Below are 288,358 nucleotides of genomic sequence, written 5' to 3'. Positions count from 1 at the left end.
TCCTCCCTAGCTCCCTCAGTGATGTCATCTCTCACATTCACTTGTACATTATTCTTGATATGTAGGCATACCCCTCCCCCTTTTTTACCCTCTCTATCCTTGCGGTAAAGGGTATACCCTTGAATGCTTGCCAGCCAATCATGAGAGCTGTTGAACCAGGTCTCTGATATTCCCACAAAATCCAAATCCTCCTCGTACAACAGTATCTCTAGTTCACCCATCTTGTCCGCCATGCTCCTGGCATTGGTGAACATGCCACATACTTTAGACCGGTTGCATATTGTCCTTATTTTGGGTGTTTCGAGATTGCAACTAGGACTTGCTACTATACTTACCTTGTGTTTTTGTGCTTTGGTTAACCTACCACTAATGCCCCCAATACTACCCTCTGGAATATCTTCCGCGCTGGCTATCTCTACCTCTGGACCCTCCCACCATCGCTTAGTTTAAAAACCCCTCTAACTTTTTGGCCATCTGCACCCTCCTCATTTAGGTGCAGTCCGTTCCTTCTATAGTACTGGTTATCGACTGAGAAGTCGGCCCAGTCCTCCAGGAACCCAAACCCCTCCTTACTACACCAGCTCTCCAGCCACTTGTTTACTTCCCTAATCTCCCTCTGCCTTTCTGGTGTACCGGTAGTATTCCTGAGAATACTACCTTGAAGGTCCTTTTCCTCAATTTAGCTCCTAAGTCCCTAAAATCGGTCTTTAGGACAACGTGCACCATGACAGCTGGGTCTTCCCCAGCCCCTCCCAGTAATCTGTCCACAAGATCCGTGATGTGTAGAACCCGAGCGCCATGTTTTGATCTCTGAAGTATAATATAGCAAATTATCTATTAAATAGTTTTAGGACCAAACATTACATTTACATAGTACCAGCCATCAATACCTCCATTCATCTGAATTGAAAGCTTTGGGGATGTCAAAGGATGCCACTGATTCAGTATTTGTGTTATGGAGGGTGGATTTGCAGATTCATATACAGACCTTGAAAATTAAAATATATATGTGAACCCAATCAATAAATTCTCATGGAAAATTGTTTTTTTTTCCCAATAAATTATTTATTTAAAAAGGAAGGCAAGGTGGTGCATCAATACTTTTTACAGTGTTCAAATAACCATGTAGAATAGTTCCATTATAGGCATACAAAGATAGATGTAAAATACATGTTCTCAATCTAACCACTTAAATAGCATGTCACAGCACCAAGGCCTCGTTCACACAGGGCGCACTAAAGCGTATGCTCGTGGAGGGCCATGCACCCACATGGGTGTCAAATTGGGAGCAGCGTCTGTGTCTTTGCAGTTGGTGTGCCCCAATTGACATCAGTGGGACTGCCTGCACAGGGATGCACAAAACACCTGTGCATCCCTGTGTGGGTTAACACAGCCCTTCATGATCGTATGCTTTAGTATGCCCTGTGTGATCGAAGCCTAAAGCCCCGTACACACGCTCGGACTTTCCGACAACAAAACCGTGGAATTTAGTTTGAAGGGTGTTGGCTCCAACTTGTCTTGCATACTCACTGTCACACAAATGTTGGCCAACAATTACGAACGTAGTGACGTACAAGATGTACGGCGAGCCGATAAAAAGGAAGTTCAATAGTCATGTGATATCTCCATTACGAACGCTAGTTTTACAAGACCGAGTGCTTCCAGCTCATCCTTGATTCCGAGCATGCGTGTTTGTACTTTGGACTTTTGTCCGACGGACTTGTGTACACACGATCAGAAAGTCTGACAACACACATTTGTTGGCGGAAAATTTGAGAACATGCTAGTCAACATTTGTTGCCTGAAAGTCCGACAAAAATTATCCGATGGAGCATACACAGGGTTGGACCCACCACCAACAAGCTCACATCCAACATTTCCTGTCGGAAAATCCCATCGGCATAAGGGTCAGTATTGTCTACTAAGCATAATCTAGGACAGTGTTTCTCAAATCCAGTCCTCAAGGCGCCCCAACAGGTCATGTTTTCAGGCCCTCCATTATTTTGCACAGGTGACTTGATCAGTTTCACTGCCTTAGTAATTACCACAGCCGTTTCATCTGAGGGAAATCCTGAAAACATGACCTGTTGGGGCGCCTTGAGGACTGGAGCTGAAAAACACTGATCTAGGATATGACCTTAGTAATTCTAAATACTACTTCTTGCTTCCTCCAGTTTTTGGGGTTTTTTGGGGGGAAAAGAACAAAAAAAAGGAACGGTTTTCCTACCTATAAAAGGAACTAAAACCTATGTGGACCATGGGGAAGAGGAGATCAAAAGGGATATACACTCACCGGCCACTTTGTTAGGTAGACCTGTTCAATTGCTTGGTAACACAAATTGCTAATCAGCCAATCACATGGCAGCAACTAAATGCATTTAGACATCTAGACGTGGTGAAGACGACTTGTTGAAGCATCAGAATGGGGAAGGAAAGGGGTTCTAAGTGACTTTGAACATAGTATGGTTGTTGGTGCCAAACAAGCTGATCTGAGTATTTCAAAAACTGCTGATCTACTGGAATCTTCACGCACAACCATCTATCGGGGTTACAGAGAAAGAGGTCCAAAAAAAGAGGAAATATCCAGTGAGCGGCAGCTGTGTGGATGAAAATGCCTTGTTGATGTCAGAGGTCAAAGGAGAATGGGTAGACTGGTTCGAGATGATAGAAAGGCAACAGTAACTCAGATAATTTGTTACAACCATGGTATGCAGAATACCATCTCTGAACGCACAACACATCGAACCTTGAAGCAGATGGACTACAGCAGCAGAAGACCACACCGGGTGCCACTCCTGTCAGCTTAGAACAAGAAACTGAGGCTGCAATTCGCACAGGCTCACCAAAATTGGACACAAGAAGATTGTAAATACTTTGCCTGGTCTGATGAGTCTTGATTTCAGCTGCGACATTCAGATGGTGGGGTCAGAATTTGGCATAAACAACATGAAAGCATGGATCCATCCAGGGTCGGATTTGCCACAAGGCCACCGAGGCCAGGCTTCGGGGCGGCAGTGGTGCAGGGGCGGCATCGCTCCTGCGGCAGCTTCGCGGCCACCCCCCCTTTCGGGCTGCCCATTAATGTCTATTAGGGGCACCGGTGCCCGTAGAAAAGATGGCCGCGAGCCGACCACGCAAAGTTCTGAAGCCGGCTGGGCTCGGGAAAGCTTGTACGCGCTCGGCCGGGCGGCGTATGTGCAGTAGCGTGATCGCGCCACTCGGCGCAATTTTTGAAAAAATCGAGAGTAAGCAGTAATGTCAGCGGTGCGGCGGTGGGGGAGAGAGATGACATCTCTCATTGCCTGCACCGCTGTTCTGCCCTCCTCCATCTGGTGGCAAGCAGCATGGCAAATGACATCCCCATCTGGCGGCAAGTGACATCCCCATCTGGTGGCAAGCAGCGTGGCAAGTGACATCCCCATCTGGTGGAAGGCAGCGTGGCATGTGACATCCCCATCTGGTGGCAGGCAGCGTGGCAAGTGACATCCCCATCTGGTGGCAGGCAGCGTGGCAAGTGACAAGAGATGGTGGCAAGTGACACGCTCAGGGCTCCCAATGATTCTGCATTATGGTGAGTTGAACTATTTCATTATATATTACAATGTAATGATAGATGTGTTTCAATCATCCTGACACCATAACAACCATGGTGATGGGGATGATTGAAGCACTAACACCAGCCATTGCCCTGAAAAATTGCCCGCAAAAAATCCTTACCCCTCGCGAGCTTACCCTGAAGTATTTTTAGTCTGTACAATTAAAGCCAGTTATTTTCAGTGTTCTCGTGTGTGGAGATATGTTTTTAATAGATCTATTGTAGCAGTCATCGATAAAGGACGAGAATGGTGGTGTGTGTGTGTGTGTGTGTGTCGGGGGGGCGGCATTGAAGGACCCGGTCTTGGGGCGGCAAAGGGAGTAAATCCGGGCCTGGATCCATCCTACCTTGTACGATGTTTCGGGCTGGTGGTGGTGGTGTAATGGTGTGGGGATATTTTCTTGGCAAACTTTGGGCCCCTTAGTACCAATTGAGCATTGTTTAAACACCACAGCCTACCTGAGTATTGTTGCTGACCATGTCCATCCCTTTGTGACTACAGTGTACCCATCTTCTGATGGCTCCTTCCAGCAGGATAATGCACCATGTCACAAAGCTCAAATCATCTCACCACTAGTTTCTTGAACATGACAATGAGTTCACTGTACTCCAATGGCCTCAACAGTCACCTTTGGGATGCGGGGAAACAGGATGTGCAGCAGACAAATCTACAGCAACCGCGTGATGCTTTAACCAGTTTAAGACCGCGCCATAGCCGAATGACAGCTACAGCGTGGCTCGATAACTCTGGGAGGGCGTACTTTGACGTCCTCCCATAGTCCCACGGGAATATCCGTGACATCACGGATCATGGTAAATGGCCACTAACAGTGGCCGATTACCACGTGATCGCTCCGTCAAATGACGGAGCGATCACTTGTAAACAAACTGGCGTCACGTCCGGTTCCTCTCTCCCCTCTGTACCGATCGATACAGTGTGAGCGGAGAGGGGAGAGAGCCGTGGCAGCAGCGCTGTGGGCTGGATATGTAGTGCCCACATCGCTGATATGTGCCCATTGCAGCCTCAGCCATCCATACTCAGCATGCTCATCCATCCATCCATGCTCAGCCATCCCATCCACCCCCTTCCATATTTAGCAATACCCAGCAATAGTCAGCCGTACCCAGCCATACTCAGCCGTACCCAGCCATACTCAGCAATACTCATCCATCCATGCTCAGCCATCCATCCTCAGCAATACTCATCCATCCATCCTCAGCCATCCCATCCACCCCATCCATACTCAGCCATACCCAGCCATACTCATTCATCCCCATCCATGGCTCATTCATGCTCATCCACACCACATCAGTTCTCATCCATACCACATCCGTGCCACTAGAGTGCCTCACAAAAGTGTAATAGGTAGTCAAATTAGATTTGAAACTTATGCCCCTAGAACACCTGATGGTGCTCTCTGCATGTTGGGCCTCTCTATGTGGACAGGCTGTGTAAAAGTCTCCCACATGTGGTATCGCCATACTCAGGAGGAGTAGCAGAATCTATTTTGGGGTGTAATTTTTGGTATGTACATGCTATGTGTTAGAAACATTGTATAAATGGACAACTTTGTGTAAAAAAAATAAATAAATAATATTAATAATAATAATAAGCGTTTATTTTCTTTACACTTTTCCAAAAACTTTTAGAAAAAAAAATGACATGTTCAAAAGACTCATTATGCCTTAGATTATATATTGGGTTGTTTTCTTTCCAAAATGGGGTCATTTTTGGGGCATTTCCATTGTCCTGGTTCTCCAGGGCCTTCAAAATTGTAAGAGGTAGTCAAGAAATTTTATGTGTAATTTATGCTCCAAGAACGCCTGATGGCGCTCCCTGCATGTTGGTCCTCTGTATGTGGCCAGGCTGTGTAAAAGTCTCACACATGTGGTATCGCCGTACTCAGGAGGAGTAGGAGAATGTGTTATGTGCTATGCATATGCTGTGTGTGAGAAATAACCTGCTAATATAACAAATTTTGTGGAAAAAAAAAATCTTGATTTTGCAAAGAATTGTGGGAAAAATTACAACTTCAAAAAACTCACCATGCCGCTTACTAAATACCTTGGAATGTCTACTTTCCAAAAAGGGGTAATTTAGGGGGTATTTGTACTTTCCTGGCTTGTTAGGGTCTCAAGAAATGAGATAGAAATAAGGTATGTAAAAATTGGTGCTGCACTGTTTCTTTCTTTTTTTTTTTTTTTTAAAAACCACACTATGCTGCTAGAGGTAGTAGTACAAAAGGTAAATGAACACGTAAAATGATATAAATATATAAAAAAACAGAAACAATATAAGAATAAGTACAATCAATATAGAGCACTTCTATACATAATAGGTGCAGTGTGATATTCCACAATAATCGGTGGTAATAGCAAAGTGCAAGAAAATCATTCAGTAAAGACTTAAGGCCAGATGTGATAAGTATCTTACTGGAAACACTAAAATCAATATACAATCATTAAAAACCTCAATGGACTGTGCAAATAGGCAAACAACATTGTGCAAAAAACAGCAATTAATAAATTAAATGTGCAACGTACAATCAATATGTGCAAAAATTGCAAATGCAGTGTATAATAAACATTATATATTTTGCACACGTTTGCCTTTGTTTGAATTTCCACAAGTTCTACAGTGGACTTATTTTGGTTATATGTTTATTATACACTGCATTCACTAAAAAACACTACATACACTAAAAAACTGACAAGGGGCCAATCACGCAAAAAGGTGGAAAAGGAAATCCACAGGTTCCCACTGAAAAAAACTTCTAAACCTTAAATGTTTTTATAATCTTGGGTATAGGTAAAATCTACTCAGTAGAACCAAGTCTTCCGAACCCTTCACTTTGATAAATGCATGTGAAGATGAGATTTTAGAATTCTTAGATTTTGACACTGCATAGCCAGGGTAGTAGAAGTTTGCTTCCATTTGATAAGAATGCTTGCTCTATCCGTGTATCCCATCAGGTGCAGCAAACGGGAATGTTTGACAATTGTGAATGCACCTTGCTTGCGATTATATGGGAGAACCCCAGCGAATGTTCCCACTATTAGCTCTGAAAGGCAGCTCTATAGAAAGCAATGGGAGACTGCTGGCTCCCACAGTTGATCGCACCCACTTGCATGTAATCCCTCATGCAGCGACCACATGCGAGTGATTCGTACCTGATGCACGTATTATGCGTCAATGGCTGATCACTTGCATGCGATCGCTGAGTAAGCAATTACCTGTGAGTGGGCATGATTAGCTCCCATTGCTTCAAATAGGCTGTCTCTCGCACATAATCGCAGGCAGGTGCATTCCCAAGTGTGAACACCCTTAATCTCGGTAAGTGGTTGAGTGGTTTGCTGCGGGGCTATTACACAGCTCAATGTCTAAGTCTCTAGATATCGTTTTATACACCATTCCAGAAATATAGAGCAGTTGCAGAAGACATGAAGATTTGTATTTACAAGATTTGTAAACTTGCAGCTTTCATTTAAAAAAAAAACAAAAAAAAAACCTAGTGATCCTGCCATGAAGGTCCATGTTCGGACACTTCCTGTTACAGGTGACATGTCCATGTCCCATGTAAGCTTCTGCTTTGTCCCCCATGGACACATGAGTACCAAATGAAGACTACAAGTGGCCATTTCAACACACATTATGCATGGCCTTCTGTTCAGGAAACTCTCCTTGAAAAATGCCATGCAACCATTGCTGTAGAACATGCATATAGAAAGGAAGTGGCTGCAAAAGGACAGCAGAAGCTCAACATCACTGAGAACAAAGGAAGTAAAAAAGTCGTGAAAACAAGTATTTGTTAAAAGGTAATTGTTTATGATACAGAATGCCTTAGCAAATTAAATATTTTTTAGTTTGGGTTTACATCAACTACACTTAGGCAAGTGAGCATTTTGACCAAATCATAATTTTTGTGCATATTGTCCAACTTCGAGCTGTGTAAACTTGAATGTTTATTGAATTTAAGCATATCAGGTTATGTGCAATTTTGTAATGAGGGAAGGTGTGGCCTAAGGAGATCAACACCCTATATCAAGGTGTGCATAATTATTAGGCAGCTTCTTTACCTTCAGGCAAAATGGCCCGCCAAAAAAAATGGATTTAAAGCGGTTGTATGCCCTGAGAAAAAAAAAACAAAACTGTAAGGCAAAAGGCATAATGAAATACTTACCTTAGAACGAAGTGCCCTCACTGCCTGCCGGTCACCGCTGAGGGAGCTTACATGTTCCCTCTGTGTTTCTTCCGGGTTTGCGGCTCCGGCACTGCGAGTGGCCAGAGCCGCAATGAAATCCTCCATTCTGGCAGGGTCCAGAACCATCTGTCGGACCTTCAGAACGCATGCATGCGCATACAGGTTTAGGAGATATTCATTTTACCTACAGGTGAGCCTTATTATAGGCTTACCTGTAGGTAAAAATGCGGCAGCGGGTTATACAACCGCTTTAACGGACGCTGAAAAGTCAAAAATTGTAAGACATCTTTCAGAGGGATGCAGCACTCCTGAAATTGCTAAGATATTGGGGTGTTATCACAGAACCATCAAATGTTTTGTTGCAAATAGTCAGCAGGGTCGCAAGAAATGTTTTGAGAAAAAAAAAAAAGATGCAAATTAACTGCCAAAGATTTGAGAAGAATCAAATGTGAAGCTACCAAGAACCCATTATACTCCAGTGCTGTCATATTCCAGAACTGAGACATGGACAAGGTAAGGAGGGCTGAAACCCAACCACCACTGAACAAGAAACATAAGTTGAAACATCAAGACTGGGCCAAGAAATATCTGAAGACAGATTTTTCAAAGGTTTTATGGACTGATGAGATTTACTCTTGATGGACTAGATGTATGGGCCTGTGGCTGGATCAGTAACGGGCACAGAGCTCCACTTCCACTCAGACGCTAACAAGGTGGAGGTGGGGTAATGGTATGGGCTTGGTATATTAAAAATGAGCTAGTTGGACCTTTTTGGGTTGAAGATGTACTCAAATTCAACTTCCAAACCTACTGCCAGTTTTTAGAAGACACTTTCTTCAAGTAGTGGTACAGGAAAAAATCTGCATCTTTCAAGAAGATCATGATATTTATGCAGGACAATGCTCCATCGCATGTATCGAAGTACTCCACTGTGTGACTAGCCAGTAAAGGCTTAAAGATGAAACAATAATGACATGGCTGCCTTCCTAAGCTGACCTAAACCCTACTGAGAACTTGTGGGCCCTTCTTTAAAGGGGAGATTTACAGTGAAGGAAAACAGTACACCATTCTGAACAGTGTCTGGGAGGCTGTGGTTGCTGCTGCCCAAATAGTATATCATCAACAGATCAAAAAACTGACAGACTTCATAAATGGAAGGCTTATGACTGTTATTGAAAAAAAAAAAAAAGGGGGGGGGGGGGTGGGAAAGGATTATATGTCAGAAATGTTTATTTGTAAATTTTGAGTCGTTTGTTCATTATTCTCACTTTAAGGCCCCTTTCACCGGGCGGATTCATTTTGAAGGACTCCGCTTGCTCAGCGGGGATGGCTCCGTTGATCCCCGCTGTGCAGGTGGATGACAGGTCCGTCTCCGCTCACTGTGCAGAGATGGACCTGTCAGAGTCCCGCTCTCCTCTATGGATGGACAGCCTGTCCGTTTTCATCCGATCTGATGGACAGATGGCGACAGTATCGCCATACATCTGTTTTCAGTGGATTTTGTCAGATCGGATGCCAGGCAGGTGTCAGTGGACAGATATCCGCTGACATCCACCTCCCCATAGTGGACAATGGGTAACCCAATCGGGTCCGCCTGAAAAACAGACAGGTGAACCCGATTGGTCTGATCATGTGAAAAGGACCTTACAGATGGAAAAACAAACAAGTGAAATGGGAACATTTTCATTTTTCATTTGGTTGCATAATAATTCTGCACACTAATGCCCTGTACACACGGTCGGACATTGATCAGACATTCCAACAACAAAATCCATGAATTTTTTCCGACGGATGTTGGCTCAAACTTGTCTTGCATACACACGGTCACACAAAGTTGTCGGAAAATCCGATTATTCTGAACACAGTGACGTAAAACACGTACGTCGCGACTATAAATGGGGCAGTAGCCAATAGCTTTCGTCTCTTAATTTATTCTGAGCATGCGTGGCACTTTGTGCGTCGGATTTGTGTACACACGATCGGAATTTCCGACAACTGATTTTGTTGTTGGAAAATTTTATAGCAAGCTCTCAAACTTTGTGTGTTGGAAATTCCTATGGAAAATGTGTCATGGAGCCCACACACGGTTGGAATTTCCGACAACAAGGTCCTATCACACATTTTCCATCGGAAAATCCTATCATGTGTACAGGGCATCATAGTTTCCCAATAATTGTGCACACATAGATATTCTCCTAAGAAAGCCAAAACCTCACTTTTACTTTCTGAAATATTCAAGTTTGAGGTTTATTAGCATTTTGGATTGACCAAGAGCACTGTAGTTGTTCAATAATGAAATGAATCCTCAGAAATCAAAAATACAACTTGCCTAATAATTGTGCACACAGTGTAGTTACGCTAGTATATTTGAAAAAGCAAAAAGGTAGTACAAAACAGAGGCTCTGGGCATTCCCCGGCTCAAGATATACAATAAACACAAAACGACTCCTATTAAACCTCCACTCAGCGCCAAATAAAAGGAGTAATACTCAAGAAAAATAAAAACATTTCTGAAAAGAAGGAGACCAAGAAGGCACGCTAGTAGATTTTTGATTGAATGTCGGTACATTCAGTACATTTGATGACTTAATGCATGTCATACAAAACTACTTAAAAAAAAACTTGGGTATTAACATTCAATCTTGGACTGAATGGACTTTCTTGTACTAAAACCACACTCAATGCTGGATTAACTGAAAACAACTCAAACAAAAATGTTTCCCTTCTGCCTGTTTGAATTTTCTCATCACTGCTGTCGAAAGTGCATGTCAAATTACCCCCCCCGATAGCTATTAGAAAATCAAACAAATGTTCCTAAAATTAAAGTTTCCAAACAAAATATTATTAGTGTATGGTGGACACACCCAATGGTAGCAGTATACAGATATTGCTCTTAGTAAGGCACCTCTGGTGTCTTTTAGAACATTGAGGAGCAAAGCATTACACTATGGGGTCTCAGATGTGAATCTACTGAACATGCTTTATATCAAACATTAACAAAATATATTGTTATAGCACTATTATTAAAGTACTATACAGCTGATTCATGTTCTTTTTTGATGTGCATTAAATGCGAATGCATTCACCTCTCTTCCTTTGTAGCAGGACACTACCACCATGTACAACTGCAATGCAAGAGGCTGTATTTGTAATGAGCAAATGTGGCTGCACCCATGTACATATATGTAGCGCTGGTAGATTTTTAATCTACTGCCGATAGGTAAATTTAGTGGGTTATCTGTTCATACATAGTCAGATTTGCCTCTTTTCCAGCTCGGCTGAGTTGCATGTAATTTCACACTGTGCCTGTGGGTGTCGTTGTTACTATGGGCCAGTGTTGGAAAGGCAACACGTTGAAGTGTATGAGTGCTCCTCTGTCCCGGGGATAACTCGGTGGAGGAGGTCCTCCGAATTGCATCCTGGGAGAGGGTATTTATGGAACAGACGCCATGTTTTGAGGTCGTTTTCCGTCCACCTGCTGGCTCTCCTGGCCGACAGGAATGCGCTAAGAGTACTACCTCATGGTCCTCCGATCGGGAGGACCACGTCGCTGCCGCGTGTGGGTGGGCCCAGAAGCCTGTCTGGGGCCTACCACAGCGGCAAAGGAATGGTCCTGGGCTGTCTATCCTGTGTGAAGAAGCTGCACAACTGAGAAGATCCCAGGGGAGGACCCGTCATGGAAGGATCATGCAGAGTGCTGGTCTGGAGAGGGGCCTGGTGACTCAGTTGGAGGACATATCCTAAAGTAATCCTACCGCATAGTACTGCCGGGTTGGCTTAAAGGTTCTAGTGCTGTGTTTGCTATTCACCGTAAACCATTACATCCTGTGGCAGAGGATCGGACGGGTTTTGTTCCAATCAAGTCTGTGGCAGAGACTTTTGTTTGTGCTGCGTACAGGCTGCTAGGTTGGTGAGAGAAACCTATCCAGGCGAGCAAAGATTTAATTTTACAGAGAGAGTGTAATCAGCTACAAGCTTTCAATTCCTAAAGTTACATTAAGAACGTTAAGAAAAGGTATTTGAGCTTCCCTACAACTTTCCTTCTACCTCTTTCCTGCTACTTCCTGCAACTCAAGTTTATTAAAGCATTGGAAAAGATACTCAAGTGTCCGGTGCCTGCATTGTATGGTGGTAAACTCAACGGGACCCTAGACCCGGTTCTGGTGAAATAAAGGTAGCGAAGGTGACGGTAACAGCCCGCTTTAAACCAGCAGCTCCACCGAGAGTTATTGCTACATATATAATTACAAATGGTACATAAAAAAAAAAGTTTCTAACAAGAAGCAACGGGGTTGATTTACTAAAACTGGAGGAGTACTAAATGTGGTGCAGCACTGCATGGTAGCCAATCAGCTTCTAACTTCAGCTTGACAAACAAACTAGAAGCTCTATGAAGAGCTCCATTAGTTTTTGCACTCTCCGGTTTTAGTAAATGAACCCCAATGTTTTTAACATGAACCCACACTGATAAGATTTACATCAGATCACTTTTGCATGCATATGACTATACATTTCCTTTAATAAAAAAATAACGGGACCATAATTCAATCATATAAATGTTACTGTAAAGAAAAGAGCAGGCATGCTTTATATACCAGGAATCCTGGTGCTCGTACTTTGTCACAGATTGACTTCTTCCAACACTACTGACAACATTTGACCTTGGACTTTCCCTGTCAGCAAAGCTAATTAAATATCCTAAACCATGGCATGAATATAATTCAGCCTTTAGACCGATTACCAGCAGCGCATTAAAATACCATGAAACCGGGCTGTCAAATATCAGACAGATTTTGCCATCGGGAGTGTTGAAGGAAAGAAAATATCCATCAAAATTGTAATTTTCACTGTTAGCGGTACATCATTTCTGTTCTGGAGACAGGGTGTTACGGCAGCATTACCTAAAAATGTTGAATTTTCTGCATGAAATAGGGGCACCATGGAGGTGAGAGTAGGCTACTAACAAGCAGAAAATATACTTAATCTTATGGGAATTACATTCTGAATAGGTCAAGCTATGCTCATCAGTTCCCCTGCTGTATAGATGCAAATAATTCTGGGTAACACATTTGTGTGTTTTATTTTCAGTTTACTCTTCAACTTACAGCCACCCATTTAAGACACCCTTCCTTCCTACACCCTACTCTTTTTTGTGTTTGATTCCCTTGGTTCTTTTCAACTGTACTCTCCTTTGATGTCTCCTCTTGCTCACACTAAAAGTGGAAGTAAACCCATAAGACAGTTTCATTTCCGGCACGTGCCAGCAATGTAACACTCCCATTGGTTGTGCTCTCAACCAAACTGTCAAGCCATCTAATAGCTGGTGTCTAAACTGATCACATGTGCAGCATCATGGCAGTTGTAGATTAAACAGAGGCAAAGAAGGCAGATTCCTTGGCTGAAAACGATAGGGGGTTTACTTACACTTTAATGCTTTCCTTTTTGTCAACACCCCCATCACTTGACCCAAGATCTGAGTCTTGAAGTTAAGATGGCTTTACTGATCCATATGCCCACCCTCTCCTCCCCCATTTCTACATATTACCTAGGTGCAGCCACCACTAATGCCAACATGTTCTGTGATTTACTGAACTTAGGAACAAAATAAAAACTCATACTGAAAAGTGGACTCCATAAGGGACCTGGAACTCTTGCTGGTGCAGGAAACAGGAAGGGAAGACCAAATTTTCCCACACCTTGACCGTGTGGTCCATGTTCTGCGACTTCTCTGAATTTCAGGCCTGGGCCAAAGAAGACTCAACCCTCAACCTCCCCCCAGCCATGATGGCATTGGCTACTTTACATACTCCCACAACATCCCCAACTTCCTTACATAGTTTCTCCTCTATGGCTGACTTCTACTTTTCTCCACTGCAGAAGGGATTGCTAAAACGCAGATGTATTTCCTAATGCACACTTTGAATTCCCTGTTGTATGAAAGGTGCCCTTTCCAACAACGCCTTATGTTACTGGTACATTTCCTATTAGTACGGGCTTTCTCGGATGTATACCTAATGTTGACTTACACTGAACAGTGTTTTTCAGACTGCTGATAATGCTCTTATACTGGAGTTTTTATGCTATTTGTACCTCCAATCCCTCCAATCTGTGTTCTTTGCACTTTTAAAATTTAATAATATAAGTTTTGAACAAAAAAAAAAAAAAAACGATATTGAATTTCAGAAAAACCTTGCTTACCAGCATCCACTGTTCCAGGCCATGCTTCTCTCACTCTATCAAAACAGAAATGATAGCCCTTTCTCACACATTGAACAATTTATATGTTGAGAAGTGCCTATTCACTTCACTTCCACTTACTGGCTGATACAAACAGCAGGAATGGTGTTTCTGGGTTTCAGCAGATCCTAGCATGAGTGAGTGAAGGCTTGCTAATGTCACGGCAAAATGACTTGAATCACAGAAAAATCCAAAAATAACGATCATGCACTTTATTTGAAACAACCCAGTTCATCACAAGCTCCGAATTACATGTATTAGATTTCTCATTCCTACTGTAGGTCAGAAATCTTCTCACTTTGAGGTAGGCAGAACATTGGGAAGAAAGAGAAAATAAAAGAGACAGTCATCAGGTACTTTTTTGACCTGCGAAGTCTAAGGTCTGCCTTTGTCTTTTAAAGTACCCCTTCCTCTTCTACTTGCATTATTATAAACGAACAGTTAGAGGTCAAGTATGACAAACTCCACTGAGATGCTTGAGGCAAAGATGGAGAGATCAACAAATAGAAACTTGCTATTGCTAATGAGGTTCCAAGTCCCAAAAGATGGAACTTGACAACTCATTTATCAATTTGTCTCTTTATTGCCCACAGCAATCCATAAGCCAATTCAGCTTACAATTTCCTATATCACTCAGGGACTCAATTAGCAAGATCTCTTTGCCAAGTTCCCAGGTCTACACACCTGCTATAGCCACTATGACAGGTTCCCACTCTTCTTTTTGGATTCCTTAGCTAGTTATTTATGGAGAATGTAATAGAAGAAGTTGGAACACTCCTGACAGTTGGACAGGAAAAAAATATGGATCTGGTAAACAATTATGAAAGTACGAAACAAGCATGTGAAAAAAATTCCATCAAAAATTATTTTAAGGTACAGCATACCTCAATAAATACCTAAAATATTTGCTCACCGAAAAATCCCTTTACCTTCACTTTAAAGATGCAACCCCTCAGGTTGTAATCCCTACAGTTGATTTACTGCTTAGTGAGTCACTGAGTTGTAACAAGCACACAGTCCTTTAAGTAGTGGAATACCTAATAGACACATATTTGCTCCACCATCAAGAAATTAAGGTATGATGGTTATGACAGCACTGGCGTTTACGCCTATAAAAACATACCAACTTTTGCTTGCTCTTGTATTCTGATCTCAATAGCAGTGTTAATTTTATTGACTAAAATGACACACTTTTAGTAAACTAAAATACAACTAAAACTAAAATAATTCACAAGACTAAAATACAACTAGAACTAAAATGGCATTTTAGTCAAAAGACTATGGGTTTGATTTACTGAAGGCAAATAGACTGTACACTTTGCAAAGTGCAGTTGCTCCAGAGCTTAGTAAATGAGGTACAGCTTCACTTTGTAAAGAGTACTCAATCACGTGCAAGGAAAATAAAAAAAATAAAAAACAGCATTTTTGCTTGCACATGATTGGATGATGGAAGTCAGCAGCATTTCCACTCATTTAATAAGCTCTGGGGAGACTGCACTTTGCAAGCTGCACAGTCTTTTTCCCTTTAGTAAATCAACCCCTACAACTAAATCAAAATTTGACATTAATGGGTTCCTATAATTCTTATCTACTGACTTCATTGTCTGATATTATACAGCAATGGACCCAACTGAGGAATGTACAGCCGTGGCCAAAAGTTTTGAGAATGACACAAATGTTAATTTTCACAGTCTGTTGCCTCAGTTTTTTTAATGGCAATTTGCATATACTACAGAATGTTATGAAGAGTGATCAGATGAATTGCAATTAATTGCAAAGTCTCTATTTTCCATTAAAATGAACTTTAATCCCCCCCCAAAAAAAACATTTCCACTGCATTTGTGAAGGCTTCAGGGCGCCCAAGAAAGTATAGCAAGCACCAGGACCATTTCCTACAGTTGATTCAGCTGCGGGATCGGGGAACCATGCAGAGCTTGCGAAGGAATGGCAGCAGGCAGGTGTGAGTGCATCTGCATACAGTGAGGCGAAGACTTTTGCAGGATGGCCTGGTGTCAAGAAGGGCAGCAAAGAAGCCACTTCTCTCCAGGAAAAACATCAGGGACAGACTGATATTCTGCAAAAGGTACAGGGATTGAACTATTAGACTGTAAAGAACCATTCAAGAATAGTTTGGTCATGAACAATGCCTTTGCCAGCATGATAGAGCACCTTGCCATAAGGCAAAAGTGATAACTAAGTGGCTCTGGGGAACAAAACATCAAAATGTTGGGTTCATGGCCAGGAAACTCCCCAGACCTTAAAGTGGTTTAAACCCTTAACTACCACTTTAACCTACAGGTAAGCCTATAATAAGGCTTACCTGTGGGTACTGGAAATATCTCCTAAACCTACACGGTTTTGGAGATATTTACCATTCACGCATGCTCCAACATCATCAGCGCAAGCGCACTGAAGAAAGGGCACGATCATGCCATTTCTAAAGGGCACGTGCCGTGACCGGCAGCTCCCGCGCACACACGCATGCGAGTGACGTCACACGACTCCGGCCAGTCATAGAGCCGCAGTCCACAGCCCTGGAAGGAAGAGGGGTGAAGATCGATGCGGCCTTCGTTTGCAGGTAAGTGCAACATATGCTTTTACTTTGCAGGGGAAAACCTGGGGGTTTTACTTCCTCTTTAATCTCATTGAGAACTTGTGGTCAATCCTCAAGAGGCGGGTGAACATAAAAACCCCCAAATTCTGACAAACTTCAAGCATTGATTATGCAAGAATGGGCTGCCATCAGTCAGGAGGTGGGCCAGAAGTTGATTAACAGCATGCCAGGGCGAATTGCAGAGGTCTTTAAAAAGAAGGGTAAACACTGCAAATATTGGACTCTTTGCATAAACTTCATACAATTGTCAATAAAAGCCTTTGACACATATGAAATGCTTGTATTTATACTTCAGTATACCATAGCAGCATTTGACAAAAAGATCTAAAAATACTGAAGCAGCAGACTTTGTGAAATCTAACATAAGTGTTTCATTCTCAAAACTTTTGGCCACGGCTCTATATGGGCTGCAGTGGCTTTGGTTTTGTGTTGATAAAGGGTTCCTTGAGTCACAGCTGCCAACAGCAACTCACATCAGGTTTTTAGATCCTGTATTCAGATGCACAAGCCAATTGCTTGCAACCTTGCCATGGAAAATTGTCTTTGCGGGTAGTAGAGTAGATAGGAGTTGCTCCAGAAATCCTCCACTGTCACAAGGACACAAAATGAAAAAAAAAAAAAAATCTAAAATTTTGTAGTTGTTATAACAAGTAGTGGCAACTGAAAAATGTGGTATTTTCCATCACTTTAGAGAGATCTTTTACTTTTTGTCCTGGAGACACAGAAGGAAGTGAAAGGACATCGCCCCAATGGGACAAGATGGTAAAAAATACCATTCCCTACTCTATCCAAAACTAAAAACAAAAGTTTTGACTAGAGGCACACTTTAATTTTACACATCACGCTCTCTTGAATATCTTCACAGAAATGTTGGAGTATAACTGGAAAATAGGTTACTTGCAGGCTCTGTACATGTCTATGCAAGCATTTATTTCCAAATAAACTAGAGGTTTAGAATACATAATAGACTTCTGATTGTAATGAAGATATCAGCTGTACAGTGCAATGTGTGCTACCCATTTTAGTTCAGACAGCGGCAGAAAATCTCTGCCACTCAGTGTGAATTTGTCTGGTAATTACAGTGGATTAGAATCTACTACAGATCTGCAAAGAAAAAGACTAATCCGTACATTTCACTACTGGAATCATTAACTAGTGGTATGCCGGCACTGATGCCCGTCATCCTATTGATGCATAGCCATGTTAATTAAAGTGGTGAGAACAAAAGATTCTCGCCTCTTATTATAAAACGTGATATTATATTATGCATTTGGTTGGTTGTAATCTTTTATTTTGTATTCCCCAGCAGATAACAGTTTAATCCTTTGTGGGATTTAGGAACATGGACTCTGCCAGTAGCACTCCCACCACGTCCTTTGAAAAGCAAGGTCATTGATTGTTTATTTTTCCTCTGGTGTACCACCTCAGAAGAGATAATGTCAGAAGCAGCACAGCTGCCAAAGGACTGATAAGGAGCTTGCCTGCATGTAAGAAAACCAGCCATTAATTAAATCTGGTCCCCAAAATACCGCAAAAAGTGTAACCTATTTCCTGCAGTAATGCCAACTACCGTTCATAGTAGATGTGTTAAATGTTACAGATTGTGGAGCGTCTTGCAAATACAAAACACAAACGTTTACCCGCAAATGTGCTGCATTATCCATTGCTTTTTTTCTCTGCAATGCATGCCAAAAACAGTATTGGTCCATATCAGAGTGTGGCCCACAACACTACCAAAAGTCTTTCACTGACACTTTGGGGTTGATTTACTAAAAGGCAAAAAGACTGTGCACTTTGCAAAGCGCAGTTGCTCCAGAGCTTAGTAAATGAGCAGAAGCTCTGCTGACTTCTATCATTCAATTATGTGCAAGCAAAAATGCAGTCCCCCCCCCCCCCCCCCCACATGATTAGGTATTCTTTGCAAAATGAAGCCTTACCTCATTTACCAAGCTCTGGAGCAACTGCACTTGCAAAGCGCACAGTCTATTTGCCTTTAGTAATCAACCCCTTTGTCATAAACTTATGAGTACCTGTAGCCAAGATGAACAGGCATGATATATATCTGAACCTGTCAGGGCAGGTTTCCTGCAGTATATTTCAGTGTGTTACTGCACATTTACTGCAGTAAATTGCAGTGCATTATTGCATGTTTACTGCAGTATATTGCAATGTATTATTGTAGGTTTATCACAGTATATTGCAGTGCACTATTGCAGGTTTACTGCAGTATATTGCAGTGCGTTGGTGCACGTTTACCCCAGTATATTGCAGTGCGTTGGTGCAGGTTTACTGCAGTGTGTTAGTGCACATTTAACGCAGTATATTTCAGTGCGTTGGTGCACTTTTACCACAGTATATTGCAGTGCATCAGTGCAGTTTTACTGCAGTATATTGTAGTGTGTCAGTGGAGTGTGTACTCAAGTGCACCAAACACAACTTTCCATTGATTAAAGGGTATCCACATACACATTTCCCAATCTTTATTACATTTTGTTAATAAGCCCCATCATGTCTGGGAGGCCAACAAAAAGAGGCACACGTTCTCATGGCACTGTGAGGGGGTCAGCAGTGTCTGTGTCCACAGGCAAAGGTGGACATAGTCCGTCCTCAAGCAGGGCATAATTTTCTCTGTTCAGTGATGTTGCCGGTGCTATCCAGCCACAGCATGCAGAGGAGGTGGTGGACTTGCTTACTAAACCATCCTCATCCTTCTCATCCTCCATCACCCAAGCAGAGACTAGTGTGCAGTCCACCGCTGCTGCCAGAGTGGCTTATTCTGCCTCCTTGTCCACAGCTACTCCTACCATAGCCCCAGCATCAGGCACGGAGGAGTTAGCCGAGTTATTTGAACACAGCGTCAGCCACTTCTTCCTTAAAGATGCATAGCCATTACTTGATTGAGATCTTGGTTCTGAGGTTGAGGAAGGTAGGAACATGAGCCTACAGAGAGGGAAGAACACTAGTAATCATCAAATTGGCAGTCATGTTCTCCCAGCTGTAGCATATGCAACTTGGGTGCCTGATAGAGCAGTGGAGGAAAGGGTGAGGCACAACCCCAATGAGGCAGTATCATGGAAGAGTAGAGAGCAGCCACCCTATTCCACCAGATTGTGGAGCTGTTATCTCCCGGCCCACTTCCCACAGCTCTGCTGTCTGGGCCTTTTTTAGCACATGTACAGCCGATCGCACTATTGCAATTTGCAAACTTTACCTCAAGCAGATCAAGCATGGCAAAAACGCCAGCCATTTGGGTACCGCATGCTTGACAAGGCATTTACCCTCCCACCACTCAGCCCATTGGCAAGAGCACCTGAAAGCTATGCAAAAGGGACGCAATTCTGCTCCTCCTCACTCCTTACCTTTCCGGTCTACCCCCGCTATACCTCATGACCTCTCAGCAGCCTCCACTGACAGGGATGATGGTATAACGAAGGTTGTAACAGGTCCTTGCAGCATGTCTGCCAGTAGCACACCACCAGCTGTAGACTATAGCAGGCAAATTTCTCTGCCCCATCTGCTTCAGCAAAAAAAAAAAGTCACTGCCACCCACATGCCCAGCGTCTAAATCCTGCCCCCCTCCGTGATTTTGCAGAAGGTGCTGTACCACAATGGCAGGTTCCCAATCGCTATTTCTTTGCGCGTAAGGCCATTCCAGCACTGTACCATCACGTGGATGGCAATGTTGTGGCATTGTTGGGCAAGGCAGTCAGCCGCAAGGTCCACATTACTGCTGGTCCAGCAATCATGGTCAGGGACGATATATTTCGTTCACAGCACACTGGGTAACTCTGCTTGCAACATAAAAGGATGCAGGACAGGGCCCAGTGCTGCAGCTTGTTGTGCTGCCATGTCTCCATACAGCCAGTGGTGATGATGTGAGATTTGTCAGCTCCACCCCCCCTCCTCCTCCATGCCCTCCTATGCTGAATTGTTCTGTGAACCACCAGTACCCCCTAAGCATTCATGGGGCTATTCCATGAGTCAGGCTAAAAGGTGCCATGCAGTGCTTCAGCTGGTCTGTGTAGGGGACAGGAGCCACACTGGAGCAGAGATTCTTGCAGCTCTGCAGGGGCAGGCCCAGAGGTGGTTCACGCCACGCCAGCTGGAGCCAGGAATAGTGGTGTGTGATCATGGCACAAACCTCCTGTCTGCCCTTAGGGTAAATTAACACATGTGCCATGCCTGGCACATGTCCTCAATTTAGTGGTGCAACGTTTCTTAAGCAGGTACCCAGGGTTGGAAGATCTGCTAAAGCAGGCCAGAAGAGTCTGTAGCCATTTCAGGCGGTCATACACCGCCTGTGCTCAGTGGACTGAAATTCAGCGGGAATTCCACCTGCCATAAACCGCCTTATTTGTGACATGCCCACCAGGTGGAACTTGACTTTAGTGATGCTGCACTGGCTGAACATGCAGCAGAGGGCCTTTAACGAGTACCTGTATCAGTATGGCACAACATCAGGCCCAGGCCAGCTCTGCTTTTTTTCCCCCCCGCCAATGGCTGCTGATAAAGGATGCATGCACTGTACTGTCACCATTTGAGGAGGCCACAAGGATGGTGAGACGTGACAATGCATTCATTGGTGACACAGTCCCTGTTGTGTTCTTGCTGAAGTGCACTCCGTGTGGCATTATGGACAGGACACTCGATGCAGAGCATCGGGAGGGAGGGGAGGACTTTCTTTCCTCTCAAGGCTCGCTTTATGCAGACACCATTTTTGCGACGCCACACAACACACAAAAGGAGAGAGAGAAGCAAGAGGATTCTGGTAGTTTTAGAGGCATTGAAGCAGGGGAAGACATACGTCAACACTTAACAGATCTTTTTCTATCTCCAGAACCCTTGGGAGTAGTACGTGGCTGGGAGGAGGCAGTTCCAGATAATGTAATCCTCAGTGACCCAGAGGAGGCTGATTCTCATGTCTCCGCAAACTTGCGGTGCATGGGCTCCCTCATTCTTCAAAGCCTGCGAAAGGACCTGAGAATACATGGGATCAAAGAGGATTACCATTGGTTGGCAAGCCTTCTTGACCACCGTTACAAGGAGAAAGTCTCGGAACTCATCCCATCCCCACAGAGGGAGCAGAAGATGAACTTTCTTGTGGATACCTTAAAGAGAAGTTTATGTAATGCCTTTCCAGAGGTTACAGTCTTGTGGAAAACATAGTTTTGAGGCTTCTCTTGATCAAGGGAGGAGCAGCAGCGTCTGCATCATATGGTGGGACATGATCTAGGGGCGAAAACAGACATGAAGAGCTTTCCAGTTGACGATCCACTGGGGTACTGGGTCATGAGAATAGACCACTGGCCAGAACTTGTCCAGTATGCAATTGAGCTGCTGGGCTGCCCTGCATCCAGCGTGCTTTCCAAACGGGCATTCAGCGGTGCTGGAGATTTTGTGACAGATAAGAGAACACGTCTGTCCACAGACTTGGTAGACCAGCTGACATTAATAAAAATTATTCAGTCCTGGATTAGCAGCAGCTATCAAGCCCCTGATGCCGATGTCACTGATTAAGTGCTTTCTGGATTTGAAATCTCTGAAAGCCTGTCTAGGCTGCCTAGCTTTGTGGGTGTTGATTTCATCTGAAAGAAGTTTTTTTGATGTAAGTTTCATGGGAACAATTAACACCCAAGGACCAAATTTTTACTGTTTGACAGGTGCATATTTAAATTTTTTACAGCAAGGCCAATTCTTGCTTTCATCAAGAGTACCTCTATAGGGTTATGGTGTGAAGGCACCGTTGACACTCAAAGACCAATTTTTCCACACCTGTTACTTCTATCCAAAGTCTACGAAAGAGACACCAGAACTTATCGAAAAAAAATCTCTAATCTTGTTCCGAATGCACTAAATTGTGGACTCGTCATACAGACTGGCTCCCCAAACCATTGTTTACAAAATAAAGAAAGCCTGTAGGGAAAATGTAATTTTTTGGGCTTTATAAATGTCATTATTGCTGCAGGTTCTATACATGGTACAAATGTGCCACTTTACAGTCAGACTAAGGGGACTCCCAGGCACTATATGTAAAGGATGTTTTCATTTTTATTGTTATTTATCATTTTTATGGTTTCACTTCATGGCATGAATAAATGACTGCTCATTTAAAAATGTTTTTTACAAACTTTTTTTTCATTAATACATGTCCCCCAGGGCAGTACCCAGACCCCTATAACCACTGTATGCCCAATTACTTGCATATAAGCCTTCAAAATGGCCACTTTTGATTCCAGTTTGGGTCCCATAGACCTCAATGGGGTTGGTTATTCGGTTCCAAACTTTTACGATGTTTGAAAGTTCTGCCGCGATCCGAACTGGGGGTCGTTCGGCCCATGTCTAATTCTTAATGGATGTATATTGCTGGAATTAGACATATTTTTTTTTTAACAATCTAATGTTCATATGTCAGGATTCTCAAAGGTTTTCAATTAAAGCTTTTTCAATCTGAAAGATGCCATTTGGATCTAGTCACTGTCAGCTCTAGCTTACAGTCTTAGAAAACTTGGCAATCTCGTCACAACTGGATAAGGTATAAAGATCACACTTTCAATGCTTAGACTGAAGGAGCAGAACATATTCCCTCTATGAAGATTACCTGCGATTATCCAGCCTCCCCATTACTAGAAGAGTGGCAAGACATGAGGATAATAACCAATGAGATAGAATCAACTAAAAGGTTCCTGATAGAATGCATTCTTATGTTTGTTGACGTGATCATGAACTTGTGTATGTACAGATCCAGGTCATGCTCTGGGAGGGGGTTGAGCAGGGTGGAGAAATAGCCAGCAAGTAAATACTTGATATACAGGTGCCATGTTCCTTATATACACATTGCAGCAACCAATCTGTGACTTAGAAGGAGTACCTCTGAACAGGAGGAGTCCACTTCACAGTGGCCATGTTATGTAATACCTGCTATATGTACTGGAGATCCTGGTTATCAGTTTTGAGCTTGCTGATGGTGTTGAACTTTAAAACTGTGAAGCCTAAGATACAATTCTGAAAGCCTGGGGTGTGTCTCTAATGCCGTATGTTGTCCTAGCCCGATATTCCAGGCAAGGTATCCCCTTTCTGAGTCACAGCTTGATAGCTGCAACGTGTATATAAGGAGTGTGGCATCTGTATACCAAATATTTATTTGCAGGCTATTTCTCACATCACCATTTGTAGGAACAGCCTGTGGTAATTGCCATCAACATTATTTTCTTTCTTCATTCATGGATCCCCATTTGAACTTTTTACAATATTAGCTGTGATATGCGCTCAGTTGTCTACATGGCTCACTAATAGGGCTAGAGATAATATCTTACTGGAGTATCGTGGATTGGACAGAAATCAATGTCTTAAGATCTAGTTCAACCAATATAAAAAATAAATAAATAGAAAGCCTCCCTATACACAATCCTATGCCCACAGTTGGATTAAAGTGTTTGTTCGCCAATACCAGAAGTCTGCCAAGAAAAATAGGAGAGTTGGGAGCCTCGGTGCATGAAGAGAACTATAGTTTCATTGTTATTGGTGAATCTGGGCTTCATTCTTCTCACAACTGGGTTATTAATATTCCTGGCTTTGCTCTCTTACAAAGAGTCAAGGTGTAAAAAAAAAAAGTAGTGAGGTTTGCCTTTATGTGAGAAGTGATCTCAACGTTGGGTTGAAAAAGGGCCATGCTGTTAATGGAGAGAGTGAGGGTGCACTTCAAATTTAATTATTGGAGTTTTTTTACAGGTCGCCCAGTGTTATTGTGGTGGTAGAGGCCCCTTGCAAAAATAAAAAGACCTGTGACAGTGATAATAACAGGGGAGTTTAACTACCATGAAGGTGACTAGAGTAATGCCATTGGTGGAACAGTAAAAGGGCGCAAATGTTTAACCCTATTACAGCACAAATTTATGGTACAGTTTATAGAAGCCCCAACTAAAAATTATGCTCTGCTGAACCTGCTAATCTCAAACAAATCAGAGCTTAATTCTAAAGTTCATATTAAAGAACATCTGGGTAGCAGTGACATGAATTTAACCACTTGTGGACCATCCCATGCACATATACGGTGATGGGGCAGCCACTCCATGTGATACGCTCGTACGTGATCCGGCATTTCTGGGTAGGGGGTGCGCACGTGCCCACCGCCCCATCTGTGCTTCAGTACAGCACAAGTCAGTCAGCAGGTTCCAGCCAATGATTTATGTCCGGGACCTGCTGATCCGTTTAGGGAGTCACAGTAGAGAGCCCTAGGTTTACTAATAATTCTGTAAACGGAGCAGAGAGCAGCCACATCTACAAGTAAAAGCAGCACATCTTGCACACATTACACTTGTTAGGTACACAGTTAACCCTTGCGTTGCCCCTTAGATGTTAACCTCTTAGCCAATGTCATTAGTACAGTACAGTGTATAGTATTAGCACTGATCACTGTATTAGTGTCACTGGTGATGTCAGTCAGTTCCCACCCAGTGTCAGTTAGTGTCACATTTCCCGCTGCACTATCACAATCCCAAATTTAAGTCGCTGATCAACACCATCTTAAAAAAAAAAAAAATTATATACAGTATATATACACACACCATTATTTGTAGACATTGTTTTTTTTTTAACAAAGACTTCGCAGAATACATTTTGACCTAAATTTATGAAGAAATGTAATTTTTTTTATTGGATATGTTTTATAGCAGAAAGTTGTCAGAAACTATGAATCAGACTGAGACAGAAGTACAGTTAAATCACACTTGTGTAGCCTCCCTGGCGGTTTTCCCGAGTGTGGCTCGGGGTTAAAATTCAGTACCATTAGCGGTAACCCCGAGCCACACTCGGGATCGCATTGCAGGATCCTGGGGCGGCGTTACTTACCTTGTCCCCGGGATCCTGCGATGTCACCCGCAGTGTCCGAGGGCTCCGTCCTCCTCCGAAGCCTCTCTGTGCCAGGCTCCGTTCCCTGCGGCGCGACGCAGGGGGGCGGAGCCTGGCGGCAAATTAAAACAAAAGTAAAAATCATAACACATACAGTACTGTAATCTTACAGATTACAGTACTGTATGAAATTATTTCACATCCCTTTTGTCCCCAGTGCTTTGTCCATTGCCCTGCATGCAGTTTTATGTGATATACACTGTTCTTTCTGCCTGGAAACTGGAGATTGTCCATAGCAACCAAAAAGTGTCCCTTTACGTCAAAAGTGGCTTTAGACCAGCTAGAAAACAGCGATAGTAAATTAGAACACTTGCAGAATTGAGCGATAGTGAATTGTGGGGAAATTTATTTTATTACTATTTTTTTAAATTTTTTTTAATTATTTATTTTTATTTATTATATTATAATTTATGTTTTTGTGTTTCAAACTTTATCATACCCAGGATATCTACTAGACTCTGGCTTGGACAGATTTAAGTGTGTTATTGTTAAGATTTACAGACCTACAATATAAAACGCCAAATTTCCATGCAAAATAATTGTACCGCTTTCAGCACCTAAAATCCGAAATAATCATACCGCCAGGGAGGTTAATAATAATAATAAAAAAAAGGTAAACAGCGTAAAAGTAGTCAAAACATAGTCAGAGTTCAGGAACCAGAACAGATACTCAGAGAAGGCAAAACGTCAGGGAGCCAGTAGAAGCGTTGTAGAACAGCAAACAGGATCTGGAGCCAGAAGGAATGTCAGCCAAGCAAGTCTTTAACAGGAACACAGGAGAGGGTGTCTAGAGATGTGACCAAGGGGAAGGCAGAGATCATCTGGACGGCTTAAGTAGGCAGGACCGATGAGCAGGATCATCAACAGGTGAGCGACTTTGGAGAGATAGGAGCTGGCAATTACCTGACAGGTGAGCGGCCAGCTCAGAATAGGAAGGGCTGGACACAGCCCTGACAGTTCCCCCTCCTCAGGGACCCCTCCTGCTCGATGTACCACCAGGCTTGAGGGGAAAACATCTATGGGAAACACGGAGGAGGACAGGGGCAGGTACATCCAAGGATGGGATCCAAGAGCGTTCCTCCGGACCATACCCTTTCCAATGCACCAGGTACTGTATGCGCCCACGGAACCTACGGGAGTCAACAATGGACTGTACTATATACTCCTCATGGTTCTCAACCTGAACAGGATGAGGACATGGCACTGAGGTGGTAAAGCGGTTTCAGACCAAAGGTTTTAATAAGGAGACATGAAATACATTTGAAATACGCATTAGAAGGAAGGTCTAATGCGTAAGCCACTAGTTTAATGCTGCGAAGAATACGGAAAGGCCCAATAAACCGAGGTGCGAACTTCAGAGATGGAACATGAAGTCGGAGGTTGTGAGATGACAGCCAGACCCTGTCCCCAACCTCATAGGAAGGCGCAGGCAGACATCTGCGGTCGGCATGGAGTCTGTACTTATCATTAGCATTTTGTAAAGCCTCCTGGACTTGTGCCCAAGTGGAACGAAGACCACGGAGATGCTCCTCTAACGCAGGAATACTCTGCAGAACAAAAGAGTCAGGCAACATGGAAGGTTGGAAACCATAGTTCACCATAAACAGTGACATTCGGGAAGCAGAATTCAAGGCACTATTGTGAGCAAACTCTGCCCATGGTAAGAGGTCTGACCAGTTATGATGGTCAGAAATATAGCAAAGTAGGAATTGCTCCAAGGACTGATTGACTCGTTCTGCTGCCACATTAGACTGTGGGTGATACACAGAGGAGAAAGCAAGCTGAATTTCCAACTGTGCACAAAAAGCTTGCCAAAACCAGGACGCAAACTGACTACCCCTGTCCAAGACAATCACATTGGGTAGGCTGTGTAAGCGAAAGATCTCCCGAGCAAAAATGGAAGCCAGTTCCTTACAAGTGGGCAACCTAAGTGGAATACAATGAGACATTTTCGAGAACCGGACAACCACCATAAGGATAACTGTGTTGCCCTGGGAGTTGGGTAACTCCACAATGAAATTCATATACAGGTGGGTCCAGGGCCCCTCTCCATTGGGTATGGGTTGTAGGAGACCCACTGGAAGGTGTCATGGATTCTTACTCTGAGCACACGGAACAGGCAGCAATGAAGGCGGTTACATCAGCACCTACACTAGGCCCCCAGAATTGTTGGTAAATGGCCCAAAAGAGTTGATTCTTCCCAGGGTGGCCAGCAGCCTTGGGAGAATGGTAAGTCTTGGACAGGGCAGTACGGAGACTCTCTTGGACAAAGCAGCGGTCACAAGGTTTCTCAGGAGTAGCATGGACCTGAGCAGCCAGAATTTTGGCACCCAAAGGAGAAGTGAGACTGGTGCAAACCATAGCCAGAATACGATCAGGAGGAATTACAGGAACCAGAATCGACTCCATCCTGGTAGTGGAGGAAAATTGTCATGACAAAGCGTCAGCCCTTACATTCTTAGTACCGGGTAAGAAGGAGACAATGTAATTGAAACTTGACAAGAAAAAAGCCCATCGTGCCCTTCTGGGAGAGAGGCGTTTAGCCTCAGACAAGAATGTGAGATTCTTTTGGTCAGTAAGAATGAGAACCGGCACAGTGGTACCTTCGAGGAGATGTCTCCATTCTTTCAGGGCTAAAATGATCGCTAACAGCTCTCTGCCAATCTCGTAATTGCATTCCGCAGGTGACAATTTCTTGGAAAAGTAGCCACAAGGATGCATAGCGCTCTCAGAGGTAGGACGTTGAGACAGAAGGAGGGCGCCAACTCCAGTCTCAGAAGCATCAATCTCAAGAATAAGAGGTAACATAGGATCAGGATGTGCCAACACAGAAGCAAAGGCAGCCTCGAGACTCTCAAAGGCCTTAATGGACTCTGGAGACCAACTCTATGTATTACCGTCCTTTCTGGTCATATAAGTCAGGGGCTTGACCAGAGATGAGAAGTTACGAATAAACTTCAAATAATAGTTGGCAAAGCCAAGAGAACGCTGCAGAGGACGTAAACCCAGGGGTCGGGGCCACTGTAGAACTGCTGAAAGTTTCTCTGGGTCCATCGAAAAACCAGTAGTGTAAATGACATAACCTAGGAATTTAATCTGTTCACGATGGAATCCGCACTTCTCCAATTTACAATAGAGATTGTTCTCTTAGTCTCTGAAGCACATGACAGACATCTGTGTGGTGGCTCTCCAGGGACTTGGAAAATATGAGGCTATCGTCAAGATAAACCACCACACATAACTACAACAAATCTTGGAAAACATCATTAATAAATTCCTGGAAAATTGCCGGGGCGTTACAAATTTCGAGGTACTCATAATGGCCTGTTGTGGTATTAAACGCAGTTTTCCACTCGTTGCCCTCCTTAATCCTCACAAGATTGTATGCCCCTCTCAAATCAAGCCTCGGGAAAACCGGTGCTCCCTTGAGGCGGTCAAATAACTACATAATCAACGAAGTAGGATAGGCATTCTTAATCGTGAAATGATTGAGACCCCTATAATCAATACAAGGTCTCAATTCACCGCTCTTCTTCACAAAGAAGAAACCAGCAGCAGCAGGAGACAAGGATTTGCTGATGAAACCTCGAGAAAGTGCGTCTGCAACATACTCCTCCATGGCCTTATCCTCCAAGACCGACAAAGGGTAAACCCGGCCACGAGGGGGAATGGCACCAGGTTGAAGGTCAATTGCGCAATCATACGACCGGTGCAGAGGCAAACTACCGGCTTGACCTTTGTCAAAGACATCGCTAAAATTGCAGTACTCCTCCGGCAGGGAGAAGAGTGAAGAGGTGCACAGGACCTTGGCTACCTTCTGAAAGCATGTCTTACTGCATTGTGGTGACCAGGAGAGAACCTCAGCATGGAGCCAATCTAAAGAGGGGCTGTGCCTCTGTAACCAAGGATAACCAATAACCAGCAGAAACTTAGGTGGGGAAATAACTTGGAATTGGATTATCTCATGGCAAAGAGCCCCTACGACCATGGACAAAGGACCAGTCTCATGAGTCACATGGGCAGGCTGAGGAGGTCTCCCATCAAGAGCCTCAATGGCAAGTGGAGTGTCACGCAGCTGCAGAGGAATAGAGTGCTTTCGATACAAAGGCAGCATCAATGAACAGACCTGCAGCCCCAGAGTCGATTAGAGCCTGTATCTCTACGGACGACTCAGCCCAAGAAAGGGTAACTGAAACCAGGGGCTTATCCTTCTGGATAACTGGGGACGAAACAATGCCACCTAAGGTCTGTCTGTGACAGGACCTCAAGGTTCAGACGTTCCCTGGATGGCAAGGAGACTTCAAAAAGTGACCTGCCTGGCCACAATAAAGGCACAATTCTCTCCCTCCTCCTAAAGGTTCTCTCATCCGCAGAGAGACGCGTGAAACCCAAGTGTATGGGTTCACCTTCACTGACCGACTCGATACCAGGAGGCATGGGAGGTGAGGGAGGCAAGGGTGAGACTGCAAAGCAAATGTACAGGAGGCTTCAGCAAGAGCTCCTTAAAGGAGAGTCTTTCTCCGAGTCTGGAGTCAATGAGGGTGGCAAACGTGATCAACCTCTCCAGCTCAGTGGGTATATGTCGGGCTGCTATCTCATCCTTGATGGTATCTGAGAGACCATAAGAAAAAGCAGCCATGAGGGCCTCATTGTTCTAAGCAACCTCTGCTGCCAGAGTACGGAATTCAGTGGCGTAATCGGCAACAGTTCTCATACTCTGATGGACATGAGGCACTTGGAAGCAGAAGCGGAGCATGCGGGAACGTCAAATACCCTTTTAAAAGAAGCCACAAACTCAGGGTAACTCAAGACAACAGGTTTTTGCGTCTCCCATAGAGAGTTTGCCCAGGCCAAGGCTCTCTCAGAAAGCAAAGATATCACGAAACCTACTTTGCTTCTGTCCGTGGGAAACGTCTGGGGCAGCATCTCAAAGTATATCTCAACCTGGTTGAGAAACCCTCTGCATTGGAGCAGCAGCAGGGAAGGCCTGCAACTCAGGTTGTACCAGAGCAGCCACAGTGGGAGATTCCAGGTAAGCTGTGCGACTCAGGAGCTTTTGTAACGCCATGGTAAACTGATCCATGTGGCAATCCTTCTCATCCAATCTGGAAAAAATATTACCAACAAGTGGATTGACTGCATCTTCTGAATTCATGGCCTTCACCTACTGTCAGAAACCATGAATCAGACTGAGACAGAAGTACAGTTAAATCACACTTGTTTAATAATAATAAAAAAGGTAGCCAGAGAACAGAGTAGTAGAACAGCAAGCAGGATCTGGAGCCAGAAGGAATGTCAGCCAAGCAAGTCTTTAACAGGAACACAGGAGAGCGTCTCTAGAGATGTGACCAAGGCAGTAATGTAGTGCTGAACAGCAAGAAATGTCCTGAAAAAGTACTTCATTTTATTAGAGAAAATTTTCTAAGGAGGAGGGCTGCTCTCTAAGACTGGGAAGGAATATTGTCTTCAAAGAACCCAGAACAGAAATGGGAATTCTTCAAATTGACTGTAAAGCTGATGTTAATTGTTAAGGTTTTTAAAAAACAAACAAAAAAAAACAAAAACAAACATGTTATACTTGCCTGCTCTGTGCAGTGGTTTTACACAGAGCAGCCCTGATCCTCTTCTTCTTGGGTCCCCGCGGGTGCTCCTGGCTCCTCCCCTTTGACCACTGCACTGGTGCGTGCTCACTACCAAGTCCCGCTCTATGCATCCATAAGACACAGAGCCACGACTCAGCCACACCCTTTGTTCTCTCCTCATTGGTTCACTGGCTGTGATTGACAGCAGTGGAAGCCAATGACTCCTGCTGCTGTGTCAAGCCAATAAGGAGAGTGAGACCTTGGACAGCCGAGGCTCACGTGCACAGCGCTGGATTGAGAGGGGGTTCAGGTAAGTGTAAGGGGGGGGGCTGTGGGGAGAGCTGTACCCAGAAGGTTTTTTAATAACCACTTTAAATGTAGAGAGCCACATATGCATGCACTCCCAGGGAAAGATTACAGTGGGTTTTAAATGTGTATTGTTTGAGGTTTGGTTATCTTGTTTTTTTTGTTTTTTTTCTTAAATAAATACATGCGTGCATCTGAATTTGATACAATTAAATAATAAACACTACAGTCATGTAATGATATGATGATATGATTTGCTATATTTGGAAACACCAGTCGTGGTGCATATTTTGTTTAAAAATGTCCTTTTTTGGAGGAAAAGAGGTTATAGAAAGCTGAGGCAGCATTAAACGTTCCTCACAGTTGAATATTGGAAATTTACGGCTATAAGAGTGCCTTAAGGATAACCTATCACCCCCTAATAATAACAACAGGTGACAGGTAAAAGTACAGAATAATGAAAACAGTATTAAACCCAAAAACAAACATTTGTTATATAGCAGCTTTCCCATTCCTGGATGTGGTGGCTGCATTTGTTTTTTTCTTTTTTAGACCTGTTTTGCTCTATTTTCACCTAGTGATTCTGTCAGTCAACTTTCTTTAAAGTAGTAAACTCTTTTTTTTAACTTGTACCTACAGGTAAGCCTATATTAAGGCTTACCTGTAAGTACTCTGAATATCTCCTAAACTTACAGTTTAGGAGATATTCACAGTGTATACAGCCGGTGATGTCACCAGCGCATGAGCTCTGGAGGGATGGTAAACCCGTGCCGTCCCTTCAGAGCTCTGTGACTCCCGTGTGCATGCGCGGGAGTGATGTCATCATGGTGCAGCCAATCAAAACGGCCGGATCACACAAACTCAGAAGGAAGACCGGGTGAAGATGGAAGCGGTGGCAAGGCTTCACTGGAGGGCTTCGTTCCAAGGTAAGCATTTTTATAATGTGCTAGAATGTGACGCATACTAGCACATTATGCGATTGTCTTGCAGGGGGTTTTTTAACCACTTCAGCCCCAGAAGGATTTACCCCCTTAATGAACAGGCCATTTTTTGCAATACAGCACTGCGTTTTTTACTTTCTGCTATAATACACATCCAAAAAAAAAAAAAAAGTAAAGTAAAATCTAATTTCTTCAGCAGTTTAGGCCAATATGTATTCTGCTACATATTTTTTGGGGAAAAAAATCCCAATAAGCGCATATTGATTGGTTTGAGCAAAAGTTATAGCGTCTAAAAAAATAGGGGATAGATTAGGGACTTTCAATTTTTTAAATTGTTTTTACTGGTAATGGCGGCGATCTGCGATTTTTAGCAGGACTGCGACATTGCGGTGGACAAATCTGACCCTAAGTGACACCAATACAGTGATCAGTGCTAAAAAAAAATGCACTGATCAAAGTATAAACAACACTGGCAGGGAAGGGGGTTAACACTAGGGGGCAATCAAGGGGTTAACTTTTTTCCCTGGGTGTGTTCTAACTGTGGGGCATTGTTACTAGGACAACACAGAGATCGCTGTTCCTGATCACTAGGAACAACAGATCTCCAAGTTGTCTCCTGTCAGAACGGGGATCCGCCTTGTCACGCATGCCCACACTATCACATACACAGAACTAGGCACAGGTACGTCGGTTTGTGCAGCCGAGCCACCTTGCCGCAGTATATATGTGGAAGGCGGTCGGCAAGTGGTTAAGGCTCGGTTCACACAGGGGCAACACGACTTGCAGGCCGACTCTGTGAGGCGACCTGCACACGACTTCAGTGGCGACTTGCAAAATGACTTCTGTATAGAAATCAATGCAAGTCGTCCCAAAAGTAGTACAGGAACCTGTACAGCGACCCTTGAGTCGCTCCTATTAGAATGGTTCCATAGTACAGAACGGGACGCGACTTGTCAGGCGGCTAAGTCGCCTGACAAGTCGCCCCTGTGTGAACCAAGTGGTTAAAGGTGCATTTTACTACCACTTTAAAAGACTTAGCTGTCCAGCAAAAGTGACAGTTAGGGGGTTGTGACAAACTATTTTAGCACAGACAGAGGTACTTACAATGGTCAGCTTTTATTCATTCATACAAAATCTTTATCTCAAAAGGGGAAAAAAAAAAAAACACCTGTTGTTGTAACTGTTTATAAAGGGTTAGCTGGAGTTCGTTAGTCAAGTCCATCTAAGATCTAAAACACTACCCTTCTCTCCAGATTGACAATACTGCTGTCTAAGGATGTCTCTCTGTTGTTCCTCCATCAATAGTGGAGACACCGTAAGAAAGGGATGGTGTCACTGGCTGGATTACCAGGTGAAATAGAAGAAAAAAAAAAAGCCTAAAAACCAAAGCAGCCGCTACGTTTATTAACTGGTAAGCTGCACTATATTCAATTTTTGTTTTGGGGTTTAATACCACTTTAGATATTTAATTTGTTCCTTAATACAGTCCCCCTCTCTCCTTGCACGTCATGTCCCATTCCTCTTCTGGGAGTATCTAATTACTTTCTCTGCTGGCTCAGCTCCTCTACCCTTCCCTCCCTACATAACCTATTATGTAGCTGGCAGGGGGCAGAGCGAAGGTGAATAATATAGAGTGTCAACTGAGTAACAGCTCTGAGTCTGTTGAGGGTTTAGGGACATCACACATTCGCAAGTAGAAGCAAAGAAGAACATCTGGCCAGAGAAGCTGATCATACTAGTAGAAGTTATTCAAAATGTTTCACTTTAAGAATGTTCATTCAATTTTCCAATGGTTAGTAGGGTCAAATCAACATGTATTTTTGACTGCAGTGGAGAGAAAATTTAACATAATTTATCCATTGTGGGGGCATTAGACTCAATGCAGGGACAAACTCACTGTTTCTTTAGGAAAACATCACGTTTATTCCATAGGATATTCCCAAACAGAAGAAAACCATCTTGCCATCAATCAAACAATAAACTTCTGCTCTACCGAGCCTTACTGTGTCCATAGACTGACCAGTCTTTGGTCTTGTAGTAAGTGTCCTCACAAACGCAAATCCTTTATATCCAACATCAGGGATAGGGATGAGCTTCACGTTCGAGTCAAACCCATGTTCGACTCGAACATTGGCTGTTCTGTGGTTTGCCGAATTGCGAATGTTATGGGCCGTTTGCGTCAAATTCGTGTGGCGCGTCGTGGCCCATAATTCACTGCGGCATCGCAGTACATTGCTGGCTGATGATTGGCCAAGCATGCACTATGACCCGCATGCTTGGTCAATCACAGCGCCGTCAGTAGAGAGAGCTGTAATTGGCCAAAGCCAGGGTGGCTTTGGCCAATTATGGCTCAGGGGGTTTAGAACACGCCCCACACTATATAAGGCCGCCTGCACGGCGGCCCTGTGTAGTGTGTTCCAGCGTGCTTAGATAGACAGAGAGACAGTGTCATTTTATTTGAGTTAGTTAGATTAGGCAGGATAGTCAGTGAGTTAGCTGCACTTATGCCGCGTACACACGGTCGGACTTTTCGACCGGACTTGTCCGACGGACGCCGACGAACCAAATCCGATCGTGTGTGGGCTTCACTGGACCTTCAGCGGACTTTTCCAGTCGGAAATCTGAAGGACTTTAGATTTGGAACATGCTTCAAATCTTTGCGTCGTAACTCCGCCGGACCCAGACATCCGCTCGTCTGTATGCTAGTCCGACAGACAAAAACCCACGCTAGGGCAGCTATTGGCTACTGGCTATCAACTTCCTTATTTTAGTCCGGTGTACGTCATCACGTAGGAATTCGTCGGACTTTTGTGTGATCGTGTGTAGGCAAGTCCGGTCGTTAGAAAGTCTGTTGAAAGTCTGCCAAAAGTCCGTTGAAAGTCCGTTGAAAGTCTGTCGAAAGTCTGTCGGACTTTTGTAGCTGAAAAGTGCGAACGTGTGTACGCGGCATTACAGTGTATTGTGTATATATATGCATCCCAGGTGTTATATATATATATATATACACTGTATTCAGTTTAGCTAGATCCGTTCTTGTTATCTTCCTACTGACAGGCAGGCTTGTCTTGTTACAGTATTTACAGCTACCTGAACAAAATTGCTGGTGTTCTTTTGATCCTATTAGTACCACAGTCAGGCAGCTAGACTATTTAGAGTTAGTGTAGTGCGTCCTCCTCACAGTGTTCAGCTAAAACTACAAGTTAGTGTAGTGCGACCTCTGCATAGTGTTCAGCTAAAGCTACAAGTTAGTGTAGTGCGTCCTCCTCACAGTGTTCAGCTAAAACTACAAGTTAGTGTAGTGCGACCTCTGCACAGTGTTCAGCTAAAGCTACAAGTTAGTGTAGTGCGTCCTCCTCACAGTGTTCAGCTAAAACTACAAGTTAGTGTAGTGCGACCTCTGCATAGTGTTCAGCTAAAGCTACAAGTTAGTGTAGTGCGTCCTCCTCACAGTGTTCAGCTAAAACTACAAGTTAGTGTAGTGCGACCTCTGCACAGTGTTCAGCTAAAGCTACAAGTTAGTGTAGTGCGTCCTCCTCACAGTGTTCAGCTAAAACTACAAGTTAGTGTAGTGCGACCTCTGCACAGTGTTCAACTAAAGCTACAAGTTAGTGTAGTGCGACCTCTGCACAGTGTTCAGTTAAAGCTACAAGTTTTTTCTTTTTCACAAGAAAAGCTAAAGCTACAAGTTAGTGTAGTGCGTCCTCCTCACAGTGTTCAGCTAAAACTACAAGTTAGTGTAGTGCAACCTCTGCACAGTGTTCAGCTAAAGCTACAAGTTAGTGTAGTGCGTCCTCTGAACAGTGTTCAGCTAAAGCTACAAGTTAGTGTAGTGCGTCCTCCTCACAGTGTTCAGCTAAAACTACAAGTTAGTGTAGTGCGAGCTCTGCACAGTGTTCAGCTAAAGCTACCTGTCGAAGGTTGGTGGTGTTTTCCTGATACCATCACTACCGCAGGCAGCTAAATAAGCTACAAGTTATTTTTTTGGGAGCTCTGCACAGTGTTCACCTAAAGGTACCTGTCGAAGGTTGGTGGTGTTTTCCTGATCCTATCACTACCGCAGGTAGCTAAATAAGCTACAAGTTAGTTTAGTGTGACCTCTGCACAGTGTTCAGCTAAAGCTACAAGTTAGGGTAGTGCGCCCTCCTCACAGTGTTCAGCTAAAGCTACAAGTTGGTGTAGTGCGTTCTCCTCACAGTGTTTAGCTAAAACTACAAGTTAGTGTAGTGCGACCTCTGCATAGTGTTCAGCTAAAGCTACAAGTTAGTGTAGTGCGTCCTCCTCACAGTGTTCAGCTAAAACTACAAGTTAGTGTAGTGCGAACTCTGCACAGTGTTCAGCTAAAGCTACAAGTTAGTGTAGTGCGTCCTCCTCACAGTGTTCAGCTAAAACTACAAGTTAGTGTAGTGCGACCTCTGCACAGTGTTCAGCTAAAGCTACAAGTTAGTTTAGTGTGACCTCTGCACAGTGTTCAGCTAAAGCTACAAGTTAGGGTAGTGCGTCTTCCTCACAGTGTTCAGCTAAAACTACAAGTTAGTGTAGTGCGTCCTCTGAATAGTGTTCAGCTAGAACTACAAGTTAGTGTAGTGTGTCCTCCTCACAGTGTTCAGCTAAAGCTACAAGTTTGTTTTTTTTCACAAGAAAAGCTAAAGCAACAAGTTAGTGTAGTGCGTCCTCCTCACAGTGTTCAGCTAAAACTACAAGTTAGTGTAGTGCGACCTCTGCACAGTGTTCAGCTAAAGCTACAAGTTAGTGCAGTGCATCCTCTGAACAGTGTTCAGCTAAAGCTACCTGTCAAAGGTTGGTGGTGTTTTCCTGATCCTATCACTACCGCAGGCAACTAAATAAGCTACAAGTTATTTTTTTGTGAGCTCTGCACAGTGTTCACCTAAAGGTACCTGTCGAAGGTTGGTGGTGTTTTCCTGATCCTATCACTACCGCAGGTAGCTAAATAAGCTACAAGTTAGTTTAGTGTGACCTCTGGACAGTGTTCAGCTAAAGATACAAGTTAGTGTAGTGCGACCTCTGCACAGTGTTCAGCTAAAGCTACAAGTTAGTGTAGTGCGTCCTCCTCACAGTGTTCAGCTAAAACTACAAGTTAGTGTAGTGCGTCCTCTGAACAGTGTTCAGCTAGAACTACAAGTTAGAGTAGTGCGTCCTCCTCACAGTGTTCAGCTAAAGCTACAACTTAGTTTAGTGTGACCTCTGCACAGTGTTCAGCTAAAGCTACAAGTTAGGGTAGTGCGTCTTCCTCACAGTGTTCAGCTAAAGCTACAAGTTAGTGTAGTGCGACCTCTGCATAGTGTTCAGCTAAAGCTACAAGTTAGTGTAGTGCGTCCTCCTCACAGTGTTCAGCTAAAACTACAAGTTAGTGTAGTGCGACCTCTGCACACTGTTCAGCTAAAGCTACAAGTTAGTGTAGTGCGTCCTCCTCACAGTGTTCAGCTAAAACTACAAGTTAGTGTAGTGCGACCTCTGCACAGTGTTCAGCTAAAGCTACAAGCTAGTATAGTGCGTCCTCCTCACAGTGTTCAGCTAAAACTACAAGTTAGTGTAGTGCGACCTCTGAACAGTGTTCAGCTAAAGCTACAAGTTAGTGTAGTGCGTCCTCCTCACAGTGTTCAGCTAAAACTTCAAGTTAGTGTAGTGCAACCTCTGCACAGTGTTCAGCTAAAGCTACAAGTTAGTTTAGTGTGACCTCTGCACAGTGTTCAGCTAAAGCTACAAGTTAGGGTAGTGCGTCTTCCTCACAGTGTTCAGCTAAAACTACAAGTTAGTGTAGTGCGTCCTCTGAACAGTGTTCAGCTAGAACTACAAGTTAGTGTAGTGTGTCCTCCTCACAGTGTTCAGCTAAAGCTACAAGTTAGTGTAGTGCGACCTCTGCACAGTGTTCAGCTGAAGCTACAAGTTAGTGTAGTGCGTCCTCTGAACAGTGTTCAGCTGAAACTACAAGTTAGTGTAGTGCGACCTCTGCACAGTGTTCAGCTAAAGCTACAAGTTTGTTTTTTTTCACAAGAAAAGCTAAAGCTACAAGTTAGTGTAGTGCGTCCTCCTCACAGTGTTCAGCTAAAACTACAAGTTAGTGTAGTGCGACCTCTGCACAGTGTTCAGCTAAAGCTACAAGTTAGTGTAGTGCGTCCTCTGAACAGTGTTCAGCTAAAGCTACAAGTTAGTGTAATGCGTCCTCCTCACAGTGTTCAGCTAAAACTACAAGTTAGTGTAGTGCGAGCTCTGCACAGTGTTCAGCTAAAGCTACCTGTCAAAGGTTGGTGGTGTTTTCCTGATCCTATCACTACCGCAGGCAGCTAAATAAGCTACAAGTTATTTTTTTGCGAGCTCTGCACAGTGTTCACCTAAAGGTACCTGTCGAAGGTTGGTGGTGTTTTCCTGATCCTATCACTACCGCAGGTAGCTAAATAAGCTACAAGTTAGTTTAGTGTGACCTCTGGACAGTGTTCAGCTAAAGCTACAAGTTAGTGTAGTGCGACCTCTGCACAGTGTTCAGCTAAAGCTACAAGTTAGTGTAGTGCGTCCTCCTCACAGTGTTCAGCTAAAACTACAAGTTAGTGTAGTGCGTCCTCTGAACAGTGTTCAGCTAGAACTACAAGTTAGTGTAGTGCGTCCTCCTCACAGTGTTCAGCTAAAGCTACAAGTTAGTTTAGTGTGACCTCTGCACAGTGTTCAGCTAAAGCTACAAGTTAGGGTAGTGCATCTTCCTCACAGTGTTCAGTTAAAGCTACAAGTTAGTGTAGTGCGACCTCTGCACAGTGTTCAGCTAAAGCTACAAGTTAGTGTAGTGCGTCCTCCTCACAGTGTTCAGCTAAAACTACAACTTAGTGTAGTGCGTCCTCTGAACAGTGTTCAGCTATAACTACAAGTTAGTGTAGTGCGTCCTCCTCACAGTGTTCAGCTAAAGCTACAAGTTAGTTTAGTGTGACCTCTGCACAGTGTTCAGCTAAAGCTACAAGTTAGGGTAGTGCGTCTTCCTCACAGTGTTCAGCTAAAGCTACAAGTTGGTTTAGTGTGACCTCTGCACAGTGTTCAGCTAAAGCTACAAGTTAGGGTAGTGCGTCCTCCTCACAGTGTTCAGCTAAAGCTACAAGTTGGTGTAGTGCGTCCTCCTCACAGTGTTCAGCTAAAACTACAAGTTAGTGTAGTGCGACCTCTGCACAGTGTTCAGCTAAAGCTACAAGTTAGTGTAGTGCGTCCTCTGAACAGTGTTCAGCTGAAACTACAAGTTAGTGTAGTGCGACCTCTGCACAGTGTTCAGCTAAAGCTACAAGTTTTTTCTTTTTCACAAGAAAAGCTAAAGCTACAAGTTAGTGTAGTGCGTCCTCCTCACAGTGTTCAGCTAAAACTACAAGTTAGTGTAGTGCAACCTCTGCACAGTGTTCAGCTAAAGCTACAAGTTAGTGTAGTGCGTCCTCTGAACAGTGTTCAGCTAAAGCTACAAGTTAGTGTAGTGCGTCCTCCTCACAGTGTTCAGCTAAAACTACAAGTTAGTGTAGTGCGAGCTCTGCACAGTGTTCAGCTAAAGCTACCTGTCGAAGGTTGGTGGTGTTTTCCTGATACCATCACTACCGCAGGCAGCTAAATAAGCTACAAGTTATTTTTTTTGGAGCTCTGCACAGTGTTCACCTAAAGGTACCTGTCGAAGGTTGGTGGTGTTTTCCTGATCCTATTACTACCGCAGGTAGCTAAATAAGCTACAAGTTAGTTTAGTGTGACCTCTGCACAGTGTTCAGCTAAAGCTACAAGTTAGGGTAGTGCGCCCTCCTCACAGTGTTCAGCTAAAGCTACAAGTTGGTGTAGTGCGTCCTCCTCACAGTGTTTAGCTAAAACTACAATTTAGTGTAGTGCGACCTCTGCATAGTGTTCAGCTAAAGCTACAAGTTAGTGTAGTGCGTCCTCCTCACAGTGTTCAGCTAAAACTACAAGTTAGTGTAGTGCGACCTCTGCACAGTGTTCAGCTAAAGCTACAAGTTAGTGTAGTGCGTCCACCTCACAGTGTTCAGCTAAAACTACAAGTTAGTGTAGTGCGACCTCTGCACAGTGTTCAGCTAAAGCTACAAGTTAGTGTAGTGCGTCCTCTGAACAGTGTTCAGCTAAAGCTACAAGTTTGGTTTTTTTCACAAGAAAAGCTAAAGCTACAAGTTAGTGTAGTGCGTCCTCCTCACAGTGTTCAGCTAAAACTACAAGTTAGTGTAGTGCAACCTCTGCACAGTGTTCAGCTAAAGCTACAAGTTAGTGTAGTGCGTCCTCTGAACAGTGTTTAGCTAAAGCTACAAGTTAGTGTAATGTGTCCTCCTCACAGTGTTCAGCTAAAACTACAAGTTAGTGTAGTGCGAGCTCTGCACAGTGTTCAGCTAAAGCTACCTGTCAAAGGTTGGTGGTGTTTTCCTGATCCTATCACTACCGCAGGCAGCTAAATAAGCTACAAGTTATTTTTTTGCGAGCTCTGCACAGTGTTCACCTAAAGGTACCTGTCGAAGGTTGGTGGTGTTTTCCTGATCCTATCACTACCGCAGGTAGCTAAATAAGCTACAAGTTAGTTTAGTGTGACCTCTGGACAGTGTTCAGCTAAAGCTACAAGTTAGTGTAGTGCGACCTCTGCACAGTGTTCAGCTAAAGCTACAAGTTAGTGTAGTGCGTCCTCCTCACAGTGTTCGGCTAAAACTACAAGTTAGTGTAGTGCGACCTCTGCACAGTGTTCAGCTATAGCTACAAGTTAGTGTAGTGCGTCCTCCTCACAGTGTTCAGCTAAAACTACAAGTTAGTGTAGTGCGACCTCTGCACAGTGTTCAGCTAAAGCTACAAGTTAGTGTAGTGCGTCCTCCTCACAGTGTTCAGCTAAAACTACAAGTTAGTGTAGTGCTTCCTCTGAACAGTGTTCAGCTAGAACTACAAGTTAGTGTAGTGCGTCCTCCTCACAGTGTTCACCTAAAGCTACAAGTTAGTTTAGTGTGACCTCTGCACAGTGTTCAGCTAAAGCTACAAGTTAGGGTAGTGCGTCTTCCTCACAGTGTTCAGCTAAAGCTACAAGTTAGTTTAGTGTGACCTCTGCACAGTGTTCAGCTAAAGCTACAAGCTAGGGTAGTGCATCCTCCTCACAGTGTTCAGCTAAAGCTACAAGTTGGTGTAGTGCATCCTCCTCACAGTGTTCAGCTAAAACTACAAGTTAGTGTAGTGCGACCTCTGCACAGTGTTTAGCTAAAGCTACAAGTTAGTGTAGTGTGTCCTCTGAACAGTGTTCAGCTGAAACTACAAGTTAGTGTAGTGCGACCTCTGCACAGTGTTCAGCTAAAGCTACAAGTTTTTTTTTTTCACAAGAAAAGCTAAAGCTACAAGTTAGTGTAGTGCATCCTCCTCACAGTGTTCAGCTAAAACTACAAGTTAGTGTAGTGCAACCTCTGCACAGTGTTCAGCTAAAGCTACTTGTTAGTGTAGTGCGTCCTCTGAACAGTGTTCAGCTAAAGCTACAAGTTAGTGTAGTGCGTCCTCCTCACAGTGTTCAGCTAAAACTACAAGTTAGTGTAGTGCGAGCTCTGCGCAGTGTTCAGCTAAAGCTACCTGTCGAAGGTTGGTGGTGTTTTCCTGATCCTATCACTACCGCAGGCAGCTAAATAAGCTACAAGTTATTTTTTTGCGAGCTCTGCACAGTGTTCAGCTAAAGCTACCTGTAGAAGGTTGGAGGTGTTTTCCTGATCCTTTCACTACTGCAGGCAGCTAAATAAGCTACAAGTTAGTTTTTTGCGAGCTCTACACAGTGTTCACCTAAAGCTACCTGTAGAAGGTTGGTGGTGTTTTCCTGATCCTATCACTACCGCAGGCAGCTAAATAAGCTACAAGTTATTTTTTTGCGAGCTCTGCACAGTGTTCACCTAAAGCTACCTGTCGAAGGTTGGTGGTGTTTTCCTGATCCTATCATTACCGCAGGCAGCTAAATAAGCTACAAGTTAGTTTTTTGCGAGCTCTACACAGTGTTCACCTAATGCTACCGGTAGAAGGTTGGTGGTGTTTTCCTGATCCTATCACTACCGCAGGCAGCTAAATAAGCTACAAGTTATTTTTTTGCGAGCTCTGCACAGTGTTCACCTAAAGGTACCTGTCGAAGGTTGGTGGTGTTTTCCTGATCCTATCACTACCGCAGGTAGCTAAATAAGCTACAAGTTAGTTTAGTGTGACCTCTGGACAGTGTTCAGCTAAAGCTACAAGTTAGTGTAGTGCGACCTCTGCACAGTGTTCAGCTAAAGCTACAAGTTAGTGTAGTACGTCCTCCTCACATGTTCGGCTAAAACTACAAGTTAGTGTAGTGCGACCTCTGCACAGTGTTCAGCTAAAGCTACAAGTTAGTGTAGTGCGTCCTCCTCACAGTGTTCAGCTAAAACTACAAGTTAGTGTAGTGCGTCCTCTGAACAGTGTTCAGCTAGAACTACAAGTTAGTGTAGTGCGTCCTCCTCACAGTGTTCAGCTAAAGCTACAAGTTAGTTTAGTGTGACCTCTGCACAGTGTTCAGCTAAAGCTACAAGTTAGGGTAGTGCGTCTTCCTCACAGTGTTCAGCTAAAGCTACAAGTTAGTTTAGTGTGACCTCTGCACAGTGTTCAGCTAAAGCTACAAGTTAGGGTAGTGCATCCTCCTCACAGTGTTCAGCTAAAGCTACAAGTTGGTGTAGTGCGCCCTCCTCACAGTGTTCAGCTAAAACTACAAGTTAGTGTAGTGCGACCTCTTCACAGTGTTTAGCTAAAGCTACAAGTTAGTGTAGTGCGTCCTCTGAACAGTGTTCAGCTGAAACTACAAGTTAGTGTAGTGTGACCTCTGCACAGTGTTCAGCTAAAGCTACAAGTTTTTTTTTCACAAGAAAAGCTAAAGCTACAAGTTAGTGTAGTGCGTCCTCCTCACAGTGTTCAGCTAAAACTACAAGTTAGTGTAATGCGACCTCTGCACAGTGTTCAGCTAAAGCTACTAGTTAGTGTAGTGCATCCTCTGAACAGTGTTCAGCTAAAGCTACAAATTAGTGTAGTGCGTCCTCCTCACAGTGTTCAGCTAAAACTACAAGTTAGTGTAGTGCGAGCTCTGCGCAGTGTTCAGCTAAAGCTACCTGTCGAAGGTCGGTGGTGTTTTCCTGATCCTATCACTACCGCAGGCAGCTAAATAAGCTACAAGTTATTTTTTTGCGAGCTCTGCACAGTGTTCGCCTATAGGTACCTGTCGAAGGTTGGTGGTGTTTTCCTGATCCTATCACTACCGCAGGCAGCTAAATAAGCTACAAGTTATTTTTTTGCAAGCTCTGCACAGTGTTCAGCTAAAGATACCTGTAGAAGGTTGGAGGTGTTTTCCTGATCCTATCACTACTGCAGGCAGCTAAATAAGCTACAAGTTAGTTTTTTGCGAGCTCTACACAGTGTTCACCTAAAGCTACCTATAGAAGGTTGGTGGTGTTTTCCTGATCCTATCACTACCGCAGGCAGCTAAATAAGCTACAAGTTATTTTTTTGCGAGCTCTGCGCAGTGTTCACCTAAAGCTACCTGTCGAAGGTTGGTGGTGTTTTCCTGATCCTATCACTACCGCAGGCAGCTAAATAAGCTACAAGTTAGTTTTTTGCGAGCTCTACACAGTGTTCACCTAAAGCTACCGGTAGAAGGTTGGTGGTGTTTTCCTGATCCTATCACTACCGCAGGCAGCTAAATAAGCTACAGGTTATTTTTTTGCGAGCTCTGCCCAGTGTTCACCTAAAGCTACCTGTCGAAGGTTGGTGGTGTTTTCCTGATCCTATCACTACCGCAGGCAGCTAAATAAGCTACAAGTTAGTTTTTTGCGAGCTCTGCACAGTGTTCAGCTAAAGCTACCTGTAGAAGGTTGGTGGTGTTCTCATACTACAGGCAGGCAGTTGATTTTGCTAGCTGCAGTATCAGTATATATATATATATATATATATATATATATCCCAGCTTAGTGCAGCTACAGGCCATTAGTATGTCTGGAAGGCCAACAAGGAGAGGCAGACAGTCACAAGCCAATAAAAGAGGGCAAGCAGGCTCTGTGTCTAGAGGCAACAGTTCTGGTCGTGGAGACGGTGCATCCTCATCAACATGTGGCCGTGGGACACGCTTGGCCTTTTTTTTGGCAGCTGGCCGTGTTGAGCCGCAACAATGCGGAAGACTTGGTCGAGTGGATGACCAAGCCGTCCTCATCCTCCTCATCCTCTCTCACCCATGCTCAGGGTACTTTGGCAAAGCAGCTGCCAACGCGGCCTCTTCCCTCGGCTAAAAGGCATCAGTGACTCCTTCCCTAGCCCCACCATGTTCTCCTGAGGAGTCCCTCGAACTGTTTGACCACAGTGTTGGGTACATGCTCCAGGAGGATGCCCAGCGTTTAGAAGGCTCTGATGATGATACTGAGCTAGATGAAGGCAGTAACATGAGCATGGACAGAGGGGGTGCCCAAGAAGGACAGCAATCTGGCAGTCATGCTCCCCCTGCTGCAGCATACTGCCAGGTTTGCTCCAGTGATGAGGAGGGAGGGGATGAAGAGGTTACTGACTCAACGTGGGTGCCTTATAGGAGAGAGGAAGAGGAGGAGGAGGCACATCACCAACGAGGCAGGATGCCCTCCAGGGGCCAGCCTAAGGGCAGCACACTGACTGCATCACACCCCAAAGCTTTGCATGTGCAGGGCGCTGCTGTCTCTGTGCATTATTCCAAAAATTCTTTGGTGTGGGCCTTTTTTGAGACGAGTGCATCAGATCGCACCGCTGCTATTTGCAACATATGTCTCAAGCGTATCTCGCGTTGGCAAAACAACTCCCGCTTGGGCACCACATGCTTGACCAGACCTATGTTGACCTGCCATGCAGTTCGTTGGCAAGCGTATCTAAAAGACCCACACCAAAGAACAAAGAGGACCTTTCCTTGCTCCTCATCAGCTGAGATCTCCAAACCCACTATACCTTCAGTCCTCTCTGAGACCTGCTTTGAGAGGAATGAAGGTGTAGATTTAGGTGTGTCACAGCCAAGTACTTGTGGGCAATCTGCTTTCGGTACACTGACGTCAGATTGTACCAAGCAAATTTCCCTGCCCCAGCTGCTGCACCGCCGAAAGAAGTTCGCTCCCAGCCATCCACATGCCCAGCGGTTGAATGCTAGCTTGGCAAAATTGCTAGCACTTCAACTGCTGCCTTTCCAGTTGGTAGACTCTGCCCCCTTCCGTGAGTTTGTGGAATGTGCGGTTCCTCAGTGGCAGGTACCCAAACGCCACTTTATAATAATAAATAATGGACAGGGCACTTGAGGCAGAACAGAGGCAGGAAGAGGAGGACTTCCTTAGCTCTCAAGGCCCCCTTTATCCAGATAGTGTTCCTGCATGCCCGCCGATCACACAGGAAGAGGACGAGGACAAGGAGGAGAAGGAGGAGGATTGTGTCAGTATGGAGGTGGAGCCTGGCACTCAGCATCAGCAGCAGTCTTTAAGGGATCAGTCCCAAGAAACACATGGACTTGTACGTGGCTGGGAGGAGGTGGCTGCGGACCATGTCATCCTTAGTGACCCAGAGGACTCCGGACCGAATGCCTCAGCAAACCTACGCTGCATGGCCTCCCTGATCCTTGAAAGCCTGCGTAAGGATCCTCGTATTCGTGGTATCAAGGAGAAGGACCAATACTGGCTGGCAACCCTCCTTGATCCACGTTACAAGGGTAAGGTTGCGGACCTTATCTTGCCATCGCAGAGGGAGCAGAGGATGAAACATCTTCGGGAGGCCTTGCAGAAAGGTCTGTGCAACGCGTTCCCAGAGACTGGGAGGTTACAAACTCCTGTTTCTGGACAACGTGTTGCTGAGGCTTCGGTCAATCAAAGAAGGAGCGTTGGAGAAGGTGGCTGTCTGACCGATGCGTTCAGAAAATTTTTTGGTCCACAGCCCCAAGGTATGATCAGTTCCAGCAACCATCGCCAGCGTCTGTTTTACATGGTGCAGGAATACCTAGGGGCAAGATCTGACTTGGACACCTTTCCCACCGAAAATCCTCTGGGTTACTGGGTCTTGAGGATGGATCACTGGCCAGAGCTTGCACAGTATGCATTTGAGCTACTGGCCTGTCCTGCATCCAGCGTTCTTTCGGAACGCACATTCAGTGCTGCTGGAGGCTTTGTAACAGATCACAGGGTGCATCTGTCCACCGACTCGGTCAATTGACTGACCTTCATAAAAATGAATCAGTCTTGGATCACCACCAACTACCAAGCACCTGATGCTGATGTAACCGAATAATTTTTTTTTAAATCTCAGATCCCTTCAAAGACTGCCTATGCTGATGCTGAGTGACTATCCTGAGTAATTATCCTCTTCATCCGCAATGATCACGCTGAAAGCTTGTAAGAACATTTTTGGTTCTGGGCGCCACCACCAGTGCCTAAGGCCCAATTTTTCAGCCCCTGTTTAACAGGGGCGTGTAATTACAATTTTTGATGCAATACTTTGCAGCAGGGCTTGTTTCTGCGTTCCAACTAGAGTATCTGTGAGGGGTTGCAGTGTTGTGGCACCAGCACCAGTGCCTAAGGCTCAATTTTTCAGCCCCTGTTTAACAGGGGCGTGTAATTACAATTTTGGATGCAATACTTTGCAGCAGGGCTCGTTTCTGCGTTCTAACTAGAGTATCTGTGAGGGGTTGCAGTGTTGTGGCACCAGCACCAGTGCCTAAGGCCCAATTTTTCAGCCCCTGTTTAACAGGGGTGTGTAATAACAATTTTTGATGCAATACTGAATAATGATGCAATAACCGAACCGGGGGGTGATCGGCTCATCCCTAATCAGGGATGAGCAGCCATGCTTCTAGATGTCTCCTCACATGGAGACACACTCTCTCTCCCTGAGAGCTAGGACCAGCTGCCTTAATCAAGACCTGAAAAGAAAACCTTAAACTGTGCTCCACGGACTTGGGGGTCTGTCCCACCTGGATCTCTGTCAGACTCCCAAATAAAACCAGCCCTGGAATGGTCTTTACCAATACAGGGTAAAGAACTATCATTTTTTACCCTGAAGTCTTTTCTGGAATTATCTTAGATTGCAAATCTAAAAATCCGTGGAGGAACACATATCCCCATCAATCACTTTTCCTGTAAATTTTAACCTGTTTTACAGGCACCCTGCTACACCATATAAACGTCTAAAATAGTGGGACCCAGGCACATCCAGTGCACAGTGTTAATATGGATAAAGCACAGCAGTAGTACATCCATTCATACATACAGTGGGTATAGAAAAGAATCTCCCCCTTTAAAAAAATCCAATTTTGTTGCTTTTCAGCCCAAAATGTAGACAGACACAGCTTTTATTTTATCCAGCTATATTTACTAGTCCAACTTATAACATCCAAGTGAAAGATATAACACCAACATTTCAGAAAAAAAATTCAAAAACAGAATCACTGAGTTGGAAAAAGGATCACCCCCTTCTAAAAATGTCTTGTAAACAATCCAGTGTAGCTAATCACACAAAGCCATCTTACTTCCAAATGTGATCAGCTGTGGTAATTTTTATTAGCTCAGCATGAAAAGAGCTTTCCTGAAGCATTTCAGTCCCTGGTAGTGCAACTGAAGCAAACAATCAACTATGGGTGGCAAGGCACTGTCAAATGATCTCCGGGATAAAGTTGTGGACAGGTACAAGTCAGGAATGGATACAAAAAAATTCCAAAGGCTTTATGAATGCATAGAAGCACAGTAAAGTTAATGATTAAGAAGTGGAAGGTATTTGGTACAACACAGGCCCTCCCCTGGATCAGGAAGTCGCTCCAAACTAGATGAAGGAGCCAGGAGGAAACTGGTCAGAGAGGCTACCAAAAAGCCTACAGAAACTACAGAAAAAAAACACCACTCAAGAAAGGCCACATGCAGTCATGACTGAGCTTTGCCAAAACGCACCTTGAAGATTCTGAGGCCACATGGAAAAAAGGTTTTATGGAGAGATGAGACTAAAATTTAATTATTTGGCCTTAACACCAAACAATATGTCTGGCAAGAATCCAATACAGCTCACCATCCAAATAACATACCCACAGTAAAGCATGGAGGGGGTAATATCCAGTTTTGGGGTTGTTTCTCTACTGCAGTGACTGGAGCACTTGTCAGGATAGAAGGAAAAATTGGATGGGGCAAAATACCGTCAAATTCAGGAGGAAAATCTGCTGCCCTCTGCCAGAAAGTTGTCAATGGGAAGGTGGTTTACCTTCCAACATGACAATGACCCAGAGCACACAGCAAAAATGACCACACAGTAGTTGAAGGAAAAAAAGGTGAATGTCCTTGCATGGCTTAGGCAGAACCCAGACTTAAACCCGATAGAAAATCTGTGGAATAACTTGAAAACTGCAGTCCACAAAGGGTCACCATCAAATTTAACTGAACTTGAGCAGAAGAGTGGGCAAATATTGCAATGTCTAGATGTGCAAAGTTAGTAGAGACATATCCCAACAGACTAAAGGCTGTAATTAATGCAAAAGGCGTTTCAACAAAATACTGACACAAGAGGGGGTGATCCTTTTTCCAACTCAGTGATTATGTTTTTTCATTTAGCTGGATATATAAAAAAAAAATTGAAATATTAAAATGATTAAAATTAATAAAATCCAGCTATATTAAATTTTTTTAATATAGCTGGATAAAAAAAACTGCGTCTGTCTTAGTTTCAGGCTGCAAAGCAACAAAATATCATTTTTTTTAAAGGGGGGGTGATTCTTTTCTATACCCTCTGAATGTTCTATGCACTTTACATGTATTGATGCACACTGCAGTATCATAGTTGCCAACAATGCAAAAAAAAAAATCTGGGACACTTTTTTGGCTGTAGGCGGAGCCGTACAATAATTAGGGGCGGGGCATTCGTTTGTAGGCGTGGCCTAGCAAAAAACTACAAGTGCGGCACGCGCCGCGGCGAAAAATGGGCATGGCTTACGTGAAAAGTGGGCATGGCTTAAATGGGCATGGCTCAAGAGGGTGTGGTTAGAGTCTGAGATGAATGAGGGATGGAGAGGGAAAGGGGGAGAAGGAAAGGGGGAGAGGGGAATGACGGGACATCAGCCCCAGATCCTACACAATAGAAATATATGTATTCTAGAAAGTTTAACAATCAGCAGATAAAGATACTCCAAACACCAGGTGTTAACGCTTCAATCATCCCGGCACCATGGTTGTTATGGCGTCAGGATGATTGAAGCGCATTATTTCTATTATTACATTGTAATATAAAATTAAATCATTCAACTCACCATAATGCCAAATCAGTGGGATCCCTGAGCGTGTCACTAGCCACGTCGCCTGCCACCAGCAGAGTCTGTCCTTGCATCAGGTGCCCCCGGCAGAGTCTGTCCTTGCATCAGGTGCCCCCGGCAGAGTCTGTCCTTGCATCAGTTGCCCCCGACAGAGTCTGTCCTTGCATCAGGTGCCCCCGGCAGAGTCTGTATAGACCCCCTCAGTGCAGACCCCCTCCATTAGTGCAGACCCCCTCCATCAGTGCAGATCCCCTCCATCAGTGCAGACCCCCTCAGTGCAGACCCCCTCCATCAGTGCAGATCCCCTCCATCAGTGCAGACCCCCTACATCAGTGCAGACCCCACCTCTATTAGTGCAGACCCCCCCTCTATTAGTGCAGACCCCCCCTCAGTGCAGCCCCCCCTCTATTAGTGCAGACCCCCTCAGTGCAGCCCCCCCTCTATTTGTGCAGACCCCCCTAGGTGCAGCCCCCCCTCAATTAGTGCAGCCCCCTCAGTGCAGCCCCCCCTCTATTAGTGCAGACCCCCCTAGGTGCAGCCCCCCCTCAATTAGTGCAGGTCCCTCAGTGCAGCCCCCCCTCTATTAGTGCAGACCCCCCTCAGTGCAGCCCCCCTCACCCCCCGCTCAGTGCAGGTGTGGCCAGCCGGTGTTCTGCCTGCCGAGAAAGTTCCCCTCGGCAAGTATGGACCCCCTGTACTGCGCAGGCGCAGCGCTTGCGCAGTACGGGGCTGGGGAACTTTCGGCAAGAAACGGCGCCGTCGCCGTTGTCTTCTCCTTCAGTGGAGAGGGGAGGGGCCATGCAGCTAAAGAAGCCGCTTCATTGGCTGCATGGATCGAGCCCCCTTCCTCTCTCCACTACACAACACACTGTCACTAGGGGAAAGATTGAGCGGCGGCGCCGGCCGCCATTTTGCTGGAGCCAGCTGCTCCAAAAACAAAAAAAAAAACATTCCAGATTTTCCTTATGGAAAATCCCGATTCGGGACAGCCTCCATCCGGGACGAGGGTCCCAAAATCGGGATTGTCCCGGGAAAATCGGGACTGTTGGCAAGTATGCAGTATACACACACACACACACATCTGATTTTATGAATATTGTATAATAGACTTCCACCTTTTTTAGGTGTTTTTGATGTTGAAATCCACATAAAAGTTATTTCTATGTTTTGCCTGAAGTGCTACACTTAACTTTTAATAATATTTATGTGTAGGTAACTATATCAAAACACTTTTAGACCCCCTTCACACTGAGGCGTTTTTCAAGCGTTAAAGGGCTAAAAATAGGGCCTGTAAAGCGCCTGAAAAACGTCTTCCCTGCAGCCATAGTGTGAAAGCCCAAGTGTTTTCACACTGGGGCGGTGCGTTTGCAGGACGTTATAAAAAGTCCTGCAAGCAGCATCTTTCGGGCGGTGGGGGAGCGGTGTATACACCACTCCTCCACTGCCCCTGCTATTGGAATCAATAGGCACTGCTGCCGAAGAGCCTGCAAAGTGCTTCGGCAGCAACCCTTTGCAGGCGCTTTTAACCCTTTATTCAGCCGCTAGCGGGAGTTAAAAGCGCCCCGCCAGCGGCCAAAAAGCGCCAATATTACAGCGGTAAAGCGTCGCTAAAATTAGCAGCGCTTTACTGCTGACGCCCCCCCCCCCCGCCCCAGTGTGAAAATAGCCTTAACGTTATTAAACATGAAATGTTTAAGACACATTTATGCCCTGTACACACGATCAGACTTTCCGACGGAAAATGTGCGATTGGAGCTTGTTGTCAGAAATTCTGAACGTGTGTAGGCTCCATTGGACTTTTTCCATTGGAATTTCCGACACACAAAGTTTGAGAGCTGGATCTAAAATTTTCCGACAACAAAATCCGTTTGCGTAAATGCCGATCGTGTGTAGACAATTCCGACGCACAAAGTGCCACGCATGCTCAGAATCAAGCAGAAGAGCCGCACTGGCTATTGAACTTAATTTTTCTCGGCTCGTCATATGTGTTGTATGTCACCGTGTTCTTGACGTTCGGAATTTCCGACCAACTTTGTGTGACCGTGTGTATGCAAGACAAGTTTGAGCCAACATCTGTCGGAAAAAATCTGATGGATTTTGTTGTCGGAATGTGCGATCGTGTGTACAGGGCATTAGACTTAAAGTTATGTATAACCCAGTCTTCAGAGTCCAAGCCTCTATTTCAGAAGAAATGTCTGAAAATATGTCTATACAAAAAAAAAAAAATGTAGCTGCGGCATTAAAGCTGCTGTTCTACTAAACTTTAATTGAACCCGAATAAATAATCTTATTACTGCAGATTCAGTCCACTGCCATCTGGTGGTAGGAACTGAGGAATTTTCTTTTTTTTTTGGTTATAAATGCCATGCCAATTATAAATGCTATAATTGTACCACAATTAAGATAAATGTAGCCATTTCCTTGTTAAAACACTTTACTGACCCTTCCTCTTGAGAAAAAATATAGAAGTAAATGTTCTCCTGATCATCAGAAATCACTATAAAAATTGAAAAAAAAAAAAAAAAATTCACACATCACAAAACTACTTACATAATTTTAAGTCTACTTGTGGGCGGGGTCTAACTGCGCCTGTGCACATGGGGTATCACCTCTCCGGAAGGCACACCCACCAATGCTCTGGACCAGAAGAAACATTAAGGCAGACTCAGAAAAGAGCCACTTGTGTGCAGCAATAGTGTACAGAGTTCCTCTGTGAGAGATACTTGTAACTGATGTATGTTGCATTTGAAGGGACATGCAGAGCCATTGCCCACTCCACCAGTCAGCACACCTCTGTTACCTCACGCCCAGTAACAAAATGGAGTTCCACTGAGCACATAGCGGGCCCCATGCGTGCTCATTAACTCTTCCTGTACCTGGTGATCAGGCCTTAGATCTTCGTAACGCTAGTCTGCTCCCAGTGGCCGGAGATGGACAGCTAGGGAGGGAGTCACAGCACCGACCCCCTTGCTACCGGAAGACCTGTCACCTAACAATTTACCACACCAAATAAATGGTTGCTATAGCTGTTCTTCCTTGTGGTTACCAATAGCAACTTCCTCTTCTTCTTTATCTTGCGAGTTAACCCCTTGCAGTAGTACTACTCCCATCCCTCAGTGCTCTTAGAGACCAAGGTTCTTAGGAATATGGCAAGTCCCAACATGCACCCCTTTGGAATAAATTTAGACCAGGCTCAAAGCAGTTGAACAAAATCCAGGAGAACATGTACAGCATAAATAAATGTCCTTTCCCTTACTAAATCTATTTGTGGCTGTCCCAGCATACCTGTACAGGTAACATTCCATAATTGGAAGATCTTGAGTAGAGGTGTCCATATTTGCTGGTATCCTGATAAGTTAGTGCTCTGAAAATGGACTGCAGGTCCTAGCAAGCTTCTGCAAAGTTCCCGATCTCTTGCTCACTTTTCTCCACTGGAACCCTTTTTATATTTTATGGTGGTTTGGTCCGGTTGGTGAAAACACCCTTTCTAAGGACACCTCATCCCAATGAACATTAGATCAAAAAACCTCTTTTATATGTCACGGGAAGGGAGGTAGGACCTCAAAAAGCCTATGAACATGATCAAGGAAGCACTCCCCCTTGTACTGGGAAGCCCACTAACTAAACAGTAGAGTAGGCATCCTGCTTTATGCATTAATGTTACCTCCTTAGACCCAGTCTGTCTGGACAGTATGGTCACCTGCTGACTTGGCACCACCCACAAGCAGGGCCGTCTTACTGAGCAGGCACCCCTGGGCAATGCCATCAGAGCCAGACAAATAGCACTAGCAGTGGGGCAAGGGAGTCGGACTGAGTGGGCACAGGCAGTCCAGCAGTGGTGGCATCTTTGGTTCCGTCTGCCAGTTGGGCTGTCACCACCTCTCCTGAGCCTCCCTGTGTTACTGTGTCTGTAATAAATCATCGCTGAATGTTGGTTCTGCCTCCACCTGCCACCCAGCCAGGCAGGGCCAATCTTGCATGGGTGCACAGGGTGCACTGCTCCCAAGCGCCACAAGCTAAGGCAGAGGGGGAGCGCCGAAGCTCAAGTGCCGCGGATCCCCCTACCATTTGCTCTCCCCGACAGCAGGCAAATAATAGGAGCGCCAACGGCTAGTGGGTCAGAGGAGAAGAAACTGTACTGCCTACCCCCCCTCCTTCTGTCAGCAGTGGGGAGAGTGGCTGTGTCTCTGTCTGGAAAGAGCAGCTGCTGGCTTTTCTACCCACCCTCTCCTCCTCATGCTGCTGTACTTGCGAGTGGAGCCCTCTCCTTCCTATTGGCCAGGTAAACAATAAATAAATAAAAAAGAAGCACAAAGGAGGATCATGGAGCATGTAGTCCCGAGGACTGGCAAGCCCCAGCAATCCTAAGAGGGAAACTGCAGCCCCCAGCATGCCCAGCTGAAGGGGAGGTAGAGAGAGCCAGGCTATGGGTGGCAAGTGACATGCTGAATCTGGTGACAAGGGACCGGTGGCAAGTGACACACTGAATCTGGTGGCAGGGGAAGGGTGGCAAGTGACACACTGAATCTGGTGGCAGAGGATGGGTGGCAAATGACACGCTGAATCTGGTGGCAAGGAACATGGCAAGTGACATGCTGCATCTGAAGGCAAGGGACATGGCAAGTGACACTCTGAATCTGGAGGCAGGGGACATGGCAAATGACACGCTGCATCTGATGACAGGGGACAGGTGGCAAGTGACACGCTGAATCTGGTGACAAGGGACCAGTGGCAAGTGACATGCTGAATCTGGTGGCATGGGATGGGTGGCAAGTGACACGTTTTATCTGGTGGCAGGGGACGGGTGGCAAGTGACACGCTGAATCTGGTGGCAGGGGATGGGTGGCAAGTGACACGCTGAATCTGGTGGCAGGGGACATGGCAAGTGACAGGCATCTGGAGGCAGGGGACATGGCAAGTGACACGCTGCATCTGGAGGCAGGGGACATGGCAAGTGACACGCTAATTCTGGAGGCAGGGGACATGGCAAGTGACATGCTGCATCTGGTGGCAGGGGACGGGTGGCAAGTGACACGCTGAATCTGGTGACAGGGGACGAGTGACAAGTGACACGCTGAATCTGGTGGCAGGGGATGGGTGACAAGTGACATGCTGAATCTGGTGTCAGGGGATGGGTGTCAAGTGACACGTTGAATCTGGTGTCAGGGGACCGGTGGCAAGTGACACGCTGCATCTGGAGACAGGGGACATGGCAAATGACACGCTGCATCTAGTGGCAGGGGATGGGTGGCAAGTGACACGCTGAATCTGGAGGCAGGTGACAGTGGCAAGTGACACACTGAATCTGGTGACGGGACGAGCAGCAAGTGACACGCTGAATCTGGTGGCAGGGGATGGGTGACAAGTGACACGCTGAATCTGGTGTCAGGGGACCGGTGGCAAGTGACACGGCAAGTGACATGCTGCATCTGAAAGTAGGGGACATGGCAAGTGACACGCTGCATCTAGTGGCAGGGGATGGGTGACAAGTGACAAGCTGAATCTGGTGACAAAGGATCGGTGGCAAGTGACAAGCTGAATCTGGTGGCAGGAGATGGGTGACAAGTGACACATTGAATCTGGTGGCAAGGGACTGGTGGAAAGTGACATGCTGAATATGATGGCAGGGGATGGGTGGAAAGTGACATGCTGAATCTGGTGGCAGGGGATGGGTGGCAAGTGACACGCTGAATCTGGTGCCAGGGCACATGGCAAGTGACACGCTGAATCTGGTGGCAGGGGATGGGTGGCAAGTGACACGCTGAATCTGGTGGCAGGGCACATGGCAAGTGACACGCTGCATCTGGTGGCAGGGGACGGGTGGCAAGTGACACGCTGAATCTGGAGGCAGGTGACACGCTGAATCTGGTGGCAGGGGATGGGTGGCAAGTGACACGCTGTACCTGGTGACAAGGGACCGGTGGCTAGTGACACGCTGAATCTGGTGGCAGGGGATAGGTGGCAAGTGACACGCTGAATCTGGTGGCAGGGGATGGGTGGCAAGAGACACGCTGAATTTGGTGGCAGGGGACTGGTGGAAAGTGACATGCTGAATCTGGTGGCAGGGGATGGGTGGCAAGTGACACGCTGAATCTGGTGGCAGGGCACATGGCAAGTGACACACTGAATCTGGTGGCAAGGGACTGGTGGAAAGTGACATGCTGAATCTGGTGGCAGGGGATGGGTGGCAAGTGACACACTGAATCTGGTGGCAGGGGACGGGTGGCAAGTGACACGCTGAATCTGGAGGCAGGTGACACGCTGAATCTGGTGGCAGGGGACGGGTGGCAAGTGACATGCTGAATCTGGAGGCAGGTGACGGTGGCAAGTGACACACTGAATCTGGTGACTGGGGACAGGTGGCACGTAACATGCTGAATCTGTTGGCAGGGGATGGGTGGCAAGTGACACGCTGTACCTGGTGACAAGGGACCGGTGGCTAGTGACACGCTGAATCTGGTGGCAGGGGATAGGTGGCAAGTGACACGCTGAATCTGGTGGCAGGGGATGGGTGGCAAGAGACACGCTGAATTTGGTGGCAGGGGACTGGTGGAAAGTGACATGCTGAATCTGGTGGCAGGGGATGGGTGGCAAGTGACACGCTGAATCTGGTGGCAGGGCACATGGCAAGTGACACACTGAATCTGGTGGCAGGGGACTGGTGGAAAGTGACATGCTGAATCTGGTGGCAGGGGATGGGTGGCAAGTGACACACTGAATCTGGTGGCAGGGCACATGGCAAGTGACACACTGAATCTGGTGGCAGGGGATGGGTAGCAAGTGACACGCTGAATCTGGTGGCAGGGCACATGGCAAGTGACACGCTGCATCTGGTGGCAGGGGATGGGTGGCAAATGACACGCTGAATCTGGAGGCAGGGGACATGGCAAGTGACACGCTGCATCTGGTGGCAGGGGACGGGTGGCAAGTGACACGCTGAATCTGGAGGCAGGTGACATGCTGAATCTGGTGGCAGGGGATGGGTGGCAAGTGACACGCTGAATCTGGAGGCAGGTGACATGCTGAATCTGGTGGCAGGGGATGGGTGGCAAGTGACACGCTGAATCTAGTGACAAGAGACCGTGGCAAGTGACATGCTGAATCTGGTGGCAGGGGACCGGTGGCAAGTGACACGCTGAATCTGGTGGCAGGTGACGGTGGCAAGTGACACGCTGAATCTGGTGAATGGGGACAGGTGGCAAGTGACATGCTAAATCTGGTGGCAGGGCATGGGTGGCAAGTGACACGCTGAATCTGGTGGCAGGGGATAGGTGGCAAGTGACACGCTGAATTTGGTGGCAGGGGATGGATGGCAAGTGACATGCTGCATCTGGTGGCAGAGGACGGATGGCAAGTGACACGCTGCATCTGGAGACAGGGGACATGGCAAGTGACACGCTGCATCTGAAAGTAGGGGACATGGCAAGTGACACACTGCATCTAGTGGCAGGGGATGGGTGACAAGTGACAAGCTGAATCTGGTGACAAAGGACCGGTGGCAAGTGACAAGCTGAATCTGGTGGCAGGAGATGGGTGACAAGTGACACATTGAATCTGGTGGCAAGGGACTGGTGGAAAGTGACATGCTGAATCTGGTGGCAGGGGATGGGTGGAAAGTGACATGCTGAATCTGGTGGCAGGGGATGGGTGGCAAGTGACACGCTGAATCTGGTGGCAGGGCACATGGCAAGTGACACGCTGAATCTGGTGGCAGGGGATGGGTGGCAAGAGACACGCTGAATCTGGTGGCAGGGCACATGGCAAGTGACACGCTGCATCTAGTGGCAGGGGACGGGTGGCAAGTGACACGCTGAATCTGGAGGCAGGTGACACGCTGAATCTGGTGGCAGGGGATGGGTGGCAAGTGACACGCTGAATCTAGTGACAAGAGACCATGGCAAGTGACATTCTGAATCTGGTGGCAGGGGACTGGTGGCAAGTGACACGCTGAATCTGGTGACAGGGGATGGATGGCAAGTGACACGCTGCATCTGGTGGCAGGGGATGGATGGCAAGTGACACGCTGCATCTGGTGGCAGGGGATGGATGGCAAGTGACACGCTGCATCTGGTGGCAGGGGACGGGTGGCAAGTGACATGCTGAATCTGGAGGCAGGTGATGGTGGCAAGTGACACGCTGAATCTGGTGACTGGGGACAGGTGGCACGTAACATGCTGAATCTGTTGGCAGGGGATGGGTGGCAAGTGACACGCTGTACCTGGTGACAAGGGACCGGTGGCTAGTGACACGCTGAATCTGGTGGCAGGGGATAGGTGGCAAGTGACACGCTGAATCTGGTGGCAGGGGATGGGTGGTAAGAGACACGCTGAATTTGGTGGCAGGTGACTGGTGGAAAGAGACATGCTGAATCTGGTGGCAGGGGATGGGTAGCAAGTGACACGCTGAATCTGGTGGCAGGGCACATGGCAAGTGACACGCTGAATCTGGTGGCAGGGGACTGGTGGAAAGTGACATGATGAATCTGGTGGCAGGGGATGGGTGGCAAGTGACACGCTAAATCTGGTGGCAGGGCACATGGCAAGTGACACGCTGAATCTGGTGGCAGGGGATGGGTGGCAAGTGACACGCTGAATCTGGTGGCAGGGCACATGGCAAGTGACACGCTGCATCTAGTGGCAGGGGATGGGTGGCAAATGACACACTGAATCTGGAGGCAGGGGACATGGCAAGTGACACGCTGCATCTGGTGGCAGGGGACGGGTGGCAAGTGACACGCTGAATCTGGAGGCAGGTGACACAGTGAATCTGGTGGCAGGGGATGGGTGGCAAGTGACACGCTGAATCTAGTGACAAGAGACCGTGGCAAGTGACATGCTGAATCTGGTGGCAGGGGACCGGTGGCAAGTGACACGCTGAATCTGGTGGCAGGTGACGGTGGCAAGTGACACGCTGAATCTGGTGAATGGGGACAGGTGGCAAGTGACATGCTGAATCTGGTGGCAGGGCATGGGTGGCAAGTGACACGCTGAATCTGGTGGCAGGGGATAGGTGGCAAGTGACACGCTGAATTTGGTGGCAGGGGATGGATGGCAAGTGACATGCTGCATCTGGTGGCAGGGGACGGATGGCAAGTGACACGCTGCATCTGGTGGCTGGGGACAGGTGGCAAGTGACATGCTGAATCTGGAGGCAGGTGACGGTGTCAAGTGACACGCTGTACCTGGTGACAAGGGACCGGTGGGTAGTGACACGCTGAATCTGGTGGTAGGGGATAGGTGGCAAGTGACATGCTGAATCTGGTGGCAGGGGATGGGTGGTAAGAGACACGCTGAATTTGGTGGCAGGTGACTGGTGGAAAGTGACATGCTGAATCTGGTAGCAGGGGATGGGTAGCAAGTGACACGCTGAATCTGGTGGCAGGGCACATGGCAAGTGACACGCTGAATCTGGTGGCAGGGGACTGGTGGAAAGTGACATGATGAATCTGGTGGCAGGGGATGGGTGGCAAGTGACACGCTAAATCTGGTGGCAGGGCACATGGCAAGTGACACGCTGAATCTGGTGGCAGGGGATGGGTGGCAAGTGACACGCTGAATCTGGTGGCAGGTCACATGGCAAGTGACACGCTGCATCTAGTGGCAGGGGATGGGTGGCAAATGACACGCTGAATCTGGAGGCAGGGGACATGGCAAGTGACACACTGCATCTGGTGGCAGGGGACGGGTGGCAAGTGACACGCTGAATCTGGAGGCAGGTGACACAGTGAATCTGGTGGCAGGGGATGGGTTGCAAGTGACACGCTGAATCTAGTGACAAGAGACCGTGGCAATTGACATGCTGAATCTGGTGGCAGGGGACCGGTGGCAAGTGACACGCTGAATCTGGTGGCAGGGGACGGATGGCAAGTGACATGCTGCATCTGGTGGCAGGGGACGGATGGCAAGTGACACGCTGCATCTGGTGGCAGGGGATGGGTGGCAAGTGACATGCTGAATCTGGAGGCAGGTGACGGTGGCAAGTGACATGCTGAATCTGGTGACTGGGGACAGGTGGCAAGTGACATGCTGAATCTGGTGGCAGGGCATGGGTGGCAAGTGACACGCTGTACCTGGTGACAAGGGACCGGTGGCTAGTGACATGCTGAATCTGGTGGCAGGGGATAGGTGGCAAGTGACACGCTGAATCTGGTGGCAGGGGATGGGTGGTAAGTGACACGCTGAATTTGGTGGCAGGGGATGGGTGGCAAGTGACACGCTGAATCTTGCGACAGGGGACGGGTGGCAGGTGACACGCTGAATCTGGAGGCAGGGGACATGGCAAGTGACACTCTGAATCTGGAGGCAGGGGAGAGTTGGCAAGTGACACGCTGAATCTGGAGGCAGGGGACGGGTGGCAAGTGACACGCTGAATCTGGTGACAGGGGACGACTGGCCTTCCTAAGCCCTGTCTCTGTGAATTAATAACACTTAAGCAATTTTGTAAAAAAACCTGCGCTCATGAGAAAACAGCCAATAAATTCAATATTAAAAGTGCATAGTGCAGCTGCAACAAATATACTTCAAATATCAGTAAAGTGTATAAACAATAAAAAAACGTAAAATGTGCGCTGGCATAAATAAAATTAAAATTAAATCTGCAACAAACAAGGCTTCTTGAAAGGCCACCCGAAGCTGTAGTATATACCTTAAAACAAACCACAGTGCTGCAAAATGACAAATTACAAAATATAACACATCTCCGTGAAAGAAATTATATAAAAAACAAGAAAGTAAAAAGTTCAAAAAATGTGATTGAAACCAAAAAACGCTTAAAAAGCGCCACATTCAGTTCGTGAGAAACGGAATTACAAGAGAAAAACGTGGGTGAAGAAGATGAACCATTCCTTTAATGTGTCACATCAAGGTGGGAGAGGTAAGAGGTATAAGAACACTTCCAAGCCACCAATAGTTGCAGGAGAGTAGAAATGGTTGTACTCTTACCAAACTTGTTGGACCTCCTGTGTAGCGAGGTCGTACGAGCTTGCAGATATAGCCCTCTGCAGGGACAAGTGGGAGACGATGTCCTGGTCCTGCTCACAAGCGTCACCCGCTTCCAGTAGTTATCTCCGTTTCAGCATCAGGGGGGAGACTCCTTACACAGATGGTCCATGGGTAGGAAAAACAAGGAGGGAAGGAAAATTCCGATATGGTAGTAATAATAATCATAGGAGTTTATTACCTTAATTGACCAAAGGTCTTGTACAAATTACAATGTTTAAAAAGTAAAAATTAAAAAAGGAGGCATAAAACAAAGGCTGAACGCCCGTGCAAAGATAGGATGCGTGATGGCAAGCACTGCGAGGCCACGCCCTACATGTTTCGTCATACGTGACGTCTTCTACGTGCCTTTCTCAATGAAAAGAAGGAACAAATGCTCCACACATCCTCTTAAACCACCAGACTTTAGTTCTTACCAGAATCGTAGACTGTTCCATAACCAATCTTTCAAGGTCTGGATTGGCATAGAACAGCTCCTAGTGCCATTCAATATTTGAGCCTTACCTTGGACAGAATTGAAGTTAAAGAGGCCCATCATTCCTACATGACATACAGTACAACATTCCTGATGCTTGGGAAATGGCAGTCCATAAACACAAAAGCTTCTCTTACACAGGTTGTATGTGCCAAATGTATTGATAAGACTTTTCTCCTGCACTGCGCCTGTGCAAAATATTGCATTGCATGCTGATGCAAATTCTTTACATAGACAGTTAACCTCCTCTTTACTCATGCCAACAATTTTGCCACAGGACTACATCTCAATGGTTGGCATATCTACAAATCAAATCCTTCATAGATTCCATTCTAAATAAAAAAAAGCACCTGACCACTGATCCTACCCATTTCACTGACCTCCCTCCTCCAAAATGCACCACACCCGTAACTCAGATTATTTGTCAAAATGTTTTAATAATTTCTCATAAATTGCCCCTGGCATGCAAAGCACATAAAAATAGTATCAACATATTGACCTGTTGGTACAGGTGCCCCCATACTCTCCATTTATACTACCCTTCCTTCCCTGGCACCTGCTAGAGATGCTTAGTTTAAACAGGCACCATGACCCATATGTGGGTCATGGTTTCTGGGAAAAGAGCCTCACAAGATACACTAAGGTCATAGGAATGAAAGTCTCCAACACTCTTGAGGCCACATTACTTTTCATGATTCCTGGCTCACTTAAATCAATCAAGACATCCTTTGTTACTGCTTAACAACAGTCAGGGTACAGATACAACCTGCCCAAGCTCTTCCTTGTTAGTACCACATACTTTGCCAGCTTTTTGTTGCCCTGTTCCAACTTTTTTAAATATGTATGCTGCCATCAAGTTCAAAATTACCTTTTTTTTCTTAAAATGGTACATTTTCTCAATTAAACATTTTATTGTTTTCTATTGTGAACAAAATATGGGTTTATGAGATTTGCAAATAATTGCATTCTGTTTTTATGTAGATTTTACACAACGCCCCAACTTTTATGTAATTGGGGTAGTAATAATTAAAGTAGAACTATAGGTAAAACTTTTTCCTGATACCACCATGGTAGCATACCTGTGATAAGCTCCGCCCTGGACTCCTCCCCTCAGGATAGTGATAATTATAAAAAGAAAGACAATCCCCCTACACCATTCTCTCTTTTTTCCTCATACTTCATGGAATTAGTGATGTTGGTGTATGTCCTTACCTCTGTTCTCATCCAAGCCCTGAGCGCAGTCGATCCTCAGAGGATGTTCTCCCATCAGAGTAAGAGGCACCAATCTTTAAATTCTTCCAGATGGGAGAGCTCTAGAAGGTGTCAGGCTTGTGGAGCCATCCCTGTGACGGATAAGTTAGTCTGCAAACACTGTTATCAAAGCTATGCTGCTCAGGGAGAGCCTGAGGCCCAACAAGTGACAGACTTGGTCAAGAAAGTCATCAAGGACTCCCTGGTGGAACTGATGGGGTCAACACTTTCCCAGCAGGCTGTGCCAAATTTACAAGAGAAAACCTTGCATGTAATTCTCCCAGGTCCCTCTGGCAGTGATCCGTTGGATTCTGCACCAGTCCTCCCTCCTACAACTACAGGTGACAAGGATATGTCTGGAGATTCTTCTGATGAGGCAAAACCATCAGGATTCAGCTTTTCTTTAGTTCAGCCATTTGTCTCAGCAGTGAAGCAAGCAATAGGCTGGGAAGAGGAGGAAGAACTTCCAAGAAATCAAGATCTTATTTTCCCTTTCTAAAGAAATGGCTTTCCTTTTTCCCTCTTATGGAGGAAGTGAAGGATCTCATAGAGGATGAGTGGAAGAAAACGGAAAAATGTTTTTCCCTGAATCGCTTGAATAAACTTTACCCGTTGGCAGAACCAGACTCGGCACTATTGGACACCTCGTCGGTAGTTGATGCAGCAGTAGTTCGCCTGGCCAAAAACATCAGATTGCCAATGGAAGACTCTGCATCTTTTAAAGACCCATTAGATAGGCCCATTGATTCTGATCTTAAAAAGGCCTACCAATTGGCCAGGGGTGCCTGCAGGCCAGCAGTTGCATTAGCATCAATTTCAAACGCAATTAGGGTCTGGATTGATAACATTGAGGTGGCCATTCGACAAGATGTGCCAAAGGACGACATAATAAAGGCTCTGGAGGAACTCAGTTTATCAGATGATTTTTCCGGAGAGGTGGCCATGGATTCGATAAGATGTTCAGCCAGGGCTATGCTGCATACGGTAACGGCTAAGCGTGCCTTGTGATTAAAGCCATAGGCTGTGAACACGGCCTCAAAGCAGAACAGGCGTAAGATCCCCTTTGATGAGAAGGCTTTGTTTGGGGACAGGCTCAATAAAGCGATCTCTTGGGTGACTGGAGGGAAGTCGGGGTTACTCCCCCAAGACAGAAGGATGAGGAGATCAAGAGTGTTTTCCTCCAAATTTCAATCTTCAAGAAGTAAGAATTTCTTACAGTTCCATCAAAACAGGGAGCCTAAAAAAAACTGGAGAAGCACTCAAGCCACTTTACTGAATCAAATAAGCAGCAGAGTCTTCCCAAGCTTCAGGATATTATGAAATCTTTTTGACGTGAGGCCGCCCCAAGTGATTCTGGTCGGGGCTAGGTTAAAACACTTTTTAGAGGTCTGGTCCAACCATTGCAGGGATCCTTGGGTATTCTCCATTGTCCGTTTCTGACATTTTTGGACATTTTCAACCATCCTCCACAAGATTCCTTTGCCCCCCGAGAATCCGAGTCTTCCCGCGGAAGGCAGAAGCGCTACAGAAGTTCCTGCTCCTACTGTAAAATCAGCAGACGGCGATCCCAGTCCCTTTTCCAAGAGATTCACAGGATTCTATTTGACTCTCTTCCTTGTGCCCAAAAAGACTGGTGGTTGATTTAAAGAGACTGAATCGTTTCATTCATTTGGAAACCTTCAAAATGGATAATCATTCATATGTACAGCTGGGAGATTGGATGATTTCGGTAGATCTGCAGGATGCCTATTTCCACGTACCCATCCTGCCAGCCTTCCAGAAAGAGTTGCAGTCGGTCACACACATCTCCAATCTGAGGGTATTTTCAAAAGTCCTGATTGCAATTTTAGCCCCTCTATGAGAGAAGGCGTGAGAGTTTTTCACTACTTAGATGATATCCTGTTGCTAGCCCCGAGTCCAATACAGCTTCTGGAACACAGAGAGATCTTGTTAATAACCCTGATGGATTGTGGGTGGCTGGTGAACTGGGAAAAGTGTCTACTCACCCCGACCCAGTCGACGGCCTATCTAGGGGCATTATTCAACACTTCAGTTGGTCTCTTCCTCCCCAGAAGGTAGCATTAATTTCCCAGAAGATGAATCACGTCAGGACACTGTTCCACCTTTCTGCTTCGAGTTGTCTAAGTTTAATTGGAACCATGTCATCTTGCATCCTGATGTTGCCATGGGCTCACTGGCACCTGAGGTTTTTTTCAAGTGGGGTTCCTGACACAGTGGAAGAAACAGTCACTGAGGCAATGGATATACCTCACGAACCGCATGAAGAGGAGTCTTCTGTGGTGAACAAAGAAATAAGTGATCTCAAGGCTGCGACCTCTGCAGTGCCTCTCCTGAACCACACTTACTACAGACGCAAGCACAAAAGGCTGGGGAGCGCACTGCAATCAATTTGCAATCCAAAGGAAATGGGATTTTCCCACTACAGGGATAGTCTCGAACATACTGGAGATGCGGGTGACCTAGCCCTACAACACAAACCACTTTTGCTGCGGATGGACAACAGGGCAGCAGTGTTTTTTATCCAACGACAGGGGGGAACATGCAGCACCCTTTTATTGAGGGAGGTGGAGCCCATTATGTTGTGAGCAGAGAGTAACCTGCTAGATCTGAGGGCAGTCTACCTTCCAGGCCACCTGAATGAGGGAGCAGATCATCTATCTTGGAACTTTCAGGACAGCAACGAATGGTCCCTTTACTCCTCAGTATTCAATTGGATCATGAATCTGCAGGATCCCCGGAAATCGATCTCTTTGCCTCACCAGTGAACACCAAGTCACCGAACTTCCTCTCCCGTCTACCTCATCCTTAGGCAGAAGCAGTAGATGCCCTTTCAAGTCCATGGAGATGTGGGACAGCATATGCCTTTCCCCCCCAAGCCTCTAATCTCGAGATTTCTTCTGTGATTATTAAGAGAGTCAATCATGTTAATAGCAATTCTGCCGCATTTAGCCGAGGAGGGTGTGGTTTCCTGGGCAATGTATCGCAGTATCCGTCATCCAGTCAGTTTACTTCAGTTTACTTCATCTTCTCTCTCAAGAGATTTGTACACCCAGCACCTCACAAGCTGAACCTTCATGTTTGGATGCTGAAAGGCAAAGGTTCCAATCTCTAGGTTGCTCATCAGAAGTAATTTTGACTCTATTAAAAGCCAGGAAGCCTTCCACAAATTGTGTGTACACTAAAACCTGGGACAACTTCAAGATGTTTGCAGCCGGCAAGGGCACTGACCCTGCTGTTCCTTCTTCCTCGCTTCTCTTAGATTTCTTGCAGGCAGGACTAAACCTTGGCCTTGGTTTGAGTTCCCTAAAAGTCCAAGTTTCAGCAATCTCAGTGGCTGCACAAAGGAGATGGGCAGAAGATATGCTTATAATTCAATTCTTCAGAGCAGCCAAGTAAATTCGGGCACCGGTGACGCGAGCATTCCCTGCTTGGGATCTCTTCTTTCTTGGACATTCTAGCAGCTCATCCTTTTGCCCCATCAGAATCCTCTTCCTTATGGAACCTGATGCTCAAGACAGCTTTCTTGATTGCAGTTACTTCAGGTAAAAGAACCTCAGAACTTCAAGCCTTGGGGGCAGAAGATGAGCATATTTCCTTCTTCCCGGATAGGGTAGAACTTCGGACAATTCAGGGTTTTGTCCCTAAGGTTTCTTCTCGGTCCGCTCTCTCATAACCATGGGCACCTACCTTCCCAGATCCAGAATCAGGGTCCTTGCATTAATTGGACATCTCCAAAGTGTTAAGATGTTATCTGCAAGCTACAGCTTCTTTCAGCGATTCAAACAGACTATTCATACTTCCTTGGGGAAAAAAATAAGGGAAAGGAAGCGGCCTCAAGAACAATTGCCTCGTGGATTTGTAAATTAAGGCTCATTCGACCAGGGCAGTTTCCTCATCCTGGGCAGCGAGGACAAATGTGTCAATTTAAACAATTTGCAGAGCAGCTACTTGGTCTTTCCCGAACACGTTCATGCGACACTATAGAATTGATCCGGGAGCACTCACTTCAGTGGAGTTTGGGAGAAGGGCAATTGAATCAGCTTTTGAGTATAAATTCTATAAATTCAGCTTTTGTGAATAAATTCTTTAAAAGCATTACCCACCCAGTTTTCAGCTAGTTATTTAGCACAGGTATGCTGCCATGGAGGCACCAGGAAAATGGAAAATTGTATCATACTTACCGTAATTTTCCTTTCCTGGTGCCTATCCACAGCAGAATACATGCCCTCCCTTGGTATTTGATGTAGCAGAGAATGGTGGAGGGGGATTGTCTTTCTTTTTATACTAATTACTATCCTGAGGGGAGGGGTCCGGGGTGTAGCTTATCAAAGGTTTGCTGCCATGGATAGGCACCAGGAAAGGAAAATTACGGTAAGTATGATACAATTTTCCGTTTTTTCTTTTCATTTTGGATAGAGTAAGGGAGGATTATAACCTGTCAGGTTTTTTTTTTGTGTCCCATTGCAGAGATTTCCTATCTCTCCCCATTCCATAGTCAAACAGGAAGTGAGAGGAAATCCCTGCAAATTTCTGGTTTTGCAGGGACAGGCCGAGATTCGATCCATCTACGGGCAGGCTGATCCATTGATCAACTTCAGGACAACCAGCATGTCGGATTTTTTGCATGCGATCACTATAACAGCTGGCAGTGATAATTGTGTTCTGTCGGCTGCTTGTCAGCAGAACGTAATTATACTGCGGCAGGGATTTCCCCATCAACACTGACTATGTTTATGGGGGAATCAAGCGATTTTCTTACCTTCCACCCATGGTGGAAGAAAAGAAAATTGTATAATCTATGGCTTGCTTTAATGATACAGCACAGAAAACGGGCATCTTATTCATACACCATGGGTCCTAGGCTCATACCCTCAGGTGATTGGACACTGACAGGCTTTTAAGCACATGCCTCCCCTGAGGCACTTTCCCTATCAATCTACCCCACTCCATAACGCCTTAGTTTTTGTGCTAGTGTTTTAGGTGATGGCTCTCTTCTTCTTCCTGCAGAAATCAGCTTCATTTGTTTACCCTTTTTTTTTTTTCCTAAGAATTCTGAAACCATCTTGTTTTTAAATGCCTACACAGAAGCAAAGTATCCAGATCAGTGAAACCTTGGGGGCTGGACTCCACACTGTGGGGGCAGCCTATAATGTTGCTTTGGGCACTAGTTCCTACATGGGGTGCTCACATTGGCACAACACATTTAGTTAGCCGAAGGGTGCTATACAGGTCCAGTGCCATGGGTCCAATGTTATGGAAACCAGTCACTGAATATTACCTCAGGCGTATGCCCACCGTGGTGGGCAAAGCCCAGACTTTATATACAGTCCAGTGTTGTGGACAGGTAAGACCATGTATCACCTTGTATCTCTAACCATTACTGTGTAAACATGGCTATGTTTGGAATGTATTCACTTCATAGTGTAAATTTTTTAAACTTACATCACCCAATGGTTGCACACTTTAATGCCACTGCCGTCTAGAGCCCTGCCCTAGCGTGACGATGCGCCCCTTGCACTGGAGCAGGAATTGGCCTTAATACCAGTCTCTGCATCTGATCCTAGTACTATTTCAGGCACGCAACAAGCGGCCTACTTGACAAAAACAGAATTTTTGACATCCGTGTCACAATTTCTCAGACAGATCACAGCCTTAATCCAGCCGTCTGTATGCGGAGCTCAAACATGCTCCAACTCTTCTCCCACTCCAGTTGCTTAACCAAAGTCGGACCCTGATATACAAGTCTTAGAAAACACTGTTTCAGAATGGAATGAGGAGGATGCTGAGGCAGTGTTTGAAGTTGTGGAAGATTTTTTTGCCCCTAGACTGTCATTATATTAAAGAGGGAGCTTCATGCAACATGGTTGCAAATGTTAAAAAGCTCATTGCCTCTGTTAAAAAAAAAAAAGCCTTGGAGTGCAAATTGACTCTCCTCCATCTCACCAGGCGCCCTTGGGCACAGAGACCTTTAAAGACTTGCAAAGTATTCCTTATTCACAAAGAGATAGAATAGGCAGTCTGAGGAGTGAGGTCACTCCTGAATTGATTTTTACTCTGCCCAAAAAACATTGCTGAACTCTTTCCAGGGGAAAAAGTTTACAAACAAGTAGGGTATTCCTGTGGTTTACCCTGCTGTCACTGTCCTAAACAAAAATCTCACTATACCTATTGAATATTTTCCATCTTTTTAAGGTTCTGCTGACAACAAATTTGAGACTCTCTCAAAAACTCTTGCTGATTCTGTCAGACCACAGCTAACTATATTAGAACCATGAACAACAAACATGACCTGTTTTTCAGGATTGTGCAGTCGCAGAACGATTACAACAGCTGCCCTCTGCCCTTTTTTTGTGTAGATGCCCTGGAACATGTTATAAGACAAATATCCAGAATGGCTCTAATTGCTGTTCATATGCACAGATTCCTCTGGCTAAAGGCTTGGAATACAGAAGCTGCCTGCAAGAGGCGCCTCACACATATGCCTTTTCAAGGAAGTTGTTTATTTGGTGAGGCACTTGACCATTACATGAAAGAGGTCATAGGTGGTAAAGTTTTGCTTCCTCAGAGAAAGGTGCCAAAACTCCCCTCCTCAGGGGCTCCTAGCTCCTCTAAATGTAGAGCTCACTCTTCTCAGGCTTCTGTTGCTGTTTGCATCTCTCTGGGTCACAGGCATCCCATACTTCTGGGTTCAATGGTTGGCTTCAAAAGGATAAAAGATAGAGTCTAGACAAACTTCTTCTGAACGATTCATAATCCTTACAACTCTCTGCGAATGTCCAAAAGACAGGCCTTTAGGTCTTTGGCTGGGTTATCAATTAAAAAAAATCTGTTCTCCAGCCTTCCTTGTGTCTAGAGTATGTAGGTCTGGTACTGGATACATCCCAGGCAAGGGTCTTTCTTCCAGAAAAGAAAATTATTTAGCCAAGAACTTATGCGCTTCAACTGTGATTCAAAAGAAATCCTACAGCGAGATTCGCCATAAGAGTTCTGGGTGTAATGGTGGCCTCCTTCAAGGGAATACTTTTTACCCAATTGCATTAAAAAAGCACCAGCTATACAACCTGTCAGCATGGAAAAAGCAGGCTCATTCATCCCCTGCATCAACCCCCCCCCCCAACAAGAAATTGCTTGTCTTGGTGGATTGCCACTTCAACCGCAGCAGAATCTTATTTCCCTACTATTGGAAGAATCTTACAACAGAAGTCTACCAAGTTGGGAAAGAATCTTTCAATCCTTGACAGTTCAGAGAACATGGGCAAAAGAAGTCATCAAACTCTCCACCAACATCTTGGAGCTTAGAGCTGTCAGGCTGTCCCTCCAGCACCCACCTTCTAAAACGATACCCAATTTGGGTACAGTCAAACAATGAAATCACAGTGGCATATACAGTGCCTTGCAAAACTATTTATCCCCCCCCCCCCGGCTGTTTACCTATTTTGTTACATTACAGCCTTTAGTTCAATGTTTTTTTAATCTGAATTATATGTGATGGATCAGAACACATTGGTCTAAGTTGGTGAAGTAAAATTAGAAACATATATACATAAAACCATTTTTCAGAAATAAAAAACCTGATAATTGGCATGTGTGTATGTATTCACTCCCTTTGTTATGAAGCCCATAAAAAGCTCTGGTGCAACCAATTACCTTCAGAAGTAACATAATTAGTGAAATGATGTCCACCTTCAATCTAAGTGTCACATGATCTGTCATTACATATACACACCTTTTTGAAAGGCCCCAGAGGCTGCAACACCTAAGCAAGAGGCACCACTAACCAAACACTGCCATGAAGACCAAGGAACTCTCCAAACAAGTAAGGGACAAAGTTGTTGAGAAGTACAAGTCAGGGTTGGATTATAAAAAAAATCCAAATCTTTGATGATCCCTAGGGGCACCATCAAATCTATCATAACCAAATGGAAAGAACATAAAAAAGAGAGAGAGGAGCGCCACTAAGTAAAATCATTTATTCACCAATATAAAAACAAAGTATCAACTTACATTTAGGAGCGGTTTATAGAACAGACAGATGTGATTCCTGATAGAAGAGGGGGAAGGGAACAGTCAGTGATTCCCCGGGGATGCCTCCAAACACGACGCAGTCTGGCGGGGAGGCCAGGACGGTACACAGCCTGTCTCTGCGGGAGGACGGAGTGGCAGCCCAGGAAGCCGCTGGCAATGTTGTCAATGAGGAGAAAAAACACAACGCGTTTCTGAGCCTGCGCAGGGTCTGTACGGCACATGCGCGCTCCTTTATCAAGTGTAGAGTAGGGAAAACAGTGAAGAGCTATTTATAGCAGATCAAAGGTAATGGGTGGACGTTCACAGCTGATTGTATCAATGCAGGTAATGGGTGGACGTTCACAGCTGATTGTATCAATGCCGGAGTGTCAATAAATGAACCACGGACAATAGCAATGTTATATAACAAGGCCAGAGCACATATCTGTATCTTTATGAGTAAGCTGGATGTCTGATAAAAGAAAGCTGGGGAAAAAAATTATTTTGGGGAAAAAAAATTATTACTAGAGAACTATATATCTAAAAAGGGTGAATGATTAAAAGAAGATGTGTCTCAAGAGTGTATATATATGCATATATATCAGAGCATTTATGATAAACTATCAAAAAAAAAAAAATTAAAAAAATGGAAACAAAAGTAAAAATAAAGGATTATTGCTATACATGATACATACAATATGCTGGATGTTACACCCCTGAATGATTGGTGCGACAATTAAAACAAAAGGTAAAATATATTGGATTGCGACTTATGGAGCACCCATAATCGCATACAAATGATATGTGTAAGAAATGCGTGAATAACATTATTAGATAGCCAATGGTAAGTAAAACCAGCTAAACAAAGGTAAATGCAAGAGAAACCATTCTGAATATATATAGGAAGGTGTTGATTTCCAGTTCCTCGCATACATGATCGCATTTGTATGCGATTTGTTTGTATATATTGTTTGTATGTATTTGTTTGCATGAAAATGATATATGCAACAATGCGTGAATAACATTATTACCAAATAGCCGATAGTGGGCAGGCAAGCTAAACCAAGACAAATAAAACAGAAGCCATTCTATACTAATGAAAAGATAATGAAAAAATAATGAAAAAATGGAAACAAAAATAAAAATAAAAATAAAGGATTATTGCTATACATGATACATACAATATGCTGAATGTCACACCCCTGAATGATTGGTGTGACAATTAAAACAAAAACAAAAGGTTAAATATATTGGATTGCGGCTTATGGAGCACCCATAATCGCATACAAATGATATGTGCAAGAAATGCGTGAATAACATTATTAGATAGCCAATGGTAAGTAAACCAACTAAACAAAGGTAAATGCCAGAGAAACCATTCTGAATATGTATAGGAAGGTGTTGATTTCCAGTACCTCGCATACATGATCGCATTTGTATGCGATTTGTATGTATATATTGTTTGTATGTATTTGTTTGCATGAAAATGATATATGCAACAATGCGTGAGAAAGGTTATCCTACATCATTGATAGAACAGGCCTACAACCAGTACTTGCCAGGCAAGAAACCCAAGATTACCAAACCCCCGGAAGAACCGGAGGTACGCTTTATTACGGGTTTTCATAGCCAACCCAGAAAGATGGAACATATACTTTCCAAACAATGGAATATCCTTAAACAAGACCCCCACTTGAACACCTCCCTGCGCCAAAGACCCAAAGTCACCTACAGAAGGGCCCCCACTTTGAAAAATAAAATAGCACCCAGTAAGTTAAAATGTAAAACCAAAGATAATTCCCTTTGTCTCATTCCCTTAGTGGGAATGTATAGGTGTAATAAACCATTGTGCTTAACCTGTGGCTTTGTGAACCATGGCCAAAAAAGTTTTACCCATAAAGGTAGACTCTTCACTTTCGACAAATTCCACTACTGTTCCAGCGACTACGTAGTGTATTGCCTTATATGCCCTTGTAAACTTTTGTATGTAGGCCGGACCATTTGCCCATTAAGACAGCGCTTTGGTAAGCAACGTCGTTTGGTTGAATTAGGTAGCGACAAACACAGTGTACCACGTCACTTTTTAAAATATCATGCTCGCTCCACTAGAGGCCTACAAGTTTGGGTCATTGAGTCCATACCAAATGATCTGTCTGAAGCCGAGCGTTTCTCGCGTTTGTGATAGCGCGAAACTTTCTGGATTTACACCCTTGACACGCTTGCCCCCAATGGACTCAATGAGGAACTGGAAATTAACACTATCCTCTAAATATTCAGAATGGCTTCTGTTTTATTTGTCTTGGTTTAGCTTGCCTGCCCACTATCGGCTATTTGGTAATAATGTTATTCACGCATTGTTGCATATATCATTTCCATGCAAACAAATACATACAAACAATATATACAAACAAATCGCATACAAATGCGATCATGTATGCGAGGAACTGGAAATCAACACCTTCCTATATATATATTCAGAATGGTTTCTCTTGCATTTACCTTTGTTTAGCTGGTTTTACTTACCATTTGTATGCGATTATGGGTGCTCCATAAGTCTCAATCCAATATATTTTACCTTTTGTTTTAATTGTCGCACCGATCATTCAGGGGTGTAACATCCAGCATATTGTATGTATCATGTATAGCAATAATCCTTTATTTTTACTTTTGTTTCCATTTTTTTAATTTTTTTTTTTTTTTTTTTTGATAGTTTATCATAAATGCTCTGATATATATGCATATATATATATATATACACTCTTGAGACACATCTTCTTTTAATCATTCACCCTTTTTAGATATATAGTTCTCTAGTAATAATTTTTTTCCCCAAAATAATTTTTTTCCCCAGCTTTCTTTTATCAGACATCCAGCTTACTCATAAAGATACAGATATGTGCTCTGGCCTTGTTATATAACATTGCTATTGTCCGTGGTTCATTTATTGACACTCCAGCATTGATACAATCAGCTGTGAACGTCCATCCATTACCTGCATTGATACAATCAGCTGTGATACAATCAGCTGTGAACGTCCACCCATTACCTTTGATCTGCTATAAATAGCTCTTCACTGTTTTCCCTACTCTACACTTGATAAAGGAGCGCGCATGTGCCGTACAGACCCTGCGCAGGCTCAGAAACGCGTTGTGTTTTTTCTCCTCATTGACAACATTGCCAGCGGCTTCCTGGGCTGCCACTCCGTCCTCCCGCAGAGACAGGCTGTGTACCGTCCTGGCCTCCCCACCAGACTGCGTCGTGTTTGGAGGCATCCCCGGGGAATCACTGACTGTTCCCTTCCCCCTCTTCTATCAGGAATCACATCTGTCTGTTCCATATACCGCTGCTAAATGTAAGTTGATACTTTGTTTTTATATTGGTGAATAAATGATTTTACTTAGTGGCGCTCCTCTCTCTCTTTTTTACTTGGATGGATCTGAGTTTGACTTCTCTCAACAAGAAGAGCTGCCTTTCGTGAATCTGGCCACACAAATTCCTACAAGAAAAGAAAAGTTTTATTCCGGTGTTTTGTTTTACCTATGACTTATCCTCCAGGGATCCTCTCCTGCTTTATAGACTGTTTCCTGGCTCCTGTCCAAGACTTCCAACACCGTCCTGATTACACCGTGATTGATCCAGCTTTTAGACTTTATAATTTCATTAACTTTTATAGTCATTTGCCTTATAGACTCTGAGCACCAGTTTATTTGTTTTAGTGTTTAAATGGAAAGAACATGGCACTACAGCAAACCTGTCAAGAGACAGCCGCACACCAAAACTCACGGACCGGGCAAAGAGGGCATTAATCAGAGAGGCAGCACAGAGACCTAAGGTAACCCTGGAGGAGCTGCAGAGTTCCACAGCAGAGACTGGAGTATCTGTACATAGGACGACAATAAGCCGTATACTCCATAGAGTTGGGCTTTATGGCAGAGTGGCCAGAAGAAAGCCATTACTTTCACCAAAAAACAAAATGGCACGTTTTGAGTTTGCGAAAAGGCATGTGGGAGACTCCCAAAATGTATGGAGGAAGGTGCTTTGGTCTGATGAGACTAAAATTGAACTTTTTGGCCAAAGAAAACGCTATGTCTGGCGCAAACCCAACACATCACGTCACCCAAAGAACACCATCCCAACAGTGAAACATGGTGGTGGCAGCATCATGCTGTTGTGATGTTTTTCAGCAGTCGGGACTGGGAAACTGGTCAGAGTTGAGGGAAAGATGAATGGTGCTAAATACAGGGATATCCTTGAGTAAAACCTGTACCACTCTGTGTGATTTGAGGCTAGAATGGAGGTTCACCTTCCAGCAGCACAACGACCCCAAACACACTGCTCAAGCAAGACTTGAGTGGCTTAAGAGGAAACATGTAAATGTGCTGGAATGGCCTAGTCAAAGCCCAGACCTCAATCCAATAGAAAAATCTGTTGTCAGACTTAAAGATTGCTGTTCACAAGTGCAAACCATCCAACTTGAAGGATCTGGAGCAGTTTTGCAAAGAGGAATGGGAAAAAATCCCAGTGGTAAGATGTGGCAAGCTCATAGAGACTTATCCAAAGAGACTTGGAGCTGTGATAGCCGCAAAAGGTGGCTCTACAAAGTATTGCCTTTAGAGGGGTGAATAGTTATACACATTGACTTATTCTGTCCTATTTGTTGTTTGCTTCACAATAAAAAAAAAAATCTTGAAAGTTGTGGGCATGTTCTGTAAATTAAACAGGGGCATAAAAATTGGGCCTTTGGTTTTGGTGGCACCAGAACACTGTAACCCCTCACAGTTACTCTTGTTGGGCACAGGAACCGGCCCTGCTGTGAGATATTGGATCAAAAATTGTAATTACATGCCCCTGTTACACAGGGGCAGAAAAATTGGGCCTTGGGTGGTGGTGGTGGTGCCCTAAACCAAAAATATTGTTGGAAGCTAGCATAATCAAGATTGAGGAGGAATAGGATAGTCAGCATAGGCAGTCTTCAAGGGATCCCACATCCATAGCAAATTCAATCAGCATCAGGTGCTTGATAACTGCTCATCCAAGACCGATTCATTTTTATGAATGTGAGCCTATCAACGGAGTCTGTGGACAGCCGCACTCTTTGATCCGTTACAAACCCTCCAGCAGCACTGAATGTGTGTTCAGAAAGCACAGTGAATGCAGGACAGGCCAGTAGCTCAATTGCATATTGAGCAAGTTCTGGCTAGTGGTCATCCTCAAGACCCAGTAACCCAGTGGATGCTCTGTTGGAAAGGTCTCCAAGTCTGCTCTTGCCCCTAGATATTACTGCACCATATAATGCAGATGCTGGCAATGGTTGTTTGAACCAATCAGACCTTGACGCTGAGGGCTGAAAAATTATTTAAAGGCATCGGTCAGCCGGCCACCTTCTCCACCACTCTTTCTCTGACTGAATGAAGCCTCAGCAACACGTTGTCCAGCACCAGGAAATGGTAACCTCCCAAGGTCTGGAAATGCGTTACAGAAAACAAAAAGCGTTCTGAAGCGCTAAAACTGGCAGCCTTTAGAAACTTTTGTCATGTCGTAACAATTATGCAAGGAATAGCTGGACACCAGTGCAGCTGCAGACTTCTGGAAGAAAAGTAGACAACAAAAATAAACAAAAATGCAGCGCTCAATGGGACCAGTAGTAAAGAACTATTGCTGATGGTATAATCAATAAAGTTAATTTATTGGATGCATGTTGAGATTTGAAATTAAAAACAACTGGCAATGAAAAAATGAGATGATAAAATTATTAGACTTCATAAGCACAACTCATCATGATTGAAGTAATCCAAAAATTAGTACATACGATACCACCATGACTTCCAGATGACAAGGGGTTAATGTCAGCAAGTGTGCTCCAAGCTCTGATCCTAATTGTCAGATCCAATGGCTCAATGTGCAGGGAGAAAAATAGAGGTGGGGAGACACTTAGTGGCTGTATTCCGGATATCAGGCTCGCTGTGATCCAGGAGGTGTATTGTAGATCGCGCCTCTGAACGACCTCGGTCAAGCTGGCTGATCAGGCTGGCTGGAACCTGGCATGCTGGAGTTTGCTCTGGATGGCGCGCACTGAATCCGGAAGCCGGGAGGCAGGGTCAGGGCCGGAAACGAGGAGTACCAGGAAGCTAGGCGGATCGCAAGCTCAAAGTAGCCGTGGCGACCGTGACTTACATGCTTCATGCTCCTGCACTTTATCAAAGTCAAGGGAGCCAGCAGCAGCAGGCAGATATATAAGCATATAGGTGTGGAGGGGGAAGGGCTATTAGCTCTTGTGATGTTAACCCCTCGTGTACACTATAACAGTGAATAAATGCATGCATATTACACAGAACAGCAATTTAGATGCAACAAAGGTAGCAATCTGAAATATTTAAATAAATGTAATACAAAACAAATTCAACTGTAGCAAATCGCCATAATCACTGGAGGGACTATAAAGACCCTCCAGTGGTAAACCACATTTATAACAACTTTATAAAAACTTTGTAAAAAGCTGGTAAAATCTATACTGTATATATAGAGAAAGGTTGCCATATCTTGAAATGATTAAAAGGACAGGAAATAAAATACATATATATATATATATATATATATATATATATATATATATATATATATATATATATATATATATATATAAAAAGCTTTAATAATATGTGGCTTCTTAAGCAGCTATGTGTTAAGCCCTATAGGGAGACCCCACGAAAAAAACATGTGGATATTGAAAATATCATCCAGCTGACTTACTTGCTCACACCAATGTGTTATCACAGTGTGTACGGCCGCCCTTAAATGTTTGAGTAAAGTTATGACACTCAAATTAAAAGTTAAAAATTAAAAATTGCATATACAACAAAGATGAGCTATTGAAGCACACTAAGGACATCAATCTCTTCGTTGAGGCCCTCAGGTGAAAGAGACCCCAATAAATAAATCCAAAAAGTCTCCCTTCGACAAAGAAGGGAGAACCTTTCATTATCCATTAGGGTGCCCCTAGGGATGGCCTCAATTGCGCATACTTCTATTTGTCCAAAATCTTTATTATGCACCTGACGAAAGTGACGCGGGACACTATGTTTGACACAACCCTTCTTGGTCTGCGATGCTCACCTATTCTAGTACGCAAAGTGCATATCGTGCGACCCACATACAGGAGACCGCATGAGCAATGTAAGACATAAATGACATATTCAGTAGAGCAGGTGATAAATTGTTTGATCTTGAAAGACCTGCCTATCTCTGAAAAGCCATGGGGGACTCACTGGCAAGTGAGACATCCTCTCTTCCGACATTGGAAAATCCCGGTCCTATTGTCAAAATTTGTTCTGATGTCAAACAGGGGTCCACTAAGGGGTTTTGTTAACTTACTGAAGGCAATGATGGTTTTTACCGTACGCGAACGTCTAAAGGTTATTTGTGGTTTTGGAGGAAGAGCAGGGGCAATGGGGATATGGTCAAGTTTTAAAATGTCATAGTGTTTATATATTATTTTGGTAATGGCCCTATATTTAGTATTTAATGTTGATACGAATCTGGCTGTATTAACCGTTTCCAAGGAGTTTAAATTTTTATTTTTTATTTTCAGGTGGTTGTATCTTATTCGAAAGAAAAGCGTTTGTCACCAAATCCCTTGGGTAACCTTTTTCTTCAAACCTTTTTTTGCATATATTGTCCCTGTATCACGTAATCCTCTGTTCTTGTACAGTTCCTCCGTAGTCTGTGGAATTGGCCATTGGGGATATCATTTTTCCACGTGAGATGATGGCAGCTGTTATAATGGAGGTATGAACTGCCAGATGTAGGCTTATTGTGATTACTGGTAATGATGGTTTGTTTGTCGTGGGACAGAACTAGATCAAGGAATACTAATTCATTCTGGTTTATTTCATATGTAAAAGACAATCCCAGTGGATTGTCATTACAGTAGGCCACAAAGGTGGAAAAAAGGTCTGGACCACCACTCCAGATCAACAGGACATCATCAATATAGTGACCAAAGAAAATAATATATTGAGAGAAAGGATTGTCAACCCATATATTTAGTTCCTTCCAATACCCCATGGTCAAATTCGCATATACGAGGGAAAAGTTAGCCCCCATAGCTGTGCCCTTGCGTTGGAGGTAAAATTGATCTAAAAACGTAAAATTATTGTGGCGCAAACAAAAGTCTATGCTAGAAAGCAAAAAATCTGATTGTTTGTAGTTCATCTCACCATTTTTACTTAAAAAATACTGTACAGCAGTAATACCCACCTCATGTGGTATTGATGTGTACAGTGAGGCCACATCTAGCGAAGCCCACATATATTCATCATGCCAGGAATAGTCCTTTAAAATATCGATGACATGGCTAGAATCTCTGATATATGATGCTAGTTGACACACCATAGGTTGCAGTAGGTGGTCTATATAGACTGACAGGCCACTGGTAAAACTATTATTACTGACTACTATGGGTCTCCCTGGAGGATCAATCAGAGATTTGTGCACATTTGGGAGGTGATAGAAATAGGGAGTGCGACATACTATTGGAAGCAGAAAACATTTTTCTTTAACGTTTAATACACCATCCCTGCAGGCTGCCTTAACAAGAGTAGTCAATTCACATTGCCGTTTGGCTAAACTAAGATTACAAGACTTCTTACTCACTGGGGCATCACACAACTCAATAAAATCTTTGTAGACGGCTTGATAAAATGTTTCAATGTGTGGACCTTTAGAGTTTGTTGGATTAAATATAGATGGAGGTTTTAAACTGGTATGTATAATATCTGGGTCTTAGAAAGGGCCTTGTGTCTCACTTTCTATATTGCCTTCTACCCATAACTCCTCTAGAACCTGTAAAACCTCATTGTGGGAATGGAGGATGACATCATCATCTATAACTTCAGGTGTTAAATTTACTCTCTTGGTGTTGAGAGCACCAATTCATTTATTCATTCATTTATTCAATTCATTTAAATCTTTAAACAAACCAAATTTATTTGGACCTATGGAGGGGAGAAACTCAAACTCCTGTCTTCCTCCTCTTCTACCTTGTCTAGTTTTTGCTTTTCTTTGGGCTGCAACACTCCCTTTGGAGTTTTGAATAAAAAAGTCTCATCCACTGATGGTGCATTATTTCCCTCACTTGACAAGGTGATTGGAATTATTGATGGACCATTGTTCCTGGGCCGAGCGCCCTCTTTAATAATATTTAGATCTTTGGATAACAGACTATTTCAATTAGATAATGGTACTATAGGGTCAATGAGTATAAGATCTGTCTCCAATGGCCCAGTGTCTAAACTTGTGGAAGATGGTATTGCAACTGGCATTAGTTGCGAAAAACCATTGGTACCAGAGACACTGGGACCAGGAGTGAGACCACATGCATTTGGAGTGGTACTGACTAAGTCATGATGATAACCATGGGTCTGTTTGCTATTGTGTTGTTTTTTCTATTTGTTCAACTTAGAAATGCATTACACAAACCTTTCTTCAAGGCCTCCTGAAGATGTTTTATCCTCTGCTCCCTCTGCGAAGGCAGAATGAGTTCTGCAACTTTACCCTTGTAACGTGGATCAAGAAGGGTTGCTAGTCAGTAATTATCCCTCTCCTCTCCTACCACAAATCCTATGGTCCTTTCACAGGCTTTGCAGAATCAGGGAGGCCATGCAGTTTAAGTTTGCAGAGGCATTCGATTCTGAGTCCTCTGTGTCACTAAGGATCACATTATCTGTAACTACCTCCTCCCAGCCACGTACAACTCCTTGGGTTTCTGGGGACTGAAAACCATCCCTTGAAGACTACTGCTGAATGTCATACTCTTCATCCATGCTGACACAATCCTCCTCCTCCTCCTCTTCTTCTTCCTGTGTGTTTGGTGGGCCTGCAGGAATGCTATCTGGATAAAGGGGGCCTTGAGAGGAAAGTCCGCCTCTTCCTCCTGCTGTTCTGTTCTCAAATGCCCTGTCCATGATTCCACAAAGTGTGTGCTCCAGCAGGAAGACTAGAGGGACAGTGTCGCTGATGCATGCATTGTCGCTGCTCACCATCCTTGTGGCCTCCTCAAATGGTGACAGGACAGTGCATGCATCCTTGATCAGTAGCCACTGGCATGACGAAAAGAAGCCAAGCTCCCCTGACCCTGTCCTGGTGCCATACTCGCACAAGTCCTCATTGATGGCCCTCTGCTGTGTGTGCAGCAGCTGCAGCATTGCCAATGTTGAGTTCCACCTGGTGGGCATGTCACAAATGAGGCGGTTGGTGGGCAGGTTGCATTCCCTTTGAATGTCAGGCAGCCGAGCACTGGCATTGTATGACCGGCAGAAATGACCACAGACTTTTCTGGCCTGCCTCAGGAGATCTTGTAAGCCTGGGTACCTGCTCAAGAACCGCTGCACCACCAAATTCAGGATGTGTGCCAAATATGGAACATGGGTCAAGTGTCCCTGTCGAAGGGCGGAGACAAGGTTGGTGCCATTGTCACATACAGCCATTCCTGTCTGAAGCTGGCGTGGCATCAACCCCCTCTGAGCCTGCCCCTGAAGAGCTGACAAAATCTCTGCCCCAGTGTGGCTCCTGTCCCCTAGGACCAACTCAAGCACCGCATGGCATCTTTTAGCCTGACTGCTTGCTTAGCCCCTTGAACACTTACGGAACACCGCTGGTTCAGAGGACAAGTCTGCAGAAAAGGCCATAGAGGAAGAAGAAGAGGAGGGGGTGGAGGAGAGAGCTGTGGCAGAATCACCACAAGCATTTTGGAGGCATGGTGGCGGAACAAGCTCCAACAACACTGAACCCTATGCTGCATCCTTCCCAGCTGCCAGCAGTTACCCAGTGCGCTGTTAAAGAAAGGTAACGTCCCTGCCCATGCCTGCTGCACCACGAGTCAACAGTAATAATCGGACTATTATAACAGCTTACCTGTAAAATCCTTTTCTTTTAAAGTACATCACGGGACACAGAGCCATAGTAATTACTATGTGGGTTATAGTCCACCTTCAGGTGCTGGACACTGGCACACCCTAAACAGGAAGTTGCCTCCCTATATAACCCCTCCCACTACTGGAAGTATCTCAGTTTTGTAGCAAAGTAATACACGTGTATACTAGAAAGAGGGGCGGGACCTCTATGTCCCATGATGTACTTCAAAAGAAAAGGATTTTACAGGTAAGCTGTTATAAAAATCCTTTTTTCTTTAATCGTATATCACAGGACACAGAGCCATAGTAATTACTATGTGGGATGTCCCAGAGCAATGCCAACTGAGGGGAGGGAGACGCAACCAAAGTAGGGCACCATGAGATCAGAGGATTTATACTGCTGCCTGCAGTGTACTGTGCCCAAAGGCGATATCCTCATTTCTTTTTACATCCACCAGATAGAATCTGGTAAATGTATGGATTGAAGACCAAGTTGCGGCCTTGCAGAATTGAGCCATGGAGGCTTGGTGATGCACTGCCCACGAAGCACTAACAGCCCTAGAGGAGTGCGCTTTGATTTGAGAGGGTAGAACTACGTCTTTAAACCATAAGCTTGAATGATTACTTGTCGAATCCATTTAGAAATAGTAGATTTCTATGCTGCCTGTCCTCTTTTAGGACCTTCAGGCAACATGAACAAAACATCTGTTTTCCGAATCTGAGCAGTCGCCTTTAAGTATACTTTGACTGCTCTCACCGAATCAAGAGAATGTAGTGATTTTTCTTCCATAGAACAGGGTTCTGGAAAAGTGAAGGTAGAACAATATCCTGGTTTAGATAAAAACCTGATATTACCTTCGGTAAAAAATTAGGATGAGGACGCAATACTACCTTATCCTTGTGAACAATAAAAATATGTCTCTTTACAAGAAAGAGCAGCCAATTCTGATACCCTTCTTGCAGCAAATACGGTTACCAGAAATAATTGTTTCCTTGTCAAAAAAAGGACAAGGGAATATGTTGTATCGGCCCAAAAAAAAGGCTGTTTTGTAATGTTGATAAAACTAAATTCAAGTCCCAAGGATTTAGGGGCTACCTAACCGGAGATTAAGCCATGTTACCCCCTGAATAAAGTTACCAACCAAAGAATGCGAAGCAAGTGGTTGTTGAAATAATATCGATAAGGCCGAGACCTGTCCTTAGAAAGCACTCAAGGCCAGCCTTATTTCTCACCCCATCTGCAGAAAGTCAAGGATTCTACCTTTGACCTATTTCCTGGGGTGAAACTCCTGGTTTCACACCAGGGGACATATGTTTCCCAGACTCTATAATATACAATTATGGAGGCCAGCTCCCTTGCATTAATAAAGGTAGAAACTACTGAACCTGACAGCCCACGCTTCTTCATAGTGTGGGTCTCAATAGCCAGACCGTTAAATTTAGCGTTTGTAAAGTAGGATGGAACACCGGACCTTGTGAGAGATGGTCTGGCCATGATGGTAGGGTCCATAGGTCTCCTACTGCCATCTTTACAATCTTTGCATACCAAGATTTCCCGGGCCCTATTCCTAGAATGAAGACTGCCGATAGGCAAAGTACATAGTTTTCTACCGAAGACAGGATATCATTCACCTTTCTCTGGGCCGCACAACTTCTTGTGCCCCCTTGGTGATTAACATAGGCCATTGCTGTGGCATTGTCGGATTGAATCCTGACAGGACAATACCGTAAACTGAACGTTCAGGCCCTCAGTACCAAGAGCTCTGCCTGACTTTCTAAAGTGTTAATGGCCAAGGCCATTTCTGATCTGGGCCACTTCTCTTGGACAGTTGCCTTTTCCAGGACTGTTCCCAAGCTAAACAAAAAGGTTGGCATATGTTGTTACCACTTCCCAGGTAACTGAAGGAAGAATTTTCCCCTTAATAGATTTTTGGATATTAACCATAAATTGAGGCTCCGGCGCACCCAGCCTAAATCCCCTGGTATTTCCAGGTGGTCTCTCCTCCGGGTACTAACCAGGCCCGACCCTGCTTAGCCTCCAAGATCAGACGAGATTGGGTGCTATCAGGGTGATGTGGCTGTAGGCTTTGAAGTCAGACACATTGGGAATGTAGAGCTTGAACCCTTTGTTCCAAGCCGATAGGATACTGTTTTGCAGCAGTCTCGAATGAAACTGAGCATAAGGAACAGCCTCGAATGAAGCCACCATCTTTCCCAACAACCTCATGCAAAGTTGAATAGAAGAAATTCATCTTGCTTCAACCACCTTAACCGCTTGACATCCGGAGGACGTCATATGACGTCCTCGACTTTCGGGGCTTATATCTGAATGATGTCTGAGGCTACAGACATCATTCAGATACCGGCATTTTCAGCCGGCGATTCCGTACACCATAAGAACGATCATAGCGGCTGTTCCGCCGCTTGATCGTTCTTACGGGCGGCGGGAGGGGACGTCCCCCCCCTCCCGCCGCCCTCCGGTGCTACTACCGACTCACCTCAGCGATCGGTGAGTCGGATAGCGGATCCGCCGGCGCCGGATGTTCACCATAGAGATTTCCGGCGGACCAGATGGTCGCCGGAGTCTCTATGATCGTTCGGAGGCCGGGCGCGATGTTATGACGTCACGCCCGGCCTCTGCATTCAAAAAAACGGCGCCGCTTCAGCTGTGAAGCGGCGATCGTTTTATTTTTTTTTTTGATTTTAGGCTTCCCAGCCTAGAGGTGAGATGTGGGGTCTTATTGACCCCATATCTCACTGTAAAGAGGACTGATCGTCTCATATTCCTATTACAAGGGATGTTTACATTCCTTGTAATAGGAATAAAAGTGATCAAAAAAAAAAAAAATTTTTTAAAGTGTAAAAATAAAAATTTTTAAGTAAAATTAACAATAAAAAAAAAAAAAAAATTTTTAAAGCGCCCCTGTCCCCGTGAGCTCGCACGCAGAAGCGAACGCATACGTAAGTCCCGCCCACATATGAAAACGGTGTTCAAACCACACATGTGAGGTATCGCCACGAACGTTAGAGCGAGAGCAATAATTTTGGCCCTAGACCTCCTCTGTAACTCAAAACATGTAACCAGTAAAAAATGTTAAAGCGTCGCCTATGGGGATTTTTAAGTACCAAAGTTTGGCGCCATTCCACGAGCGTGTGCAAATTTGAAGCGTGACATTCTAGGTATCTATTTACTCGGCGTAACTTCATCTTTCACACAATGCAAAAAAATTTGGCTAACTTTGCTGTTTTGTTTTTTTTTTAAAGCATGAAACGCGTTTGAAAAATTGCTGCGCAAATACCGTGCAAGATAAAAAGTTGCAATGACCGCCATTGTATTCTCTAGGGTCTCTGCTAAAAAAACATATATAATGTTTGGGGGTTCTATCTAATTTTATAGCAAAGAAATGATGATTTTTGACATGTAGGAGCGAAGTGTCAGAAATGGCCTGGATGTGAAGTGGTTAATCAGTTTCTTTATGGCGCTCTTTGCCCGGGGTAAGAATACCCTTTTCTGGGTGTACCTATGATCGGACTCAAATATTTTAGCCTTCTTCATGGTTTTAAAGAAGATTTATCCTAGGTTGAGAATCCGACCTAGATATTCCAGGTAGTTGAATGTGGTGACCATGCTTTGGTCTAAGCGGACTACCGACTGGTCTATCAAGAACAGATCGACTAGGTAAACCATAATCGTTATACCTTGGGCCCTTAATCTGGTTAGAAGAGGGGCCAGAACTTTTGCAAACACTCCAGGTGCAGTAGCTGGACCGGAAAGCAGAGCTACACAGTGAAAATGAAGATTTTCCACCTTGAAAAGTAGATATTACTGGTGAGTGAGGAAATAGGCATATGGGAGGTATGCATCTTTTATGTCGATTGACGCCAGAAGTTTTCCTCCTTGTAGGATGGAGATAACTGATTTGGATTGACTCTATACGAAAAAAGAGTAGTTATATTCAGGAATTGAATTTAGATTTTTGAGATCCAGAATGTCCATTCGGATTTGGCACCGTGAAAAAAAAAAAAAGAGATTTGAATCAAACCCCAACCTCTGTTCTTACATGGGGACCCCCATGATCACTTTTTTCTTTTTCTCTGGATCCTTAGAAACATTTGATGTGAGAAAACGAGGAGACGGGAACTCTTGGAACTCCAGTTTGTACCCTGGAGCTATTGAGGAAGTCCCCCATTCGTCTCAACACTCTTCCTGCCAGATCCTTGAGAACTGCGGAAGAATTCCCCCTATTCGATTGAACCTGACGGTGGAAGCCGCCGTGACTGCATGGAAGCTGATGCCTCTGGCACAGGAGAAGGAGCTTCAAAATGAAAATATATTTACTCCTTTTCTTAAATGGTAAAATGGGTGCATTATCCAAAACATGGCCAAATAGCTGTTTCACCGCAAAGAGGAAGACTAGCCAGGAGCTTCTTACAAGGCGCTTAGCGAAGGGCGCAAGGCCTGAAGGATAGAATCTCTCATAGCAACTATTGCAAACATAAAGCTGCCTCCTGGGCCTGCTGAGCAGGATAACCTTGAACACCTGTTTAAACTGGTCTCTTTTTTAATAGGAATTCCACCTTTTTATCCGTTGGATCCCTAAGCATTTGAGCATTGTCTGCCGGACAAGTCAAACTTATTCACAAAGGATATAGCAGCGTTAATTGCTGATTTACTTACTTAGTGAATTTCCTCCACCATAGGATAAAGTGTGAAAACTTTTTAGGAGGGAAAAAAATGCTTATCTGGGTGATCCTCTCAGATACAAAAAAGCTTTTCCAGCAATGAATGGACAGGAAAAAGCATGCACAGCTTGCAAAGTCTTTAGTGAATCCAAACACTCAGTTAAGAGTACATAAATGTGGAGCGATCATTCAGCAAGAAATTGCACCATCAATCTTAAGATTGGAACAGCCGATTCTCCCGCATTTGACACCTCAGAAGAGGAGTTATCAGCCTCACCATGGTCCCCTGAGGGAATCTGTCTTCTCCTGCCCCTAGTTCCTCAGTTTGAGGGTCCTGGGCTAATGGAAGAGAACCTGCCGCATTTTGACCAACACTGGGATGCGATTAAAGTCGCTAAACTTTTTTTTTAAATTATCAAAAATTAACAGGGGCTGCAGTGTTAAAAACAGTTGCAGATATTTCATAGCCCTGATGCTCACTCTGACCAGCCACCCCCTCTCAGGGGAGGATGCCATTTGTAGAGATGAGTAGGCTTTCCAGCGCTTGAGGGAGACCCTTTTAGCTCTTTTTTTGGGGGTGTTTCAACCCCTCTTCTGACCATAACCCGATGTACAAAGCAGAGGTACTACCAGAAGAAATTGCATCCACTACTTGAGCAATAGTCCAGCTACTGCCACTGCTATTAATGCGCAGCCTGATGCAAATAGTAAATGTGTCAAATAGGAAATGCCTGCATCACCAAAACCTCTTTTATGCTCTTCTTTGCTTTTATATCTCTCCGATAATTATGCAGCCAGCATAAATGGAGTTTTTTTTTCAAAAACACACTCCCGTTTTGGAGGACGCCACCGTCGCATCGCGCCCCCCTCCTTTCTTTTTTAAAAAAAAAGGAGTTTTCCCATGCAAGCACGGGCCTCCGATCTGACGGAATTGGATAAGTGAGGGAGGGATGGCGTGGAGGAGACCAGGAAGCTGCCGCCATGTAGGGGCGGTGAAAGAAAACAGCACTGCCGATCATTTTTAGTTCTCCCTTATACTCAGCCTCTTGAAGAGGGGAAGAGTTTAGCTCAGGGGGAAGCAAAACCCCCCAAACTTACCGGAGGAAAAAAGGTCTGCTGCTTCTGTGCACAAAATTTAAAAATTCTTTAGAAAAACTCCACTTACCTTTCCCGCCACAGGATTTTCTGTGGTAAAACCAACAGACCCAATCTTCAAATAGAATATAATTCCCATTCCCCATATGGTAGACATTATGGGGAGGAGAGGGATTTTTCCAGGGAAGGACATTGAGACAGGCCCCCAGGAAGATGGAAGGCTTGTGTCCCCTACAGGATTCCAGGATGGAGAGGACAATATGGAAACAGAGGTGGACCTCAGAGAGGAGGACAGAGAAGGAAGATGGGAGATCAAACCCCAACTGGCAACCAGGGTTTTGGAGAAAGGATGAATCCCAACAGTGGCTGGGATCACAACCAAGGAAGAGACAGGGGAATAGCACAGAGAATTCCGGAAAGAAGAGGCAGACAAGAGGAAAGAGAGGAGGCAGGAAGAAAAAGAAGGAGAGTGTATTAGGGAAAGGGATCTATAACCTAAGCAGCTCGGCCTTTACAGATGAAGAACTTAAGGTGATGGACCTTGGATTGAAATTTGCCCCAGACAAGAGGCTAAATAAATTTGAGGCCTATATTGACCACCAAAAGTTTATGAGGAAACTTAACTTAAAAAAAATTTTGCCTTAAATACAGATGATAGAATCCAAGATGACTCTGAATACATTCAAACCAGTCTTAGAAATAATTCTACCTTCAACCCTAAAATACCAGGTAACCAATGCCTGAATGCGTTTAAGAAAATGGTTGAAGAAGATCTAAGGAATCTAAGAAGGAAAGACAGGAAAGGCAAAAACATATGGGAAACCATTAAGGAAATAGGGAACCGACATGATGTAGTGATACACCCAGCGGACAAGGGGGGAGGATTAGTTATTTTGAACAAAAGGGACTACCAGGAAGAGATGGATAACTTATTACAAGTGGAGAACACCTATAAGAAGCTGAAAGAAAATCCCAAAAAGAAATGAGAAGAAACTGAAGAGGTATGTTGAGAAGGGGAAAAGCATGGGGATATTTAACCCAAAAGAAGCTGAATACCTGGTCTCCAATTCTACTAAAACTCCAGTCATATATTATACACCAAAAATTCATAAAAGACTGGATAAACCACCAGGAAGGCCCATCATCAGTGGGATTAACTCGGTATTTTCTCGATTAGGAGAATATCTGGATAAATATTTGAAACCACTGGTACAGCGGGGAAAATCATACCTACGTGATAGCCTACAGCTTATCCAAGAGCTTCAAGAATTAAAAGGTGCAGAGAACTGGTTGCTGGTAACAATGCTGGTAGCATTGTACAAAAAGATGGACTAGCTGGAGTAGAAAAAGCCTTACATGAAAACACAGGGATGAAACAACAGCAGATTAATTACATCCTTGAGGGTCTCAAACTAGCCATGGAATGTAACTATTTCAGGTATAATAAGAAATACTTTGTGCAAACCAAAGGTGTAGCTATGGGGGCTCGTTATGTCCCCAGTGTAGCGAATTTGTTTATGAACATGTGGGAGGAGGAGTATGTCTATGGTAGAAATATCCCTTCAATTAAGATGTATAGGCAGTATATTGATGATTTAATCATCTTATGGGATGGTACACCTGACACCTTCGAAAAATTCCTTGAAGATCTGAATGTGAACAGATATGGTATCACATTCACAGGAAAATTGAATTTCCAGAAGATAGACTACCTAGACCTGGAAATCTTTAAGTCAGGGGAATCCTTATGTACCCGTACCTTCTTTAAGGCTACCGACCGTAATGGATATATACCCACCTCCAGCTGTCATCATCCTAAGTGGAAATGTAACATCCCAAAGGGCCAACTACTAAGTATACATAGGAATTGTAATTCACTTGAAGATTTTGAAGCACAAGCAAATGTTCTAATCCACAGATTCCAAGAAAAGGGATATGCAAAAAACATCTTAAACTGGAGATCATGGATATGGACAGAAACATTCTACTTAACCACAGCAATAATATCAAAAACGAACAAATGGAAATAACATTTATTACAGGGTTCAATAACCAATACAAGGATGTTGAACGTATCATTAAGAAATATTGGCCCATCTTCCAAGAAGACCAGGTCCTGTCCAAAATCCTCCCAGGTAAACCAAAATTTGTGTACAGGAAAGCACCTACCCTTCGTAATTACCTTGTACACAATGTTACTGATCCCCCCAAACAAGTAAAAATCTTTCCAGACATGAAAGGATTTTATAAATGCCGTAGATGCCTACCCTGCAGGGTTAGCAAACCGCAACCAGGAAAAAAAGAAGTATTCAAGTTCACAGTCGACCAGAAACAATACCAGATAAAACAATTAATTACATGCCAGAGTACTCATGTCACCTACATTATTGAATGCCCATCTCACTTCCAATATGTGGGAAGAACTACTCGCCCTCTGTTTGTGAGAATACGGGAACATATTAACAACATTAAGAAGGGTTTCTCCAAGCATAATTTATCCAGGCATTTTGCCGAAGTACAACAGAGGGACCCCATTGGGCTTATCTTTTATGGCATTGATCATGTTTAGGACCACTGGAGAGGGAGCAATAAACTTACACTTCTCTCCAGGAATGAGACTGAGTGGATATATCGATTGAAGTCCATTGCCCCTAGGGGCTTGAACCTAGATATAGATCTCAACTGTTTTATAGCCAACCCTTAGGGCCTGGGTCAGTTTGTAGGATACTGGCCTTACATTATACCATAGTACCTATTATGTTTATCTGGTTTGCCCCATTACTTATAGTTAACCCCCATCCGACATCCCTCTGAGGGTATGTAGGATCTGACTTAGGGGAGGTATAGCCTTGGTATCATTGCACACAAGAATTTAGTACCCCTGTCATATGCCCCTTTCATATGTATATTTATGCATCTCATATAGTGGGGGGATGGACACATACTCCTGGTACTGCACCTTAGGGTGGAGGGACATTGTATGTAGGTACCCACTACAGTTTTTAATATCCCCCCCACCTTCTTTCCACTAGCTACATAGGCACGTTGCATGAGGGATTAGTAACATGCTTTATAGTTGCTGCTGGAGTGCACTATTGGCTGTCCGCATTGTATATGTATATACGTATGTATATGTGCATATGTGTATGCATATGTGTATATATGGTTATAATATATTTCTTTCATGCCTTTTTCATGCTTTTGGTACATTTATTGTACAATTCACCATTATGTATTTATTATATTAGTGGTCACCTATTTCCTTGTGTTTAATTATTGAACGGCTTGAGACCCATTGCCTAACATCAGGGTTTATCCTTCTGTAAGGCTGCGCTATATAAGATGTTGTCTTCAACATTATTCACTTAGGTCTGAGCATTTCCATATTCGACCACAGGGATGTGTTTAGGCATTGGTAATGCCTGTCATATGTCACTTTTGTTTACATTGGTTATTTGCTGAACGGGTTTTTAATACACACCTATACATTATCTTTCCATGCATTACCCATTTTATTATATATGTTTCTATATACATTCTGGGTACTGGTTTACACTCACGCTGTATAAATGTCTGCCTTGGATTTAAGGCGAGTGGGGATACACTGATGTGTTATACATTAGAGAGTCATGGGTTACTCCCAGGTGGGCGTTTCCAAATTCCCCTTCGTTTCCATTTGATGTTAGTATTCACTAACAAATGAGGGAGGGCCCACCTAATTCATGGACATCTTGTATGCCGCCCATGGGAGGAGTAAGGGGATGATTCCGAATGCTTGCTCGCCTTATATAAACCCAATACGTAGTACGCTGGGTACGCCTTTGACAACGTCAATGACGAAACGCATAAGGCGGAGCCACACACCCGGTAGTGACAGGGAGCTTGGAGCGCAGCTGAGGCGCACGCCGAACAGCTGGTCTTGCTCACGGTTCCTTAGACACTGCTATCCACCATACGTTGTAGTGTATGTTTTTTTGGATACCCCTTTGGTGGGAACGACTTGGTTTTATATAAGTTTTTAATAAAGCCTTTTAAACTACTACACTATGGGAGCCCTGTTTTTTCCTATGAGGATATGACCACAAGAAGCCGGTGTACCACCTAATGCTGGAAGCTGGGCTGCATAGAGGACACATGTGGATATCTATTTTTATTGGAGTGGACACTTATCACGTGGACTTATTATTATTATACGTTTTATACATTTCTTGTTAACCAACACATACGGTGGGTGTCAGCAGGGGAATATTTGAATGGCCCCATCCCTTTCCTTCTGTTTTTTTTTTTTTTTTGTTTAATAAATTTTTATTAGAGAAAAATATAACAGAGATACAATTATACCTCAAAATAGAAAACATTCTCATTTTAACAATAGAACAGAGAGGGAGAGGTAGTACTCACATAACATACCAGTTATGAAAATTCCGCAATTGCCTCTAGGTAGGTACATAGAATTAGCGTACTATCCAACTAGGCGAAAGATATAAACTATGTGGGTACCATGTATCGAATGTAATTGAGTGAGAACATAAAATTTTGGTTTGTTAAAAATAGGTACTTAAGAGGTACTATTGAGAAGCAAGTGTGGAAAAAAAAGAGAATAAAGGAAAGATAAATTAGAAAAGGAATATAAGAGGAAGAAATGAGGGAAGAAGGGTGAGAAGGGAGGAGAGGGGAGGTGAAAGGTTGCCGGCATGCAGGGCCATGTGTTGAAAAGAGGGTTGCATTAGCGAAGTGAGAGACAATGTTAGATGGCTAAGTCTGATTAATTAGTTTAAGGGGTTTCGGTAATGAGATTTTTATATGAGGAAGTGGTCTTAAATTTTTTCCAAGAATCCCATATGAGAGAATGTTTTTGAGAGGTCCCTCTGAGATCATGGGTGATACTCTCCATGAGGTGTACGTTATCAATCATTTGTAGCCAGTTTTTAATAGGAGGAATTACTGGTTGACCCCATAAAGTGGGAATCAAGGCCTTGGCAGTGTTCAGTAGATGAGAAATAATTGAGCGTTTGTACAACCTTATGGGAGTTTTTGTAACATGAAAAAGTATAGCCCACGGGTCGTTCGGCATGTGAACCTCGGCAATCTGAAAAATCAGATCACGAATGGCATCCCAGTATGGACGGATAAGTGGGCAGGACCACCATATGTGTGCATGGGTAGCTTTGTTCCCACAGTTCCTCCAGCACAAAGGGGAACTGGCAGGGAACATTTGGTGCATTTTAACTGGGGTGTAATGCCATCTAGTGAGCAATTTATAGTTGACCTCTGACATTTTTGATGCTAAGGACGAGGTGTGTGCTAATTGTAAGATCCTATCCTTTTGAATATCAGTCAGGGGAAGATCAAATTCAGCCTCCCATTTAGTCAAGAAGTGTGGGAATCCGGGATTTTGGAGAGTGATAAGGGCTTTATAAAATAACGAAATGCTATGTAGGGGAGGGTCTTTTGGATAAAATATAGCTTCTATAGCGTTTAAATCACTAACGCCCCTAAGTGGAGTAGTAAGAGAGTTTAGGAAGTGTTGTATCTGGTGGTATCTCCATTTATCTAAATACGTGACAGGTTTAGGGGCGAGGATCGTAGATAGTGGTTTCAATACATTGCCATTAAGAATATGATGGAGCAAAAGAGGTTCTCCCGGTCTCCATGTCTTAAAACCTGAATCTAGAAGGCCCGGCAAGAAGTATGTATGGTTGAGGAGAGGTAATAGGGGGGAGTCATAAGCCCAGGAGAGTTTTTTTACGTAGGGCGTCCCATACATCTAAAGAGGATATGGTGAGAGCCGAGGTGGAGCGAGCAAGGTTCCTGTGAGATTTGGGTATCCAGGGCGCCACTGAAAGATCCATGCCACTCAAGGAATACTCAATTTGTACCCATAGCTTCGAGTTAAGAGCATATTTCCACTCAGCTAGCCTGGCCAATACAGTCGCTTGATAATATGCTTTGAAATTGGGAAGTGCCAGGCCACCTGAGCATTTGGAACGAAACAGTGACGCCCTGGATATTCTAGGATGTTTGTCCTTCCAGATGAAGCGGGAAACCATGGATTGTATAATAGTAAAGAACCCCACTGGAACATCCAATGCTAGCATTTGAAAAAGAAAGAGAATGCGAGGTAAAATGTTCATTTTAATTATATTTACTTTCCCTAACCAGGTGTGAGACAGGTTGGACCACTTTCGTAAGTCATTTCTAATCCTATTTAGCATGGGAATATAATTATATCGGAAAAGGGAGTGGAGATTAGGAGTGAGATAAATGTCATTTTTGTTCCCATTTAAATGGAAAGAGGGGTCTAAGCGAGAGAGCCTCAGATTTAGGGATGTTAATGTTTAAAATTTTGGATTTAGATAGGTTTATTTTGAAGTTTGAGATTGAATGAAACAAGGAAAATTCAGATATCAAGTTGGGGATCGAAGTACGTGGTTGTTGAATGAAAAATAGAACATCATCTGCATAAGCTGCATATTTGTGGGATTTGTTGCCTATTTGTATGCCTTTAATATTAGCATTGTTCCTAATTGTAGCTAAGAAGGGTTCTAAGGTAATAGCAAAAAGGAGAGGGGAGAGGGGGCATCCTTGCCTGGTTCCATTATGCAGAGCAAAGGGGTCACTTAGCGTCCCATTAATTCTAATTTGAGCCAAGGGATCAGAGTATAGTGATGAGATACGGTGGAACATTTTAGGTCCCAGACCAAAGTGGCGTAAGGTCAATTTAAGGTACTCCCAGTCCACCCTATCAAAAGCCTTCTCTGCATCTGTAGATAGGAGTAGGGTGGGCTGGGAGTAGCGCCGGGGAAGTAAGCGGTTTGCCATGACTTTGGCGAATAATTTAGTGTCAACGTTAATTAATGATATTGGTCTATAGCTATTACAATGGGTAGGGTCCTTATCTGATTTGGGAATGACAGTGATATGAGATAGAAGTGATTCCGGGCGAAGACCTGAGGAGTGAGAGATAGAGTTTGCATATGCAGAGAGGCGAGGAAGCAGAATGTCGCTGAATGTTTTATAATATAGAGTAGTGAACCCGTCTGGTCCAGGTGCTTTACCGGAGGGGGAAGACTTTAATGCTGCTTGAAACTCCTCCACCGAGAAGTCTGCTTCTAATTCTTTAAGGACGGATACAGGCAGTTTAGGAAGATTAGCTTCTGTCAGATAGGAAAGCATGCGATTCCGTCTCTCCTTATGAGGAAGAGAGGACAAGTCATTTTTGACGTTATACAAGTCCGAGTAGTAGTCTCTGAAGGCTTTAGCGATATCTGGAGTTGCATGAGCTAGTGAACCAGACGGGAGTTTGATTTTGGGAATAAACGATTGCGATTGCTTAGTCTTTAATGATCTAGCTAACAGTCTGCTAGGTTTATTTCCCCATTCGTAAAATTTCTGTGACAGGCGTTGGAACTTTCGCTTGGTGTCTAAATTAAGGAGGGATTTCAGTTCCTCTCGTTTAAGTGTGAGGGATTGGAGGTGTGCAGTATGTAAAGAAAGTTTGTGTTGTTTGTCCAGAGCCGCTATCTGTTGTAAAACCTGGTCAATTTGTTGACCATGCTCCCTTTTCTTCCTAGTGCCAAGCTCAATGAGTCGGCCTCTAATAGTGGCCTTGTGAGCCTCCCACACAATAGAGGGGGAGGTGTCAGAAGGTTTGTTTTCCTTGAAATATTGTGATAAATGGGAAGCCAGCATGGAAACCTCCACTTCATCAGAGAGTAGGGAGTCATTCAGCTTCCAATTAGTGGTGCGTCGGGGTAGGGAAGGCATGGTCAATGTCATCGACACAGGTGCATGGTCTGAGATAGATGCGGTGCCTATATGAGTAGAGTGTAAGAGAGGGAGATGAAAGTGATCTAAGAAAATATTGTCTATTCTGGAGTATGATTGATGCGTTGAGGAGTAATGTGAAAAATCCTTCTCTTTGGGGTGAAGAAGGCGCCATGCGTCCATTAATTGAAGATCAAGAAGCCGTTTTTTCACAAATTTCAATCGTTTGAAGGAGATATTAGAGCGATTTTGTGACGTGTCAATAGAGGGATCTAATGGCATGTTTATATCCCCTGCTAGGATAGTAAGGCCTTTAGCAAAATGTGACAATTTAGTCAGTATTTGGGAGAGAAAGGTTGGTTGATTATGGTTCGGGCAATAGATGTTCGCAAGAGTGCATTGAGTATTTCCAATAAAACCCCTAAGAAAAAGAAAGCGACCGTGATTGTCTGCAAGCATTTCAGATAACCTAAAGGACATGTTTCTACAAAAACCAATAGCTACACCTTTAGCTTTATTAGTGTCCGATAGGCTATAATACCACTGTGGAAAGTTAGGTGACGTTAGTTTAACGGGTGTCGTGTGAGTTAAGTGGGTTTCCTGAAGAAAGGCAATGGAACATGTAGCTTGTTTCAGTTCCCGATATACTTGGTGTCGTTTAGCAGCAACATTAAGACCCCTAACATTATAGGACACTATCTTTACCTTAGCCATTTAGAAATAAGATGTGAGCCTTCAAACAAGTTAGCCGGGCATGCCAGCAGGAAGGAGGAAGTGAAGGAGAAAAGGGAAGAAAAAGTAAGTAAAGAGGGAGATGAGAAGAGATGGGAGAGGGTAAACATATATAGAAGATATACCTGTAAATTAAAGAACTTGTGGGAAATTAATGAATGTCACGCAGAAATCTGCAGTGGTCCCGTTGGGGAGAGAGAGAGCGAAAAGCCATCCCAATCCCTGAGCAAGGGCGGAATGGGGTAACTTCAGGGCCGTTCGCACTCGCCTACCCCAGAAGGAGGTGGGGGGCGGGGTTATGCTGTAGGAGGGAGGTAGTGAGGGGTATGTGCCCCGACAGCACACGGCCTGTGGAAAAAAGAAACAAATTAACAAATAACTTGCAGCTAGCAAGAAAACAATAAGTTCCAGTTAGGAATATGAAAAACCCGTACAAATTGAACCAGACTCAGTATATACAGTGTACATCCTACAGGACATCAAAAATGTAGATTAGCCCAGTGCTTGATCCATATAATCCAAAAAAGAAAAAAGAAAAGAAGGAAGATCAAACACTGGTAAAAAAGGGGGGGGGGAGCATCTTTTCTAGGAACCCTGTAGGAGAGACACCGTCCACATTAATGATAGAGGTATGGGTGAAAAAGTAAATGGTTCAGTCATGTTTTTGTGCAGAACCCGGGAGAGAGGTGCACTTCTTCTTTGAGGGGGTTTTTTTCCAGAGAGCGTCCATAGGGCAGGAGAATTTAGGAATTGGGTCCTGCCAGCCTGGAAGTTCCATGGGCGGGAGATGCAACTCCTGCAGAAAAGTTGAAAGTTCCTCAGGGAATCTCAGCGTATGGGAGCGACCATTTTTTGTGGCAATTAGGCAGGCAGGAAAGCCCCATCTGTATGTGATCCCGTCAGAGCGTAGTCGGTCAAGGAGCGGTTTTAGGGCTCTACGACGATCTAGTGTGTCCTTGGAAAGATCTGGATAGAAAGTAATAGTTGCCCCGTCAAAGTCAATACTAGGGAGTCCCCGCATCTTCATCATGATAGCATTTTTATCTTCAAAGTAATGCAGACGGCATATAACATCTCTGGGCAGATCTGAGTTAGCATTACGGGGTCGTAGGGCACGATGCACACGGTCGAAGCATAACGGTGCAGTGGCAGGGTTATCCAGAATAGTATTGAAAATGCCTCTTATAGAAGGTTCAAGATCAGAGTCTCCAGTGGCTTCTGGTAGACCTCTAACACGTATATTATTTCTACGGTTACGGTTCTCGAGGTCTTCAAGCTTATATAGAGATGCACGATGGGCAAACGCCAACTGGATAACAGTGTCCTGCAGTTCTTTGATAGCTACTGCTTGCGTGTCTTGTCGCTGCTCTGTTTCCTCCACTCTGACCAAGATATGTGACATATCAGATCTAACTGCAGTTATTTCTTTTTTAATGGATTTCTCCAAGCCGTGGAACATGCCTGCGAGTTCTTTTTTTAGACCGCTCATAAGTACAGACATTTCAGAGCCCGCGGGGGATCCGGGATCATCCATGAGGTCCGAGCAGTAGGAGGATGCCGGAGAGCTCTCTCTCGCCGATGCGGCGCAGGATGATGGAGATGCGCTTGTTCTCGAGGTTCTGGCTTGATTACCACGTGCGTTGGCTAAGTATTGTTGAATAGAGCCAGTGGAGGCTGGATTGAGTAGTGATCTCTTATTTGGGCGTTTAGTTGGGGCAGACCGGCGTTTAGATGTTTTTGCGGGCATAATTGGAACTATATGGCCGATAGCTGTAAAGAGCACCCCCCTCACATCTGAGCAAAGTCACACATTCATTAAGGCACCATCAACGTATAGAGGAATTCCCATTAGGGGCGCAAAGGTGGCTTCTGGTCTCCAGACACAGGTCAGAGCCGCGAATCCTCCCAGCGGCAGCGGTCAGTCAAGAGCTGCAGTATTAATTAGGGCTCAAGAAAGACAATCAAAATCTATAGACAAAGTCCCAACAGATGATATGTAGCGTGGCAGTAAGGGGATTTCAGTGAGGTTCGGTGAGGCAGAGGGTCTGAAAGGGTGTGTATGGAGCACCAAGATGGCCGCCGGCCTCCAGAGGTAGGCCGGAGCCGCGGACTTTCCTAGCGGTTCCGCCCGACCGGGTGGGCGCCGCTTCTAGGAGAAGAATCTAGTGTCCAACTTAGGTAAAAGGTGGATGCTGTTACTCACTGTGTCCCAGTTAATGAAGAAGACCGGTCTGCTTCTGGTTGATGTCCGGAGCCTGGATACTGCAAGGTGGAGGCTCCGATCGAGCCACAGGCCGCAAGATGGCGACCGGCCCCAGGGAAGAAAAGCTGCGGGTTTGTAGACAGATCACCGCCGCTGGTCCCCGGCAATCTCCGGTGGGACGGGAGGCCACCGACCCAGGGCAGATGCCCGTTCAGCGCACGGGTCACAGGGACGCCAGGCCGGAGGCCCCGTGCAGGCAGTAGGCCCCAAGATGGCGACCGGGACCCCGGCGCGGCGCGATCCGTAGGCCCGGGTCAAGGTGCGCGGCTGGAGCCAGAAAAGACCCGTCCCGGAGTGTAGCAGGGGGGGTCCGGGAGGCTGTACAGAGGTGATGGAGCCTCAGGAGGTGGTTTGGTGTCCGGATGGCAACGGATTCCGAGCGCTGTTGAGGAGCTTAGCTAGCTCGCGTCCTCCTCGGTGCTCGTCCAGACACGCCCCCCCCCCCCTTTCCTTCTGTTAACAGGATACTGGATATATAGCCTTAATTATGTCACTTTAATGGTATTTGTTCACATTTTTTCACTATCACACATTGATGCAATACCTACCTGTTATGGCATTGTTATATATATATATATATATATATATGCGCAAGTTTCACATATTATTAATGATGTTTAGGATTTAGATGGTTTTTATCACAACACATCTAGGTGTTTTTGCTTATATATCTATATAGAGACCCTTCCCAGGGAGCGCCACCTACCCTTTATTTTCTTTTATATAGACCCAATCTTCACCCTTCATGGTGGGTTCCGTTTACAAACCTTTAGGAACCGGGGACTCTCAGGGAACCCACAATCCTGGGCCTGTAAAAAGCACCCCACCAGTAAAACTTTATGGCCTTAATACCAAAAGTACTGGATCCTGGGGTCCAGCTCTTTAAAAAGAGAAGAGTTACAGGCAAAACCTCGTTTCTTTGGATATGAAGCCCAGGTACCATTCAATTCGGCCTAAAAGACACTTTGAATGGATCCGGCTGCATAGCTAGCCCCAGCAAGGATTGCTCCAGAGGAGCTCAGCACAGCACATCTTCACTCGTGATCAACACCTTAGACACTGGCAAAAAAACTGAGATACTCCCAGTAGTGCGGGAGCGGTTATATAGGGAGGCAACTTCCTGTTTAGGGTGTGCCAGTGTCCAGCACCTGAAGGTAGACTATAACCCACATAGTAATTACTATGGTTCTGTGTCTCGTGATGTACGATTAAAGAAATTAACCCAAAAAATTGCCTTCCACTTGCCGGTTGAGAGCCGGAATGGCCTTCCGTGAAAAGAAATGGCGTTTTGGAACCTGCCACTGAGGTACAGCACATTCCACAAATTCACGAAAGGGGGCAGAGTCTACCAGCTGAAAAGGCAGCAGTTGCAGTGCTAGCAATTTGGCAAAGCTAGCATTTAGACACTGAGCATGTGGATGTCTGGGACCGAATTTCTTTTTACGGTTCAGCAACTGGGGTAGGAAAATTTGCCTGTTAAAATCAATTGGTGGTGTACTGCTAGCAGATTGGCTGCAAGTACTTGGAACACCTATTGCTATACCTTAATTCCTCTCAGTGCAGGTTTTTGAGAGGACTGGAGGTATAGTAGGGTTGGAGATCCCAGATAAGGAGCAAGAAAAAGTCCACCTTTTTCTTTGATGTGGGTCTTTCAAGTGCTGTTGCCAATGGACTGCATGGCAGGTCATCATATGTCTGGTCAATCATGTGGTGCCCAAGCGGCTGCTGTTCTGGTCACGCTTGATCTGCTTCAGACATAGGTTGCAAACAGCAACGGTGCGATCTGCTGCACACGTGTCGAAAAAGGCTCACACCAAGGAACTTTTAAAAGTCAGTGGGGAGTCAGCAGTGCCCTGCAACTGTGGAGCTCTGCAGCATGATGCAATAGGGTGGCTGCCCTTAAGCTGCCCCCTAGAGGACATCCTGCCTCGTTGGAGTTGTGCGTCCTCCTACTCACTTTCCTCCTCTCTTCTCTCAGGCACCCAAGTACAGTCAGTGACCTCATCATACCCTCCCTCCTCGTCACTGGAGCAAACTTGGCAGTATGCCACAGCTGAGGGAACATGACTGCCAGTTTCTTGTCCTGTGGCACCCCCTCTCTTTAGGCTCATGTTACTCCTTTCCTCAACCTGGGAACCAACATCGGAGTCTTCAAATCACTGCGCATCCTCCAGCAGCATGTACCCGACACTGTGGTTGAATAATTCTGGGGACTCCGTCCATGATGGTGGGGCTATGGAAGGAGAGACTGTGGACAAGGAGCCAGTGGAATGGGCTGCTTTAGCAGCTGCGTTGGAAGGCAAACTACTCTGAGCCTGGGTGACAGAGGATGAGGAGGAGGAGGACGGCTTTGATATCCACTCCACCAACTCTTCTGCATTTTGTGGCTCACGGCCAGCAGCAGAAAAAAGGACAAGCGTGCCCCACGGCCATCTGCACAGGATGCACCATGTCCACGACCACCACTGTTGACTGTAGACACAGAGGCTGCTTGCCCCCTTTTAGTGACTTGTGAGCTTCTGCCCCTCCTTCGTGGCCTTCCAGATGTATTTTTTGTTTTGCAACACCACACTACACTGTATTGTGTACTGTGTACACCGCCTGAAGTGTATAAGTGTATTAGAAACTATACACCACCGAATGCACTGTATATATGGGCTACACTGAATGCAGAGTGTATATATATATATATATATATATATATATATATATATATACACACACACACACATACACAGTCAGGTCCATAAATATTGGGACATCGACACAATTCTAATCTTTTTGACTCTATACACCACCACAATGGATTTGAAATGAAACTAACAAGGTGTGCTTTAACTGCAGACTTTCAGCTTTAATTTGAGGGTATTTACATCCAAATCAGGTGAACAGTGTAAGAATTACAACAGTTTGTATATGTGCCCCCCACTTTTTAAGGGACCAAAAGTAATGGGACAGATTAACAATCATCCAAACTTTCACTTTGTAATACTTGGTTGCAAATCCTTTGCAGTCAATTACAGCCTGAAGTCTGGAACGCATAGACATCACCAGACGCTGGGTTTCATCCCTGGTGATGCTCTGCCAGGCCTCTGTTCTTGGGGCATTTTTCCTTCAGTTTTGTCTTCAGCAAGTGAAATGCATGCTCAATCGGATTCAGGTCAGGTGATTGACTTGGCCATTGCATAACATTCCACTTCTTTCCCTTAAAAAACTCTTTGGTTGCTTTCGCAGTATGCTTCGGGTCATTGTCCATCTGCACTGTGAAGCGCCGTCCAATGAGTTCTGAAGCATTTTGCTGAATATGAGCAGATAATGTTGCCCAAAACACTTCAGAATTCATCCTGCTGCTTTTGTCAGCAGTCACACCATCAATAAATACAAGAGAACCATTTCCTTTGGCAGCCATACATGCCATGACACTACCACCACCATGCTTCACTGATGAGGTGGTATGCTTTGGATCATGAGCAGTTCCTTTCCTTCTCCATACTCTTCTCTTCTAATCACTCTGGTACAAGTTGATCTTGGTCTCATCTGTCCATAGGATGTTGTTCCAGAACTGTGAAGGCTTTTTTAGATGTTATTTGGCAAACTCTAATCTGGCCTTCCTGTTTTTGAGGCTCACCAATGGTTTACACATCTTGTGGTGAACCCTCTGTCAGGGCCGATCCTAGGATCACCAGCGCCTGGGTGCAGAAATATTTCTGGCGCCCCCACATGGGCGTGGTCATCTTACCAACTCCTCCCCTTTACAAATGTTTCTACGGCAAGGACTCAAACACAGAGATGCTCCCCTAAGAAGTCTTTGTTACCCTAGGATCCTCCCATGATCTTTTAACAATAAAAAAAATACAGGAAGAGCGTACACTAATGAGACCTGAAGGGGAGTCTCTCTGATGCACACACAGAGGGCTTCTGTTAGAAAGAGCCCCCCAGACATATTACAGGAGATGGTCAGAGACTGCAATCATGGTACAGGAGATGGTCAGAGACTGCAGACATGTTACAAGAGATGGTCAGATACTGCAGACATAGTACAGGAGACGGTCGGAGACTGCAGACATAATACAGGAGACGGTCAGAGAGTGCAGACATAATACAGGAGACGGTCAGAGAGTGCAGACATAATACAGGAGACGGTCAGAGAGTGCAGACATAGTACAGGAGACGGTCAGAGAGTGCAGACATAGTACAGGAGACGGTCAGAGACTGCAGACGTAGTACAGGAGATGCCCAGAGACTGCAGACATAGTACAGGAGATGCCCAGAGACTGCAGACATAGTACAGGAGATGGTCAGAGACTGCAATCATAGTACAGGAAATGATCAGAGACTGCAGACATACTACAGGAGACGGTCAGAGACTTCAGACATACTACAGGAGATGGTCAGAGACTGCAGACATACTACAGGAGACGGTCAGAGACTGCAGACATACTACAATAGACGGTCAGAGACTGCAGACATACTACAATAGATGGTCAGAGACTGCAGACATACTACAGGAGACGTCAGAGACTGCAGACATACTACAGGAGAAGGTCAGAGACTGCAGACATACTACAGGAGATGGCCAGAGACTGCAGACATAGTACAGGAGATGGCCAGAGACTGCAGACATAGTACAGGAGACGGTCAGAGACTGCAGACATATTACAGGAGACGGTCAGAGACTGCAGACATACTACAGGAGACGGTCAGAGACTGCAGACATACTACAGGAGATGGCCAGAGACTGCAGACATACTACAGGAGAAGGTCAGAAACTGCAGACATAGTACAGGAGATGAACAGAGACTGCAGACATAGTACAGGAGATGTTCAGAGACTGCAGACATACTACAGGAGATGTTCAGAGACTGCAGACATACTACAGGAGATGGTCAGAGACTGCAGACATAGTACAGTAGATGGTCAGAGACTGCAGACATAGTACAGGAGATGGTCAGAGATTGCAGTTCCTATGGATGTTAGTAGATAATGGCCGATCGTCCCTCTCACCTGACCCAGTGATACAGCAACGGTTCCTCTGATCAGGAGTCTGCTCACGCTAAATTGCCCATGGTGACTCCACTGGGTAGCACCCAGATCTGTATTCCGGCAATGACTCCATTCCTTTTTCTGCCAGGGGTGGCGCTAGGCTGTGTGGCTTTTCCTCTGGTGGCGCAGGGCAGAGTGGTTATCACTAGGGCTCACTAGTACAGCAGCACGCGCGAGGAGGAGAGGGAGGGGAGAAAGAAGAGCCCGCAGCTGCATTGGCTTCACTAGGGCTGGGGCCCTTCCACCAACAATAGTCGCCCCTCAGTACAGACCCCCCTCCACTAAGTATAGACCCCCCTCCGTCAGTGCAGAACCTGCACTAAGTATAAACCCCTCCCTCAGTACAGACCTTACTCAGTACAGACCCCCCCCCAGGAAAACCCCCCCTCCATTAGTATAGACCCCCCCCAGGACAGATCTCCCTTTCCATTAGTACAGACCCCCACAGGGCAAACCACCCCTCCATTAGTACAGACCCACCCTCCATTAGGACAGACCCCCCATTGGTACAGATCCCCACCTCCATTACTACAGACCCCCCTCCATTAGTACAGACCCCCCTCCATTAGTACAGACCCCCCTCTATTAGTACATTAGTACAGACCCCCCAGGACAGACCCCCCCTCCATTAGTACAGACTTCCCCAGGACAGACCCCCCTCCATTAGTATAGACCCCCAGGACAGACCCCCTCTACATTAGTACAGACCCCCCAGGACAGACCCCCCCTCCATTAGTAATGACCCCCCAGGACAGACCCCCCCTCCATTAGTACAGACCCACTAGGACAGACCCCCCTCCATTAGTACAGACCCCCCTCCATTAGTATAGACCCCCCAGGACAGACCCCCAGGACAGACCCCCAGGACAGACCCCCCTCCATTAGTAATGATCACCCAAGACAAACCCCCCCTCCATTAGTACAGACCCCCAGGACAGACCCCCCTCTATTAGTACAGACCCCCCCTCCATTAGTACATAGCCCGCAGGACAGACCCCCCCTCTATTAGTACAGACCTCCCTCCATTAGTACAGACCCCCAAGACAGACCCCCCTCCATTAGTACAGACCCCCCATTAGGACAGACCCCCCGGGACAGACCCCCCTCCATTAGTACAGACCCCCCATTAGTACAGACCCCCAGGACAGACCCCCCTCCATTAGTACAGACATCCCCCCATTAGTACAGGCCCCCCAGGACAGACCCCCCTCCATTAGTACAGACCACCCCCCCATTAGTACAGACCCCCCCTGCATTGGTACAGACCCCCCTGCATTAGTACAGACCCCCCTCCATTAGTACATACCCCCCATTAGTACAGACCCCCAGGACAGACCCCCCCTCCATTAGTACAGACCCCCCCATTAGTACAGACCCCCCAGGACAGACCCCCCCGCCATTAGTACAGACCCCCTCTCCATTAGTACAGACCCCCCAGGAAAGACCCCCCTCCATTAGTACAGACCCACCAGGACAGACCCCCCTCCATTAGTACAGACCTCCCCCCATTAGTACAGACCCCCCAGGACAGACCCCCCCTCCATTAGTACAGACCCCCCCATTAGTACAGCCCCCCTCCATTAGTACAGACCCACCAGGACAGACCTCCCCTCCATTAGTACAGACCTCCCCCCATGAGTACAGGCCCCCCAGGACAGACCCCCCTCCTGCATTAGTACAGACCCCCCCTCCATTAGGGTACATAAATACACCCAGGCGGCAGCTGGAGAGGAGAGGACAGTGTGCAGCCATGCCGCCCGGGTGGAGAGCAGAGCAGTTCACAGCAGGCAGGAGTGAGAGACACAGAGAGGAGAACGTGTCAGGCACAGACCGCCCGCCCCCCCGCGACATCACTGTGTGGCTGGTCTCTCTCCACACAGAGACCAGCCGCTCTGCCTCCGATCTCATCTCCGGCTGGCAGCTGCTCTCCTTCTCTGACAGGAGGAGGGAGGGGCTTGAGCAGCAAACACAGCAGCGCCTTTCTTCTTAGAACACCGGCGGAGAGCCACCGCCGGACACAAACAAGAGGAGGAGGGAAGGGAACACTCTGGCGCTTCAGCGCCCCCACCTCTCTGGCGCCCGGGTGCACTGCACCCCATGCACCCCGTCTGGGATCGGTATTCACTCTGGTGAAGTCTTCTCTTGATTGTTGACTTTGACACACATACACCTATCTCCTGGAAAGTGTTCTTGATCTGGCCAACTGTTGTGAAGGGTGTTTTCTTCACCAGGGAAAGAATTCTTCGGTCATCCACCACAGTTGTTTTCCATGGTCTTCCTGGTCTTTTGGTGTTGCTGAGCTCACCAGTGCATTCTTTCTTTTTAAGGATGTTCCAAACAGTTGATTTGGCCACACCTAATGTTTTTTGCTATCTCTCTGATCAGTTTGTTTTGTTTTTTTAAGCCTAATGATGGCTTGCTTCACTGATAGTGACAGCTCTTTGGATCTCATATTGATAAGTGACAGCAACAGATTCCAAATGCAAATAGCACACTTGAAATTAACTCTGGACCTTTTATCTGCTCCTTGTAAATGGGATAATGAGGGAATAACACACACCTGGCCATGGAACAGTTGAGCAGTCAATTGTCCCATTACTTTTGGTCCCTTAAAAAGTGGGAGGCACATATACAAACTGTTGTAATTCCTACACCGTCCCCTGATTTGGATGTAAATACCCTCAAATTAAAGTTGAAAGTCTGCAGTTAAAGTACATCTTGTTCGCTTCATTTCAAATCCATTGTGGTGGTGTATAGAGCCAAAAAGATTAGAATTGTGTCGATGTCCAAATATTTATGGACCTGGCTGTATATATATTATATACTGTATATACTAGACTGTATATATATTAAATCACTGCCTGAATTAGAAACTGTACACACTGTATTAGATACTGTGTACACCGCCTGCACTGTATTAGAAACTGTACTACAGCTGCACTGTATTATGTACACCGCCTGAGGTGTATTAGAAACTGTACACACTGTATTAGATACTGTGTACACCACCAGAAAAGTAGTAGAAACTGTACACACTGTATTAGATACTGTGTACACCGCCTGCATTGTATTAGAAACTGTACAACGGCCACACTGTATTTTATACTGTGTACACCACCAGAAGTGTAGTAGAAACTGTACACACTGTATTAGATACTGTGTACATCGTCTGCACTGCATTAGAAACTGTACAACAGCTGCACTGTATTGTATACTGTGTACACCACCAGAAGTGTAGAAGAAACTGTACACACTGTATTAGATACTGTGTACATCGCCTGCACTGCATTAGAAACTGTACAACAGCTGCACTGTATTGTATACTGTGTACACCACCAGAAGTGTAGAAGAAACTGTACACACTGTATTAGATACTGTGTACACCACCTGCACTGTATTTTGTACTGTGTACACTGCCTGAAGTGTATTAGAAACTATACACACTGTATTAGATACTGTGTACACCATCAGAAAAGTAGTAGAAACTGTACAGATTGTATTAGATACTGTGTACACCACCAGATAAGTAGTAGAAACTGTACACACTGTATTAGATACTGTGTACACCACCTGCACTGTATTAGAAACTGTACAACGGCTGCACTGTATTTTATACTGTATACACCACCAGAAGTGTAGTAGAAACTGTACACACTAATAGATAGTGTACACTGCCTGCACTGTATTAGAAACTGTACTACGGCTGCACTGTATTTTGTACTTGTCAGGGCTGGGCTCAGCCCTTCCTTCTCTGAGCCGGCCGCTCAGCTGTCGGCTAATTGCCAGCTCCTTTCTCCCCACAGTGACCCAGCTGTTAATGATCTGCCCGTCAGCCCTGCCTACTTAAAGCCGTCCAGCTCACTTTATCTCTGCCTTCGCCTTTGGTCACATCTCTGAGACTTTCTCCTGCGTTCCTGTTGAAGGCTTGCTCGACTGACGTTCCTTCTGGCTCCTGATCCTGCTTGCTGTACTACTACGTTGATCCTTTGGCTCTCTGACATTGGCATTGGCTGACTACTCAATCTGGTTACTGAACTCTGGTTATGTATTGACTACTCTTACTCTGTTTACCTTTTTATTATTATTAAACAAGTGTGATTAACTGTACTTCTGTCTCGGTCTGATTCATGGTTTCTGACAATAGGCGAAGGCCATGAATTCAGAAGATGCAGTCAGTCCACTTGTTGGTAATATTTTTTCCAGATTGGATGATCAGGATCACCGCATGAATCAGTTTGCCTTGGCGTTACAAATGCTGCTGAGTCACACAGCTAACCTGGAATCTTCCACTATGGCTGCTCCGGTACAACCTGTGTTGCAGGCCGTCCCTGCTGCTGCTCCAGTCTCTGTGCAGGCACCTGCCTCGAGTATTACCTCTATAAGAGGTATGTCTGGTTTCCACTCCGCTTCCCCAGCGATTTGGGGGCGGTCCAGTTCAATGCAGAGGGTTTCTCAACCAGGTTGAGATATACTTTGAGATGCTGCCCCAGGCGTTTCCCACGGACAGAAGCAAAGTAGGTTTCATGATATCTTTGCTCTCTGAGAGAGCCTTGGCCTGGGCTAACCCTCTATGAGAGACGCAAAAACCCGTGGTCCTGAGTTACCCAGAATTTGTGGCTTCCTTCAAAAGGGTATTTGACGTTCCCACACGCCCTGCTTCTGCTGCCAAGCGCCTCATGTCCATCAAACAGAGTATGAGAACTGTTGCAGATTACGCCATTGAATTCCGTACTCTGGCAGCAGAGGTTGCTTGGAACAATGAGGCCCTCGTGGCTTCCTTCTCTCATGGTCTCTCGGATAACATCAAGGATGAGATAGCAGCCTGAGATATACCCACTGAGCTGGAGAGGTTGATCACATTTGCCATCCTCATTGACTCCAGACTCAGAGAAAGGCTCTCTTTTAAGGAGCGCTGGCGCAAGCCTCCTGTACATTTGTCTCCGAGCTTTGCAGTCCCACCCTGGCCTCCCTCACCTCCCATGCCTCCTGGTACCGAGTCGGTCTGTGAAGATGAACCCATGCACTCGGGCTTCACGCGTCTCTCTGCGGATGAGAGAGCCCTTAGGAGGAGGGAGAGATTGTGCCTTTATTGTGGCTAGGCTGGTCACTTTTTGAAGTCTTGTCCTACCCATTCAGGGAACGCCCAAACCTTGAGGTCCTGTCATGGACAGAACTTAGGTGGCGTTGTTTCGTCTCCAGTTTCCCAGAAAGCCCCTGGTTTCGGTTACCCTGTCTTGGGCTGAGTCATCCGTTGAGATACAGGCTCTGATTGACTCTGGGGCTGCAGACCTGTTCATTGATGCTGCCTTTGTATCGAAGCACTTGATTCCGCTGCAGCTGCGTGACACTCCACTTGCCATTGAGGCTCTTGAAGGGAGACATCTACAGCTTGCCCATGTGACTCATGAAACCGTTGTCCATGGCCGTAGGGGCACTTCACCATGAGATAATCCAATTCCAAGATATTTCCTCACCTAAGTTTCCACTGGTTATTGGTTATCCTTGGTTACAGAGGCACAACCCTTCTTTTGATTGGCTCCATGCTGAGGTACCGTCCCGGTCACGACAGTGCAGTGAGAGATGCTTCCAGAAGGTAGCCAAGGTCCTGTGCACCTCTTCACTCTCTTCCCTGCCGGAGGAGTACTGTGATTTTAGCGATGTCTTTGACAAAGGTCAAGCCGGTACTTTGCCTCCACACTGGTCGTATGATTGCGCAATTGACCTTCAACCTGGTGCCATACCCCCTCGTGGCCAGGTTTACCCTTTGTCGGTCTTGGAGGATAAGGCCATGGAGGAGTATGTTGCAGACGCACTTTCTCAAGGTTTTATCAGCAAATCCTCGTCTCTTGCTGCTGGTTTCTTCTTTGTGAAGAATAAGAGCGGTTAACTGAGACCTTAAGAATGCCTATCCTATTTTGTTGATTACGGAGTTAACGGGAGCAACGGTTTTCATGAAGCTTGATTTCAGAGAGGCATACAATCTCGTCAGGATTAAGGAGGGCGACAATTGGAAAACTGCGTTTAATACCAGATCAGGTCATTATGAGTATCTTGTAATGCCTTTTGGCTTTTGTAATGCTCCGGCAGTTTTCCAGGAGTTCATTAACGATGTCCTCCGAGATTTATTGCAGTTATGTGTGGTGGTTTATCTCGATGATATCCTCATATTTTCCAAGTCCCTGGAGAGCCAACACACAGATGTCTGTCGTGTGCTTCAGAGACTACGAGAGAACAATCTCTATTGCAAATTGGAAAAGTGCAAATTCCATTGTGAACAGGTGAAATTCCTGGGCTATGTCATTTCCACTGCTGGTTTTTCGATGGATCCAGGGAAACTTTCAGCAGTCCTACAGTGGCCTCAACCTGTGGATTTACATCTTCTGCAGCGTTTTCTTGGGTTTGCCAACTATTATCAGAAGTCTATTCGTAACTTCTCGTCTCTGGTCAAGCCCCTGACTGATATGACCAGGAAAGACGGCAACTCACAGAGTTGGTCTCCGGAGTCCATTAAGGGCTTTGAGAGTCTCAAGGTAGGCCTTTGTTTCTGCTCCTGTGTTGGCACACCCTGATTCTACGTTGCCTTTTATCCTAGAAGTTGATGCTTCTGAGACTGGAGTTGGCACCCTTCTGTCTCAACGTCCTAACTCTGAGTGTGCTATGCATCCGTGTGGCTACTTTTCCAAGAAATTGTCACCGGCAGAGTGCAATTTATGATATTGGTGACAGAGAGCCATTGGCGATCCTTTTTAGCCCTGAAAGAATGGAGACATCTCCTTGAAGGTACCACTGTGCTGGTTCTCATTCTTACTGACCATAAGAATATCACATTCTTGTCTGAGGCTAAGCGCCTCTCTTCCAGAAGAGCACGATGGGCTCTTTTCTTGTCGAGTTTTAATTACATTGTCTCATTCTTACCCGGTACTAAGAATGTAAGGGCTGATGCCTTGTCACGACAATTTTCCTCCACTTCCAAGATGGAGTCGATTCTGGTTCCTGTGATTCCTCCTGATCGTATTCTGACTATGATTTGCACCAGTCTTACTTCTCCTTTGGGTGACAAAATTCTTGCTGCTCAGGTCGATGCTCCTCCTGAGAAACCTTGTGGCCGCTGCTTTGTTCCAGAGAGTCTCCGTACTGCCGCGCTCCAGACTTACCATTCTCCCAAGGCTGCTGGCCACCCTGGGAAAAATCAACTCTTTTGGGCCATTTCCCAACAATTCTGGTGGCCTAGTCTACGTGCTGATGTAACCGCCTTCATAGCTGCCTGTTCCGTGTGTGCTCAGAGTAAGACTCCACGACACCTTCCAGTGGGCCTCCTACAGCCCATACCCAATGGAGGGAGGCCCTGGACCCACCTGTCTATGGATTTCATTGTGGAGCTACCCAACTCCCAGGGCAAGACAGTTATCCTCATGGTGGTTGACCGTTTCTCAAAAATGTTGCATTGTATTCCACTCAAGAAGTTGCCTACGTCTAAGGAACTGGCTTCTATTTTTGCTTGGGAGATCTTCCGTTTACATGGGCTACCCAAGGTGATTGTCTCAGACAGGGGTAGTCAGTTTGTGTCCCGGTTCTGGCGAGCCTTTTGTGCACAGTTGGGTATTCAGCTTGCTTTCTCCTCTGCGTATCATCTGCAGTCTAATGGGGCCGCAGAACGAGCCAATCAGTCCTTGGAGCAATTCCTACGTTGCTATATTTCTGACCATCATAACAACTGGTCAGACTTTTTACCGTGGGCGGAGTTTGCTCACAATAGTGCCTTGAATTCAGGTTCCCGTTTGTTCCCGTTTATGGCGAACTATGGTTTCCAACCTTCTGTGTTGCCTGTCTCGTTTGTTCCGCAGAGTATTCCTGTGTTAGAGGAGCATCTCCGTGGTCTTCGTTCCACTTGGGCACAAGTTCAGGAGGCTTTGTGACATGCTAACGATAGGTACAGACTCCATGCTGACCGAAGACGCCTGCCTGCGCCTTCCTACAAGGTTGGGGACATTTCCCATAGAATAGTGCCTAGAGGTCTTAGAGACAAAGTGACACCTGCTGAGCACCTCCACAGTCCCAGATTTCTGGAAAGGTGGAAAGAACTCTGTATAGACCATGGAGTATCAGTAATGAAACTCATAGTAGAGGAAGAGAGAATTAAATTAGAGGAGTTATCAACAGCCATTACAGAGAGCTCCCAGAGTTTGGAGCCTTACAAAAATTCTGAAGAATTTCAAAAACTAAATGACACTCTGAAAAAGGAAGTTGAGAAAACACAGCACACACTGAAAATAACAAAACAATCTAAATTTAGACGGGACCTGGGAGAATGGGAGAAAGGAGACATTTTTGACCTAACACCACACCGTAGCCGAAGCAGGTCTAGACATGGTAATTACAGATCATCCTCTAGAGGCAGTAGATCTCAGAGTGATACCGAAGACTATAACTCAACCAGAACTGTGACTTTTTTAGAGGAGGGGGTGGTGGGCGGAGTCAGGAAGAACCTTCAAGAAGAGAGGCCCAATAGCAGGGATGAGGAGATGCTGGAAATCCTCAATTCTCTCCTAGAGGAGAATGAAGCAGTAGAGGTAGGAAGAGGTCCATATAAAAGGCAGTCCCAACTCAAATGGACCTGGCAAAAGTCGATTGGGAATCTAAGACTAAAGATAATCTTTCCCCTGGGGAACGGAGAGCGATTAGAGAACTTTCAATAGCGCATGAGATTGTGAATAAAAGGAGTGACAAAGGTGGAAATGTGGTCCTCCTAAATGAAAGGGACTACGAGAAGGAAGTATTTAGTCTTCTGGGCGATATAAGAACATACAAAAAACTACCCAGTGACCCCTTCCCCAAATTTATTGTTAACCTCAACAGCAAATTAAATCTAGCAGGGGAGGCGGGACTCCTAAGTAGGCGTGAGTTAGACTACATCACTGTCAAGGAATTTAATGTACCTATATTTTATATTATTCCCAAGGTACACAAGTCCCTGGTGAACCCCCCTGGGAGGCCGATCGTCTCTGCCATAAAGGGCCCTTTGGAAAGAGTTGGAAAACACTTAGACAACCTCCTCAAAGAAATGGTGACTAACTTCAGATCATACGTCAGGGATACTGGCGATGTCCTGAAACGCATCACCGCGATTGACCTGCAGGGGGAGCTCCTCCTCGTGGGGATCAACGTGGAATCTCTCTACACATCGATCCCCCACGAGTGGGGGATTAGGGCAGTGGAGACCTTCCTTGAAAAACACTTTCCAAACTGTGGACCCCAGAATGAATTTCTGGTGGATCTCTTGACCTTTCCCTTGTGGACACTGCCAAGTATGTCCATATGTACATAGGACAGCAACCTTTAGTGACTCTCAAAACAAAACTAACTTTGCAATCAAAAGTCTTATCAACTGTGCAACGAGGGTTATCATCTGAGCTGGTACTCTGAAGAGCGAGAGATGATCTCTTGGATAAGCAGCACTGACAGGCAAACGCCAATCCAGTTCCTACAAAGACTGGGAATAGCTCCTTTAAAATCCCTCACCTGGTGGGCGTATACGAGGAACGGACATCAATAAGAAGGAGCCCTCGTACGTCACCACTACGTCCAGATGAAGCTACACATCCCTGTAATGTGAAACGCGTCAGTTCCGTCCGGACGCCACGATACGGCGACACCCCCGATAGGGGTTTGCAGGCCCGCACATCGAGGAAAGGAATATGACCAGCAGGTCAAGGCTATTAGCAGGAACGAACCTTAGGAGCATACCCATGTATATTTATCTGTTCTCAAACTTAGGGCTTCTTTGAGTGATATTCCCTTGATGGTCTGAGGATCCAGCGGGAGCAGAACACAGTGGAAAGCACGCATCCACTTCTGAAGTTTCAGATGGCATTCACTCGCCCCCGGGAGTGGTAATGTACATCGGTTGCTTTCATTGTCCGCTCACTACCAGCATGATTATCAATTGTGCTCATTATTGATTATAACTGCCTCACTGGGACACATGCACAGTAGTCCATTTTTGTACTCATGAACTTTATCACTGCCAACACATGATCGGTTGGTTCATATCCACTGCACGTTGTTTACAGATAACGTATGGGACTACTTCCACAGTTGTGTACATATAGGATATTTTATGCCCCAAACCCATTCGCCCTCGCCCTCCTTTCCCGCTGCTGGCTCGAGCCACCGGGGGATTGATGTCAGCATAACTGCCACACTCTGCAATTGCAGGATACCCCACCCTGGTGGATGGCTGACATCAATCCCCTTTGCGTCTGGACGCCCTTTTTTTTGTCATTGTACGTTATATGTTGTCTTGTCCCCCCAGTCTGTGGTTGCTTTGACTGACCCATTGAGATCAGTTGGCAATTTGCACCTAGAGTAGTTTTGTATTGGTTCACACTCTTTTATCCACATGTTCTATCTTTTGTACCGAATAAAAATAATTGTTGATTAAAATTTAAACTGTGTATTGCTCCTCAGTAAGCCCCTTCTTTTTCTCAGTCCCCCCCTGTTTGGGACAACATTGTTATTGTGATTTCCCCAGGGGCTGAGGTGCAATCACAATCTTTTGGGTACATGACGTACACATGTTAAAGTGGAGTTCCACCCACTTTTACAACTTCAGCATCCCTCACTAAACTGTGCACTGTAAACGAATTGGATATTTAAATTTTTTTTTTCTCAGCACTTACTGTATATCTGCTGTATTCATTTTTCACTTCCTCCTCCCTGGCCGCGGCCCATCGCATCATTTCCTGTTTTCAATGCCTTCTGGGAAGGGGCGGAAACTTCCTCTGACACTGCTGTTGCTATGGAAACCTGACCTGAAACCTATTACACTGCTTGTGCTGCACTGAGCATGTGCGAGATCTGCAAGGATGAGATCCAGGAAGAAATACAGTCTGGCTTCAGATGCCCAGACTTAAGATGGCCACGGCCTGCTATAAGTTTATAAAATAACAAACTACTGCTATAAACTAACAAAACAGACCTTAGTTTACAGACTAACTTTACTAGAATACATTAAGCTTGTGTATTATAAGGGTATTTTTATTTAAAAAGTATAATTTTGGCCGGAACACCACTTTAATTAAGCCTCAGTTCGCACCACGGTTTATTGGGTCTTTCCGTATCCTTCGCATTAACCCTTCGGATTAACCCAGTGGCTTCCGCGTTGGACCTTCCTCCTAGTATGCGCATCTCTAATGTGTTAAATGTCTCCTTATTGAAACCTTTGGTCTGCAACCGCTTTACCACCTCTGTGCCACATCCTCACCCTATACAGGTTGAGAACCATGAGGAGTATGAAGTACAATCCATTGTTGACTCCCGTAGGTTCCGTGGGCGCATACAGTACCTGGTGCATTGGAAGGGGTACGGTCCGGAGGAACGCTCTTGGGTCTCATCCTCAGACGTACATGCCCCTGTCCTCCTCCATGATTTCCATAGACGTTTTCCCCTCAAGCCTGGTGGTTCTCCGAGGGGGAGGGGTCTTTGAGGAGGGGGTACTGTCAGGGCTGGGCTCAGCCCTTCCTTCTCTGAGCTGGCCGCTCACCTGTCGGCTAATTGCCAGCTCCTTTCTCTCCACAGTGACCCAGCTGTTCATGATCTGCTTGTCAGCCCTGCCTACTTAAAGCTGTCCAGCTCACTTCATCTCTGTCTTCGCCTTTGGTCACATCTCTGAGACTTTCTCCTGCATTCCTGTTGAGGACTTGCTCGGCTGACGTCCCTTCTGGCTCCTGATCCTACTTGCTGTACTACTGTGTTGATCTCTGGCTCTCTGACATTGGCTGACTACCTGATCTGGTTACTGAACTCTGACTATGTATTGACTACGCTTACTCTGTTTACCTTTTTATTATTGTTAAACAAGTGTGATTAACTGTACTTCTGTCTCGGTCTGATTCATGGTTTCTGGCAGTACTGTGTACACCGCCTGAAGTGTATTAGAAACTGTACACACTGTTGTATTAGATACTGTGTACACCACCAGAAAAGTAGTAGAAACTGTACTAGATACTGTGTACACCGCCTGCACTGTATTAGAAACTGTACTACGGCTGCACTGTATTGTGTACACCACCAGAAGTGTAGTAGAAACTGTATACTCTGTATTAGATGTGTACACCGCCTGAAGTGTATTAGAAACAGTACATCACCGAATGCATTGTAGTTATAGGCTACAAAGAATGCAGAGTATGTATATCTATCTATCTATATATATATATATATACATATACATATATATACACATACATACACACACACACACACACACGAGACTGCGTGTGTATGTATGTGTATATATATATATATATATATATTTTTTTTTTTTTAATACACCGCCTGAAGTGTATTAGAAACCGTACACCACCAAATGCACTGTAGATATAGGCTACACTGGATTCAGAGTATATATATTATATATATATATATATATATATATATTTTTTTTTTTAATACACTGACTGAATATCAAGTAAACACTGAATATATAGTCTATGCTAAATGCAGAGTATATATATATATATATATATATATATATACTGGACTGACTGTGTGTACATCTATCTCTATATATATATATATATATATATATATATATATATATATATATATATATATATATATATATATATATATATATATATATATAAAAAATATGCTGTCACTAGCTGAATAACCTGCCTGCCTAATCTAACTCAAGCTATCTCTCTGTCCACGCCAACATTGCTACACACGACTGCTGTGTAAGCAGCCTTATATAGTGTGGGGCGTGGACTTAGTCCCCCTGAGCTATGATTGGCTAAAGGCACCCTGTCTTTGGCCAATTATGGCTCTCTCAGCAGAGTGCACAGTGAATTTACACTGTTGTACAAGCTGTACACTCTACTACTTTACATTGTAGCAAAGTGTATTTTCTTCAGTGTTCTCACATGAAAAGATATAATAAAATATTTACAAAAATGTGAGGGGTGTACTCACTTTTGTGAGATACTGTAAATAACTGTAATAAATAAAAATAATATTGGTCATGAAACCATTTAGGGAGGAGTAAGTTTGTCAGTACTGTCCGAAGTATCTGTATAAAATTTGAAGTAAGAAGTCTATCAGAAAAGTTTTGATGGTTTTGTGTCCTTTGGGGGATCCCAGAATGGTAAGAGCACTAGTAGAAGCTACAGGCATTTTGAATGTGTTTTCCACAGCATTGATAAGAGTTGAAATGGAATCCTTTGCCCTGGGAGTGAATTCAGATGATTAAAACTCCTCAGGAATGGATTTATGAGACTGGCAGGCAGCACATCTGCAAAAGAGGTCAGAGGTTGCTACAGCTTCAGGAATATCAGAGAAACATTCTAAATTGGAAGGCATAGAACTAAGCTTATAGCCTCTATACCCAGTGTCAGCAATCATATTTGCTTGTTGGTCCAAAAAATATGCATAATTGCAGAGAACTCTTCCCTGGGCATGATGGAAGAGGGAGCCATACTGGTAGGACATATGAGACTGAGGAGCCAGAGGACTCATGACAATGGTCCAGGCTACTGAAAGCAAGTCCCTTAGGACAGATATGGTATGCTGCCCCAGGTCACTGTAGGAGGCACCAAAAAGTAACAAGGGTGTGAACCGAAACGGTCTCTTGCAGACAGGAGCAATGGTGAAAAGAAACAATCTTGCGCTGAAGTAAAAAATGTGGAAACAGCACAGGCAGTGAATACACATGCTTTTTACATAGCATGAAATTCCTCAGCATGTTTTTGGAAACTTGCTGACACCAAAGGTATATCATGACTCCGAACCTCCAAAACACTCTGTGGCTAGTAGTACCTGAAGGTCGGGGCACTGCTTAAGACCAATGCCCGAAGGGCATATTCCAGACAGGCCCTCAGTCCAGCAGGATCGGAGTACAGCCTCCAAGGCATGCTGAGAGTGAGAGGAGTTGTACCTGGATGGCCAACTGCTTTTTTGTTGGTGGGTTTCCAAATCCACCTGTAGGTGTAGGTAGTCGTATAAGGGTCCTTTCACACAGGCGGTCTGCCCGGCGGACTCTGCTTTGCTCAGCGGGGGATCAATCCACTGATCCCTGCTGAGCAGACGGATAACAGGTCCATCTCCGCTCACTGTGCTGAGATGGAGCTATCAAAGCCCCACTCTCCTCTATGGGGAGATCGAATTAAAATGGACCGCCTGTCCGTTTTCATGCGATCTGCCAGTCGGATGGAAAATAGGGTCTCTATCCGTCTGGATTTCACGGACAGGATCGGATCAGATAGCAGCGGGTGTGAGCGGACATGACACTGCTGACATTCTCTGCTCCATAGGAGTGAATGTAGGCTCTGATCAGGTCCACCTGAAAAACTGACAGGCGCCCCGATCATAAAGTCCGTGTGAAAGGGGCCTAACCCAATTGTCTATGGCTAAGTGAATCTTGTATCCCTTAATTAAGGATAAATAAATCATATTTTAGTTTACTGAAATAATGTCAGCATTTGTTGTGCTTTTAGGCAATAAACAGAGATTTTGTTCTTCAAGGCCTGCTTTGTTTAATGTTAATTGATTCAGTCTATGTTGCCTTTGATATGTTTTATGTGCGAGTTGTGCATAACAAAGGTAAATAGCCTCATGTTCATAGCCCAAAAAATTTTGTTGAAATATTCGGTTGCCAATGGGCTAATACAACTAAATAAAAACACAAGATAGGCATGAAAGTGTTTAACCATTTTATTTATGGTCTGTGTGCTCTAATATTCAGACCAGGCCTAGGGCAGCTCATCATATATAACATTGTTTCCAGTTGCACCAAGCCGGCTTGGTAATCTTCATTTTAATATTAACATACAAACCAAAATAAAAATGAATCCCATTAGCTTCTGGCTCCAGTTTAAATACTTTGACATACAATAATTTAACAAAAAAAAAAAAATTCCAAGTAACAAAACACATGATACAATCACAGTAAATGGGTAATTAAAACAGTAGGCTTGCACAATATTAACCCCTTCTCTGCCAGAGAGGTGCTAGATGCATTCAATTTGTGGTTTATAAACTGGGTAAGCATCTCTGTAAAGTATGGGGGGTGGGAAACCAAGCTACACATGTATTTTAAAAGTAGTCTCTACCATCTATATGTAGGATTTTTGCTCTTTTTCCAGACTTGTAACAACTACAGATTTGTTGTGTTTTTTTTTGGAAAACGTGCAAGATTATTACAATGATAGAGTCACATATATACATACCATACATTCTGGAGCTGTCCAATGACAGAGACAAACCCCTACTGCCTTAACCCACTACCCAAAAACATTTGGAAAGGTTTTGGTCAAAGCCATAAGTTATGCATATAAAACATACTGGGCACAATGGATCTCCAGATTGAGACAATGGGACCTTGCAGGAACATCTATAGCCCCTTATTGAATGTTATACAGTTTTTAGGATCTGTTAAAGAATATGTGATCCATCTACTATAGTTCACATAACGGAAAAAAAAAATAAAAAATGTTCCTTGGGTATGCAATAAGAACTTTGTCACCCATACAAGACAATCAAACTCAGATGGGAAAATTGCAGAATGAAAAAGAAAATTAATCTGACTGACTGCTAAAGTAGAACAGACTGCTCCTAGTTCAGACCCAATGGGGTTGATTTAGTAAAACTAAAGTGCAAGACCTGGTGCAGCTCTTATTTGAAACCAATCAGCTTCAAGGTTTGTCATAGCTTACCTGTACAAGCTGAAGTTAGAAGCTAATTGGCTACCATGCACAGCTGCACCAAATTTTGCACGCTCTAGTTTTAGTAAATCAACACCAATGCGTCTTCCAAAAGCAACAACTATGCTCTTCTATTAACATATATTCTAAGTCAATGACATTGGTAATGATTAATGTAAAACTCTGCTTACAGAGTAAAGTGGATTGGAGACCCATAACAGCCAATCAGATGCTTGTAATAATTTATGAAGAAAATCCTGTCTGATTTTAATGAAAACACCATCATTTGGGGGAAACTACTTTGTGCTACAAAAGTTGGTGAGTCTTCATAACCAACCAGTGAATGCACCTTTAATGTTTGGCAACTTGGATGACTCTCCAGATCAGGCTTTCTAGTTTGGAAGTGTAAAGTCTCCACATGCCCTTTGGGGTTGAGAAAAGTATTCTTTGCCTGGACAAAAAGGACTTACCTATGTAATTGCCCTGATTCGTTGACTTAAAGAGCCCCATTTTACACAAGGTTTAGCACAATGTTTTTTATTTAAATGTTGGTGTGGTTGAGGGGAAATCCCCATTAGTATACCTTATCTGTGAGGCTGCTCTAAAAGCCCACCTGGCAATCTGCCACTGAGTTAGCTTTGCCCTTGAAGGACACATTCTGGGAAAGGCAAACATGGGAGTCCAGATGAACAGAGAATGCGCCACTTGTCCAATTTGATGTGTTTATACGAGCTGGTAAAGCAAGATGGAGTGTGCAGCTGTCCAAATCACCAAATATTTGTCTGCCTCCTGTCGTGTCAAACAAGGAACACTCTCACAGCTGACAGACAGCAGGACCTTTGATGACCACCGAAACATGAGAATGGCTCAACTCCCAAGGGGGCAAATGTAGCTTACTTGAGTGTAATACTCTGATTTTTACATGGCTTTCCCTGCTGCATAACTATGTTGAAATAAATGATTTTGGCTTAAGAACCCTCTTTGAAGTGAACCTGTGATTTAACCATGTAAGGCAAAGCAACAGTTTCACTTCAATTCCAGCCTTGCATACCTTGCTTTTGCGCCTCTCCTGCTTTGTTTAGCTGCTGGAAGAGAAGAAACTGGTGGTCTTTCAAGGCACAGGCAAGCATCCAACTTACTTCTCCTTCCAAAATTAAAGCACTGGTGCCTGGCCACTCACAGCTATACCATAGGGGCAGAGTATGCCCTCAGCCACAAGTAAACAGCAGATCTCAACTGGCATTTGTACAGGGCTAATCTTCACTATAGGCAGCCAAACAGAGTGGTGCAAGGGGAGGGGATAAAGGCAAGTATGTGCAGCTGGTGGGCCATCAATAAAGTGAACCTGTTACTTTGCCCTGCATGGACAAAGTACAGGCTTACTATAAAGGCTTGATTTTTAATTTTGAAAAGCCATGTATTATTAAAAAGGCCATGCTAAATACGTATGATATAGACAGAGATAGCCATACATTACAGACAATGGCTGACAGGCAGAGACAGCAATATATACATATACACATACATTTACATGATACACTAGTAAATCATCACATGTAGCTTTTCACGTTCTCTTAACAATCCATAAAAACAAAAGGATTTTTGTTCAAAGGCGCAATGCGCAATATAATCTTATATTACCTGTAAATTTTACAAACAACACTTAGGTCAGTGCACAAATAATACTACTTTGAGTACAGACAGCTGCAGAAAACCAAGCATAGGTAATCTGTGGTCCTCCAGCTGTTAATGAAAAAGAGCTAGTGGTAGGGGCATGCTGGGATTGGTAGTTCCTTAAACACTGGTGTTTCAGAGATTACTCATTTCAAATATTGGAAACACAAATGCTATTACTTTCAATCGGAATGTTTTACATATTTTGAAAACAATAAAAAACAAAACAAAAAAAAAAACAAAAAAACTAACAAACCAACAAACCTGCACTTTCTACTAAAATTTCCTTACATATTTCATGTATGGTTTGTTCTAGAAGGATTGCCTGCTAATTAGACATGTGATATTTTTTAAGTATTAAAACTCAAGAAACAAACCTTCATTTTTCTCCATAATAGCATACAATTTAGAATAAAATCAATGTCACAATTTTGAAGAATGCATAGAACTATGAGGACTTGTTGGAATCAGCATTGGACTGATTTAGAAAGCATTGTTATGGGCTTACTATGAGCATTTTTCAAAAATAAAATATTTTTTATAACGAACAACAAGTCCCATCAATTTTATATGAATTCAATTGGGTGAAGGGATGGGGGGTTGCATTATGCAGAGAAAACTCCAAAAGGACACTGCAGGCTCCAAACTCTGCTCTGCAGTTCATGATTGAAGCTTAAAGCTGAACTCCAGCTTTTGATAAACTTTACATAGTTCTAACATGCGAGGCCCCTGGATGTGCGGAATAAACCGTATGTAGCTGAGGCTACATACAGCATACCGCACGGTGTTGCAGGTTCAAGCCGAGACTTCCTGTCTCATACCCAAAACACAATAGAGTCTATCTGATCGGTGCTCACCCATTCAGAGAAAGCAATGTATTCAAGCAATGAATGCAAATCCTCCTCTGATCAGCCCGCCTCTCTGACTCAGCCAATCAGAGGAAGCTTTGTCTTTATTGCTAGAACACATTGCTTTCTCTGAATGGGTGAGCGCCGATCAGATAGACTCTACTGTGTTTTGGGTATCAGACAGAAAGTCTCAGTTTGAACCCGGAACACAGTGCTGTATGCTGTATGGAGCCACAGCTACATACAGTTTATACAGCACATCCAGCAGCCTCATATGTTAGTGAGGGACATGGCCCAAGCTGGCCAAAATGAACTATGTAAAATATATCAAAAGCTGGAGTTCAGCTTTAACATACAGTGTAGAGCATTTACTGCAGTGTTCTGTGGTGAGCAGATAACAGTACCTGATCACTGTTAAAATCTGATCCTTACATGTAACAAAACTAACATCTTTATGAGCTTTGTTTTAATGACAAAACTACTAATTTGCAGTTCATGTTCTGACACCTCCAGAAAGTTTCAACAATTTACTCAGATTTTTATTCCTGGTTCAGATTTGCTCGGCAGTCACATAGGGAGAGGGCAAAACAGCAACATCCAAAGCTAAAATTCTAATTTCGGTATATATGGATAGCTGAAGCTTGGGGAAACACCATAGAAGTGACAAAACAGATGTATTTTTTTATAGTATAAAAAGTTATGTTATGTGGAAATATTAAACATAAGTTGAACTTAATGGAGTGCTTTAAGTTAAGTTTGACATGTTGGCCTAGGAATACTGCTATCTAGCACCAGAATGCAAACTTTTATTGCCACATACTGTAACTATGATGCCAGCACACAGGATAGTAAAATAAAAACAAAACTATTGTTATATAGACACAAAGAAAAGTCTTAATGGATATCCAGTATTACACACTGACTTGTAAAAGACTCCTCATCATGTCAACCCATCATGTCTCCTATGTGTTGTTTAAGCAAATGCCTGAATGAGTGTAATAAGCATTACCTACAAATTATTTTTATTTTCTTTTATTATTTTTATCAAGGAGTCTAATCATTTAAAAGAGACCATTTGCAGATTTTTGCTCATCTTTGCACTGAATGGGCAATGTGACAATATCAAAAAGTGACTGTGTAAATGTGGGCCCTCTGATACACTTAATACTCACCTCGTCAGTGCTTCCCCAATGCTCCTTCCTCTGTTAAAGCTGGCACCAAAATCCTCAGTGTTGGGACCTATGGAGACCGAGTAGCAACATCACTTACTTCATGGGACTGTGCTCAGGCCTATCGATTGGCTACTGGAACCATGCACTGTCACAAGAGAGGGGGTCCCATGCTCCTCCATACCCTGAATAGTTGGGATTTTCACCAGCTGAGACAGCAGAAGGAAAGGCTGACAAGGTGAATATCAGTGGGTAGGGAGCCTTCTACACAAACAAGTTCCCATTTAAGGACACTGGTAAACAGCTGTCTTATTTGGACTCCTACGGCAAAGCTCCAACCAGGGTACTCATCCCATGTCATGATTTCAGGTGGTATTTTCCCCACAGTTGTAAGCAGTGCAAGTTGGAATTGGCCCAAACAGCTGCCAGACCAAAGAAATTAGAGAACTGGTCCTGAGAAGATATGGCGGCAGATATTGCAGACACGCTCTTCTGAAAATGCTAGTTCCTTGTCTTTCTACAGCTGACCTGTGAGACAGGCCTAAAAAGCAGGAGAAATTAAATTGCACACACACTGCAAAGTAAGAGGAGTGACAACCCCTTCCTCCCCTTCTTATAGAAGACACTGGATCATTAGTTACAGAAAGGCAGTCAAACCATGCAGGCAGTGCTGAACTTTTTTTTTAACAAGCCCAACATGCTTTGCAGACTGGGTGTCATGGATGCATTACATATGAAATATTTAGAAAAACACAGAACACTATAAAATCGAAAACTTGAAAAAAAAAAAAAAAAAAAAAGTAAAACAAAAATTTGACCAAAACCCATTAACGTCCCCCTTAAACAAATCAGCACCACCTAGAGATTATGTGTCCATTACTGATCTCTATGTTGGTTGTGAAACATTTTTAAAACTATGGAAACAGCCAGAAAAGCTGACAGGAATATACTGGGTGACATTCTACATTACACTGTATTTGCAGGTTTTATCGCAATCTAAACTGTATACACACGCTATAGAGGAACTTGAATAGCCTGTACAGAGCCCTGAACTCAGCTTTATGAAACAGCTTTGCAAATAAACAGGGAGGCCAATTGCGAGCCAGGTCTTCTAACCTAGTATCTGTACCTGACCTCAAATGTTCTTTTGGCTGAAAACTTGTGAAAGGCCTTCCCAGAAGAGGGAAGGTTGGTAAAACTGCAAGGGAAGGGGGCAGCTCAACATTATTGCGCATAGTTTTGGAGTGGGATGCCCAACAAGCTCATATAGGTATGAAGGTCAGCGTTAGAAAAGCATGTTAGAATTAAATTCCATTACTTGTTATCAGTTGCCAGTTACAACAAACAGAGAAACACCTTTGGAATCATGACTCTGAAGTGTTTTGAGAAGGGAGTAAAAACCAAAAGCAGACATTCCTACATTATCTAAGGCCAGAAATAACCAGAGATAAAATTCTTTAAAAAAGGCCTATGTTTGATGAAAAACAGGGCCAAGGTTCTGAATTTTAGAGGATGTTTCTGTTATGTTCTAGGAGTAATGTAGAATGCAATTTAAATAACTTCTGTGGAAAATGCTTAGATTAAAACATGCTGGGTGGCATTGCTGTCCTGAAAATAGTAGTTACCTGGCTATCATACTGACCAACTGGCCATACACTGGTGGAAATCCTGCTGGTTCAGCAGGGACCAGCCAAATGTCGATCAGTGTAGACATCCCCACTCAACAGAAGTTGATTGTTTGATTGACTTCTGTAGAGAGGACGTGTATCGGCGATCAACGTGCTTTTCTGGCCCCTCCTCTTTTCCCCCGCTGTCTTCTGGGGGACACACAGGTCCCATAAGACGGCGGGACCATTCAGAAAAGTGCAGGGCGACTTACGCATGCGCAGTAGGAAACCTGCCAGTTTACATGGTCCGAATCTTGGCTGGTTCCTGCTGGATGGCGTTGAGCAACAAGTGACACTATGCTCAGGTGTTAACAGGTGCAATTAAAAAACCATGAGGTTTTGCCTGTTGGAGCTTTGAGCAACAAAACGCTCAGGTGTGAGTGGAGTCTAAAAAGACACAGATGGCCCAAAAAAAATGACAACTGTACCTTTACTACAAACTACACTAATGCCGTGTACACACAAGCGGACTTTTCGACCGGACTGGTCCGACGGACTTTCCCAACGGATGGACTTGCCTACACACGAAGGATTCATAAGTGATGACATACGACCGGACTAAAATAAGGAAGTTGATAGCCAGTAGCCAATAGCTGCCCTAGCGTCAGTTTTCGTCCGTCGGACTAGCATACAGACGAGCGGACTTTTCAATAGGAACTGGGTCCGGCGGAGTTCCGATGTAAAGATTTGAAACATGTTCCAAATCTAATGTCCGTCAGATTTTCGACCGAAAAAATCCGCTGCAGGTCCGATGAAGGCCACACACGGTCGAATTGTCCGCCGGACTAGTCTTGGCAAAAAGTCCGCTTGTGTGTACGTGGCATAACTCACCCACCCTAAGCTTCTACAATAAAACCCCAAACTTTCTTATAGTGAATGCCTAGCCTAAATATTTAATTTTTTAAAAATTCTGTATAATGTAGGGAAGGATTAGAACCCCTGCTGGGTGTTACGGCTATCCAGAGGTCTATTAGTGAGATTTCCCATCACTTTCAGTGACAGTGGCAAAGGTTTCACAAGACAGGAAGTGATGGAAAAGGTTTAGGCTGGCCATTCATTTTAAAGCTGAACTCAAGGCAGATATAAAATACCCAAATTAACAAAGCTGTGTGATCATTAAATGTATTTTCTCACACAAGCAGTGTAAATAACTGAATCAGATTTGGTCTCAGCCTTTTGCAGTCCCTGTATAGCAGAGCTGGAGTGTCGGAGTGAAAAGGCAGTACAATAGCCATTCAACTCATGTGTTGACAAAAGTCCAGCTGATAGGAAGTGAAAGAGTGACAGAGATATCATCACTGTACAGCTTTTCCTTTCATTGTCCAGTAACAGGCTGGGGTACAGGACAACCTGGGCTCAGAGGAAGTGTGTTGAATGATACTGGCCATCAGACTGAGGACATCTAGCAGTGTGGGGGAAATCTGAATGGAAGGTGAATATGGTGGCAAAAAGCTGCTTTAGTAATTTTGGGTTTTATTGAGCTTTTCATTTTTGTTATCTATCTTCTAGTGTCCACAATGCTCCTCACAACTGGCTATGTGTAGTACTCCCTCACTGACTTGTATAGAGCAGTCTACTGAGTGTCTGGAGTTTCAGAATATGGACTAATAAAGATCAATGAATGCTTACTGCTAAGGCACAGTGAAGAGAATTTTGGCCTGAAAAGATAAAAACAAGCAGCAGGCTACGGTCATCTTAAGGCCCCTTTCACACTGGGGCGGTTTGCAGGCGTTATTGCGCCTCCGCTGTTTGTTCAGTGTGAAAGCCCGAGGGCTTTCACACTGGAGCGGTGCGCTGGCAGGAGAAGAAAAAATCTCCTGTCAGCCGCATCTTTGGAGCGGTGAAGGAGCGGTGTATTCACCACTCTTAAACCACTCCTGCCCATTGAAATCAACGAGTGGTTTTTAAAACGAGTGGTTTTAACCCTTTTTCGGCCGCCAGCGGGGGGTTAAAACCGCACCGCTAGCGGCCGAATACCGCGGTAAAACAGCGCTAAAAATAGCGCTGTTTTACCTCAGATGCCCCCTACCGCCCCAGTGTGAAAGGGGCCTAAGGGAAGCAAGTAGCTGAGATGGGGGGAGGTTTTGTTTCAGGAAGACTAAGGAGGGAGGGTTAGTGTAGATTTAGTAAAGACACATCTATCCTCTAATTTGAAATCGACCACCAAGGGAAAATGTTGCTATTCATGAATTTTCCTCAGCATCCACTGGTCCATCATGGCAATGTGATCTGTACCTCAGTTTGAATGTGTTTATAGACCATGTGCACCAGGCAGAATTCTCGATAACCAGTCGTCTACTAACTGGTGGTCAAAGTAGGCAGGTTGCAATGTTGGCTCAGTGCACAGAAGCCCTCAATGAGGTTATGGCCCTAAAGTACTCAAGACTTGCAGATTTCTTGATGTCTCATTGATTTGTATTACCCCACCCCAACCTGAGAGCAGAGATGAATACACAAATCAGGATGCACTGTTGCATACCGTGCTCCAGTGTGAATATGACAAATGTCAGAAGTGATCCCTAAAGTCCCATAACAGTGCATATTTTTCTGTTCTCTTAACAGAGTCAAAGGGGTGATAGCATTCTCCTGTTTTATAGTTTAGTAATCTGCACAGCTGTGCCTACAACATGCACTGTTAGTGGGCCTTGATGGCTGGCCCATTCAAGACAAAGCACCAGGTTAGCTTTAACCCTCCATGTATTCTCAGCATAACTTAACCATTTATTTAGTCCCCTGCTGGAAGCTGAAGGAAATATTCAGTACTTCTGAGTATGGAGTAATAGAAGAGCGTGTGACTAACTTCATGTGACAACCCATGGCCAATCAACATGTCACGCAGACAGACCTATAAACCTATGTAAGCAAGGACTCCTGCAACTCACAGGGCTTGCTTTGCTCCTGGTAGCCGAATATAGATCAAGAAAGTAAAAGTAATGTATGCTGCTGGGAGGTGACAAAGTAAATTTGCAGCCTGTGCCATTTATTTATCAGTTGTAGATGAGAACACAAAGGTTGAAACCCATCTAGGTTATCGTAGCAGTTTGTGTCACCACTGGGGGGGATTTCCCTTAATTCCTGGAGCAGCGATGGGGTCAAGACAAGAGATCTTATCAATGGGGAAACATGCAGCAATGCAAACAACGTAAAAATAGCTAAAGGTTAAAACCTGTCAGGATTTTACGGCTACGGAAACCCTACTGGCGTCCCTTCCATTTTTTTTTCAGTAAAATAGGCCAGATTACTAAAACAGATATTAGTAGAAGCTTACCCTCAAAAGAGGCACAGACCACAATAAAAACCTACCCAATGTCTTAACCCCTCCCCAAATGTCTGCCTGGAGTTATACTTTAGCTTTGGTCCTAAAGGCCCACTAAAACGCATGTTTTGGTCTGCTGAAAATTCATTTTGGTTTCTCGATCAGTGCTATAATTTTCAAAAACAAATTCTAAATACTTCTAATGAGTTCAAATACCGTATTAGTATTTTCAGGTAATCTATTCAATGACATCTAGTGGCTGCTCATTTTGATAAGCCACAAGCTCATTTATAATGGAACACAAAGTGTAGCTCTTCACAGCATGAAATAATTTAAATATAGTGCACAGAGGAGCTGATATAAACACACATTAATCCTGGTTTTTAGCCAGTAACAGAAAAGGGTGATGAGAAAGAAGGTTGTGTACCCAACAGAATCTATTAATCAAGAATTCATAAAGATCATACTTTTTGTTTTCTAAATTTGTCTAAAAACATTTTTCAGTAACTGAAAACATAAAAAAAAAAAAAATTCCAAATCAAATGTCTAGAAAGGAATCAATAAAAACTGTAATCTGGAAAAAAGGCATAAATAGCAGGCAACATCAATAATTTGTGAAGTGAAATTTGGAAATACATTATAAGTTACTCAAAATTGAGAAATAGAAAGTGTAGTGAAAATTCCTAAAAAAAATAAAATAAATAAAAATAAAAATCAAGCTTGCAAAATACACTCCAATGGGTATATAGTCAAATATATGACAAAGCATAATTATAGCTGAACTCCAGGCACAAAAAAAAATTAATATAATGCTCAATAGCAACAACAGCTATAAATCAATTTTGAGTGCACTAAATGCCTTTGTGAACCCAGTTATTACTAGTGGTGCACCGAAATGAAAATTTTGGTGCTGAAACCAAAAATTCAGATTGCACTTGGCCGAAACCGAAATTGACGTTTAAAAAAAAAAAAAAAAAAAAAAAAATATATATATATATATATATATATATATATATATTTTAATAAATAATTGTATTATATTTGACTTTTTAATTAATATCATGAACTTAAATTAATATGAATTTATTGTCAGCCATTATCGGCACCTTTTGAAGCGGTGTACAAAATCCTGCTTGCTGCATTTTTGGTGCATATTTAGTCAGTTTAAAAAAAACGCACCTCCCCATTGAAATGCACTGATAATGCAGCAAGAGCGCATCAAAAAAGCACCGTATTGCATTTTTTGAGTCACATACCTACGAAAAACACACTGTAAGCAAGGCCAAAATTGCGGCAAAACCGCTGACGTTTTTGGAAGCCATTATTGCCACTTTTTTCCTTTCGCCACAACCCTGAAAACCCTATTTTCGGACAATAATTTTCGGCAAGCCGAAATTTCGGTGCATCACTAGTAATTACCTTGTAAAATTGGTGGTAATGTCATTACAGTGCTGTATATGACCAGAGAGCAGAGTTGTGAAAGCATACCAAGATTCAAGTAATAATACACATTTTATGTATCTATACTATTTTTGCTTGTCATGGATCAGCTTTAAACTGAAAGTCAGGCAAAGAACTTAAAGTGTTACTAAACCCACAACAGTAAAATCAGTCTGTATATGCAGTAAATCATGATTCCCCTGCATTGTGTAAAAATGCTGTTTGATCTCGTCTTTTCTGTTCCTCCCCTTCTTCCACTGTACCCAAACCATCTCCTGATAGAACAGAGCCTAGGGGACAAGCTGCATATGCTCACTTTGGTGTGTATTGCTAGAGAGTTTTTTCGTTTTTTTTGGGGGGGGGGGGAGTGCATGTGATCAGCACGGGTCTAACCAGCGCTGTCTAGACAGAGGGTCAGGGGTTCTGCAGCCTTATAGGACAGTCAGAGCAGAATCAAAACTCCTCCTACACGCTTTAACCAGACATTGATAGAAGTCACAAGACTGCTCTAACTGCTGATGAAAAAAAGGTATTTAGCAGTTAATATTTGTTCTGTGGGAGACCAGATATAGTGAATGCAGGGTCCTGGGTTTAGTAACACTTTAAAGCTGAAATGCATATATGTAAACTGCTAGAGAATTTGTAATTCTGCTCAGCATGCCTTGTAATTCAGGCACCATCAGCAAACGGAAAAACAAGGTCCTGTACCTCTGCAATCTACACTGCACTCAAGCAGCAGGGCCTGGTCCAGGACACAGCTAGCTCATGTTTGGGCAACAAAAGAGCAGAAGGAAAACATTAAGGTAATCCTATGCTCTCCCCTTCAGTTAGACCAACGGCACTGTACAAAAAAATTGAGCCCTGGCTGACAGAGTGCCAATCCTCTGAGTACCAATCTGCTATTGAGGGAAGTTCAGGAGGCCAATACTACGATCTACGTGTGGTTTGTTAAAACAGAACAAAAATAAAACAATTTTAGTATTTGCCTGGAGTTTAGCTTTAAAAAGCCAGTTCTTATGTAAAAAGTAGTGAGAGGAACTACATGTAGACCATTAAAATTTAAGCCTGGAAGTAACTAAGCAAAAAAGTCTAAAATGTCATGAGTTTAGAAAAGGTACTATGGCACACTAACATAGTTTCACATAGCAGATATTACCATTAGAACTCTTCATTCTATTCATGTTGGATATCTGCCTGCAACTGATTATTGATTAGGGCACTTCTCTCCCGCTTTGGGTTTTTTGGGATGCCTTCTTACCACCTCAAACTTGTTGCTACTTTACTGGTCTTTTGTGACATATCCAAATATATTCTGATATTCACAGGGCTGCACCCCTGTTAGTAGTGGAGTTTTGCTGTACCTAATCTTTGCTTTCCTTTGCAAAAATCGAATAACACTTGTATTTAAAAATTTCATATGATGATCCTGTGAAAATGAATAGGTATAAGCTATAAAGCTCTATGCTTTAGGTCATATGTTGACAATAAGAACTCAGATGACACAGAATAATTGATGATTGGCACAAGAGCCAGATGCCAGGATCCCGTCCACCTTGGTTACCTAAATTGAACAGAGATGTTGTACATAGCTTTCTTATGTTACAAAATATTTGCCGGCCTTAAGCAGATGTCAATCTGATCCAGACCCTTGCTGTAAAAACCTATCTCTGTCACTAGCAATATCATGATTTTTAGTGCTGCCCCATCTTATTGGGAGATTGCAGCCCTTCTTGAACAGTAATACTGAAAGTTTATATGGGCCACCAATATCTGCTGATGAACTTTAGAAAACCAAGTGATAAAAGAAAAAAAAATGAAAAGAGGGTGTCAAAGTTTTAAAAAGACTGCAGAATGTGTGGACTTTTGTCAACATTAACACTGGGAGAGGTTAGATGGGGAAACATTTCTTGAATAATAGATTGGTTTATATCCCCTTCAACAATTACCGATGTTTGTTGCCAGGTCTGTTACTTTTTTGTTTTTTCGCATTTATAGAGCAATGGACTGCAGACCAGTCCGTTGGTTCACATTTTAACAGAGCTACATGGACAATTGAGGTGGCTTGGCATTTCATTGGTAAACTATCCATGCAGTTACAGAGAAAAATAAGCAACTCCATAATGGCAAAAGTAGGGTACAAAATTGACATGAGAACAGAGATCACATTCTATCCTCTGCCTATCACCTGCTTCGATTAATGTGCTCTGGCTCCAGTTTACATTTGTTTATAGCTTTTGGCATAGCTTCAGACAGGAATGCAGAACAAATGGAACAACTCAGTGTATAAGACTTGAGGAAAACAAAACCACAAATCACCATTAGAAATGACTTGTTCAGAAGCCATAAAAATAGGGACCATACATCCCATTGCATATATCAGAAAGGCCTTTTGCCTACACTTTAGTTGAAAGAAAAAATGAACATAGCAATGAACAGTGGCTCTAGTAGATTCTTTCGGAATGAGAAGTAAAGGAATGGAGTTTACATATATGACAGCAGGACAATTAAAATGCTGGATTTGGATGCTCATTTTTAATCCAACAAGGAATTCTTCCCCAGAAAAGGCATACTGATAAAATTCTCAGAACTCGTGCATCCGATAAGGAGCTCTTGGGGATTGTAGATGTTTGACTTTTGAGTATTGCAGTGTCTTTAAGAAATGAAAAGGCAGATTTAAGGATAATCAGCACAAGCAGCATAATGACTAAATCTCATATTGCCTTCCAGTGATCTTTTGAATCCTCAAAGTGCATTCAGTGCAAATACATGCCGGTTTAAGACCAGAACTCTTGTTTTTGTTCACAGGTTGTAGTTTTGAAGGTTTTAAGTTTGGTTCTGCATAGCGGGACAGTGCTATCTTGACTCTGGCCTTCAACATCCACATCCAGTAATGTCCGTTCGCCTATTGGTTGTGCCACGTGGAAGGGAATGAAGCTAGAGAAGCCGGGCCTTTCTTCCACAGTGCTTCCACTGCTGCTGGCAAAACAGGAGTCCATGTTGCTGGGGGTTTCAGTGCATGAGCTGTTAGCTGGCGATTCCCCTCGGTTCCTGCTTGGAGATACAAACCACCATGAGTCAAGTCTTTGTCTGTTGGTGGAAGGCCGAGGTCTCGGGACAAACTCCAATGTTTTGGGTCTTTCCAGCGCAGAATCTTCTTGTATATTCCAGCGCCGGGGTGTTGGAGGGAAAACTAAATTAGGGTCAGGAAGACGAGGGACTTCATGTGGATCTCTGTTTGGGGACACAATACCTGAACAAATAGAAAACAAAAAACTTTTTATATACTGCAGGGTACAATACTAAATGCATTGTTTTCAGAACTTTGACCTTAAAGTGATACTAAAGTCTCATTTTTTTTAATAAAAAATGACAAACATGTTATACTTACCTGCTCTGTGCAGTGGTTTTGCACAAAGCAGCCCAGATCCTCCTCTTTTTGGTTGCCTCACCTGCTCTCCTGGCCCCTCCCTCCTGCCGAGTGCCCCCACAGCAATCAGCTCTGTGTGTCCATTCACACGCCCCCTGTCTCTCCTCACTGGCTCACTGACTTTGATTGACAGCAGCAGGAGCCAATGGCGCTGCTGTCTCAGCCAATGAGGGAGATTCACGGGCAGCTGAGATTCTTCTGCAACATCGAGATGGGTTCAGATAAGTATTAGGGGGGCTGAGGGGGGCTGCTGCACACAGAAGGTGTTTTATCTTAATGCATTGAATGAAAAACTTCTGCCTTTACAACCACTTTAAAGTGGGCCTTGCATTAAACTGCAAGGTCTGCTTTTAATGTCTGGGTCCTCATCCCTCCTGTTAAATTAAAAAATAAGAGTGGGTAAGGTAAGTATAAATCTAACTTTACAGGTACCTTCTGCACACATGAACTGCTGGTGAGGTTTACAGAGGAAGGGTGCCCAGACATTAAAAGCTGACCTTGCATTGTACTGCAAGGTGCACTTTAAAGTAAACTTTCTTGAAATAAAAGCATGCAGGCTGGTAGAGCTGATGACCTTTTGGAAATGCATGTTTCCTGGCTCTTATGTTGACTCTGCCATAAGTATTGAGTCACTGACCCCAAAAAAATGCAGATTACAAAGTCAAAACTTCTGCAATGTTTTGCATCAGTGACTAAAGCTGGTCTAACATGGATCAAATTTGGCCGGTTCAGCTGTTGGCAGGCTGGTTGTACACAAGTAAATCTATCGATCGACTGGTTGGGGGGGTTCCCGAACGAACAGTGCTGCTGGCTATAGCCGGAAATACTCATCATAGTATTCCCCACTCCCCACTATCAAAATACAATATCACAGTAGGAAAGAGTTCTCCATCCACATCGTGTGTGAATGGAAGCATCGGCTTGTTTTTTTTTCATTCAACCTGCTGCTTGAAAATAACAAAAACAAAAAAACTCATGTATGGCCAAGCTTTACAATGTTAAAGTCAGTGGCTCAGAATTTTCAGATTAAAAAGTCAACATAATCTCTATTTTTTCCCCACTAAGAATGGCTTCTATGTACAGACAATTGGAAAACTGCCAACATATACTGTATTCATTGGCGTATAACACTCACGTTTTCACCATGAAAACCGGGTGCAAATAGCGTGTGCGTGTTATACTCCAATACTTCAATTTCAGCTGCCTCGGAGGCAACGGGGGGGATCCTGTTTACTTGGCGGCCTCTGTAATAGGAAGTCAATAGATGGCAATGGTGACGAGGCTGCTGCATTGATGGCAATGGTGAGGCTGCACTGATGTGGACTAATAAGGCTGCATTGATGGCACTTGTGAGGCTGCAGGTGGGCATTGATCAGGCTGCATTGATGGCAATGGTGAGGCTGCAGATGGGCACTGACCCTTATTTTGCTTCAAAGTTCCTTATTTAAAATTTATGTTTTTTTTCCTGAAACTTCCCTCTTAAAATGAATGTGCGTGTTATACGCCTGTGCATGTTATATGCCGATAAATACGGGTAATTTTATTTATTAATCTACATCACTAAAGACAGTTAATCCATTTGTGACTACAATACAGCTAAAGTCTTTACAGAAAATGTCCCATGCCATGAGAAAATGAATTAACCTTGCGGCAGAGATCTAGAAGTTTGTGTTGCTAGTTCTCAGATCCGCTGTCAGTCAGAAAAATGGTCCTAGAGTTAAAGTCCATTTGGTTTGTGTGTCTAAGCTTAAAAAAAGAAAAAACCTTGGTCACAAAATGGTTAAGGAAGCATACACTATTATTCACCAGTAGAATGTAAGGAAAACGTTTCTAGATAACATGTTGGGGTATAAGGGGGAAAAGTTGGAAATACTGGAGTGCTAACTATGGTCAACATCATTGCTCTTTTTATCTTCTACATTTCATGCTTAAAAAAAAAACAAAAAAAACCCCATAATGTAAATATGAGCTCTTTTTGTAACTACTGGCATACTGAATACCTTACTTGTGCCTTATAACTAGAGACTGATAATTTCATCCCTGGAGGGCGAAGCAACAGTATACAAAAAAAAAAAACTGCTCCCAGCTCTATGCAAAGTCAAACAACCCTAAAAAAAAGCCATTTGACACCTGCATTACAATTACTTACTTGAACCCGCAGAGCTTACTAAACAATTACTGGATGAAGTCCCATTTGCAATGACTGGAACCTTAATTGCACCATCAGAGGGAGTCCTTCTGTGTTCCTGCTGAGCTCGGGAATTCAGAGTCACATGGGTTGGAGTAAGGGACTGGTTAGGAGCTCGCTTGAATGTCTCCACCTGAACATTGACCAGTGGATTGCAGACAACGGGTGCCTGTTCTTCAATGGGAGTAGTGGGCATCTCGTACACCACTATTTCATCACTATCTGAGCGTAGAAGGGAACGAGTGGAGTTACATTCAGAGATGGAAGACAGGGACTGCATTGTGATAGAGGTTGTTGGTTCTGCTGGGTGAGATGGTGAATCCTCTTTACGAAAAAGCTTTCTGGATGGTGGGCTGGTACTTCTTCTTGGACGGGCAGCACGCTGGAAGAGGCTTTCCTTTTTCTTCTTCTCCTCCTTTGGTTCAGGTTCTTCTTGACCTAAATTACATTTGCCAGCCTCCAGAAGGTCAAATCCAAGTCCTACAGTGGCAAGGAGGGCACCACAACCCAAAAGAACCATTGAGCATTTCTTGTGCTGAGAGCCACGCTTGAGGCTATTGGTAGGAGTAAGCTGTGGAGTGCTTGTAGCAGAGTTCACTGGTGTGGGATTGTCACTGGTATCGCTAAAATGACCCTCCAAATCTTCTCCTTTATGGAATGGTATGCAGAGGTAGGATTTGTTTGGAGTGGGTGTTTGGGAATCTTTAAGATCCACCTGATTCACAAATTGATTAGCAGCATTCTCAGCCTCTGTTCAAAGAAAAAAAAAAAACATATTCAACAAACAGCAGACCCAAGAAGTAAAGTGAATGCACTTTACATCAAAGCACATTTTGCATGACAGAAATATGGGGGGGGGGGGGGCCTCTGGCTCCCTAAAAAGGCTGACATGTATGGATTTAATACTTTTAAGTCACAAACCCAGAACAGACATAAGACAAATTAAAGTTGGTGAAGTCAGAATTCCTTCTCAACTACACTTGTTCTATATAAGGGACTCAAAGCTTTGGTGCCAAAACACAAGCAGATAGTCAGAGAACTAGTATTTTCAATATGAGAGGTCAGCGATGTAGGAGACATCAAGGATGGCAACCTACGTACTTCTCTTATGGCAAATTTAATTTAAAGCCTAACTGAATGGCTGATCAGCGCTCAGGCCTGCACTTTTATTTTCTGGTAGCGGGATGGGAAGTTTCTGTCCCACTGCCAGAACAGAGCGCTGTATACTGTACGTAGCTGAGGCTACATACAGCTAACACAGTGCATCCAGCAAGCACACCTTGTGCAGTAATGAGTATGTTTGGGTCAGCCTGGCCCATACAAACTGTTTAAAAGGGGCATTAAACATGGAGTTGGGCTTTAAAGAGTCAAAAATACTTTAGTTTTGGGTTGGCACTGATATGCTGAACCTACCCTTTAATCAAAGAAAGCAGCACCAAATGTGTTAGCACTGCACTACCCCAGGTACGACAAACTGTTATACTACACAGCTTTCCTATTAAAGCAGACCTTAACCCATTAAACCTCTTCTGCTTCTGCTCCTTCCCCCTCTGTCACAATAAGGTTTTTAACATTTTTTCAACAAAGCTAAGCTTCTCCTGTAAACTGCTCTTTAGCCAAATCTTGTTTTAGCATATAAACAATATTATGAGGATAGGGGGCAAAAACAATTGGTCATCTACACATGAACCTTAAAGTGGCCAAGTACAGAAAAATACTTAATGATCCTGCCCGAAATCTTGGGTCCTTGCAACATCCTGTTTACTGATATAAAATTTCAAACAATGTTATCAGCTTTACGAGCTATCTTTCTGAAACCAAAAAACCCTCCCCCATGTGATAGGGATGCAGACAGGAGGAGGTGTTTGTAGTACAAATCAGTAGAGCAGCCTAGGGCGGCAGTTGGGTTAGATACAGCTTGGTGAGGGCTGTCACCTCAGCAAGTATATTACTGGCAGAATAATCTAGTGAAAACAAAAGGAAAAAAGCCTTAACAAATGTAGCCACCACATCTAAGGATTTGTAAGCTGCAATATAAAACTTTTTTCAGGCTTTTATAAGCTTTATGCATAGTAAGACAAAAAAAATAAAATAAATAACAAAAAGTGAAAAAAAAAATAGATTTTACATTTGTTTGTCCATTGAACAGTTTAGAATGAGAAACATAAGCAAGCACATAAAGAGCACATCAAAAACACGCCAAATAAAAGCCTTCTATACCCACAATATACAATGGCACTGATTAATCTGTGGTAAGTATCTAGTTTTTAATGAGCTCTATTCACAAAAGAGTAAAATGAAAACTACAAGTACAAAAATGTAGTGGCTATGAAGCTATTCTTAGTATTAAAAAAAAAGTCTTCAAAGCAGTTTGTCTTCAGCAGGCGCTGAAGAGGATTGTACCAACTTACAAAAAAAAACAAAAAACTTAGTTGCACACTGTAGGCTTATCATACTAGTTTGAATAAATTGCCACCAGCAGCTAGAAGCCAATTCATATGGTTTACCTGTCTCGGTCACAGTGGTAAACGCAGGTGCAGTAGATGTTTTGATAAGCTTGCCATGGTTTGATGTATTTGATGAACAAGACTTTGAGCTTTCTACTGACACCCTGCAGTTTTAAAGAAAAACAGCATTACCTACAGGATAGAAGCGTGAAGTACCAATTCTCTATTATTTTGAGCTTCTAGTTGCACATTTATTTGCCTGTGATGGGTTTCCTGCATAGTTTTCACCTGGGAGGTGATAAAATATCCTAAAGAATTAATATGGTCATTGAGAAGAAAAAACATAACCACTGATGAACAAGAGACCCTGAAAGCAGAATCTACAATTAAACGGGACATTATGTATTGTAAAACCATTCTTACAACCAGTCCTTCCCATCTAAACATAAACAGACATGTATTACATTACTTACTAACACCAAGCAAAAATGTCTACTCAACTATTGTGGCTGCTTTGACCACAAGGGGTTATTCTTCCTAAAAAAAAGCTTATTATATAACCAGTGCATCTCCAAGTGATAAGTTCGAGAATAGAAAACCAGATCTAAAGCAGTAATTTTTTAACAGAAAAAAGAGTCTATGAATATAAAGCAGTACCTTACTCCTAGGTCAGTATGCACCCCCCCCCCCATTCAGTGAGCACTGTGTATTATATATATATATATATATATATATATATATATATATATGCACATGGTATATACTAACACAAGATTATACCTATTTATTGAAACACAACTCCAGTCAAACCATACATCTACAAGTTTGCAAATACAATATGTAATCTTTCTGTTCTGTTTTCTGTTTTTTAAATTGTTCCGATGAGCCTTTTCCTGAAAATGTATTGACAAGCAATAATTCCATTTTAAAGAGCAACTGCAAAAAGTGTGTGTGTATGTAGGTTCACCTCTTCTAAGAAAAGGAGTCTTCTGGCCCACTGTGCAATTTTCTTCTCATTACACACATGTATAGTTGTGCTGTGGGGCCACAGAGAGGTGTGCTGTAGCCATTGGATGCATCTGGCCTCCATGTTGGAGGCTCGGATTATGACCTTTTAATAAGAAGATAAGAATACTAGGCCAAATGTATTGTGTCCTTGGTGCATGTAATAAATGTTTAAATGTAATGTTACGATTATACATACAACCCCAGTTCTAAAAAAGCTAGGGAGCTGTGTAAAATCTACATAAAAACAGAATGCAATGATTTGCAATTCTCATAAGCCCATATTTTATTCACAAAAGAAAACAGAAAACATATCAAATGTTTAAACTGAGAAAATGTACCATTATAACAAAAAATAACAATTTTGAAATTGATCGCAGCAACTCGTCTCAAAAAAGTCGGGACAGGGCAACAAAAAGCTGGCAAAGTAAGTGGTACTAACATGGAAGAGCTAGAAAAACATTTTACAACTAATTAGGTTAATTGGCAACAGGTCACTAACATTGGGTATAAAAAGAGCATCTTAGAGAATCACAGTGTCTCAAAAGTAAAGATGGGCGGAGGTTCACCAATCTCTGAACAGTTGTGTCTAAAAATTTTCAAACAATTTCAGAATAAGGTTCCTCAACATAAAATTGCAAAGACTTTAAATATACCATCTACAGTACACAATATCAAAAGATTCAGGGAATCTGTAGAAATCTCTGTGCACAAGGCCGAAACGCTATATTGGATGCCCATTACCTTCAAGCCCTCAGATGGAACTGCATTAACAACAGACACGATATCATTGCATGGGCTCAGGAATACTTCCAAAAGTTACTGTCTGATTACAGTTCACAGTGCCATCCAAAAAATGCAAGGTAAAGCTCTGTCATGCACAGACTAAGGTATAGCTAAACATTATCCATAAAAGACACCATCTTATCCGGACAAAAGCTCATTTAAAATGGTCTGTTGCAAAGTGAAAAACTGTTCTGTGGTCAGACAAATCAAAATCTGACATTCTTTATGGCAACCATGGGCACCATGTCCTCCAGACTAGAGGAGACGGGCCTTCCAGCTTGTTATCAGCACTCAGTTTTAAAGCCTGCAACTCTCTGATGGTATGGGGGTGCTTTCTTTCATTTGGAAAGGGCAACTTACACATTTGGAAAGGCACCATCAATGCTGAAAAATATATCCAGGTTATAGAGCAGCCAAATGCTCCTATCCAGATGTGTTTCAGAGAAGGCCTTGCATTCTTCAGCAGGCCAAATTGAAACCGCATACTGCATCTAAGACAACAGCATGGCTTTGTAGTAGAAGAGTCCGGGTGCTTAACTGGCCTGCTTGCAGTCCAGGCCTGTCACCAAATAAAAATATTTGGCGAATCTGGAAACAAAATATACAACAAAGACCCAGGACTGTTTAGCAGTCAGAATCCTACATCGGGCAAGAATGGGACAACATTCCTGTCCCAAAACAGATCCCAGATGTTTACAGAGTGTTGGTAAAAAAGAGGGGATGCTACACCATGTTAAACATGGCCCTGGCCCAACTTTTTTGAGACATGTTGCTGCCATGAATTTCAAAATTATTTTTTTTTCTCTTAAAATGGTACATTTTCTCAGATTAATGCTCCATTAACACTTATACAACTTTAATGCAACTTTGGATGGGTGCGACTTGGATGGTACTTTAGCTTTGACCAATGATAATGAACAACTGTTGCATGTATAACATATAGGTGCGACTTTCATGCAACTTTTGAGGGTTTACATTGAAGTCTATGGCACTCAAGTTGGCCCAAAGTAGCATAGGAACCGTTTAAAGTTGCTGCGACTGTAAAATCGCACATATTTGACTGGTTGTTACTGAAAATCAAGGGGTGCGACTTGTCATGCGACCTTAATGACCAAAGTCGCACAAGTGTGAATGGAGCCTAAACATCTAATATGTTTTCTATAGTGAATAAAATATGGGTTTTATTCACAATATTAAAGCTTCTTTTGAGATTTGCAAATCATTGCATTCTGTTTTTATGTAGATTCTACACAGGATTCCAACTATGAAATTGGGGTTGTAAACAGGGAAAAAATATATCACCCCCCCCTTGAAATATCTTCCACACTTACCTATCCTCACCAGAACCAGAGTCTTTACTACACAAACTGGTTTGCGCCCATGAGCGAACTTTCTTCTTTGTGTCCTTCTTCTCATCATCTTCACTTTCATCTTTCTGGCCACTGGCGCTCCAGTTTCTGGTCTTGTTGGAGTCACCTGGAGTTACTAAGTTGAGATAAAGATAAATCAGGATTTTGGGAACTTCCATACAATTAAATTCATTATGCTATAAACATTTAAATGTTTATTAAAGAGTTTTTTTTTGGAAGTAACAAACATGTTATGCCGCGTACACACGACTGGACTTTACGGCATACTTTGCCCGGTGGACTTTCTGAATAAACGGACTTGCCTACACACGATCAACCAAAGTCGGACGGATTCGTACGTGATGACTTACGACCACACTAAAACAAGGAAGTTCATAGCCAGTAGCCAATAGCTGCCCTAGCGTCGGTTTTTGTCCATCGGACTAGCATACAGATAAGCGGACTTTTCGACCGGACTCGAGTCCGTTGGATAGATTTGAAACATGTTTCAAATCTAAGTCCGGCAAACTTTTGAGAAAACAAAGTCCGCTGGAGCCCACACACGATCGAATTGTCCGTCGAAATCCGGTACGCTGGACCAAGTATGCCGTAAAGTCCGATCATGTGTACGCGGCATTATACTTATCTGCTCTGTACAATGGTATTGCACAGAGTGGCCACACACGTCCTCTTCAGGGGTCCCCTGCCAGAGCTCCTGTCTCCTTCTCTTCTCAGTGCGCCACTGAGCAGCTTCCTATGGAGGCGCACCTGCAGGCTCAATTCCGACCCAAGCTGTGTGCATCTAATGACACACACAGTGTGACCCAACCCAATTCTCGCTCACAGGATTTGATTGACAGCAGCAGCAGACAATGGATCCTTCTGCTGACTATGAGCAGAGAGAGAAAAGAGAGCCACTGCAAACAAGCACAGTGCTAGATTGCACTAGTTCTCAGGTAGGTATAAGGGAGCGATACAATTACTGGGACATTGTTTACCTTAACGCAGAAAATGCATTAGGGTAAAAGCGCTGAACCACTTTAATCTAGTGATAATAACCTAACAAAAACAAAAATCAATGCAGTGCTTTTCACTGAGTTTTTATGACACAGCACTAACTTCCCTAGGTGTCAAGATAGATTTATAAATGCATGCTCTGTCTTTAATAATTGGATCCTGTTAGGCTGGCCATACACATTAAGATTTCAACCCTGTGGGCAGAATGAATGAAATCATTCCATTTCCCATCCACACTAAACAGAATAGATGGATGAATCTATGAATGCTAGATCTTGTATTCTCATTGATATGGAGGTGCAGTCTTATTTAGTAAGGAGAGAATTTTCCCATTGCAAATGGTTAGAAATGATTTCTTATTGAAAACGCTTCTAAACGAAAATGCTCATTAACGCCCCTAAACGCAGCATGTAAAAGTGGCAAAACTGACGTTTTTTCATGTCAGTTACTAGCGGTCAAGTTACATCGTTTAGAAGAGGTTTTCAAATGTCCAGTGCACATGAAATCTATTACATCACTTCTGGGTTCACAGCTTTCATTCCCCAGCTACTGTAGCATCTGTACTTGATTAGCTGCAGGGGAAACATTGGATGTATACTAGACCCCTGCTGTCTCCATAAAGAGGATATATCCCCTACCTAATTCTATTACATATAAAGAAATTGGGCTATCATCGTTTTTCTCGATTTCACAGATACATGCAGTTTTAAAGACTTAAACACCTGTGGTGTCCATTTACTCAATGCAATCTCAAAAATTAATATAATATTATGTTTGCTTTCACTAAAAGTCTTTTTAGTGTATTTTTCCTAAAAACATGCATCTGATAAAAAGTTGCGCAAAAATTGTGCAACATAAATAATGGGAACTGCCACTTTATTCTCCAGGGTCTGCTTTCAGAAAATTTAATTGGGTACTGAAACTGATTTCTATCAAAAAATTCAGATTTTAACACGTCCAAAAAAAATAAAAAATATCCCTGGTTGCCAAATGGTTAAAGTCAAGATCACCCTTGGGGCTTGTGTCAACAGAACTGCTTTCCTCTCCATAGAAGACAAAAGGAATTCGAAAGCAGCTTGATTCAGGTTGGTGCCGTCATTAAGCCTTCGTTCGCTCTGAACACAACTCAGAAATCGTGCAACTTCATCTGAACGTGCATGATTTCAAAGCCGCATTTCAGTCCAACTTCAGGGGCGACTTGAAAGACATCTGTGCAAGTCTATTGAAGTCGCCAAAAGTAGTGCAGGAACAACATATTTGGAAATCGGTGTGGTGCCACAAAGTCGGCGTAGCGCCCTTTGGAATGGTGCCATTGCCCGCAATAGGCTGCCGATATGAACGGGGGCTGAAGGTCCTGACAATGACACCTGATTGCTGACACAAGCCCCAATTTATGACTGCTGTCAAACTAATTCACATTTCTCTATGACTTCAGTGACAAAATGTCCAAGTCCAATAACGGGCTAACTAGAGTGACCATTGCACAGCATTGAGATATGTGAAAAATATTTTCTACAAAAGTTTTTGCAGAAGCAGTAAAAATTCCATCTACAGTGGAACCTTGGTTTACGAGTAACGCGGTTAACAAGCTTTTTGAAAGACGAGCAACTTTTTAAAAAAAATTCTGACTCGGTTTGCGCGTGTTGTCTCGCAAAAACAAGCAGAATTCAAGCTAATGGGCGGTGCAGTACCGCATTTGGCCAGAGGTGCGGGGGTGCCGGGGACACTCGGAACGGTTCAGAGCTGTTCGGAAATACTCGGAAATACTCCATTCCCGAGCCTTTCCGAGTTCAGCTGAGCTGTCCCCAAATATTTACGAGGCTCTCTGGTGCCCCACCTCTGGCCACATGAGGTATTGCATGTAATAGAAGTCAATGCGGAACTAATTATTTTCGTTTCCATTGACTTCTTTGGGGAAACTCGCTTTGATATGCGAGTGCTTTGGATTACAAGCATTCTCATGGATCGGATTATGCTCGTAATTCAAAGTTCCACTGTACTAAAATACATTTTTTTAAAATACATGTTACGGTATATTTTACAAGATCAATAAACATCTCATTAAACCAAGATGATGCTTCTAGGTACAGTGCAAAAAAGGGAGTGCTAAGTGGACAGGTTTGTCTGCTATAATCATGGTCTCTGTGTTATAAGCAAAAAACCTTCTGGGAAAATTAGTTAATCATAGAAGCAGGAAATGTCAAGAGCTGAAATGCTGCAAGAGAAATCAGAATGTTAGAAAACCAATGCTTACTGCAAATTGAAATAAAAAGACAATTTTGAACAAAAAATAGCTTTTGTTGCAATAACATGAGATAGGAGACGACTAAACGTATCAAAATAATAAGTTCACAGCTCAGCAGCTTCCAATTTTTTCTTTTTTTAATACCCGTTACAGAATAAAGTGCAAATTATGAAGAAATGTCAGGTGATAAATAAAAAGCAACACCCACACACTTATTTACATGCTAACACCCTAACCACATTTTTAGTAGGCTGCAATATATTACATTTTTGTTTTGAGTTTAGTTACAGCATAAGTTGATGTTGAATGTGCACGCAACAGGTTAACTAACACAATTTGCAGTGATGGTTTTTGTACATCTCTACCTTATTTATAGTCAGTGCCAGTACCTAATGCACCATTCTTGTTTGTGTATGTATAATGAACAAGAGAGAGACTTAGAAACAGCAATTATGATTACCAGCAATGTGAAATTCAATTTACCAACATCGTTACTGCATCCTCTAAACCAGCAATATCACTATCCGTGGGCAGTTAATGTGGGATTTCACATAATTTCTTATTAGTAGAGATAAGGGGGACTTGATCAAGATCAGTTCCTTTTCACTTTCCTGCATTATAGCTTGCCTCCCTTAACACTCAAAACACTCTCCCTGTACACTTCATTCTGTAAATAAAAGTAATTATCTTACCTGATGTAAAAAGATATAATTACAGCACAGAACTGTCTAGGGATGACAGAATCCACATAAGACCTTAAAAGGCGACGATGAAAAGCTCAGCAATGATGCCAACACAAGCTTTCAAAAGGTTACAGCATTTGTAATGGCACCTGGACCAGCCATCCAGAAAGCCTGGAAGTTGTTTTTTTTTCTGCTGAAAGCCAGGCATCTCCTAACAGAAAGCATATCTGAAAATAGCTGTATTCGATTTTTGAAGGGCAAGCAGGACATTTATATATATCCTAATTATTGCTTATATAATTTAAGGACGACCTTGCCTAATTTCCTGGGAACCTAAATATACTGCTATAGGCAAGGGGGTAGGATTACGATTTCCTCTGCCTTCATAAACATTTGATAGATAGAGTGGGGGACAACTGGAACCTCTGCTTTTTATAGCAATGTCTCCACATAATAGATTTCTCTTCTTTATTTGTCTTTTGCCCATTGTCACCAGGACAAAAAGTTATGAGAAATCCAACATTTAACAGCTGCTAAAAGCAGGAGAAAAACTTGTTCAATATGAGGTTAGACATGACCATCTACCTTTTTAGTTCTTCAACAAACAATATATAGACTTAAGGGGAGTGGTCTTTTGCCTCAACATGGTTCACACTTTACTCTTCAGGAGCGTAGAAGATTGATATTGCACATTTGTCCTTCCAAATATTACATAGAGGTTTTGTGGGCCTGTGGTGCATCCTAGGGTAAATGATGGAAACGCCTGGGATACTTTGCAAAAACCCAAGATACATGGGCATGCCCAGTGGATCTACTGTGATATTGTTATGAAGAATGACTTTGTGGATCACAGATCAGCCTGGTGTCATATACCTCAAGCTGATGCCTTTATAACCAGTACGATTGTCCCAGCAGGACAGCTGTCCCAAAGACCATTCCTTTTTCAACCACTCCAGCGTTATAACGGGCTCCTAATTGGTTCTGCCACCAGAATACTGCCATGAACTCCCAAAATAGTCCTGATCAAACAGTGGAAATGCTCACCAATATGATCCTTGGTTATCCCAGGGAAGGTGCCACATGCCACCAGCAGAGGCTGATATACAGGCCCTCCATCTGCACTCCTCTTGCCTTTGCTTGTTTGTGGAAAGTGCAGAGACAAGCTGCAGTTATGAAGCAGCTGTCCATTTCCCAGCTGGTGTCAGATCAGCCATGGTAGGAGGGGAGTGGGAGCAGGTTGGACCTCATAACTAGACTTATAACATGGGACAAACTACCACATGTATTTTGTCTCATAGGAGACAGAATAGCAGAAAATTATAATTAGGGATGCCTAAAGATAGAGAAAGCAATGATGGTCATTTTTCTGTATTTGTACAATGCACAACCACAAATCCCAGTATACCCCACTATTGTTTTTCTGTCTCCGCAGACCTACAACTCCCTATGACAAGTAAAAGTATGACCCCATGCTGGCTTCTCTATCGGTTTAGAACCAGAGGTCCCCGTTTTCCTGCCTCCTGCACAGACAACAGAGTACTGCCTGCAGAAATCACAGCATTTATCTGCTTTATTTCTTATAAATGTATTCATATCAGCTACACAAACCATTCTATTTTTTCTATTTGCTGGAACAGAAGAAAGCAAAAATATATTATAATGTCCTCTTGGAGACTGATCTATGAAGCTATTAACATGAAGGTGCTCCATTGCTAAGCACTTTCAGATTCAGTCAAAGCAGTTACCCCACCTTTTTCTGTTCACCATTCTCCAAATGGCTATAGTGTCTCTGAATTCACAATAGGGAAAGGAAGGCTATGGCAATGTCAGGGGTTGGTGGGCTCATTTACATCAGTGTAAAAGTGATTGTGTGGGTCTTCCACCTGTGTCAATCACGTTTACAACAAGAAGGTCACAACAGTTTGATATGTTTTAACCCCCTGATTGTCCTATCACACCATATATTTCTTAGACATTAAATGGTTAACTCCCCCCCTTCAGATTTACAATGCCTTTTTAAAAATCCCAACGCAATAAACTTCCAAGATGTATGGGTTGGCCTCTAACATGCTTCTAAAATTATGTAACAGCCCAAAATATTAAACTATGGAACGAAAAAAACAACACTGGGGAAGGATGCAGGAGCAAAGATTCTAGATTGGATGCTTAAAATAAGAACCAAAAACAGAAGAATTTGATGTACAAATTTGCTCCTTACCCACTACTGACCTGCTGTTCTACCGTGAAACTGGGTTGCGTTGTTTTTTAATCCCCAACTGAGTGGAGGCAGCATACAATGTGTATAGCCAGGACTAAGACTTTAACAATGTATACTTCAAATGCTTTTTTGGAAGGGTACTTACACTGAATGGCTCGGAGCCGTGGGATAATAGTGGGACTTGCAGGAGGGCTGAACTTGGTGCTGATTAAGCTCTTCCTTTTGTCCATGGTAGGGGAAGCCTGTACTGTGAACTTGTGTTGGAAATCTGTAAAGCACATCAGAAACAGGAGAAATGACCATCAACAAAGGTAATTCTTACTTATGTGTGTGTAAAAGCAGGGATGCAGCCATCAGCAAATAGAACTTCAATGTCATGTGACATTTCAGTCAAGCCTGTATGTCAGCAGGTGCCTTGTATTATGTGATACCTTCACACAGGAGGGCTACAGTATCAATTCAAATAAAAGAGCTACCTGATGGCAGACTGATGATGTTGCCGTCTTTTAGCTTAAGTCGACTCTTCTTGAATTTTCCTTTGCGTTTCTTCACCTTCGGCTTCTCTTGACAGAGTTGATGAATGATGATGTTAAGTTCGCGTTCCAAGATGTCTATCTCTCGTTCTGCCAACTCTTGCTCCCTCCTGCGTAGAAGTTCTTCATGGTTCTTCTGTTCTAGAGCTGCCCTGGACAACTCCTCCTCCCAGCTACGCAACTCCTGTGTTGAAAGGGATAATTGTCACTCTCCTGTCTTAACCCCCCATCCATTATTTAGTTACAATATGGGTATGTAAAAAGAAGAATTGACTCGCCTGTAAATTATATATTTTGAGAGTACAGTACGGGACACAGGCAACATATTCATACAGCATTAACTATAGGCACATACATTCAGGTGACTGGACACTGGCAAGCTTTTGAGGAAACACCCCTATTGGGCACCACACGGATAACTCTAACTCTCTGTGAATCCTCAGTTGTGTAGGAGCAATTCAAAGTAAACCAAGGTAAGGAAGGGAGGGTGACCTGTGTCCAGTACACCAAAACATGCAATTTAAAGCTAGGCCAAAATTCATTATCTTGATTGTACAATACAGGACACAGGCACCATGGGAGGTCCCCAAGCAATGACTACGAAGGGTGGATAGCAACTAAGCAAAGAACTGTGCTAACAGGCCCAAAAACCAACAGGGGTCAAAAGATCCAAGTTCAGAATGCTGCTGCACAAACCTTGTGGCCAAAAGCTGCAACCACAGATTGGCCAACCACCTGAAAAAAACTTGAGAATGTATGAACAGAAGACCAGGTGGTGGTTTTACATAGTTGGGCTATGGAGGCTTTGTGCCAAATCTCCCAGGAAATTCCCATCGAATTGCATGAATGGGTGCATAACAATGCAGGAGGAGGTTATTGCGAGAAGTGCACCGAATGGAAATTTTGGTACCGAAACTGAAAATTCAGAATGTACTTGGCCGAAACCGAAAGACAATTTAAAAAAAATAGGATTATTGTACTTACTGTAAAATCAATTTCTCTGAGTTCATTAACCACTTGACCACTGGGCACTTAAACCCCCTTAATAACCAGACCAATTTTCAGCTTTTGGTGCTCTCACATTTTGAATGACAATTACTCAGTCATGCAACACTGTATCTATATGGATTTTTTGTCCTTTTTTTCACACAAATAGAGCTTTCTTTTGGTGGTATTTAATCACCGCTGGGTTCTTTATTTTTTGCGCTATAAAAGAAAAAAGACCGAAAAATCTGTAAAAAAATTAATTTTTCTTCGTTTCTGTTATAAAATTTTGAAAATTAGTAATTTTTCTTCATATATTTTGGCCAAAATTTATACCGCTACATATCTTTGGTAAAAATAACCCAAATTAGTGTATATTATTTGGTCTTTGTGAAAGTTATAGCGTCCACAAGCTATGGTGCCAATATCTGAAAATTGATCACACCTGAAGTACTGACGGCCTATCTCATTTCTTGAGACCCTAACATGCCAGAAAAGTACAAATACCCCCCAAATGACCCCTTTTTGGAAAGAAGACATTCCAAGGTATTTAGAAAGATGCATGGTGAGTTTTTTGAAGTTGTCATTTTTTCCCACAATTCTTTGCAAAATCAAGTTTTTTTTTTTCTTTTTTTTTTTTTTTCACAAAATTGTCATATTAGCAGGTTATTTCTCACACACAGCATATGCATACCACAAATTACACCCCAAAACACATTCTGCTATTACTCCTGAGTATGGCGATACCACATGTGTGAGACTTTTACACAGTGTGGCCACATACAGAGGCCCAACATGCAGGGGAGCACCTTCAGGCATTCTGGAGCACCCATGCCAATTCTGACATTTCTCTCCTACATGTAAAAATCATCATTTATTTGCTAGAAAATTACATAGAACCCCAAAACATTATATATGTTTTTTTAGCAAAGACCCTAGAGAATACAATAGCGGTCATTGCAACTTTGTTTGTTTACATGTGATCGCTCCGTCATTTGACGGAGCAATCACATGGTAAACGGCCGCGATCAGGGGGCGCGCGAGAGCAGAATTCTGGGAGGACGTCCCTGGACGTCCTCCCAGAGTTAAACAACCGCCCTGTATCCGTCATTTGGCTATGGGCCGGTTGTTAAGCGGTTAATGGACACAGCGTTCCATATTCAGAACCATAGATTATATTGCCCCCTACAGGAGTAGAACACTAGGCAAAAAAAAAAAAAAAAGACTTGGCTACGCCTATGGGCAGTCCTAGCTGGTATACATCCCCCTTTCTGCTATAGGCCTTCAGTTTAGTAACAAGCAGTGTCAGAAGGATAAAAACTTTATAGAGGGGTGGGTGGTGTGTCCGTCAATGAACTCAGGGAAATGGATTTTACGGTAAGTACAAAAATCCTATTTTCTCTTTCGTTCATTGACTGACACAGCGTTCCACATTCAGAACCATAGTGGCGTCCCCAAGCAGTGCCAAAACATGAGGGGTTGGACAACAAAAAAATCCCAAGGCTAAATACAAGGCGTCAAACAGGTAACAGGAGCCCAACTGAACAATACACCCTCAAGAGGGAACAGACCCTCTAGACAGCAGCCTGCAAAACCTTGCGGCCAAAAGAAGCATCCGCAAATGCCAACACATCCACCTTGTAGAATTTAGTGAACGTGTGCTCCGATGACCAAGTGGCTGCCCTGCAAACCTGCACCATTGACACCCGATGACAGAAGGCCCAAGAAGCACTAAGCGGCAGAGTAGAGTGTGCCGTTACAGGGAAAGGAGGAACCTGACCCTTGATAGAATAGGCCTGAGTCACCGTCTGTCTGATTCATCTGGAAATGGTCAGAGAAGAACCGGACAGTCCTTTTCTTGGCACATCCGTGTTCACAAACAATGAGTCTGATCTCCGAAAAGACTCTGTAGCTGTCAGATACACCCAAATTGCCTGAACCACATCCAAGACATGCAATGCAAACTCCTTGGGATGAGCGGGTCTGGGACATAAGGAGGGCAACACAATGTCTTCATTCAAATGGAATTCAGAGAAAACCTTAGGTAGGAATGATGGTGTGGACACAGAAGCACCTTATCTCTGTGGACCACCAAGTAGGAGGTACGACAAGATAACACTGTGATACCCTGCGAGCCGAGGGAAACGGCCACCAAAAACGCCACCTTCTGTGACAGTGTGAGGGGGGGAATCTCCCGAATATTTTCAAAGGTAGGTTTCTGGAGAACAGTAAGCACCAAGTTCAAATCCAGAGCTGCCAACACACTTTTCGTTCCGCCCTGGTCAGTGACATAAGCCACCACCGTGTCTTCTTTACTTCTTTTTTCCTTCCCTCCAAAAATCAATCAAGAAAAATTGTAAATATTATTTCTTTAACATGTGGGTGCAACGAGAACGTTGCGGTTTGGGAGGTTCAGCAGGTGGCGAGAAGATATTCTGTTGAGGGTTTTCTTCCTGATCATGTTGAAGAAGGCCAAGTTCCATAAGTTTCAGGTTGAAATCTGAAGTAAAGAAAAATGTATAGTCCTAGTCCTGAAATGTAAAGGATAATTTAAGGGGAAGCCCCAGAGATAAATGATGTTACTATCTTGTAATATTTTCAAGAACGGTCTAGTCTTTCCTTTTCTGTATATGTCAGCAGCAGGAGAGTGTGCCATGGTAACAGAAATGCTGTTTTGAATTAAGCCAGAAGTGGGTGCCCAGCGGGTTCTAGAGCGATTTAAGACCCCAAAAATACCTCAAAAGGGTCCCCAGTAGGAAAGGAACAAGCTTGTGAAGGATTCACTATAATAGAACTTGAATCTCCTGTCTAAGAGCCGCAATCTCAGTCAATGTGGAGCTGATCTAAGGAGCTGTCAGCAGCAGGAGAGATCACCATGGTAACAGAAATGCTGTTTTGAATGAAGTTAGAAGAAGTAGGTGCCCAGTGGGTTCTAGAGCGGTTTAAGACCCCGGTAGGAGAGGAACAAGCTTGTTAAGGATTCGCTATAATAAAACCTGTGTAAGAGCTGGGATCTCACTCAATATGGAGTTGATCTAAGGAGCTGTCAGTAGCAGGAGAGATCGCCATGATAAACAGAAATGCCCCATGAAAGGAGCCAGAAGATGTGGGTGCCAAGCGGGTTCTAGGGTGATTTAAGACCCCAAAAACAAAAAGAGAGGAACAAGCCTGTGGAGGATTAGCTGTGATAGAACTGGAATCTTCTGTGTAAAATCCGCAATCTCAGACAGTCAATTCGGAGCCGGTCTAAGTAGCTGTCATCGGGCTGGTCCGTGCATGCGCACATAAAAACAATTTTTTAAAAATTTTTATTGTTGCACTATTGTAGGCATCATTAAAATCCCTGTTCCTGAAAAAACAATTGTTCTTTTTTTGCATGGATACATGTCCCCCAGGGCAGTACCTAGACTCCCTTACCCCTTTTATGGCCAATAACTTGCATATAAGACTTCAAAATGGGCACTCTTGATTTTTCCTGTTTGGCTGTCCAGATTAGAACTTTTCCCCTGTTCGGGAGTTCTGCTGCGAACCAAACAGAGGGGTGTTTGTCCCATCTCTGTTCCCCAGCCTGACAGACTTGTCTGTTGTAAGGACTTTCCATTGACAGGGGAGGAAGGACTTCCCCACTGTTAAGGATGGGGTAGTGATCCACCAATGTAAAATTCTTGCTTGACTGGATAGGATCATGGGTAAGTCAAGGGATAGAGCCTGCTTTTTCTGTTCAAACAAAATGTTTTTAAATGATATTGGGTAAAAGGCACTGCCTTGAAAAAGTGACTATTAGGCCTAGATCACTCATGGAGAAACTCACTGTAGGACTTCTCTTGGATCCCAGTTCTCAAGCATGAGCTCTCAGAGAAATAGAAACCACTGAACTGGTCGTGTGGAGGTACAACAAATCCCTGGCACAGGAGGTAATTTAGGGTCTTTTGAAAATCTTGGGACAGTCTTTGGTTGATTTGAAAAATGATAGCAGTTAACGGGCAGAGTTGTGAACCATATTTTGTGCCTTCATAAAACCAACTAAATTCACTAGTCTGGGACACCTGTGACTCAAGAGAGCTGAACTGTAACAACCCCCCCCCCCCCCAACTATTATGAGTGAGGGGACCCCTTCATTGTGCAGAGGGCTTTGGGGATGTATGTGTGGCTTTTGTGGGCCAAGCCTTGTGCCAAAGGATGGGCTGAACTTGGGCTTTGAAGTTAAAACCTGGGTAGAGCAGACAAGTGCTCTATGTTTTGAGGAGTTAGGGACGCCTGAGGAAAAGGTTTTTGGAAATTTTCCTTTGTGGAAGTAAAACCTTTCTTCCAGTGACCTCTTTAAACCAATCAACCCCCAGAAGATTTACCCCCCTTCATGACAAAGCCATTTTTTGCGATACGGTACTGCGTTACTTGGACAATTGTGCAGTCGGGTACATGGTACCCGCCTATCAGCTCCCTCTATGTATAATCACAGTGGGAGCGTGCCAGCAACGGCGCACCCCCTACCCGGAATTGTGTCGGATCACGTATTAGGTACGTGATCCAGCGCAGCAGTGCCACATTGCCACCGCATATGCAAGTTATACGGTCAGTGATTGGTTAATAAACTGGTCAAGTGCCTTAAATAGTCATTTTCTGTGTGAGGTGCCTTTTGCAGACAGCTTCAGCAATAATGTTCTCCAAATATGAATGGATATTAGAGCCATTCTGAAAATTTGTCTGACATGTTCCAGGGCATCTGCAAAAAAAAAACAAAGCAGAAGGAAAATACTGTAATTGCTCTGTAACAGCATGATCCTGAAATACAGGATCACGTTCGTCAATCTTTGTCCTAGTCCAGTTAGCTGCAGTTTGACATATTGAAATTGCAGCAAAAGCTGGTTGCAGGTCTGGGCCTGCAAGATTTGAGAGAGCCTTTAGGAGCATTTTGAACTTTCTATCTTTAGACTCTTTGAAAAATTAACATCTTCAATAGATACAGTGAGATGTACAGTATCTCACAAAAGTGAGCACACCCCTGATATTTTTGTAAATATTTTATTATATCTTTTCATGTGACAACACTGAAGAATTGACACTTTGCTACAATGTAAAGTAGTGAGTGTACAGCTTGCATAACAATGTAAATTTGCTTTCCCCTCACAAAACTCAACACAGCCATTAATGTCTAAAACGCTGGCAACAAAAGTGAGTACACCCCTAAATAAAAACATCCAAATTGGGCCCAAAGTGTCAATATTTTGTACGGCCACCATTATTTTCCAGCACTGCCTTAACCCTCTTGGGCATGGAGTTCACCAGAGCTTCACAGGTTGCCACTGGAGTCCTCTTCCACTCGCCCGTGATGACATCATGGAGCTGGTGGATGTTAAGAGATCTTGCACTCCTCCACCTTCCGTTTGAGGATGCCCCACAGATGCTCAATAGGGTTTAGGTCTGGAGACATGCTTGGCCAGTCCATCACCTTTACCCACAGCTTCTTTAGTAAGGCAGTGGTCGTCTTGGAGGTTTGTTTGGGGTCGTTATCATGTTGGAATACTGCCCTGCGGCCCAATCTCCGAAGGGAGGGGATCATGCTCTGTTTCAGTATGCCACAGTACATGTTGGCATTCATGGCTCCAATGAACTGTAGCTCCCCAGTTCCGGCAGCACTCATGCAGCCCCAGACCATGACATTCCTACCACCATGCTTGACTGTAGGCAAGACACACTTGTCTTTGTACTCCTCATCTGATTGCGGCCACAAACGCTTGACACTATCTGAACGAAATAAGTTTATTGGTTTCATCAGACCACAGAACATGGTTCCAGTAATCCATGTCCTAAGGCTGCTTGTCTTCAGCAAACTGTTTGCAGGCTTCCTGTTAAACCGCTGTATGGTCTTGGCCACCGTGCTGCAGCTCAGTTTCAGGGTCTTGGCAATCTTCTTATAGCCTATGCCAGTGATGGTGAACCTTGGCACCCCAGATGTTTTGTAACTACATTTCCCATGATGCGCAACTATGCAACTACACTGCTGAGTGCATGAGCATCAGGGGAAATGTAATTCTAAAACATCTGGGGTGCCAAGGTTCGCCATTACTGACCTATGCCATCTTTATATAGAGCAACAATTCTTTTTTTCAGATCCTCAAAGAGTTCTTTGCCATGAGGTGCTATGTTGAACTTCTAGTGACCAGTATGAGAGAGTGATAACACCAAATTTAACACACTTGCTCCCCATTCACACCTGAGACCTTGTGACACTAACGAGTCACATGATACCGGGGAGGGAAAATGGCTAATTGGCCCAATTTGGACATTTTCACTTAGGGGTGTACTCAATTTTGTTGCCAGCGGTTTAGACATTAATGGCTGTGTGTTGAGTTATTTTGAGGGGACAGCAAATTAACACTGTTATACAAACTGTACACTCACTACTTTACACTGTAGCAAAGTGTCATTTCTTCAGTGATGCCACATGAAAAGATATAATAAAATATTTACAAAAATGTGAGGGGTGTACTCACTTTTGTGAGATATTGTACTGTATGTTTAGGATAGAAACAGCAGGATTAGCTAAAGGAATAGCCCACGTCTTTGCAAACTTTTTCCACTGAATAGAGTTCGCAAAATATTTTTTTGTGTGTGGGGGGTGGGCGGGTAGGGGCAGATGAAAATCCTTTCATGAGTGACCCAATCATCACAGACTGCACATTTTATCTGTTCATGAACAAGGAATGCTTTAATGCTTTACAGGATTTTACAGGTCTCTTTGTCCCCTTCAACATAACGGCAGTCTGGGGAAGAAAAATCTTTCGTAGCTTGTTCCAATACTGCCTCAATATCCTAGACAAGGATGGCTGTATTAAGGCAGAAGTCTGTCTAAAGAATTGTGACAGATGCAGAAAATTCTGCTTTTGTCAGGTGTGCCGCATCCTTCAAGGCAAAAGCGCGGGAGAGAACGCCCCAATACCTTAAACTAGGTGGAAGTGGTGTTAAAATGTGTAACCAGTGGTGTGATTTAACATCTGGTCATTCACCTGAGACTGAGCCCTGAGTGTTTTAAATTTTAGCCTCAAGTTTGAAAATTCTGCACTGTGAAATGAATAAATTTTAAGCACAGCTCAGTTTTAACAGTAACGGTCAAAGGTACAGGGCGACTCATTGTGATACATAGGCTTACCTGTACATAACGCTGGACTGTAAAAAAAAGTCTAGACTTCATCCATCACAGTGGACATACCACTGAAGGGGTCTTCAGGGCCTGGGTTCCATAGCAATGGACCATGGCCTTGAACCTGTATAGCACCCTACGGCTGACTCAATGCGCTGCACCAAGAGCAAGGCCATGGTGCCCTTTCTGGATCCACACGAAGCAACATTACAGGCTGCCCCGCACAGTGTGGGGTACGGATACAGCTACCAAGGTTTTACGTAGGTTACACTGATCCAGACACTGCTTCTGTGTAAGCATTAGAAGACAGCGAAGGGTTGATTTGATAGGGGAATTTTAAGAAAATCGTAATAAGTGATTGAGGATTTGTGGAGTGCAGAAGGGTTATAGGGAAGGCGTGTCCTCAAAAGCTTGTCAGTGTCCAATCATCTGAAGGTATGTGCCTATAACCCACGGTGTATGAATATTTTGCCAGTACTGTACGATTAAGATATATACATTACAATTCCACATTTTAAATCATTTGTTTTTTTTTTTTTAAACTTTGGGGACAACCACACTGATCTTACATAGATATACAGTACTGTGCAAAAGTTTTAGGCAGGAGTGAAAAAATGCTGTAAATTACGAATGTTTTCAGTAATAGAAGTGTTATTAGTTCATTTTTATTAATTAACAAACCATCCTTTGCCTTCAAAACAGCATCAATTCTTCAATTAGTCTACTAATTAACACTTGCACGCAGTTTTTGAAGGAACTAGGTAGTAGGTAGTAGGTTGTTCCAAACATCTTGGAGGACTAACCAGGGATATTCTTTGGATGTAGGCTGCCTCAAATCCTTCTGTCTCTTCATGTGATTCCCAGACACTCAATGATGTTGCGATCAGGGCTCTGTGGGGGCCAAATCATCACTTCTAGGACTCCTTGTTTTTCTTTTTGCTGAAGATAATTCTTAATGGTATTTGCTGCATGTTTGGGATCTTTGTCTTGCTGCAGAATAAATTTGGGTCCAATCACACCCCTCCCCAATAGTATGGCATGATGGATAAATATCTGTATTTCTCAGCATTAAGGACACCATTGATCCTGACCTCTCCAACTCAATTTGCAGAAATGCAGCCCCAAATTTGCAAGGAACTGCCACCATGCCTCAATGTTGCCTGCAGACACTCATGATCGTGCCACTCTCCAACTCTTTGCAAGAAAAAAAAAAAACTGCCTTCTGCTACAGCCAAAGATTTCAGATTTTGACTCATCAGTTCAGAGCACCTGTTGCCGTTCTTCTGCACCCCAGTTCCCATGTTTTTGTGCACATGACATGGAAACAAGGCTAAGCGACTCAACTATGCACAAAAACATAAGAACTGAGGTGCAGAAAAATGACAGCAGGTGCTCTGGACTAGAGATTTCTGAAAGCATTCTTAAAGTGTTACTAAACCCAGGACCCTGCATTCACTATATCTGGTCTCCCATCGTACACAGTACATGGAATTGCAATAGTTTTAGCAAATATAAACTGTTAAATACCTTTTCTCATCAGCAGTTAGAGCAGTCTTGTGACTTCTATCAGTGTCTGGTTAAAGCTTGTAGGAGGAGTTTTCATTCTCCTGTGATTGTCCTATGTGGCTGCAGGACCCCTGACCCTCTGTCTGGACAGTGCTGATCACATGCACTCTCCTAAGAAAAAAAAAACGCTCTAGCAATACACACCAAACTGAGCATGTGCAGCTTGCCCCCCAAGGCTCTGTTCTATCAGGAGATGGATTGAGGACTGTGGAAGAAGGGGAGGATCGGAGAAGACAATATCAAACGGCCTTTTTACCCCTTAGGTTCCGCAGTGAGTATAACCAGCATGTTTTACTGCATATACAGACTGATTTTATCGTTGTGGGTTTAGGAACACGTTCATTTATTGCATTTTTCACACCTGCCTAAAACTTTTGCACAGTACTGTAAATGATATACTCCATTAAAATTTTCTATAATCAGGTCTCACTTTCTGGTATGGTTAGTAAGATAACCTTTTTTTTCTTTTAACTTTTTTTCAGTAGTAGATGTACAGTATAAAGACAAATATGGCAGTACATTTTTTTTTATAAACTAAAAACTGACATGCAATTATGATTATGTGATGCAATACATACATATTAAGACACATTTAAAGTAACAGTGTCCCTTTAAAGTGGTTGTAAACCTCAGAGATGAATCTGAACAAAAAATATTTCTCTATAATGTGTACAGTAAAACCTTGGTTTGCGAGCATAATTTGTTCCAGAAACATGCTTGTAATCCATAGCATTTTTTTTACAGGGTATAAAAGAGAAGAGAGGCACCTCTAAGTGTAGCAATAAGTTGCTAAATGTTGTACCTTCATTAAATGTAACAATATTGCTACACTTAGAGGCTCCTCTCTCCTTTTTTATACTCAGTTGTGACATGACGCTACTCTTATATCAAGACATAGTTACATAGTTACATAGTAGGTGAGGTTGAAAAAGACACAAGTCCATCAAGTCCAACCTATGTGTGTGATTATGTGTCAGTATTACATTACATATCCCTGTATATTGCGGTCATTCAGGTGATTATCTAATAGTTTCTTGAAGCTATCAATGCTCCCCGCTGAGACCACCGCCTGTGGAAGGGAATTCCACATCCTTGCCGCTCTTACAGTAAAGAACCCTCTACGTAGTTTAAGGTTAAACCTCTTTTCTTCTAATTGTAATGAGTGGCCATGAGTCTTATTAAACTCTCTTCTGCGAAAAAGTTTTATCCCTATTGTGGGGTCACCAGTACAGTATTTGTAAATTGAAATCATATCCCCTCTCAAGCGTCTCTTCTCCAGAGAGAATAAGTTCAATGCTCGCAACCTTTCCTCATAACTAGGATCCTCCAGACCCTTTATTAGCTTTGTTGCCCTTCTTTGTACTCGCTCCATTTCCAGTACTTCCCTCCTGAGGACTGGTGCCCAGAACTGGACAGCATACTCCAGGTGCGGGCGGACCAGAGTCTTGTAGAGCGGGAGAATTATCGTTTTATCTCTGCAGTTGATCCCCCTTTTAATGCATGCCAATATTCTGTTTGCTTTATTAGCAGCAGCTTGGCATTGCATGCCATTGCTGAGCCTATCATCCACTAGGACCCCCAGGTCCTTTTCCATCCTAGATTCCCCCAGAGGTTCTCCCCCCAGTGTATAGATTGCATTCATATTTTTGCCACCCAAATGCATTATTTTACATTTTTCTACATTGAACCTCATTTGCCATGTAGTCGCCCACCCCATTAATTTGTTCAGGTCTTTTTGCAAGATTTCCACATCCTGCGGAGAAGTTATTGCCCTGCTTAGCTTAGTATCGTCTGCAAATACAGAGATTGAACTGTTTATCCCATCCTCCAGGTCGTTTATGAACAAATTAAATAGGATTGGTCCCAGCACAGAACCCTGGGGAACCCCACTACCCACCCCTGACCATTCCGAGTACTCCCCATTTATCACCACCTTCTGAACTCGCCCTTGTAGCCAGTTTTCAATCCATGTACTCACCCTATGGTCCATGCCAACGCACCTTATTTTGTACAGAACGATTTTTTGGCAAGAACGATTCTTCATGAATCCATGCTGATTACTGCTAATGATATCATTCTTATTACTAAAATCTTGTATATAGTCCCTTATCATCCCCTCCAAGAGTTTACATACTATTGATGTTAGGCTAACTGGTCTGTAATTCCCAGGGATGTTTTTTGGGCCCTTTTTAAATATTGGTGCTACATTGGCTTTTCTCCAATCAGCTGGTACCATTCCAGTCAATAGACTGTCTGTAAAAATTAGGAACAACGGTCTGGCAATCACCTGACTGAGTTCCCTAAGTACCCTCGGATTCAAGCCATCTGGTCCCGGTGATTTATTAATGTTAAGTTTCTCAAGTCTAATTTTAATTTCGTCCTCTGTTAACCATGTAGGTGCTTCCTGTGTTGTGTCATGAGGATAAACACTGCAGTTTTGGTTACTGAAGCCCCCCGATTCACTCCTGAAGACTGAGGAGAAGAATAAATTCAATACCTTTGCCATCTCCCCATCCTTTGTAACCAGATGTCCTTCCTCATTCTTTATGGGGCCAATATGGTCTGTCCTCCCTTTTTTACTGTTTACATACTTAAAGAATTTCTTGGGATTTTTTTTGCTCTCCTCCGCTATGTGTCTTTCATGTTCTATCTTAGCCAACCTAATTGCACCCTTACATTTCTTATTGCATTTTTATAAATTCTGAATGCTGTGGATGATCCCTCAACCTTGTATTTTTTGAAGGCCTTCTCCTTTGCTTTTATATGCATTTTTACATTGGAGTTAAGCCATCCAGGATGTTTGTTCGCTCTTTTAAATTTATTACCCAATGGGATACATTGGCTAATGCCCTTATTTAATATGCTCTTAAAGCAAACCCATCTCTCCTCCGTATTCTTTGTTCCTTCCTTTTATCCCAATTTATGCCTTTTAGCAAGGTTTGTAGTTTAGGGAAGTTGGCTCTTTTGAAATTCAGTGTCTTTGTGTTCCCTTCATGTCTCCTATTTGTGTGATTTATACTGAAACTAATTGACCTGTGATCGCTGTTACCTAAATTGCCCCGTATTTCCACATCTGTTATCAGGTCTGTATTGTTGGTAATCAGTAGATCTAGTAATGTTTTATTTCTAGTTGGTGAGTCTACCATCTGACCCATAAAATTGTCCTGCAAGACACTAAGGAACTGGCGAGCCTTAAATAATTTGCGCGGTTCCCTCCGCCCAGTCTATGTCTGGATAATTAAAATCCCCCATTATGATAACACTTCCCATCCTTGCTGCTAATCCAATTTGTGATAGGAGACCCGTCTCCACTTCCTCCCTCAGGTTAGGGGGCCTATAGCATACTCCCAGTATTATTTTGCCCTTAGCTTCATCCCTTTGGAGCTCTACCCATAAAGATTCCACCTCCTCCCTAGCCCCCTCAGTGATGTCATCTCTCACATTCACTTGTACATTATTCTTGATATATAGGCATACCCCTCCCCCTTTTTTACCCTCTCTGTCCTTGCGGTATAGGGTATACCCTTGAATGTTTGCCAGCCAATCATGAGAGCTGTTGAACCAGGTCTCTGAAATTCCCACAAAATCCAAATCCTCCTTGTACAACAGTATCTCTAGTTCACCCATCTTGTCCGCCAGGCTCCTGGCATTGGTGAACATGCCACATAGTTTAGACATCGCTTGTATATCAAGGCAAAACTTATTAAAACATTTTGCTTGTCTTGCAAAACACTCTCAAACCAAGGTTTTACTGTACTTGTCTCAATTAAAAACACTAAGTGGCATTTCTGGATCTCCAGCTGATTGACAGCCTCAGCTCTGTTCCTGTGAGCTGTGTGAAAGGGGTGTGTGCCTTCCCTCCAATCAGCTCTCCTCACTGAGCTCTGCAGAGTGTAACTTCAGCTCTCCTCACTGCTTTCTAAACGCTAGACAAGCTGTGGAGTTTGAATGGATGTAGAGAAGAGAAAACTGTAAATAAAAAAGGTACAACTTATGTAGGAGGATTTTTTTTCATCTCCGTGTATCATCTGAGGATAGTCACTTCACTGAATATATGTAAGAGTTTACAACCACTTTAATCAGGTTAAGGAAACATGTTTTTTTTCCCCCTCAAACTGTGATAAGGTAAAAAAACATTTTGCCACTTGCTGTAACCTTACACCCCCCCCCCCAAAAAAAAAAAAAATACTTATCTGAATCCTTTATCAATCCAGCACTGTTCCCCATGGTATTTTCTCCTCTCTCCCTGTTCTCACAAGCTTGATGAGAGCAGCAGGTGCCATTGGCTCCAAGCCAAATCCTGCGAGCAAAGAGCAGAGGGCATGGTTCAAGCCATGCAGTGCCAATAGATGCACACAGCTTGGCTTGGGACCCAGCCTGCATGTCTGCACCCATAGCAAGCACTTGCTATGGGAAGAGCAGACACAGAAGAGGAAGAGCCAAAATCTCCAGCAGGGGACCCCAGAAGAGGGGGTTTGGGGCTGCTTTGGGCATTATCATTGCATTGAGCAGGTGAGTATAACATGTTTATTTTTTTTAATTAAAAAACAAATTGCCTTTAAAACCGCTTTAAACTGCCAAACTATCAGGTTAGGGATATGATCTAAAAATTTTAAACTAATGTGTACAGGATACAAAGAGCTACAATCCAATCCATTATATTCACTTTCCATATTAGTTACAGAGTAGGGTGACTATGGGTTACAACTGTTAAATTTAAGAATAGACCTTTTCTTTGGCCCTGAGCTGGTCAAACATTTCCTGGATCTCCTGCTTCCAGTCCTCCTGCAAAGAATGGAATGAGTCTTTGGGCATCTCAAAGAAGTCAGATTCCTCTATAGTGATTAGCTGGAACAGGATGTTGGTAAATGAGGGGCGACAGTGGGGGTCAGGGTTCCAACAATCTGAAAAGAAAAGAAAAAAAAAAAAAAAAAAAAAAAAAAGGGATGTTCAGCTGATACAAAATTGTACTAATCATGGTTTATACCCAATACTAAAGATAATAAATGATATATATATATATATATATATATATATATATATATATATATATATATATATATATATATATATATATATATCTCATTTATTTATTCTAATGCCCAAAGTACATCACAACTCCATGACAGTAACCCCTTATCAGTAATTTTAGGATAAAAAGGAAACCAACAGAGACATGCACTAGGACAATTGTTGGGATTAGAAACCGTATGAAACCTTTATGGTTTTTAAGTATATTTCCATTATCACCTTAAAGTAAAACTATAGGCAAAACTTTTTTTTTTTAATTTTGGAAAGAGCAAAATTAAAAGATAAGCCCTGACAGGTGTTCTAATCTCTGTCCGCTCTATCCAAAATTAAAAAAAAAAAGTTCTGCCTTTCGTTATACTTTAATTGGTAACCAATAAACTCTCTAAAAAACATCTTGGTTATTGGACCCTTCAATCATCAGTCCATCCAAAAATTATTAGTTTTTTTTTTAACAGGTTTTGAAGTTAAAACATCTTAAAATGTATTTTAAATCTCTGACTCTGAGAGATCTCAGTACTTGAGATTCTGGATCTGCATACCTGCTAGCCACTATTAAAAGGTTTTCACTCTCCCTGTTGAATTTTGGCACAAGGTGGGAGTTTGCAGAAACATCTTATGTAGAGTCGAGGGAACTGTACCACAAAATAATATATGGGCTAGTTTACAAAATAATATATGGGCTAGTCGAGGGAACTGTACCACAAAATAATATATGGGCTAGTTTACACTTGTTTCAAAACATGGTTTTGGACATGCTTTGTTAAAGCTCTCTGAATCCAGTGAAAGCCCCTGTCGCTAAATAAAATGGTTAGCTTACATTCCTGTTTACACCTTGCTTTTGCTTGGTGCTTCAGTGAGGCTTCGGTGGAGCTTCGGTGAGGCTTCAAGCAAGCTTTGCCATAGACTTCTATGGAGTCTTTGAAGACACTTTGAAGCGCCACTGAAGCTACATGGGGTATAATTTTTTAAGCGAACCTGAAGCAAAGCAAAGCAAAAGCAGGTGTAAACAGGACTGTAAGCTAACCATTTTATTTATTGCCAGGGCTTTGACTAGCATTCTTTTAGCTTTAACAAAGCCTGTCCGAAGCCTTGTTTTAAAGCAAGTGTAAACTAGCAGTTAAAGTGTGTTGAAGCCAAAGCAAGTGTAAATGAGCCCTAAGGGCTAGTTTACACTTGCTTCAAAACATGGCTTCGGACACGCATTGTTAAAGCTCTCTCAATGCCAGTCAAAGCGCCTGTCACTAAATAAAATGGGTAGCTTACAGTTCTGTTTACACCTTGATTTTGCTTTGTTTCAGCTTCGCTTCAAAAATTATACCCCATGTAGCTTTAGTGGTGCTTCAAAACGTCTTCAAAGCCTCCATAGAAGTCTATGGCAAAGCTCGCTTGAAGCCCCACCAAAGCCTCATCGAAGCCCCACAAAGCCTCACCGAAGCCCCATCGAAGCCCCACCGAAGCCTCATTGAAGCCCCACCGAAGCCTCATTGAAGCCCCACCGAAGCCTCATTGAAGCCCCACCGAAGCCCCACCAAAGCCCCACCAAAGCGTCATCGAAGCACCAAGCAAAAGTAGCGCCTTACTTTATATTGTTTTGTAATTTACTGGTGCATTTTACACTTAAAAAGGGCAGCTGCACATTATTAGTATTGTTTGTTGGCGCCCACTTATCCCTTTTTTTTTAGAGCACTTGAGGTAACCGTACCCCCTAAAAAATTTGGAAGCTGTTCTCTGTCTCTTATTGACCATAAAAATCTGTAGGCCTCTCTCATTGGCCTCAGGTATGGTGAAGAGTAATCAGTTGAGGATTAATTTAATAAGTGGTAGAAGCAGAATAGGTCATAATTTAGGGAGCTATATATGCAACCACAGAGCAGTGGTATTTGTCATCTCCCGAGGTTTGGGTAAATGGTGAATTTGGAGCTTCCTTTAATGGCTGTATCACTGGGATTTTCCAGACTCCAGAGCCTAGAATCTACCATGAACTGGTTTGTGGACAACAGGAGTTTCAATTCAGAACTACTGGGTGGAAAGGAGTGGTACCCTTCTATAGGCGAATGGACATGGAGACTGGTAGCTTTTGTTAGCAATCTTATCTTGTGCAATAACTTGAAAAGTTAATGCAAGAGTGGAATGTTGTCTTACCATGGGCTCAATAGAGCTTAGAGCAAGGGGAGGTATGTTTTCACCAGTCTATAGACTATTTATATGTACTGTTCTAGACAGACTTTTGGATTAATAATGCTTTTTTTATTATAGAGAAAAGAACAGGAGGAGATGCAATATACAAAAGGCAGGCAAAAACACCTAGAACCTCCTGGTTGAAAAAATAAAATAGAGCAGGGAGCTCACCATTGCAGTATCCCAAGCCATATAACAGCCGTCATTAAATGGCAGACAGTGGCTCCGCCATTTAGCAGCCTGAAAAGGGAGTTTAAGGGGCATAAAATATAGTACGGTAGCACTATGTATAATTGGCTTGATTTTTTAAACAACATGGACAGTGAGGTGGCCAGGAAGAAGATATTCATATTTGGATCTTAAAAGGTAGGGGTGTGTTAGGATAGGACAGTAGGCTAATCGTGGATCGAATGTATAAGTACAAGGTATAATACAGAGAGGTATAAAGGGGTTAAGGATTAACTGGTATTGAAGAAGGGAGCATCTGAGAGTGGGCAAAGTTGAAAAAAAAGTAGAGATTTTGGTCGCCCTCTTAGGCTCGGTTCACACTATGTGGCATAGGATCCGACTTGTGAGACCCCAAGTTGGATGCCATGTGAAATTCAATATTTCCCTATGAGAGACATCTTAACTGATACTACACAAGTCTGCCTGGCTTTAAAAAAGGTTCCTGCACTACTTTGGTCAGACTTTGATACGACTTCAATGCCACAGAGTGTAAAAGTCACCTCAAAGTTGTATCAAAGTCAGACTCCAAAGTTGCACTTAAAGTCGGGCAACTTTGGAGCCAGGCAAGTGTGAACCTATCCTTAGTCTATTTTCCCTCATGTACTGTATATCCCTTTTCTGTATGCAAGTATATATATATATATATATATATATATATATATATATATATATATATATAAATAAAATTAAATACAATAAAAAAATTTAAAAAAAGCTCACAAACCTCCCCCAAAAAAACAACATTATATCAATAGTTTCTATGTATGTAGAAGAAACTATGTTTAATCATACTGGGCGTTTCAGAATAAAGGGGCTTAGGAATGACAGACAGCAATGATCATTAAAAGGATTACTAAAAAGATTTTTGTTTTCAAAACATACTGCCCTTGTAATAAGTTGGTGTCTCATGTACCTTTACATATCAATGCTATTGACGTTTTTTTCCTTGCTGGCTGCAATACTCACTAGCATGTTAATAAACTGGAATGCAATAAAATATGATACCCACAGCATGCATAATCTAACATTTTTATACTGCAGGTGAGAAAATGTAAGCAAACACCACCACTTTGTTTTGGCTGCATTTTCATTAAGTTTGCATATTAAAGTGTCGCGTAAGTAGATTCTGCCCATAACGATCAACTACAAATGATTTAAAAATTACAGGTTTTATTTTCCTTTTTTTTATTTTGGCATTTCTACATATGGTTATTTTTTACCTTCCATTAGCCTGGCAAATGGTTCTGGGCAGGTTGATGGAATTGGAAGAGAGAGCTTATTCATAGCAACACCATAGGCCACTGCCAAGCCATCAATGCCTCGGAATGGTACTTCCCCAGTCAACAGCTCCCACAACAGCACGCCGTAGCTAAAATTTAATGAAAAGACAAAATGATTAACATGTTAAGTCATATAGTAGCTCAGATAAACACACCAATTATGTCTGTTATGCCCAGCCCCCCCCCCCCCCCCCCATAATTGACCACCAACGTTGTAAGAAGATTAAAAAAATGGCTTGATTAAAACACAAAAGTCAAGTTTATAATTATCTTACATTCAATGTCATCTGTTCCATTTTCCTTATAGTCAACCAAATCATTTTATTTCATTTTTTAAATTATGGGTATGGATTAGAGCCTCTGACAGACACAAGACCCAGGCTTGATATTTATAGACCCTGGGTTATCGGCTGCTATCTTCACATGTTTGCACACTGTTAAAGCTTTTGGACATGCCCCCTATACTCTACCCCACACTGTTTTTATAGCAAGCAATGCAGAGTAACAGCAACAGAGAGGTGGTTGGCCTGTGCCCTGTACTGTACTCCGAAAAATGGAGTTTGCAGGCAAGTCAAAATGCCTTTTATCTATGCGTTTGAAAGCCTACATTTACAGAAGCCTGGGCATTCACATAGTAGAACTTGGAGAAAGTGTGAACAAAGCTGGGCAAGAGAAGCTTTATTTTGAGAAAACTCAGTGGAGAATCAGGAAGGGATCCTTACAAGTGAGTTGCTAATTGTGAAACACATCTGACAGAAGTAATAGCTATCAAGTAAGCCACTTTTCTGGAGAGAGCACCCAACGGATGTTCCCTAATGTGTTCAAAGGGTGGTTTCTGCACAGCAGAGAGAATCATATTGAGATCCCAAGGAAGCACAGGGTGCTGTAATGGGGGCCTGGCCCAGGATACATGTTGAATACAATTTTTAAACCTTTTAATGCTAGGTCTGTACATGGTGCAGACCTGACAGCGGGAGGTTTTTTGTATATCAGACAAAAGCAATCCAGCAGTTGTGCAACCATCCAATTGCTTCCAACACCCAAAGTAACAGACACCCCCCCCACATGACTGACACGTCACATCCAGTTGCCTATTTTCAGTGTGATCTGCACTGAATTAGATTCACTGGAGTAAGGTCCCCTATGTGATGGAAAAAAAGAAATAAAAAATGTAAGCTACACCTAAGCATTTAAAATCCCTCCCAAAAAAATTGTAGTGCATGTGTTGAGTGTGCCTATGCACAAAAACATTCATTGTACTACAGAATATATAATTGCAGCACACGCTGGAGTGAGAGCAATAATTCTAGCACCAGATATTCTGAGCAACTCTAAACTGGTGACCTGTAGGGGCTTTTAAAACATTGCCTAAGGAAAATATAGGGTGCTGAAGTTTGTCGCTGTTTCACGGACACACGCAATTTTAAGGCTGTTGGGTATCAATTTAAGCAGCACAACCTCGTCTTTTCTATTTTATTAAAAAAAAAAAAAAAAATGGTAAATTAAATGCATTTGTTCGCCCCAAAATTAACTTTAGTGTATTTCTTCAGAAATGTTGTATTTCTTAAACCATTGCGCTAACATTGTGTGACGTAAAAAAAATTGGAACTACCACTATTTTATTCTCTAGGGTGTCTAATTTCAGAAAATATATAATGTGGTTTTATGTAATCTTCAGGCATAACATTTTTTAAAAATGTGCACAAAAATGGCTCTGACATGGAAAGGGTTAAAAAGGTGAAGTGAAGCCAAAGGGTTTCTGAAATAAAATAAGCAAAACTGAAACCTCTCTTAAAAGTGGTATTTAAGCTTAGAAAAAGGCTTAACTGTAGGTGCCATGGAAATGGCATGAATGGTAAGAAATGGCCTACCTGACCAAGGCAGAACAATCTGCCTTGGTCAGGTAAGCCACTGGGTTGCAAGCCTGAGATAGAGACAGAACATGTGGTAAAATAGGGTCCTGCTCTGGTGCAAGAGAAATATTGTCACTCTGAGTAGTCTGAGTGGTTTCTGCCATTGCCCTCAGTGAAGGGATTCCCCTGCGGGGTTCTCAGAGTAGGGTGTGGATATGGGTTAAGTCCATCCATATTAGATAAGTACACAGCAACCAAGGAGATAACTATCCAGTAGCAAAGTCCTTATGGCAAAAGGGCAGAAGGAAGTGCCTGTGTACCATATAGGGGCTCTGGCCAGAAGTGGTGGTAATAGAACAACCTGTGGTGTGATTTAGCACCTAGTCATCCATCCAAGACTAAGCTCTAAATGGTGGAATTTTTACTGTCAAGTTTGAAACACTTAAGTGAAGTCAAACACATTCTGGTTTCCTCACAGTTTTTATGTAAAAATGAATATCATTCAGGAAACACTTAATATAAGTGTACTACAGTAGAACTATTAAGTCTCATACTTGTAATAAAGGCCACAGTATCGGTCCAATGGCATGAACCTGTCTTTCCTTTACATGTCACTGGTCCATGTATGGGACCTGGCTTTGCTCGTAATGGTGGGAATACCCTTAAAAGGGTCTTCAGGTTCTGTATAGCACCCTGTAGCTAACTACGCTCGTTACACTTTGCTGCATTCCCACAGTGCCCCAAGGATACACCAATCCGGGTGCATTGCTTCTATTGCTATAGTACAAGGCATTGAAGAGTTGATTGAAGAAGTCACAGTAAATAAGAATTAGTTAAGAATAGAAACTGTTTCATAGCAGAGAAGAGGTCCATCACCTAGGGGTGCTAGCAAAAAACCAAGGGTCTTACAGAGTAGGGCAGGGTTATAGGGGTACGCCCAGAGGGTGTGTCCAAAAGCATTAGAAGTTTTCAATCACCTGAAGGTAGAAGCCTATAACCCTGGGTATACGAACATTAAACCTGTGTCCTGTACTGTGCGATTAGGATTTTTATTGTTGTCCGACTTCCTCTCCTAAGAACATTCAATCTCCCAGTATTGTGACAGCTAATCTAAACCTAGTTTGGGGAGTTAAAGGCCAACTTCACTTTTAAGTTTCTTGCACACAGGAGTAAAAAAACGCCATGTTTTTTATTGAATTGAAATAAGATGCATTGTTTTCTTCAGGACCATTCACACTTTACCAGCTAAGTAAAGATCAGTAATACAGCATTGGAGTACAGAGCAGTAAAACAAAAATAGAAAATTTTACATTTGAGTGCAGTAATTTACTCACATACGCTTGTTTACTAGTCTATAAGCATGTTTATTCGAGTATAAATGAGTATATTACAACACTGGCAACGAAGAAGAATTGTGCTAGTCTATACACTTATGCACCTTTACTCCCCTATACTTATTATTCAGGTCTTTACACAGTTCTTTTATTCACGGACCGGACACCCTGTCAACAAGTTCCTGAGTAAACATCAGTAAATTATTACGCCTGTGTGCAACTGGCTTTAGAGTTTGGTACATGTTAGATCCATATTTAGGGTGTAACATGCATCATGGTGCCAAGGTGACCACCCCTACCCCACCACCAAACTGACCCTCCTCTGACAGCGCTGGTTCTTCTCCTCAGAGACAGCTATCAGCTTTGAATTTTGTGCAGCTGTGCGTTGCTTCACCCGCATAGCTACATCATTCATTTACAGTGACAGACTGGCAGTTATGGGCAGATGCGGTGACTACTACATTCATAGTCCACAGATACCTCCAGATACCTCCTCCAGTTCTGTAACTGAAAGACTGTTACTCGCGGACATGGAGCTGAAGGAAGAATCTGCAGGAGTCTGTGCATCTCACTGTAGGTGTAATACTTTCATTTGTGCAAATGTTGGTGCATTTATTTCTTTTTTGTAAAAGGTGGACTTGGCCTTTAATCTAGTTAAATTAGCTCTACGCATTTCTGTTCGTACAACTGCAATTCCAAAAAAATTGGGACACGGTGTAAAATCTACATAAACAGATTGCAAATCTCATAAACCCACATTTTTGATATTATATACTGTAGATGATATATTTAAAGTCCCTGCAATTTCACGCTGAGGAACATTTTTCTGAAATCATTCAACAATTTTTTAGACGCAGCTTTTCACAGGATTGGTGAACCTCTGCCCATCATTACTTCTGAGACACACCGATTCTCTAAGATAGTCTTTTCATACCCAGTCATGTTACTGACCTGTTGCCAATAAACCTAATTAGTAGCAAAAGAAAGCAAAATTACCCCCAAAGGAATGGGACTTTAACTGCAACACAAAATAAAAAGTAAAATCATATATTACAAATTTTATACAATATATCAAGCATTATACATCAATATCAGTATTACAAATTCATTAAAAACAATGGCATCGGTGGTAATGACAATCCAGAGGGCCGAACGTGTTTCGGGACTGTACAAAATATCCCTTCATCAGGGGCGGGTCATGAAATCGAATCATACTATATAATGAAATCGAATTTTCAACAAATTAAGTAACATAATATATACATCGGTCTGAGGAATAGCTTAAATTGAAGAGCACACAGTGTAGTAATTACATAAAGCCCTGCAATTACCTACCGACGCGCAATTTCACTTAAGGACCAATTGGTTCAAAGTGAATTTGTGGGTGAATTTTAGAAGGATCCATGTATGAGACTGGGCACATTTACATGTGGGGGGTGTCCTATATGCCAGTATATGAACACCTGACAAAATATTATACTCCCGAATGGACGACCCTATAAACCCAACCATTTCTTCAACTGCAAAACCGAGGGGGTGGTGTATCTGCTCACTTGCCAATGTCAACAATTTTATGTGGGCAAGACTAAACTTAAATTTCAGCTACGAGCCTCTAGACACATAACATCAATGAAAAAGGCAAACCCTGAGCTCCCTCTGGAAAGGTATGTCATCGACAAACATCAGGGTAAATTTCCCAGGATTGAGTTTCTGATTTTGGATAGGGTCCATCCGAGCCCGAGGGGTGGGGATTGGAACAAGGCCCTCCTGCAACATGAGATCCGCTGGATTGCGGACCTTGGGGCAACCATACCCCTTGGGCTCAATGATTTATTAAGTTATAGACCTTTCCTGGAAGGTTTTTCATCGGGCGGATGTGAGAAGGATTGAAACATTTCTTTCTGCTGTATGTGTTCCTCTCTTTTTTACCTGTTCATTCCTTCTCCCATTTTCTATATTTCAATTTTGATATCTGCTCCGGGGTATTCGTTATATATTTATCTCTCATTATGTCATATGTTTGTAATTTTATGGATCTTTGATTGATCTCAATCTGGTTATTTCATGTTTCACCCCTACCTAGTCCCTTAGTTCCAGAGGTCTCCCCGTTTGGTCCATTGGTAGCTGTTTTGGGTCATATGACATCTCTACGTTGACCCCCCCTGTCCCACCCGGCGCACGGGGGCCCCCCGGAGGTTATCCCCTGGGGGGCCCTTTATTTGCAGCCAGATTGGGGGCAACTATGCTGCCAGGGTACCTTGGGTGTGCTCGCCTTTTTCTTGCCCCACTTGGCTGCCTACATGCGTCGGTGGGCTTCCACTGCAGGGCGCCGCTTCGTGCGGCTTATCTTTGATGTGCTGTCCCCCAGGGGGTGTCTTGCAGTGGTGGCTCAGGATCCCCCCTGCGTGATCTTTTTTTAGCCATGGGTCTGAGACGTGTGCCCTCATTTTCGCTCACGCTTATAATTTACTGTGGCTTGGTTGCTACGCAACCAGGTCATGCCATCTCCCTATTTGTCCTTTTGCATGTGCACATTCGAGAATTGGAACACTCCGGCCGCTGTGGTTGTGTATGTCACGGTTACGTCATGACGCTGCGACGCTGGTCACTTAGCGACGCCGCTTTTGACGTCATCGCTGTGAATGTATTTAAATCCACGCATGATGCGGTTTGCTGTCACTGCGACACTCGATGTGCTACGGCAAAGCTTTGTTAAGTACTATTCTTGTCTGACCTCATGCTCCTTTTCTAAGTTGGGTTTTGGCCTTATGCGTGGTGCATTGTGATACCTCCCCCTTGTTTACATATCCTCACTATTTACTTTGTAATTTCTTTTGTTGTTTTTCCATAGATTACTGCCTATCGAATAGAGGTGTATCTACCAGATCCATTTGGGAGAGCTATCTACTCAGTCTCCCTTTTCCTATAAATTGTTACAACTCTATGTCCATTTTTGTTTGGACTATATGGAGGTATGAGATGGTTCATGGTGCAAAATATCTTGCTTGAAGCCTTGGTTTATTATTTGATTATATTACTACTTAGTTACTTAGTATCCTTCTGTGTATATATTTTTATAGATTCTCTATCCAACCAACCGACTATGGTAGTTTTCACACATTAGTCTCCCTTTGGGATCTTCTTTGATCACTGCATTTGGGTGGATCAATGTGGACAGGCGAGGCCAACGACCCACCCCATTATCTTCTAGATCTTGGGGCGGTGGATATATGATACAGTTGCCAATATCGTTCCAGCAGTGAGATTTTCATGGTGACCTTCGCTGGGTATGTCCCCTTATGTAATTACTACACTGTGTGCTCTTCAATTTAAGCTATTCCTCAGACCGAAGTATATATTATGTTACTTAATTTGTTTAAAATTTGATTTCATTATACAGTATGATTCGATTCCATGACCCATCCCTGATGAAGGGATATTTTGTACAGTCCCGAAACGCGTTGGGCCCTCTGGATTATCATTACCATCGATGCCATTGTTCTTAATGAATTTGTAATACTGATATTGATGTATAATGTTTGATATATTGTATAAAATTTGTAATAAATGATTTTACTTTTTATTTTGTGTTGCCGTTAAAGTCCCATTCCTTTGGGGGTAATTTTGCTATCTTCAATTTTAGGGATGTTGGCAACCTTTATGGTCTAGTTGGGTGTTCAATTTCTTTTTAATTAGTAGCAAAATGTTCTTACAGCTCTTCCTTGTTAGTACCACTTTGCCAGCTTTTTGTTGCCCTGCCCCAACTTTTTTGAGATGTGTAGCTGCCATCATTTTTTAAATGACCTTATTTTTTCTTAAAGTGGTTCATTTTAAACATTTGACAGTTTTTCTTTTTTCTACTGTGAATAAAATATGGGTTTATGAAACTATGAGAACAATTTTAGAATAATGTTCCTCAGCGTCCGTTTTTATGTAGATTTTATTGTAAAGAAATAGCGTCTAGATCAAAGAGATACAATACCCAATAAAAGTACCATCATCCCAAATGTCTATTACAAAAGCACAAAGCAGGAGGTAGAGAGTGGCCGCAGTCAGCTGCATCTGTCGGCCGTTGTCTCAGTACCCCATGCAAGGGAAAATACGCCCCTGGAGGGAGGGGGGGACTATTGCGGTACTAGATAGAGTCAAGTATTCAGTACAAAACAGTAGAGGAGGAAATAATATAAAAAAATTTCATTTTAATAGAAAACATGGTTAAAAGATTATGACAGTGTCACATACAGTTGTAATTAAAAACGGAAGCAGTAAGTACAACCAATTGGATTACAACCCATAGTGATAGTGGACACAGATAGAGCTTGGATTCTCGACCGGTTTCGCGGTTTTAACCGCTTCCTCAGGAGAGCAGAATCTGTGGTACAACATACAATAATTATAACAAATACAAAACACAAGGGATATATGTTATCGATGCAGCAAAATATATTACACACTACTTTAAACATTTACATACAATTTAAGTAGAAAAAAGGATGAGCTCACCCGTTCAGTAATTCTCTGTGGGTGTACAAGGCCCCAAGTGGTTCCCCCTGTGGCGGACACAGGGGATAACAGACAGCCTCTAAATAAGTGAATTTTAGATAAAATTATATAAAGAATATAACCTAAGGGATCAATCAAAAGGAAGGATGGAATAGGGGGGTGCCAGAAGTGTGCCTCTACAGTAAAAACCAGTGTGCAAGGAAAGAACCAAGAAAACAGTGAAGGTGAGTGGTAGTGGGGAAGATAGAGGGGAAGGAGGGGGGGGGGAGGGAGGGGGGGGAAGGGGGGGGGGGGAGGAGGAAAGAGGGAAGGAGGGGAGGGGGGGGGGAGGAAAGGGAGTAAGGTCAAGGGAGGGAGAGGCCACTAGTATAGAGTATAGGAAGAAAAGACTAAGTTAAGAGGAGTTGCACACAGGGATAAGGAGCTGGCACTCACCCCCACTGTCCCAAACAAACCCTCCTCTCCAGACCACACCGATCGTAACATCATAAACCTTACCCCTTATACCTTTAGCAGCGAGGAAATCTCGTTGCTACAGTTAGGTCTGGGCTTTTGTCCTCTTGATCCACTGAAGGTCACTGAAACAATTAAAGATTTATATCTTTTTGCACGCAATCTTACATTCAGATTTATTTACGATAAGGATCGTGTTAACTTAGGACTGGAGCATGAGCTCGCGGAGCGCACCAAAGGCTTCTCTATGGAGGAGTTTAGGGCACTCCGCGACCTGATGCTCTTATTCGATGAGGGCGACACTGGAGACCCCGCGTCCTCACAAGATTGTGGGACCCCCGACATTGTCCCTCCAAATGAACCTGCAACAGGGTTAATGCCATTTACCCTCCCTGCATCTAATACATCAGGTCTTCCAGCTACCCCTAAACACATTCCTTTACCTAAGTCCTTCCGTTTACGATCCCGGAGATTCCCTGATCTCAATACCTGCCCTGAGATATGGGCTTTCCTGCGAGCTACTATCAGTGACCTCAAGAAACAAAAATGGCCCGACTTCCCCTCAAACCTTGATTCTAGGCAGATCCGAGCCCTTCGGTCTTTGCAGCAACGCTCTAATGTCATGATCAAACAATCAGACAAGGGTGGCAATATTGACCAATCATCAATACGAATCTATGTGCCTTGCTATCCTCAGTAACAAACATTGGTATAGACCCATCCCTGCTACTCATGTATCCTCCTTTGCACAGGAACTCCGGGCTCTTTGCACTGAGGCCTACATCATAGGCCTCATTGACAAAGACACCTTGGAGTTCCTGGTCCCTAAATTTCCCTGCACCCCCACTTTCTATTCCCTACCCAAGACCCACAAAGCCGCGCGTATCCCACCGGGAAGGCCCATAGTGTCTGGGATAGGCTCCCTAACAGACAACGCAAGCAAATTTGTTGACGCTTTTCTAATGCCCCACGTCCGTAGCCTCCCGTCCTATATTAGGGACACCACCGACCTTTTGCAACACCTTGAGGGAATCCAGATCCCTCCGGACGCCCTGCTCGTGGCTGTTGATATTGAGGCTCTTTACTCCAGTATCCCCCACGAGCAGGGCGTGCGGATGGCTGGTTCCTTCTTAGCCGAACAAGATACAACTACTTGGCCTTTGAATCAGTTCATACTGACACTATTGCACTTTATACTGACTAAAAACTATTTTACTTTCAACAATTAATTATTTTTACAAATACAGGGTGTTGCAATGGGGACTTCGTGTGCCCCAGCATATGCAAATTTATACCTAGGCGGTTGGGAGCGACTTATCCATGCCCATGACCAATATACAGAATTCCTAGACGATATCCTTTTATGGTATCGCTTTATTGATGACCTTTTTATGGTATGGACGGGCTCCAGAGACAAACTTCTACAATTTTTGCGTCAACTGGACAACAATGACTTAAATCTCAAATTTACTTTCAAAATCGAGACTGAGCAAATCCCCTTCCTAGATTTATTGATCATCAAACAACCTGACGGAACGCTAGGCACCGACCTTTATAGGAAACCCACGGCTGGTAACACTTTGTTATTTGCCACCAGTGCCCACCCTAACCCCTTGGTACGGAGCATCCCTTATGCCCAATACTTACGGTTACGTAGGAATTGTACACATCACAGTGACTTCATTAGCCAGGCTAAAGCACTACGCGAACGCCTCTTACGACGAGGCTATTCTTCCACCAATTTGCGTAAAGCATTCAATAAGTCCCTATCACGCCCACGGACTTCTTTATTATTTAAAGGTAACAAACCTCCCCCCTTAGAAACTGTAAGACTCATCACGACCTACTCTGCACACCACAATATACTTCGTAACATTCTAACCAAACATTGGCACCTCTTAACTGATCATCACGTACTAACCAAATACATCAGACATACACCGGAAGTGGTCTTCCGCAGAGCGCGATCACTACGTGACCGATTAACGGCCAGCCACTATAACCCCACTAAATCTACTAGGAGTGGCCCCAACGGCACCTTCCAGTGTGGGGAATATCCCCGGTGCCCTTGGATCCATGAAAGTCGAACTGTGGTTTTACCTAACGGCGAGATTTTGGTCCCACGGACCTTCGCCGACTGCAGTACAAGAGGGGTGGTTTACCTTATGAACTGCGTATGCAAAGCCTTCTACGTGGGCAAAACAATCAGGGAACTTAGGCAGAGAATCGGTGATCACTTATACGACTCGGAAAATGGTAAATTAACAACTATTGGCCGACACATTGGTCTACATCATAGATTCGACAATTCCGTGGTTAAATTTTTTGTACTGGAGGTTGTCCAACCTAATCCCAGGGGTGGCGATTGGGATCGCTCGATACTCCAGAGAGAATCCCTGTGGATTGAGCGACTCAACGCCACCATTCCTCCTGGTTTAAATGAATCTGTGTCCTATAGGGCTTTCCTATGAGGTCCTTTTGTGGCCTTTTCCCCCATCCTTCCTTGAACTATCCTCCTTGGTTCGTTTTTTCCCCCCTCCGCTATGTGAGCTTACAGCTTCTTGACGCTGTACTAATTGAGGAACACCGCTGTGGGTAAGTGCTGCCGCTGCCCCCCCCCCCCCCCTATCTCCCCAGCTCTCAGGCAGATCTTCCTTTCTACCTGTACCTCTGTTGAATCTGGAATCCCCTTATGTGTCTTGCTTGTGCGGCGCTCCCTGTGTGATCGCCTGCTGTGATGCTGGAGTGCCTTTCTGATACTCCTGCCTCTCCATACTATCTTTAACCTGCAACTTTAACCCTTTCTGGATGGCTTTTCTTGACTGTTGGGCTATCTTTTTATATGACTCTTGTGTTATGGTAATTCATTACTATTTTTGATTGCAGCTTTGGCTGTGACCTCCTCTTGTATACATCTCTAGCCCATCTGTGTGTGGAGGGGAGGAGGGGCTTGTAGTGCCATCCCAACAGCGACTGGCGACTCCTTTGTATTCGCTACATGATCCTTTACCATATGGTCCTCAATCACTCCAGCCTATGTGTCTACAATAAATTAGTACACTAGGGGTGAGTGCCAGCTCCTTATCCCTGTGTACAACTCCTCTTAACTTAGTCTTTTCTTCCTATACTCTATACTAGTGGCCTCTCCCTCCCTTGACCTTACTCCCTTTCCTCCCCCCCCCCTCCCCTCCTTCCTCCCCCCCCCCCGTTCCCCCCCCTCTATCTTCCCCACTACCACTCACCTTCACTGTTTTCTTGGTTCTTTCCTTGCACACTGGTTTTTACTGTAGAGGCACACTTCTGGCACCCCCCTACTCCATCCTTCCTTTTGATTGATCCCTTAGGTTATATTCTTTATATAATTTTATCTAAAATTCACTTATTTAGAGGCTGTCTGTTATCCCCTGTGTCCGCCACAGGGGGAACCACTTGGGGCCTTGTACACCCACAGAGAATTACTGAACGGGTGAGCTCATCCTTTTTTCTACTTAAATTGTATGTAAATGTTTAAAGTAGTGTTTAATATATTTTGCTGCATCGATAACATATATCCCTTGTGTTTTGTATTTGTTATAATTATTGTATGTTGTATCACAGATTCTGCTCTCCTGAGGAAGCGGTTAAAACCGCGAAACCGGTCGAGAATCCAAGCTCTATCTGTGTCCACTATCACTATGGGTTGTAATCCAATTGGTTGTACTTACTGCTTCCGTTTTTAATTACAACTGTATGTGACACTGTCATAATCTTTTAACCATGTTTTCTATTAAAATGAAATTTTTTTATATTATTTCCTCCTCTACTGTTTTGTACTGAATACTTGACTCTATCTAGTACGGCAATAGTCCCCCCCCTCCCTCCAGGGGCGTATTTTCCCTTGCATGGGGTACGGAGACAACGGCCGACAGATGCAGCTGACTGCGGCCACTCTCTACCTCCTGCTTTGTGCTTATGTAGATTTTACACAGCATTCCAACTTTTTCTGAAATTGGGATTGTATATTATAAATGGTTAGCAATGATGGATTTGCCCATTATCCTGCAATAACTGCATTGCAGAATCTTCTCTTGCCCAAAAAAAAAAAAATAATAATAATAATTCTGCAGTTTCATTTTCAAGCCAAGTCCTATTCAGGGACCCAATAACATGAACGTCTAAACATTACAGGGCTTTTTATCAATCTGTTGTTTCTTATCTGTTCAATTAAGATACCCTTATATGATACTAAATGACTGACAAATATAATTAAATGTCTGTACATGTATAGGACATGTATTCTAAATTTATATACAGTATCTCACAAAAGTGAGTACACCCCTCACATTTCTGTAAATATTGTATTATATCTTTTCATGTGACAACACTGAAGAAATGACACTTTGCTACAATTCAAAAGTAGTGCGTATACAGCTTGTATAACAGTGTAAATTTCCAAAAAGTTAAAATGTCCAGTGTCATGTGACTTGTTAGTGTTACAAGGTCTCAGGTGTGAGTGGGGAATAGGTGTGTTAAATTTGGTGTTATTGCTCTCTCTCTCTCTCATACTGGTCACTGGAAGTTCAACATCACACCTCGTGACAAAGAACTCTCTGAGGACCTGAAAAAAAGAATTGTTGCTCTACATAAAGATGGCATAGGCTATAAGAAGATTGCCAAGACCCTGAAACTGAGCTGCAGCATGGTGGCCAAGACCATACAGCGGTTTAACAGGACAGGTTCCATTTAGAACAGGCCTCGCCATGGTCGACCAAAAAAGTTGAGTGCACATGCTCAGCATCATATCCAGAGGTTGCCTTTGGGAAATATACGTATGAATGCTGTCAGTATTGCTGCAGAAGTTAAAGGGGTGGGGGGTCAGCCTGTCAGTGTTTAGACCATACGCCGCACACTGCATCTTCTAAAGATGTTGCACAAGAAAGCCTGCAAACAGTTTCCTGAAGACAAGCAGACTAAGGACATGAATTACTGGAACCATGTCCTGTGGTCTGATGAGACCAAGAAACTTATTTGGTTCAGATGGTGTCGAGCGTGTGTGTGGCGGCAACCAGATGAGGAGTACAAAGACATGTGTGTTTTGCCTACAGTCATGCATGGTGGTGGGAGTGTCATGGTCTAGGGCTGCATGAGTGCTGCCGGCACTGGGGAGTTACAGTTCATTGGAGGAACCATGAATGCTAACATGTACTATGACATACTGAAACAGAGCATGATCCCCTCCCTTCAGAGACTGGGCCGCAGGGCAGTATTCCAACAGAACAACCCCAAACACACCTCCAAGACGACCAGTGTTTTGCTAAAGAAGCTGAGGGTAAGGGTGATAGACTGGCCAAGCATGTCTCCAGACCTAAACCCTATTGAGCATCTGTGGGGCATCCTCAAACGGAGGAGGAGCGCAAGGTCTCTAACATCCACCAGCTTCGTGATGTTGTCATGGAGGAGTGGAAGAGGACTCCACTGGCAACCTGTGAAGCTCTGGTGAACTCCATGCCCAAGAGGGTTAAGGCAGTGCTGGAAAATAATGGTGACCACATAAAATAGTGACACTTTGGGCCCAATTTTGACATTTTCACTTAGGGGTATACTCACTTTTGTTGCCAGAGATTTAAATATTAATGGCTGTGTGTTCAGTTTTTTGAGGGGACAGCAAATTTACACTGTTATACAAGTTGTACACTCATTACTTAACATTGTAGCAAACTGTCATTTCTTCAGTGTTGTCACATATAAAGATATAAAATATTTACAAAAATGTGAGGGGTGTACTCACTTTTGTGAGATACTGTACTTATGAGAGAGCCCTTATTATATCTTAATAACATATCATTAATAGATTGTGCTTTATACAAGATTTATGTGGTTGTTCTAAGATAAATTAAACAAGAATATCCATGATCCTGGCAGAGGCATATCAAGTACTATTCATGAGAACTTCACCTCTTTTGATTCCAGTAAACACACCCAAGTTCACCCACTCCCACTTTTTCTTCAGTTTCTGGATGCATTCTGCACCGAACCACCTTCCATGAAGGAGGCAAGCACATAGGTGTGGCAGTTAAAAACAGAAACGTAAACCAAAAGATAGAGAAAAGTTTTTACCATATCAGAATTGTAAAGCAACAGCCTGGCTTTTAGTTTGTTGCAAATATAAAATGGTTTTAATGAGAGATTAATTATTAAAAGAGAAGTATGGAAACATTTTTTTCAAGAATTATACCTACAATGGATATAAAAAGTCTACACACACACACACATCAGGTTTCTGTGATGTAAAAAAATGAGACAAAGATAAATCATTTCAGAACTTTTTCCACCTATAATGTGACCTATAAACTGTACAACTCAATTGAAATCTTTGGGGGGGGGGGGAGTAAACATAAAAAAATAAAAAAATGTGGTTGCATAAGTGTGCACACCCTCTTATAACTGGGGATGTAGCTGTGTTCAGAATTAAGCAATCACATTCAAACTCATGACTAACCCCAAATAAAGTTCAGCTGTTCTAGTAGGTCTTTCCTGACATTTTCTTAGTCACATCCTACAGCAAAAGCCATGGTCCACAGAGAGCTTCCAAAGCATCAAAGGGATCTCATTGTTAAAAGGGATCAGTCAATCTCCAAGGCATTAGATATACCATGGAACACAGTGAAGACAGTCATCATCAAGTGGAGGAAATATGGCACAACAGTGACTGGACAAGAACTGGATGTCCCTCCAAAATTGATGAAAAGACGAGAAGTAAACAGATCAGGGAGGCTGCCAAGTTGGCCTACAGCAACATTAAAGGAGCTGCAGGAATATCTGGCAAGTCCTGGCTGTGTAGTACATATGACAAGCATATTCCATATTCTTCTGGGCTATAGGGTAGAGATGTTTTTTCTTACGAAGAAAAACATCCAAGCCCAGCTACATTTTGCAAAAACACATCTGAAGTCTCCCAAAAGCGTGTAGGAAACTGTGTTATGATCTGATGAAACCAAGGCTGAACTTTTTGGCCATAACTCCAAAAGATATGTTTGGCGCAAAAACAACACTGCACATCATTAAAAGAACACCATACCCACAGTGAAGCATGGTGGTGGCAGCATCATGCTTTGGGACGGTTTTTCTTCAGCTGGAACAGGGGCCTTAGTCAAGGTAGAGGACATTATGAACAGTTCCAAATACAGGCGGTCCCCGGGTTACAAACATCCGACTTATAAACAACTCCTACTTATAAACGGAGGGAGACAACAGGAAGTGAGAGGAAGTCTACCACTAGGAAGCGAAATTCACTCCTGTATGAGTTATCATGGGAAAAAGGTGTCTCCACTGAAGCTTTATCACCAATCCTTAACCCAAAATTTTCAAAATCCATTTGTCATTGGGACAGAAAGTGAGTTGAAATCTTCTGAACAGGGGCACAGACAGCAAAACAAATGATACAGGGGCGTTGACTAGGGGTGAGTATCTTCACTGGTTTCACGATTTAATTTCGATTATCTGGTCAAAGATTCGATTAGATTCCTCGATGCATCATGATTACCGATGAGCTCCCACTTCAGCTTGGGCCACCTAGGCGGCCCTTCCACCCTGCAATCTTCTGGGACACATCACAGTTCCCAAAAGATTGCCCGGCTATGCAGGACAGCGCAGTGAGACATGCTCACCCGGCTGTGAAGCTGCAAGCTGTCACAGCCGGATGCCCACAGTAGTATTACCAGCGTCGTGGACAGGCGAGGGAGAGAAGGGAGGGTTTAGGTGGCCACGTCGCTGGATTGTGGGACAGGCGAGTGTCTTTTTATTAAAAGTCAGAAGGTGCACTTTTTTTGTAGCTGCTGACTTTTAATAAACAAAAAATTGACTGGAACTCTGCTTCGAATTAAAAATAACCTCACTCCCTTAAAAAGTGCACTAATCCGGTGCACTACAGGGTACAGAGATTCACACACATACGGCTGCTTGGAGGTCAGAAGGGATAGAATCCACAGATGACAAACTGCCCTGTGAAGTTCCCTGTACTGTCTTCTGTGCTGACCAGTGGCAGCTGGTGCTCAAAATATTTTTGGGGGGGTGCAAACAAACTGAAAAATACTGAACCTCCCCCATCAAATGCAGCCTTACTGTGCCCGTCAAACGCAGCCACCTGTGCCTGTCAAACGCAGCCACCTGTGCCAGTCAAACGCAGCCACCTGTGCCAGTCAAACGCAGCCACCTGTGCCAGTCAAACGCAGCCACCTGTGCCAGTCAAACGCAGCCACCTGTGCCCGTCAAACGCAGCCACCTGTGCCCGTCAAATGCAGCCATCACTACCACCACCACAATGCACGGGCCACCACTGGTGCTGACAGTTCCTTGGCATTCCTGTTTGCACCTTCCAGCACACTAGGAGTCAACAATGGAATGTGCACAGGATAGCCAGGGACCTGTCAGCACGGAGTGAGAGGTGTAAGGTTACTGTTTTTAAAGTTACTTTCTTTTAATAAAGAATTCCCCGCTGACGTCAGGACTCAGGAGACACGTGAGAGGAGAGCGGAGGGGGCGGGACGGGCCGGGAGTCACATGAGCGGGATCGTATCGTACTACGGGGAAATTCGGTATGAAGTGACATAGTTTTTTAAAAAGCACATACAGCGGGAGCACATCATCCATAGTAACACAACATTTATTAAAAGAAAGTCATTTTAAAAATACGCTCTGAGCGCTTTCCCGGGAGGGGCAGGGCTAGTCATCATGACGTCACCCGAAATCGATTTTCCGGTCCTTATGCATCGATGCCGCATCGATGACACCCGAATCGCGATGCATCGATGCAACGATTAATTTCAGCACCCCTAGCGTTGACCCTTCCCTATGCTATCCAAAAAGCTTAAATTTTTTTTTTTTCCCTGTACTGTCTTCTGTGCTGACCAGTGGCAGCTGGTGCTCAAAATATTTTTGGGGGGTGCAAACAAACTGAAAAATACTGAACCTCCCCCATCAAATGCAGCCTTACTGTGCCCGTCAAACGCAGCCACCTGTGCCCGTCAAACGCAGCCACCTGTGCCAGTCAAACGCAGCCACCTGTGCCAGTCAAATGCAGCCATCACTACCCCCCCCACCACCACAATGCACGGGCCACCACTGGTGCTGACAGTTCCTTGGCATTCCTGTTTGCACCTTCCAGCACACTAGGAGTCAACAGTGGAATGTGCACAGGATAGCCAGGGACCTGTCAGCACGGAGCGAGAGGTGTAAGGTTACTGTTTTTAAAGTTACTTTCTTTTAATAAAGAATTCCCCGCTGACGTCAGGACTCAGGAGACACGTGAGAGGAGAGCGGAGAGGGGCACCTCTCTAGCGTTGACCCTTCCCTATGCTATCCAAAAAGCTTAAATTTTTTTTTTTTTGGCTGGAGCTACACTTTAAAAATGTACCTGTTCCGACATACAAACAAATTAAACTTAACAAACCTACAGTCCCTATCTTGCTTGTAACCCGGGGACTGCCTGTACCAGTCAATATTTGCACAAAACCTTCAGGCTTCTGCTAGAAAGCTAAACATGAAGAGGAACTTCATCTTTCAGCATGACAATGACCCAAAGCATACATCCAAATCAACAGAGGAATGACTTCACCAAAAGAAGATTAAAGTTTTAGAATGGCCCAGCCAGAGCCCAGACCTGAATCCGATTGAAAATCTGTGGGGTGATCTGAAGAGGGCTGTGCACAGGAGATGCCCTTGCAATCTGACAGATTTGGAGTTTTTTTGCAAAGAAGAGTGGGCAAATATTGGCAAGTCAAGATGTGCCATGCTGATAGACTCATACCCAAAAAGACTGAGTGCTGTAATAAAATCAAAAGGTGCTTCAACAAAGTATTAGTTTAAGGGTGTGCACACTTATGCAACCGTATGATTTTATTATTTTATTTTTACTTCCCTCCAACTAAAAGATTTCAGTTTGTTCAACTGAGTTGTACAGTTTATAGGCCACATTAAGGGTGGAAAAAGTTCTGAAATACTTTATCTTTGTCTCATTTTTTTACATCACGCAAACCTGACATTTTACCAGGGGTGTGTAGACTTTTTATATCCACTGTACCTATGTGGATGCAGCATAGGTCCAATGCTGCATCTGTCCCCCGCCAGCTCTAAGACTGAGAACCGAGCAATCAAACACTGCTGATCGCATGGTTCTTAATGATGTCACTTGAGAAAGCGTACAATGTTCTTGGAATCGTTAGTCTGGTTGAAAAAAAGACACAAAGTTAACCCCTAGGTGCCGACCACATGGAAAAATTTGGGTGCATTAGCGCCGATAGAGCTGTGTCGAGAGCGTGCGCCCTGCCGGCACAGTGACCGGCGGCTCACAAAAAGCTCCTGATCGCTTCTTACGATCTTGAGTTTTCCGATCATGTGACCCCTGCGACAGCCAATCATGGCAGTCACATGGTAAAAAGCCCCACCTCCCAGAATGTCAAACCCCTTTAGGGGCCAGCGGGAGCCAGTGTTCTATCAATTAGTGCCCTCCGTCGAAAAGTGTCCGGCTGCCCGCCCATGCTCAGAACGGAAGAACACTCCAGCTGATTTCCCGATCAGCTGGCGTGAAATCACCATAGCGCATGAGCACATTGTAGGAGGCATTTTTCGACGGGAAATATCATTTGATGGGCAGAATTAAAAGCTATGCAAACAGTGGAGGAAGACTGTAGATGTCAGATTGTGCCTCGCTGTTGCAGGGCGGCTTATGTCTGTGTTGCAAGCTGCCGTTAGACACCGGCAAAACCCGCCGTTCAACACAGCAAACCCGCTCTGCAACATTGACAAAACCCAAACCTTTAGCACACTGTAAACCTACCCCGCAACAGCGAGGCACAATTTGATATCTACGGTCTCCCTCCGCTGTTTGAAGAGCTTTTAATTCTGCCCGTCAAATGGTATCTCCCGTTGAAAAAATGCCTCTTAGGGTGTGCGCATGTGTTATGGTGACATGACGCCAGCCAATCGGGAAATCGGGCACTTTTCGACAGAGGGCACTATTCGATAGAACACCTAGCGCCAAGGTATTAATCTCCTCTTCTCAAGAGAGAATAAATTCAGTTCCTCTAATCTTTCCTCATAGCTGAGCTCCTTCATGCCTCTTCTCAGTTTGGTTGCCCTTCTCTTCACTTTCTTCAGTTCCCCAATATCCTTTTTGTGAACTGGTGCCCAAAACTGAACTGTATATTCCAGATGAGGTCTTACTAATTTTGTGTTGATTTGCAAAATGATATCTCTCTCTTTGGAGTCCATACCACTCATAATACAAAAAAGGATTGTTCTTGCTTCGAAAACCGCAGCTCGGCATTGCATGCCATTATTAAGCTTATGATCTACCGGAACACCCAGATCCTTCTCCACCAATGATACCCCCAGTTGTACTCCCCGTAGTATGTATCATGCATGCATATTCTTAGCCTCCAAGTGCCTAACAATACATTTATCCTCATTTGCCACGTAGTCGCCCAATTAAACAGTGCATTGGGGTCCGCTTGTAAGTTGGAGACATCCTGTAAACAGGGCTCAAAATTTCAAGTCCTGAGCTACTAGTCAGGCCTCAAGGGTTACTCGCCACCAGTTGCCCCACCCCAACCCCTACCCTGCCCCGCCCCCATAAATTATGTCATGAAATTATGTTTAATATTTGTATAACTTAATTCTGCATAAAACATTTAACAACTTTACACGTGCCCACCAATGCAGCCTGCCCGTGTCTACTAATGCAGCCTGTGTTCATCAATGCAGCCTTGTCCCATGCAGCCTGTGCCCACCATGCAGCCTGTGTACAATGCAGCCTGTGCCCACCATGCAGCCTTTGTCCAATGCAGCCTTTGTCCAATGCAGCCTGTGCCCACCATGCATCCCGTGCCCACCATGCAGCCTACCTGTGGAGGGGAAGAGAAGAGAGCCGCCGGCTGGATGATCAGAGCAGGGAACATCACAGCTTTCATTTCAATAGCTGTGTGTTCCTCTCCTCTCTTCCCCTCTGTGATCGGTGGTGCTCGCCCCCCTGCTCCCAGGCAGCCCCTCTCGCCAAATGGAATTTTTGAGGGCTGCTGTAAGGACATTATTCCACTGCATAGCTTGCTGTCATTTGCAAAGACTGAAATTATACTTTTAATCCAGACCCTATATCATTTATAAATATAATAAATAGTAAGGGTCCCAAAACTAAACCTTGCGGTACACCACTGATAACCTTAGTCCATTCAGAGTAAGAGTCATTAACCACTACTCTATGAATTCTATCTTTTTGCCAGTTTTCTATCTATTTACAAACTGATTTTTCCAGACCTGTACACTTTACCTTACACATGAGCCGTGTGTGGAGAACTGTGTCAAATGCTTTTGCAAAATCCAAGTATACCACATCCACAGCCACCCCTCTGTCCAAAAAGAAATCAGATTTGTCTGACAACTTCTGTCTTTCATGAATCCATGCTGTCTGTTGCTTAAAATATTATTTTCCAATAAGAACTCAATGTGGTCTTTTATTAAACTTTCCAGTGTCTTCCCAACTATAGAAGTTAAACTAACAGGTCTATAGTTACTAGGTAAAGATTTTGATCCCTCTTTAAATATAGGCACCATGTTGGCCTTGAGCCAATCCAGTGGTACTCTGCCAGTCATTAAAGAGTCCCTAAAAATGAAAACGATGGCTTTGAAATGACAGAGCTCAATTCTTAAAGTAGATGTCAAGCCTAACACTAAAATCCTTGCATCTACAGACATCCACGGTCTAACACTACCCTATCTAGCCCTGGAATTAAGAAATCAGTATACAAACCTTTTTTGAAACAGATTCGACCCCGCGCTGAGCTGTCAGCCGCGGCTTCACTATGGCGGCGGGTGCAGAGGACACATCCGATAACGGAAGCGCCATAATAAGTCTATGGGTGACATCACTCCCCATTCATTCATTTTATAGCCCTTGTCGGCTGTGTCTTCTGCAGAGTTTCTGCCGCTGGAGACCGGACCGGAGCGGCTTCAAAAAAGGTATGTACACTGATTTCTTCTTTACAAGGCAAGATAGGTTAGTGTTAGATCCTGGATGTCTGTAGATGCAGGGATTTTAGTTTTAGGGTGGACTTACACTTTAAGGATTCGTGGGTGTATGCCATCTGGTCCAGGTGTTTTATTCACCTTTATTCTGTCTAGATATTTCTGGACCATATCAATTTTGAGCCATTATGGATCATTTGGGGCTGTGTCAATACCATCCCTATTATGGCCATGAGCTCCCTCATACTCCTTTGTATGCACAGAGCTGAAGAAGGTATTTAGAAAATGTGTATTCTCTTTGTCCCCAGTCACCTGTTCTAGATTATTTTGTAAAGGATAAACATGCTCAGACCTGACCTTTTTACTATTAATATATTTGAATAATTTTTTGGGGTTTATCCTACTATCTTTTGCAATCTGTCATTTGTTTTGAATTTTTGCGGCCTTGATTTCCGTTTTACATATTCTTTTATATTCATTTGTAACATAAAAAAAAATGACCCCAAACAATTATTTTCCTTTAATCACAGACATAAACCCCAATAAAAACACCTCAAAAATGCTGACCACGGTTTTTTTTTCTGATAAATATGTGATGGGTTTGTAATTTTGCAATGAGGCTCTCAGCAGACACCAAAAATGTAAAAACGTACTGCCTGTGATATGTTGCAGAAGTAAAGATCCTGGTGTTGAAAGCCACTGCTGTGATCCAACCAGGGAAATTTTTACACTATACAGCTGTTGGTAAAATAAATCTGAAACAAAATTCAATTATTTCCAGCCAGCCTTAGAGCAGGGTCATGCTGGAAGCTTTACTGACCTGTCATTTCTGTTTTTCTAATTAAAAACCGCAGGATACAAATTCCTCACTTAGCCGATGACTGCTGTCAGTTCTGTCAGACATGCATCCTTCAATGGAGAAGATTCTCTGGTCTAACAGAATCACACGCATGTAAGTGTGGGCATGAAATGCGTCATTGTGATCTTTGCCAGCAGGGATTCCAAATTGTTAAGTAATTCGCCAAAGTTAACATTTGCATGAGAACATTCTGCACGGTTTCAACAGCTTCCTGCTTACCGATAGTGTCCAAAGTTGCCACAGCTTAAATAGTGACAAAATTATCTCAACAAATCAGAATTCATCGTAGAAGATAAATGGTTAGGAAGGTACAGAAGGAGACCAAAGTAACTTACCTCCACACATCGCTGCCCTTAGAGAACATAGAGGAGCGAATAACCTCTGGTGCCATCCAGGCATAGGTACCCGCCGCACTCATCTTTGTTGTCCTGTGCCATTCTCTTGCCAGGCCAAAGTCTGTGATTTTTAGAACCTTGTTACTGAGGTCACCGTTTTCTACCATTTCCACAATTAAAACTGAAAGACAAAAATTGCAAATACGTATTGCCTTAAGTGGTACATTTTAAAGGGATTCAATTCAATTTTCAAGGCATAAAAAAAATCAAAATGTGGGATATTCTTAAAGTTTATCTAAAGTAGAGCTGCACGATTAATCGTTAAAAAAATTGTGATCTCGATTCAACCCCCCTGACGATCTCTATTACAGAGTTTGCTTTCATATAACAAGTGGAGAGACTTATCTGCTCACTCAGCTGTCAAAAGAAAACATCTGGGCGGTCTGTCATGTTTTTAAAATGAAACATTGTAACTAACTCTTCCTTCTTAGATCAAAGGGATACACTTCTGTGTGTAAAGAAAAAATCCAGGCAGTCTGCCAAGTTTTTAACAACCTGTAAATGCAGAAAGTTTAACCACTTAAAGTCTAAATCTTTTTCTGACACTTTTCTGACAATCAATATTTTTTGCTAGAAAATTACTTGGAACACCCAAACATTATATATATTTTAGCAGAGACCCTAGGGAATAAAATGTCAATTGCTGCAAAATTTTATGTCACAGTATATTTGCCCAGCGGTCTTTCAAACGCAATTTTTTGGGAAAAAATACACTTCAATGAATAAAAGAAAAAAGAAACCGTAAAGTTAGCCCAATTTTTTTTGTTTTAATGTGAAAGATTATGTTACGCCGCGAGAATCGTGAGAGAATCGTGATCTATCTTCTAAGCGAAAAAATTGTGATTCTCATTTTAGCTAGAATCGTGCAGCTCTAATCTAAAGCTAGCAATTTTTCCATTGTGGATGGAGTAGAGAATGAGGTAAGGGATGGATTGTTTTGTCTTTAGGGTCCAATTCAAGTGATTTCACATTCTGTCCTACAGACAAATAGGAAGTGAGGAAATCTTGCTATTGCTTTTACGACCACTTCAACATTATCCTATGTATCCATGCACAGAAAACAACCAACCCTTCTGAGTTACTTTTTTGAGAGGATTTTTCTGGCAGAAAAAAGAAAATGCTAGATGCTCCTAAAAAAAACAGTACAAAAAAACACTATATGAAGGGGTTTTTTTCTGCCAAAAGAACTGGAGTTTTTTAATGTGTTTATTACCCAAAAAAAAAAAAAAAGGATCCTGTTCCCTTAAAGCATAACCAGCACAGTGCTTGTGCCGTGTCATTTAGCCCCCTGTATAACCTAAAATACCTGGCTGATCCAGCCTGGTTCTGCCCCCCACCCCCCTGTAAACTGACCACGGTATATCATGGCTGCTGAGCCCTGGCCCCGACACTGATCAGTTTACGTAGCTCCGTCATCCGCAGCTCTCCTCTCTGCTCTCCCCCATCCTATCCCCCCTCCCCGCCTGTCAGCTCTGTCCACTCTTCAGCCCTTACCTCCTGCTGCAATCATAACTATATTGTATATTTATATATACCATGCCATCTGCTATATAAGGCTATGTGTTCCAGTGCCTGTGCTATATAAAAACTATGCCAATTTCTACCTTATCTCAGAGAATCTCCCAGCACTCACGTGACTGCTCGGCTCTCTGCTCCTCTCCTCCGGCTGAAGTCAGCGGAAGTTCTCGGCCTCTCCCGCTATAGCTGTCAGCCGGGGAGAGGAGAGAGCTGAGGATTCACATGAATGCCGGGAGACGCTCTAAGATAAGGTAGAAATTGGCACAGTTCTTATATAACACAGGCACTGGGACACATAGCATTATCTAACAGATGGAATGGTACAAATATAATATAGTGGCTTAATAAAAAAAAAAAAAAAAAAAAAAAAGTGGTTAAGTCTAGTGTGGATGCACCTGAAAAATGCATGGGCAGAGAAGCTTATAAATAACTGGATCATAGTAATACTTTAAACTGTTTTCTGCAATTAGTATTACACACAGGTGTCCAAACTTGTAATCATTCTAAACGTAGTCATTCAACCGTTTGGCATCACTACATGCAGGACACTGAACAAGGGCAAGCGAAAGCAAAGAGCAGTCTGAGGAGATAAAGAAAAAAAATATATACACAGATCTGCACGTCAAAAGGTAAAGCCTATAAGATCATCTCAATTAAAGTATATATAAACCCTCATCTTGCAGAAAAAAAAACATTCAGTTTAAAATAGAAATGAAAGGCAAAACATTTGTGTATAGATATACACACATTATAAACAAACACTCTTTTCCCCTTTTTTAAAAAGTGATCACATAGTCTTTGTTGCATAAGAGCTTGGGGAGGAGGAGAAACAACATTACGCTGAACATTCCAGTGAAAGGCTGCGCAGGGGGAGGGGGTGTCAGGCCAAGTCTGATCATTGAAGGAGAGCAGGCTGGGTTCCCAGCACAGCTAGAGAACTGACGACGGTGTTCTCCTGCTTAGAGAAAACATTTTTAATAGGCAAGCAGAGAGACTGGCAGGAACACCAGTTATTTCACACAAAGAAAGCAATACAAAGAGAACAGGATACTTTTTATACAAGTACATGGTACAACAGGTGCATATCAGGAAAATTAAATGTTGGGTTTACATATTCTAAAATGTTCAATGTCAATGGAAGTGTTGCCAACATTCCTGGACATGGCTGCAAGAGGAAAATCAACCCCAGATTTAACAGGATAGTGTAAATCGTGGACAAAAGGCCAAGAAACACTTCCAAAGATATACGAGATAAACTCAAGGTTAAGGTGCATTAGTGTCAGATCACACTATCTGTCGTTTTTTGACAGTGGGCTCAGAAGACTAAGGAGGACTCCAGTGTTGAAAGAAAGACATATAAAAAAAAGCGGACTGGAATTTGCTAAAATTCATACCGACAAGCCACAATGCTTCTGGGAGAAAGTCCTTTGGACAGATAAGACAAAACTGAGGCTTTTAAGGGAGCCAAATCAGCTCTATGTTCACAGAAGAATGAATGAAACTTTCAAAGAAAAGTACATCATACCTACTGTGAAACATAGTGGTGGTTTGGTTATATTCTGCAGCTGATGTGCTGTGTCTGGCATGGGGTGCCTTAAAATGTGCAGCGCACAACAAACTTCAGTTCAGGGTTTCTCAACCAGGGTTCTGTGGAATCCCTAAGGTTTCACTACAGCTTGTTGGGGTTCCTTGAGCATTAAGCAATTTCAAACTCTCAAAAGTAACCACTAACGTCAGTGGATGTTTTAGCTATCTGTATGGAGGAATTCCTCCTAATAACCACAAAATGCAAGAAGCCTTCTTTCAAACGACCATCATGCTAATGTACCCTGAGCTGTAATTATTTGTCATACAAATATATATTTGAAATCAAATCTTTATTATTTTTTGGCAATAACATGGTGTGGGTGGATTTTTGCCAGTCACAGGCCATGTCACGCCCCTCCATCCGGTGTCCAAGAATAAGAGGGAGGTGAAGCCTCTATTAATCTACATGTAATATCCCATCCCCATCGTGTTTAACTGGTTAGTGGTCATGGAGGAGGGAGGGAGTAGGCTGTCATTTACCACTGTGAATACGCCCACATGTGTGACTTTACAGTCACATGCGCTGCTCAGATGTGATAGGAAGAAAATGCTCAGCATAGAAACGTACTGAAAACTGAGCGTGTGCAGAATTGTCACCACAGCTACAAATCCCTAGCTGAACTGGGGACACAGACAGAATGGGGAGATAGAGAGCAGCAAGATCAACAAGGTTTTTTTGCAGAATACAGAAAACAAATCTTATAGTGAATAAGTAAGTATGAACAGCATGCTGCTTTGGAGAGGTCTTATGCAGAGCACTTCCTGTTGTCGGCCCTTTTCTTCTTCTTTTTTTAATTACTCCCCATAGCCATTTATAGAGAACTCTGTCCAACACACATGCCAAGACAGTAACTGCATCTTTTGTCAAAAGTAAATAAATTGGGGAAGTAACCCAGCAGATTACAGGAACTCTGCTATTTGTGGCAGTCATCACACAACTAAGACTATAGAAAGAACAGAGGACCACAGTCTACCTAAAAACTGCCATTATTTCAGACAGCATTGTAAGCAAACTCCACCTTTATAATTTTATAACTCCTTCCATCGAAGCAAACTAAACATAGAAATATTCAAATAGTCAAGAAAATTGTTGAATAAGTAATAGAAATTAAAATGTGAAATTTTTGTTTTATTCAGCCTGAAAATTTACAACCAAAAATTTGTACATCAAAACACAACACACTACCTCTGACACCATTAGGGCTGATTCACACTGGGACTGAACAGGAACGATTCACACTGGGACTGAACAAGAACGATTCACACTGGGACTGAACAAGAACGATTCACACTGGGACTGAACAGGAACGATTCACACTGGGACTGAACAGGAACGATTCACACTGGGACTGAACAGGAACGATTCACACTGGGACTGAACAGGAACGATTCACACTGGGACTGAACAGGAACGATTCACACTGGGACTGAACAGGAACGATTCACACTGGGACTGAACAGGAACGATTCACACTGGGACTGAACAGGAACGATTCACACTGGGACTGAACAGGAACGATTCACACTGGGACTGAACAGGAACGATTCACACTGGGACTGAACAGGAACGATTCACACTGGGACTGAACAGGAACGATTCACACTGGGACTGAACAGGAACGATTCACACTGGGACTGAACAGGAACGATTCACACTGGGACTGAACAGGAACGATTCACACTGGGACTGAACAGGAACGATTCACACTGGGACTGAACAGGAACGATTCACACTGGGACTGAACAGGAACGATTCACACTGGGACTGAACAGGAACGATTCACACTGGGACTGAACAGGAACGATTCACACTAGGACTGAACAGGAACGATTCACACTGGGACTGAACAGGAACGATTCATACTGGGACTGAACAGGAACGATTCACACTGGGATTGAACAGGAACGATTCACACTGGGATTGAACAGGAATGCGGCACACAGTCAGATTTTGCAGCTCATTTATTTGAAGGCTAATATTAGCATGAAGTGCGGGAAAGGCACATTTTGTGCGTATGCGGCACTAAAACGCATGGTACAGATTTGGTGCTAAGCATTTATAAAGTAGTGCATGCACAACTTTTTCTGCATTCCGGGGTGATTTGAAGCTCATTCTAATGAACGGGTTGAAAAAAAATAAAAAAATCACACCACATGGGAACACTCAAGAATCACACAGGAACGCAGCACACTTTGCTGTGCAATCCTGGATTGAACCAGACCTGAATGAGCTGCATATCACAATGAAAGGTGAAAAAAGTAGTGCATTCAGTATGTTTAAGAAAAAAACGAATTGCACATCACACCAAACCATGTGGTGTTGCGATTCCATGCGATTTAGTGCCTGCGTTTTGCAATCTGCATTTGGGGTGCCATTAATAATACATTGGTACCTGTATGCAGATCTCAAGGGAAGTGTGTTTGAATGCGGTGCTGTGCACGGGCACTGTGTTCTGGTGTGAACCTGCCCTTTTAACAATCCTAAATACATGTACACTTAGGCCCCTTTCACACTTGTACAGCCTGAAAGTCACTCGACTTTTCTACGCGACTTCAAGTAATGCCTGTTTAATCCTAAGGGCTATGGAACTCAAGCCGCATCAAAGTCGGACCAAAGTAATACAGGTACTACTTTGAAGTCGTACAGATATGAATGCTACTCATTGGAAATCATGGGCTACGGCTTGTCATGTGACTTTGCAGTCGCAATACAAGTCGCACAAGTGTGAAGCGGGCCTTAGTAACAAAAGTATCCAGAATAAAACCATATCCAACCATTGTAAGTGGAAAAAAATATACAGTACCTACATTTAAAAGGTAATCTGTCACTGTAAGAATCATCCACCAAAATTGAAAATAAAATGTAAAATAAAGTCCTACAGCTTTCTGACCTTACCGCTATAAGGTTTTCTGTTAGAAAGCTGCAGGGCTTTTGAATAAACTTTGAGGGCACACATGCGTAGACATGGCTTGTAGCTTCTTCATTCACAGATTCCTATGAATGATGCTGCTGTGTGGGCGGGGGATTTTGAAATGTGACAGTGGGTGAGGGGACAGGATCCCCCACCTGCTGTCACAGGGGAAGAGGTCAGGGGGAGGAGTGGGGTACCAGCTGGAACATGTTCCAAAAGAGAACCTATCCTTTTAGGAGAGAAAAGAGCTGTTCTGCCGTACAAACACGCTTCACATCCAAGGGTGACAACACTGCTCCTCTTTAGATAAAGTGCAGCCAAAGAGCGTTGTGACCCTATGAAAGAACGCAAGTTACTAACAGGATCACCAGATGAAAATTAGGGAGGAAAAGCCCAAAAAGCGAAGAACTACTGCAGCCACCACATCCTGAAATACATTATATTTTTGCTCTTGTGTTCTGGTCCTTTAAATATTAAATATTTGAATTAAGCAAATAAAATATCAGTTTACAACACAGAATGAGGAGTACTGTATCTGCATGTATCTGTAGTTTGTTGGCTGTAAAATGTTGCTCTCGGAAACACTGAGCTCTGTGTTATTCTGGCCTTATCTTTTCCAACAGCCCAGCAAGCCAGAAATACACGTGATCCGGGCTTTTGTTCTAATGCTACAGAAGGAATGTAGTGACCTGTTCTCTACAGACTACAAGAGACTATATAGGGGATTTGGTGGGGCCAATGAACATGACATGAAATTCAGATGTGAATCTGCCTGTATTGGTGGACAATAAGTTGCATTTACAAATAACTACAATTATGGCAAGTGAAGTAAACAGTAAATGGTGTAAGGGCTGGTTCTAGATGCCAATGGCCCCAGTTCACACCAACGCAGTACGTTCCAGTGCAGTCAACGAAAATTGAAAATGTTGAATTTTACTGTGTGGAATATGACAAAACGCATCACAAACACACCGGAATGTACATATCCTCAATTCCTCAATTGAGATGAAGAAAAAAAAAAGGGGGGGGGGGCTGGGAATGCACCACAACGCATGAAAAACATGCATGCAGAAACACATTCAGCATGCAGAATTTTAAATTCATCCAATTAAACCTGATGTGCAAGATTGTTAATGCAAACAACTGTCAACCTTGGACTGGATTCCCCAAATCATGTAAGCATATACACCAAAATGAGTACATCTTATATTGCCTTGATTCCTAAAATCAAGTCTCTCAGAAAGGATTCCTGGCCCCTTTCACACAAGGTGGACTCTGGCAGCAGATCCGCTTGCTCAGGGGGGAATCTGTCCACTGATCCCCACTGAGCAGGCGGATGACAGGTCTGTATCCACTCGGCTAATGAAGAACGGACACAGCCCACTGTCCTCTATAGGGCAGTTGGATGGAAATGGACTGCCTGTCCATTTCCATTCAAATGTCATTCGATCTGCCAGACAGATGGGGAACGTTTTTAGCAGACAGGATTGGATGTCCTTTGACACCTGCCTGCTGAAATCCGCCGCTCCATAGAGAGCAATGGATGATTCAGGTCGGGTCTGCCTAAACAATTGACAGGTGGACCCGATCAGTCCGTCAGTGTGAAAGGGGCCTTAGAGTGGACTAATGCACAAATACTTCCATAATACTACAATAACATTCTTTCTAGAAATAATGCAAAAAGATTCACTGGAAAGTTTAAGTGATCCCAGAAAAAAATAAAAATAAAGATTTGCTATGTTATAGAAACTTTGAAGACATTATGCCTATGCAGTGCCTTTTGTCTTCCTAAAAATAGTAGAGCATATGGTATGTGAGGGTGCCTAGACACACTTGTGCCAAAAACCTTAAAAGAGAAGTTCAGGTTCATTGACTCCCGCTGCTGTCAATCAAATCCAGTGACATGGGAGGAGCCGGGGGTGGGGCCATGTCCTGCTGTCTGTGTCAATGGATGCAGCAGCAGGATTCGGGAGTGCGCCCGGACAGGTGCCGCCCGTGGAAAGTGGCTCTCCGTGGGGGCACTCAAAGGAGGAGAAGCCAGAAGCGCCGCCGGGGAACCCCAGAAAAGGAGGATCAGGGCCGCTTTGTGCAAAACCCTTGCACAGAGCAGGTCTGTATGACATGTTTGTTATTTGAAAAAAATAAAAAATAACCTTTATAATCACCTTAAGGACACCCCAAATGTGACCAAAGATGTGCATTTACACTGTTGTTGTAATGGGTGTGTGATTTCTGCTCTGAAATTAATGATGTAACCCCTATCTAATGCAATGTATGATTTCTTTTATGTGCACAATAAATATTTTCTTCAAAAAAAAAAAAAAAGGATGTGCATTTTGCCACAGTGTTAAGATACACACAAAGTTCAATAAGGTATATAAAGTGACTTTGCTTGTCAAGTAATTATTCATGTAGACTTGAAGATTTACTCATTGATACACTTTAAAATCACACCCATACCCTAAGGAGTCTATTTTAGTGATGCACCAAAATTTCAGCCGCCGAAAATTATGGGCCGAAAATTGATTTTTTTTCACACGATGTGCCAAAAGGAAAAAAAAGTGCAGATAATGGCTGCCGAAAACGCCCACAATTTTACCTTGCTTAGCCTAGGTTCACATATGTGCGATGTGGGAACCAGCGTGATTACAGCGCCAGTTTCCGCAATGCATCTCTCCTGCAGGCAGTTCACATTGCCCTCTGTGAACCGCTGCAGGTGTCAATACATTGTTAATGACACCCCCAGATAGGTTCACAGACCGCAGTGCAAACTGTGAACTCGCACATGAATCAGATTGCATGGGTGAGAACACCCATTCGATCCGATTCGAGTGCGGAGGGGGTCCCTGCAACATTTTCATGCAAATCAAATGCGAGTTGAACTCGCACCGCACAGACATTGCATGTGATCAGCACCTGCGGCGCGGGAGGAGGCAGACAAGCGGCGCTTCCCCTTTTTGGGTGGAGCTCTGCTTTAAAGCAACAATTAGGGTACAGAGTTACAGAACACCTTTGGGTTCCTCAAAATGTTCTACCAGTAGTTCTTATGGTGACATGGACACCCCACCTCTTGTAAACAGGAGAATAGAGAAGAATCAGGACTTGAGCGCCAAGTGACCGCAGTTTTAGGCAAAAAATTTTTGTTTTTTGTAATGGCGGTGATCAATTAGAGGTAGATGTGGGGGAATGGGGGGGACAAAGGGAGCCTGGAGATGAGGTTTAACAGCTTACAGTTTACAAACCTACTACAGTTATTGAAACCCAAATGGTCAATTACTGTATCTTTTTGACTTGAATATGCCTTACTGAGGTTTCTCAGGCACCCAACACAGAAATCATTGCACTTCCAGCCCCTATGCAGTCAGTAGGCTTTATGTAACTTGCTTAACCATAAGCTGCTTGGTGCTTCTTATATGCCTTCCTGAATCTGTTGTTTATAGAGACTTCAGTGTTTGTAACAAGCAGGATTTGCCACTGCTTACCAGTAATTTTAGCATAAAGCCTTTCCTCAGGAAGCCCATTATCTGCGAAGGGCAGACTTCCTGTGCTGTACATGATTTCCAATGATCTGCCGGGTCAGCAGTTAACCCCTCCACATTTCACAATACATTAATATTTAATATTTTATATCTGCTAAAAATGTTTAAAAGGCTGCAAGACCGAGTAGCGGTCTAGGAAGTGCAAATCCTCCTTTTAAAAACTGTTACATACAGAATAACTGTATAAGCGAATGGGCTACCTTCACTAAAACAAACGCCAATTTACATTTAAAAGTTCCGTTTCCACTCTCTGAGACCCACACTATAGGGGAGGACACCTGATTTCAGGACCAATTGTAATCCATTAGAGGAAAGAGAGAGTGGGGCCAAGCTTACAGTGATTGTAAAACAACCCATTCAGTTTAAAATAGAAATAAAAAGGCAAAATATTTTTGTATAGATATAAAAAAAACTTCATAAATACCCCTTATGTCCTTTTTTATAAGTGATCACATTCCCTCTGTTCTCAGCTGCATAAGAGCTCGGGGGAGGAGAAGTAGTAGCACACTGAGCTTCCCAGTGAATGGCTGTGCAGCGGGGGGGTGTCAGGAGAAGACTGATGATAGCTAGAGAACTGACCACGATGTGCTCTCCTGTTTAGTGTTATCAATTTTTAATAGGAAAGCAGAGGGACTGGCAGGATCACCAGGGATTTCACACAAAAGGAAGCAATACAAAGAGAACAGGATACTTTCTCAATTACAAGTGGCACAGCAGGCACATATCAGGAATATAAAGTGTTGGGGTAACAAAAGCTTTAAACTGAAAAGGTCAGATCTGCATAGGACTTCAGCTACCTGCATCTTTGGATTATTTTGACATAGTTAGTAAGGTTGAATAAAGAAACCAGTCCATCCAGTTCAACCTGTGTAGGCGTGCATGTTCATAATCATTTCCCATATCCCTGTATATTGTGGTTACTAAGATACACGTCCAAGAGTTTTTTAAAGCTATCGATACTTCAAGCTGACACCACCGATTGTGGAAGTGAATTCCACATCCTTACTACTCTGACAGTGAAAAACCCCCAGCGCAGTTTAACCACTTGCCTACTGGGCTCTTTTACCCCCTTCTTGCTCAGGCCAATTTTCAGCTTTCAGCGCTGTGACACTTTGAATGACAATTGCACGGCCATGCTACATTGTACCCAAACAAAACTTTTATCATTTTTTTCACACAAATAGATTTGGTGGTATTTGATCACCACTGAGTTTTTTATTTTTTGCTAAACAAACGAAAAAAGACCGCAATTTTTCCTCCTTCACTGATGTGCGCTGATGAGGCTGCACTGATGGGCACTGAGAGGTGACATTGATGAGGAGGCGCTGGTTGATTGGCAGCACTGGTGGGACTGCACGGATAATCAGGACACTGATAATCAGTACCCTGATTATCAGTGCCAATGTCCCTTTAACATAAGCTGGTTATCGGCTTTGTTTCTTTTCTCCTCACGCTGTCGGCATCCATGATTGGCTGTCATTGGACACAGCTAATCATGTGGTAAAGGGTCGCTGTGATTGTTCCTTTACCCCGATCTGTGATCAGCTGAGTCCTTCGGACTCGGCGATCACAGAGTACGCTGCCAGGGGGAGCGCGGGAAGCGTGATCATGGAGGACGACAATAGACACCCTCCCGGCAGATGAAGCCCGCGCTATAGCCATCATACGACTATAGTGTGGGCGGCAACGGGTTAAAAGCGATTGTTAACCCAAAAAAAAAAAAAGATCCTGTTCCCTTAAAGCATGTTATACAGCACAGTGCTTGTGGTGTGTCATTTGGACCCCCCCCCCCCCCCCGTATCACATGAAATACCTGGCCGATCCTTCCTGGCTATACTCTCCCCTCTGCAAACAGACCACGATAATCATGGCACCTGAGCCCTGACATTGTGGTCCGTTCGTGTGATTCCTTCAGCCTGTCTCTGCTCTACCAATCTACCAGTGCCTGCCACCATATCACCCCCACCCACTGCAGCTATGAGCCGGAGAGACAAAGGAAGAGAGGAATCAGCTGAGTGCCGGGAGCTGAGCTCATACAGGTACAATCCTGCAGGTTTTTATTTACAGAACACAGGCACAGGGACAATTATTATAATGGTGCAGAGAGGATAGCAGCATTTAATAAATGTGGGTTAACAACCACTTTAAACTACTTCTCCAGTTTCATCGAGAAGGCCATTATTTTTCGTGTCAAAAAGAAGTATCATTCTTAGTTCAAACGTTTTCCTTTCCTGGATAGTTCTGAAATTCCCTTTAAGAACTAAAACATTGAGGTCTTCTATAGTGTGGTCCGGTTGTGAGAAGTGATGTCCCACAGGTGTGCATAAACTGTCTTCTTTATGTTCTTTGATGGTATGTCTGTGCAAAGTCATCCTCGCTTGCAGCTTCTGTCCTGTTTCACCAACATAAGATCCTTTGCTGCACCTTTTGCATTGGATGAGGTACACAACATTACTGGAGGTAAAACGTTTGAACTAAGAATGATACTTCTTTTTGACACGAAAAATAACGGCCTGAATTTAGATATTGGTTTCCTTACTCATTATGCTAAAGTTTTATGACCCCTCTGTGACTAGTATCCCCCCCCCCTCACTCTATAGCTCTCCCTCTGTCTTATCTCACTAACTCTGCTGCTATCTTTATTACCAATGATTTGTATGTGTTTGCTTTTCTCTTTTTTTTTCTCTTTAACATTCTTCTTACAAATTTGTGAATCAGTACTGCTTGGACCTTGAAGAAGGGGACATACCCCGGAAGTTTGTCCTGAAAAATTGTATGTTAGTGCAAATAAAAAAAGTATCATGGACAGTACTCAATTTTCTCTAGTCGTTCCTTGTAAGTCATTACGGAGGTCCTCCAGTCCCTTTATTAACTTTGTTCCCCTTCTCTGAACTCTCTCCAGTTCCCACACCTCCCTCCTAAAGATTGGTGATCAGAACTGGACAGCATACTCCAGATGTGGCAGAATTATTGTTTTATCTCTGGAGTAGACATCTGGTTGAAGACCTCATTAAAAAGGTAAGCTTTGCTTATGGATTTTTTACATCATATTCTTTATTTTACATTTCCCAGGATCACAAACGATTTACTGTAATTCTATAAGTTGCAAAAAATAAAGTAAATATACTGGACCGCAGCGCCCTGAGACTAGTTAAGTATAAGCATCTTTCTTCTATAGGGTAGATAGAATAACAGTTATAATGGGGTGGGAGCAGTTTTAGGCTTAGTCATATATACTCTGGAATTCTAGTTTAACCACTTGCCGACCAGCCGCCGCAGTTTTACTGTGGCAGAATGGTATGGCTGGGTGAAATGATGTCATGCAACGTCGCTTCACCTTGTGGCCACTAGGGGCGCGCACGCCCACTGCTCGCCAGGCTCCCGCAATCGCTGGTGACACACCAAGAACTGGGATCTGTATGTGTAAACTCTGAGGGGAGAAGAGACTGATCGTCTGTTCATACAAAGTGTGAACAGCGATCTGTCACCTCCCCTAGACAGCCCCCTCCCCCTTCAGTTAAAACACATAGTGGGAACACAATTAACCCCTTGTTTGCCCCCTAGTGGTTAACCCCTTCCCTGCCAGTGACATTTTTACAGTAATTAGTGCATTTTTATAGCACTGATCGCTGTATAAATGCCAATGGTCCCAAAAATGTGTCAAAAGTGCCCAATGTGTCCGCCATAAAAAAAAAAAAAATATCGCAGATCGCCAACATTACTAGTAAAAAAAAAAAAATAATAAAAATGTCATAAATCTATCCCCTATTTTGTAGACGCTATAACTTTTGCCCAAACCAATCAATATACGCTTATTGCGATTTTTTTTTACCAAAAATATGTAGAAGAATAGATATCTTTTTATTATATTTTGGGGGGATATTTATTATAGCAAAAAAAAGTAAAAAATATTGCGTTTTTTTCAAAATTGTCACTCTTTTTTTGTTTATAGTGCAAAAAATAAAAACCGCATAGGTGATCAAATACCACCAAAAGAAAGTTCTATTTGTGGGGGAAAAAAAGACGTCAATTTTGTTTGGGTGCAATGTCGCACGACCGCGCATGGTAAATTTAGATACTTACCCGGAACTTAGCTTTAAACCAAATTTCAACCAAAAAATAAGGTGAGAACAAAAGACCCATTAAGCAACAATCATCTTCAATCCAGAGATGTCCTCCACAGTCCTTTTTTTCTGCTGCTAGAAGTCCTCAGTCTGGAAAAAATATAGGATTTTTGACTTTCCTGTGAAGTCTATTTCCTGGAGTACAGGACCGGACTGGACAGAGGTTTCATATCAACATTTCACCTCATCAATGCTCAACCACTGCATGCCACACGCATGAACGAGCCCCTACTTCAGAGCTGGGTTGTAAATTTGACACGCAGGTGGGAGAGTCTGCCCTTGGGGTTCAGACATACAGGGCAGTCAAGGGACTGAGAAGAAACTCCCCCTTCAAGATCTTGATTGCTTACACAGATGCTGCTGGCTAGTAAGTCTCCTAGTGCAGCAATTAGCTTCCCTACATAGGTTCACAAAGGACAGCCCTATTCTGAGTTCATTCAAAGGTCTTAATTTCACAAAAGGCCCGATGAAGGGGGAGTTTTTTCAGGCCCCCAAATGCATTGGATTTTTTAGTGTAAACCAATAAATTTGTACTCTAATCAATTGGTCCAGAACTCGTTCTATTGGTGCATGTTTTATTTTCATAATGATTTAACCACTTGCTTACTGGGCACTTATACCCCCTTCCTGCCCAGGACAATTTTCAGCTGTCAGCGCTGTCGCACTTTGAATGACAACTGCGCGGTCATACAACACTGTACCCAAATGACATTTTTATCTTTGAGACAGATAGAACTTTCTTTTGGTGGCATTTAATCAAAACAGGGTTTTTTTAATTTTTTTCAAAACAAAAAAGATTAAAATTAAAAAAACAAAAAAAGATGGGAAATTAAAAAAACAAACCCCGAAGTCTTGCAAATAAGTAATTATTCTCCTTCACTCTGCGCTGATGAGGCTGCATGAATGGGCACTGATGAGGAGGCACTAATAATCAGAGCACTGATGATCATCTGCGTGCATGTCCCCTGTCAGGATCGATGGCTCTCCTCATGCTGTGACAGCTTGTGAGGAGAGGAAATCAGATAACCAGAAATTCTGTTCACACTGTGATCAGCTGTGATTGGCCCTTTGCCATGATCACAGAGTGTGCCGGATGCGTGCACCATGGGGAGCACAAGGGGCATGGTTCCGGGAGGGCGTCCATGGATAACAGAGCCGCACTGTAGCAGTCTTTCGTCTATTGCGCAGTTAGGAAGTGGTTAAAGAAGCCTGTGTCCTGTAATGTAGGATCAGGAACATACATTTGATGATGTATTAAAGTGAAAGTTTAGACAAAATCTAACGCTAAACCTACTCTCAGCTACATTCTAAGTAGGGGTGCACCGAATGGAAATTTTGGTGCCGAAACCAAAAATGCACTTTGCCAAAAACCGAAACTGAAAATGACAGTTTTAAAAAAATATTTATATTTTTATATATAATTGTATTGTATTCAACTTTTTAATATCATCAATTTAAATTAATATGAATTTATGTTGGCCATTAATAGCACCTTTAGTGCAAGAAAAGCTCAAGAAAAATGCAGTCTGCAGTCTCTGTCCATCTCTTGTATCATGTTCCCAGTCTCTAACCATCTCTTGTAGCATGTCCTCAGTCTCCAACCATCTCTTGTATCATGTCCTCAGTCTCTAACCATCTCTTGTATCATGTCCTCAGTCTCTAACCATCTCTTGTATCATTTGCTCAGTCTCTGACCATCTCTTGTATCATGTCCTCAGTCTCTAACCATCTCTTGTATCATGTCTGCAATCTCTTACTTAAACTTAAACACTCTTCTAAAAATTTTAGCAAAATTTCCATTTGGTGCACCTCTAGCAGACATGATACAGGAGATGGTTAGAGACTGCAGACATGATACAAGAGATCAATGCAGCCTCACTAGTGCATGTCAGATGCAGCCAAACAGTGCCTGGCAGAAGCAGCCAAACAGTGCCTGGCAGATGCAGCCTGCCTGTCCCCAGATCAGAGCGGTGATATCTCACTGCGTCAGGGAGCTGGATTTGAATTGCCCGGGCTGCAGTAACAATGTCCCGCCTCCTGTGATCATGTCACACCGATTAAATGTCCTGGCATTGGATCAGTCTGCCGTCTATCACAGGAGGGGGTCATTGTTACTACGGCCCGGGCAATTCAGCTCCCTGACACAGGGAGAGCGCTGCTCTGCAAGGAGAGGAGGAGGGAGGGAAGGACAGGACCAGGGAGTTCAGGACCTTGAGCTGCCAGGATGACACCCGGCGGCGCAGCCACCGTTACTGCGCAATTATCGGCTTTTTTTCTTTCGGCGATATGCTGAAAACACCATTTTCGGCCAAAATGTTTCGGTCGCCGATATTTCGGTGCCTCCCTAATTCTAAGCCTAATCTATCTAGCCCTGCAAAGAAGAGATCGCTATACTTACCTGTTCTGCAGCCACTTCAATCTGGTCCCACGCTGAGCTGTTACCGGCAGCTTCAGTGTGTGGTAGTGTGCAGGAGAGGCACTCGACAACAGAACCCCCATAGTAACCCTATGGGCGACCTAACTTTCCAGCTGCTGTCGGCCCTCTTATCTACACTGCCTCCGCCGCTGGAGTCTGGACTGGATCAGATGCAGAAAAGGTAAGTATAGTGATTTTCTCTTTACAAGGTTAAATAGATTAGGTTTAGAATGTGATAGAGTAGGTTTGGAGTAAGGCAGGCCATACATAGTGCAAATTTCTGTCTGCAACCACAGGGTTGCAGGAAAGAAATTTGCACGATTCCCCCATCAACATTGTTGACAAGGAATACCCTCCCACTGGGCAACTGTCTTCTCCCCCCGTGGGGGAAGCCATCCCCGCTGGGATAGGACAGGGATTATTGTTAGCTGCTGCTAGCGATAATCGCAAGAGAATCCGGCAGCCTAATTGTACCCAAGTTCAACTTGGTACATTCAGCCTGCCCATTAATGGTTTGAATCTCGGGCCGGTTCAGCAGGAGATTCAAACCGTATGTATGGCCGGCCTTATTTAGGTTTTGGCTGAACTTTCACTTTGAGCTGCATTCATTTGTGCCTTTTATAGTTGCTTTAAATTCAGCTTTAAAGCTGACACTGCCCATTCCCAAGCTTTAAAATCCATTATCTACCATTATTTATTTTTTTTTGCTAGAGAGACCAGAGGACTAGATGAAGAGTACCTGTGTTACAACAATGAATAAGGAATTCCCATGCACAAGGTAGCGAAATAAAAATTGTGGATGGCGGCATCAAATTGTCAGTACACCGAATACGGATACTTTAGCATTTGGCGCACATGCTAGTTAAACAAAAATATATATAAATATATCTCTTTGTGATATCAGTTGGGACACTGTTGAGTTTGTATTCCCATGCCTGCATACCCACCCACAGAGTCCATACTAATCCTGCTGGATTTTAAAATCGAAAAAAAAAAAGAAAGATTTATGAGGAACCGGGAACACTCAGGTTGGAGAAAAACCAAAGGATATAAGAAGCTAGCTCACCAAACTGAAGCTGTAATGTCACTTATTTAGGTGAACAATTCTTAACAGCTTTGCCATCTGTGCACTTTGTTGTGCGTTTGCTCATAATGGATTTTATAAAAGGAAATGACCTTTATTGCATTTTGCATCTTTTAAACCGAGTGACACAGACCGCATGGTCCTGTAATAATGTTCTAGGTATCAGAATAACATAATTGATGCTCATGTTCTCTTTGTAGGATTTGATGGCTACTGCACATTCAGCAGGATTGAGTACAAATTGCAGCTCTGAATTATTTAATGCACGGCTCAGCAGGAGTCTGTACCTTTCCGGCTTCTGGCATCAAGAACAAAAGAATGTTCCAAGTGATTGCAGATCTAAAGGCAGACCTGCAAATACTTTACAGCACATAATAATGCAATGCTGTCCAATGTAGTGAGAGCCCAGCATAGATGTGCTCACTATCTCATCTGCCAATTTCTGTCAAATTAAGCAATGACTCTCGAAGAGATCCCCAAGGCCAAAGCATTGGAGTGTTTTCAGACAAAGTCTATTTCCTCTGGAGCGATCGTTTTTATTGCCTGTTGTGTGCAAAAAACGTTGTGCTTGTATTTGAGAGTGGGGATGGGATAATGTATGGCAGGGCTTGACAAATTTGCTTTGAATCTAGGAGCCAGCTAAAAAAAAAAAAAAAGTTATGAGACAGTTTTTTCCTTTTAATGAACAAAGTTTAGGGGTAGAACATGTAACATGTTCTTGAAGATGAACAACTCCTTTAACCCTTTCACAGCCAGAGCAGTTTTTTTGCATTTTTTGTACACGTTTAAAAAATCATCTTATGTCTGAAGATTACATAAAACCTCCAAACATTATATATTTTCTGAAAGCAGACGCCCCCCGAAGAGAATAAAATAGTGGCAGCTCCAATTGTTTTATGTTACACAATATTACCACAAAGGTCTAGGAAACACAACATTTCACTAATAAAAACATTAACAGTTTTAGGGGGCACAAAAACACAATAAAATATAAAAGCTGAGTTTAAAAAAAAAAATTTTTTTTATCCCCCCTTTTCACAAGAGGAGCACAAGCGACTCTCTGCGTAGTGTATGGCCAGCAAAATTGGGGGTGATGCCTGTGATAATGTTTGGACTGGATTGCATGCCTTTTGGTGTCATTTTGGATTGATTTGGTCACGAATCTCCATTAGGGTGTTGAATCTACCTGTATCTGTTAGTTCTGGAATTTATTACGTGATGCTGCTAAATATCTGATCTGGGCTGATGGTTAGATTCGATCCCCATTCTAATCCATGTTTATTCCTTTGCTCATTATTGCTTATATGTTTTGTTGGAATTGAATAAAGAATTATACTTTAAAAAGCCCCCTATAGGTGATCTGTTTAGCATTATGAAGGAGGTCTGGTGCTAGAATTTGTGCTCTCATGCCGGCGTGCACAGCCATATATAAACATGTGTATCGTAATCAACGTTTTCAGGCGTAAGTGTGCGTTTGTGCATGCGTATATGTGGGGGCCTCAAAATAATTTTTTTTTTTGGGGGGGGGGGAGGGATTTCATGTGCTTGGGTGTAACCAATTCTTTACAACTAAAAAATATATATATTTTTTGCTAAACTTTTTTTTTTCCCCTGCATGTCTCCTATGTGCTCCACTTACATTCTTTCCCGGCCTTGATGGGTGGGGGAAACTGTCAACGGGGACCCAAAAGTGATGTCACATGTCAACAAGAAGGGGAGAAGAGCAGACGTGTGTCTGCTCTCCCCCCCTCTACCAGGCAGCACCCGCTATACCAATTTTAGGCCCGGAGATGGGATACATAGCGGGGGGCGGGTTTCTGTGCAGCCTTCAGGCGGCAGGCCAGGTGCCAGGATGAAATGTCTTGTCACCGTTGTGACCTGTCGCCTGGGGTTTGTCGTGCCCTGACGTATGGCCACAGTTCAAATGAATTGGATAGGAAAAACACAATTGCCCTTTTTTCAACAAAGAGAGGTCATTCTTAAAGAAAACCCAAAATATCCATTATATATGCTTATTAATGCAAAAAGGATCTCAGGGATATGCTATGCACATTAACCACTTGATCTCCGGAAGATTTGCCCCCCTTCATGGCCAGGCCATTTCTTGCGATACGGCACTGTGTTATTTAAACTGACAATTGCTCCATTGTGCGACGCTGCACCTAAACAAAATTTGTGTCCTTTTTTCCCCCCACAAATACAGCTTACTTTTGGTGGCATTTGATCACCTCTGCAGTTTATTTTTGTTCTATAAACAAAAAAAAAAACACAATTTAAAATAAAAAAAAAACAAAAAAAAAAAAAACAAAAACCACACATTTCTTTATCAATTTGGGCCAATATGTATTCTGCTACATATTTTAGGAAAAAAAAAAAAAAATCCCAATGGGCGTATATTGATTGGTTTGTGCAAAAGTTATAACGTCTACCAACTATGCAGATGCGTCCATTAGGGGCGCCGGAGCAACGCCCCCTCTATCCACTGCCGCCACCCCAATGCTCTATTCATGACCGCTATTTTGACAGGACACAGCCACCCCGTATTCATGTCCTTTCAGCGGCGGGGGTGTTTTTTTGAAGCACCTGATTTGAGCCAGGCTCTAATAGGCTTCAAAATAGGGTGGGCTTGTGGCGCAGAGCATAGCGCCAGGAGCCCACCCAGGTGTTACAACAGCGAATGAATATTCGCTATTGAAACACTGACCCTCAATCCGGTCAATCAGAAGCAGGTCTGAGACCCGTTTTCCGATTGGTCGAAATGAGAAGAGTCCCAATTGGCCACCGAAGAGGAGGGAGGAAACAGAAGCCGCCACAATGCCCATGAAGCGCTGCCCATCATAGATGGGGTAAGTGCACCAGACCCACTTAAGTAATGGCAGCGATCAGCGACTTATAGCAGAACTGCGATATTGCTGTGGACAGTCAGGACACTAACAGACATTAAAAGGGGTTGTAAACCCTCTTGGTTTTTCACCTTAATGCATTCTATGCATTGAAGTAAAAAACCTTCTGTGGTGCTGCAGCCCCCCCCCCCCCAGCCCCCATTTTACTTACCTGACCCCGATCCTTCTCCAACCGGGAACAAACACACCAGCTCTACCGGGTGTCTCATGTCCTGATTGGATAGATTGATAGCAGCGCAGCCATTGGCTCCCACTGCTGTCAATCAAATCCAAGGACGAGGCACCAGGGGGCGGGGGCCGAGTCCTGCATTCTGTGTGAATGGACACAGATGCGGGACTTGGGAGCGCGCCCATGTGGGTGTCCACCAAGAAGAGCGCTTCTCCAACCTGGGCACTCGATGCGGGGAGGAGCCACCAGTGCCGCTGAGGGACCCCAGAAAAGGATGATCAGGGGTCACTCTGTGCAAAACTAACTGCACAGCGGAGGTAAGTATGACATGTTTGTTTTTTGTTTGAAACGAGGGTTTACAACCCCTTTAATACTGTGATCAGTGCTAAAAAATCTGCACTGTCACTGTACTAATGACACTGGCTGGGAAGGGGTAACATCAGGGGTGATCAAAGGGTTAAATGTGTGCCTGACCAGTGCTTTACTACTGTGGGGGAGGTGCTTGTACTAGGGGAAGGCATGGACCGGTGCCCCTGCTTAGCAGAGACACAGGATCCATGCCTTCTCTACTGACAGAATGGTGATCTGCCTTATTTACATAGCATTGAAGCATCGGTGGGTGACGGCAGACATTGAGTCTGCTTTACCCGCCGATAAGCTCCTGCGGTGTCTAACCACAGCGGGCGCGTGTGCCCTAGACCCTAGAGTGCAGGGTCAAGTACTAGGCACGTGAGCCGCCTTGTCACCGTATATATACAGTATACGGTCGGCAAGCGGTTAAAGTGGACCTTCACACTGAATTTACAAGTCTTTTTTTTTTTTATAAATTCCTGCCATTTCACAATATTCATTAGTATATTTTCCCTCTCTTCTGCAGTCGTTGAGCTCTTGTGAACTGACTTTACCAAGGTGGAAATGAGGTCATCAGACTGCCACAGGAGGAAGTATTTCCCTTCCTCTCCTCTTTCCAGTGAAAGAACATTGTAACTTTGTAACAAGCCAAAAGAGGCTGCAGCTCAGGCTGATCCATGTCAAACGTTTATGAACACAACCAACACCACAAAGAACTGCACAGGCACAAGAATTTGCATGATTGGGTCATCTGATTTTAAGTGGATCACTGAAAAAATTATTTATAAAATCACTTAAAATACATAAAAAGGAGTCCCTGATGAAGTCCATGATTATGCAACTCATCTGGCAGGTGAGGATGATGCTGCTTTTGTGCATTTTAAAGTGATTTTAAATAAAATGCTTTTTGAGATGGGCCATTATATCTGATTTTTTGTAACAGCGCTACACATAATGTGGCCTCAATGGGTGATTGACTGACCCAAATTTGAGAGCTATAGAGAAGATACCGAAGGAGCTTCTAAAGCAGCAGCTATTAGTAAGATAGCTGCTTTTTTCTGGGATTTCAACATCCCTGCTAATACAAACACTCCTGCTACTTCTAAACTTCTTAGTCTAACCTCTTCATTTGACCTGAAGCAATGGGTACAGGCTTCTACTCACTCTGATGGCAACACCCTTGACCTTGTATTCTCCTACCTATGCACTCCATGCAACTTCTCAAACAATCCTTTTCCTCTCTCCGACCACCACCTTATTAGTTTCTCTCTCCCCCTGTCTTCCCTCCAATCGCCTAACCATCACCCGTAGAAACTTTCGCAACTTCAACTACTGTCTCCTCTATTCTGCTACTGACCACCTCTATGACAAAATCTCTCCCCTGTCCTGCCCCAACCAAGCCATGTCCATCTACAATAAATCTCTGTCCTCCACCCTGGACAAGCTCGCTCCCCTCACTACACGCAGAATCAGGCCTCGACCCCTACAACCCTGGCAAACAGATGACACTAAAATTCTCAAAAAACTTAGTTGCGCTCTTGAGCGTCTGTGGCACAAGACTAAGTCTCTCAAAGACTTCAACCAATACAAATCTGCCCTCCAAATATACTATTCTTTCCTCCACACTGCCAAGCAAACCTATTTTACAACTCTTATTAACACTTTCTCATCCAATCCCCGTAAACTCTTTTCTACCTTCAACTCTCTAGTTTGTCCTCCACCGCCTCCACCCACTGACTTAATCACTGCCCAGGAAATCGCTAATCACTTCAAAAGCAAGATTGATACAATCCGTGATGAAATCTCCATTCTACAGGTATCTCCCCCAGCTAAGACCCCATGTCAACAGGTACAACTGACACTCCCCCTATTCAAATCTACTACTACAGATGAAGTTGCTGAACTCCTTTCTATCGCCCACCTAACCACCTGTCCCCTGGACCCTATTCCCTCTCAAATGCTACGGTCACCCTCTGACCCCATCCTACACTCTCTAACCCACATCTTCAATCTCTCCCTCACCTCTGGCATCTTCCCCGATGCTCTAAAACATGCACTGGTCACCCCCATACTCAAAAAGCCGTCCTTGGACCCTACCAATCTTAACAACCTACGCCCAATCTCCTTGCTCCCCTTTTCCTCTAAACTCCTTGAACGCCTGGTTTACAACCAACTGAGTGACCACCTCATTAAAAACAACCTTCTTGATCCCCTTCAATCTGGATTTCGCCCTCAACACTCCACAGAAACTGCTCTTTTAAAACTCACAAATGACCTACTAACTGCAAAAACCAATGGACACTATTCTGTACGCCTACTTTTGGATCTTTCAGCTGCCTTTGACACGGTTGACCACCCCCTCCTCCTCAAAAAACTTTACTCCCTCGGTCTCCGTGACTGTGCTCTTCAGTGGCTCTCATCCTACCTATCCCAACGCACCTTCAGTGTCACTTACAATTCTACTTCCTCCACTCCTCTTCCCTTCTCTGTCGGGGTCCCCCAAGGTTCTGTTCTTGGACCTCTTATTTTCAATCTACACCTCTTCCCTGGGTCAGCTGATAGCCTCTCACGGCTTTCAATATCATTTCTATGCTGATGACACACAAATCTATCTCTCCACCCCTCAACTCACTCCATCAGTCTCCTCACGCATCACTAACTTACTAACCGACATATCTGTATGGATGTCACACCACTTCCTCAAACTCAACTTGTCCAAAACCGAGCTTATAATATTTCCTCCCCCACGTTCCTCTTCCCCCGACTTCTCTGTCAAGAGCAATGGCAAAACCACCGGTCCCCACATGTCAGGGTGCTAGGTGTTATCCTGGACTCTGAACTCTCCTTTCAGCCCCACATCCAAGCACTTTCCAAAGCTTGCCGCCTCAACCTCCGCAACATCTCTAAACTACGTCCCTTTCTAACCAATGAAACCAAAAAGCTCCTGATTCACTCCCTGGTTATCTCTCGCCTTGACTACTGCAACTCACTCCTCATTGGCTTACCTTTAACCACTTCAGCCCCGGAAGGTTTTACCCCCTTCCTGACCAGAGCACTTTTTACAATTCGGCACTGCGTCGCTTTAACTGCTAATTGCGCGGTCATGCAATGCTGTACCCAAACAAAATTTGCGTCCTTTTCTTCCCACAAATAGAGCTTTCTTTTGATGGTATTTGATCACCTCTGCCGTTTTTATTTTTTGCGCTATACACGGAAAAAGACCGAAAATTTTGAAAAAAAATGATATTTTCTACTTTTTGTTCTAAAAAAAATCCAATAAACTCAATTTTAGTCATACATTTAGGCCAAAATGTATTCGGCCACATGTCTTTGGTAGAAAAAATGTCAATAAGTGTATATTTATTGGTTTGCGCAAAAGTTATAGCGCCTACAAACTAGGGTACATTTTCTGGAATTTACACAGCCTTTAATTTATGACTGCCTATGTCGTTTCTTGAGGTGCTAAAATGGCAGGGCAGTACAAAACCCCCACAAATGACCCCATTTTGGAAAGTAGACACCCCAAGGAATTTGCTGAGAGGCATGTTGAGCCCATTGAATATTCATTTTTTTTGTCCCAAGTGATTGAATAATGACAAAAAAAAAAAAAATTACAAAAAGTTGTCACTAAATGATATATTGCTCACACAGGCCATGGGCATATGTGGAATTGCACCCCAAAATACATTTAGCTGCTTCTCCTGAGTATGGGGATACCACATGTGTGGGACTTTTTGGGAGCCTAACCGCGTACGGGGCCCCCGAAAACCAATCACTGCCTTCAGGATTTCTAAGGGCGTACATTTTTGATTTTACTCCTCACTACCTATCACAGTTTTGAAGGCCATAAAATGCCCAGATGGCATAAAACCCCCCCAAATGACCCCATTTTGGAAAGTAGACACCCCAAGCTATTTGCTTTGAGGCATGTTGAGTCCATGGAATGTTTTATATTTTGACACAAGTTGCGGGAAAGTGACAAATTTTTTTTTTTTTTTTGCACAAAGTTGTCACTAAATGATATATTGCTCACACAGGCCATGGGCATATGTGGAATTGCACCCCAAAATACATTTAGCTGCTTCTCCTGAGTATGGGGATACCACATGTGTGGGACTTTTTGGGAGCCTAGCCGCGTACGGGGCCCCGAAAACCAATCAGTGCCTTCAGGATTTCTAAGGGCGTACATTTTTGATTTTACTCCTCACTACCTATCACAGTTTCGGAGGCCATGGAATGCCCAGGTGGCACAAACCCCCCCCAAATGACCCCATTTTGGAAAGTAGACACCCCAAGCTATTTGCTGAGAGGCATGGTGAGTATTTTGCAGCTCTCATTTGTTTTTGAAAATAAAGAAAGACGAGAAAAAAAAATTTTTTTTTTCTTTTTTCAATTTTCAAAACTTTGTGACAAAAAGTGAGGTCTGCAAAATACTCACTATACCTCTCATCAAATAGCTTGGGGTGTCTACTTTCCAAAATGGGGTCATTTGGGGGGTTTTTTTTTGCCACCTGGGCATTCCATGGCCTCCGAGACTGTGATAGGCAGTGAAGAGTGAAATCAAAAATTTACGGCCTTAGAAAGCCTGAAGGCGGTGCTTGGTTTTCGGGGTCCCGTACGCGGCTAGGCTCCCAAAAAGTCTCACACATGTGGTATCCCCGTACTCAGGAGAAGCAACAGAATGTATTTTGGGGTGTAATTTCACATATTCCCATGGCATGTTTGAGCAATATATCATTTAGTGACAACTTTGCGCAAAAAAAAATAAAAAAAATTAAAAATTGTCTCTTTCCCGCAACTTGTGTCACAATATAAAATATTCCATGGACTTGACATGCCTCTCAGCAAATAGCTTGGGGTGTCTACTTTCCAAAATGGGGTCATTTGGGGGGGTTTTGAACTGTCCTGGCATTTTATGCACAACATCTAGAAGCTTATGTCACACATCACACACTCTTCTAACCACTTGAAGACAAAGCCCTTTCTGACACTTTTTGATTACATAAAAAAATCATTTCTTTTTGCAAGAAAATTACTTTGAACCCCCAAACATTATATATTTTTTTAAAGCAAATGCCCTACAGATTAAAATGGTGAGTGTTTCATTTTTTTTTTTCACACAGTATTTGCGCAGCGATTTTTCAAACGCATTTTTTGGGGAAAAAACACACTTTTTTAAATTTTAATGCACTAAAACACACTATATTGCCCAAATGTTTGATGAAATAAAAAAGATGATCTTAGGCCGAGTACATGGATACCAAACATGACATGCTTTAAAATTGCGCACAAACGTGCAGTGGCGACAAACTAAATACATTTTTAAAAGCCTTTAAAAGCCTTTACAGGTTACCACTTTAGATTTACAGAGGAGGTCTACTGCTAAAATTACTGCCCTCGATCTGACGTTCGCGGTGATACCTCACATGCATGGTGCAATTGCTGTTTACATTTGACGCCAGACCGACGCTTGCGTTCGCCTTAGCGCGAGAGCAGGGGGGACAGGGGTGCTTTTTTTTTTTTTTTTTTTTTTTTTCTTTATTATTATTATTTTTTTATCTTATTTTTAAACTGTTCCTTTCATTTTTTTTTTTTTTAAATCATTTTTATTGTTATCTCAGGGAATGTAAATATCCCCTATCATAGCAATAGGTAGTGACAGGTACTCTTTTTTGCAAAAATTGGGGTCTATTAGACCCTAGATTTCTCCTCTGCCCTCAAAGCATCTGACCACACCAAGATCGGTGTGATAAAATGCTTTCCCAATTTCCCAATGGCGCTGTTTACATCCGGCGAAATCTAAGTCATAAAATGCTCGTAGCTTCCGGTTTCTTAGGCCATAGAGATGTTTGGAGCCACTCTGGTCTCTGATCAGCTCTATGGTCAGCTGGCTGAATCACCGGCTGCAGTCTCAGGTTCCCTGTTGAGACAGGAGAGCCAGAGAAAAACACGGAAGACGTTGGGGGGGGGGGGGGGGGCATTCCCTCCCACTGCTTGTAAAAGCAGTCTAGAGGCTAATTAGCTGCTAGGATTGCTTTTACATGAAAGCCAATCGCTGGCTGAAAAGAATGATACCAAGATGATACCTAAACCTGCAGGCATCATTCTGGTATAACCACTCAAAGTCGTGAATGGCGTACCTGAAGACAAAAAAATGGTTAACAATAAAGCACAGTAAACGGTAAGGTATAAAAAATTGCATATCTGAAAAGCAAACATGATAAAACATAATAACAATAAAACATTGCAGAATAGAATACAGTAAAAAAGAGCAGAACAATAGAGAGAGAATAGAGAGAGAGAACAATAAAACGACAACTATTTTTTTTTTTATTTTATATTTTTGTTTGTGTTTTTTTTTTTTTTTTACACTTTTTTTTGTAACTAACTTTTATAACTGTAACCGGTTCCAGGTTCGGGTCTCTCAAAATGCGATGGCATCTTGGGAGACCCTGTGAAAGTGTGCCTAGTCTGTGCAATGCTGTACCCTACGCTAATACTCAACTAGTGAATGGTAGTGTTCAAAACATTCACCAATGCAAAGACCAGGATTGTCAGGACAGGAGGGACAATAATAGAGGGTGTCACGCCTATATCCGCGCTTGCTGCAGACACGACATCTTTTTTGGGGGGGGGTTCGTTGGGTAGGGGTACTCAGGAGGACATAAAGAAAATGCCTCTCATGCAGCCGACTGCATTTGGTTGGGGATGTGAATGGGGGAAGTACGGGCGCTGCAGAAGCGGTGGGTTCCCAATTAGGATTGGCGAATGCAGCAGGAAGGGCACTATGGACACGACGGGCCTGTGTTTGTCTTCTTGGTGGCAGCGGGACACTACTTGTGCTTGCCACCTCACCAGCTTGAACTGCATTTATGGGACTCGCCATGTCACCAAGTGTTACTGCAGTGCTGGTTTGACTACGACCGGGGTGTACTAGGCTGCTGGTGCTTGCCAGTTCACCAAAACGCTACCAAAAAAACTGTTAGCGATCGCAGGGATCAGGCCTGACTCTGCGAACGCTGCAGTTATGCGTTTAGTGTTTTGTAAGTGTCAGTGATCGATAGATTGTAAGCTCTAACGAGCAGGGCCCTCTGATTCCTCCTGTATTGAATTGTATTGTACTTGTACTGTCTGCCCTAATGTTGTAAAGCGCTGCGTAAACTGTCGGCGCTATATAAATCCTGTATAATAATAATAATAATGAGAAGCGGAGAATTCTGTAAGGACACATTCTGCCTTACATGTATTGTATATGTCATGTGCAGCCAGCAACCTACAGTGGTTGTAAACATCTGACATGAAAAATGAACAAAGCACATCCTTCTATATAGTGTGTACTTTCCTCAATCCAAAGCACTGAGTGTGGTTTCTGTCCACTGCCTCCTTCTGCTATCTGCATGTGTTATATTGGATGGGTTGTGCGGACTTCAAGGAATAGCGGACGACAGGGTGGGGAACTCCAGCACACAGCCTGTGATTGACAGCCTCAGCTGTACAGGTTTCATTAGGAGATTGTGTAGAGGGTGTGTGTGTTCATTCCCTCCACTCAGGTCTCAGATTACACTCAGCTCTCCTATCTGAGCTGTGCAGCATGTGACATCAGATCCTCGCCCCTTGCCTTTGGAAACACTAAGCAGCAGATATCACCTCACCTATCACCTCACCCAGAATCCCAGTGAAAAGCCTACTAATTATGTCCTTGCTGAAATCTAGAAAATACCTCTGCTGAGGTCCAGGGGCATGCAGTCAATCCTGACTGACCTGATTCTTTGAATCGTTGATATAAAATAAACCTAGTTTGGGTTCTGACTTCAACACAGGTGCAATTTGCCCTAGACAGCCTTAGCAGTTTACCAATTGCTTTTACCGGGATTTGCTGTGTAACCAGGTCTTAAAAAGGTGAAGTAAAAAAACTTCAGCAACTTTAAAAAGAAGTCACTATAGGTTTGGTCAGCATGTAGCTGCATGGTGACCCCAGAAAGGAGCACAAATAGGAACAACTTCCTTGCCTTCTCAGCAAATCTCAAACACATTTTCAGGATACCTCTCAGGAAATCCTGTTGATATCAAATGCTTTTCTTTATTTCTAGATGTCCATAAGATAGAAACACAATCAAACTGAAAGGTAAACCGGGTATCAGATTAGAGAGACTAACATATGAAGAAGACTGGGGAAAAAAATGGATTAAAGCGGGGGTTCACCCACACCGCTAAAAAAAAAAAAAATATTAAAAGCCAGCAGCTACAAATACTGCAGCTGCTGACTTTTAATACATGCCCACTCACCTGTCCCAGGGTCCAGCGATGTCGGCAGGGGACGCCGAGAACCCGCTCGGTTCTCGGCAGCTGCCGCCGCCATCCTAGGTGAGGGAATCAGGAAGTGAATCGTTGCGGCTTCACTTCCCGGTTCCCCACTGCGCATGCGCGAGTCGCACTGCGCGTCCCTAGTGGTCCCCGCTCTCTCCTGGGAGCTGTGTGTTCCCAGCAGACAGCGCGGTCGGGACGGGAAGAGGCATAGACTCCCATGGGAGTCTATGCCGGAAGTGGGTGCAAATACCTGTCTTAGACAGGTATCTGCACCCCCCTCCCCCCTGAAAGGTGCCAAATGTGACACCGGAGGGGGGGGGGGGTTCCGAAAAGCGGAAGTTCCATTTTTGTGTGGACATGCTAGAGAAAAAAAAAAAAAGCCCTTTTGGACATTAACAATTTCTACGTGTATTTAAAAATCTGTTACTATAACCTAGTGAAATACATAATAATATTCCCATGAGCCATATCATAACAGAGTATCTAACCCAGCTAGTTTCAATGGAACTGCAGTGTTGCCAACCGGACATGTTTTCAGGCACTGGGGGCAGAATGGGGAAAGTATATGGGCAATATAGAGAACAGCATTAAAAAGAACTCCAGTGTGACGTTCTTCTGTCTTAGCCCATTTAGGGGAACACCCCTTTCCTGTTCTTCTGTCATAGTCCATTTAGGGGAACCCCCTTTTCCTGTTCTTCTGTCATAGTCCATTTAGGGGAACCCCCTTTTCCTGTTCTTCTGTCATAGTCCATTGAGCAGTTCGTGACACAGAAGTTCTAAGGCTGCAATAGTTAAAGTAAATTTAAAGCCAATATTTTTATTTTGGAGAGGGTAGCGGATGCTAAAAACGCTTTCTTTCTTTTTTTTCCATCCATATCCCATTCAAGAGATTTCCTCCAAAGCAGACTTGAAGTAAAACGAAAGTGAGAGGAAGTCTCTCCATAAGTGACCTAAATCCCCTTGTAGACAGCTGACACCAGACCAAATCTCTGCACACAAAGATATCCCTCACGTTTAATGCCAGTGATAATGTTAATAGGACAAAAACAGCAATAAATATCCAACAGGGGTCCCAAACCCCTCAACTCTATATAAAAAAACAAAACAAAAAAAAACACACACAAAAAGGTTTAGCTAGCTTTTCATAGTGGCGGCATTATCACAAGCTGTGCATATTACAAATATTTGGCAATTAAATGGTGTAACTCCAGGTTTCTTTTCATTTTACAGTTCACTTGGACCAAGCTGGTTCAAACAAACACTTTCCTTCACAAATACATTCACCAGCAGTCAGCGCTGTATAGTCTGTATGTGGTATGTGCTACATATAGTATACAGCGCTGGGTTTCAGCAGCGGACAAGGATTTCCTGTCCCGGAACAAATCAAGTCAGGCTGAGCACTGGAAGCTTAAAGTGGATGTAAACCCGAATTTTTTTTTTTTTCATACTGTAGAGTATAAGATTTGCTATCATTTGAGCCCAGTCTTGCCACACAGAGTTAATCCATCTCTGAGCAATCCTCTTTTATTGTTCAGTGAGATAAATCTTGACAAACTGAGAAAAACTTTGTCAAATCCTCCCCCTTGCTGTGAGTGACAGGTGATTTACATCTCGTGCACTAGCCTAAAACATGCAGTATTTTTTAATTCCCTCCCCCACTCCTTTCTTTAGCAGCTCTGCAAGGATTGGCTGTTCCACACCTCACCATGATTTGGCATGCTGAAGTCATGTGGTTACTTTCCTGTCTTTTCACTGGATGTTAGAGATCATAGCAGAAGTTCAGTGTAAGAAATACACAGAAGAAATGCATATTGACAAGGGGAGTGTAGAGGTGGGCGGGGAGTCTACTGACATCACGACTCCACCCACCGAGCTCCAGACAACAGACCCACCCACAGAATCTGCAGTTTTTCGGGTCTCATAACAGACAGAGGGGAGACATTTGACAGGTAAAGATACATGCAGGAGGCATGTTTATCCCTATAGATAACCCCTATGGCAGTAGTTTAGAAAGGATGACATTGAGTTTACATCCACTTTAATATTTTATGAATAAATACAAGTCTTCCCACAGATTGGCTGAGACAGAGATTGTGAGGTCATCCGCTCACCTTAGCCACAAGAAGCATTCATTCAAAAAAATACACTGCAGCACTGTACACTGTATGTAGATGACGCTACATGCAGTTTATACAACGTTGACAGTGAGCGCATGAATTAGTAATGGAAGTAGAATGTTTTGGTCAGCTTTGTCCAAAAGAACCTTTTAAAAGTGGTATTAAAATTGGAAGTAAATTTCCATCTCTTGTTTTTACCTATAGGTAAGCCTATAATAATAAGACTTACCTATAGGTAGTGTAAATATCTCTTAAACGTGCACCAAGATATTTAGTGTAGATGCAGCCAATGACATCACTGGCACACGCACTCTGAAGGAACGGCCACCCATACCAGTCACAGAGCCGGAGTCCGCGAACCCAGGAGTCAGGTGAAGAGAAGAGTGCCTGCAGCGCTGACATCTCGGCGCTGGAAGAGCTTAGTTTTAGGCCGGGTTCACACCTATGCGAATTGGATGTGGTTTTCCCCGCATCCAATTCACATAGCAGGAGAATGTGACTGGCTCCCTATGGAGCCGGTTCACATATCTCTGTTGAGGCTGCGGAGCGCACTGCACTGTGCGTCTTTGGCTCCATTTCAGGGCCGAATTCAGGCATAGATTCAGCCCTAATTCATCCCTGAAATGGGGAACAGGGACACACAGCGCTCCTGTGTGATCTGCAGCCAGTTCCACTGTGAACCCGGCCTGAAGGTAAGTTTAACATAATGTGCTAGTATGCTATGCATACTAGCACATTATGCCTTTACCTGGCAGGTACAAAAAAAATGTCCAGTGGTTTACAACTGCTTAAAATCCATAACCAAAAATGTATTTTTTTTGCAGCCTACCAATAATTATATGTGGTGGCTGCACTGAGAGGCTGTATGGCTGTAAGACATCTGTGTGGATCCCGACACTGTCAGGATCCCTCTAGAGTCTGGAGTGGATCTGATTCCGCTGTCGGCTCATTCTGGGTCACAAGGAGAACACAAATAAGTGCACTTTTGTGACCCACAAAACAAGTATGGCCAAAAAAAGCTTTAGGCTGGGTTCACATATTCTGCGCTCGCAGTTCACAGCATGGGGTCCGGTGTGTCCCTGTTCACTGGTTCAGGTGCGAATCAGGTCCGAATTTTTTGCCTGAATTTGCACTGGAGCTGTGTGAACCGGCTCCATTGAAAGCCAGGCACGCTCTCCTGTCACGCGAATGGGACATGGGGAAACCCGCATCCAATTTGCATATGTAAACCCAGCCTAAGTCATAGTTTTCCTTTAAACCTGAATTACTACCAAGAACCTGAATTGGACATCAGAGCTCTAGATTACTGGATGATCATTCTAAGCAGAGAGCCACTTTTGCTAAATAACCCATTTACTATTGCAATTTTCAGACCTCATATCAGCTTTTGTTTTATTATACAGAAAATCACCTTACTGCTGATCAATGCTTTTGAAGGAATAAACTCCCCGCTGATTGTTGTTTTTGCTACACACAGACATTATTTTTGTGTGAAAGCATTTTCTGCTCCAGGGCTTTAATCTGCCAAGCTTCGCAAGCTTCTGTAATAATGTGGTCAGGCAGTAAATGAAAAGAATGGGATCTTTTGAAGTCACTTAGTGCTATTTTGTTTGACCCATCGCTGGGGCCTTCAACATTCCCCTGAGCACCTCAATTGCCATTTAATTAAAAAGTCCTCAATAAATCGTCACTTTATAATGCAGTAGGACTCGGGCCTCTGTTAGAAGAGGGAGTGATGAGGCTCCTCATTCGAAATTACACCTTTTGTTTTAATAGAGCTGTTGAAACTGTTAAATTTTAACTTTAAAGTTAAGCATTATTAACTTTAGAGGTTGTGTGGGCTCAAAGTGACTAATTTGATCCTTTAGTTTAAGAACAAAGTGATGCCTGCAAAGACGACATGAAATACTCAATTCGCATGCTGCCCGCGCCTCCAATCCCTGCAGTAACAGAGAAGATGCCAGCTGAAGATCTTGCAGAATCCAACACTTCTGGGGGCATCGGTTTCCTGGTTCCATGCTGTGCTCAGTGGCTCAACCATTGATAGTGTCATAGATACTCTTTAGGAAGAGTTTAGTCAAGCAGTAAGAAAAATTATGGGATTGCATGTATGTAGGTAGGTAGGTAGGTAGGTATGCATGTAAGGTGTAAATCAGTAGTCTCCAAACTGTGGCCCAGGGACAGACGTGGCCCTTTGCTTGCCTGTATCCAGCCCTTGGGGCACTATTCCTCCAAATGACACCAATAATGGGCCACTAATCCTCCCACTTATAGCAATGATGGGGCACCATTTCTCCCACCGATACTAATAATGGGATACTATTCCTTCAACTGACACCATCAATGGGGCACCATTAGTCCCACTGACACCATCAATGGGGCACAATTTGTCCCATTAAAACCAAGGATGGGACATGATTTACTCCTAGTGGCCACAGTACGTCCCCCCTAAAGCCTGAAGGGCAGTAAACTGGCCATTTGCTTAGGAAGTTTGGAGACTCCTGGTGTAAAAGCCGGGTACACACTACAATTTTTTTTCATGCAATCCAGCGGGTTGCACCAAAAAAAAAAAAAAAAAAAAAAAAAACCTGACAGCTCCAGTCGGAGCCACTGTACTAATCATGTGAGGTTTAGTCCAGCAATCTCCCCCGCTGAGTTGTTGTGTTCTGACAGGGGGACGGCCCCTCCGCCAGAACAAATGGAAGGGTTCTGTCGGACAGACCGACATACACATGGGCCAAATGCCGGCCATTTTGTTTTTCAACCAGCCATGGTCTCCCGACATTTGGCCCGCATCTGTCACAACACTGATAGAATTGTCACAAGCATTACTGCTGCAAAATTGTAGAGTTTTATAGGCTGTTTGATGCTACTTGGAAAATTTAGGAGAGTATTGAAAACCTATCAATTATCTGTTCCATTAGAACATAAAGTTGGCCATACATGGATGGAAACTCAGCCGGTTCAGCAAGAACCGGCTGAATTTCCATGCATGTGTGGCCACAGTGGTTTAACAGAAGGTGATCTAGCAATCAACTTCTGTAAAACCAGCCTGTTGGTGTTTTTCTTTTTTTTTTCTTTTTTTTTGATCAGTCTCAGCTGGCTGGACAAAAACCGACCCATGTATGGCCACCTTTAGGCCTTGGTTTCCACAAGGCATACATGACTGTACAGTATCTCTAAAGAAAAGGGGACACCCTTGAAACACGTTAGCATCTGCAGAAACTCTAGGACACCTGCTCGGTTTTACAAGAAGGGGTGCCATCCATTCTGGTTGTTCTGTTGGAGATTTGCTATAGGCTCTCTCTTTAGCATGGTATGTGAGTATATTACTTTTAAATTGCTGTCAATTGAAACACAACAGGTGCAAAGACACAGTCACTGCTCTCAATGTGACATCTCTGAACACATCCTAGATGCGTCCCATTTGACAGCAATTGGGCTGTTTGCATGGGGATGTACGGAACACCTGTGCAGGTCAACAGCCCTCCACAGGTATATGGTTATGTACGCCCCATGTAAAGCTGAACTTAATTCTTTATAACAGTAATTTTTTTTTTTGGTCCTCCCCCTCCCTCTTACATAAATGTTCAAAAAATATTAAAATGTGTACCTTTGGGTGTCTTTTGTGCTGCAAGGCAGCACTTCCGGATTTGCAGTCTTCAGGGCCCCACTGCCTCCTGGGATTGCCAAGTCACAGCCATCCTAGAATGCAATGTACTGTACATCTGTGGCGTTTTGTCTGCATGCGCACATGTCACCTGTGAACAGAGCACCCATATACAAGAACTGGTGGCACTGTGCGCATGCACAGAAATGCCCTGCACGTAAGGTTTATGTGCCCATGAGCCACAACATTCAAAATGGCAGCACGGAAGAAGAGCCTGGCAATGAATACGGTGGTGAAGTTCTTTCAACACAATCAACAATTTACACCAACATGGAATGAAGTTGGCACAACAACGTCCTATTGTAAAAGTGTCGCAAATAAATACTACTTTTATTTGTTAAACAAGTCAGTACCAACCATGAAAATTGTATGACTATACACACAGCTCCAGAAATGTTTTGTCTTATTGAATCACCCCCATTATTGTAAAACATGCAACTTCAACTCTGTATCTGTAAGAAATTAGGACTTTATTCATATTCAGTTATGGTTGTTTGATGCACGGCTTACCACTTCATATGGCAAAAAGGAGAGCACACAGGATTGTTGTAATTACAATAATGTGCACAGACAGAGGCTAAAGTAACATTCACAGAACAGATTCAGAGACCAAAGACAAGAACGAACGTATGAATGGCTCCTATGGATCAGTAGCTTCTGGCACCAAGATCTTGGCACTGTTATGTGTGGGTGCAGCACTTGTCTTTTGGTGCAGAGGCAAGCATAATACAGAAGGGTTTACTAGGTATAAAAGGATACAATTAGGGGTTACATTAAGATCAGGGATTAAGGAGCGAAGTTTTGGGTTTACAGTGGTTCTAAGGCTAGGTTCACACCTATGTGTTTTGCAGTGAGTTTGCAGACTTGCAGAAACACACTACAGTCCACTTAAAGCGGAATTCCACCCAAAAGTGGGACTTCCGCTCGTTGTGCTCCTCTCCCCCTCTGGTGCCACATTTGGCACCTTTCGGGGGGGGGGGGGGGGGGCTTGGGGGGGGACAGGATACCCGTCTTTCACAGGTATCCTGTTTCCACTTCCGGGAGCCTCAGCCGCGGGTATTGATGTCACCGCCCGGGCTCCCTCCTCCTTCCCCGGCCGCCGGGTTAGTAGGAGAGAGGAGTGGAGCCTCGCGCATGCGCAGTAGGTTTCCAGGCGTGAAGCCATAAGGCTTCACTGCTGGGTCCCCCTTACTTGCAATGGAGGCGGCATGCACCCAAGAGCTGATGGAAACGTCAGCTGCGGTGCCAACATCGCTGGACTCCAGGACAGGTAAGTGTCCGATTATTAAAAGTCAGCAGCTGCAGTATGTGCAGCTGCTGGCTTTTAATTTTTTTAGTGGTGGGCGGACCTCGTCTTTAATATTAGGTCCTACGGCTCAAGTTCACATTTATGCAGTTTCTACTGGTGTGTTTTACAGAAAGGTGCAGGGATCTTTTTTGTGCATTTTTGGCTCTATAGACTTTAACCACTTTAAGACCAGCCTCATTTTGGATTTTAGGTGTTTACAAGTTTAAAACAGGTTTTTTTGCTAGAAAATTACTTAGAACCCAAAAATATTATATATTGTTTTTTTTCTAACACCCTAGAGAATAAAATAGCGGTCATTGCAATACTTTTTTTTGCACCGTATTTGCGCAGCGGTCTTCTAAGCGCACTTTTTTTGGAAAAAATTCACTTTTTTGATTAAAAAAATAAGACAACAGTAAAGTTAGCCCAATTTTTTTTTTTATATTGTGAAATATAATGTTACGCCAAGTAAATTGATACCCATCATGTCACGCTTCAAAACTGCGCCCGCTCGTGGAATGGCATCAAACTTTTACCCTTAAAAATCTCCATAGGCGACGTTTAAAAAATTCTACAGATTGCATGTTTTGCGTTACAGAGGAGGTCTAGGGCTAGAATTATTGCTCTCGCTCTACCGGTCGTGGCGATACCTCACATGTGTGGTTTGACCACCGTTTTCATATGCGGGCGCTACTCACGTATGCGTTCGCTTCTGCGCGCGAGCTCGGCGGGATGGGGCGCTTTAAAAAATTTTTTTTTTTTTTTTATTATTTATTTTACTTTATTTTTTTATTTATTTTTCACTGTTTTTAAAAAAAAAAAAAAATTTGGATCACTTTTATTCCTATTACAAGGAATGTAAACATCCCTTGTAATAGAAAAAAGCATGACAGGTCCTCTTAAATATGAGATCAAAAAGTCCTCAGATCTCATATTTAGACTAGAATGCAAAAAAAAAAAAAAGTCGTTTAAAAAAATGACACAAGAAAAAATGTGCCTTTAAGAGAAGTGGGCGGAGCTGACGTAATGACGTCGCTCCGGCCGTCCTATGGTATGGAGACGGGTGGGGGCCATCTTAGCCTCACTCGTCTCCATACTGAGGAAGGGAAGGGACCCGATCGCCTCTGCCGCTACCGACGGCTCCGGTAAGCGGCGGAGGATGCGGGAGAGCAGCGGGAGGGGGGTGGCACCTCTCCCGCCGCCGATAACGGTGATCTCGCTGCGAACCCGCCGCAGAGACCACCATTATCGTGTACAGAACCGCCGGCCCTAAAGATGGATACCTCGGTTGTGGCAGCAGCTGCTGCCGTTACCGAGATATCCATCTTCAAAAAAAGGACGTATATATACAGTGGGCGGTCCGGAAGTGGTTAAAGGAATCACATAAAAAATTCACGTACATGTCCTTTTTCCTGCATGACAACAGACACCTCCTAACAACATTAACTACTTGCCGACCAGCTGCTGCAGTTATACTGCGGCAACATGGCTTGGCTGCGCGAATTGCCGTCATGTTACGTCGGTAACATATTCGGCCACTAGGGGGTGCATGCGCGCCCCTTGCTTGCCCAAGGAGCCAATGCGAGTGCCCGGCGGTCACGATCACCCGGGGCACACGGAGAACTGGGATCTGTGTGTGTAAGAGCAGGGGAGAACAGACAGATCGTCTGTTCATACAGAGTACAGTGATCTGCCATCTCCCCTACACAGTCCCCTCCCCCCTTCAGTTAGAACACACAATAGAGAACACATTAACCCTTTGATTGCCCCCTAGTGGTTAACCCCTTCACTGCCAGTGACATTTTTACAGTAATCAATGCATTTTCATAGCACTGATTGCTGTATGAATGCTAATGGACCCAAAACTGTGTCAAAATTGTCCGATGTGTCCTCCATAGTGTCCCAGTCCCGATAAAAATCACAGATCGCCGCCATTACTAGTTAAAAAAAAAAAAAATGAATAATAAAAATTCCATAAAACTATCCCCTATTTTGTAGATGCTATAACTTTTGCACAAACCAATCAATATACGCTTATTGCGATTTTGTTTACCAAAAAATATGTAGACGAATACATATCGGTCTAAACTGAGGAAAAAAATAGGTTTTTTTATAATATATTTTTGGGGGATATTTATTATAGCAAAAAGTAAAAAATATTGCATTTTTTTCAAAATTGTCGCTTTTTTTTTTTGTTTACAGCGCAAAAAATAAAAACCGCAGAGGCAATCAAATACCACCAAAAGAAAGCTCTATTTGTGGGGGAAAAAAAAGGACGTCCATTTTGTTTGGGTGCAATGTCGCACGACCGCGCAATTGTCAGTTAAAGCGACGCAGTGCCGAATCGCAAAAAGTGCTCTGGTCAGGAAGGGGGTAAAATCTTCCAGGGCTGAAGCGGTTAATTTTAATCTTCAGGACGCATTTATTGTGTAATATTCGAAAGCACAGCGTATAAAATGTACTATTTTTAACATCCCAAAAACAAAAAACACATGTGAAAACAGCAAACCTTGCCGCAAAACACATCAAATGCAACCTGCAAAGGTGTGAACCTACCCTTAAGGCAGAAGGTTTACTTTTACTTTAATGCATTCACTGCATTAATGTAAAAAAAACCTTCTGTGTACAGCTCCCCCTTACTTACCTGAGCCTGATCTCCATCCATCGATGCGCATGAGAGCAGCATCTCTCTCCGCTTTCGCCCTCCTCACAGGCCAGACTGACAGCATTTGGAACCATTGGCTCCTGCTGTCATCAATCAAATCTTCTGACGACTGGGCAGGGGGCAGGGCTGAGTCGTGCTGTCTGTGTCAATGAACAGAAGCAGCACGGCTTGGGATCAAGCCCACAGGTATGCCACAATAGGAAGGGGCTTCCTATGGTGGCACACTGAGAAGGAGGAGACAGAAGCGCTGGCAGGGGCCCCTAGAGGAGGAGAAATGGGGCCTGCTTAGGGCTATTGCACAGAGCAGGAAAGTACGATGTGTGTTGTGTATGTTTTCTAGATGTGAATCTCAACCTCAGTCCTCAAGTATTACAACATGTTTTTAGGATCTCCTTAACCTGCACAACTGCTTTAATTAAATCAATTCCAAGTAAGAAAGCTTACGGTTTACCCTTGTTGTTCAAACCTACCCCTAGAAGTACAACGAAATGCAGTCTTATTTGTTGGAAATATACAGATACTTTATTAAAAATAAGTAAATAAATAAATAAATAATGTCAATGGCTTGATATTTATCAATCAATATTTTTTTTCTAAATGAAATTCCCAAAACATGGCCTGTTGGAGACACTTGAGGAAGAACAAAGTTTGGAAAGACTGCGGTTGGATTTACTAAAGGAATATAGACTGTGCACTTGGCAAGCGCAGTTGCTCCAGAGCTTAAAAAAAAAAAAAAGGGAGAGGGAGGTCTGCTGACTTTCATCATCAACTCACGTGCAAGCAAAAATTATTTTCCTTGTATGTGAAAAATATTCTTTACAAAGTGAAACTTCATCTAATTTATTAAGCTCTGCACTTGCAGTGCCGCCTACAAGTGCCCATCGTCGCCACCTCATCGGTGCCGCCTTATCAGTGCCCATCAGTGAAGGCGAAAACTTACTTAATTACAACATTTTATAACAGAAACAAAAGAAAAACTTTTTTTTTCAAAATTTTAGGTCTTTTTTTATTTGTTTAGCAAAACATAAAAAATGCAGAGGTGATCAAATACCACCAAAAGAAAGCTCTATTTGTGGGAACAAAATGATAAAAATTTAGTTTGGGTACAATGTTGTATGACTGCGCAATTGTCATTAAAACAACGACAGCACTGAAAGCTGAAAATTGGCCTGGGCAGGAAGGGGTTGTAAGTGCCTGGTATTGAAGTAGTTAAAGGGGTTGTAAACCCTCGTGTTATTTCACCTTACTGCATCCCCTGTTTTTTTCCTGCCTGAAGCTCAGCATTAAAACAAGCGATCACCCCACCCCTCCCATCCATTCCAGTTTAATACATTTTCCTTTTTATACAGCTCTAAAAGTGAAAACGGAATAGATTTATTCAGACAGGCCTTTACCAGCTAGTATCTCCAGATCTACATATTAAGTATTTTATACCTACTCTGGAAAGGGTTTGCTTTATGCTTTTTATAGTAACAAAACAAGCCCTTGCCATCTGTGAACAGCTATGTTCAAATGTTAATACTGTACACTGCCCTATTCTGCCTTAATCCTGGCTATGCATCATCATCATCATCATCTAGTTCCCGGTTCAGACACTTCTAATATCAGATGTTCAGTTATTATGAAGTTAATGTAATAACCGGCGTTACTGTAATGCAATATCATTTATTTTAATGCAATAATGCAACAAGAGAAAAGACTGTACTGTGTGTAAAACCCAGTACTGTGTACAGTGGTGCTTCTTTATGTGCCTACAGAAAAGAAAAAAAAAAATAAATAGATAAAAATAAAAAACAAAAAAAAAACGCCCCACTGCAAGGGAGCGTTTTTACTTTTCCTCCTGGAGTTCAGCTTTTAACGTCACTTCATTTGGTAGTTGAGCTGCACAGCTGATACCCTGGATGACTGCGTTGTTCAGCAATAACTATGTCACCAATTTCTGAAAGAAAATCTTTTTTAAAGCTGTAGTAAAGTCTAAAAAAAATAAAAATAAACAACTGTCCCCCTGCACGTTAAAGTGATTATAAAATTTTGTTTTTTTTTAAAATAACAAACATATCATACTTACCTGTTCTGTGCAAGGGTTTTGCACAGAGCAGCCCGATACTCCTTTTCTGGAGTCCCCCCCTGTGGCGCTCCTGGTGCCTCCTCTTCTCGGGCGCCCACACAGAGAGCCGCATTCCATGGGGGCACTCGTGCGGACGCACTCCCAAGTCCTGCTGCTGCGTCTACTGAAAAAACAGCAGGACTCGGCCCCAGCCCCCGTGTCACTGGATTTGATTACCAGCAGCGGGAGCCAATGGCTCCTGCTGCTATCAATCTATCCAATGAGGACCCAGGATAGCGACTGGAGCTGCTGTGCTTGCCCCTGTAGCTGGAACGATCGAGTCCAGTTAAAAAAATGGAGGAGGGGGTCTGGGGGTGCAGCAGCACAAAAGGTTTTTCACCTTAATGCATAGAATGCATGGAGGTGAAAAACCGTGAGGGTTTACAACCCCTTTAATGTCATGTGCACTGCACTGCATACTAGCACATTTTGAAGGACTTACCCGTACATGGAGCCCTCCAGCGGTACGCTGTTATGGCTTCCATCTTCACCCAGTGTTCCTTACGGTTTTCGGTCTCCGGTCGTGACATCACTCCCGCACATGCGCATGGGAGCCATAATCAAGGCACAGCGCTCTGAATGGATGGCACACACAAGTGAAGTCACTGGCTGCTACAGATATGCAAATATCTCCTAATCGGTGCACGTTTAGAAGATATTTATTCACTATACCTATACTTTATTATAAGCTTACCAGTAGGTACAAGTGACCAAGCAGCATTTACTACAGCTTTAACTTGTCCCATTCTCTACTCCAGCAGGCTCCTCTGCACTGTTAGACCAGTCCCAGCAGCCTCTTCTACCCTGCACCCTGAAAGTCTAGGGTCCTTTAATGTCATCAAGGCCAGCGCAGGTCTCATAGCCCTGCAATGGACATAAGGATGCCCAGGAACTGTTCACCGCTGGAGTACGGGGGAGTGCCACCACCTGGGAAAGGTGAATATCAGATTTTTTAAAAAAAGTGCTTTTCCCATTCCTAGGATAGAAAATTTCATACTTACCTGAAAAATAAATTTGAGTTCATCATGGGACACAGAACAGGCTATAAATCAGTACTACCTGGGTTATGCGCTACCTATAGGTGAACGGACACTGGCACACAGAACCCCTTTATAGCCCCTCTACAGGAAGTTCAAGTAGCAATGAACCCCTAGAAAGAGGGGAGGGATCTCTTTCTCTCGTGTTGTACTCTGAAAAATGAATTTTACAAAAATGATTTTTTTCGTACATCACGGGGCACAGAACAGGCTATAAATCATGACTAACTGGGATGCGCCATAGCGATGCACGAGGGGAAGGCGACACAGTAGCCACCGTCATGGCCAAGGACACCACTCCACAGCCTACAAAACACTGCCACCAAAAGCAGCATCCTCAGCGGTCCTTGCAACCACCTGGTGAAAACTTTGTTAAAGGTGTGTACCGAAGCCTAGGTTACAGCTTTGCAAACCCGGGCCACTGACGCCTGATGATGAATAGCCCAAGAGGCTCCAAACACTATTGGCAGAGTGAGCCCTCACTTGAAAAGGTGAAACCTTATCCTTCAAGCCAGAAGCTTGGGGAATAAGCTGACAAATCCACCATGAGATAGTAGACTTATGCCGCGTACACACGGTCGGACTTTTCGTCTACAAAAGTCCAACGGACGCCGACGGACTAAAGCTGGCTGGTAATCCGATCGTGTGTGGGCTTCTCCGGACTTTCAGCAGACTTTTTCAGCCTCAAATCCGACGGACTTTAGATTTGAAACATGCTTCAAATCTTTACGTCGTAACTACGACGGACCCCGAAATCCGCTCGTCTGTGTGCTAGTCTGACGGACAAAAACCCATGCTAGGGCAGCTATTGGCTACTGGCTATGAACTTCCTTATTTTAGTCCGGTGTACGTCATCACGTACGAATCCGTCGGACTTTTGTGTGGTCGTGTGTAGGCAAGTCCGTTCGTTAGAAAGTCTGCTGCAAGTCCGCCGAAAGTCCGCCAGAAGTCTGTCGGACAGGCTGTCGGACTTTTGTAGACGAAAAGTCCGACCGTGTGTACGCGGCATTAGAAACCACCTGACCGTTCCTAGGACACTCATGAAGGATGAAAAAAAAAATCCAGCTGCCTGATTGCAGCAGACAGTTTCAAATACATCTTGACAGCCAAAATCACATCTAAAATGGGCGAAGGGCTTTGTTTCCAAGAGACTAATGCCTGAGAAAAAAAAGAAGGCAAACAAACAATCTCCTGATTAAGAGGAGACAAACTTCAGCAAAAATGGCGGCTGAAGTCGAAGAACCACCACGTCATATAGCATCAAAAAATGGGCACTGAATGAGCAAAGCAAAAGTTTGCTAAGCTTAAAGAATATGTTACCCCAACATTTCATATTCCTGATATGTAAAATAAGAAATTGGGAGGAAGGCCTCAATGAGAGACCCTAATTTGGTAGACCATGTAGGTCTGGTACCTCATCCTAATCAAAGATCTACAAAATAATGGACCATAACAAACTAAATAAGGACTATAATGGTACCCAATTTTTATAAAAAGTATCAAAAAATATTATATGATAAAAATTGCACATGTATACATATAAAAAAACATACAAAAAACACACAAAAACCGCACATAAAACATAACCAAAACCATCTAGTACTCCTTGAATACAGGTTCTTGGTGGCTCCCCTATGACGTTTCGCAGGAGATAACCAGCTTCTTCAGGAAAAGTTTCAGCAAGACGACTCACGGTTAGTTGTCAAAAACATCAAAGTAGAAACACATTGAATGGTCCTCCTACAAATGGTCATTGTCACCCATACAATGCCACAGAACAGTCCTTGTTTTCCAAGAGTCATTAGTTCTTATGTAACTGGAACTAGGTATCAATAGTCAAATCGTATAGTATACACTTAGTGATATACAAGGTATTATATGAGGTAGGTAAAGAGGTTCCCATCATGTCATTCCTCAGATCAGCAAAATATTTTTTGATACTTTTTTAAAAAGGCATGAGAGCACAGCGTGATCAGTTTCTAGCTGTGCCGAGAACTAAGCCTGCTCTCCTCCAATAATTAGACTTAACAGGGCTGGGAATCATGGAGCTCGGGTGCAGCGGGAAAGGGTGGGATGGGGAGGGGGTCCAGTAAGTCCATCTTACAGATTTTCTGTTGCGTTGAACTTACACTTTAAGCACAGTACCTCAATGTTGCAGGACAGCAAGGTTAACCTTCTACAAAATGAATAAACAAAATAATGTAGTAACCAAGGATACTGCACTGAGGAATATGTTATACTATATTACTAAAGAATAGCTAATACTTGAAATTCTTAGTTGCTCCTTTCATCAAAAAATATTCAATCGTAACTCAATCTGGTTAAGTGTTACCATCATGTCTTCTAAATGTACTTATAGGTTACACTTACTGTTGCTGGATTTTAGGTCCCGATGTATGACAGGTACAATGGCTTCATCATGTAGGTAATTCATCCCCCTGGCAATCTGTACTGCCCAGTTCACCAATATATCTGGTGGAATCTTTTTCCCAGAAAGCACCCTGTTGAGTGATCCTCCTCGGGCAAACTCCATGATTAAGCACAAGTTGGGTTCCTTCAAGCAGACACCCCTCAGTGCAATTATGTTGGGGTGATTAAGCATAGCAAAGAGTTTAGCTTCCTGTCTGACGTTCTCAATAGTCTGGCTGATGTCTTCATCTGGATCATGACGTGCTGCCTTGACAGCTACTTCCTCCTCTCCCCAAATAGCTCGGTACACCTTTCCAAAGCCACCGATCCCAATGATCTCTTCCAGGAGCATCTCTGAAAAATCTATTTCTTCTACTGTAAGGCAAGCGTGGGAAAAAATAGGAAATAAAACAGGTTAGTAAAAACAGATCTATTTTTACAAACATAAAAACCCTAATGATATCAAATGTAGCAAAGACACTGGTGTGGAGAAAGCAAAGACATCCTAACAGTCTTTTCAGTCTTAATGGATACAGGGCTGTCAACTATTTTCATTACCGATTACTTGGGCTGCATACAAAATGCATTTTTTGTTTACAGTAAACACAGTGCAGCACACATACAGCTCAGTACACCATCCATACATGTAAGTGCCTGAGGACTTGTGAAGGTGAGAGGAGCAAGGCTCATGGGACAAGTAGTCCCGGGCAGGAGAAGGAAGTGATATAAAGTGATTGTAAAGGCAGAAGTTTTTTTTACCTTGCTACAGGGAAACTCCATACTATACTTTGTGGCTTGCTATTGAGGCACTTTGAAGGGAGAAGGAGCCAGAAGTGCCAGAAGGGGACCCAAGAAGAGGAAAATACAGGCTGCTCTATGCAAAATCATTACACACAGCAGGTAAGTAGGACAAAAATAAATGTTTACAATCACTTGTAGGCTCTGTGCAGGGAAGATCACCATCTGAACCCAAAGAAGCTGGGGGCTGATAATACTGGAGATGATCTAAGGCATTACAATGATATTTAAAGTAAAGGTTTACCAGCATTGTGCATTATATTTAAAATGTTTATATCCATGCAAAAAAAGTCTCAGCCTTTAGAACTACTTTAAAATAAAATATTTATACCCCCCCCCCCCCCTTCATATAGCTTTGTGTCTGACTCCTAGTTAAAATACTATATATCTATATATAGATATATATACATCTATATATAGATATAGAGAGAGAGAGAGAGAGAGAGATTTATTTTATTTATTAATTACATACTCAAAATTTCAAGTCCTGAGCTACTAAGCCAGGCCTCAAGGGTTACTCGCCACCAGTTGCCCCACCCAACCCCTACCCTGCTCTGCCCCTAATCACTCCCCCATAAATTAATGAAATGACACTTAAATGTTTTATGCAGAATTAAGTTACAAAAATAAATATTAACAACTTTATCAGTTCCCCTCAGCATTGCCCATCAATACAGGCTCACCTGTGCCCATCAATGCAGCGTGAGCTGTGCCCATCATTGTAGCATGACCTGTGCCCATCATTGCAGCCTCGCCGTGCATTGCAGCCTCACTGTGCCCACCATTGCAGCCTCATCGTGCCCCCATGGCATATTCACCATGCCCAACATTGCAGCCTCGCCAGGGCGGAGGAAGAGAGGGCAGCCAGATCATGACTGGAGGAAGTGGAGAGCCCAGGATCACAGAGCACGAATAGCACGCTGTTACAGCTTACATTGAAATTGCCTCCGCTTGGTGATCTCACGGCTCTCCTCTTCCTCTATGCTCTTTTCCACCAGGGAGATCGCTGGGAGAACGGCTCCCGATCAACCCCACCCACCAGCGGTGCTCGCCGCCCCACTCTAAGGCAGCCCAGCTCCTTGCCAGCCCTCATTCTGCGAGGGGAAAATCTGAGGGGTGTGTGTGTGTGTGTGTATATATATATATATATATATATATATATATATATATATATATATATATATATATATATATATATATAGATAGATAGATAGATAGATAGATAGACACACACACACACAGTATATAGCTTCTGTCTGTTATTCTTAGAGTGGATTAGATATTTTGTTCCCCAACCATATAGCTTGTTATTTATATTTACCACTGTATATAGATATTTTTTTCCGACTTGCATATTAACTAAATTATACACCACACTTTGAGGTTTTTTTATCCGATTAATAAATTCATCGAAACAATAAATCGACCAACTAATCAATTATGAAAATAATTGTTAGTTGCAGCCCTACTCCATCTTTCCAAACTTTGGTTTCCCTCCTTACTGCAGCGGTGCAAATGGAGACAGATCACCAGTCCCCTCCCATATTCCTGTGATGATATCATCCTCCTCTGGATCCTGGGAGGACCTCTCTGATAGATATCTATCAGAAGTGTCCAAAGCAAGCAGGAACCGAGGTGGACACAGTCAAGGAAGGACCCAAGCAGGAAGTAAACAGAAAAGGAGGAGACTCAGAGCTGTGGCATCACATGACCGTGGCTTAAAGTAGAATTCCAGACCAAACCTAACTAGACCTAAAACACACCCTCACCCCTCCTTATACCTATGCTGACTAACCTGTGTAAGAAAGTCGTATTTACCCACTCCTGTCTGGTCATGTGGGTAAGTCAGTGGCAGCTGCAGGGAAGCTCATTTGTTGCAAGCTGGGAATGCCTGGGAGTGGTGACATCACCTATAGGTTCCTATGGCCCACTTGTTATTGGCAATCCCTACTTTCCCCTGCAGCTTCCGCAGAATAACACAGGGGAACAGGTTCACGTGACCAAACCAAAGCAGGCAGAAAATAGTTATTATAGTTAAAATTATATACATATTTCTTGCACAGGTTAGTCAGCATAGATTTTAGGGGGGGGGGGGGAGAATAAAACAAAAAACTGTCAAAATAAAGTGTTATTAAACATATTGTATATTTAACAGCATACCCCATGTAGTTCTATTGTTGCTGTCCTGTGTCTACACAGCACAATCTTACAAAAATTACATCCCTGTTATTTGCATTGATAGGGTGCCATGCAGTGTCTCTTTGAAACCAAAGCATAGCTACCCTAACATGCATGCGCCTGGCTGAGACTACAATGGTGTGACAGAAGGAATACATGCATATTATGGACCAGGCATAAGGAATGATGTGACATGAAGTCCTGATGCAGGAGGTTACCTGACTGCTCAACTCGGTGAGTGATGCATACTCGTCAAGCAGAAGTTCAGGAAAGCACCGCAAGGATAGCACAAGTTTTTAAAATTTTAAGCTGCCAAAATGTAAGCCTTTGGGACATCATATTTTTAAATAACTTGGCAATTATTAATACATAGCATGGAGCTAAAGGTAAAAATGCTGTGTGCAGTTAAAGCGTTTGTTACCCCAACATTTCCTATTCCTGCTTTCCTATTAAAAACTGACCACACTAAGCAAGAGAGCACATCCTGGGCAGTTCTCTAGCTATGCTGATCTAATCTGACTTGTCCTGTCACACCCCCACTGCACAGAAATTCACTGGGAAGCTCAGTGTGCTGCTGCTTCTCTCCCCCCCCCCCCCAGCTCTTTTGCAGCTGAGAATTGAGGGAATGTGATTACTTTTTATTTATTTTTTATTTTTTTTATAAATAGGGGAAAATGTTTTTTTTTTTTTTTTGCAAGGTGATCATTTACAATCACTTTAATGTTTAATACTAGGGATCGACCTATTATTGGCAAGGCTGATATCAGTATTTTTCAAAACATCGGCATCGGTCACAAACTAGACCGATATTACCGATATTGGTCTCTGCGGCCCATGGCCATCTTTTTGGGGCCCAGAAGCCTGCAGACCCAGTGCGCAGGGGCACGCACACAACAAAATTACGCTTCTGCGCACTGGGCCCAACAAGCCTCCCTTGCCTCGACACTCAGACAGACGTAGCCACCCACCCACAGCCACTGAGGCCGGCCAGCATAGCCACCCACCCACAGCCACTGAGACCGGCCAGCATAGCCACCCAACCACAGCCACCGAGTCCGGCCAGCGTAACCACCCACCCACAGCCACTGAGGCCGGCCAGCGTAGCTACCCACCCACAGCCACTGAGGCCGGCCAGCGTAGCCACCCACCCACAGCCACTGAGGCCGGCCAGCGTAGCCACCCACCCACAGCCACTGAGGCCGGCCAGCGTAGCCACCCACCCACAGCCACTGAGGCCGGCCAGCGTAGCCACCCACCCAGAGCCACTGAGGCCGGCCAGCGTAGCCACCCACCCACGGCCACTGAGGCCGGCCAGCATAGCCACCCACCCACAGCCACTGAGGCCGGCCAGCGTAGCCACCCACCCACAGCCACTGAGGCCGGCCAGCGTAGCCACCCACCCACAGCCACTGAGGCCGGCCAGCGTAGCCACCCACCCAGAGCCACTGAGGCCGGCCAGCGTAGCCACCCACCCATGGCCACTGAGGCCGGCCAGCATAGCCACCCACCCACAGCCACTGAGGCCGGCCAGCGTAGCCACCCACCCACAGCCACTGAGGCCGGCCAGCAAGCAGCCAGCCAGCCATCCACAGCAAGGTGCCAGGCCAGCCAGCAGCCATCCACCCACCTACAGCAAGGTGCCAGTTATTTTTGAAAAGTTTAAAATGTACAAAATATTGGCAAAAAAAATATCAGCTATCGGCAGCAGAGGTGGCTGAAATATCGGTATCATATTGGCACCGAAAAAATGAATCGGTCGATCCCTATTTAATACTGCCTTTGACTGCTGCCTATAGGCACAAAACCATGAAAACCCATCTTGCATGGAATGAACATTTACAGTTAAATACCACACAAGTCTGTATTCATTTTTTATTTAAATAAGGAGGGCTAGAGTGTGTTAAAAAACAACAGAAACAAGGAACCCAGAATAGAAATTGGAAATGTGTGCTTCACAAAAACATGGTTTGGGTCCTGCTAGCTATATTACTATTCTAAGCTTTGTAAGGCAAAATACAATCTGGATAAACACATTAAACCCCCCCGCAAAAAAAAAAATTTAAAAAAGGTTTATACACCTAAAACTTGTTTCTGCTAAAGAACATCTGGTTCCACGTTCATTCTGCTGCCAACATTGTACTTCACTTGCTGGCACAGCAATTCAGCTAAGTAAGTGTATTCTTTTTTTCTCTTTCTGCAAAAGAATGTCAGCAAGCAGAATACTCTTTAGCACACACTTGGGTTGGTGAATACAGCTGATAGAGAATACCGGTCATCCTCTGTGAAAGAGTCCACTTAAATCATAGTCTCTAGCCACATGCCTTCCCAACAGCTAAAAAATTCTTCCATTGCTGTATGAGAGAACAAAAGGATACATTATCACCAGAAACTATGGGACAAAATGAACTGTCAAATGCAGGACCTTGCATATGAACTTATTCTTGATGGACTTTTCCATGATTTGTACTCCTATAATCTAAAATCAAAATGGGATTTAACTGAGGATGTTGCCCACTGATCCACATAAAATAGTCAATGTGAAAGTGAAAACTGTGCAAGGTTATCTAAATAATTTACAAATGAAAGCCTTTACTGCAAAAAGCTCTTTTGCACACAGGGGTGTCTAGTGGCTGAACACCCCTCGCAGCGTTTTAGAGCACCCAGGAGGCACAGGTGGAGCGCTAAGCCCCGCTGCCTATCAAAGTCTATGGCAGACTGTGGCTGGACAGGGCCATATGAATATTCGGAATGAAGAAAACCTGCATTCAAAGTATTCTTCCCTGAACACATAAATCGCTAAATGTAAGCACCACTGTAAAGCAAACAGACTTTAGAAATTACATACTGTATTTATTGGCGTATAACACTCCCCTTTTCACCATGAAAATCGGGTGCAAATAGCGTGTGCGTGTTATACGCCAATACTTCAATTTTAGCTGCCTCGAAGGGGACAGGGAGGGGGTGGGACGAGCCCTGTCAGGTTACATACAGTGAGAATCCTGTGTTTACTTGGCGGCCTCTGTAATAAGAAGTCCCATCTCCTGGGCCGCCATTGGACTACTGTTCTGTTTATCATAGGAGATTCTCACTGTATGTAATCTGTCGGCGCTCGTCCCGCCCCCCTCCCTGTCCCCTCTAGGCTGCAGATGGGCATCGATCAGTCTGTACTAATGGCACTGGCGAGGCTGCTGCATTGAAGGTAATGGTGAGGCTGCTGCATTGATGGCAATGGTGAGGCTGCTGCATTGATGGCAATGGTGAGGCTGCTGCATTGATGGCAATGGTGAGGCTGCTGCATTGATGGCAATGGTGAGGCTGCTGCATTGATGGCAATGGTGAGGCTGCTGCATTGATGGCAATGGTGAGGCTGCTGCATTGATGGCAATGGTGAGGCTGCTGCATTGATGGCAATGGTGAGGCTGCTGCATTAATGACAATGGTGAGGCTGCTGCATTAATGGCACTTGTGAGGCTGCAGATAGGCATTGATCAGGCTGCATTGATGGCAATGGTGAGGCTGCAGATGGGCACTGACCCTTATTTTGCTTCAAAGTTCCTTATTTGAAATTTAAGTTTTTTTCCTGAAACTTCCCTCTTAAAATGAATGTGTGTGTTATACGCCTGTGCGTGTTATTCGCCGATAAATACGGTAGTTAGTAAAACAGAGTTTGTAAGACCTAGGTTACACTAACTGTAATGTCAATGCTGACACTGCCAGGGAAGAACTGCTCCAAATCTATGCCACTGTGTCCTTCCCTCACACTAGTCAAACCAGCAAGATATTGCCCCGCTGATGAGCCTTTGCTAGAAATGAAGATGCTAGAGTATTGCTGCACATCCAATCCATTAGGAAATGTTGCAGCTGTACCTTTGTGATTCTGCTGCTGTCAAAACAAGTTCAGTATTAACGTGATTGAAAAGGCACAAGGTTTTTTTTTACCTTCATGCATACTATGCATGAAGGTAAAAAACCTTCTGTGTGTAGCAGCCCCCCTGGCCCCCCAATACTTACCTGAGCCCCCTCTTGATCCAGCGATGTCCAGGAGAGCTTTGCCTCTCCGGGGACTCGGATTCCTAATTGGCTTTTGGCAGCAGCTCCCACTGCTGTCAACCACAGCCAGTGAGCCAAATCAGGACACGGAAGGGGCGGGGCCAAGATGCGGCTCCATGTGTCAATGGACACACACACAGCAGTGGCTCAGCTCAGGTGCCCCCATAACAAGCTGTTTGCTGTAGGGGCACCCGGAATGAGGGAGGGGCCAGGAGCCACATACAGCTCAGTACACCACCCATACACGTAAGTGCCCGAGGACTTGTGAAGGTGAGAGGAGCAAGGCTCATGGGACATGTAGTCCCGGGCAGGAGAAGGAAGTGATTTAAAGTGATTCTAAAGGCAGACGTTTTTTTTTTTTTTTATCTTGCTACAGGGGAACTCCATACTATACTTTATGACTTGCTATTGGGGCACTTTGAAGGGAGAAGCAGAAACACCAGCAGGGGACCCAAGAAGATTAGAATCAAGGCTGCTCTGTGCAAAACCATTACACAGAGCAGGCAAGTATAACATTTATTTATTTATTTATTTCAGGTACTTATATAGCGCCGTCAATTTACGCAGCGCTTTACATATATATACATTGTACATTCACATCAGTCCCTACCCTCAAGGAGCTTACAATCTAAGGTCCCTAATTCACATTCATACATATACGTTTGTTATTTAATTTTAAATTTAAAAAAATAATTTAATATCGCTTTAGGTTCTAAAGCATTGGCCTATTACAAAAACAAAAATCACATCCATAATAACCCCTTTGAAACTTTACAAAGGGCTCATGGGAAACAGCAAAAATGATTCTTCGGTCAGATGAAACCAAGGGTTCCATTGGCAAAAAGCTATAGTAGGCAGCCAATGCCACTCATCTCCTTGCGAATGCCATCCCCATAGTGGTAGTAACATGTTGTGGAGATACATTTGACTGGTAGCAACTGGTCAAGATTAAGGCAATCCACTTTCAGTCTGCAGAGAACGTGACACTGGGACAGATGTTTGCGCGGCAGTCTTACAAGCGCACTTTTTTTGGAAAAAATACACTTTTTTGAATTAAAAAAAATAAGACAACAGTAAAGTTAGCCCAATTTTTTTTTATATTGTGAAAGATAATGTTACGCCGAGTAAATTGATACCCAACATGTCACGCTTCAAAATTGCGCCCGCTTGTGGAATGGCAACAAACTGTTACCCTTAAAAATCTCCATAAGCGTCGTTTAAAAAAATTCTACAGGTTGCATGTTTTAAGTTACAGAGGAGGTCTAGGGCTAGAATTATTGCTCTCGCTCTACCGATCGCAGCGATACCTCACGTGTGGTTTGAACACCGTTTTCATATGCGGGGGCTACTCACGTACGCGTTCGCTTCTGCACGCGAGCTCGGCGGGATGGGGTGCTTTAAAATTTTTTTTTATTATTATTTGTTTTACCTTTTATTTTTACACTTTAAAAAAAAAAAAAAAAAATTGTCACTTTTATTCCTATTACAAGGAATGTAAACATCCCTTGTAATAGAAAAAAGCATGACAGGACCTCTTAAATATGAGATCTGGAGTCAAAAAAACCCTCAGATCTCATATTTACACTAAAATGCAAAAAAAAAAAAAAAAAAAAAAAATTAAAAAATTGTTATTTAAAAAAATTATTTAAAAAAAAATGGCCCTTTAAGAGCTGTGGGCAGAAGAGACGTTGTGACATCGCTTCCGCCCAGCAATCGTATGGAGACGGGTGGGGGCCATCTTCCCCTCACTCGTCCCCATGCACAGTTAATGACAGGACACGATTGCCTCCGCCGCCGACGGCTCTGATAAGCGGCGGAGGGCACCGGATTGCGGCGGGAGGCCCTCTCCCACCACCGATAAAAGTGATCTCGTGGCGAATCTGCCGCAGAGACCACTTTTATCTTGTAGCGGACCGCCCGCTGAAGACGAGGATACCGGGGTTATGGCAGCTAGCTATCCTCCTTCAAACAGCCGGCGTAAAACTGCTGCAGGCTAAGTGGTTAAAGGCAAAAAGTAAAAAAAAAAAAAAAAAAAAAAAGGAGTTAAGTAGCCTAAAGAAAGAAAAAAAAAAAAAAAAAAGGGGGGGGGGGGGTGATTGGAGCACAAGATGCTCTGTTGAATTTACAAGTAATATCAGGTTCATAGAACCTGCTTTGACATTAGGCTGAGAATCCTGTTAATCATCTAAACACAGTACAGACTAACTTCAGCTGCATAGCACACTGCAGTAATATGGAACATCTGTTTCCTCCATTCATAAAGCATCAAAAATACAGCATAAAACACATAGGGTTTAATAAACAGTATATTTCCCCACTACTGCATGAGCTTCTGTTGATATTATTCAAGTTGCTCCTTTACATCTATCTGGAGAAAAGTATTAAAGTGATTGTAAAGTCTCGTTTTTTTTTTTTTTTTTTAAGTTAAAAATAACAAACCCGTTATACAACCCTGTTCTCTCTTCGGTGCTCCTGGAACCTCCCTCCTGTTGAGTGCTCCCACAGCAAGCAGCTTACCATGGGGGCACCCAAGCAGAGACGCAGCTCCGTGTGTTCATTCAGACACAGAGCCCGACCCGGCCTGCCCCCTTTCTCTCCTCATTGGCTGACTGACTTTGACAGCAGTCGGTGCCAATGGCGCCACTCTGTCGTCTCAGCCAATGAGAAGGGGTGTCCCGGGCAGCCGAGACACTGCTGCAACATTGCTGGATCTACCAAATGACGCACAGGACCCCTGTGCAAATTCGCAACGCAGCCGCAGTGGAAATATGTGAACCTGCTCCATAGAGAGCCTGTCACAATCTCCCACCATGCGAATTGGATGTGAGGAAATCCTCATCCAATTCACATAGGTGTGAACCCAGCCTAAAGTACTTGTGGGCTCCAGTTTGGAAGTACTGGCCCTAAGACCTGTATTTTTTATGAAAAACTTGCTAAAATAAACATGTTTCAGTCTACAGACAGTACAAACTAAGATTTAGCAACAGCTGTTTGTATGATACTCATGGGAAGCATGAAGGAAGTTTTGACAGGTACCCAGCTCCCACTACCGCTCGGGCCGCCTGGAGCGGAAGTTCTCCTCTCCCCCTCCCTCCCTGCAATCTTCTGGGATACATCACAGGTCCCCAGAAGAGATTGCCCAGCCATTCAGAACGCGCAGTGCAGTGCGCACCCAGTTGTGAAGCCACAAGCTGTCACACCCGGGTGCCCACACTTGGTGGCGTTGGGGAGAGGCGAGGGAGAGAACCGAGGCTTCGGGCGGCCGCATCGCTGGACCATGGGACAGGTGAATGTGTGTTATTAAAAGTCACAGCTGCACTTTTTGTAGCTGCTGACTTTTAATAAACACGGGACTGGCTGGAACTCCGCTTTAAGTGATACATTTTATGGGCTTTCCGTGAAAAGAATACAATGTTTCTTCTGAATAGAAGAAGTAAACAAAGAGCCGCTGACTAGGAACAGTCTGATACCACCAGAACTATAAATATCTGATGCTTACAGTACTATGGGGGTAAATGAAAAACAGTTTTACCAAATGGAGCAGCAGCCAAACAAAGGACAGCCATCAATAGAGGATTTGTTTTTTCTTAAACACACAGCAAATGGCCTACATTTTTTAATTTTTTTTTATCTCCACTGAGTTTAAAGGGGTTGTAAAGGCACAAGGTTTTTTAACTTAATTAATTCTATGCATTAAGATAAAAAGCCTTCTGTGTGAAGCAGCCTCCCTAACACTTACCTGAGGTCCCTCTCTGTCCAGCAATCACCACGAGTGTCTCAGCCTTCCGAGATTCTCCCTCCTGATTGGCTGAGACACAGCAGTGGTGCAATCAAAGTCAGCTAGCCAATCAGGGGAGAGAGGGGGCAGGGCCGGTTCGGGGCTGCGTACCTGAATGGACACAAGGAGCTGTGACTCAGCTCGGGTGCCCCCATAGTAAGCTGCTTGCTGTGGGGGAACTGAACAGGAGGGAGGGGCCAGGAGCACAGAAGAGGGACCCGAGAAGAGGAAGATCCAGGCTGCTCTGTGCAAATTCACGGGTACGTATAACATGTTTGTTGTTGTTAGAGTAAAAAAAGAGACTTCACAATCACTTTAACTTTAAAGTAAGAGTCGTGTCAAATCATATCTAAACTTAAACCTGCTAAAATAGGGGTCATTCATAGGGGTGCGCATCTTCACTGGCCTCACGATTCGATTCGATTCGATTCCACGATGCATCACGATTACAGCGCAAGTCCGCAGGTGCTCATGGTTTTCATCAAAAAAAAATTAAAGTAGTCAGGAGAACTCCATTTTTTTTATTCTATCTGTTCTTAAGAAAAAAAGAGACAGCAGAGGAGCTCCAGGCTCTCTTCCTAAATACTAAAGGAGATGATCAGAGACTGCGGACATGCTACAGGAGATGATCAGAGACTGCGGACATGCTACAGGAGATGATCAGAGACTGCAGACAGACATGCTACAGGAGATGATCAGAGACTGCAGACAGACATGCTACAGGAGATGATCAGAGACTGCAGACAGACATGCTACAGGAGATGATCAGAGACTGCAGACAGACACGCTACAGGAGATGATCAGAGACTGCGGACATGCTACAGGAGATGATCAGAGACTGCGGACATGCTACAGGAGATGGTCACAGACTGCGGACATGGCACAGGAGATGGTCAGACACTGGGGACATGGCACAGGAGATGGTCAGACACTGGGGACATGGCACAGGAGATGGTCAGACACTGGGGACATGGCACAGGAGATGGTCAGACACTGGGGACATGGCACAGGAGATGGTCAGACACTGGGGACATGGCACAGGAGATGGTCAGACACTGGGGACATGGCACAGGAGATGGTCAGACACTGGGGACATGGCACAGGAGATGGTCAGACACTGGGGACATGGCACAGGAGATGGTCAGACACTGGGGACATGGCACAGGAGATGGTCAGACACTGGGGACATGGCACAGGAGATGGTCAGACACTGCGGACATGGCACAGGAGATGGTCAGACACTGCGGACATGGCACAGGAGATGGTCAGTCACAGCGCCCTCCCCCCTCCCTACTTACATGCTGCTCTGGCAGCCTGTAATGAGCAGTGGGGCCGGTGTTCTGCCGGTTGTCACATCTCAGGATCTGCAGTGAATTCTCCCGGGAGAGCACTCCGTGCATAAAGCTGTTTTTAGTGTGTGTATATTCCGGTCATGTGACTCTCGGCCGCGCCTCCCTCCTCTCACGTCTCTCCTGATGTCAGCCCCGCCCGCCTCTCTTCCGACCTGATAGCTCCAGTCAGTGGGCGGAGCTGACACCAGGAGAGACTGAGAGGAGGGAGGCGCGGCTGAGAATCACATGACCGGATTATACACACACTAAAAACAGCTTTATGCACGGAGCGCTCTCCCGGGAGGGGGCGGGGCCAGACATCGATTTTTCGGGTTGCATGCATCGATGCCGCATCGGGGACACCCGAATCGCGATGCATCGATGCTGCGATTAATTTCAGCAGCCCTACATTCTAATTCCTGTACAAGCTACCCTGTAGACTCGAGGAAAGAGGAGCTATGCACAGTGGTGTATTAAGGTTTTGTGCTGCCCTAGGCCTGACTAAACTCATGCACCCCCTAATTTAAATATGACACACCCCTTCCTGTCAAGGTCACACTCCTTTCTCTTTTTGACCCGCACGGTCATCTGTAAACCACACCCCTTCTCTAGGCTCCACTTTTTCCTCTTAGAGCTCCATCTCTTCCTTTCGGTACATTAGTGCTGCCTTATCAGTGCTGCCTCATTAGGGGTCAACAGTACAGCCTATCAGTGGCCATAATTGCAGCCTCATCAGGGGCCAACGGTGCTGCCTTATCTGTGCAGCTTAAGAGTACCGCATATTAGTGGGCATCAGTGCCACCTCAGAACAGTCTATCAGTGCCACTGATGGGACAGCACTGATATTAGTGCCCATATCAGTGCAGCCTATCAGTGTAGCATATCAGTACAGCTTAAGAGTGCCGCCTCATCAGTGGCAACCAGTGCAGCATCATCAGTTTCATAATATCACAGCTTATTAGTGTATATGTATTGCATATTGATTATAGCATGGAGCACTTTGCAGTACATGAATTTTCACTAAATGTGGACTGTTTAACCACTTCAATACCCGCGTATAGTCATATGACATCCACAGATGGGATCTCCCATCCTGGGTGGACGTCATATGACGTCCTGGGATTCCCGGCCGTCTAGGGGGCGCGCGCGCCCGCCGCATTCCTCGGGACCCGGTGCGTGTGCCCGGCGGCCGCGATGTCCGCCGGGCACCCGCGATTGCCCGTTAACCGGGCCAGCATGTGGATCTGTGTGTGTAAACACACAGATCCACAGCCTGTCAGCTCTGAGGAGAGCGATCTGTGTTCCCAGAACGCAGGAACACTGATCGGTCTCCTCCCCTAGTGCGTCCCCTCCCCCTTCAGTTAGAATCATTCCCTAGGAAACATACTTAACCCCTCCCTGCCCCCTAGTGGTTAACCCCTTCACTGCCTGTCACATTTACACAGTAATCAATGCAATTTTATAGCATTGATCGCTGTATAAATGTGATTGGTCCCAAAAATGTGTCAAAAGTGTCCGACGTGTCCGCCATAATGTCACAGTCACCAAAAAAAAAATCGCGATCGCCGCTAAAAAAATAAAAAAATATTTTTTTTTTTTAAAAATGCCATAAATCTATCCCGTATTTTGTAGACGCTATAACTTTTGTGCAAACCAATCAATATACGCTTATTGCGATTTTTTTTACCAAAAATATGTAGAAGAATACGTATCGGCCAAAACTGAGGAAAAAATGTGTTTTTAAAAAAAAAAAATTGGGATATTTATTATAGCAAAAAGTAAAAAATATTGTGTTTTTTTCAAAATTGTCACTCTTCTTTTGTTTATAGCGCAAAAAATAAAAACTGCAGAGGCGATCAAATACCACCAAAAAAAAAGCTCTATTTGTGGTGAAAAAAGGACGTCAATTTTTTTTGGGTACAACGTCGCACGACCGCGCAATTGACATTTAAAGTGCGACAGCGCTGAAAACTAAAAATTGGCCTGGGAAGGAAGGGGGTGAAATTGCCCGGTATTGAACCGGTTAAAGAGTTTGTAGCACAGATCACTATTGCAATATGATCTGTATATTAATTTAATCCATATTAAGCACTTTATATATTGCTTGGCACATGACTTACAAAAAGAAACATTAACTTATTAGTTGTACCTGCTGTCCTGGCCGCCACCCAAGGGTTCCCCTTGTCCTCCTCTCTCTCTCTTATCATCATACACAGACCCCGCCCCGGGGAGAAGATGCAATGTAAGGATGACGCGTGGAGGAGGGTAGGTGGAACATTAGACTCCCCCTCTGCTAGTTGAATTACGTGCAGCCGGTCTGGCCAGTCACCGGACGCTTTATGGGGGTGCCAGTCGCTCCTCTCCCCCCCTTCAAGTACACCCATAATATCAAGGTCCACGCTACAGCAAGCCGGCCGTCAGGGACTGTATTTGTGCGGGAGGCAGCCACAGGAGCCGGGACTCCGAAGGACAGATCGGGGGGCTGCATTTTTGCTGCCCCCCTAGGCCTGGGCCTTGTCAGCCTACGCCAAGACACAACACTGGGTACGCTACAGTGTTTTGGCTGTGTTTATACCATACACGATTTTATGGATTACATGTAAGTGCAATACTTGTTTTTAATGATTTTAAAGTATAACTAAAAGGTCATTTTTTTTTTAGCTTTGGATAAAGTGGAGAGGAATTAGAACGCTTATACATTTTTATTGCTGTCTGTGTCCCCATTAGGGAGATTCAGCCTATTTGGCCTGTTTACCATTATCATTGAATGTGAAAGTAAAAGAAAATCACAAATTTTGGGTTTTTCCCAGAAAAGTAATACAGGGGAAATCTTCTAATGGGGACAATAGTTCCAGTGACCTGGTGTCCCCAAAGAACTCTCTTCATTTGCAGGGATTTCCTCTCAGTCCCTGTTTGATTATGGGACAAGAAGCAAAGGGAAATCTCCACAATGGAACACAGATGGCAAAAAAAAAAAAAAAAAAAAAAAAAAATCTGACAGGAGTTATATAACCCTCTCTTGCTCTATCCAAAATGGAAAGAAAAAAAAAAATGTGCCTATAGTTCTACTTTAATAATAAATACGAATTAGGCTGTCTGCACTACTGGATGTCTGTGCTTCCTTCCTTGGTTTATTGGTGCAGAACATACTTGCGATCTGATGGTCAGCTTCATGGATTAAAGATGGATTTGAGTCATGACTTACAATGCACATAGGACTTCACATATTAGTGGGGTCCACTGTATCAGGTGAGCAAATACCCACAAGGGGTGGTGAAGGGCACTGCGGTCATGTTCTGCACTTCTGAAGATATTGTAGATCGGAGGAAGTTCTTTTTTTCATTTCTCATTTGACTGCACAGATATTGGATGTAGAAAGGTGAAAACAAGCGCACATCCACTAATAATTAAATGAAAAAATATGTTGATACCCTATAAGGGTTAAAGTGTCATATCAACAATAAAACGTGATAAATACAGGTGATCAAAACAGTGCACATAAATGACATGATTAATAAAATAATCAGTGTAAAATAATAGTGATCGGAACACTATTAAATGTAAGCACAAATCATATAAACAAGAGTCCACAGGAATTAAAAAGCCACAATGTGAAACATTGTGCATCTTCCAATGCTCTGAAGTCAAAGGATGAGAATATCAATGCCACTTACCAGATTCGTAGGATCTCATATTATAGAGATCAGACACGCCTGTGCAAAAGCCTGCCGGAAGTAATATGTTCTTCCTGGGATTTCTCTCAGGGGAAAAAAAAGTCTCCTTCTGATGCAGCAGGATATCCAATTACAAAAGAAGTTTGGAGACAAAGGTTATCATCTATTCTCAGATGGTCCTGGGTGGTCTCGTTAGTAGAGGATAAAAGAGAAGGACTTCATGGTGTAGTGCAGGGATCTACAATTAGCGGACCTCCAGCTGTTGTAAAACTACAAGTCCCATTATGCCTCTGCCTCTGGGTGTCCTGCTTGTGGCTGTCAGATTCTTGCTATGCCTCATGGGATTTGTAGTTCTGCAATAGCTGGAGGTCCGCTAACTGCATATCCCTGGTTTAGTATATCCACAAGATTTATTGAAAAAAAATGTAGCAACCCTTACATCCAAGAACACGGTGAAGAGTAAAAATTCAAAAACAGCCGTGGGTCAGACCAGCTGGCTGTGTGCGTGGTGACGTCAAGGACCAGTGCTACACCCGACACGTTTCCTCATACAAGGCATCGACTGGGAACGGAGGCTTGCTTCATAGTGAACACCAGGGGGATTAGGAGAGTTTGCAAGTGCATGCAATAGCTATCCATTGGGATCGATTTACTAAATGTATATAGAGTGTGCATTTTGCAAAGGCATTTGCTCCAAAGCTTAGTAAATGAAGGGAAGTTTTGCTAATTTCCATCCTCCAACCATGTGCAAACAAAATGCTGTTTTTTATTTTTCTTGCATGTGATTGGATATTCTTTGCAAACTGAAGCTACACCTCATTTACTAAGCTCTGGGGTAAATAAGTGCAACTGGCATACGTTTTAGAGCAAATGCCTTCAGAGTGCAACTACACTTGCAAAGTGCTCAGTCTATTAGCCTTTAGTAAAATTCAGTACGAGGCATGATCGTTCGATTTTCGTATAGTGTGTGCACAACTTTCAACATCCGATTCAGACTTTGCAAACAAATATTTCCAAAGCCACAAACTACAAAATTTTTCTTGTGTGTGTGTGAACAGATCGAACAATTGTCGTTTAATGTGTACCATTTTCATACAAGAAAAAGCAGAGATAAAAGATTGTGCATGATCAGAACAATAACCAAAAAAAGCCTTTGCCATACAGGAATTTTCGTACATTATATCCTTCCTCGGTTCCGGCTTGCTGTGAAACAACGAAGGAAAATCAAATGATTGATTGATTTTCTCATAGTGTGTACCAGCCTTACGCCAACCTCATTATGTCCCCGTTGATGCCTTGTATGGGGAAACGCATTGGGTAGAGCAATAGTCTTTGACGTCACCACGCACACAGTCAGCTGGTCTGAGCCATGGCTGTTTTCGAATTTTTACTCTTCACCGTGTTCTTGGATGTAAGCGTTGCTACATTTTTTTCAATAAATCTTGTGATTGTACTACACCATGAAGTCCTTCTCTTTTATCCTCTACTAAAGAGGAGAGATCCTACCAATCTGGTAAGCGGCATTGATATTCTCATTCCTCAACTTCAGAGAATTGGAAGATACACATTATGGCTTTTAAAGTCCTGTGGACTCTTGTTTATAGGATTTATGTTTACATGTAATAGTATTTCCGATCACTATTATATTACACCGATTCCTTCAGTATTTATGTGCACTGTTTTGATCACCTGTATTTATCACTTTTTTTACTGTTGCTATAAAACTTTAACTCTTATAGGGTATCAACATATTTTTTCATTTAATTATTAGTGGACGCGCGCTTGTTTTTCACCTTTCTACATATTTTTAGCTTTAGTGTACAGGCTATTTTCGAGCTGTAGCACCCTGTCTCATTTCATCTGTTGGGATTAGCGCAGACTTTCACCTCTTTACACAGCTATTGTATGGTCTATAAATGTTTTTTTGCACTGTTTATCATTGATCTTTTGTGGCACTTTATATGCATTGTTTATATTATTCACATATTTGTGTGTGTGTGATTTTTGCACTTATCGCTTAGGTGTGTTGAGTTGAAAGCGCTTCACTATTAGGCCCCTTTCACACGGGACGGATCCATGATGATCCGCGCCGTGAACATCCGCTGCTCAGCGGGGATCACTCCATTGATCCCTGCTGAGCCGGCGGATGACAGGGCGGTCCCTGCACACTGTGCAGGGGCTGCCCTGTCAGATCTCCACTCTCCCCTATGGGGGATCGGATGAATACGGACTGTCTGTCCGTGTTCATCCGATCCGCTCTGCAGACGGATAGAAAATAGGATTTTCCTCTGTCAGCAGAAGCTGACACCTGCTATCCTATAGGGATGCATGTATGTCTGTATTTCATCCGAAAACGGAGGGATGAAATACGGACATACAGTCCGCACGTGTGAAAGGGGCCTTAAACAAATCTTTCCTCAACACAGGGTAGTTAATATAGGGCTTAAAGTACAACTAAAAGCAAAACTTGTTTTTTATTAGTTTTGGAAAGAAGAGATCTCATCCATAATGAGAATATCAGCTGCAGTGTATTTGATATCCTCAGCAGGGTCACAGACCAGAATAAAACAGAGGCTCTTAACTTTCCCCACTCAAACATTACTAGCTACATACAGCTAGCATTCTTAGATAAAGCTCATCAATGGCAGCCTAATTTTTCATAGCTTTCCTTTAAATCTTCCCAGTAGGCCGATAGACCAGAATAAAACCAGACACTCTTACTTAACCTTCCCCCACTGGTTGGAGCTCGGTTTTAAAGCTAAACTCCAACTTTCTTTTTATTAGAACTGAATGGAATAACCAGTCCCAGCATAGATCACACCTGTGTACCATGTTGCTCTGTTGTTTGCAGATCCTCTGATATTTTGGGTTTAGTTGTGGCTTTGTACCATGTAAAAGTCTGATGTAGACAGACTCTTCCATAGCGACTTCATAAACTAGAGGGTTTTGTGGGGATATTAAATGAGACGTGTAGAAACGTAGACCTTCATCCCTAAATCTATAGCCACTTCCTGCAGTATCTGTGGCACAAAACACTCCCCTCTGTAGTCTTTCATTGAGTTTAATATGAGAATGGTCTAGCTTTAGACAGCACAGCTAAAATGTGTCCTCCATAAAAGGTGTGCAAGGAGGATAGACTCATTTTAGCTGTGCTGTCTAAAGCCAGCCCAGTCTCATATTATTACTCAATGCGAGTCTGCCATTGCATAATGGGTCCATAGGTACAGGACCCCATTCGCCAGGCCCCAGTGGCCCCTGGTGTTTTCAGGTTGAGTGTAGCACCTTTTGGATGCTCCTCTTTACGATTGGCTCTTCCATCCAGTACAACATGCATTACCTGCAAGGTTGGGCGGAAAGGCAGAAAGTTCTGAGACTCCGTTTTTAAACCAAACATGGAACGTTCTTTGACACACCAATGAACGACTACAAGGTTACCTCTTATATCCCTGAGGAAGGAGCCACAGTCTCTGAAACGCATCGGGTGGAGGATACCAGATTGTATCGTCATCTTGCTGTTTCAGTTGGTGTATTTTCACTTGTTCATATCATGTATATTTCATGTTTCCTGTCTTTTACTGATGATTCATAATAAATATCTGTTTATCAATTGAAGTGCCTATAAAGTCTCACAACTGGGGAAACTCTATGTCTATATTTATAGCTAGAATAGCACATTTCCTGTCCAACACTCGGTTCACTGCAGAGAGGAATTGAGGGTGATTGGCGAGAGCAGAATTCAGATGCTCTCCTTTCACCACCCACATGAAGGCCCAGAAACATCTACAGTAACCCTAGGGCCCACCCACATCAACTTCCAGAACAGCTACAAGTGACTCCCATAGCCTGCCCTGAAACTACAGAGGTGTAAAGGATCATGGGACATGTAGTATCAGGACTGGTAAAAAGGAAGGAAACAGGATGTCAGAGAACTTTAAAATTCAGCCAGCAGGAGGAGTGACATCACAGACACAGAAACCTGCTGTATACAGCTAAACTAGGTAAGATACAGATAAAGTGACACGGAGGTTGTGATTTATTTACATGCACAATGCACCTGTTTTGGAGAGAAAAGGGTGGAGTTATTCTTTAAAGCTTTTCTTCAAGGCCCACTGTGTACCCACAGTTTGAAATTTGCTAGAGAAAAAGAGTTTCAGAAAAGTGTACCACACAATAACTAAATGTTTATTATGAGTAAAAAGTACAAAAATTTCCTTGGCTGTCGTTCAAATGCTGGATAACTGAAATCTGGGAAACATGGTTTTGGAAAGCCCCTAGACCGGGGGAAAGTGCCAGGTCTGCAAGGTCACTCACTGGTCACTAGAACAATCACACAAATGAATATTACACCATCCAAAACACAAACAAGAAACAAAATATTGATCAATGTAGAGGATATGTCTACAATGCATACTGCAGATCTGACAGCTAATATGGAACGCTAAAACTACCATTCTATTTTCAATGGATATACAGTAAAATATATGCCGCTGCGTTTCTACTACAAAAATCACATTGTGACCCTTTCGCTGCCAGGTCCGTACATCGTATGGACCTAACAGCAGGGGGTATCGCACACAATCCAGTGGCTACAACCACCAGGATTGTGTGTGAAACTGACAGGCAGACTACTCCTGGCTATAAGGAAAGAGCATTCAAGCGGCTCCGCTGCCGCCCGCTCGATTGCGCCCGCACACACACACACAGACACACACGTTCCGTCGCTCCATCCGCACACTTACCGGGCTCCGCTTGCCCATCAGCAGGCCTGGGAGCATCATGGCAGGTGACAGCGGGTACAGGGGGAAGGAGAAGAGCGGACACACGTCGGCTCTCTGATGTCACTTCTGGGTTAAGCTCTTGGTGTCCCTAGCTAGCTCAGCCAGGAAATGTTTTGCAATGTGATCTGCATTGCAAAAAACATTTAGACCCCTTTCACACTGGGGTCACCGTTTAAGCGGCACTTTTGGGCCGCTAGTGGGGCACTTTTAACCCCATTCATTCCAATGGGCAGGGCATTTCGGGAGCGCTAAATATAGCATTCCCAAACCGCCCCAAAGATGCTGCTTGCAGGACTTTTCGGAATGTCCCACAAGCGCAAGGCCCCAGTGTGAAAATTCACACTTGAATGAATGGGAGGTAGTTTTCAGGCGCTTAGCAGAGGCTATTTCTAGTGCTAAAGTGCCTGAAAACTACCCCAGTGTGAAAGGGGTCTTAGTGAAGCCCAGGGGAGACACGCAGGGTCTTTTAGACCATGCATATCTCAATAAAGAGAACCTGTCACCTAAAAATCATGTGACGGGGAAAAAAATATATAAATATATATTTTTATTTATATTTATTAATTAGTTAAAGCAGTTGTATACCCCGCTTTCACATTTTTACCAACAAGCAAGAATATAATAAAGCTTACCTGTAGGTAAAATGAATATCTCCTAAACCTGTACGGGTTAGGAGATATTCACTTTGCATGCAGCTGTCAGGGGCGCATGCGCTCTAAAGGTCTGATGATGCTGCCAGAAAATCAGAGCTCCTTGCTAAAAAGAGTGACATCATCATAGGTCCGGGCACTCACAGCGCCAGAGCCGTGCACCGGAAGAAAACACAGATTGAACACGTCAGCTCCCTCAGCTGTGACCGGGAGGCGATGCCGGCGCTTCATTCTAAGGTAAGTATTTCATAATGAGCTAGCTCATTATGCCTTTGCCTTACAAGGCTTTTTTTTTTTTTTTTTTTGCGGGGATACAACCGCTTTAAGTAAAAAATAGTTTTTATTTTTTTGCAAAAAAGTAAGAATACACCCAAGCACATAAACCAACCACCCCCCCAACACACACACGAACGTAAACGCATGTGTTGGGGCATCTATGCGTGAAAGCATCGATTACGATACACGTTACATATCACCACGCACGCTGGAGTGAGTGCAATGATTCTAGCAGAAGACCTCCTCCGTAACACTAAACTCATACCAATAGGGGGCTTTTGAAGCGTCGCCTATTGAAAATATAGGGTGCTGAAGTTTGACGCCATTTCATGTGTGCACGAAAATTTAAGGTTTGGCATGTTGAGTATCCATTTACTTGGTGCAACCTTGTCTTTTATATTTTACCAAAGATTTGGCTAATTTATTGCGTTTGTTTGCCCTAACATTCACGTTAGTGTTTTTTACTGACATTTTGCATTTCCTAGAATTTTGCAATACAATCGTGTGACAAAGAATTGGAATTCCCTTTATTTTATTCTCTACAGCAGTGGTTCTCAACCTGGGGATCAAATGCTGATTTGCCAGGGGTCACCAAATCCTGGGCTGTTCCTAAATCCCGCACCACTCTCCCAGCCTTTTCGCGGCCGCCCAACAGGGCTGTCCCTGGAGCCCGCAGTCGTCCACTCAGCCTTTTTGCAACCGCCCATTCAGGTCACGACATGGCTGGTGGGCAGAGACTAGAGGTCAGCTGACTGGTGAGGAATGTGAAGTGGGAGGGGCTGGAGGAGACCATATCTCCCGATTTTGGCATAGGTGTCACTGCTACGAGACACCACAGAGCTGGAGACACAGTGAGTAACACTACCCGTGATTAGAATTGCCATTAAAAGTCCCCACTACAGTTCCCAGATCAGCAGATGACCTTGATCAAGAGCACCTAAGTTGACTGATCAGAACTCCCCCCAGCACTGCCACTCATCCCATCCCCCCCACCCCCAAGGCGTAAGAGAAGGAATAAAAATAGAGAATACATGGAAGGCAGAGAAAAAGAGGGGGAGGAACAAAGAAAAAGGGAGAGAATAAGAAAAAGATGGCTAGAGAGAGGGATGGGGAAAAAAAAAAAAATTAGGATAGAGAGAGATAAAAGGGAAAGAAAGGAGATCAAAGAGTGGTAAATCCTAAAATGTACCATAAGGGGTTTAATACTGTACAAGTGGAAGGGACAAAGGGAGCGCTAAATCTCCGTGGGATAGAGGCTCAAATTACTTGTCTTGCCTTGGGTGCTGACAACCCACGCAACGAAAATAATTTTACTGTTAGGGGTCCCCACAACTTGGGAAATTTTATCAAGGGGTCACGGCCTTAGAAGGTTGAGAACCACTGCTCTAGTGTATCTGCGTTCAGAAAACATGTGTGGGTTTTGTGTAGTCTTCAGGCCTAAAATATTTTTTTTTTTTTAACGTGTGCAAAAAACACAAAAACAAAAGGGTTAAAGGTTACAAACATTACTGGAATGTGGACTATCGAAAAAGATAAAACATTTGCAAGCCTTAGAGGATTACTACATAAATAGGTATTAAAATGTGGCCTTATCTTTATCCATTGCATCCATATTTTCAGGAAATACCAATTTCCTGCACGCAGGAATTGAAAAGAAGTCCCTAATTTCCTGCACCGACGAGGTCAAGGAGAAGAGATCAGCAAAACTTGCTCCCTAGTTCAGAAGTATCCATGCTAGCAATGTCATCTGCCCCCCCCCCCCCCAATAAACACACCCCTCACTGCCCAGTATCCATGCCAGCAGTGTCATCTGCCCCCCCCTCCCCCAGTACACACTCCCCCTCACTGCCCATACCAACAGCACGGTCTATCCTCAGTACACACACAGCTTAATGCTCAGTGTTCATGGCAGCAGCATTGTCTGCCCCCCTTGCGCACACACACCACTCCAGTATTCATGCCAGCGCACACAGCTCAGTGTCCATTTCAGCAGTGTTACGTACACTTTAGTACACACAAACCATTGTTCGTGATATTAGTAAGATCTGTTCGCCAGAACACCCAGCTATATACAGTACCCCTGCACTCATGTCACAGGCCTTCAGCACAAATCCAAATTTCTAAATCACCAGCGAGACCTGCCACAGCATATGCTTGGCAGGTCTATTTTCTCTACCCTATAGAACAGTGGTTCTCAACCTGGGGGTCAAAAGACAATTTGGCAGGGGTCACCGAATCCTGGTTTGTTCCTGAAGCCCGCACCGCTTTCCCAGCCTTTTTTCGTGGCCGCCCAGTAGGGCTGTCCGTGGAGCCCAGTAGGGCTGTCCGTGGAGCCCAGCCCGCGGCCTCTTCGTAGCCGCCCATTCAGTTCACGGCATAGGTGGGGCAGAGACTAGAGGTCAGCTGATTGGTGAGGAATGTGAAGTGGGAGGGGCTGGAGGAGACACCATCTCCTCATTTACTGTTAGGGGTCCCCACAACTTGGGAAATTTTATCAAGCGGTCAGGCACTAGAAAAGTTGAGAACCACTGCTATATAAGATACTAATCTATCCCAACTTTATAAAGAAGTGATGTCACTCCCCCTTCAATAGAGAATGGTTGCTAGTAGTTCTTTGAGATTGTGGCAAAGTGATCTACCACCCAAAAGGTGCCTACACTAGAGGTCGACCGATATATCGGCCGATATTTGGCTTTTTTTACTTAATCGGCATCGGCTGATTGTGCTGATAAAAAAAGCCGATTATACCTTCAGCGGGACTTGCAAATTACTTCTGTAATAGAAGTCAATGCAAGTTTTCTGAAGTTTTCTTCTCTCCTCCTCTGGGCAGCCTGCCAAGTCTGATAAGAAGATACATTTGTATCTCTTTCAGGTTCTTTTATCAATAGACTGAACTCCATGGAGAAGTTCTCAGTTTAACCATTTAAAGACTAAATCTTTTCTGACACTTGTTGCTTACAAGTAAAAATCCTGTATTTTCTGCTAGAAAATCACTTAGAACCCCCAAACATTATATATATTTTTTCTAGCAGAGACCCTAGGGAATAAAATAGCGGTTGTTGCAATATTTTATGTCACACGGTATTTGCGCAGCGGTCTTTCAAACGCAATTTTTTTTTTTAAAAATACACTAATGAAATAAAAAAAAAAAAAAAAAAAAAAAAAGCAGTAAAGTTAGCCCATTTTTTTTCGTCCAAAAGTTTTGATTACCTGTTTTTGTGTATTTAATATTTAAGATAGTTATTTTTTTTTTAATCTAAATTATACATACAAGTGAACTGATTGGAGGTTTGTTTTGTTTAATAAATGTTTAAATATAAAAAATTTTCTGTATCACTTATTACTTAAGGCTGCTTTCACACTGGAGCGGGCATGCGTTGACGGTAAAACGCTGTTAGTTTTAGCGGCGCTTTACCGTCATTTTAGCGGTGCTATTCGGCTGCCAGCGGGGTGCTTATAACCCAGCTAGCGGCCGAAGAAGGGGTTAAATGCGCCCCTGAAGCGCTGCTGCCGAAACTCTTTGCAGGCGCTTCGGCAGTGGTGCGCATTCATTTCAATGGGCAGGAGTGGTGGAGGAGCGGTATACACCGCTCCAAAGATGCCGCTTGCAGGACTTTTTTTTAATATCCTGCCAGCGCATCGCCTCAGTGTGAAAGCACTCGAGTTTTCACATAGACTGCAGGGGAGCCGTTTTACAGGCGCTATTTTTAGCCCAAAAGCGCCTGAAAAACGCCCCAGTGTGAAAGGGGTCTAACTGTTAGATTTTATGCGATGAAGGGAAAAAAAAAAAAAGAAATCGGCCTAATATATCGGCCCAAAAAAATCGGCATCATATATCGGCCATCGGCCACCGCGATTTCTAAATATCGGCTTTGGCATCGGCCAGAGAAAAACCCATATCGGTCAACCTCTAGCCTACACACCTCCAGCATCACCACAGCCAGCAGCATGGGACCAGTGGGGCACCTCATGTCTAAAGTTACTTGATCCCAACAATCTTTACATCTGTCTGTAAAGAGGACATTCTTTCAAATGACCACCCATTTGGCCCTCTGATGAGCGATTCATAGTGAATCGCTTTTCAGGGGGGATTTGACAGGCAGCTGGATGGCGTTGTCGCCTCCTCATTGCTTGTTTTAACCTTGTAAAAACCCATACTATCACTCTGCAACACAGTCCCTGTCACAGCCCCCTTTACTTGTATGGGTCACATTCGGCAGAGGTATTACCCACCAAACTCGACTGAAGTATCATTTTTGCCACTGCTACAAAGCATCTCGGCAGCATGTTTACAACCTCATCCAGCTGCCTTTGCAGCTTAAGGTTAGGTTCACACCTATGTGATTTGCCTAAATGCACTACAGTCCATTTAACATGATTTTCTATGAGTCACATTCACATCTGTGCATTTTTAAAGGGGACTATTTTGTTTGCAGCAGATTGTGTTTTAGGTTTCATAGACTTCAGTGGAAAAGCAATAAAAACACATCAAAAACGCAGTGCTTGCATCTTTATTGGTTTTGCTGGTTTCTCCTGCATGACAGACACCTTCCAAAAATGCAAAATTCGTAAAAAAAAAAAAAAAAGAAAAAAAAAAAACCCACAAACACCACACATCAGAAAAACACCAACTGCAACCCGCATCGGTGTGAGCCTAGCCTAAGGGAGAAGTAAAACAGTGGCTTAAACACCTATTTTACCACCCCCGAGCCCAAGCGTGAACTAGGTCTCATTGACTCCGTCCTGTGTTAATTTGTCTCACAAAAGATAGACACCCAATTCTGCTGCAAAATTATTTCTTGCATTTTTTCCACTTGCTAACTGCCTTACTGGACGCACAAGTCGCAAGACCCTTTTATATCTTTCCCAGTTATATGAACGCAAACAATTCAGGTCATTCTGCACATCACACAGGCATCTGAAATTATTCAGTATATGGCAAAGCATGACAAACCCACTCGTTTTTCAGTTTAAAAGTCAGCACTACAAAAAGTGTAGCTGCTGACTTTTAATAAACACACATTCACCTGTACCATGGACCATGCGGTCGCTCGAAGCCTCGCTTCTCTCCCCCGCCTCTCCTCTGCACCGGCATCACTAGTGTGGGCACTCGACTGTGACAGCATGCGGCTTCACAGCCTGGTGCGCACTTCGCTGTCCTGAATGGCCGAGCAATCTTCTGGGAGCTGTCAAAACCTAGACGGCGTGGGCAGAAGTGGGAGCTGGGTACCTGTCAAAACTAGGTACCCACGTGGTACTGACTTTGAAGTGCAACTTGGATACGACTGGCTTTGACCAGTGATAATGGACTGTAGCATTGTAGAATATTCAGGTACGACTTCCTTGCAACTTTTGAGTGTTAAAGTCTGTGGCCCTCAAGTTGCATGAAAGTCGACCATAAACTGCATAAACTACTTTGAAGTTGCTGCAAGCTTAGGTTGTACATATACAGTTGTTTGAAAAAGTATTTGCCCCCTCTCGGATTTTTTTTTTGCTTATTTGTCACACTTAAATGACTCAGATCATCAAACATAGATAGGTACACAGATAACCCAAGTAAATACAAAATGCTGTTTTTAACCATTTCAATACCAGGCACGTACCCCCCCCCCTTCCTGCCCAAACCAATTTTCAGCACTGTCACTTTTTAAATGCAAATTGCGTGGTCATGCTACAAAATTTTTATCATCTTCTTCCCACAAATAGAGCTTTCTTTCAGTGATAGTTGATCACCTCTGCTGTTTTTATTCTTTGCTAAAACAAATAAAGATCAAAAATGTAGAAAAAAAAAAAAAAAAAAGTTTTTGTTTCGTTATAAAATTTTGTAAAAAATAAGTTTTCTCCTTCACTGATGGGCACTGATAAGGTGGCACCAATGGGCACTGAAAGGCTGTACTAATGGGTACTTATGGGTGGCACTGATGGCACACAATATTAATGGGCACTGATTGGCATATCCCTGGTGGTCTGGGGTGCATACCTGTTGGGGTTCCTTTGTGGGCATCCCTGGCAGCATCCGCGGGGGGCTGCTCTGATAAACAATCAGCACAGACCCCCGTCAGGAGAGCCGCTGATCAGCTCTCCTCTACTCGCATCTGTCAAACGTGAGTGAGGAAAAGCCAATAAAACGGCTATTCCTGTTTACATCGTGATTGGGCACAGCTGATCAAGTGGTAAAGAGCCTCCATCAGAGGCTCTTTACAGAGATCGGTGATGCAGTGTGTCAGACTGACACACCACTGATCGTCGCGCTGCGCACCCCCACGGGCGTGCGTTTGCGGCTTTTCCTGCTGGACGTCATATCGCCCAGTCAGGATAACTGAACCACTTCCTGGCCTCCATTCTGCTATAGGCCGGGCGGGAAGTGGTTAAAAGATGGTTTAATTTATTAAGGCAAAAAGGCTGTTTAAACCTGTCTGACTTTATGTGAAAAAGTGATTGCCCCCTAAACCTAATAAACGGTTTTGCCACCCATGGCGGCAATAACTGCAACTATCAAGTGTTTGCGATAACTGGCAATGAGTCTTTCACATTGCTGTGGAGCAATTTTGGCCCACTCTTTTTACAGAATTGTTTTAATTCAGCCACATTGGAGGATTTTCCAGCATGAACAGCCCAAGTGTAAGGTCATGATACAGCATCTCAATTGGATTTAAGTCCAGGCTTTCACTAGGCCAGTGGTCATCAACCCTGTCATCAGGGCCCACTAACAGGCCAGATTCTATGTATTACCTTGGGGAGATGAAGACTAGAATACTGCAATCACTGAGCAGCAAATTATATCACCTGATATATTTCAGTTATCTTGCAAACCTGGCCTGTTAGTGGGCTCTGAGGACAGGGTTGATGACCACTGGGCTAGACCACTCCTAAACCTAAATTTTGCTTTGTTTGAACCATTTGGAGGTGGACTTGCTGTTTTGTTTTCGGATCATTGCCTGCTGCAAAACCCAAGTGCGCTTGAGGTCATGAACTGATAGTCGGACATTCTCCTTTAGGATTTTGTGGTAGAGCTCAGAATTCATGGTTCCATCAATTATGGCAAGTCATCCAGGTCCTGAATCTGCGAAGCAGCCCCAGACCATCACACTACCACCACCATGTCTGACTGTTGGTATGATGTTCTTGTTATGAAATGCTGTATTGGTTTTATGCCAGATGTAACGGGACACACACCTTCCAAAAAGTTAAATTTTTGTCTCAGTCCACAGAATATTTGCCTAAAAGTCTTGGGGATAATCAAGATATTTTTGGTAAATGTGAGATGAAACTTTGTGTTCTTTTTGGTCAGCAGTGGCTTTGGCCTTGGAACTCTCACATGGATGCCATTTTTGCCCAGTCTCTTTCTTATTGTTGAATAATGAACACTGATCTTACCTGGAGGCAAGTGAAGCCTGCAGTTCTTTAGATGTTGTTCTGGGTTCTTTTATGACCTCCTGGATGAGTTGTTGTCATGCTCTTGGAGTAATTTTTGTAGGCCGACCATTCCTGCGAAGGTTCACCACTGTGCCAAGTTATCTCCATTTGTGGATAATGGCTCTCCCCATGGTTCACTGGAGTTCCAAAGCCTTAGAAATGGCTTTGAAACCATTCCTAGACCAATACATGTACATTACTTTGTTTCTAATCTGTTCTTGAATTTTTTTTAGATTGTGGCATGATGTGTGGATTTTTGTGATCGGTTAGCATGCTTCACTTTGTCAGACAGCTTCTATTCATGTGATTTCTTGATTCAGCAGGTCTGGCAGTAATCAGGCCTGGGCATGGCAAGTGAAATTTAACTCGGCTTTCCAAAAAATTGTGGTTAATCACAGTTCATTCACGATTCAGCATGGGAGGGGGCAATTACTTTTTCACATAGGGCCAGGCAGGTTTGAACAGCTTTTTTCCCTTAATAAATGAAATAAAGAATTTAAAAACTGCATCTTGGATTTACTCGGGTTATCTTTGTGTAATACTAAAATTTGTTTGATGATGTGAATCATTTAAGTGTGAGAAATATGAAAAAAAAAAAAAAAAATTAAAAATCAGGAAGGGGCAAATACTTTTTCACACAACTGTATGAATGGTTATCATTGGAAAACATGGGGAACGACTTATCATGCAACCTTGATGTCCAAAGTTGCATAACAAGTTGCACAAGTGTGATTGTAGCCCAACCGATGTTTGTTTATACACCAGATAATGCCAGCAAAAGGATCTCAAGTAAAATTTAAAAAAAAAAAAAAAAAAAACCCACACAAGTTGTTTCATAAAGACCTCAGACCGCAAGTGTACAGGCTTGAAAACGTAAAAGGCTTCAACATTTTCTAACTTGCATATACATGTAAATTTCTGCACTGAAGGTGGTTGTAAACTCCGTTACACCACTTCTACCTACAGGTAAGCCTATAACAAGGATTACCTGTAGGTACTGTGAATATTTCATGAACTTGCAGTTTAGGAGATATTCCATATATCCACTGCTGCCTACGTCATCGGCGCATGCACACTAAATTAACGGCCCGCTGGTGCAGATTCTTCAGTAGCCCTGTTGTGACCGGCGGCTCCTGCGTGCATGCGCAGGAGTGACGTCATCTCAGCTCCAGTCAGAGTGCCAGAGCCGCGAACCTGAAAGTAACTCCGGTGGAAGATGTCGGGCCTGTACTTTGAGTGCCGACTCCGATTCAGGGCATCATTCTGAGGTAAGTATATCATAATGAGCTAGTATGCAATGCATACTAGCTCATTATGCCTGTGTCATGCATGTTTTGTTTTTTTATTCCCCCGAGGTTTACAAACTCTTTAAAGTAGTTGGAAACCTCTGAAGTGAAAAATGAACAAAAGCTATTTTATAACAGGGCTTGACAAATTGGGTTTGAATCCAAGAGCCAGCTAAAAAAGTTAGGAGTCAGTTTTTTTGTTTTTTTTTTAAAAGAAAGCTTTATTTTAAAACAACAGCACGGCCAAGGTGGAGGGTGCACACGCACCCTAATCAGAAGTGCTGGATTGCTGAGGCCATTGCTGAGGCTCTAGCCAGCTGCCCCATACTCCCCGTCCACTCACCAGGAAAGGGCACCACAACAAGTCCGCAACATAGCGGCACCTACAACCGCAACTCCAGCACCCAGCTGTCAAACTGGGAAGGAGATGTCGGAGGTGGGTGGGCAGTGAGAGTAGGCAAGAGACCCTCAGCCACTCTGTCAGTGACTGCGCATTACAGCCTGGCCCACCAGAGGGTGCCGGTTCCCAGCAAATGAAAAGGGCAATGCCCACAAACAAAACAGCAATCGCTGTATCCTGCTCTAGCAGGCCGCAGCCTCAATTAGGGCTAGATTTAGAAAAATAAAACACAAATACACGCCTGCTCGATGTCCAGGACTGCACGTCCTGGGCATCAGGTGATATAATTTGCACATCACTGAATGGGCTGACCAAAACCCAGGCACCAGGACACAATTTCTAGTCACCATGGCGTCCTGGCACCTGGGATTTGTCAAGCCCTGTTTTATAGTGTGCACTTGTCTCAATCCACAGCACCTATAATGGATTCTTGCTGCTCTCTCCTCAGTTCTTTGCTGAGTCACTACTAGTTTTTTCAGCTATCTTCTGTTAAAAACAAAGCAATATCCCCTTATATAAAAGAGACAAGGGGAATGGGGTAGAGGGTGGTAATCCAAAATCATAAAAGCAGTTTAGGGCCCCAGGGTTGTAAGGATGCTCCACCATAGATACTGTACCTAACAGTGAAAGAGCATTGTCACTCTAGGACAGTGTATTATTTGTAGATTAATTAGAAGAAAATAAAGAAAATGCAGCCAGACAAAAAGAAAATCTTCAACCACTACATCTAAGCTGTAATTTTGTTTTTTTTTTAGGTTTACACTTTAAATAAGTTCACCTTTGATAACAGGTTACATCCATATTTAGGCTGTAAATGTAACCAAAGACCACTTGCCTGGGCCCCTCCGAACCCCTGATGGGACAGCGGGCAGGGGGATCTTCTCCCCGCAAACTCTGTCACAATTTAAAGAGCAGGGGTATACAGCCTCATCATTCATTCACAGCAACCTGTGAATGAACAATAATTATCACCTGCTGCTGTAGCAGACGGCTTGTAGATCTCAGTGAAATGCGAGGGTGCTGGCGAGCGCTCACGTAGTTCATTGATCTTCCTGCTCTCCGGTAACTGTCTGCCCATACAGGACATACGGGCAGACAGCTATACTGAGATTCCCAAAAAGGAAATAAACCAGCGCAACAATATTCCGAAGAAATAAGCAGCTGAATATACTGGAGGGTCAAAATATCAAATCCCAAAAACAGAAATAAATAAAAGGCAGTACAGCGCTTTAAATTTTAAACTAATAAATGCATAATGAAAAACCACACAAAACTGAAAAAAACTGAAAAAGTCCTAAATATCTTGTAAAAAGAGTCCAAAGAGCACTGATAAGCAGCTGCCAGTGTTGAGAGTGAAAAGATAAAACACAAATGGTGACTTCTGTGACACCCTCCACCAGCATAAGGATTGGCCCCTCACCTCATGTAATGGACCCCTGAGTGAATCAGGCAGGTCTCATACAGTATTCCCATTATTGGGTCAGTAAGTACACATCAACATTTGCAGTGGAAGGACAGTCTGAGTATCTATATGAGAAATCCTCTTCAACTCCGATAAGTAGATGCATGAAAATAGAATGAACAATATCTAGTGCTCTCTGTATATAGTATCAAAACGATGTTTATTAAAACTTGAATAAGAACTCACAAATGTAGCACTGTGCCCCAGTGCTAAGGATCAAAGCGGTCATATAACACAGCGTATCTGCGGGAATCAGCATCAGGACGCGGGTGACGTCACAAATGTATCATGTGATGTCCGCGTTACATCCCATAGAGTAGGCGGGACTTCATCAGTGGTGACGCCTGAACGTGCTACACCCATTATTATAACTAAGGTCAGCTGATCCGCTTAGCCAATGGCGATGAATGCTAGGTCGTCACCATAGTAACAACCAAGCTCCGGAGCACTGACAATGAAGAGCTGATTCCCCATTAAACATGATATAGCGACAAAATAATAACTTATGAAAATGGATAAAAATAGAACACCGTAGCACCAGCGTCCCTGCCAATTCCCTCAGACATCCACACTTAATAGCAGTTAACAAATAAGATGACAAGAATAGCCTACTTAATATAAAACAATTATAATTTCATAAAAAACATTAATGATCAGAAATAAAACAATTTATATCGAATTCGACATTTAAACCCCCAGGCACAAGTACCTTTGTATCATGGATCCAGTACGATTCCCTGCGACTAATACTGAGATTCTGCAGGATCCTGGCATTGCACCTAAGATTTACAAATCGCGAGTGCAATGCACGGCAGGCTCCAGAAAAAAAAAAAAAAAGATATACATTTTTTTTCCTGCAAAAATAATTTGCATTTATTATTTGTAAAGGTGAACTTATCCTTTAAAGTGTATTGTATGCCAACATGTTTTTTGTTTTTTTATTGAGTGAAGGAGGATTGAAGTCCTGTATTTCTACTTCTATCTGGGGCTCTTAGAGAGATTCCTCTGCCTTCTTGTCCTACTAATAATGGTTTCCACCAGACAGAAAGTGAGGGACAATCAAGGACACAGAAATTAAAATCTGGGAAACGTTCTACTCTTCCCCACTCTGCTAAAGAAAAGCATTTTAATTCGTATGTTGCAGTTGGTGGGCTCCACACACTGGTAAAATGTTGTCAGCAGTGCAAGAAGTGAGGGAAATCTCATTAAAGTAGAATTCCAGGCTTTACCTTAACTAATCCTAAAAACAATCCCTCCTCCATCATCCTAACACCTATGCCGACTGGCTGCATTCACACCTGGGGGCTTCGAATCGCATTCAGAATCGGCAAGAATCTACCCAAGATTTCAAAATGCTCTGCTAAAATGACAAATCACAACGTGAATTTCAGATGCCATTCATTTTAATGGCACCTAAAAAGCAGTTCTAACGATTATCGCGCGGCAAGCCGCATCACACGACGCTTGTTGCCTAAAAGAAGCTCCTGATTCTTTTTGGTCAACAAGCTTCACAGGATGCAGCTTGCCGCAATTGCAGCACGATTCATCACACGGCAGAACCACACAACGGGGCGATCTTACACAGAAGTGTGAGCAGATACCTGGTACCTCCTGGGGAGGAAGCAAACAAGCAGAGCTTCCCCTTTTGGGGGAAGTTCCTGCATTTACTACATAAAAAAAAAAAAAAAAAAAAACAACACTACCTTCTGTGCTGCGGGATCACCCCCCCCCCCCCCTTATATTTACCTAAGCCCAATCTCAATCCAGCAGTAGAATGATAGCGGGGGAGTCATTGGCTCCTGCTGCTCACAATCAAATCCTATGAGGAGGGGGGGCAAAGCCCCACTGTCTGTCAATTGAAATGGGGGTGGGGGAGGGGGAGCCAGGGCCACCAGTGGGGGAACCCAGAAGATATGAGGATTGAGGCTGCTCTGTGCAAAGCCATTACACAAAGCAAGTAAGTATATTTAGCCTACTCTGGTCACATCATACCCACTGCGTAAGCCAGCGGCAGCTGCAGGGGAGAGAAGAGAGCTCTTGACAATGGCTGAAATGGCTGGTAGTGGTGACACCACTGGCTGACACAGGGGAGCCGGATCACATGATTGGACTGGGGAGGCTTGAAATAGCAAAGTATATGCATCTTTCTTACACAGGTTCATCAACATAGGTGTAAGGTGGGAGTTGGAGAGGATTTATAAGATTTGTTAAGTTTAGCTTGGAATTCCACTTTAACAGTACCCCAAATCTCAGTAAAAAAAAACTTACCACACCCCAATGTTATCCAAAACTATAGCAAACACATTTTTGGATGGACAGTTTAAATTGACTTTAACGCCTTGTTTAAATTTTTTTGTTCAATTAACCGTTTGCAATAGAAAACGCAGAGTGTGGGTTATTAAATGAGACCTTAACCCAAAATGGAAAAAGACAGCTTATCCTCTTCCTTCCCCGTGCCTCTAACACAGTGTTTCTCAATTCCAGTCCTCAAGGCGCCCCAACAGGTCATGTTTTCAGGCTTACCATTATTTTGCACAGGTGATTTAAACACAGTTTCACTGCCTTAGTAATTACCACAGCCGTTTCATCTGAGGGAAATCCTGAAAACATGACCCGTTGGGGTACCTTGAGGACTGGAGTTGAGAAACACTGCTCTAACATATTTGCAGATCCCCACCCCCACCCCCAGTTCTGGTTATAAGACATCAGGAAGTTACAGGCAGCTCTCAAATCCAAGATGGTAGCGCAGGAGAACTGAAGACGGACTTGGACTCGATGGACTGTTAAGTATTAATTTCTTAGTGTTTGTAACTGCTGGCTTAAAAATAGGACTATAGGCAAAACACCAAACCCCCCCCCCCCCCCAGCTCATTTTGGATAGAGTAAGGGAGGGTTATAATCCCTGTCAGATTTTTTTTCACCATCTACATCCCATTGCAGAGATTTCCTTTCACTTCCTGTCCCATAGCCAAACAAGAAGTGAGGAAATCCCTGCAAATGAAGGCATTTCCTTGGGGACCCCCAGGTCACCAGAACTAGTGTCTCCGTCAGAGGATTTTCCTTTTATTACTTTTGGGGGGACAACCCAAAATTTGTGATTTTCATTTACTTGCACTTTCAATGATAATGCTAAACAGGACAAATGGACAGGGTGAATCTCCTTAACGGAACCACAGACAGCAATAAAAAACTGACAGGTGTTCTAATCCCTCTACACTCTATTCAAAACTAAACAAAAAAAATAAAAAATTGCCCAGCAATCTTCTGGGACCTGTGACGTATCCCAGAAGATTGCAGTGGGGGGGGGGGGGGTGAACTTCCGCTCGAAGCCAGGAGAGGAAGTGGGAGCTGGGTGCCTAAAGCAAGAGTTCCATTTTTGGGTGGAACTCCGCTTTAATGCAATCTTTGCATTAACATAAAAAGTCTTCTGTGTGCAGCAGCCCCCTAACACTTACCTGAGGTCCCTCTCTGTCCAGCGATGTCCACCAGCTCGGGTGCGCCAAAGCATGCTTCTTGCTGTGGGGGCATTGAACAGGAGGGAGGAGCCAGGAGCACAGAAGTGGGACCCAAGAAGAGGATCTGGGCTGCTCTGTGCAAAACCTACTACACAGAGGAGGTAAATATAAAACAGGTTGGTTTTTTTTTTTTGTTTTTTTTAAACGAGACTTTACCATCTCTTCAAGATCATGAGGGGGTTGAATCGAAATCGCAATTTTTTTTAACGATCATGCAGCTCTTACCTCTCATGAACAGGGTTATTGGAAATGTTGCTTTGATCAGTGTATTCTGACAGTGAGGGAGTCCCTCTAACAGAATTAAATGAAAAAGCAGGGAGGATCTTTCAGATCTAATCATCAGTGCAGATGACCAAATCTCTTGTAGTTCAGGACATCTGCAGCCAATATAGTAGAGTGTCAGGCAGCCAGATTTACCACTGGTATCATGACCAGACAAAATGCTGATCATTTACAGACAAACTATGATTATCAAACTGCGTTGTGGTAGTAGTAGTATCTAAGATTGGACTATCCACCTGATCAAACAGGTCACAAAAATGAAAGCAAAGCAGCAATACATTTAGGCCTCATGCACACTGGACGTTAAAACAACATTATGAAAAAACACCAGTAGCTTTGCAGTGAGTTTTTCAGCGTTTTTTTTTTTTTTTAAACGTTTTTGCAATAGCGTTTAACGTTTTTCCGCGTTAACTTTTTTTTTTCTAAATAATGGATCAAAAACATAAAAAAAAAAAAAAAAAAAAAAAAAAAAAAACGTTGGTGAGCCGCGTTTGAGCGTTTATCTGCATTTGACATTACAGCTGAAAGACTCCTCAGAACCCACAAGTTTTGGGGTTTTTTTTAAACCAAAAAAACGCCCCAGCCAAAAACTGCCGATAACAGCCTATGTATGCATGGACACACAGGATAACATGATGGGAAGTTTGACTGTAGAAAAAAAAAAAAATAATAATGTCTGAAGCCAAAAACAGCTGTTGTAAAAAAGCCCAAACTGTCCATTGTGCATGAGGCCTTAAAAGCAGTTTGTAAACATATGCACACGGGAGCAGTCATACATGCTTATACCATGTGCAAGTTCTACTTCCTGCTGTACACTGCAACACAATGGCTTTGCTCCACTGCTGCTCACAATAGAAGTCTACAAATCATCAAACTTATAGAAAACGTTTCACCCAGTATATAGATGAAATCTCATCTCAAAATCTGATAAGAAAGGAGGCCGAGCGATTCCAGAAGTGAATACTCTCTGTAGTGGCTTAGGGATCATGAACGTGGCCCTATACTATTGCAGTTAGCAAGTTTCCGTATTGAAAGTTGGCCACGCTGCATCTAAGCTCCAATGGACATACCCATGCCTATGTCCGTATGAGATGAGGGGCATACACCTAAACGTTGTTGATATTCACATCTCACTCAGAGTCATTCACGCAGCAATAGTGTAGACGCACAGAGACCTGCGCTGCTTGCACAACTTGATGAGAAGATGTACACAGAGTATACCTGCATCTAAATCTCCCGTTCCTCTGAAGCCTGACTTCAGAGGCTGACATGCGGTGAGGAAGTAATGCGATGCCTCCTCACCACCTGTTTTTAACCCCCCCTTTTTTTTCTACAACAAACTTGCCACAACCGCATCCATTGCACATGGTTGTGGGGCATTTACGGTGCTTCCCCATTTGCTTGAAGGCGTGGCATTCAGTGGGCTTGCTGCCCGTTACATGTGGGCTAAACTTTGCTGTGGGCGCAAAGCATCACAACTGCAGCATGTAAACACCCGTCTGCTGACTATTGCGGTGTAAGGAAATGGGGGGGGGGTCTAAATGAAGCCTAATAGTTTGTAGTCAGCTGTGGTGGCATATGTGCAGAATGACTTCAGTGTTCAGGTCATTAGAACGGCATGGCTGACTGCAAACGGTTTGTTTACATTTCAAACCTTGCAGTGGCCGTTCATATGGTCCATTTATGCTGTAGACATGTAAAGGTTTGCAGATACAAAACGTTCATATATGTGTGCCTGTGCACATTGGCCCCGTGGGAAAATAACAAAAAGCTAAAAACTTATAGTCTGAGCACATCGCACAAGGAGTTATAATACCAGCGCTGCCTCCACTGCAGCCAATCTTTTCTCTTTTGCAGAGTTACAGCCACCACTATGATCTTCAGAAGCCAATATTTTTGGGTGTGCCAGATCATTGCATCTTCATACTATGTAGTTTGGCTCCCAATTCTTGGCTGCTACATCTCTACTGTGCCCCTGCAGCTTTGCAGGGACTAGGAATGCAGCTGCTGGCAGATGGAACTACAGCACTCAGCAGGAAGAGGCAGACATCAACATACCCAGAAGTATTGGATGCTGAAGATCCTATTGGTTACACTAGGTCCGCAAAATATTGGAGGATCACTTGCAATGAAGGTGAACTTAACTTTTTTTCACATTACTTTTTTCCCCCTGCAACAAGGTATCTAATGTACAATGTATATGAAAAACGCTGCGTAAATTGACGGCGCTTAATAAGTACCTAAAATAAATTAAAAAAAAACTTTACTTTAAAGCGGAGCTCCACCCTAAATGGCATGCTCTGCTTGTTTGCACCCTCCACTGGCACATTTAGCACTTGGGGGGGGGGGGGGGTTTAACTCATTTAGACAGCTACCCGCTTCTACTTTTTGACAAAGTTCGGCCCCCCCTTCTTCCCCTACAGTCTTCTGGGACTCATCACTGGTCCCAGAAGACTATGGGAACATTCACAAGCTCTCGCATGTGAAACAGGAAACTGACTGTGAAGCTGCAAGGCTTCACTTCCTGTTTCCCTTAAGCCCCATACACACGATCCGAATATCGGACGAATGATCGTCCGTTTTTGTTTGCATGCTAATCTCACATCGAGTTTACTAAAGTCCCGAAAATTCCCGTACGACAGAATAAAAATTCGGAAGCGATGTCATGTGTTGCAATGCATTTGTATTGCATTTTCGAACAATAGCTGTACCGATTAAACGAAAATCGTACGATCTGGCATCGTACGGAAAAAATTTCCGTGCATGTCCGATAGAATAATATCGGATGAACTGTCCTGATCGGCTCTCGAAAGCTCTGTACTAACGATCCGATTATCGTACGATCGTTTCGAATGCGGCATTTTACGTACGATTTTCAGATCGTGTGTACGGGGCATTAGAGATGCCAGCGCCTGCATCCCAAACCAGTTGAAGAATCGGTACAGGTGAGGACATCTCTGGATCCCTGGATAGGTAAGTGGCCTTATATTAAAAGTCAGCAGCTACAGTATTTGTAGCTGTGGCTTAATTGTTGGGGGGAGCCTGGAGCTCTGCTTTAATGCATTCCCTGCATTAGGGCTGGTTCACACCATGAACCACACAGGAACACACTGTGCATTTCACATGTGGTACGATTTCAGCCCAGGTGCATACTAGAAGGTGGTGCAGGAAAACCACGATCGTTGAAGATTTCCCACACCACATTCAAATTACACTATTGCACTGCCTTTGCAATCTGCAGTGGATGTCAATGCAATGTTAACGACAGACTCAGGTCTCAAATGCAGTGCGTTTGCCTGCACTGGATCACATGGTACAAAACGACCATGCAATCCAGTTGCAGTGCGTTTCTAAAATTAGTGCATGCAGTACTTTGGTGTGATTTGAGCCCATACAAAATAAATGTATGGGCTCAAATCGCACAAGGCTGAATCAAATGTGAATTGCATATGAATGTGGTGCAATTCTTAGCATAGACCAGGGCTAAAAACATGCCAGACTATAGCAAACATACTGCATGCCCTGCCTTACAAAAGGCAGAGCAACCAGATCACATGATACCTCTGTACCATGTGATCCAATGGAGGCAAATACACTGTTTGCAACCTTCATTGCACTAACACACTGCAGATCACAAGTGCAGTGCATTTTGAACACGGTGCGGGCAACGCGCATTGAACTCAGGTATCTTGCACTGCATTCGGATACAAACTAGTTAAGGGAAATATATTATTTATATATCCCCAAACACTTAACCAAGTTCTCTCTTGATCCAGTGCTGTGCCTTTCCGCAGTACTGCTCCTCTCACCTTCCTGGTCTAACAGGGGGCTCTGAGAGCAGGTGCCTACTGCTGTCAGTTAAATCCTGCAAGGAGGGAGGAGGAGCATGGCCGAGCTGCTCTGTATGCATTTAACACAGCCCAGCTTGGACGCATGCCCTCAGCACATGGCTTGTGGAGGAGGCACGGACAGTACCAGCAGGAGATGACATAGAGGGAGGTATGGGACTGCTCTGTGCAATACCATTGCACAGAGCAGATACGTATAACAACTTTTTATATTTAATGCAGTAGTAAACTACAAAAAAAAAAAAAAAAGTCATAAACGTACCAATATGCACCACATATTAGCAAATTATGACAGACTTACCTGCACACTGAGTCCTACAGCGAAACGCTGTAATGGCTCCCTGGCGCTTCCACCTTTAACCAGTCTTCCTTCTGGGTTTGCGGGCTCTGACTGTATGAATGGCCGGGGCACAATGACGTCACTCCGGCACATGTGCGCAGGAGCCCCAACCCCGAGCTCTGAAGGTACAGCATGGGTATATGATCCCTTCAGGGCACATGCGCCAAAGAGTGCAAGTTTAAGAGATATTCACTGTACCTACAGGTAAGCCTTATTATAGGCTTACCTGTAGGTACAAGTTAAAGTGGACCTTTACTTCCACTTACGGGGGAGAAGAATGAATTGTACATGCATTTACAACCACTTGAAAAGTCACATGAAAGAGTACACCACACTGCAATAATAAATAAAACAATGCGCTCGCTAACAATACCTACAGTTATTAGAAGCATTATTATTCCGGTTATTTTTCAGGACTGACTGAACATCCCATCATGCCTTCCCCCACATCAGTAGTTAATGAGGAGTTCCACTTTATGCACTCTTCACTCCCTTATGTGCCACATTTGGCATATCATTGTTTTTTTTTTGGGGGGGGGGGGGGGCGCAGGTACCAGCTCCCACTTCTGGCCGCCTAGGTGGCTCGAGCAGAAGTTCTCCTCCTCCTCCCTGCAATCTTCTGGGACACATCACAGATCCCTGAAGATTGCCCGGCAGTTGAGGAGGTGCAGTGTGCACCAGGCTGTAAAGCCGCAAGCTGTCACAGCTGGGCACCCACAATTGCAATGCCGGCACCAGGGAGAAACGAGGGAGAGAGGCAAGGGCTCGGGCGGCCGCATCGCTGGACCGTGGGACAGGGGAGTCTGTGTTTATTAAAAGTCAGCAACTACACTTTTTTGTAGCGGATGACTTTTAATAAACCCAAAAACGGCTAGAACTCTGCTTTGATATTTACCATACAAAACTAAAAAGGACAGAATACGTCAAGCACCAAGGAGGTCAGGCTCTTACGTTGTAGGGCAGAGGCTGGGCAGCAAGGTAACTCTTCCACTCGCTTCCCTTGAAGTTTGCTGGAGAAGCTCTCCGTCCTGGTCACATAGTTGCTGGGGAAGATGCCAACTCTGTCCTGAATCTTCCCCGTCCACCAGCCCTCATCGCCGGAGACGCGCGAGTCCTTGGAGAGCACCTGGACAATGTCCCCCAGCCGCAGGGTCAGCTCATCCTCAGCGGAGGCCTCGTAATCGAACACGGCAGTCCAGTACAACTGATTAGACAGAGAGGGCGAAGGCGGAAGGACCCCGACACCCCCTCCGCCAAGGCCATCGTACTCCTCCAAAAACTCCTGTCTAGTAGGCGTGCTCCCTCGGTCATCCTGATCCTCGTCGTCTTCTGAAACCAACGGGGCCGGTAAGACGGACACATTGGCCGCTCCTCTAGTCGCTCCGAATGGGGCTTTGCTAGTGCCAGGCAGGGAGAGCAGAGATCTGAGGGGCTCCATTGAACCGATCCATAGGGGAGAATGGGTGTATGGTGCCCGGTGCCCATGCACTACACTTCATGGGTGGGTAAGGGAGAAAGCAAAGTTGTGGAGGGGGCCCGAGTGCGCTCCCGTACAAACCTCAGTCACCTCTAGTGGCAGGATATGTCCCAGAGTACACCACGATCCAGGGGCACTAACACCGGTGCCATGGCATAGCGGCACGCGCCGCCCTCAGCTCCTCGTCACTCAGAGAATTCTTCATACAAAAGTTCACCAACTAAGATCTCCAGGTGGGGCAGCTGTAAGGAAGTTGTCACCCCCAATGGTGGCCTTCCATGTGACCCCTCAGACCTGAGGGAGGGACAGGCTGGATTACAAGGAGCTTATTACATCCACCACAACACCAGCTGAACAAAAGGGAGCGGGGAGCAGGCCAGCATGGACAGTCAGGGCCTGAGGATGGGGATGACGAGGGCTTCACATGCACACTGCTCCCCAGGAAGCACAACTTGCACGATACGGCCCTCTACCGACACACCTCCGGCCTGGCCCGGCCTTCACCGGCTCCCTTCACTCACAGGCAACGAGAAGCTGACCCGCAGCATCCCCAGCTCCCCTCTCACTCCGTCGCCCGCACCCATCCGCCCGGCACCCGTCTCCTTCTTGTCAAGAGTGGGGGAAGGAAGCTCGCAGTCGGCCGCCGCTCCTCTCCGCAATTGGCTGACGCCGCCGTCCGTCAATCGGCTTTGCTTTTCTATTGGACGCCAGGCGAGCTTGTAACACATTCGGCTTCAGCCTATTGTTGACGCCTCCTGCATGAAACCTGCTGACCGCTCGGCTCTTTTTTTTTAAATAAACTTTAATAATAAACTTTAATGGTGTGTCCGTGCCAATACAAAGTACAGCGAGGGGCTGGGAGCGAGGAACGCCCACCTCAGGCAGAGGGATGCCATTCTGCCAATTAAAGGAGAACTAAAGGCAAACATTTGTTTTTGGATAAAGAAATGGAGGTATATCACCTCTGTCAGTTTTTTGTCATCTGTGTCCCATTGGGGAGATTTCTTTTCATTTCCCATCCCATTGCCACAACAGGAAGTGAGAAGAAATCCCTCCAAAGGGATTCCAATCCCTGGTTGTCACCAGAACTAATGTCCCCAAAGGAAGATTTCCCCTCTATTTCTCTTCTGGGGACAACCCAAAATCTAGAATTTATTTTCACTTTTAGGGTCATTTCACATTGAGGTGGCACGACTTGCAGCGCGACTGCCTCAGGCGACCTGGACACGACTCAGCGGCGACTTGCAAAACGACTTCTGTATAGAAGTCAATGCAAGTCGCCCCCAAAGTTGTACAGGAACCTTTTTCTAAGTCGGAGCGACGCATTGCACAGAACGGGACGCTACTTGTCAGGCGGCTAGGTCGCCTGACAAGTCGTCCCAGTGTGAACCGGCACTTAATGTGATTCTTAAGCTCCATTCACACCTGGACGTTCTGGAATCGTAGGGAGAATCAGAAAATTCTGCCTGTGATTCCAGAATCGTGGCAAAATGTGGGATGAGTTTGCAATTACTTCTTAATGGCACCCCAATCGCAGTGCAATTTTGTCGCGCTTGTCACGCGATAAGTCGCAGGGAAAACACAACGGGTGAAGTTTGTCATTCATAAAGGAGCAAGAGCTTTTTTTTGGGCGACAGCTTAATGTGTTGCGGTTTGCCGCTATTGCAGCACAATTTATTCCATGACAGCTGCAACAAAATCACACCGCGATTGGGGTGCCATTAAAAAATATTAGCATCGATAACCAAGTACTCACCAGACTAGGGTGGGACAACGGCTTGGAGGACTTTCCTACCAAAAGCCTGGTCCTGGCTGGATATCAGATCCAGCCTGTAATGCTGGACAATGGTCGAGAATCTTGACCAAGTTGCTGCCCTGGAAATTTGCTCCGGAGTGGCTCCCGCCTTCTCTGCCCATGAGGTTGCTGAAGCTCTTGTTGAATGAGCCCTTAGATCTTTTGGCGGTGTTATCTCCATAACTCTGTAGAATTCCAGTATAGCTGCCTTGATCCATCTGGCTAGCGTTTTCTTGGATGCTTGTTTACCCCTCTGTTTGCCAGCGTACAGAGCAAATAGAGTGTCTGATGCTCTGAACTCATTGGTGACTTCCAGATACTGAAGGAGACATCTTCTAACATATAAGGCTTAGTTCTTGCTCTTTGCTGTTAGTTGGTGAATTACAAAATGAAGGTAGTATTATATCCTGGGATTTATGAAAAGTTGACATCACTTTTGGTGTAAATTCCAGATCTATTTGAAGGACGATTCTATCATCATGAATTTTTAGAATAGGCTCTCTGACACACAGAGCCTGGATTTCCCCTATCCTACGCACTGTAGCGATAGCCACGAGGAAAACGGTTTTGAGTGTCAGCTGGCATAAAGATGTTTCTTGTAGCCGCTCAAAGGGATTTTTGATGATTCCCCTCAGTATCACCGACAGATCCTATGTGGACATTTTTGTGTCTTGGGTGGTCTGTATTTTACCAACGCTCTGCAAAAGCGAGAGACCAACGGGTCTTCTTGTAGTGTCCGTTCTAGATACACTGACAGCGCTTCTATCTGGACCTTCAGCGTACTGAGCGCTCGACCTTTATCAGCACCCTGCTGAAGGAACTCAAGAATAGTCGGTATATCCATCTGTTGTCTGTTATTTTCAGTGCACCAGCTGTTAAATTTTCTCCAGGTCTTTCTGTAGATGGCCCTGGTGTTTGGCTTCCTAGTGCTCAGAAGCGTCGCCATCACTGTATCTGAGAGTCCTTTCGATGTGAAGATGTCTTCCTCAGTAACCAGGCCACCCATTTGAAGCTTTCTTGTCTTAGGCCTGTTAGGGGTCGCTGACACATCAAGTCGTCTCTGTGAGGAAGTAGCCACGGTTCCTCTGCTGAGAGACTGAGGAGCTGAGAGAACCAGGCTCTCTTGGGCCAATATTGTCCTATCAGTATGAGCTTTGTATGCTCTTGTAAGAATTTCTTCACCACCTGAGAAATCAGATGTACTGGAGGGAAGGCGTAGCACATCTTGAAATTCCATGGGTTTTGGAGTGTCTATCCCTAGAGGCCAGTCTTGCAGGTTTAGCGAGACGAAACGCTTCACCTGAGTGTTTTTCTGGGATGCAAACAGATCTATATTTGGTACTCCCCAGCGGGCTGTAATTTCCCTGAACACCTCTGGGTGTAATACCCATTCCTCTTGGAAGATCTCTTGGTGGCTGAGGAAGTCCGCCACTTGATTGTTTTCCCCCTTTAGATGGACCGCTCCCAACGACAATAGGTTCCCTTCTGCCCATCGACAAATCTGGTTGGAGATGTGGCCTAAGGAGGGGCTCCTCGTGCCCCCTTGTTTGTTTACATAAGACATTGCGTGGCGTTGTCCGACAGGATCAGGGTGTGATGACTCCTTAGTTGGTCTTGGAAGTGTTCTATGGATTTGGCTATTGCCATAAGTTCCCTCCAATTTGAAGATGCCTGGGCTTCTTCCGGGGACCATCTCCCCTGAGCAGGTTGCCCTGCTAGGTGGGCTCTCCATTCCCAACTGCCTGCGTCTGTGGTCAACTTTCGTGAGGCTGGGAAATACCATGCCAGACCCTGGTTTAAATTTGTGTGGGCCCTCCACCACCAGAGCGACCTCTTTATGGAGGTTGGGAGTAAGAGCGTCCTGTCCAGAACTTCTTGTCGATTTCTCAAGAGAAAGACTTGCAGGGGCCTGAGGTGATATTTGCTCCATTGTACTGCTGGTATGGTTGAGGTCATCAGACCCAAAACCGACATCAACTCCCTGATGGATATCGGGAGTTGTTCTGTACAGAACTTACTCTCTTGACGAGGCCTTGGATCTTCTCCTCCATTAGGGACATCTTCTGCTCTATGGAGTTGAGCAGATATCCAAAAAAAAAACGTATGTTCTGAGTGGGACACAGGTTGGATTTTTTGATGTTTTAAATCCAGCCTAGTGACTTCAGCCATAGTTGAGCTTCTGCCAGGTCTTTTACCAGCTGTAATTTTGACGGTGCTGCAAATAGTAGGTCGTCTAGGTACAGTACTACAGTCATCTTCTTCAACCTCAGAGGGGCCAGGGCTACTGCTAGGACTTTGGTAAATATTCTCGGTGATGAGGATAGCTCGAAAGGAAGAGCCCTGCTCTGGAAATTGTACTCCTTTTCCTCTATCTCCACCGCCAACCTCAGGGATCTCTGGGACTCTTCTCGTATGGGAATGTGGAGATAGGCATCCCTGAGATCCATGGTCGCCATTAAAGTTCCTGGTTGAAGGATATTTTTGAGTGAGAATATGGATTCCATGCGGAATTTTTTGTATTTTATCGCTTGGTTCAGGGGTTTTAGATTTAACATCAGTCGAAACTTCCCGGAAGGTTTTTTGATCACAAAAACGTATGAGTAAAAACCCTTTCGTTTTTCTTCCTCTGGGACTGGAGTAAGGACTTTCTGGTTTACCATCTCCCTCAGCAACAACGGGAGAGCCCTTACTTTTTCGGGATCCCTGGGAAGTGTTGTTAATAAAAATCTCTCTGGAGGATGACAATTGAATTCCAGGGAGTAACCCCTTGCGATGATGTCTAGAATGAATTGATTGGCTGTCTTCCTTGAGGTAGGAAGGTAGCCAGCCTTCCTCCTACTGGCGATCTGTCGTCATTGCTTTGGGGTTTGGTTAGAAGAGCCAAAGAGGAGGTTACTTTTCGGCTTCCCCTTGTGACCCATCCAGTTCTTTTTGGGGTAGTCTTTCTTTTCTTTTTGTGGACGCTCTCTTCGTTCACGAAAAAACCTCTTTTGTGGAGGTTTGCGCTTTTCGGTCGGGAAGATTTTCTTCCTGTTCGCCGTTCTTTCTAGGGCTTCATCCAAGCCTGTTCCGAACAAACAGTCTCCGGAAAATGGGAGGTTGCATAGTCTCATTTGGGATGCAGGGTCCCCTGACCAGGTCTTCATCCAAATAGCCCATCTAGCTGCCACGGCTAGGCCCTGATCTTGCTGCCAGTTTGACACACTCTGCTTCAGAGAGAACTGGTAGGGATTTTTTGGAAACTTTAGATCCGATTTAGGATTTTTATTCCACACTTCCTGTGGATCGTCACTGAAAGGGAACTGCTTCTTATGACTAGCTGCAAAGAAGGGCTTCTTTTCTGGGTCTGCCCACTCATTCCTCACGAAGTCCAATATCACCTGGTGGACCATGAATACTTTGGACTTTTTCTTCCTAAGACCTTGGGACATCTTCCTCAATCTCCAAAGTCTCATATATGGCCCCAAGTAAGTCCTCTACGTCTTCTAGGGACAATTTGTACTTGGGCCCCTTTTTCTCTTCTCCCCCATCCTCCTGCTCCGAATCTGAACTGTCGGTGGCTATTGCGCTAACCGCGCTGCTACCCGCTTATACCCTCACCGTCTCCTGCAACCCTGAGGTGACTGATCTTGGCGAGGCTGTGGGAGAGGAACTTCCAGAGGGAGATGTTGGAGGTTTAACCTCTGACATAAACATCCCTCACGGATCCAAATTTTTTTGTGTAGACTGCATCTGATTGTTTTTTAACTAGTCTGTCGATGCACACATGGCACAGCGGTTCTGTGTATTCCAAGGGCATATTGGTTGCACATTTCGCACATCGCTTCCTGGGAGTGGGCTTTGGATCTTTCAGCGGTTTGACCTGCCAGAAAACAAAAACACAGGGGGACCCCATGGCGGTGAGACAAAAACACACTCCACCACACCATACTACAGTGCACACCATGTGCACAGATGCGCCACAAGTCAGGTGTTTGGCAAAGACAGGCAGCGCATCTGTGCATGTGCAGGGGATTTTCATGCACCGCGCAGTCACGGTTAGTCTGTGCATGCACTGAATGTGCCTTTGGTAACACACTGCCTCCTGGGATCACTGTGGCATAATGCCAAGGTGGCATTGGGGCCCAGCATAGGCTGGAAAGCAGAAAGTGCTGCCTCGCAGTGCAAAAAGGTACAAATGCTAATGACATTTTTTCAAAAAAGAGAAAAGGTTGCTATAGTGAGTTAAAGAAGATCTTCACCCTAGAAACAAACAAAAAAATTAAAGTCAGTAGCTACAAATCCTGTTGCTGCTGACTTTTAATAAAAAGGACACTTACTGTACCTGTCTAAGGATCCAGCAATGTCCTCACCCAGGTCATTTCTTCACCGATCTTCAGGTCCCCAGTGCCAGCATCTTTAGTGTGTGGCTCCTTGCCCTTTGTGACTGGTCCCGCAGCTTCCTGGGACCTATATGTTCAAGAGGCTGTGGGCAGAGAGGGGGGCAAACTTCCACTTGGATCACCTAGGCAATCCGAGCAGAAGTGGGAGTGGGTACCTGTCAAAACCAGGTACCTGCTCCCCCCAAAAAAGTTGAAGGGGTGGGGGGGAGGCAGAAAGTGGAACTTCCCCTGTTGGGCGAAGTTCCGCTTTAATGAGAATTTAAGGCAGAACTCCAGGAAAAGGAAAAATCCTCCCTTGTAGTGGGGCTGCCCCCGCACTGCAAGGGTTAATTGCTCATTTAGGTCTATGGAACCAGGAAAAGCAGTTTTATATATCTGTTTATCATCAGCACTGCCTCCGCAGCCCCCAGTGATCAGTGTTAGTTACTATAAATATTATGCCTGAAATTCATAGATACAAACAAAAGCAAAATGCTACAAAATAGAAGTAATCAGTATCAGTGAAACAAATGTTTCCAAATAAAGTCTCCCACAGGAAACACTGTCTTCTTTGTGTTATCTTTTCTTCTACATATTCAGTACAATGAAAAATAAAGCCAGAGCTGAGCCCCACACCCTGTTTTGCAAGGCAAACTCACCAGAGGTGAATGACCTTACTCAGAGGAACTTCAGTCCCCTCATATCTTTGCCATGGCCCTCCTCACCCCTGCCATCATCTCTGATTATCTTGTGAATGTACAGATGTATTGAAGGCCTCTGTCATGTCTTCGAGATCCAAGAGAGACTTGCAGCACATCTGCACATGGCACAGAGGTTTCCTGCATATGCACAACACTGATATCTGGGACACTGAAAGATGCAGCATCTGTGTGTGAGTGCTTGAGTTCTGCGCATCTGCAGATGTGCCGTGGGTTTTTGCCAAGTTCTGAATTTCTTTGTCATTCTTGCCTAGGCATTCACAACATTGTAAATCTTTTTGAAAAGGAATTCAATTGTTGCCAAGGAAGGGGGAGGAGCCAGGACAAAAAAAACCTCCTACATAAGTTATACCTATTTATCTGCAGACTTCCCTTCTCTACAGCCATTCAGAGGGCTAAATTTATACAGCTTGTCTGAGCTTTCAGAAAGCAGGGGGTTGGGATCTGAAGTTAAATCAGTGAGGGGAGCTCGAAAAGCTGATTGGAGGGAAGGGACACATTCCCTTTACGCAGTGCACAAGAACAGAGCTGAGGCTGTCAATCAGCTGGAGGTCCCTCCCCTGTCACCCTTTTTCTCTTGGTGTCAGGAAAACTTGTCAGAAGTGACTTCTGCTGATGGCAGAGGAACAGAGCATCAGACAGAAATGACACTTAGTACTGTGGATTGAGCCAAGCACACTATAGATGGATATGCTTTGTTCATATTTCATGTCTGAGGTATACAACCACTTGAAGCGTTTTTTTCTCCATTAAAGTGATTGTAAAATGAAAAACAAGACCTCATATACCACCCTCAATTAGGATCTATACACTGCGCCACATATAAATAGGAGTGTAAATATAATTATAAACAAACAGCCACTTTCAAAGGATAAAACATGTAAAAATCTACCGAATGTATAATATATATAGGTAAACAATAGTGCTGAGGGTAAAGAATACCAAGAACACATTGAATTACACACTAAACTGTGATAATGTGCAAAACAAAATTAGTCCATAAATAAACTTGATAGAACAGAATCTATGAGCCGTCAGTTGATAAACTGGTCCGACACCACACCGCGAGAGCAAACGTGTCTGCACTCCCCAGTTGGATGTAAACTCACCAAAAAATATTGCCTCACACTCTCATGTTTTGGCATACGAGCAGTTAACCACCTCAGGGTTTAAGTGAATTCTGTTTATGGGGCCAATATGCGTTTACCAGGCATTTCATCTGTTCAGACCGGCCAATCCTGAACAAATTCTTCGATAGCTGGGCTTGCTCTCATTAGCCGCTGATTTGTTCAGGATTGGCCGGCCTGAACAGATGCAATGCCTAGTAAAGATGGCTGCCTGGTAGATTTTTACTAAGTGATTGTAAAGTCTTGTTTTTTTTTTCATTTAAAAATAACAAACATGTCATACTTACCTGCCCTGTGCAGTGGATTTGCACAGAGCAGCCCAGATTCTCCTCTTCTTGTGTCCCTCTTGAGTGCTCCTGTCCCCTCCCTCCTGTTGAGTGCCCCCACAGCAAGTAGCTTGCTATGGGGGCACCTGAGCCGAGTCACAGCTCCGTGTATCAATTCAGACATGAATCCATGACATGGCCTCGCCCCCTTTTGCTCCTAATTGGCTGACTGACTTTGATTAACAGCAACGGGAGCCAATGGCGCCACGCTGCTGTCTCAGCCAATAAGGAGGGGAGTCCTGGGCAGCTGAGACACTCCTACAACATCGCTGGAACTAGATTCGGCTCAGGTAAGTATTATAGGGGCTAAGGGTGGCTGCTGCACACAGAAGTCTTTTTCATTCTATGCATTAAGAGAAAAAAAAACCTTCTGACTTTAAAGCCCCTTTAACCACCTGCACATAAATGGCCGGGTGGTCCTTTCCTCGTTCTGAGTGGACATTCAGGAAGCTCTAGTTGTGTGAAAAAAATTATAAAAATGTCATTTGGGTACAGTGTTACATGACCGCGCAATTCTCATTCAAAAAAGCGACAGCGCTGAAAGCTGAAAATTGGTCTGGGAAGGAGGGGGGGTGGAAGTGCCCAGTATTGAAGTGGTTAATCATCCTCTCTGTTCCATCATCATTACAATAGAAACACAACGCAGCTCTACATAGTGCTATATGATTAAAAATATTCCACTATACTGAAAACCAAGCGGGGATATACTCTATACAATCTTATGATGCCACCAACTGCACCAGGTAAAAGAACACCAGTCACTGACAACTACTACCTGAACTGGATCATTTTAGTCTCTGGCGATTGCTCAGCCAGCAAGTGATTCCTGTCAATCCATGCTCAGGACACCTCCTCCTGACATGTATCATCTCAAGGACACATTTCTACAGAGACACAATCAGTACCCAACTGACAAAACCAGGAATTATTCTGCAGAGACACAATCAGTACCCAGCTGACAAAACCAGGAATTATTCTGCAGACACAATCAGTACCCAGCTGACAAAACCAGGAATTATTCTGCAGAGACACAATCAGTACCCAACTGACAAAACCAGGAATTATTCTGCAGAGACACAATCAGTACCCAGCTGACAAAACCAGGAATTATTCTGCAGAGACACAATCAGTACCCAACTGACAAAACCAGGAATTATTCTGCAGACACAATCAATACCAAACGGACACAACCGGAAACGTGTCCACAAAGCCACAATCAGAAAGTGTTGCAGTTTTTCTTCAATTCTTTAAGCATCTCTGTTACCCATAGAAGAGGAGTGCAATCCTCAATTCATAGATGATCTATAAAAATGTAAGCAAAAATAAACTTCTATAAAGTATACAAACATGTTACAGCTAGGTTTTGATTATTGCTACACATTTGATCTAAATTAAAGCAAGCCTGTACTTGTCCACGCTAGGTAAATTGAAACATTACTTTTAGAGGAGGGACCACAAGCAGCCAGTACATTACCTGTGCTTTCCTGCTGCTCAAACTGCTGCCAGACTACTTAAAGTGGAACTTTAGGCTAGAAAATGAAAAAAAACCCTAACGTACATTTAACTGGCCATACGTTATACAATTTTCTTGTACAATTTTCCTTTAGATTTACCAGAACCATATACTATGAGGTCAAACCTAAACACTTTTAATTTGTCATTTTGCATTCAGATAGGCCCTTGCACTACATAGTTGAAGGTAAATCTAAAGGAAATTGAATAAGAAAATTGTATAATGTATGGCCAACTTAAAGTGATTATAAAATCTCTTTTTTTATATATAAAAAAAAAAAGAAAACATATTATACTTGCTTGCTCTGTTGCAGTGGATTTGCACAGAGCAGCCCTGATCCTCCTCTTCTCGGGTCACTCTTCGGCTCTCCTGGCCCCTCCCTTCTGTCAAGTGCCCCACAGCAAGCAGCTTGCTATGGGGGCATCCAAGCCGAGTCACAGCTCCCTGTCCCCTCTCTCTTCTGATTGGCTGACTGACTTTGATTGACAGCAGCAGGAGACAAGGGCGTAGCTGCTGTGTCTCAGCAAATGAGGAGAGATGATCGCTATGATCTAGGAGGCTGAAAGCGATGTCATGGCGTCACTTCCAGTCTACGGCAGATGTAAACAATTTTTTTAAAGCATCAGATCAATGTTTTTTTGTTTTCATTTTATTTGATGCTTTCAAGGGTAAAGGAGAGATCTGGGGTCTTATAGACGGTAGACGTCTCCATAAAGATTTCTATCTCAAGGGATGTTTGCATGTCTTGTGATAGGAGTAAAAGTGATTACAAAAAAGAAAAAAATAAAGGGACAGTGTAAAAATACAAAAAATAATAAAATAAATATTAATAAAATTTTTTTTACTGCTCCCCTATACCTCCGTGCTTGCGCACAGAAACAAATGCATACGTAGGTCACACATGCATATGTAAATGGTGTTCTCACCACAAACGTGAGGTATCGGCGTAAATGTTATAACGAGAGCAATATTTCTAGAGCTAGACCTCCTCTGTAAGTCTAAACTGGTAACCTGTAAACATTTTTAAAGGATCACCTATGGAGCTGTCAGGTCACCTGAGTCCAGGTGGCAGATGCACCCCGTTGGGGTCTGGAGTGCACCGCAAGGTAGTGGACCCTACAGCTGACTGCTGCAGATGGAGCTCTAGGTGATACAGGAGAGCAGGTACGCTGTAGTACCAACATGGATGACACTGGGAGCTAGAGCATGAGATTTCCCAGGGCGTGGAATCTAAGAGCCAGCGGGTGTTCACCAGAGGCCCCTAGTAATGAGGATGGATTTAGCTGCAGCCTGGCTTCAAGTTGCGACCCCCAGGGCTTCCCAGCTGACGCTCATGGTAGACTACAGGGAGGTAAAGAGGAAGCAGCAGACTGCGACAACAAAGGATAGTCAGGAGATAGCCAAAGGTCGGGGTAACAAGCAGGTAAGGATAGTCAGGAGATTGCCAAAGGTCGGGATAACAAGCAGGAAGGATAGTCAAGAACAAGCCAAGATCGGTAACTGGAATCAGCCGTAGCACACAAGTAGCTCACGGAAGCCAAACACACAATATTGATCAGCAGGGCTGACTTGCAGTGCACAGGTTAATATAGAGTTCCCTGATAGGGGCTGGGGTGGAGCTATGCTTTGAGGAGAAATTACTTAGACCCCTTTCATACTGGAGGTGTTTTTCAGGCGCTTTAGAGCTAAAAATAGTGCCTGTAAAGCGCCTAAAAAAAGCCTCAGCTGCAAACCCAGTGTGAAAGCCCGAGTGCTTTCACACTGTGGCACTGTGCTGGTAGGGCGTCACAAAAAGTCCTGCAAGCAGCTTCTTTGCAGCACTGTAGGAGCGGTAAATACACCGCTCCTATAGCGCCCCTGCCCATTGAAATCAATGGGCCGCTCCGCTGTACCACCGGCAAAGCGCTGCTGCAGGTTTTAACCCTTTTTCGGCCGCTAGCGGGGGTTAAAACTGCCCCGCTAGCAGCCGAATAGAGCTGCTAAAATGACAGTAAGGTGGCGCTAAAAATAGTGCCGCTTTACCGTGGATGCCGGGCGCTTTCAGTGTGAAAGGGCTTTTAAAGTGGAGTTCCACCCAAAAGTGGAACTTCCGCTTTAAGCACTCCTCACCCCCTGACATGCCACAATTGGCATGTAATTTTTTTGGTGGGGGAGTGTGTACCTTCTTTTTAGTGGGACTTCCTGTCCCTCTTCCTCCTTCCTCTTCTTGGCCGCCTTGACTACTCCTCCTCTCGCCCTGGGCGGCCCCTCCCTGCCAGGAATCTTCTAAGTGCCGCTTCACACGGGGGCGACTTGTCAGGCGACCTAGTCGCCTGACAAGTCACCTCCCGCTCTGTACAATGGAACCACTCTAATCGGAGCGACGCAAGTCGCTCCGACTTAGAAAAAGGTTCCTGTACTTCTTTTGGGGCGACTTGAGGCGACTTGCATAGACTTCTATACAGAAGTCGTTTTGCAAGTCGCCGTGGCAGTCGTGTGCAGGTCGCCTCGGTGAGGCGACCTGCAAGTCGTGTCGCCCCTAGTGTGAACCAGGGCTTAGACATGTCACAGGTCCCAGAAGATTGCCTGGCCAATAGCAGAGCGCAGCCCACCCTTGCTATGATGACGGAGAAGAGGGGGAGAGGAGCGAGGCTCCGGGCATCTGCATCACTGGATCGTGGGACAGGTAAGTGTCTGTTTATTAAAAGTCAGCAGCTATACTTTTTGTAGCTGCTGACTTTTAATAAACTAAAAAACGAGTGGAACTCCACTTTCAGTGTAGTTTTGTCATGCTCTGCCATATACTGTGTAGTTTTAGATGCCTGTGTGATGTGCAAAATGGCCTGAATTGTTTGCGTTCATATAACTGGGAAAGATATAAAAGGGTCTTGCGACTTGCTTTAAGCAGCCAGATGAGAGTGGCTGGCCTCTTAAGCTGAACACATGGAGAGGTAAGCTGACAAACATTCAGCTTACAACATCATATAACGACTTTAGTCGTTTATATATTATTATTATATTCTTAGATTTGATAGGCACATCACTTTATTTTCCTTTAAAATCATTTTGTTTTTTAGATTTTTGCTGCAAGTTCAGCAGATCATTAAGGGGATATCGCAGCACATGATTTATTTATTTATCTGTGATGCTCACACGTTAGAATGGGACGTGATTAGTGATAGCAGCTGTCATTATACTATTATAAGATAGGGGAACTTTGATTTGGTAGCTTGCAAGACCTTTACTATATTTTTTTGACAGACAAACATTACTGCATATTCATAACAGGAGTATTTTAAGTACTGTAGATTGAAGCCATTCCACAAATGTGCGCAATTTTAAAGCGTGATGTGTTATGTATCTATTTTCTGGGTGTAACATCATCTTTAATATTTTACCAAGAAATTGGGTTATATATGGTGTTTTTTTACATTATAATCTGAAAAAAATGATTTTTACCCCAAAAAAATATTGCGTTTGAAAAACCGCTGTGCACATACCGTGAGACATCAAAAATTGCAATGACTGCCATTTTATTCTCTAGGGTCTCTGCTAATATATATATACATATATATATATATATATATATATATATATATATATATATATATATATAATGTTTGGGGGTTCTAAGTAATTTTCTAGCAAAAATACTGATTTTAACTCGTAAACAAAAAGTATTAGGCCTGGTCTTGAAGAAGAGACATGTTTTGTCCCATCTGCATTAAAGCAACTTACCTGGCTGCTTGTCCACCCGTGTACAATAAGAAGGCAGCTCACTGCATAAATTCGGCAATGCCAAAGCTGACGGATGCACAGGAGTTATGTCATCTCAGCCCAGCCAATGACAGGACGCTAGATTCAAGGTGTGTATAGTTCCACTTCAAGAAACCACCAACCCTTAGGCTCGATTCACACTAATGCGTTTTTTGATGCATTTTGCAGAAATGCAGGGAAATTTTTTAACATGGGTTCCTATGGAACATGTTCACATCAATGCATTTTTGTGCCTCTGCGTTTTTTGGACTTTTTTCCCACAAAATGCAGCGTTTTTCATGTAATAAAATTCAATGGACCCGAATCCAAAACGCAAGTACCGCGTTTTTACCGCGATTTGCGTTATGCATTTTTTTTCATTTCTTTTTTTTCACACTGTCGGCCTTGGCGTCCTTAACAACCGATGAGTCATCAGCTGTCAGCTGGCTTCCCACTCAATGTAAAAAAAAAATGCCGGCTAAAAAAAAAAATCATGAAAAAAAACAGCGTGGTGTCCCACCCCCAAGGTCCATACCGGGCCCTTGGGTCTAGTATGAATTCAGAGGGGATCCCCACACACCAAAATTTTTAAAAAATGGCGTGGGGGTCCCCCAAAATCCATACCAGACTCTTATCAGAACATGCAGCCGGCAGGTCAGGAAAAGGAGGGGACGAGCGAGTGCCCCCCCTCCTGAACCATACCAGGTCGCAATGCCCTCAACATGGGGGGTGGGTGCTTTGCACCACCCCAAAGCACCTTGCCCCCATGTTGATGGGGACAAGGGCCTCTTCCCGACAACCCTTGCCCGGTGGTTGTCGGGGTCTGTGGGCAGGGGCTTATCGGAATCTGGAAGTCCCCTTTAACAAGGGGCCCCCAGATCCCGCCCCCCCCATGTGAATAAGTATATTGTACCCCTACCCATTCACTAATAAAAAAGTAGTGTAGTGTTAAAAAATACAGTAGACAGTTTTTGACAAGTCTTTTATTAAAAATCTTCTTCTTCTTCTCCGCTTCTTCCTCCGGTCTTCCTCCATCTTCTCCCGCATCTTCACACTCCGGTCTTCTCCTTCTCTCCCTGCTTCTTCTTCCGCTCTTCTTCTGTCTTCTTTGTCCAGTGTTCTTCTTCCTCTGCCGCTGCTCCCGCCGACAACCCTCCTCCCATGCTGCATCCTGCTGATCTGTCGGCGCCGATGTCCTGCATTTCTTAAATAACGATGGAGCATGGCAATCGGATTATGTCATCCGGAGGCCACACCTCCTTGTGACGTCACCGCCCGGGACATGATGGGTCCGTGACGTCACAAGGGGGCATTGCCTCCGGATGACATAATCCGATTGCCACGCCCCCTTGTGTTTTAAGAAATGCAGGACATCGGCGCCCAACAGATCTTCGGAGGAGGGTTGGCGGCGGAAGCGGCAGCAGAGCAAGAAGAACACCGGACAAAGAAGACAGAAGAAGAAGAAGCAGGGCAAGGGTTGTCGGGAAGAGGCCCTTGTCCCCATCAACATGGGGGCAAGGTGCTTTGGGGTGGGGGATGCAGAGCCCCCCTGCCCCAAAGCAACCATCCCCCCATGTTGAGGGCATGCAGCCTGGTATGGTTCAGAAGGGAGGGCGCTTGCTCGTCCCCTCCCTTTCCTGACCTGCCGGGCTGCATGCTTGGATAAGGGTCTGGTATGGATTTTGGGGGGACCCCCACACCATT

General features: G+C 43.8%; 1 protein-coding gene and 1 pseudogene across 1 annotated transcript; both read right to left on the bottom strand.

Moving 5' to 3' along the window:
- Window positions 1–83,269: 83,269 nt before the first annotated feature.
- LOC141120684 (5S ribosomal RNA) lies at window positions 83,270–83,388 on the bottom strand (annotated as a pseudogene).
- A 44,840-nt stretch (window positions 83,389–128,228) lies between these two features.
- Window positions 128,229–273,704, bottom strand: MAP3K9 (mitogen-activated protein kinase kinase kinase 9). The gene is made up of 11 exons (XM_073609467.1): window positions 272,553–273,704; window positions 231,501–231,914; window positions 187,277–187,457; window positions 164,884–165,032; window positions 160,955–161,130; window positions 146,479–146,719; window positions 146,148–146,270; window positions 139,822–139,975; window positions 136,760–136,863; window positions 134,214–135,002; window positions 128,229–131,887 (listed from the first exon to the last, which is right to left on the bottom strand). Exons 1-11 carry the CDS (start codon window positions 273,037–273,039, stop codon window positions 131,412–131,414), a joined length of 3,294 nt encoding a protein of 1,097 aa, XP_073465568.1. The 5' UTR covers window positions 273,040–273,704; the 3' UTR covers window positions 128,229–131,411.
- Window positions 273,705–288,358: the final 14,654 nt, after the last annotated feature.

This window comes from Aquarana catesbeiana, linkage group LG13, assembly GCF_042186555.1.
Source record: "Aquarana catesbeiana isolate 2022-GZ linkage group LG13, ASM4218655v1, whole genome shotgun sequence".
NCBI lineage: Eukaryota > Metazoa > Chordata > Amphibia > Anura > Ranidae > Aquarana > Aquarana catesbeiana.
Note: the sequence above shows the minus strand (reverse complement) of the source record. Positions and strands in the feature narration are given on the sequence as shown.

Bases quoted from the DNA above. Each gene is read 5' to 3' on its own strand.
- MAP3K9 (XM_073609467.1), bottom strand. From the start codon at position 273,039: ATGGAGCCCCTCAGATCTCTGCTCTCCCTGCCTGGCACTAGCAAAGCC. The intron at 231,915-272,552 runs GTAAGAGCCTGA...CTTGCCTTACAG, and splicing joins CCCAGCCTCTGCCCTACAAC to TAGAAGAAATAGATTTTTCA. The intron at 187,458-231,500 runs GTAAGTGTAACC...TTTGTCTTTCAG, and splicing joins GGACCTAAAATCCAGCAACA to TTTTAATTGTGGAAATGGTA.